The 240,080-nt window shown below is 36.4% G+C and overlaps 1 protein-coding gene across 1 annotated transcript; it reads left to right on the forward strand.

Annotated features, from left to right (window-relative positions):
- Positions 1–909: 909 nt before the first annotated feature.
- On the forward strand, positions 910–216,827 carry LOC150091659 (ras and EF-hand domain-containing protein-like). Its single transcript, XM_090369154.1, has 18 exons — positions 910–970; positions 58,329–58,743; positions 72,883–73,032; positions 76,912–77,002; positions 94,687–94,782; positions 97,932–98,134; positions 101,539–101,607; positions 109,032–109,107; positions 115,812–115,900; positions 121,201–121,322; positions 149,294–149,412; positions 158,093–158,142; positions 159,394–159,635; positions 164,570–164,651; positions 180,255–180,369; positions 199,060–199,179; positions 208,859–208,935; positions 216,737–216,827. Exons 2-18 carry the CDS (start codon positions 58,403–58,405, stop codon positions 216,825–216,827), a joined length of 2,133 nt encoding a protein of 710 aa, XP_090225280.1. The 5' UTR covers positions 910–970; positions 58,329–58,402.
- Positions 216,828–240,080: the final 23,253 nt, after the last annotated feature.

Here is a 240,080-nt window from a genome sequence, read left to right on the forward strand (position 1 = left end):
TTCACGCATGAATACTGAGAAGGTTCTGTGTTTTGATTCTGCAACTGTTCTTTTTGTTGCATGTTACATATAATCTGAAATGGCCACAAGATAAAAAGAGTCAACTTTTAGAAAAGCCACCTGGGCGTTTTGACCATACTGTCTCTAGTCACAACTAAAGATAAAGACATCACTGCGTTCACCTAGTATACTTTTGGACCGCAAGAAAATTTTACACAACATTTTTCAGGAAAAAAAAGTACATCTTATGGTCCGAAAAATTTCAAGATTCTCCAAGGATCAGGTTTGGCGGATTTGGGAGATTGTACTGTAGCATTTTGTGTGTGGAAGAGCGTTGACGTTTTATAAAATACTTTCACTACTTATGCCGTTTTGCAAACCACTAACAATATTTATGCTTTAAAGGAAGGGGGAAATGATGTGGGTATTTTCTTCAAAAACCAGACATTCAGACATCTAAAAGCTGTTTTATGTCTCATCATTAATATTGGAGTGTACCGCTATTTAGAAATGCTCTCGATCTGTTTATCCAAGGTTTTTTCCTTACGCAACCGATACGATTTTCCTACCTGTAGTTATAATTGTCGGCATGTTTCATGGGAGCATCAGCCAACAGATGTTTAGTCTGCACCTACAGAATATGACGTCATGAATCCCCAGGTGTCATCTACACACCATGAAATAGCAGGAATTACGGTCACCGAGTCTGACTTGCGGTACAGAGCTGACCTATTTGGATCTCTGTAGTTTCAGAACTGAGACAGGTGTGAAAACATTTCTTTACTAGTAGGTTATCGGTCTTATCTGCATTTCCAGGACATCGCTATCTGAGGATTATTAGTGGAGTAAGTGTCAGAACTACCGTTGTATGAATAGATAATTTTTATTACTAAATAGTTTGTTTATTTAAAGAAAGGCAACTTAAGTTATAGTGAAAAATACTTATCGAGGAATACCATCACTTATAAAGGTAAGTTGTCAACTACTTTCTTACAGACAACGTATTTTCTTGCTGTATATATTAGTACAACTAATAATATCCAAGTATTTTCATGGCTGGTTTCCTCATTTCTCTTTACAATACTGTATCGTATTTTGAAGTTTTTGAACTATAGTCACATTCTTTACACGATGTACATATGAATCAAATGATTTATTTTGTTCTTAGTAAAAATTTCGGCTTTCTAAAATTATTAGCGAATGAACTCGTCGAAATTTAAACGCATTACTTTCTATTTTAGAATCGTACCTCTCAAATTACGTTTCACAGATAAGAGAAAAATTATTTTTTAAAATGATAATAAAAATTATTTTTTTTCAATGAATACTCGAGGATATGTGAAGAATTTTGTTATTTTTTCTCCATCGCTAAAACAGAATTTAAGTTGCTTATTGTCCGCTGTTGCCAATTGCCATTAAGATTCTGATGAGATTTGTCATTCTTTTAATAAGATCGATCATATTTGGGTGGGGGGTAAGAAATTCCCACGCCATATGGCTGGAGCCTGGACAATACCACAAATAAGCGAATTATAAACAAAGATTTGAAATCCTGCTGTTCTTACTACAAAAATACGAAATAGTTTATAGGATCCAGTCACAGCCATCTCTCTCTCTCTCTCTGTCTCTCTCTCTCTCTCTCTCTCTCTCTCTCTCTCTCTCTCTCTCAGGGTAACTCGGGAATTTTTTTTGGCTGGTGCAGCATAAACCTCAGGCTTCCTTGCATCATATGGCTAATAATAATAATAAATAATGATATTCTCTGCTTTTCGTAACATTCATAAAGTACACCTTCTGCTAATTTTACACTACAGCACTGGTCACAGCTGTGTACTCCTATTTTCTCAAGGCATAACGGGAGTATTGTTTTAATTTTTTTTTTTCATTTATATTAGCTGTTTCTATAGTAACATTTGTTCCCCCCACACTAAACATTCCGAGCCCTTAAACTTATTCTGACTATCATTGGCTAACTGCCCTCTTTCTGGTCCTAGTTTCAAATCAAGAATAACAAAATTTTCGCGGAATGAAAGTTATGATTTACAGGGGGAGTGCAAACCCGCCTCGCTCGTTTCGCTCCGTCTTAGTTGTTTTACAAAAAAATGCGTTTGAATAACAAAATAAAACAAAAGCACCGTACCTACCATCTGCGTGCCAGGAATAGATACAAATCATTTCGTTCACGCTACAAGTTAAGAGATAGATGAGATCGATGGACACTGCCCATCGTGGACTGATGTTATTAGTGGAGTCCCTCAGGGTGCAGTGTTGGGTCCATTATTGTTTTCTGTATTTATAAATAATATTCATGATGGTATATCAAGCTTAATGTCGAAATTTGCAGACGATACAAAGGTTGGCATTGTTGTTAAGGACACTACTGACGCTATGCTGCTGCAACAGGATCTGGAAAGGTTGAGCAGATGGGCTGAGAGGTGGCAAATGAAGTTTAACATTGACAAATGTAAAGTACTACATATGGGAAACAGTAACCCCAGAGCAACGTATACCAGGCTAGCCGGGTGGGTAAAGTGCCTGCCTGGCAACCTAAAGGTCGCGGGTTCGAATCCCGCCTCGGGCTTGGATCAAAGTACGGCAAAAACTTTGGGAGGTGCATTATGGCTACAGAAGCCGATGCGCCAACAACTACAAAAAAAAAAAAAGAGAGCAAAGCATCAACTCTGTGGTACAGAATGAAAAGGACCTGGGGGTAATTGTGCAGGCAGATATGAAGTTCTCTGAGCAGTGCAGACGGGCTGCAAGACTAGCTCATGGTGTCTTGTCAATGATATACAGGAATTTTTCTAGCAGGAATAAGGAGGTGATTATTCCCTTGTATAAGGCAATGGTCAGGCCACACCTTGAGTACTGTATACAGGTCTGGAGGCCTCATTTCAAGAAGGATATAGAGCTGCTGGAACAAGTACAGAGAAGGGCAACAAGATTAGTGAATGGAACAAAGGGTTGCTCTTAAGAAGAAAGGCTTAAGTTTTGCAAATTATAGTGTCTAGAGACTAGGCACCGGCGAGGTAATCTGATAGAGGTGTATAAAGCCTTGAATGGTTTGAGCATGCTCAATGCTGATGGGATTCTTCCCCTTGCTCAGAATAATCACCTGAGAGGGCATAAATTCAAATTGAGGAAAGACAGATGTAGGATAGATGTGCGGAAATTTGCGTTTAGCCAGCGGGTAGTTGGTTGGTGGAACAGACTTCCATCCCTTGTTGTGAAAGTTGATAGCCGAAATAAGTTTAAGGCTCAGCTGGACAGGTATTTGGAACGAACGGAGGGATGAAATGGGAGAGTTTTTTTTTTTTTTTGGCTGATGTTGCATAAGCTTGCTTTCTTGCATCATATGCCTCTACTAATGCTAATCTGTGCCGTTCCAAATCTGAAATTTAGTAGGCACTGTCACCGTCTGGGTTTTTTTTTTTTCTCGTATTTTGTGCTTGGACCATTGGTCATCGCTCTTAGAATTGTTTCGCAATGAATATCGTGCGGTGCATCAACGTTTCTGAACAATTATTTTCTTCTTATACCATTGTCAGCAGTACTGGGAGAGCCATTTTCTGTTTAAGCATGATAGTGTATCGAGCTTAAACAGAAAATCTTGATAGTGCATCATGGCTCACATCTGTTGAGTATGGGCTTGGCACACCAAGGGTCGTGAGCTGGATATCATCATTCTTCTTTTTTTTAACCCCCCCCCCTCTCTCTCCCTCTCTCTCTCTCTCAGGGTAATTTAGATTTTTTTTTTTTTTCCGCTGGTGCAGCATAAGCCTCAAGTTTCCTTGCACCATATGCTAATAATAATAATAATAATAATGTCATACTACATAGCCTGTAAGTGGATCTGCCTAAACTCGACCTTAGCCCCGCTGAACAATACCTTTGGCATGAAATGGAACGTCAGCTTATGAACATGCCCACAGTGGGTATTAGATCTGACCGCTGTGCTGAATATTGTATCAATAAAGGATTCTTTGAAATATGTAGGTGTCCGAAAATAAAGTAATACACTACTAGGGGACTTCTCCCCCTGCTCGCTTTTCTATGTAAAATGTAGAGGTATGACAGAGTAAGTAAAATCTTTTCTACGTAAAAGACACACCTGTCGAAACGCACTGATCGATATCTGTTCAGAAAATGACATATAAGTATTTGCCTGTGCATTTGTAGTGATTGTAATTATTTACCTGCGTTTACATAGGTCACTTAGCAAAAGACCTTTTGCTTCGGGTTCCATAATGCATGAGGAATATTGTTGCATCCGAAAGAGCAGGACTAAAATATTTATAAACTATACAAATATTTACAAAATACTAAACTATTTACAATCATACCTCTACTATATCGGGACGATGGGTTCCTTCATCAGCTGACATTAATATACAAAAAACGTTACAATGGAACATCAAATGATGCCGGGCGTGGTCATGCATTAGACATTGAAGCACGTGCACGAGTTTGGTGAACGTTATGGAGCTATTGGAGTCTTACAATGCGTCCTACGTACGCGCGCTACATTATCAACAGCAAGTATCTGATTCTGCCCAGTAACCCATTTGTATGCCTTCCATTTAACGGGTTTTTTTTGTATATTAATGTCAGCTGATGAAGGGACCCATCGTCCCGATATAGTGGAGATGATTGTAAATAGTTTAGTATTTTGTAAATATATGTATAGGTTTGTTATTATTTGTATAATATAATATTATACTAATATAACACACTGTTCGAAATCTAATCAGAAAATGATCTATGTAATTATTTACCTGTGCATTTGTAGTGACATAACTGACCCGCCCTCTTCCCCCATTGGCTCGAATAAATATCACTAGGAGGAAAACTTTTTTAATGTATAGAAGGATATTACTTTTGTCAATGTACCGTATATACAAATGTTTCTCACTTCTGGAAGCCAAACCGTATAGAAGAGAGTATCAACGCATGAAATTATTTCTTTTTCAACACTCGATGCCTGCCCCAATTCCGTGTATTAAACGCGTTAGCATATATGCCTATTATCTTCTGCATGTCCGTTCGTCTGTCTGTCCACATATAATAACTAGTCTCCTAATAGATGGATTTTCATAAAATTTTAAATTTGACCCCTTTTAGAAAAACTTGTGTATATATATATATATATATATATATACACACTATCATTGAATTATATTAAATATTAACATAAATTAAATTATAATAAAGTGAATAAATAAATAATTAGGCGTTCATTAGAGGCAGTGACATGCAATTCCTCCATATGAAGCTGAAATACATCCAATATTTTAAATAAAATAAAATAAACCATAAGCCAGTAGTACGGCAAAAACGTAGAGCGAAAATTAACATAAAAATAACCCAAATAAACAAACGAACGAAAAAAAGAATAGACATAATAGTAGCCCGATAACCCTTGTATAATTTCGAGTTTTAAATCCGATTAATAAAAACTATACAAATTTTAGGATAATGCCAATTATATAATAATTTAGCGGTACTAATAATTACTGTTCTCAAATACTTCTCTTGTCATCATACAAAATACAGTGTTTCTTTCTTGAAATATGTAAACCATGTGTGTATAAAGTGTATCTACCGAACATTTTCTGCAGATAGCAGATTCTGGTGGATGGCATTATATATGCACGAAATCCAAAATCTGTACTCGTAGGTGTCGTCAGCTATATCTATGAACACAAACAAAAAATCTGAATCATAATCATATTTATTACATACTTAGGAATCAGTTTATTAATGTACAGCACTATACTGATGTGAATAGTGACATTTTTAATTGGCAAATAATACACGTTGTTTATTTCTTCATTTTCGTACAATCAAGCTCTGATGGAGACTTCTTACTGGCAGCCAGATTCGCAGGTTTTCTTTAGATGTGCAATGAGCAGATGTCTTGATATAATGTTGACTTAATGTCATGAAACAGGTGCCAAAGAATCGTTCTATCCAGCAGATATTTTATAGTGTTTAAAGCTTCAGACGGTGTCCTGTACGTGAGGAAAAAACCGGAGCAATCCCGGAGGAAAACCTCACTGCCGCAGTGCATGGCCAAATGACTAAATAAACAAAACAAAACAAAAATGAAAAAGTTATACTGTATCGGTAGGTTGTGTCCTGTGGTCGGTTTTCCTGTTTGCGGGATGAAAAACCCGAGTTACCGGGAGAAAAAACCCTGCACTTCCGTCCGAGACCGACAAACTCGGCCACCGTTTGAAAAGTCCTTTAAAAGTTTCTGCCGTCACTGACAGTAGAGAAACTAGAATTTTTCAAACGGGGGGAAAGTGGTGTAACCACTAAGCTATCACGGAGAGTGAGTCCCGATGAAATGCAATGAAAAAAATTTTTACATATAATCAGTCCGAAATGTATTTTCACATGGCATGTTAAAAACTGTTCTAAAAACTTAAGTTAACGTCACTAGGAGCAATATTTTACTTCATTAGCAAAACTTGAATGTATTCACCATTCAAGTAGTTCGTAGTTGTCTTGCGTCTATTGAACCCTGAAAAACTTAACAAATTTTGATATTAAACTTAGTTGAATAACTTAAATTTAAAAATGGCTAAACTTGATTAAAATTAAAATTTATTTAAAAATGGCTAAACTTGATTAAAATTAAAATTATTTAAAAAAGGCTAAAATGGATCACTTCGGTTAAAGATCCCATCAATATCTTAATAGGAATTTTTTAACCGAGGTGATTCTATTTATCCGTATTTCTCAGTTAATGTGCACTCTGTTCTCAAAAGTATTCGGACATCATTTGTCAAGAGAACGGGTCTGCATTCAGGAAATGAATGACATAAATTTAATGACTGCCGTAATCTAGTAAAGTAGAACTTCTAATTTCTTCCAATTTATGGAAGTAGTATGAGCATATCTCGCTTTAATTCCTTCGAAAGAGGAAGGGATGTCGTTGCCCCTTTCTTCATCTTCGGTATGCTTACTGCAGGTGAAAAACTATGTCGTATGTAAATCTCCTATATGTAATGCTCATACATCTGATTATGTAGTATTTTTCCAGAACGTTATATGGTTTTTAAATAAATAGATTAAAATAGTACGCAGCGATGGATGATGCGGCTTCCGATAAACAAACATGTTTAAAAATTCTACACAACAACTCACGTTGACTGTTACTGAAATCTGTGATGCTTCCTTGGCACTTTTACAGCTGCTTCTACTCTGTATCCGATGAGATGGACTTGCTTCAGTAGCACGAAGGACGCGTCCGAATACTTTGGAGAGTAATATACATTTAAGGTAGAATAAAACTTTCTATAACTTAAAACAATGAACTGAAAAAAAATCTTATCCTAATATACAAACCAGGTAATTTGACCTCCCCACCCGCCCCACCATGGGTAGGTATGAACACGTTAAGTGTCCAACACCTCCGTTACTAAATAAAGCAAGGACAATGGTATTTATATGCCCACAACAATATTTGAACTACAATATGACTTCCAGACTTCATTGTTATCTGGAATTTGTAATTTCAGGAAATGTAACAACCAGCCTTTGTCACTGTGTTGTTTCATTCTTGTTTTCTGAAATTGTTTTCGCGTTATTCGAAAAAAATGGGGCGTGTGCGGAGCATGCGCGGTAGATGGTTTTATGTGAAACATCCTTGGCATGGAAGGATGATTAGATAACGTTGATTCGATAGAGTAAGTAGTGGACTCACACCCGCTACTTACTCTACCGAATCAGCGTTGCAATCATATAAGTATGATTGCAACAATACAAGTTACGATAATTCGCATCTGGCGGAAGCTGTCGATGACGTCACCTCCTCGTAGCAATTTTCGTGACCGATCAGATTGATTCGGTTGAGGTGCCCCCAAGGACGTTTCATATCAAAAAAAAGTTTTGAGTTTGCGAATAGTAGTAATGGATTCATGTGATGCAAGAAAGTAAAGCAAGCGTACGAGCTTATGAAGCATCAGACAAAAAAAAAATTCACACATCCATTCCCTCTAAAGGTTTGCTAGTTCTGCCTTAATTTTTATTTAAACTATCAAGTTCCACAACAACAGATGGAAGTTTGTTCCAGCAATTAACTGGCTGGCTAAAGGCAAATTTCCACACATCTATTCTACAACTGTCTTTCCTCAATTTGAATTTATGCCCCCTCAGGTTCGTAATCTGAGCAAGAGGAAGAATCCCATCACAATTGAGCCTGCTCAACCCATTCAAGACCTTATACACCTCAATCAGATCATCTCGCAGGTGCCTAGTCTCCAACGCTGCAAATTGCAGACCTTAAGCTTTTCTTGGTAAAACAACCCTTCGATCCCCTCACCAATCTTGTTGCCCTTCTCTGTATTCGCTCAAGTAACTGCACATCCTTCCTAAAATGAGGCCTCCAGTCCTATCCTCAAGGCGTGGCCTGACATTTGCCTTATACAAAGGGATAATCACCTCCTTTTCCCTACTAGCAAAATCCCTTAACCTAACCTAATACTCGTATAAATTTATAGATTATTAAATTGCTAATTTTGTTGTAACAACTTTCTAAGTTTTTAATAGTTCAGATTTCACATGGAAATTTTCTTAAAAATGTACATTTTAAATAATATTTTTACGTTAATAAAGAAGGGGGTCTTCGGTGGTCTTTGCATAGGGGCGCAGAAATTCGATTACGCCACTGGCTCTGAGCATCTGTATAGATTGGATTGTGGGAAGAGCATGGGCTCTGAACATGAATTTATAGGCAGAAATCTGAGTTCTGAGTGTAGATGGTGCCATTGACATATGAACCAAAAGTCAGGGATTTAATTTTAACAAGTATATAGACATACTGCTAGTGATTTATTATAGAAGAGGGCGGTGTTTGTGAGTTGCCAATATCAGTATTCACTAGAGAAGAAGACGGTTTCAAGAGATGTAGCAGAGGTCTATATTTCGGCGGAATGTAGTGGTAGAGCAAACGATGGTTTGGAGGTAGGTTTATTATTTTTTCATTAGTTAAGTGAAGATGTTGTTAAACAATCCAGTGGAGTCTGTCCTCTGTGGCAGCTTCGAACCCAGACACTCGTTTGAAGTGGTTAGAAGCTCGTCGAAGACAGCAGAAATTGCTGAAGTCCACTTCAATCGAAGGTATTATTATCCAATCTAAGGCTGATTTAGTAGGGGTCCCTTGATTATTCCAGGTTTTTACGGGTAATAATCGTAGAAGCTCTTTTTATAATAACAGAGAGATATTGTGGATGGTTTAGGAATTAAATAGATATCACATGTACTGATGCAGCCAGTGGCAGAAAATAAAAGCGTACTGGATAATTATAAATTATCAAGGAACACAGAAGAATACAATAAGTTTAAATCAGTCTGCAATCAAGTCACAAAGGAGGTTAGGCAGGCTAAGACAAATTACGAAAAGCTTCTGGTAATAACTGCAAAGAAAAGTAGCAATTGTAGAAGCTAAAAATAAATAAAACACTCATGGCTTTTGGATCCTACCATCAGACTGGAGATGTGTAAATGTTTCTTCTACTCACAAAGGGAGATCAAACTGCGAATTGAGTAACTATACGCCTGCAAGGATAACTTCTGTTCGTGGACGAATGGAGTCTATAGTTAAAGTAAATGCAGGACCATTTTAACAGGAATGCAGTTGTACGGTAATCGCAACACGGATTTATTAATTGGCGATCTTGTCTAAATAAATTGCTCAGTTAAGTTGACATAATCACGAAATAACTGGATGCAGAAAATAATTTTGACATCATATACTTAGATTTCAGTAAAGCTTGACATCCCGCACATAAAAGACTGCTGTCCAAATTGGAGCAGTGTGACACTGGGGGAAAGTTACTGCTGTGGATAAAGGAATGGTTGAATGGTAGGAGGCGGATAATGGTTATTAATGGCCACTGCTCATTATGGACGGACATTATTAGTGGAGTCCCTCGGTTACTGCTAGATTCCTTACTGTTTTCAATATTTAATAACGCTACTGATGAAGGGACATCAACATGGCACTGATTTGAATAGTAGTGATCCCAGAATAGCACATCAATTGGACAGTACCACACTCATGGTAATGGAGGTAAAAAAAACCCTAGGGGTATCAAATAAAATATCCGCATGGGTAATTCCTTGGCAGGAATCAAGAAGATAATTATTCTATTATTTTAGGCAATGGTTAGACTGCATTTTTAGTGCTGCATACAAGTCTGGAAGCGTCATTTTAAGATGGATGTGGATCTACTGGAAGTTTGGAACAGGTTCAAAAATGAATAGCAACAAAATTAGTCAGGTGAATAAGCGGATACTCTTACCAAGAAAGACTTGAGTTCTGTAAACTGCAATGTCTGGAAACAATGCACTTTCGCGGAGACCTGATTAAAGTTGTTGGCGTTGTAGGACTTTCTGCGAATCTGCATCGTGTCTATAAATCTGAAATTATGTCTATAAATTGAGCGTGTTCTGTAGTCTATTTGCCTGTTTGCTGGAATAAAACCCGAGTTTCTAAGAGAAAAAAAAAACATTCCATTATCGCCTGATATTGACTAACTTAGCCACGTTGTGAAGCGACTCATAAATTCCTCTCATCATTGACGGGATTCGAACTCAGGTCTTTTCCAACCAGTGTAGGGAAGGAAGGCGATTAATCAACTGTGCTACCGCGATTGATTCTGATTGAAGTGTGCAAGGCTTTAAATGGATTGAGTAAACAAATGCTGTGACAACCGTATTCTTTCTGGGATGACACATCCGGGAGCTGAATACCCTAATATATGCAGATGACCTAAAAATACTCACGCCAATTAAGGCAAACTAAGACTCTCACCAAATCTCCGAAGAGCTAACATCCATTCTCTCAGCAATAGCTACCTACCTCAAGCAATTTGGTCTACGAATCAATCCAAAGAAATCAGAAACCATGGTTTTCTCGTTAAAACAAAACCCAACAAAAGTCTATCCAACCCTCAATGGAGCTTCTATCCCGCTTGTTCAAAGTCACACTGACCTTGGGATCAGATTCGACCGAAAGCTTCTGTTCAGCCAACATATAGACATGCTTCTTGCAAAAGCCGCTAGACTAAGATGGTTATGCACGCAGCATCTTCAACATGCGACAGACAAATCCCTCTTCGTCAGATACATTTCAACAATTGCTTATCCCCATCTTCTCTATGCAGCAGAGATCTGGCCATCTCCCTCTACCACCAAACCAGAGTTTTCCTCCGAGAATTGGCTCCTGAAATGGGCTTGCCACAAGCTCAACCTACCTCTCTAGCTCCGAACCACCACTATGGCCAACACACTTGACATCCCAAGACTCACGTGGCTAATTGATTAAAGAAGAATCGTCAAATTCATGACTGGTCCATCTCATCTTCCTCCCTCTGGGATAACTGTGCATGGAAGATCCCAGTGGTGCATCTGCGAGCAAATCCACAGCTATTCCCTCCTCAAACCCGCCTTCACCTATCGGACCTGTTCCTTTCTCAGCAAATGTTATCACGCGTCTAAGATCTAGATGTCGATTTCAACAAGTTTAGTCAGGATCAACGTTATAGAAAACGATTACTCCGTAGTGGGTGGCCAAGGCCACCAATATTATAACCTGAGTCCCGATCAATGTATTCTCTTACTTTGTATATAATTACGCTATTCGATGTACAGTATATACTTATGGTATGTATTTTGTGACTAATGTTCTGTGCACTCACTTAATCTTTAGAATACCCATCTTAATGTTTAGTATACGCATAATTGCATGAAAATTAAAGAAATGAGAGTTAAAGTAAAGAATGATATTACGCATAGGGGTTTAAGGAGAAAATTAATAAGTTACGCGATCAAAAAGCGTGAATGGTAGAGTGAAAAAGGGAGAAGCAATATTCTAATTTTTAATTTCTATTTTGCATATTCCATTACATTGGTAACAAAATTTTATTCTCATTTTCATTTATTTTTATACTCTTTACCCATTGGCTTGTGGTTTACTTCAGAAATGAAGACACGCTGTTGCTATTGTTCTTGCAATTCCGTCCGTTGGCACCTGATGAGAGGCCGATTTTGTAAGTTGTGTGCCAACGTTCTCATTCGATCAAATTTCATGCAATTGTGTGTTAGTTATCTTTACTCTCTATCTCTCTTACTTTCTCATTTTGTCACTTTCTTTAACTTTATTATTTTTCCCCTCTCCTCTTATTGTCCCTGCTCTGCTTAGGTTTAGCATTTTCTGCCTTAGATTGCACTAGACTACTTCCCCATTTTTCTACTTTCTTACTTCTACATTCACTTTCTTTTTTATTCTGTTAATATATTTTTCCTTCCCCCTCTATATTTCTTTCTTTCTTTATGCAGAATAAAGGTTTTATACCATCTCTATTGGTGGGATGTTTGTATATCCCCCCCTTCCCCACTTTTACTAGGAGTGGTCTAAAAGTTCTGAGGACGGATATAAAACACATAGTTACAAAATTCTATATATATATATTTTATTTTTTAATAATTCTTCTTGAAATTCAATACAATTATTGTATTTAATCTGCAAAGAATCTAATCCCTCAAAGAAAAATTCTGTAGGTCGGGCATCAAACCAGGCTACTACAGCTGTTTTTAGTTCATCATCTTCATCATGAGTTCTACAAAGATGAGACTTGAGGTTTTTGATCAAATAATAGTTCTTGGGGTCAGATCTGGACGTCTTGCGGAGGTTTGACTGTTTAAATCCAAATTCATGGATTTTACCTTGTGCAATTTGGATTTTGTGCATGAATGCAATGTCATGGTGGAGCAAACGATGACCCAAATTTCCTCGACTTTTTTTAAAAATATAATTGCAGATTTTAATTTTAGCATAAGACTGGCATAATATTCCCCTGTAATTGTGGTTTTAGGTGCAAGGTTAACAACAATCCATTTTGTGTCCCAGGAAATTGAGTCCAATACTTTTCCAGCTGATGGTTAAGTTCGAAACTTTTTTCGGGGTTGGAGGTCTCTTGTGCTTCCGCTACATGCTTTCTAATTGGGATTTAGGATCACAATCATGTAGCTAAGTTTTATCACCAAACGTAATAAAAATCTATCTGGATTGGCTGGAATTAATTTTAAATTATCTTCTGATCACACTACCCTCAGATGTTTGTCACGAGTGAAAAGATTTCTAAGAATCCGTCTTGTACAAACCTTGGACATTCCCAAATGCCCATGTATTATTTGTAAAATGCATCCATGCAGAATGGAATTTACATGCTTAAGTGCTTTATTTTTTAAACCAAAAGAAGGAAGACATCTTCCTTTTTTAGCCTTGATGACCGAGAAAACTTCAGACTTATAGTTGAAGTTATCAATGAGTCTGTACTTGGAAAAGTACTTAACATTTTAACTAATAATATTATCTCTGATTTATTCTCAGCCATGCTGGAAACCATTTAAAAGTTTTACTAATTCTAAACAGTTGTCAATTCAAAACGGAAGAAAATAAAGTAAGAATTCTGGCAGGTTGAAAATTCCTTACACTAAATGTGGAAGATTTCACTGAATTTCGATTTGCTTACCAAATCGGAATTCATTAATAAGGGAAAATAATTCATTGGAATTAGCTCAGCAAACTTTTCTCAGCTGATGTTAAGATTAAGAAAACGAATAGCGCAGCGATGTACTTTCAGTAAACTGCATAGGACGCAAACGAAGTTATTTTAAAGTGAAATTTCGATAATGAAATATTTTTATGATGCCATGAATGCAAAGAAGAAAAAAAATACTTCGCAGTCGGTGAATGGAACCTGTACCCAATGGGTTAAACATAGGTATACCAGCTATAGACCACAATGAATAACAAACTGTAGTTCTCATACTAGACATAATACAAATCCAACTCTAATATACGCTTGCCAATCGGTAAAAAATATATTTATAGGCATTACCGAAAAAAATTTAAGGTCAACCGAAATTTGTTACTAGCATTTTTACCTAATATTATCAAGAATGCCTCAAAAGGAAATAACTAATTAATATTCAGTGTTTTCCTTAATGCTAAGAACAAAATAACGGTTCCAATCGTTTCAAGTTCCAGAACGGTTACCAGAATGAAATTCTTTAAACCGCTGAAAATTTCTTAGTATTTTTAACATCAAAATTGACTACGTTTATGGTACGTGACCAATTTTAGCTTTTACTCTATGGACTGCCTGCAGTAATTATTCTCATAATCCAATTATTCTCTTTACATTTGCATAATACTTCAGCCAAATTTTCAAGATGACCAATGCCAAAAGGATATTTTTGGTGTTGGTCAAAAGCTTGAAGGCGTCTTCAACCCATCTAATAGCATCTTTTAGCTCTCTCTTCAGTCCTGTCCACATTTATAAATTTCCTGTTTATATTCCGGGACGACTATACGGTCAGAGGAATTTGCAAGATAGGTAGAATGCAGGACACAGCACCGTATATAGCAGCCATGGGCTTGATCCTCAGTCACTCAAACAAGTATTTATTTGAGTTTTAGGCATCGTACTAATAATTACTGTTCTCTTGTCATCATACAAAATATAGTCTTTCTTTCCTGAAATATGTAAAACGTGCATGAAATATGTGTATAAAGTGCATCTACCGAACATTTTCTGCAGATAGCAGATTCTGGTGGATGGCATTATATATGCACGAAATCCAAAATCTGTACTCGTAGGTGTCGTCAGCTATATCTATGAACACAAACAAAAAATCTGAATCATAATCATATTTATTACATACTTAGGAATCAGTTTATTAATGTACAGCACTATACTGATGTAAATAGTGACATCTTTAATTGGCAAATAATACACGTTGTTTATTTCTTCATTTTCGTACAATCAAGCTCTGATGGAGACTTCTTACTGGCAGCCAGATTCGCAGGTTTTCTTTAGATGTGCAATGAGCAGATGTCTTGATATAATGTTGACTTAATGTCATGAAACAGGTGCCAAAGAATCGTTCTATCCAGCAGATATTTTATAGTGTTTAAAGCTTCAGACGGTGTCCTGTACGTGAGGAAAAAACCGGAGCAATCCCGGAGGAAAACCTCACTGCCGCAGTGCATGGCCAAATGACTAAATAAACAAAACAAAACAAAAATGAAAAAGTTTAACTGTATCGGTAGGTTGTGTCCTGTGGTCGGTTTTCCTGTTTGCGGGATGAAAAACCCGAGTTACCGGGAGAAAAAACCCTGCACTTCCGTCCGAGACCGACAAACTCGGCCACCGTTTGAAAAGTCCTTTAAAAGTTTCTGCCGTCACTGACAGTAGAGAAACTAGAATTTTTCAAACGGGGGGAAAGTGGTGTAACCACTAAGCTATCACGGAGAGTGAGTCCCGATGAAATGCAATGAAAAAAATTTTTACATATAATCAGTCCGAAATGTATTTTCACATGGCATGTTAAAAACCGTTCTAAAAACTTAAGTTAACGTCACTAGGAGCAATATTTTAATTCATTAGCAAAACTTGAATGTATTCACCATTCAAGTAGTTCGTAATTGTCTTGCGTCTATTGAACCCTGAAAAACTTAACAAATTTTGATATTAAACTTAGTTGAATAACTTAAATTTAAAAATGGCTAAACTTGATTAAAATTAAAATTTATTTAAAAATGGCTAAACTTGATTAAAATTAAAATTTATTTAAAAAAGGCTAAAATGGATCACTTCGGTTAAAGATCCCATCAATATCTTAATAGGAATTTTTTAACCGAGGTGATTCTATTTCTCAGTTAATGTGCACTCTGTTCTCAAAAGTATTCGGACATCATTTGTCAAGAGAACGGGTCTGCATTCAGGAAATGAATGACATAAATTTAATGACTGCCGTAATCTAGTAAAGTAGAACTTCTAATTTCTTCCAATTTATGGAAGTAGTATGAGCATATATCGCTTTAATTCCTTCGAAAGAGGAAGGGGTGTTGCCCCTTTCTTCATCTAGAGTTCTATCATCCCATATATAAACTTGCGAGTTCCCAGTACAGAAAGTTTTATGTACTGGCCAGAAAAATTGCCAACATTATTCTGTTCCAAACAAAACTAAGCATCGACGCACGTTGATAAGCATCAAAGTTTTGTACTTGTTTCATTTCAGTTTTGTACTTGCTGTTATCGTACAGTTTTATGTATGAAGTAATGAATATAATTAATATTCAATTTTTTTATGGGTTAACTATCTGTCAGAATTAAAGCATACCCCCAACGGTATGCGTACTGCGGGTGGAAAACCTATGTAGTATTTTTCCAGAAAGTTGTATGGTTTTTAAATAAATAGATTAAAATAGTACGCAGCGATGGATGATGTGACTTCTGATAAACAAACATGTTTAAAAATTCTACACAACAACTCACGTTGACTGTTACTGAAATCTGTGATGCTTCCTTGGCACTTTTACAGCTGCTTCTACTCTGTATCCGATGAGATGGACTTGCTTCAGTAGCACGAAGGACGAGTCCGAATACTTTGGAGAGTAATATACATTTAAGGTAGAATAAAACTTTCTATAACTTAAAACAATGAACTGAAAAAAAAATCTTATCCTAATATACAAACCAGGTAATTTGACCTCCCCACCCGCCCCACCATGGGTAGGTATGAACACGTTAAGTGTCCAACACCTCCGTTACTAAATGAAGCAAGGACAATGGTATTTATATGCCCACAACAATATTTGAACTACAATATGACTTCCAGACTTCATTGTTATCTGGAATTTGTAATTTCAGGAAATGTAACAACCAGCCTTTGTCACTGTGTTGTTTCATTCTTGTTTTCTGAAATTGTTTTCGCGTTATTCGAAAAAAATGGGGCGTGTGCGGAGCATGCGCGGTAGATGGTTTTATGTGAAACATCCTTGGCTTGGAAGGATGATTAGATAACTTTGATTCGGTAGAGTAAGTAGTGGACTCACACCCGCTACTTACTCTACCGAATCAGCGTTGCAATCATATAAGTATGATTGCAACAATACAAGTTACGATAATTCGCATCTGGCGGAAGCTGTCGATGACGTCACCTCCTCGTAGCAATTTTCGTGTCCGATCAGATTTATTCGGTTGAGGTGCCCCCAAGGATGTTTCATATCAAAAAAAAAGTTTTCAGTTTGCGAATAGTAGTAGTAATGGATTCATGTGATGCAAGAAAGGAAAGCAAGCGTACGAGCTTATGAAGCATCAGACAAAAAAAATCTCACACATCCATTTCCTCTAAAAGTTTGCTAGTTCTGCCTTAAATTTATTTAAACTATCAAGTCCCACAACAACAGATGGAAGTTTGTTCCAGCAATTAAACTGGCTGGCTAAAGGCAAATTTCCACACATCTATTCTACAACTGTCTTTCCTCAATTTGAATTTATGGCCCCTCAGGTTCGTAATCTGAGCAAGAGGAAGAATCCCATCACAATTGAGCCTGCTCAACTCATTCAAGACCTTATACACCTCAATCAGATCACCTCGCAGGTGCCTAGTCTCCAGCTGATGCAATTTGCAGAACTTAAGTCTCTCTTGGTAAGAGAATCCCTTCATTCCCCTCACCCATCTTGTTGCCCTTCTCTGTACTCGCTCAAGTAACTGCATATCCTTCATAAAATGAGGCCTCCAGTCCTATCCTCAAGGCGTGGCCTGACATTTGCCTTTTACAAAGGGATAATCACCTCCTTTTCCCTAATAGCAAAATCCCTTAACCTAACCTAATACTCGTATAAATTTATAGATTATTAAATTGCTAATTTTGTTGTAACAACTTTCTAAGTTTTTAATAGTTCAGATTTCACATGGAAATTTTCTTAAAAATGTACATTTTAAATAATATTTTTAGGTTAATAAAGAAGGGGGGGGGGTCTTCGGTGGTCTTTGCATAGGGGCGCAGAAATTCGATTACGCCACTGGCTCTGAGCATCTGTATAGATTGGATTGTAGGAAGAGCCTGGGCTCTGAATTTGGATTTATAGGCAGAAATCTGAGTTCTGAGTGTAGATGGCGCCATTGACATATGAACCAAAAGTCAGGGATTTAATTATAACAAGTATATAGACATACTGCTAGTGATTTATTATAGAAGAGGGCGGTGTTTGTGAGTTGCCGATATCAGTATTCACTAGAGAAGACGGTTTCGTGAGATGTAGCGGAGGTCTATATTTCGGCGGAATGGAGTGGTAGAGCAAACGATGGTTTGGAGGTAGGTTTCTTTTTTTCATTAGTTAAGTGAAGATGTTGTTAAACAATCCAGTGGAGTCTGTCCTCTGTGGCAGCTTCGAACCCAGACACTCGTTTGAAGTGGTTTGAAGCTCGTCGAAGACAGCAGAAATTGTTGAAGTCCAATTCAATCGAAGGTATTATTATCCAATCTAAGGCTGATTTAGTAGGGGTCCTTTGATTATTCCAGGTTTTTACGGGTAATAATCGTAGAAGCTACTAAGCTTTTTATACTAACAGAGAGATATTGTTGAGGGTTTAGGATTAAATAGATATCACATGTACTGATGCAGCCAGTGGCAGAAAATAAAAACGTACTGAATAATTATAAATTATCAGGGAACACAGAAGAATACAATAAGTATAAATCAGTCTGCAATCAAGTCACAAAGGAGGTTAGGCAATTGTTGAAGCTAAAAATAAAACACTCATGGCTTTTGGATTCTATCTAATTATAGTATATTAAAAGGAATAGTAAACCATCGGATTGGAGATGTGTAAATGTTTCTTCTATTCACAAAGGGAGATCAAACTGCGAATTGAGTAACTATAGGCCTGCAAGGATAACTTCTGTTCGTGGAGGAACGGTGTCTGTAGTTAGAGTAAATGCAGGATCATTTTAATAGGAATGCAGTTGTACGGCAATCGCAACACGGATTTATTAATTGGCGATCTTGTCTAAATAAATTGCTTAGTTAATTTGACATAATCACGAAATAACTGGATGCAGAAAATAATTTTGACATCATATACTTAGATTTCAGTAAAGCTTGACATCCCGCACATAAAAGACTGCTGTCCAAATTGGAGCAGTGTGACACTGGGGGAAAGTTACTGCTGTGGATAAACGAATGGTTGAATGGTAGGAGGCGGATAGTGGTTATTAATGGCCACTGCTCATTATGGACGGACATTATTAGTGGAGTCCCTCGGTTAGTGCTAGATTCCTTACTGTTTTCAATATTTAGTAACGCTATTGATGAAGGGATATCAACAAGGCACTGATTTGAATAATACTGATCCCAGAATAACACATCAATTGGACAGTACCACAATCATGGTAATGGAGGTAAAAAAAAAGCCCTAGGGGTATCAAATAAAATATCCGCATGGGTGATTCCTTGGCAGGAATCAAGAAGATAATTATTTTATTATTTTAGGCAATGGTTAGACTGCATTTTTAGTGGATATGGATCTGGAAGCCTCATTTTATGATGGATGTGGATCTACTGGAAGTTTGGAACAGGTTCAAAAATGAACAGCAACAAAATTAGTCAGGTGAATAAGCGGATACTCTTACCAAGAAAGACTTGAGTTCTGTAGACTGCAATGTCTGGAAACTATGCACTTGCGCGGAGACCTGATTAAAGTTGTTGTTGGCGTTGTAGAACTTTCTGCGAATCTGCAACGTATATAATTATGTCTATAAATTGAGCGTGTTCTGTAATCTATTTGCCTGTTTGCTGGAATAAAACCCGAGTTTTTAAGAGAAAAAAAAAAACATTCCATTATCGCCTGATATTCACTAACTTAGCAACGTCGTGAAGCGGTTCATAAATTCCTCTCATCATTGACAGGATTCGAACTCAGGTCTTTTCCAACCAGTGTAGGGAAGGAAGGCGATTAATCAACTGTGCTACCGCGATTGATTCTGATTGAAGTGTGCAAGGCTTTAAATGGATTGAGTAAACAAATGCTGTGACATCCGTATTCTTTCTGGGATGACACATCCGGGAGCTGAATACCCTAATATATGCAGATGATCTAAAAATACTCACGCCAATTAAGGCAAACTAAGACCCTCACCAAATGGCGGAAGAGCTGACATCCACTCTCTCAACAATAGCTACCTACCTCAAGCAATTTGGTCTATACATCAATCCAAAGAAATCAGAAACCATGGTTTTCTCGTTAAAACAAAACCCAACAAAAATCTGTCCAACCCTCAATGGAGCTTCTATCCCGCTTGTTCAAAGTCACACTGACCTAGGGATCAGATTCGACCCAAAGCTTCTGTTCAGCCAACATATAGACATGCTTCTCGCAAAAGCCGCTAGACTAAGATGGTTATGCACCAGCATCTTCAACATGCGACAGACAAATCCCTCATCGTCATATACATTTCAACAATTGCTTATCCCCATCTTCTCTATGCAGCAGAGATCTGGCCATCTCCCTCTATCACCAAACCAGAGTTATCCTCCAAGAATTGGCTTCTGAAATGGGCTTGCCACAAGGTCAACCTACCTCTCCAGCTCCGAACCACCACTATGGCCAACACACTTGACATCGTAAGACTCACGTGGCTCATTGATTAAAGAAGAATCGTCAAATTCATGACTGGTCCATCTCATCTTCCTCCCTCTGGGATAAGTGTGCATGGAGGATCCCAGTGGTGCATCCTGAGTCCCTGATCAATGTATTCTCTTACTTTGTATATAATTACGCTATTCGATGTACAGTATATTCTTATGGTATGTATTTTGTGACTAATGTTCTGTACACTCACTTAATGTTTAGTATACTCAATTCATTTCTCTATTTTTCTAATACTTTATTTAACTTATTCATTACTATTGTACTTTTTTATCTTTTTATTTTATTCAGGCAACTTTGTCTTTACATTATATTGTTTTTTTTTTTTTTTTTTATCGTATGATGTGAGTAATACACGAAGGAACCAGTTTTTCCCTGCTTCCTTCGTGTATGGTGGCCATGAAATCCAACCGGATAGTGCGGCACCATCGTGATATCCAAGCCCGAGGTGGGATTCGAACCCGCGACCTTTGGGTTGCCAGGCAGGCACTTTATCCACCCGGCTAGCCCGGTCGGCATTATATTGTTAACTCCTGGCCACTGTGACGTGACGGGCAATTGCAACAGTACTACTATGAACATCACTATCTCTCTGTTGCAATAAAGATCTCTCTCGCTCTCTCAGCCAAAGAGTAATTGATTGTTGGAATAGATTTCTATCTGGTGTTGTGGAAGGTGATAGTTTAAATAAATTTGAAGTATTAAACAAACTATTAGAGACAGATGATATATATATATATATATATATATATTTTTTTTTTTTTTTTTTTTTTGTTGTTGCTGTATAAGCTTGTTTCACTGTATCATTTGCCACTATTAATCTCACTTTTTTCATTATATCGTTTTTTAGTTTTGGTGGAGGGAGGGCTGATTTTGGGACCATCAGAAAACTTGACAATGTTATAGTGTGTCATCATCGCAAGGTTTATCAAATGACGACTTGACATCGGAACCTGTATTTACTACAGGATAACCTTTATTTTCTAATCACGTACAATAATGGTCTCTCACATTTTGTTGTGAAAGACATCTCATACATATGTAATATGAATGATATTGTGTATGTATGGAAATAACCAATGAAAATTCTACCATGTTTCGCACCAACTCATCAACAAATGAGAGCGAATAATAATAAAATAAAAATAAAAACAAGTTTAGTAATGTACGCAGTACGAAACATTTCAGGCACATTAGATTACCAATTAATTAATTAATAATAACTAACATAAAAGTTTTTTTTTTTTTTCAATTCGCTGCACATACCTCACAACGTACTAATCACTCAACGTTTTGTAATACTTTATTTATTTCGTCTTGGTTTTTAATAAAAATTGAAATGCAATTCACCGATCCATTTTATCTGGTCTGTGATTAAATAAATATACAAAGAGCAACACATCTCTGATCGTAATGCAGTCAACAGTTTTTGAAAGACACGTATTTCACTTTTCAGCTATGATTAATATAATAAACAAACATTGTCATTCATTAATTTTAAAATAATAAAATGCTTAATTTCATACGGTAAATGGGCAACATTGTAGTTTATTGATTCATAAATGCGATAATTACTACGAAATAAGTTCCAGATAATGACCTAAATCCCACGACATTTCAGTACCTTTGTTATTCCGTTATCGTGTCAAAAATGATTAAAAAGAGAAGAAACAAAGGATGCTGTAAGTTTGAAAACCGAAATTAATATAACACCTAAATTATAGAAACTAAAATTATAAAAAAAAAAAAAAATTGGATGTTTTAAATAAAATTCAATATTTACAAAGGCGTTGTTAACATAAATAATTATTTACTATATGTTAATAAGAAGGGTAAAAAAAAGGTTGATATCCTGTTGTAGTCTCAAGCTGATAGTCATGTTACCTATCAGTATGAGATCCACAGTTTAATCTGTTTAGGACTTTGGATTGCAACCTGGGTGATGACTTCGATGTGTTAAACATGGGCATGGCTACATATAGTGTATCAATTTTTAAGAACAACTGAAACACACAAAATTTTGAACTATGTATCGATCTAATCAGAAGAGAAATATTTAAAAGCGATATTGTTCACTAGTTACAGATCATAATGGAAGGGCAGCTGAGAGATGTTCTCCACAAAAACACAGACTAATAACAAAGCCTACGGAAATCTTTGCCGGAGAGCAACCTTCGAAGTGTGTACAAATCTTTCCTGTAACCAAAGGATTTTTAGAAGCCCATATTCGATAGCTGTAAGTATTGACGTGCTCATTTACGTGAAACAGATCCTCTTCAGACCACAAAATGTTCTGCTGGCATTAAAGATCAAACTGTACATTTTTCCGCGCCGGGAGCCCCCGAGCTCTAGGACCAGCTCCATCATGAACTGCTGTTGTAGGGTTTTAGGAGCATCAGCGACTAAGGACGTATTGCTACGTATATACTGTCTGCAAATTGTGTGTGTTCTGTGGTCGATTTTCTGTTTTCCGGACAAAAAACTCGAGTTACCGGGAGAAAGGACCATGCTACCATTGCCTGAGACCGACTAACTCAATCACGTTGTGAAAAAGGGAAATTCCTCACATCATCGAAGGGACTCGAACTCAGGTCTTTTCTACTCAGTGTGCGGAAGAAGGCGATTCTGCCAACTGTGGGTTCTACCCACGAGGGTTCCCATCATGAGCAAGGCCATTTTTTCTTATAAGCACTATGCCTAGGGCTATCAAGTTTTTATAGCTCACCAAAAAATAGGAAAAACGAAAAAATATAATTAAAAAAGAATTTAATTCAAATCAATTCATCAATTTATTTCCAACAATAAAATTTTACAAACTAATTTTTAATAAGAGATTTCTGAGAACTTTTTTCTTTGGCTTTTTTTTTTTGTTGATAAGTGTTGCGGAAATAACTTCAAAACCAAATTTATAGAAACGCTTTGGAATTTCTTTTAAATATTTAATTTAACTCAGGGCAATTTTCTTTGATATCATGTAGCGAGGCCGGACATTGAAGAGTACGTAGGGTCTATGAACACCAAAAGACAGAATACATTCATTCTGAAAGGCCCACCTTTACTTCATGCAGTTAACATACAAAAAACCATTCGTATTTTGGGCACTCCAAGCGTGAATGCCAGTTCCCTTAAAATGCCAGTTCCCCAAACCTTGCGCACCCTTAAAATATTTCATAATTTTGCACCTCCCCACCTTTCAGAACAAGTGTAAATAAATAGATTTGACATAAACTTTAGCTATGAATATACGTGCTTTTATAAATTACTGGATTAGTGGAATGATTGGTCCATATTTCGTTAAAAAACTGCTTCATAAAAACAACTCCCCTCCCCCCCCAAAAAAAAACAAGAGTGTGCCCCACACTTTTGACAACCTTTGTCTCAAGGCCATCGGGACAACAACAGCCTGTCGCTGTTGTTCGACTTTTCATCAAGGCAACCTAATGCCATGAGGCAGCAGGGTATTGTATTTGTACATTGCGCCTGTTCTACGATTGCTTTGCATGTTTTCTGAATGGCAAACCGAGTTTACTGTATTACATTTGCCTGTGATTGATTGACCAAAGAATAATTCAGAAATTAATAATTTACCCCTACTACAATAGTGCTGGTAATTTCTTGAAAGAACCAGATAATTGCTTTTTTTACCCAATAACTTAATGGTTACAAACCGTAACATCAAACGCAAATGGAGGTGTTGTAATGCATTTTTAGGAAACGATTTCACGGCTCGGGTTACTTTAACGGCCAATACACAAGGATCTGGAACAGCGATACCACTGTGGTATCAATGTGGATACCACAGCAATTTTCTCTTAAAATCAGTATGTTGTGTGTGTGTGTGTATAAATGATAAAACAATTATTTTTTGAAAAGACACTAACAAATCTGAAAATTCTTCATAGATTTTTTCGAGACAATTTCGATATTTTGACTTTGAACTACGGTGTATTTATTCTTTCTAAATTAGTTTTTCATTGTCATTAAACATTTAGTTTTTCAAATCTCTGAAATTTAACGTTTAAATTTCTCCTCTCCAAATGACCGAATAATTTGCAGAAATTTAATTTCTTCTGTTAGTGGTGTTCGTTCACCTTATCGCAACTTTTGGGATATCTCAAAAAACGCACTTGCCGATCTAATGGGGATGAAAAGAATAGAAAAATGATTTCACCAATTTTTACTACAATCCCAATTCCCAAAAAAATTAAATTGAGGGCTCGCCCCGACAGGCTGTCTTACTGTCGTGTATGGTTGTAATTCAACAGCTTTTAGCGAGAGTCACAGCGCTAGCTAGTCTCACACCTTGTGGAAAGGCCCGGGTTCAAATCCTGTCATTAATGCGACAAATTTTATGGCCTTTCACAACGTGGCGGAGTTAGTCGGTCTCGGGCGAGGGCTCCTTTTTTTTCTGCTAGAAATCCAGGTTTTTGGCCCAGCAAAGGAGCAAATCTACCATAGAACACGCGTAATTTTTTCTGGCATAATATGTGGCGCAATATGGTCTAAGTCGCTGATGGGCCTAAATCCTTACGAAAACAACGATAGCGACCAGGGTGAAGGTTCAATTACGGTAGAAATTTCGTGTGAAATGGTAATTTTGCGTCCAGAGGTGGTTACCCCTTCTGACTCCCCCATTGCTACGCACCTGATATGTTTTGTGCGAGGGTTAATATAGTAAGATATGCTCCTGACACAGTTTATAAAATCATCCTGTGTTTTATATTCAAATCGATGTTAAAAATTGACGAACTTCATTTTAATATCGTTTAGTTTTGAATTCGTGAACTGATAAATGCTCCGATGATTATTTATCAGATGTAAATATTGTTAAAGCAGAAATATTTTTATACTCGTACTCCATGTTTCTTAATTTCTCTGTATTCTCATTTATTATTATTTTTTTTATTTTTAGATTTTCCAAGGGAACAAAAGCCTATTATCAGTTGAATACAGCCTACTTTTGTGTAGATGTATTCCATGTTTCTAGTCCATTTTGTTAGATCACCTGTATAAATAAATAGCCAGATCAGTTCCGGGAAACAGCAGCAAACTACAGATGACATTAATTACCCAATCTTCACGACAGAAAATTACTCAAATCCAATACAATACTGTTTGGACATTACATGAGTGATTATCTATGTACAGTACTGTACGTCATGATAAATTAGTAGCGGTGGATATCATATGAAACAACCAAAACAACTCAAAAAATGTTTTCAAGCATTTGTTGAGCTGAAAGGAAGAAGCATGAAGCTGAAGAAACTATTTTTAGAAAAAACTGCATATCTATACTGCGACTTATCGTATTACTATATAGTGTACTTACATTCAATAAATAGAAATGAATTACATGTAATAAAAAAATATCCGAGAAGGCCTTACATCAGTGTAATGCTACGTTTATGAATCGCGTCATTTAAACTCCTTAGAGTTCTCCATCACTCATCTTGTTAGTAAGCAAACACGTGAATTTTTAAGTTTCCCTGCATATTGAAACGTAAAAATAATCTGGCCTTACCAGAGAAAAATTTTGTTGAAACTTCGAAACAGTCAAATACGCTTCGGCTGCCGACATAGAAATACCGTACTTGCAAAAGTCATTACAGGACTAGTTTACGCGCCATCTACTGACAACATCATGAAAAATCAGATCAGAAAAGAAATAAGGCCTTCGAACAGGACTCAGGAAAAATGGTAGTCTTCAAAACAAATTTCCAAAATTTTTTTTTTTTTTTAAGGTCCAAAAAAAAAAATTGTTTTAATTGTTTACCGCGAAAGATATGCTAATGACTGAAACTACAAAATAATAATAATAATAATACAATACAATTTATTTTTATCAAAAGAATTTGTTTACAATAAATGAACTTGTTAATAAAAGTAAATTTCTTGACAACAAGTTGTAATTCTTCATATACAACAGTTTTTCCATACAGATTTACACAGAAATTTACACTTAAACAGAAAAGATAATGAAATCACAACACATAGTACATTCCACACTGCAAACAGAGATAGCAATTTATCTGCATTGCAGTTCTAATCTACTGTATCACTGAGTATCAAAAATTTTCTTATTAGGAATCTTAATTTGGAGATAGGATAACTTCTCCTGAGCCTGAAATCAACACTAGCCAACAAGTTGTTTATTATATTCATTGTGTGCCTATCTCCAAATATATTTAGTACTCTAGGGTGAGGCAAAACAATTGCTTTTGTGTTCCTTAAATTATGTGAGAAATTCCTTTGCAGATTCAACTCTTCAAAAATAGTGTTAAGATTTTTCAAGATTAAATTTAACTTCAGTTTTTGAACTGGATAAAGTATTTTATATTTAAACAAAAATTTCCTTCTCTTATTCAGATCATTCCAAAAGTTTATCACCATTGAAAGTCTCAAAATCCTGTTAATTTAGTTGTTTATTCCCCTTATTTCAGTTATATTTGCTCGCGCCCATACATTTATTAAGTAATTGAGTTGGGAGTCCACAGATGCATAATATAAGGTAACTTTTGTTCTAAGATTTAACTTATTCTTAATGTAGTAAAAAAAGTACACATACAATCTCATTTTTTTTGTACAAATTTGTTACACGAATTGCTGAACTTAGACTGTAGTCAATCCATAACCCAAGTTAACAATGATTTGAAACTTCTACCACAGTTTGACATTTGCAGTTCTGGAAATTCTGATCATGTAGGCATTCATATTTATGTAATTTAATAGAAGGATGATTATCCAAGATTTGATGAGGAGGTCTAATTACCAAATATTTTGTTTTTTCAAAGCTGAGTGCTAATTTATTATCATGCAACTAAGTTTGTAAATGTATTACATCCTGCTGTAAATCTTCAATAATTTTTGTTAAGTTCTTTCCGATTGTATATAGGATTATATCATCTGCATAAATTTTTATAAAGGAGTTCTTAATTACTTCGAATATGTCATTTATATAGATATTGAACATGATTGGCCCTGCATGAATGCCCTGAAGTACTCCTCTCTTTACATTATTTGATTTTTCCCTTTCTAATAATAATACCACTATTATCACTAATAATAAATAAATAAAATAAAAATAACCTATTAGAAAACCCATATCAAATGATAGAAAACATAAGAGAAAACTCATCAAGGAACTAGAAGAAATGCTGAATCAGAAAAAAAAAAAAAAAAAGAGATCCATTCTCATCTGATGCGTGCTAATTGAAATGTCTGAAATTAGTAACTGAAATGTCTGCTGAAAATCTTATTCCTTTCTTCTAATCAGCAGCTTTAGCTCAAATAAAATTTGACTAGGTGAAATCTGATTTTTGTACAATAATTTAGAGACCATTAATGTAGATGGACTTACAGATATTACTAAAAACTGAAATAATAATAATAATGTAGATATAGACTAAGGGAAAAGGGGATAGTATTAAATATGCCAGCTGCCGTTGCAGATGAACTCAACAGTTATTTTGCATCAATATTTACAAATGAAAAACCTTTTGTGGCAATGGGAAATTGTGGGAGCGAAGTTGAAAATATGTAATTAATGATATTGAAATTTCGCAAGATTATTTAATGAAAAAACTTTCGAGCCTACAGGCCAGTAAGGCTCCTGGAGTTGATGGGATATAATCTTAAGGGAAGCAGCAAGTGAGTGCATTGAACCATTGAAGCTAATTATGCGAGCATCACTAGACTCTGGGGAGATTCCCTTGGTTTGGAAAAGTGCCAATGTATCTCCAATACATAAGGGTGGCCCTAAGAGTGAAGTGGAAAATTATCGACCTGTCAGTCTGACTTCAGTGGTAGGGAAAATCATGGAGGCAATGATCAAGGGTGGAATTCAGGATCATTTGGATCGAATTGAAATTCTCAAGGATACTCAGCATGGTTTTGTAAAAGGAAAGTCATGTTTAACATGACTATTATTTATTGTTTTTGTTTATTTTTGACATCGTTTATTTAGATTTCAGCAAAGCTGAAATCTAAATAAACAATGTCAAACCCACATGAGCGGTTGCTTTATAAGCTAGAACAGGTTGGAATCACTGGGAAAATCCTTAGATGGATAGCAGGATGGCTTCAGGGCAGGAGGCAGAGGGTTGTGATAAATGGCTATTCCTCAGATTGGGTTGATGTAAAAAGTGGGGTTTCCCATGGATCAGTATTAGGACCACTGTTGTTTTTAATTTTCATAAACGACATCGATGAAGGGATAGAGGGCGTGATGTCTAAATTTGCAGATGATGTTAAAATTGGTAGAGTAGTTAATGATCACTGTCAAGCTAAACTTCTTCAGAGAGACCTAGATAGACTTCAGGAATGGTCAGAAAAATGGCAGCTGTGCTTTAATTTAACAAAGTGTAAGGTATTACACCTGGGAAACGGTAATCCCAAAATAACTTATTCACTTAGTGGAGTTCAACTAAATGCCAGTACTGGAGGAAAGGGACTTGAGTGTTACAATACGGTCAGACATGAAATTCTCTGAGCATTGTAAACAGGTTGCAAGGAAGGTCCATGGTGTCCTATCGATGATCTATCGAACTTTTGCAAGTAGAGATAGGGATGTGATAATCCCATTATATAAGGCTTTTGTTATACCACACTTGTAATACTGTGTTCAAGTATGGAGACTGCACCTAAAGAAAGACATCGAGCTTCTTGAAAGGGTGCAAAGACGGGTAACTCGCCTGGTGGGATCGGCAAAAGGGCGTCCTTATGAAGAAAGACTTTGAATATGTGGGTTGCAGAGTTTGGAAACTAGACACCTTAGAGGAGATTTGATTGAGGTGTTTAAGGCTCTGAGAGACATCAGTAAAATGAATGAGGACGAAATTTTCAAGATTATAAATGATGCTAGAACTAGGGGACAAGTTACAGGGGAAAATGTTTAGATTGGACTGCAGGAAGTTTTATTTTAGCCAGCGAGTTATTAATTACTGGAATAAGTTGCCTACATGGGTGGTAGAGGCTGACAGTTTGGGGAAATGCAAAGGCCGTCTGGATAGTACCTTCAGGTGAGGGAAACGCATAGGATGATAGGTTTAATTTCCTTTTCTTTTATTAATTATTATTATTTTTTTTATCATTGTTTTATTCGGTTTTTTTTTTTTTTTTTTTTTTTGGCTGGTGCTGCATAAGCCATAGGCATTCTTGCACCATGCGGCCATTACTAATACTAATACTCTCTGAAAAGTATCTGCACACACTTTAGTTTCACAATGATGCCATTTCCACTCACTTCAACGGTTGTTGGTTCCCCTTTGGCCGCTATGGCACATCCCAACTTCCTGGGTATGCTTTCCTCCAACAAACGGTAGACTACAGGGAGTACAGTCCTCCACCCCTTTTGCAGACAGTGATCAGTTGAAATACCGATGTAGGACGTCTTGATCTAGCTCTCACGCAAAGTTACAGTTCATGTCATAAGGTACCATAGTGTTCAAATCGACGTTGGTTATTCTTATTTTGTACATTCATGTTCATGAACCAAGCTAGTGGTGAAATGGGGAAAATATTATGGGTCTTTACCAAAGAGCCACTACATCGTAGAGAGCATGGATCGCCGTCCTCCTCCTTACACCGGATGGAAAAGACCTGAATTCGAGTTCCGTCGAAGAGAAGAGGAATTTTTATAGGTCTTTTTCACAACGTGACTGAGTTAGTCGGCTTCAGGCGAGGGTAGCATGGTTTTTTCTTCCAGAAATCGGGTTTTTCGTCTAGCAAAACAAAAAATCGACACATAACACGTAATATACAGACAATATACACGGAGCAATATGGTCTTAGTCTCTGATGTTCCTAAAACCCTACTGTGAAAACAATAAAAGAACCGATTTCTATTGCACCATGGACCAATGGGGGTGTCCGTTGCCCCTCATGCAAAGTGCAACCGTTGATTTCTGTTTATCACGTTTGGCTTACTCACTCCCATAAATTTGGTGTTTTGCAGGGATGTTTGACGTGATTGTCGTGCTACCCTTCCGAGTACCCTCTGATCAAATGGAGTGCGCTTCAGGGCATTTCTGGGCGGATACCGTCAAGCTTCCATTCTATGATAACCTCACCGACGGTCGACTGAATGGCGTTGGTTGTTAGCAATTGTGCGAATCAACATGCCAGCAATGTAGATTTCATTTCTTATACAGAGCATTACAACTGAATTTTTTATGTTGTACTTACTTCCATAAGTATTTAATTCACCATAACCCTTTAAGCCAGACGCTCACATCTGGTGAGTATGGGCTTGGCACACCCAGGGTCCTGAGCTGGATATCATCATTCTTCTCTTCCTTGGTGATTCCCTTCTCTCTCTCTCTCTCTCTGTCTCTCTCTCTCTCTCTCTCTCTCTCTCTCTCTCTCTCTCTCTCTCTCGGGGTAGTTCAGAAATTTTTTTTTGGCTGGTGCAGCATAAGCCTTGGGCTTCCTTGAACCATATAGATAATAATAATAATGTGACATCGGACAATAGCACCCCTCTCGAAATCAGTCAGCTCGGTTGTATGTGCCATGGCGATAACAACTGACTTGTGTGGCCCATACGCCTTCTTATATAAAGATCCGAGTCATATATTTTTATAGGATCGTATTTATCATCTCTGTATATCAATGATATACAGGAATTTTTCTAGCAGGGATAAGGAGGTGATTATTCCCTTGTATAAGGCAATGGTCAGGCCACACCTTGAGTACTGTATACAGGTCTGGAGGCCTCATTTCAAGGAGGATGTAGAGCTGCTGGAACGAGTACAGAGAAGGGCAACAAGATTAGTGAATGGAACAAAGGGGTGCTCTTACGAAGAAAGGCTTACGTTTTGCAAATTACAATGTCTGGAGACTAGGCACCGGCGAGGTGATCTGATAGAGGTGTATAAAGCCTTGAATGGTTTGAGCATGCTCAATGCTGATGGGATTCTTCCTCTTGCTCAGAATAATCACCTGAGAGGGCATAAATTCAAATTGAGGAAAGACAGATGTAGGATAGACGTGAGGAAATTTGCCTTTAGCCAGCGTGTAGTTGGTTGGTGGAACAGACTTCATCCCTTGTTGTGGAAGTTGATAGCCTAAATAAATTTAAGGCTCAGCTGGACAGGTATTTGGAACGAACGGAGGGATGAAATGGGAGCGTTTTTTTTTTTTTTTTTTTTTTTTTTGGCTGATGTTGCCATAAGCTTGCTTTCTTGCATCATATGCCTCTACTAATGCTAATCTGTGCCGTTCCAAATCTGAAATATAGTAGGCCCTGTCACCGCCTGGGTTTTTTTTCTCGTATTTTGGGCTTGGACTATTGGTCATCGCTCTTAGAATTGTTTCGCAATGAATATCGTGCGGTGCATCAACGTTTCTGAACAATTCTTTTCTTCTTATACCATTGGCAGCAGTACTGGGAGGGCCATTTTCTGTTTAAGCATGATAGTGTATCAAGCTTAAACAGAAAAGCTTGATAGTGCATCATGGCTCACATCTGGTGAGCTTGGCACACCAAGGGTCCTGAGCTGGATATCATCATTCTTCTTTTTCTTGGTTTTACCCCCCCCCCCTCTTTCTCTCTCCGGGTAATTTAGAATTTTTTTTTTTTTTTTTGCTGGTGCAGCATAAGCCTCAGGCTTCCTTGCACCATATGCTAATAATAATAATAATAATAATAATAATAATAATGTCATACTACATAGTCTATAAGTGGATCTGCCTAAACTCGACCTTAGCCCCGCTGAACAACACCTTTGGCATGAAATTGAACGTCAACTTATGAACATGCCCACAGTGGGTATTAGATCTGACCGCTGTGCTGAATATTGTATCAATAAATGATTCTTTGAAATATGTAGGTGTCCGAAAATAAAATAATACACTACTAGGGGACTTCTCCCCCTGCTCGCTTTTCTATGTAAAATGTAGAGGTATGACAGAGTAAGTCAAATCTTTTCTACGTGAAAGACACACCTGTCGAAACGCACTGATCGATATCTGTTCAGAAAATGACATATAAGTATTTGCCTGTGCATTTGTAGTGATTGTAATTATTTACTTGTGTTTACCTAGGTCACTTAGCAAAAGGCCTTTTGCTTCGGGTTCCATAATGCATGAGGAATATTGTTGCATCCCAAAGAGCAGGACTAAAAAATTTATAAACTATACAAATATTTACAAAATACTAAACTATTTACAATCATACCTCTACTATATCGGGACGATGGGTCCCTTCATCAGCTGACATTAATATACAAAAAACGTTACAATGGAACATCAAATGATGTCGGGCGTGGTCATATATTAGACATTGAAGCACGTACACGAGTTTGGTGAACGTTATGGAGCCATTGGAGTCTTGCAATGCGTCCCACGTACGCGCGCTACATTATCAACAGCAAGTATCTGATTCTGCACAGTAACCCATTTGTATTACTTCCATTTAACGGGTTTTTTTGTATATTAATGTCAGCTGATGAAGGGATCCATCGTCCCGATATAGAAGAGTATGATTGTAAATAGTTTAGTATTTTGTAAATATATGTATAGGTTTGTTATTATTTGTATAATAATAATATTATACTAATATAACACACTGTTCGAAATCTAATCAGAAAATGAGCTATGTAATTATTTACCTGTGCATTTGTAGTGACGTAACTGCCCCGCCTTCTTCTCCCATTGGCTCGAATAAATATCACTAGGAGGAAAACTGTTTTAATGTATAGAAGGATATTACTTTTGTCAATGTACCGTATATACAAATGTTTCTCACTTCTGGAAGCCAAACCGTATAGAAGAGAGTATCAACGCATGAAATTATTTCTTTTTCAACACTCGATGCCTGCCCCAATTCCGTGTATTAAACGCGTTAGCATATATGCCTATTGTCTTCTGCATGTCCGTTCGTCTGTCTGTCTCTCCGTCCATATATAATAACTCGTCTCCTAATAGATGGATTTTCATAAAATTTTAAATTTGACCCCTTTTAGAAAAACTTGTGTATATATATATATATATATATATATATATATATATATATATATATATACGGGTACAGGGGCAAAAAGAATAAAGTTAAAGAAAGTAAGAGAGACAGAGAGTGAAGATAACTAATAAAATATGCATAATTGCATGAAAATTGAAGAAATGAGAGTTAAAGTAAAGAATGATATTACGCATAGGGGTTTAAGGAGAAAATTAATAAGTTACGTGATCAAAAAAGCGTGAATGGTAGAGTGAAAAAGGGAGAAGCAATATTCTAATTTTTAATTTCTATTTTGCATATTCCATTACATTGGTAACTAAATTTTATTCTCATTTTCATTTATTTTTATACTCTTTACCCATTGGCTTGTGGTTTACATCAGAAATGAAGACACGCTGTTGCTATTGTTCTTGCAATTCCGTCCGTTGGCACCTGATGAGAGGCCGATTTTGTAAGTTGTGTGCCAACGTTCTCATTCGATCAAATTTCATGCAATTATGTATTTTTATTAGTTGTCTGTTAGTTATCTTTACTCTCTATCTCTCTTACTTTCTCATTTTGTCACTTTCTTTAACTTTATTATTTTTCCCCTCTCCTCTTATTGTCCCTGCTCTGCTTAGGTTTAGCATTTTCTGCCTTAGATTGCACTAGACCACTTCCCCATTTTTCTACTTTCTTACTTCTACATTCACTTTCTTTTTATTCTGTTAATATATTTTTCCTTCCCCCTCTATATTTCTTTCTTTCTTTATGCAGCATAAAGACAGTGGTACAAGGCCTAATTTTATACCATCTCTATGGCTGGGATGTTTGTATATCCTCCCCCCCCTTTCCCATTTTTACTAGGAGTGGTCAAATAGTTCTGAGAACGGATACAAAACACATAGTTACAAAATTCTATATATATATATATTTTATATTTTTCAATAATTCTTCTTGAAATTCAATACAATTATTGTATTTAATCTGCAAAGAATTTAATCCCTCAAAGAAAAATTCTGTAGGTCGGGCATCAAACCAGGCTACTACAGCTGTTTTTAGTTCATCATCTTCATCACGAGTTCTACAAAGATGAGACTTGAGGTTTTTGAACAAATAATAGTTCCTTGATGTCAGATCTGGACTACTTGGGGAGGTTTGACTGTTTAAATCCAAATTCATGGATTTTAGCCTGTGCAACTTGGATTTTGTGTATGAATGCACTGTCATGGTGGAGCAAACAATGACCCAAATTTCCTCGACTTTTTTTAAAAATATAATTGCAGATTTTAACTTTAGCATAAGACTGGCATAATATTCCCCTGTAATTGTAGTTTTAGGTGCAAGGTAAACAGTTAACAACAATCCTTTTAGTGTCCCAGAAAATTGAGTCCAATACTTCTCCAGCTGATGGTTACGTTCGAAACTTTTTTGGGGGTTGGAGATCTCTTGTGCTTCCGCTACATGCTTTCTAATTTGGATTCAGGATCACAATCATGTAGCTAAGTTTTATCACTAAACGTAATAAAAATCTATCTGGATTAGCTGGAATTAATTTAAAATATCTTTTTATCACTCCAATCTCAGATGTTTGTCAGGAGTGAAAAGATTTCTGAGAATCCATCTTGTACAAACCTTGGACATTCCCAAATGCCCATGTATTATTTTTAAAATGCATCCATGCAGAATGGAAATTACATGCTTAAGTGCTTTCTTTTTTTAAACCAAAAGAAGGAAGACATCTTCCTTTTTTAGCCTTGATGACCGAGAAAAAGGAAGACAGCGATCATTAGAAAACTTCAGACTTATAGTTGAAGTTATCAATGAGTCTGTACTTGGAAAAGTACATAACAGTTTAGCTAATAATATTATCTCTGATTTATTCTCAGCCATGCTGGAAACCATTTAAAATCTTTACTAATTCTAAACAGTTGTCAATTCAAAACGGAAGAAAATAAAGTAAGAATTCTGCCAGGTTGAAAATTCCTTACACTAAATGTGGAAGATTGCACTGAATTCCGATTTGCTTACCAAATCGGAATTCATTAATAATTCATTGGAATTAGCTCAGCAAACTTTTCTCAGCTGATGTTAAGATTAAGAAAACGAATAGCGCATCGATGTACTTTCAGTAAACTGCATAGGACGCAAACGAAGTTATTTTAAAGTGAAATTTCGATAATGAAATATTTTTACGATACCATGAATGCAAAGAAGAAAAAAAATACTTCGCAGTCGGTGAATGGAACCTGTACCCAATGGGTTAAAGATAGGTATACCAGCTATAGACCACATTGAATAACAAACTGTAATTCTCATACTAGATATAATACAAATCCAACTCTAATATACGCTTCCCAATCGGTAAAAAATATATTTATGGGCACTACAGAAAAAAATTTAAGGTCAACCAAAATTTTTTACTAGCATTTTTACCTAATATTATCAAGGATGCCTGAAAAGGAAATAACTAATTAATATTCAATGTTTTCCTTAATGCTAAGAACAAAATAACGGTTCCAATCGTTTCAAGTTCCAGAACGGTTCCCAGAATGAAATTCTTTAAACCGCTGAAAATTTCTTAGTATTTTTAACATCAAAATTGACTACGTTTATGGTACGTGACCAATTTTAGCTTTTACTCTATGGACTGCCTGCAGTAATTATTCTCATAATCCAATTATTCTCTTTACATTTGCATAATACTTCAGCCAAATTTTCACGATGACCAATGCCAAAAGGATATTTTTGGTGTTGGTCAAAAGCTTGAAGGCGTCTTCAACCCATCTAATAGCTTCTTTTAGCTCTCTCTTCAGTCCTGTCCACATTTATAAATTTCCTGTTTATACTCCGGGACGACTATACGGTCAGAAGAATTTGCAAGATAGGGAGAATGCAGGACACAGCACCGTATTTAGCAGTCACGGGTTTGATCCTCAGTCACTCAAACAAGTATAACTATGCACCTTCACGCCTGACATCTCGGCTAAGGTGGCCATCATTTTAATTTATTTGAGTTTTAGGCATCGTACTAATTACTGTTCTCAAATACTTCTCTTGTCATCATACAAAATATAGTGTTTCTTGAAATATGTAAAACATGTGCATGAAATATGTGTATAAAGTGTATCTACCGAACATTTTCTGCAGATAGCAGATTCTGGTGGATGGCATTATATATGCACGAAATCCAAAATCTGTACTCGTAGGTGTCGTCAGCTATATCTATGAACACAAACAAAAAATCTGAATCATAATCATATTTATTACATACTTAGGAATCAGTTTATTAATGTACAGCACTATATTGATGTAAATAGTGACATCTTTAATTGGCAAATAATACACGTTGTTTATTTCTTCATTTTCGTACAATCAAGCTCTGATGGAGACTTCTTACTGGCAGCCAGATTCGCAGGTTTTCTTTAGATGTGCAATGAGCAGATGTCTTGATATAATGTTGACTTAATGTCATGAAACAGGTGTCAAAGAATCGTTCTATCCAGCAGATACTTTATAGTGTTTAAAGCTTCAGATGGTGTCCTGTACGTGAGGAAAAAACCGGAGCAATCCCGGAGGAAAACCTCACTGCCGCAGTGCATGGCCAAATGACTAAATAAACAAAACAAAACAAAAATGAAAAAGTTATACTGTATCAGTAGGTTGTGTCCTGTGGTCGGTTTTCCTGTTTGCGGGATGAAAAACCCGAGTTACCGGGAGAAAAAACCCTGCGCTTCCGTCCGAGACCGACAAACTCGGCCACCGTTTGAAAAGTCCTTTAAAAGTTTCTGCCGTCACTGACAGTAGAGAAACTAGAATTTTTCAAACGGGAGGAAAGTGTTCTAACCACTAAGCTATCACGGAGAGTGAGTCCCGATGAAATGCAATGAAACAAATTTTTACATATAATCAGTCCAAAATGTATTTTCACATGGCATGTTAAAAACTGTTCTAAAAACTTAAGTTAACGTTACTAGGAGCAATATTTTACTTCATTAGCAAAATTTGAATGTATTCACCATTCAAGTAGTTCGTAATTGTCTTGCGTCTATTGAACTCTGAAAAACTTAACAAATTTTGATATTAAACTTAGTTGAATAACTTAAATTTAAAAATGGCTAAACTTGATTAAAATTAAAATTATTTAAAAATGGCTAAAATGGATCACTTCGGTTAAAGATCCCATCAATATCTTAATAGGAATTTTTTAACCGAGGTGATTCTATTTATCCGTATTTCTCAGTTAATGTGCACTCTGTTCTCAAAAGTATTCGGACATCTGTCAAGAGAATGGGTCTGCATTCAGGAAATGAATGACATAAATTTAATGACTGCCGTAATCTAGTAAAATAGAACTTCTAATTTCTTCCAATTTATGGAAGTAGTATGAGCATATATCGCTTTAATTCCTTCGAAAGAGGAAGGGATGTCGTTGCCCCTTTCTTCATCTTCGGTATGCGTACTGCAGGCGGAAAACTATGTCGTATGTAATTCTCCTATATGTAATGCTCATATATCTGATTATGTAGTATTTTTCCAGAAAGTTATTTGGTTTTTAAATAAATAGATTAAAATAGTACGCAGCGATGGATGATGTGGCTTCCGATAAACAAACATGTTTAAAATTTCTACACAACGACTCACGTTGACTGTTACTGAAATCTGTGATGCTTCCTTGGCACTTTTACAGCTGCTTCTACTCTGTATCCGATGAGATGGACTTGCTTCAGTAGCACGAAGGACGCGTCCGAATACTTTGGAGAGTAATATGCATTTAAGGTACCATAAAACTTTCTATAACCTAAAACAATGAAGTGAAAAAAAATCTTATCCTAATATACAAACCAGGTAATTTGACCTCCCCACCCGCCCCGCCATGGGTAGATATGAACACGTTAAGTGTCCAACACCTCCGTTACTAAATGAAGCAAGGACAATGGTATTTATATGCCCACAACAATATTTGAACTACAATATGACTTCCAGACTTCATTGTTATCTGGAATTTGTAATTTCAGGAAATGTAACAACCAGCCTTTGTCACTGTGTTGTTTCATTCTTGTTTTCTGAAATTGTTTTCGCGTTATTCGAAAAAAATGGGGCGTGTGCGGAGCATGCGCGGTAGATAGTTTTATGTGAAACATCCTTGGCTTGGAAGGATGATTAGATAACGTTGATTCGGTAGAGTAAGTAGTGGACTCACACCCGCTACTTACTCTACCGAATCAGCGTTGCAATCATATAAGTATGATTGCAACAATACAAGTTACGATAATTCGCATCTGGCGGAAGCTGTCGATGACGTCACCTCCTCGTAGCAATTTTCGTGACCGACCAGATTTATTCGGTTGAGGTGCCCCCAAGGATGTTTCATATAAAAAAAAAAGTTTTCAGTTTGCGAATAGTAGTAGTAATGGATCCATGTGATGCAAGAAAGGAAAGCAAGCGTACGAGCTTATGAAGCATCAGACAAAAAAAATTTCACACATCCATTCCCTCTAAAAGTTTCTAGTTCTTCCTTAAATTTATTTAAACTATCAAGTTCAACAACAACAGATGGAAGTTTGTTCCAGCAATTAACTGGCTGGCTAAAGGCAAATTTCCACACATCTACTCTACAACTGTCTTTCCTCAATTTGAATTTATGCCCCCCTCACGTTCGTAATCTGAGCAAGAGGAAGAATCCTATCACGATTGAGCCCGCTCAACCCATTCAAGACCTTATACACCTCAATCAGATCAACTCGCAGGTGCCTAGTCTCCAACGCTGCAATTTGCAGAACTTAAGTCTTTCTTAGTAAAACAACCCTTCTATCCCCCACCCATCTTGTTGCCCTTCTCTGTACTCGCTCAATTAACTGCATATCCTTCATAAAATGAGGCCTCCAGTCCTATCCTCAAGGCGTGGCCTGATATTTGCCTTTTACAAAGGGATAATCACCTCCTTTTCCATACTAGCAAAATCCCTTAACCTAACTTAATACTCGTATAAATTTATAGATTATTAAATTGCTAATTTTGTTGTAACAACTTTCTAAGTTTTTAATAGTTCAGATTTCACATGGAAATTTTCTTAAAAATGTACATTTTAAATAATATTTTATGGTTAATAAAGAGGGGTGGGGTCTTCGGTGGTCTTTGCATAGGGGCGCAGAAATTCGATTACGCCACTGGCTCTGAGTATCTGTATAGATTGGATTGTAGGAAGAGCCTGGGCTCTGAATTTGGATTTATAGGCAGAAATCTGAGTTCTGAGTGTAGATGGTGCCATTGACATATGAACCAAAAGTCAGGGATTTAATTATAACAAGTATATAGACATACTGCTAGTGATTTATTATACAAGAGGGTGGTATTTGTGAGTTGCCAATATCAGTATTCACTAGAGAAGAAGACGGTTTCAAGAGATGTAGCAGAGATCTATATTTCGGCGAAATGTAGTGGTAGAGCAAACGATGGTTTGGAGGTAGGTTGTGGTTTCTTTTTTTCATTAGTTAAGTGAAGATGTTGTTAAATAATCCAGTGGAATCTGTCCTCTGTGGCAGCTTCGAACCCAGACACTCGTTTGAAGTGGTTAGAAGCTCGTCGAAGACAGCAGAAATTGCTGAAGTCCACTTCAATCGAAGGTATTATTATCCAATATAAGGCTGATTTAGTAGGGGACCCTTGATTATTCCAGGTTTTTCCCGGTAATAATCGTAGAAGCTACTAAGCTTTTTATACTAACAGAGAGATATTGTTGAGGGTTTAGGATTAAATAGATATCACATGTACTGATGCAGCCAGTGGCAGAAAATAAAAACGTACTGGATAATTATAAATTATCAGGGAACACAGAAGAATACAATAAGTATAAATCAGTCTGCAATCAAGTCACAAAGGAGGTTAGGCAGGATAAGACAGATTACGAAAAGCTTCTGGTTATAACTGCGAAGAAAAGTAGCAATTGTTGAAACTAAAAATAAATAAAACACTCATGGCTTTTGGATCCTACCATCAGACTGGAGATGTGTAAATGTTTCTTCTATTCACAAAGGGAGATCAAACTGTGAATTAAGTAACTATAGGCCTGCAAGGATAACTTCTGTTCGTGGACAAATGGAGTCTGTACTTAGAGTAAATGCAGGACCATTTTAACAGTAATGCAGTTGTACGGCAATTGCAACACGGATTTATTAATTGGCGATCTTGTCTAAATAAATTGCTTAGTTAAGTTGACATAATCACGAAATAACTGGATGCAGAAAGTAATTTTGACATCATATACTTAGATTTCAGTAAAGCTTGACATCCCTCACATAAAAGACTGCTGACCAAATTGGAGCAGTGTGACACTGGGGGAAAGTTACTGCTGTGGATAAAGGAATGGTTGAATGGTAGGAGACGGATAATGGTTATTAATGGCCACTGCTCATTATGGACGGACATTATTAGTGGAGTCCCTCGGTTAGTGCTAGATTCCTTACTGTTTTCAATATTTAATAACGCTACTGATGAAGGGACATCAACAAGGCACTGATTTGAATAGTAGTGATCCCAGAATAGAACATCAATTGGACAGTACCACACTCATGGTAATGGAGGTAAAAAAAACCCTAGGGGTATCAAATAAAATATCCGCATGGGTAATTCCTTGGCAGGAATCAAGAAGATAATTATTCTATTATTTTAGGCAATGGTTAGACTGCATTTTTAGTGCTGCATACAAGTCTGGAAGCGTCATTTTAAGATGGATGTGGATCTACTGGAAGTTTCGAACAGGTTCAAAAATGAACAGCAACAAAATTAGTCAGGTGAATAAGCGGATACTCTTACCAAGAAAGACTTGAGTTCTGTAAACTACAATGTCTGGAAACTATGCACTTGCGCGGAGACCTGATTAAAGTTGTTGGCGTTGTAGGACTTTCTGCGAATCTGCAACGTGTCTATAAATCTGAAATTATGTCTATAAATTGAGCGTGTTCTGTAGTCTATTTGCCTGTTTGCTGGAATAAAACCCGAGTTTCTAAGAGAAAAAAAAAACATTCCATTATCGCCTGAGATTGACTAACTTAGCCACCTTGTGAAGCGGCTCATAAATTCCTCTCATCATTGACGGGATTCGAACTCGGGTCTTTTCCAACCAGTGTAGGGAAGGAAGGCGATTAATCAACTGTGCTACCGCGATTGATTCTGATTGAAGTGTGCAAGGCTTTAAATGGATTGAGTAAACAAATGCTGTGACATCCGTATTCTTTCTAGGATGACACATCCGGGAGCTGAATACCCTAATATATGCAGATGACATAAAAATATTCACGCCAATTAAGGCAAACTAAGACCCTCACCAAATCTCGGAAGAGCTAACATCCACTCTCTCAGCAATAGCTACCTACCTCAAGCAATTTGGTCTACGAATCAATCCAAAGAAATCAGAAACCATGGTTTTCTCGTTAAAACAAAACCCGACAAAAATCTATCCAACCCTCAATGGAGCTTCTATCCCGCTTGTTCTCTCTCAGCAATAGCTACCTACCTCAAGCAATTTGGTCTACGAATCAATCCAAAGAAATCAGAAACCATGGTTTTCTCGTTAAAACAAAACCCGACAAAAATCTATCCAACCTTCAATGGAGCTTCTATCCCGCTTGTTCAAAGTCACACCGACCTAGGGATCAGATTCGAACAAAAGCTTCTGTTCAGCCAACAGATAGACATGCTTCTCGCAAAAGCTGCTAGACCAAGATGGTTATACACGCAGCATCTTCAACATGCGACAGACAAATCCCTCATCGTCAGATACATTTCAACAATTGCTTATCCCCATCTTCTCTATGCAGCAGAGATCTGGCCATCTCCCTCTACCACCAAACCAGAGTTCTCCTCCGAGAATTGGCTCCTGAAATGGGCTTGCCACAAGCTCAACCAACCTCTCTAGCTCCGAACCACCACTATGGCCAACACACTTGACATCCCAAGACTCACGTGGCTAATTGATTAAAGAAGAATCGTCAAATTCATGACTGGTCCATCTCATCTTCCTCCCTCTGGGATAACTGTGCATGGAGGATCCCAGTGGTGCATCTGCGAGCAAATCCACGGCTATTCCCTCCTCAAACCCGCCTTCACCTGTCGGACCTGTTCCTTCCTCAGCAAATGTTATCACGCGTCTAAGATCTAGATGTCGATTTCAACATGTTTAGCCAGGATCAACGTTAGAAGAAAAGATTACTCCGTAGTGGGTGGCCAAGGCCACCAATATTATAACCTGAGTCTCGATCAATGTATTCTCTTACTCTGTATATAATTACGCTATTCGATGTACAGTATATCCTTATGGTATGTATTTTGTGACTAATGTTCTGTGCACTCACTTAATGTTTAGTATACTCATCTTAATGTTTAGTATATGCATAATTGCATGAAAAAAGAAATGAGAGTTAAAGTAAAGAATGATATTACGCATAGGGGTTTAAGGAGAAAATAAATAAGTTACGTGATCAAAAAGCGTGAATGGTAGAGTGAAAAAGGGAGAAGCAATATTCTAATTTTTAATTTCTATTTTGCATATTCCATTACATTGGTAACTAAATTTTCCTTTATATTGATAACAAAATTTTATTCTCATTTTCATTTATTTTTATACTCTTTACCCATTGTCTTGTGGTTTACATCAGAAATGAAGACATGTTGTTGCTATTGTTCTTGCAATTCCGTCCGTTGGCACCCGATGAGATTTTGTAAGTTGTGTGCCAACGTTCTCATTCGATCAAATTTCATGCAATTGTCTGTTAGTTATCTTTACTCTCTATCTCTCTTACTTTCTCATTTTGTCACTTTCTTTAACTTTATTATTTTTCCCCTCTCCTCTTATTGTCCCTGCTCTGCTTAGGTTTAGCATTTTCTGCCTTAGATTGCACTAGACTACTTCCCCATTTTTCTACTTTCTTACTTCTACATTCACTTTCTTTTTTATTCTGTTAATATATTTTTCCTTCCCCCTCTATATTTCTTTCTTTCTTTATGCAGAATAAAGGTTTTATACCATCTCTATTGGTGGGATGTTTGTATATCCCCCCCTTCCCCACTTTTACTAGGAGTGGTCTAAAAGTTCTGAGAACGGATATAAAACACATAGTTACAAAATTGTATATATATATTTTTTTTATTTTTCAATAATTCTTCTTGAAATTCAATACAATTATTGTATTTAATCTGCAAAGAATTTAATCCCTCAAAGAAAAATTCTGTAGGTCGGGCATCAAACCAGGCTACTACAGCTGTTTTTAGTTCATCATCTTCATCACGAGTTCTACAAAGATGAGACTTGAGGTTTTTGAACAAATAATAGTTCCTTGGGGTCAGATCTGGACTGCTTGGGGAGGTTTGACTGTTTAAATCCAAATTCATGGATTTTAGCCTGTGCAATTTGGATTTTGTGCATGAATGCACTGTCATGGTGGAGCAAACGATGACCCAAATTTCCTCGACTTTTTTTTAAACTATAATTGCAGATTTTAACTTTAGCATAAGACTAGCATAATATTCCCCTGTAATTGTGATTTTAGGTGCAAGGTTAACAACAATCCTTTAAATTGAGTCCAATACTTTTCCAGCTGATGGTTAAGTTCGAAACTTTTTTCGGGGTTGGAGGTTCTTGTGCTTCCGCTACATGCTTTCTAATTTGGATTCAGGATCACAATCATGTAGCTAAGTTTTATCACCAAACGTAATAAAAATCTATCTGGATTAGCTGGAATTAATTTTAAATTATCTTTTGATCACTACATCCTCAGATGTTTGTCAAGAGTGAAAAGATTTCTGAGAATCCATCTTGTAGAAACCTTGGACATTCCCAAATGCCCATGTATTATTTTTAAAATGCATCCATGCGGAATGGAAATTACATGCTTAAGTGCTTTCTTTTTTTAAACCAAAAGAAGGAAGACATCTTCCTTTTTTAGCCTTGATGACGAGAAAAAGGAACACAGCGATCATTAGAAAACTTCAGACTTATAGTTGAAGTTATCAATGAGTCTGCTTGGAAAAGTACTAAACATTTTAGCTAATAATATTATCTCTGATTTATTCTCAGCCATGCTGGAAACCATTTAAAATTTTTACTAATTCTAAACAGTTGTCAATTCAAAACGGAAGAAAATAAAGAATTCTGCCAGGTTGAAAATTCCTTACACTAAATGTGGAAGATTGCACTGAATTCCGATTTGCTTACCAAATCGGAATTCATTAATAATTCATTGGAATTAGCTCAGCAAACTTTTCTCAGCTGATGTTAAGATTAAGAAAACGAATAGCGCGGCGATGTATTTTCAGTAAACTGCATAGGACGCAAACGAAGTTATTTTAAAGTGAAATTTCGATAATGAAATATTTTTACGATACCATGAATGCAAAGAAGAAAAAAAATACTTCGCAGTCGGTGAATGGAACCTGTACCCAATGGGTTAAAGATAGGTATACCAGCTATAGACCACATTGAATAACAAACTGTAGTTCTCATACTAGACAATACAAATCCAACTCTAATATACGCTTGCCAATCGGTAAAAAATATATTTATAGGCATTACCGAAAAAAATTTAAGGTCAACCGAAATTTTTTACTAGCATTTTTACCTAATATTATCAGGAATGCCTCAAAAGGAAATAAATAATTAATATTCAATGTTTTCCTTAATGCTAAGAACAAAATAACGGTTCCAATCATTTCAAGTTCCAGAACGGTTCCTAGAATGAAATTCTTTAAACCGCTGAAAATTTCTTAGTATTTTTAACATCAAAATTGACTACGTTTATGGTACGTGACCAATTTTAGCTTTTACTCTATGGACAGCCTGCAGTAATTATTCTCATAATCCAATTATTCTCTTTACATTTGCATAATACTTCAGCCAAATTTTCACGATGACCAATGCCAAAAGGATATTTTTGGTGTTGGTCAAAAGCTTGAAGGCGTCTTCAACCCATCTAATAGCATCTTTTAGCTCTCTCTTCAGTCCTGTCCACATTTATAAATTTCCTGTTTATACTCCGGGACGACTATACGGTCAGAGGAATTTGCAAGATAGGGAGAATGCAGGACACAGCACCGTATTTAGCAGTCACGGGTTTGATCCTCAGTCACTCAAACAAGTATAACTATGCACCTTCACGCCTGACCTCTCGGCTAAGGTGGCAATTATTTTAATTTATTTGAGTTTTAGGCATCGTACTAATAATTACTGTTCTCAAATACTTCTCTTGTCATCATACAAAATATAGTCTTTCTTGAAATATGTAAAACTTGTGCATGAAATATGTGTATAAAGTGTATCTACCGAACATTTTCTGCAGATAGCAGATTCTGGTGGATGGCATTATATATGCACGAAATCCAAAATCTGTACTCGTAGGTGTCGTCAGCTATATCTATGAACACAAACAAAAAATCTGAATCATAATCATATTTATTACATACTTAGGAATCAGTTTATTAATGTACAGCACTATATTGATGTAAATAGTGACATCTTTAATTGGCAAATAATACACGTTGTTTATTTCTTCATTTTCGTACAATCAAGTTCTGATGGAGACTTCTTACTGGCAGCCAGATTCGCAGGTTTTCTTTAGATGTGCTATGAGCAGATGTCTTGATATAATGTTGACTTAATGTCATGAAACAGGTGCCAAAGAATAGTTCTATCCAGCAGATACTTTATAGTGTTTAAAGCTTCAGATGGTGTCCTGTACGTGAGGAAAAAACCGGAGCTATCCCGGAGGAAAACCTCACTGCCGCAGTGCATGGCCAAATGACTAAATAAACAAAACAAAACAAAAATGAAAAAGTTATACTGTATCAGTAGGTTGTGTCCTGTGGTCGGTTTTCCTGTTTGCGGGATGAAAAACCCGAGTTACCGGGAGAAAAAACCCTGCACTTCCGTCCGAGACCGACAAACTCGGCCACCGTTTGAAAAGTCCTTTAAAAGTTTCTGCCGTCACTGACAGTAGAGAAACGAGAATTTTTCAAACGGGGGGAAAGTGGTCTAACCACTAAGCTATCACGGAGAGTGAGTCCCGATGAAATGCAATGAAAAAAATTTTTACATATAATCAGTCCGAAATGTATTTTCACATGGCATGTTAAAAACCGTTCTAAAAACTTAAGTTAACGTCACTAGGAGCAATATTTTAATTCATTAGCAAAACTTGAATGTATTCACCATTCAAGTAGTTCGTAGTTGTCTTGCGTCTATTGAACTCTGAAAAACTTAACAAATTTTGATATTAAACTTAGTTGAATAATTTAAATTTAAAAATGGCTAAACTTTATTAAAATTAAAATTTATTTAAAAATGGCTAAACTTGACTAAAATTAAAATTATTTAAAAAAAGGCTAAAATGGATCACTTCGGTTAAAGATCCCATCAATATCTTAATAGGAATTTTTTAACCGAGGTGATTCTATTTATCCGTATTTCTCAGTTAATGTGCACTCTGTTCTCAAAAGTATTCGGACATCTGACAAGAGAATGGGTCTGCATTCAAGAAATGAATGACATAAATTTAATGACTGCCGTAATCTAGTAAAATAGAACTTCTAATTTCTTCCAATTTATGGAAGTAGTATGAGCATATATCGCTTTAATTCCTTCGAAAGAGGAAGGGATGTCGTTGCCCCTTTCTTCATCTTCGGTATGCGTACTGCAGGCGGAAAACTATGTCGTATGTAATTCTCCTATATGTAATGCTCATACATCTGATTATGTAGTATTTTTCCAGAAAGTTATATGGTTTTTAAATAAATAGATTAAAATAGTACGCAGCGATGGATGATGTGGCTTCCGATAAACAAACATGTTTAAAAATTCTACACAACGACTCACGTTGACTGTTACTGAAATCTGTGATGCTTCCTTGGCACTTTTACAGCTGCTTCTACTCTGTATCCGATGTGATGGACTTGCTTCAGTAGTACGAAGGACGCGTCCGAATACTTTGGAGAGTAATATGCATTTAAGGTACCATAAAACTTTCTATAACCTAAAACAATGAAGTGAAAAAAAATCTTATCCTAATATACAAACCAGGTAATTTGACCTCCCCACCCGCCCCACCATGGGTAGGTATGAACACGTTAAGTGTCCAACACCTCCGTTACTAAATGAAGCAAGGACAATGGTATTTATATGCCCACAACAATATTTGAACTACAATATGACTTCCAGACTTCATTGTTATCTGGAATTTGTAATTTCAGGAAATGTAACAACCAGCCTTTGTCACTGTGTTGTTTCATTCTTGTTTTCTGAAAATTGTTTTCGCGTTATTCGAAAAAAATGGGGCGTGTGCGGAGCATGCGCGGTAGATGGTATTATGTGAAACATCCTTGGCTTGGAAGGATGATTAGAAAACGTTGATTCGGTAGAGTAAGTATTATTATTATTATTATCTGTTTATTTCCACAAGGAAATCACCCCGGGACGGCAAAGTGCCAGGAGGGTGCCAGGAAGTAGTGGACTCACACCCGCTACTTACTCTACCGAATCAGCGTTGCAATCATATAAGTATGATTGCAACAATGCAAGTTACGATAAATCGCATCTGGCGGAAGCTGTCGATGACGTCACCTCCTCGTAGCAATTTTCGTGACCGACCAGATTTATTCGGTTGAGGTGCCCCCAAGGAAGTTTCATATCAAAAAAAAAAAGTTTTGAGTTTGCGAATAGTAGTAATGGATTCATGTGATGCAAGAAAGGAAAGCAAGCGTACGAGCTTATGAAGAATCACACAAAAAAAATTTAAACACATCCATTCCCTCTAAAAGTTTGCTAGTTCTTCCTTAAATTTATTTAAACTATCAAGTTCAACAACAACAGATGGAAGTTTGTTCCAGCAATTAACTGGCTGGCTAAAGGCAAATTTCTGCACATCTATTCTACAACTGTCTTTCCTCAATTTGAATTTATGCCCCCCTCAGGTACGTAATCTGAGCAAGAGGAAGAATCCCATCACAATTGAGCCCGCTCAACCCATTCAAGACCTTATACACCTCAATCAGATCAACTCGCAGGTGCCTAGTCTCCAACGCTGCAATGTGCAGAACTTAAGTCTTTCTTGGTAAAACAACTCTTCTATCCCCTCACCAATCTTGTTGCCCTTCTCTGTACTCGCTCAAGTAATTGCACATCCTTCCTAAAATGAGGCTTCCAGTCCTATCGTCAAGGCGTGGCCTGACATTTGCCTTATACAAAGGGATAATCACCTCCTTTTCCCTACTAGCAAAATCCCTTAACCTAACCTAATACTCGTATAAATTTATAGATTATTAAATTGCTAATTTTGTTGTAACAACTTTCTAAGTTTTTAATAGTTCTGATTTCACATGGAAATTTTCTTAAAAATGTACATTTTAAATAATATTTTTACATTAATAAAGGGGGGGGGGTCTTCTGTGGTCTTTGCATAGGGGCGCAGAAATTCGATTACGCCACTGGCTCTGAGCATCTGTATAGATTGGAATGTAGGAAGAGCCTGGGCTCTGAATTTGGATTTATAGGCAGAAATCTGAGTTCTGAGTGTAGATGGTGCCATTGACATATGAACCAAAAGTCAGGGATTTAATTATAACAAGTATATAGACATACTGCTAGTGATTTATTATAGAAGAGGGCGGTGTTTGTGAGTTGCCGATATCAGTATTCACTAGAGAAGACGGTTTCGTGAGATGTAGCGGAGGTCTATATTTCGGCGGAATGTAGTGGTAGAGCAAACGATAGTTTGGAGGTAGGTTTCTTTTTTTCATTAGTTAAGTGAAGATGTTGTTAAACAATCCAGTGGAGTCTGTCCTCTGTGGCAGCTTCGAACCCAGACACTCGTTTGAAGTGGTTTGAAGCTCATCGAAGACAGCAGAAATTGTTGAAGTCCACTTCAATCGAAGGTATTATTATCCAATATAAGGCTGATTTAGTAGGGGTCCCTTGATTATTCCAGGTTTTTCCGGGTAATAATCGTAGAAGGTACTAAGCTTTTTATACTAACAGAGAGATATTGTTGAGAGTTTAGGATTAAATAGATATCACATGTACTGATGCAGCTAGGACTTTCTGCGAATCTGCAACATATATAATTATGTCTATAAATTGAGCGTGTTCTGTAGTCTATTTGCTGGAATAAAACCCGAGTTTTTAAGAGAAAAAAAATACATTCCATTATCGCCTGAAATTGACTAACATAGCCATGTTGTGAAGCGGCTCATAAATTCCTTTCATCATTGACGGGATTCGAACTCAAGTCTTTTCCAACCAGTGTAGGAAAGGAAGGCGATTAATCAACTGTGGTACCCGCGATTGATTCTGATTGAATTATAACCGAACAAAAATCTATTCAACCGTCAATGGAGCTTCTATCTCACTTGTTCAAAGTCACACTGACCTAGGGATCAGATTCGACCCAAAGCTTCTGTTCGGCCAACATATAGACATGCTTCTCGCAAAAGCCGCTAGACTAAGATGGTTATGCACGCAGCATCTTCAACATGCGACGGACAAATCCCTCATCGTCAGATACATTTCAACAATTGCTTATCCCCATCTTCTCTATGCAGCAGAGATCTGGCCATCTCCCTCTACCACCAAACCAGAGTTCTCCTCCGAGAATTGGCTCCTGAAATGGGCTTGCCACAACCTCAACCTACCTCTCCAGCTCCGAAGCACCACTATGGCCAACACACTTGATATCCCGACTCACGTGGCTCATTGATTAAAGAAGAATCGTCAAATTCATGACTGGTCCATCTCATCTTCCTCCTTCTGGGATAACTGTGCATGGAGGATCCCAGTGGTGCATCTGCGAGCAAATCCACAGCTATTCCCTCCTCAAACCCGCCTTCACCTGTCGGACCTGTTCCTTCCACAGCAAATGTTATCACGCGTCTAAGATCTAGATGTCGATTTCAACAAGTTTAGTCAGGATCAACGTTATAGAAAAAGATTACTCCGTCGTGGGTGGCCAAGGCCACCAATATTATAACCTGAGTCTCGATCAATGTATTCTCTTACTTTGTATATAATTACGCTATTCCATGTACAGTATATTCTTATGGTATGTATTTTGTGACTAATGTTCTGTACACTCACTTAATGTTTAATATACTCAATTCATTTCTCTATTTTTCTAATACTTCATTTAACTTATTCATTACTATTGTACTTTTTTATCTTTTTGGTCTTTACATTATATTGTTTTTTTTTTTTATCGTATGATGTGAGCAATACACGAAGGAACCAGTTTTTCTCTGCTTCCTTCGTGTATGGTGGCTATGAGATCCAACCGGATAGTGCGGCACCATCGTGATATCCAAGCCCGAGGGGGGATTCGAACCCGCGACCTTTTGGTTGCCAGGCAGGCAATTTATCCACCCGGCTAGCCCGGTTGGCATTATATTGTTAACTCCTGGCCACTGTGACGTTACGGGCAATTGCAACAGTACTACTATGAACATCACTATCTCTCTGTTGCAATAAAGATCTCTCTCGCTCTCTCAGCCAAAGAGTAATTGATTGTTGGAACAGATTTCCATCTGGTGTTGTGGAAGGTGATAGTTTAAATAAATTTGAAGTATTAAACAAACTATTAGAGACAGATGATATATATATATATATATATTTATTTTTTTTTTTTTTTGCTGTTGCTGTATAAGTTTGTTTCACTGTATCATTTGCACTATTAATCTCACTTTTTTCATTGTATCGTTTTTTAGTTTTGATGGAGGGAGGGCTGATTTTGGGACCATCAGAAAACTTGACAATGTTATAGTGTGTCATCATCGCAAGGTTTATCAAATGACGACTTGACATCGGAACCTGTATTTACTACAGGATAACCTTTATTTCCTAATCACGTACATTAATGGTCTCTCACATTTTGTTGTGAAAGACATTTCATACATATGTAATATGAATGATATTGTGTATGTATGGAAATAACCAATGAAAATTCTACCATGTTTCGCACCAACTCATCAACGAATGAGAGCGAATAATAATAAAATAAAAATAAAACCAAGTTTAGTAATGTACGCAGTACGAAACATTTCAGGCACATTAGATTACCAATTAATTAATTAATAATAACTAACATAAAAGTTTTTTTTTTTTTCAATTCGCTGCACATACCTCACAACGTACTAATCACTCAACGTTTTGTAATACTTTATTTATTTCGTCCTCGTTTTTAATAAAAATTGAAATGCAATTCACCGATCCATTTTATCTGGTCTGTGATTAAATAAATATACAAAGAGCAACACATCTCTGATCGTAATGCAGTCAACAGTTTTTGAAAGACACGTATTTCACTTTTCAGCTATGATTAATATAATAAACAAACATTGTCATTCATTAATTTTAAAATAATAAAATGCTTAATTTCATACGGTAAATGGGCAACATTGTAGTTTATTGATTCATAAATGCGATAATTACTACGAAATAAGTTCCAGATAATGACCTAAATCCCACGACATTTCAGTACCTTTGGTATCCCGTTATCGTGTCAAAAATGATTAAAAAGAGAAGAAACAAAGGATGCTGTAAGTTTGAAAACCGAAATTAATATAACACCTAAATTATAGAAACTAAAATTATAAAAAAAAAAAAAATTGGATGTTTTAAATAAAATTCAATATTTACAAAGGCGTTGTTAACATAAATAATTATTTACTATATGTTAATAAGAAGGGTAAAAAAAAGGTTGATATCCTATTGTAGTCTCAAGCTGATAGTCATGTTACCTATCAGTATGAGATCCACAGTTTAATCTGTTTAGGACTTTGGATTGCAACCTGGGTGATGACTTCGATGTGTTAAACATGGGCATGGCTACATATAGTGTATCAATTTTTAAGAACAACTGAAACACACAAAATTTTGAACTATGTATCGATCTAATCAGAAGAGAAATATTTAAAAGCGATATTGTTCACTAGTTACAGATCATAATGGAAGGGCAGCTGAGAGATGTTCTCCACAAAAACACAGACTAATAACAAAGCCTACGGAAATCTTTGCCGGAGAGCAACCTTCGAAGTGTGTACAAATCTTTCCTGTAACCAAAGGATTTTTAGAAGCCCATATTCGATAGCTGTAAGTATTGACGTGCTCATTTACGTGAAACAGATCCTCTTCAGACCACAAAATGTTCTGCTGGCATTAAAGATCAAACTGTACATTTTTCCGCGCCGGGAGCCCCCGAGCTCTAGGACCAGCTCCATCATGAACTGCTGTTGTAGGGTTTTAGGAGCATCAGCGACTAAGGACGTATTGCTACGTATATACTGTCTGCAAATTGTGTGTGTTCTGTGGTCGATTTTCTGTTTTCCGGACAAAAAACTCGAGTTACCGGGAGAAAGGACCATGCTACCATTGCCTGAGACCGACTAACTCAATCACGTTGTGAAAAAGGGAAATTCCTCACATCATCGAAGGGACTCGAACTCAGGTCTTTTCTACTCAGTGTGCGGAAGAAGGCGATTCTGCCAACTGTGGGTTCTACCCACGAGGGTTCCCATCATGAGCAAGGCCATTTTTTCTTATAAGCACTATGCCTAGGGCTATCAAGTTTTTATAGCTCACCAAAAAATAGGAAAAACGAAAAAATATAATTAAAAAAGAATTTAATTCAAATCAATTCATCAATTTATTTCCAACAATAAAATTTTACAAACTAATTTTTAATAAGAGATTTCTGAGAACTTTTTTCTTTGGCTTTTTTTTTTTGTTGATAAGTGTTGCGGAAATAACTTCAAAACCAAATTTATAGAAACGCTTTGGAATTTCTTTTAAATATTTAATTTAACTCAGGGCAATTTTCTTTGATATCATGTAGCGAGGCCGGACATTGAAGAGTACGTAGGGTCTATGAACACCAAAAGACAGAATACATTCATTCTGAAAGGCCCACCTTTACTTCATGCAGTTAACATACAAAAAACCATTCGTATTTTGGGCACTCCAAGCGTGAATGCCAGTTCCCTTAAAATGCCAGTTCCCCAAACCTTGCGCACCCTTAAAATATTTCATAATTTTGCACCTCCCCACCTTTCAGAACAAGTGTAAATAAATAGATTTGACATAAACTTTAGCTATGAATATACGTGCTTTTATAAATTAATACATTTAATCTCAAAGATTGAAATAAAATACGTTTCATATCTGGATTAGTGGAATGATTGGTCCATATTTCGTTAAAAAACTGCTTCATAAAAACAACTCCCCTCCCCCCCCAAAAAAAACAAGAGTGTGCCCCACACTTTTGAGAACCTTTGTCTCAAGGCCATCTGGACAACAACAGCCTGTCGCTGTTGTTCGACTTTTCATCAAGGCAACCTAATGCCATGAGGCAGCAGGGTATTGTATTTGTAAATTGCGCCTGTTCTACGATTGCTTTGCATGTTTTCTGAATGGCAAACCGAGTTTACTGTATTACATTTGCCTGTGATTGATTGACCAAAGAATAATTCAGAAATTAATAATTTACCCCTACTACAATAGTGCTGGTAATTTCTTGAAAGAACCAGATAATTGCTTTTTTTACCCAATAACTTAATGGTTACAAACCGTAACATCAAACGCAAATGGAGGTGTTGTAATGCATTTTTAGGAAATGATTTCACGGCTCGGGTTACTTTAACGGCCAATACACAAGGATCTGGAACAGCGATACCACTGTGGTATCAATGTGGATACCACAGCAATTTTCTCTTAAAATCAGTATGTTGTGTGTGTGTGTGTATAAATGATCAAACAATTATTTTTTGAAAAGACACTAACAAATCTGAGAATTCTTCATAGATTTTTTCGAGACAATTTCGATATTTAGACTTTGAACTACGGTCTATTTATTCTTTCTAAATTAGTTTTTCATTGTCATTAAACATTTAGTTTTTCAAATCTCTGAAATTTAACGTTTAAAATTCTCCTCTCCAAAACCGAATAATTTGCAGAAATTTAATTTATTCTGCTAGTGGTGTTCGTTCACCTTATCGCAACTTCCGTAACTTTTGGGATATCTCAAAAAACGCGCTTGTCGATCTAATGGAGATGAAAAGAATAGAAAAATGATTTCACCAATATTTACTACAATCCCAATTCCCAAAAAAATTAAATTGAGGGCTCGCCCCGACAGGCTGTCTTACTGTCGTGTATGGTTGTAATTCAACAGCTTTTAGCGAGAGTCACAGCACTAGCTAGTCTCACACCTTGTGGAAAGGCCCGGGTTCAAATCCCGTCGTTAATGCGACAAATTTTATGGCCTTTCACAACGTGGCGGAGTTAGTCGGTCTCAGGCGAGGGCTCCTTTTTTTCCTGCTAGAAATCCAGGTTTTTGGACCAGCAAAGGAGCAAATCTACCATAGAACACACGTAATTTTTTCTGGCATAATATGTGGCGCAATATGGTCTAAGTCGCTTATGCGCCTAAATCCCTACGAAAACTACGATAGCGACCAGGGTGAAGGATTAATTACGGTAGAAATTTCGTGTGAAATGGTAATTTTGCGTCCAGAAGTGGTTACCCCTTTGACTCCCCCATTGCTACGCACCTGATATGTTTTGTGCGAGGGTTAATATAGTAAGATATGCTCCTGACACAGTTTATAAAATCATCCAGTGTTTTATATTCAAATCGATGTTAAAAATTGACGAACTTTATTTTAATATCGTTTGGTTTTGAATTCGTGAACTGATAAATGCTCCGATGATTATTTATCAGATGTAAATATTGTTAAAGCAGAAATATTTTTATACTCGTACTCCATGTTTCTTAATTTCTCTGTATTCTCATTTATTATTATTTTTTTTATTTTTAGATTTTCCAAGGGAACAAAAGCCTATTATCAGTTGAATACAGCCTACTTTTGTGTAGATGTATTCCATGTTTCTAGTCCATTTTGTTAGATCACCTGTAAATAGCCAGATCAGTTCCGGGAAACAGCAGCAAACTACAGATAACATTAATTACCCAATCTCCACGACAGAAAATTACTCAAATCCAATACAATACTGTTTGGACATTACAAGAGTGATTATCTATGTACAGTACTGTACGTCATGATAAATTAATAGCAGTGGATATCATATGAAACAACTCAAAAAATGTTTTCAAGCATTTGTTGAACTGAAAGGAAGAAGCATGAAGCTGAAGAAACTATTTTTCGAAAAAACTGCATATCTATACTGTGACTTACCGTATTACTATATAGTGTACTTACATTCAATAAATAGAAATGAATTACATGTAATAAAAAAATATCCGAGGCCTTACATCAGTGTAATGCTACGTTTATGAATCGCGTCATTTAACCTCCTTAGAGTTCTCTCACTTATCTTGTTAGTAAGCAAACCCGTGAATTTTTAAGTTTCCCTGCATATTGAAACGTAAAAATAATCTGGCCTTACCAGAGAAAAATTTTGTTGAAACTTCGAAACAGTCAAATACGCTTCGGCTGCCGACATAGAAATACCGTACTTGCAAAAGTCATTACAGGACTAGTTTACGCGCCATCTACTGACAACATCGAGTAATTACAGACCAGTTAGTTTAACTTCTGTTCCGGGTAAAATAATGGAGTCACTGGTTAAAGATGCATTGCAGGATCATCTAGACAAGACTGCAGCAATAATTCAAACACAGCATGGGTTTGTTAAGGGAAAGTCTTGTCTGACAAATTTGATTGGTTATTATGATGTGGTCACAAAGGAACTGGATGCGAAAAATAATTTTGATATCATATACTTGGATTTCAGGAAAGCTTTTGACACTGTTGCGCATGGAAGACTACTGTACAAATTGGAGCAGAATGGTATTAAGGGTAAGTTGCTACAATGGATAAAAGGATGGTTAAGTGGGAGAAGACAGAGGGTGGTAATCAATGGGTGCTGCTCTTCATGGACTAATGTTATTAGTGGAGTCCCACAGGGTTCGGTGTTGGGTCCACTGTTGTTTTGTGTATTTATCAATGATATTGATGAAGGAAGGTATATCAGGCTTAATGTCGAAGTTTGCAGATGACACAAAGGTTGGCAGGGTTGTTAATGACAGTAATGGCAGTGTGCTACTGCAACAGGATCTAGATAATTTGGGCAGATGGGCTAAGAAGTGGCAACTGAAGTTCAACCTTGACAAATGCAAAGTACTGCATATGGGTAGAAGTAACCCCAGAGAAACGTACCAACTGTGTGGTACTACACTTAAGGTGGTAGAAAATGAAAAAGACCTGGGAGTAATTGTGCAGTCAGATATGAAGTTTTCTGAGCAATGCAGACAGGCTGCTAGGGCAGGTCATGGGGTTTTGTCAATGATATATAGGAATTTTGCTAGCAGGGAAAAGGAGGTGATTGTCCCTCTGTATAAGGCAATGGTCAGGCCACGCCTTGAGTACTGCGTACAGGTCTGGAGGCCTCATTTTAGGAAGGATGTAGATTTGCTTGAGCGTGTACAGAGAAGAGCAACACGATTGGTGAGGGGAATGAAGGGATTCTCTTACCAAGAGAGGCTTAAGTTCTGCAAATTGCAGTGGCTGGAGACTAGGCACCTGCGCGGTGATCTGATTGAGGTCTATAAGGCCTTGAATGGGTTGAGCACGCTGAATTCTGATGGGATCCTTCCACTTGTTCAGATTACGAACTTACTGAGACATAAGTTCAAATTAAGAAAGGACAGATGTAGAATAGATGTGCGGAAATTTGCCTTTAGCCAGCGGGTGGTTAATTGCTGGAACAAACTTCCATCTGTCGTTGTGGAAGTTGATAGGTTAAATAAATTTAAGGAGGAACTGGACAGGCATTTGGAGGGAATGGCGTGATGATTTTTTTTTTTTTTTTTTTTTGGCTGATGCTGCATAAGCTCCTACACTTGCTTTCTTGCATCATGTGCCACTACTACTACTACTACTACTACTACTACTACTACTACTACTACTACTACTACTACTACTACTACTACTACTACTACTACTACTACTACTACTACTACTACTACTACATCATGAAAAATCAGATCAGAAAAGAAATAAGGTTTTCGAACAGGACTCAGGAAAAATGGTAGTCTTAAAAACAAATTTCCAAAAATTTTTTTTTTTTTTAAGTTCCAAAAAAAAAAAAAAAAAATTGTTTTAATTGTTTACCGCGAAAGATATGCTAATGACTGAAACTACAAAATAATAATAATAATAATAATACAATACAATTTATTTTTATCAAAAGAATTTGTTTACAATAAATGAACTTGTTAAGAAAAGTAAATTTCTTGACAACAAGTTGTAATTCTTCATATACAACAGTTTTTCTTTACAGATTTACACAGAAATTTACACTTAAACAGAAAAGATAATGAAATCACAACACATAGTACATTCCACACTGCAAACAGAGATAGCAATTTATCTGCATTGCAATTCTAATCTACTGTATCACTGAGTATCAAAAATTTTCTTATTAGGAATCTTAATTTGGAGATAGGATAACTTCTCCTGAGCCTGAAATCAACACTAGCCAACAAGTTGTTTATTATATTCATTGTGTGCCTATCTCCAAATATATTTAGTACTCTAGGGTGAGGCAAAACAATTGCTTTTGTGTTCCTTAAATTATGTCTTTCCTCAATTTGAATTTATGCCCTCTCATTATTAGTATTATTATGTTTAGTTATCCACCACGTTAAGAAGGTAGCTTTCGTGATGTTTTGTTTTTTGATATTTATTTGTATGAAGGGTCGCTTGGATGACAAACAAAATAATATAGAGTAAAAATTTGTTTTTTCGTTTTATATTCAAGGAAAAAAAACAACAGTAGCAACAAAAAATCACCATTTCGTTAATATATTTATCTATTTTCTTACAGACCCTTTTCTGAGACTTGTTCATAAACGTATGTCTGAGAAGTCGTTTATCTTCATTGTTATTTGTGTACCTTGAATGCAGTTCGAACTTACGATGTCCTTGGCCCATATGGAACAGCTGTTTACTTCGTGCGATACCAGAGGAACAGGCTACCTGGGACAAGAAGAGCTACGAGATCTCTGTGTTCAGCTGGGTATCAGTGCCCAAGAAGCTGATATCCTCCTTGAAAAATTAGATCACGATGGTGACGGAAAAATTGATTTCCAGGATTTCACTAAGGGCTTTTCCGACTTTTTATCCGTACCTGATGATGATATAAATAGTCCTGGCAAGTCAAATCACAGCGATGATAAAAAAGAAGAAAGTCTCGAGCTATGGGACACAACCGAAGTATACGATAGCCATGAACATTACAGGTAAATATATATAATAAAAACAAATAAAAAAACCCGACTTAAAGAACAAATTAAGTTCTTGAGGTTTTATTATTCAATAATTTTCAGGAACATAATGTCGTATTTAACTGTAGAAGTTTCACTATCCGATGTTTTTTCTATCCTGTTTCTCAGAGAAAATAATAATAATAAATAAAATAAATTAATTAAGAAAAAAAATTTTCACGGGCATCTTCATTTTGTAGCTCAGTTGATATGATCGCCCCCCTCCCTGAGTTCGAGTCACTTCGATGACTGGAGGAATTTTGATGGACCTTTTCCACAATTTGGCTGAGTTAGGCGGTCCCAGGCGCCTAACAATATACATTGGAGCAACATGGCCTTAGTCGCCGATGCTGCTAAAACCCCAATGAAGAGTATCAAGACTATCACAAACAAATGTCAGAGAGGAAACCCTCCCAAGTACGTGCAATAATGTGACATGAAACAGAACTTTGGTGTTTAGAAAAAAATTTACACGATAATGATTATTAGTATGAATGAATATTAATATTAGTTTTATGATGGCACTAAGAAATCAGAGAATTTCACTAGAACAGTGTCAGGATGAGGATCAAGAGCTCTTCAATATCAAGATAAGTTATCACTATCTCTATGGGATAGTTCCCATAGAGATAGTTATCACTATCTCAATCTGAACTATCTCCTATGGGAACAAGGCCCAATAGCTCTCGTTATGGAGATAAGATTGTAACTGGTTGATCTGTCAGGAACAGAGTAATGAATTTGAGGTGGTGGTAGTGGAAGAATTATTTGTGATTATGCTAAGCAATGTTTTTCTCGGTGAACTTCAGCAGGCTATAGATGCAGGAAATTGTTTTGTCAGTCTGATAATCTGAGCCACCATGATACTGGACACCTTAAAAGTCAATCTGTTATTTTATTTTGTTATTAATCTTTTTTTTTTTTTTTTTTTTTGTAACAGTACGATATTTTAACCTGCTGCCATAATGAAGAAAAACATAATCAAAAATTTAAATGGTACTTTATATATTTATTTTTTTCCAGGCTTAGCTCTTTTTCCTGATTCCATTATTTGGTAATTCCCACAGTTAATTCATAAGTACTAGTTCAAGGAACTGAAGAAGACATCCCAAAATGCAGTTCCATCTATTTTTCTTTGCAATCAGTTGATAATAGATTTTTTGGTTTTATTTCTTCGGCATTCATGTGATTCAGGGATAACGTTCTTGAAACTTTTGTTCTCTGCTTTCAATGGTGAGAAAATGCCAGCCTTTGCAAGAAGTTTTGTGGAAGCGGGACAGATGATTTCTTCTAAAAAATAAAAAGGAGATAATTTTTACAAAAAAAAAAAAAACTTTATAAAATAATTACTATAATTTTGAACACGGAGTTTTATAGTTGTAAGGCAAACAGTACTAACTGACTCTCTTAAAAAAGTTAATATGCGGCCATGTGATAAACTTTATAAACGTTGTGTTTAAAATTATAGTAATTATTTTATAAAGTTTTTTAAGAGTAGTATCACTGATCAATAAAATACTTCCACAGGCGCTGTTCTTCTGAACTGGCATCTTTAATCCAACCACTCTCTTCTAGGCGCCTCCTTAGGCAGGTGGGCAGGTGCAGCAGTGCATAGCACACGCTTCTTGATTAGACCGGGGTTCGAGCCCATGACTACCAAATATGGAGGATGCGGAAAGGTTAGGGAATTACCACCGCATATCCTCGGAGCAATATGGCCTTAGTTGCTAATGCTCCTAAAAACTAAATAACAAACAAACTCTCTTCTAAAAGGATGTTGATCTGCTGAGGCACATCTTCGAATATGTGCCTCAACAGGTCAACATTCATTTACTGTTCAATTCCAAACTCACAGAACTAAATTTTTCTCTTCCTTCTTCTGTTTTTTGGAACAACCTTCCTTCACATGTGTTTCCCAATAATTGCAATCTACATTTATTCAAGTACCTTCTGTCTTCTCATCTTGGAATGCAAGGATTATACTAAATGCTATACTTTTCGTTTCTAATACCTCTCAAGTTTGGGTTTTTTATAAAATAAAAAAATAATAATAATAAAAAAAAAAAGAAAAGAATATTTACTTCAGAGCTATGGTGCACTAAAAGTACTTCAAAACGGCCAATTAGATCTGAAAATTGTGTTTTGTTTGTTTGTTTTTTTTAAATAACTGCTAATGATATGAAAATTATATTTTACATTTAGAGTCGTATACACCACGTCATAAAATTTGTTCCGCCCTAGAAGAGTTCATGAAATTCCATGAAAAATTGCATGCCACTATATTTCAATGATACATACAAATGAACAGACTAAAATAAGTGATATATAGAGTTACCGGAAGTGGTCACCTGCTAACATTGGTTTTAAAGAGTGAGACTGAAAATTGGTGAGTCAGTTTGCCAGAAAGGCTTTTAAGATTCCTGTACCACACGTATACAGTGAGCCAATTAAATAAAGGGACTGCGTGCGCTTTGCTTTTAGTATTAACGTAAGAGGCCAAAATGATTAGTTCCGCTAGATGCGCTCTTTCCAACGAGGGCAAGTTGAAACTTGTCCGGTCAGTAGTTCATGATTTGTGACGGAAAGAGTAATAGTTGTTTTGAGCATGTCATCAGAAAATTTAAAATGGAGCAAAGAGCAGTTATACAATTTTATAATAAATTGGGAAAAAGTGCTACGGAAACTTTTGACGATTTAAAAAAAAGTTTATGCTGATGAATGTTTGTCTCGACCAAGAGTGTTTTAATGGTTTTCTCGTTTTCGTAAAGGACGTGAGTCGTTACAGGATGATCCACGACCTGGCCGACCGATCTCTGTTCGAAAATCGGACATTGTCACGAAGGTTAGAAAAATTGTGACTGAAGACAGATCAATTTCAACAAGGTTGCTTGCTGAGATGATCGGTAGCAATAAGGAATCTGTACGATAAATTCTAAAAGAAGATCTGGGTAAGAGAAAAATTTGTTCCCGTTTTGTACCGCAATCGTTTAGTTTCGAGCAACGAGAAAAGAAAGTCGAGTGTTGCATTGAGTTTTTTTGGGAAAAAAAAAATCGATTCCAGTCATCGAACACCCCGATATTCTTCGGATTTGGCTCCGAAGATTACTTTTTGTTCCCCAAAATGAGAACAGCCACGAAAGGAACGCGATACGGAACGATAGAGGACATCCAGGCTGCAGTGACCGACCAGCTGAAACAGGTACCAGAAGAGGAGTTCCAGAAGTGTTTTCAAAACTTGTATAAAAGATGTAAACAGTATGTATACATCGGAGGTGATTACTTCGAAAATATGTAACCTTACTTTGCCGTTAGTATTATTCTTTTGTAGTAGCGTCAGTCTCGTTATTTAATTGACACACAGTGTATGACTAGTGTATAGTCAAGTGAATGATTTAAAGGGGTCACATAGTCATCTTACATGAAGCTGGATTATATTTTAAGTGATGTTGACACTAGCAGACAGGAGATCACACCCACAGATGTAGTCCAGGTTCTGGGGCACTGATAAAAATAACGTCAAGCCATATAATTTGCTGGCACGCAGTGATTCACAGATTTGTCTCTCTACAGAGACAAATCTGCCAAACTATGAGACTGCAAATGATGTTAATTCAGATTTGAGATATCCGGTATTAAAAAATAACATTAGCAGATGACTGGCAGAGGAACAATTTCATTCACATCATGCATTGCGTCGATTTTGCCTCATCCTATTTCATTGTCCAAAGTGACGAGGAAACATGATGACTACTAAGTTCTGTTCAGGAAGCGATGGCAGAACTAGTATGCAAACACACTGCTGAAAGATGTGCATGCCTGGATTCAGAAGGCATACAAATCGAATGCCAGTAATAATATGATGTGTGATACTTTGGTTTAGTTATTTCCCACTAATGTTTGTTCAGAGTAATCTCACATGTACATGTACATGTTAATTTGAAGCCATACTTAGATGTCTCTGTTTGCCATTTCTCTAATGTCTGAATAACTCTTAATATGACAGTGGTCAGTCCCCATAGCGCTATTGTTTCAGACAGTATTAGGCTAAAAATTAACCTATCGTTGCAGTGGCTAGGCGGGATACAGACGTAGAGGCATTCAGTCAAAATCTCATGGATGGTAGTTTCGCACTGCTGCTCACTCTATCAAGCACATATACCCAGAGTCCGAACCTGAGATTCCTCTCGTACTGAGCAGAATTACCATCGCAACGACTAGTCATCAGGAGAGAACGTTTTTCTAGAATGTTGACGTGCTTGCCTGTCCTGATAAATTTCCTGATTTGTCTCCAATTGAGTTAATATGGGACAGTTACTTTGAGTTATGCCCGGATTTCAGCGGTCTGAAGAGATCACTTAATTCGGGCACGGCGTGACATTCCTCAAAAATTTATTAATCACCTTCATGAATAACATCAAGATGCATAACAGCTTGCATCTCTGTGAGAAGAAGTCATATGTTGTAGTGATCCATACTGACTTTATATATTAATAAATGTCCTTCTTTATGGTTTTTAACATTTCTTGGCTTAATCCCCAACGCTGAAACTAGTGTATAATCATAGAGTGGGGCAGTTTTTCCGACATTAATGTCTATAGACTTACAAGGTCCTCATGTACAGTATAGTATACAGGGTGTTTCAAAAATACACGGCATAACTTCAGGAATGAGTTCCTCATATGTAGATAATAAAAATATTTTATATCAACATAGTTCCGGAAATGCTTGGTTTCCGAGTTTAGCCATATATAGCCTTGACAAAATCAAGAATGTGTCTGGACGTAGACATTACATATACTTTTTTTTTTTTTAACTGACTTATCTGTATGCTATTGTAAATTCGGCGGATTACCAGATGTTTTTTTTTTTTTTTAATGAAAACCCCAAACACCAGGGGTATTAGAACATATAGTACTTAGTACCGGGCATGGGTTGCAGGCGTCTATCTGTCTGCTCCCCTGCTCTGTACTCAAGTATACATTGGGAAGTATTGGAAAATCCACATAATAGTGATCATCTCCCAATTACTTGCAAATTTCAAACTATCTCTAACTATCCGGTAATTCGTAGAAGGTGGAAATTCTCAAACGCAAACTGCATAACATTCTCCTTAAGTACCACTTTAGATAAACGCTACACTGGGGTTTAGTATATAAAATCACAAGAGATAAAACCTTCACCCCTGAAATTTTCAACACTGTACAGGCTAACTTCCAGGAAACCTCCAACTGATTTGATTCAGCCAACCTAATCCTTGACAGGTTGTTTCCTCCAGACGATGTTGCTGAGGATCTGCCAGAGCATGCAGCAATCAGAAGAGCAAATCGAAACTATGCCACAGAAACCACAATGGATCCTTTCACCCTGGAAGAACTGACTGCAGTATAACAGAAAATAAACCCCAAAAAAGGCCCTGGCCTAGACCTGATAGAGTATACCTTCATCTTTCGTCTGTTTAAACTAAGGCCGTTATACCTCCTCCTGTTATGCAATAAATGCCTCCAGGGAGGTTTCTTTCCGAAGGTCCGGAAAACTGTTCTTCTGCGCCTGATAAAGAAACCACGTAAGCCACCGTCAGATCCTTGCTCCTTCCGTCCCATTGCACTCTTGGCACATCTCGGTAAAATTCTCGAGCGTCTTATGGTCCTAAGAGTCTCGGCGCTTTTCCAGGGGAAAAATTAATCTCTCCACATCAATATGGCTTCACACCAGGATGCTCCTCTGAAGAGGCTCTTTTTGACCTGGTGTTACATATAGAAAACTCAGAGGCCAAGTTTGAATTGGCAATCTTTGTCGATTTTGCGGGAGCGTTCGACACTGTCTGATGGGAAAGCGCTTTGGAGCGCCTCCGGTCTGCCTCCTGTTCCCATGAATTATATAAACTTTTCCTTAGCTACTTCTCTGAAAGAATTGTTATCCTAAAATCCAAGTATCAACATGTCCTCAGGCCTGTCTCTCGGGGATACCCCAGGGGTCAGTTTTGGGGACCTATGGTGTGGAATATGATTCTATAGAATTGGCTCACCCGTTCCTTTGAGAACACCAAAGTCGTAACCTTTGCCGATGACCTTACGATCATTGTGTCTGGAAAATCTAGGAGTGCCATTGAACATAACGCCAATCTGGTCCTGTCTGATCTCTCCTCCTGGGCAGCATTGAACAAACTCTGCATTAACCCAAGTAAAACCAAAATGATGCTCTTTAAGCACAAGCTAGACATCAGGCGTCCACCACAGGTTAAAATCTCTGGAATCCGGTTACCCATAGTTACCGAAGCTACCATTCTCGGAGTGGTAATTGACCACAAACTGAGCTTCCTGCCACACCTCACCCATCTCAGATCAAAAGTCAAGAAGCTCTCTGGTTCCATTATTTGTACCTCCAGGAATGACTGGGGCCTTTCCAAGAGGACGCTTCGTCTCTACTATAAAGCAGTCTTCCTGCCAATCGTCACATATGCAGCCAGTGCCTGGTTTCACCGAGTTGGCTTGGTCAAGATGAGAGACAGATTGAGTTCCATCCAACGTACAATGCTACTGGCTACTCTTAGAGTTTGCAGAACAGTTTCTACAGCAGCCATCCAGGTCATAGCTGGAACTTTTCTTCTGGATTTGTATGCGTCCTTTGCTGATCTTCAATGTCTGCAATTCCTTGATATTCTTACAGAGGACTAGTATTTAGAATTAAAAACAACATCCTCACTAAGTTCCTTGACATCGAGCTTGATCTTGACACCGACCCAAAAGCTGAGAAAGCCAGATGCTATGAGTTAGTAAACATCTGGCAGACCCGCTAGGATACATCCCAGGTTGGAGTGGTTACTAGAAGATTCCTTCCTGGTGTCACTTGGAATTGGACCGAATTCTCTAATTCGGTCCAATTCTGGCTTTCCCTCACCACGGAGACTTCCTTCCTAGTTACTGGACATGGCTCTCTTAATGAAAAACTGCACCAACTAGGCCTCTGCACCACTGACCTGTGACCAGAAAATGTTCTACAGCTGAAGATGGCGCTGACAGAGGAATGGACGATGCTACAACAAGAACTTATCAACAACATTGTTCTAAGTATGGACAGGCCATGCAAAGCCTGAATCGACATTAGGGGTGGCCATATCTCCTACTGAGGACCACCTTTTCTCTTTGTCCCATCTTTGGCAGTGATGCATCTGTATCATCACGACAGCCAGTGCTATGTTGCCATTTTTGAATAAAGTCCCTCTGTACCTTTTGTTTCCTTTGTTGTGCCGGTGTTGTTTCTTTCATCATTTCTGTACCTCACCAGGTTCCTTTGGTATGTTTTTCCCATATCCAGGCCACTCCTATGAGAAGCTAAGGCGAAAACCTAATTGGTCCTTAAATTTTGTACACCAGTATAGTATTTGTAGTGGCAAATGATTCAAGAAAGTAAGCTCATAAAGCATCACCCACAAAAAAAGCAAAAACAAAAAAAAAAAATAATAATAAATAATAAAACAAACAAAAAAATAAAACTAACTTATTTACATAACTCGTGTTTGACTTTAAAAAAAAACAACAACTAAATTTCTTTCTTATGCTGTGAAAACAGTTATTACCTCTTTTATTCAGTTAGGACTGTAGAGCTCTCTCTCTTCCCCCAAATGAGACACATCTTTTGAATATTTTCTTTGGACGGCTGTTAATCTGACTGGATATCAATACTAGTTAACTGACTGATACGTCCTTTGCTGATCTTCAATGCCTGCAATTCCTTGATATTCTCTTTCCGCATTATTTCAGTGGTTTCCACAAAGCATTATAAAATACCGCCATCATTAGTGCGACCATGACATCTTCTATATTAGAATGGCTAAATAATGAATAAAGGGCAGCATTTTTGTTTTTGCATTTAGGCACTTGAAAAGGCTTGACGCACTTCTGAGGAGAAGATTGTACATCTGAAAAAAGTTCTCTCACAAGTCGGATATCTACCTATGTCTATATGTTTTTAGAGTGCTATAGGTCATTTGTAAGGTTAAATATTTCTAAATGAATGGAATGAACACCATTATATATGTTTCACAAATTTGTAGAATGTAGGTCGGTAGAAATCATTCTCACACATAGTGGCTACCTTTAAACAATACATCAAGGTTAAATGTTCAGCTCAGATTGAAAAATCATTTTAATTTTGAAGGAAGAAGTTATTTAGTGATAAAAGCCATTAATTTAGAAATCACCGTGAACATGGCAGAAAATTTTCTTGTATTTTATCTCAGAAAATGGGAGCATGGATAAAGAAAATAAGCCTAGAGGATAAAAAGAATCGTGGGCGATAATGAACAAGAAGAAAACCATGGTCCAAAGCAGTGCTTCTCAAACTTTTTTGGATCACCGCCCCCTAAAAAAAAAAAAGCCCTCGCCAGGGCCCTTTTTAGCCCACCAATATAAAGTGAAGCTAAATAACTGAAATGAATATTTGTCTGTTTGCCTCCAAAACCGTAAATTCAGCCCCACATGTATGTGTGTGAATTGTAAAGAAAACTATTTACTGCACTTTATTCCTTCTTCGTAAAAAATTACAACTATATAAATAAAGTCAGTTAGTCATTTAAATTAAGTCATAAAAATTAAAGTTAATTACATAAATAAGTCATGATATTAATGGAAATAGTTAATTATATTTTAATATTTAATGCGATGGATGAGCTTGGTGGAGATTTATTAGCTTATCAACATTATGTTTAATATCTGTAAGTATTATTATGATTATTAGCCATATGGTACAAGGAAGCCTGAGGCTTATGCTGCACCAGCCAAAAAAAAAACAAAATTCCTGGGTTACGCTGAGAGAGAGAGAGAGAGAGAGAGAGAGAGAGAGAGAGAGAGAGAGAGAGAGAGAGAGAGAGAGAGAGAGATGAATCACCAAGAAAGAGAAGAATGATGATATCCAACTCAGGACCCTGGGTGTGCCAAGCCCATACTCACCAGATGTGAGCCCCTGGGGTTATAGAAGTCGTAAATCGCCACGTTTAACAACATCCAGACAATTTCTTTGTTTTGCCAGCAATTGAGATACAGCACTGAAACCAGTTTCGACTAGATATGATGTTGGAAAGAAAATAAGTAATTTTTTTTACAATTCTCCACAATGCAGGATAATGGTCAGGGATTTTCTTTTGTAACCAAAATTCCTGATATGAATTTTGAAATTTTGGCTTCAGTTCAACTTCATTTTGTAACTTAATCAATTCTTCTTCTACAAAACGTTCACCATCGTCATTATTTAAAAAAAAGATTTATAACCAAATCTGGAATTTTCAAATTAAGGAGATCTTCGAACCTCTGTGCAATATTTCTAGATGATTACAAAAAGTTAGTAGAGTTTCATCAGCTATTTTTTCTTTTTTCTCTATTTCCAACAGATTTGGAAATTGATACAATTCACGTCGTCCTACGTTGTGCATAAAAAGCTTTAATTTTGAAATAAATGCTGAAATTTGAGTTTTCGCCTAAATAATGTTGTCCATCTTGTCCTTGTAAATGTAAGTTCATTGAGTTGAATCTAGTAAATAAATCTACAAGATAGGCAATATCAGTTTTTATTTTCTTGAGGTCATTACTAAGGTCGTTGTTCCTGTCTTCAAAAAAACTCGACAACAGTATCAAAGAGTTCATAAAATCTGTTGAGACAGTTGCCTTTTGACAACCACCGAACCTCGAAGTGAAGTAGCAATCATTCAAAATCTTCACTGTTTTGATCACAAAGCTTTCGAAATATACGATCTTTCAAAGAATGTGCATTAATTTTGTTTATAGAAGTTAATGATAGTTTGTAGAGAATTGTGCAGTTGATCATCAAGTTTTTTTGCAACTAAATGCTAATGGTGAATGACTCAATGAACAATAATGAATTTGGCACAGCATTTTTTAAATAAGCCATAAAACCCTTGTAACGACCAATCATTGATGGTGCTCCATCCGCCCCCTTTCATGCCTAACGCCCCACAGATAATTCAAACGACTCCCAGGGGCGATATCGTCCACTTTGAGAAGCACTGGCCTAAAGGAACCCACGGTAGAAAACCAGTATGACAAATTGCATATTTAGATTTGCAAAATTGAATGTTTAGATTTCCAAATCAACTACACGTTGTATCTTTCAATGACCATTGTATCGCTCCTACATTCATTATGTATATACCAAATGAAAATGATTATGATTGAAAATTTCACTAAATGATTAGCACCTATCTTGATTTTTGCAGTACATGGCCAGGAACTGGCCTTATATTATTTTTTTGTTAGGTAGCATTTAATTTGAATAGCCATGTTAAGAGGCACTGGAACACTCCAGCAATGACTGAGTACCATTGTGGAGACATCCGAATCATCCGCTAACTGTTTGGGTAAGGTTCCTTGGAGGTGCTGTCTATAATATTACAATCGTAACTAGTGTAGACACTAATTTCCTGTTTGTTGTCCAGGACGATCCCATAAAGTGAGAGGGGTTGACAGGACAGAAAAAATTACAATAATATCAATGTAGAACTGCTGGAATGAGTACAGAGAAGGGCAACGAGATTGGTGAGTGGAACAAAGGGTTGGTGTTACCAAGAAAGGCTTCAGTTCTGTAAATTGCAGTTTCTGGAGACTAGGTGCCTGCGAGATGATCTAATTGAGCTGTATAAGGCATTGAATGGATTGAGCAAGCCCAATGCTAATGGGATTCTTCCTCTTGCTCAGATTACTCCCTTGAAGGGGCATAAATTCAAATTGAGGAAAGACAATTGTAGAATAGATGTGTGGAAATTCGCCTTTAGCCAGCAGATGGTTGATAGCTGGAACAACCTTCCATCTGTTGAAGTGGAGGTCATCAACTTAAATAAGTTCAGGGCAAAGTAGACAAACATTTGGAGTGAATGGATGGATGATATGGGAAGGGTCTTTTTTTTTTTGGTGATGCTATATAAGCTTGCTTTCTTGCATCATATGCCATGCTAATGCTAATCTATCGGATTATATTAAGGGAGGCAGCAGAGGAAGTAAGCAAATCCTTAGTCATAATTATGAGAGCACCCTTGGATTTGGGCAAGGTCCATGCAGACTGGAGATGTGTGAATGTATCCACAATTCACAAAAGAGGATCAAAGGGTGACACGAGCAATTACAGACGTGTCAGTTTAACTTCTGCTCCAAGGAAAATAATGGAGTCAATGGTAAAAGAAGTAATGCAACATTATCTAGACCAGTGGTCTCCAAAGTGGGGTGCGGGAGATGATCCATGGGATGATTTGGTAAGCAGAGCGAGCGATATAATCCTTCTATTTGCATAAATGTACCTATGTGAGGTGACTTTCTCTGCAATAACTATTATTAAAACCACGTTTAGAAATAAACTTAACTTGGAACCAGATCTTTGGGTAGCTGTGTCCCAAAATATGAAACCAAGATATAATGAAAAATATTCAAGTACATTGTTCCTAGTAGAAAATGCTGTTGATTTGATTTATACCAATTTGTACTTTAATTTCAATTTCGTTTTGTATTTTTGTATCAAATCAGATTGTGATTTTATATATGTGATTCTATTTTTAATTACTTATAAATAAAACAAATAGCATTACATTATATTTACTACACTTGTTACATTAATGATTTCAAATAATTTTGTTATTGAACTTCAATTTAATTTTTTTTTTTTATTTTTTATTCGTGATCTTTTAAAATTATATATGACTTTATAAATGTGATTTTATATATAATGCCTTCCATGTAATTATATGACTTATAAATTTAAAAAAATATATTAAACATGTATTTAATTTTTTGTTCCAAGGTGCACGCTAGTCCTTTAAAGTAAAACAAGGGTGCGCCTCAAAAAAGTTTGAAGACCACTGATCTAGACATGGCTGCAATTATAATTTAGACACAGCAAGGGTTCGTTAAGGGGAAATCTTGTCTTACCAATTTGATTGGATATTATGATGTTGTCACAAAGGAACTGGATGCAAAAAATTATTTTGATATCATACATGGATTTCAGGAAAGCTTTTGATACTACTGCACATAAAAGACTGCTGTACAAATTAGAGCAGTGTGACATTTAGGGCAAGTTGTTGCTATAGTTAAAGGTATGGTTGAGTGGGAGAAGATGGAGAGTGGTAATCAGTGGACATGAACCCTGGGGAATTCCACTAATAACTAATGTTATTAGCGGAGTCCCCCATGATTTGGTGTTGGACCCACTGTTGTTTTCTATATTTATCAATGACACTGATGAAGGCATATCAGGCTTAATGTCCAAGTTTGCAGATGATACAAAGGCTGAAAGGGTTATTAATGACAGTATGCTACTGCAAGAGGATCTAGAAAAGTTAGGCGGATGGGCTCTGAGAAATGGCAACTGAAGTTTAACATTGACACATGCAAAGTACTGCATATGGGTAGCAGTAACTCCAGAGTAATGTACAAACTGTGTGGTGTAACAATCAGGGTAGTGGAAAATGAAAAAGACCTGGGGGTATTTGTGCGGTCAGATATGAAGTTCTCTGAGCAATGAAGACAGGGTAGCAGGACAGCTCATGGGGTTTTGTCAATGACATACAGAAATTTTGCTAGCAGGGATAAGGAAGTGATTATACTATTGTATAAGGCAATAGTCATGCCACATCTTGAGTACTGCATACAGGTCTGGGAGGTCTCATTTTAGGAAGGATGTAGAGCTGCTGGAATGAGTATATTCCAGCAGCTCTACATCCTTAGAGAAGGGCAAGGAGATTGGCAAAGGGAAAAATGGGGTGCTCTTACCAAGAAAGGCTTCAGTTCTGCAAATTGCAGTGTCAGGAGAGTATGCAGCTAGGAGGTGATCTGATTGAGGTGTTTAAGGCTTTGAATTGATTAAGCAAGCTCAATGCTGATGGAATTCTTCCTATTGCTCAGATTGCACGTGAGAGGGCACAAATTCAAACTGAAAAAGGACGGTTGCAGAATAGATGTGCGGGAGTGTGCCTTTAGCCAGCAGGTGGTTGATTGCTGGAACAAACTTCCATCTGATGCTGTGGAAGTTGATAGCTTAAATAAATTCAAGGAAGAACTAGACAAACTATTGGAAGGAATAAATTGGTGAAATGGGAAGTGTCATTATTATTTTTTTTTTTTTTGGCTGATGCTGTATAAGCTTGCTTTCTTGCATCATTTGCCACTACTAATGCCAAAACATATTTTCAAAAATCAGCATGAAAATATATTTTGGGACATGCTAGTTTTAAGTTTGGCTGGAGTATACTTACAGTTTCCTGCATGGCAGTAGGCCAATAATATGAAAAAAAAAAAAAAAAAAATCACCATACAATACAACAATAGTCACGAGAACTTGAACCACGGCAGTTCAAACGCACGTACGTATAAATGTATCCTTTCGGATACATTTCGGAATATGTATAAATGTATCCTTTCGGATACATTTATACGTACAGACTTATTGTTAAAATTATTATTAACCGACAAAGTGAGTGGTGCACGAAAGGCATCGCTCATGTTATTATTTTTTTAAGTTTGGCGAACTAGTCGGAGGGTTTTAAAATTGAACCTATAAGCTGTATGTTTCTGGAGTTTAATGGGGAAAAACTATGAACTTGCATGACCGCAATTCACATCCACACTAAGCAAACTCATTTAGTGTTATTTTTTGTTCAGCAGTAGTGTCATGGTTGTTATTTGTTGGGAGGTGCAAACATTTTTATCTTTTCATGGGTGCTGGAGTACATACTTGCGGCTCTGTACGATATGGTTATAATGGGAGACACTTTGGGTGGCTGAATGAATCATTGTAATGTCCACAATTTCAAAATTATAGTTTCTACAAATTGGAAAATATAATTTTGAATTAGAAATTAGACATTAGAATGCCTATTTTTTTTATCTTAGTCACGATTTAAACGTAGAGCAGGACTTCTGAAATGCACTGTATCTGCACCGCCATTTTTAAAAACATTTAATTTAAAAAATGTTCTTATTCAAAATTATATGTTATTTTAAAAATTTGTTGTTTTTGTGTATGCTAGTTTAATTTTTTTTAATGTTTCTTCAAACCAAGTTTTTCATTTTGTATTTATGAGATATTTATTTATTTATTATTATTTCTTTTATACAGTGAAGATGAATTGGCTGACTTCTTTACACAGTTGCAGAAGAGCAATAAGTTACAGGCAACTGCCTATTTCGAAAATTTTGTACAAGATTTATTAGAGAATTTGAGAAAATTAAAGGAAGAAAATAAGCAGCTAGAATCCTCATGGCTAAGGTTCTTTAATTCGAAATTCTTTAATTTCAACATAGCTAAATTTTTTTATGAGCATCAGGGTTATAATTGCATATTTCATATGGATACAATAAGAAGAAAGAAAGGAAAGAAAAAATTAATAAACTTTAGATATAGTGATGCCAATTAATGTTATTAGTAGTGCTTTTTTTATATAATAAGTTTTACATATAGAAATCGACACTTAACTATTATTATTAAAATTGAACCTATAAACTGTAAGTTTCTGGAGTTTAATGGGGAAAAACCATAAATTGGAGGCCATCATCTGATAAGGGACCAGTAAGTTCTGAAGCTGGCTGTGATAGTCTGATGGTATTATTTGTGTGTAATAAGAAACTGCTACAGGTAAAGTTTTCTCTGAAGACTATAGCATTTTGTTATATAATTTAAACTCTACAGGCCAAAAAAAACTATCAGAAGAAAAGTATTCTTGTGCTTTTATGGTATCAACTAAGCTTTAGCTATTTTATAATTTATGAGCATTATATTATTCTCTTGTTTATTTTAATTAGAATTAAAATTAATTCGTAATTCTCTGAATATAGGAATGTGTAATAGTTGTGACTAATCGGTTGCAAATAATTTGCACCCTGATATAGATGGAGGCCACAGTATTTAAATATTTACTGATTATAATGTACAGTTGTACGTTGCTTTACTGAGAGATAGGCTTCTGAAAATTTCACACTGAATAGGGTCATAGATTTATTATATCAATGCAGATAGATAGCACAAAAATTAAATTGAAATATATTAATGTAAATTTGTTGTTAAACTGAAAAACTATTAACCTTCTGTTACTCATTGGCTTCTTTTTAACCCACCCTATTTTTTATTAAAAATTAATTTAAAAAAATAAATTAAATTAAAAAAGCTAAAAATTAAAAAAATTAATTTTTAGCTAATTTTTGTTGCATTCAGTCAGTAAAAAGCTAAAAATTAGCTTTTTACTGACTGAATGCAGTAAAAGTTATTTAATAAATTTTACATTTTGAAAAAAAAAAAAAAAAAAAAAAATGGAGACTTAACTATTTTAAAAAGATGTACAGCACTTTGGTATAGGCAAAAGTGATCTGTTAATTATGTTTGGCCAGATCCAGTTAAAATTATTGAACAAAACTAAATGAGAGAAAGAAATAACAATAAAGAAAGTTTTATCGTATTTTTCAGTATTTTCAAGATCACTGATCCCTTGATTGAAACTCTGACACTCTTAGTGGCGTCTAGCAGACACAATGTCAACATCTGTATTTTTGTCAGCTGTTTGCATTTAGTTCTATGGCAGGATTAGATGTAAGATGCCTGTCACTGGTTTCTCATAGATGCCACTTGAGAATGGGAGTTGCCTAGAAGAAAGGTCGATGCGGCTAAGGTAAAGAAAGCCCACACAAGAAGCATGCAAAAGTTCGATGAAATTTACCAGTAAAAGTACTTTGCCGTAAAGGCATTTGTATTGTTGCTCGCTCGGTAAACAGATGGTGGGTGTTATCGGTCTGGAGTAGAAGTTGAATCCCACGGGAGCTTGAAACCCTCCTGAAGTGGAGGGGGTAACCTGATCTTTTTTCTTTAGAATCACTAATTGAATCACAAACAGAGTCATATTGGAAGTTCTGGTGTCATAAAAAATGTTCATAACGTAGTTTCACCGGTAAACTTTTTCAAAGTTTGCCATGCTTCTCGTGTGGGCTTCCTTTGCCTTATTTTCCTTAATAAACAATTTATTATTTTTTTAATTTAAAATCCAAATCAGAGTGTCTTATAATTGGCAAAGTAATTTATCCACTAGTCCACCAGTGATTCTAAAGAAAAAAGGTTAGGTTACCCCCTCCATTTCGGGTGGGTTTTAATCTCCCACGGGAGTCAATTTCTACTCCTGACCGATAACACCCATTGTATGTTTACTCAGCGAGCAACAATACAAATGCCATTACTGCAAAGTACTTTTACTGGTAAATTTATCAAACTTTTGCGTGCTTCTCCTGTGGGCTTTCTTTACCTTTGCCATAGATGCTTATGCTTATGCTCATCTGGTGTCTGTTAACACCAAACAAAAATTTAATGTCTCGTAATTCATAGTATATTGAAATAAAAACAGAGAGTACTGTATAATCAGTTAGAGAATATTGGCAGGGAAAGATACATGGGAAAGAAATCTATATGAACATTTCATCACTAATAACATTAGTGATGTTATTAGTGATGAAATGTTCATATAGATTTCTTTCCCATGTATCTTTCCCTGCCAATATTCTCTAACTGATTATACAGTACTCTCTGTTTTTATTTCAATATACTATGAATTTGCCTTTGGCCAGCGGGTGGTTGGTTGGTGGAACCGACTTCCATCACTTGTTGTTGAAGTTGATAGCCTAAACAAATTTAAAGCTCAACTGGACAGGTATTTCGAACGAACGGAGGGGTGAAATGGGAGTGGGTTTTTTTTTTTTTGGCTGATGCTGAATAAGCTTGCTTTCTTGCATCATATGCCTCTGCTAATGCTAACATTTCATCACTGAAAATTACATTGATGCCGCGCTTACATATGATTATATTGATTATATTTTATATAAACATATAATAAACATTGTGTGTCATAAAATATGGCAAAAACCATTAAAATGTTTTATTTTAAAGTTTTTTCCAAATTGTTGTAAGCTTTGAACATATGAACAAATGCTGCATAATACTGAATATGTAAGAAAGTACGATATTCACTTGAATTTGAAAAATTATATATATCATTAAATGAATTGAGAGGCCTCTTTTGACACTTGAAAATGAACTAAAATATTGATACACACATATTTTCTCAAAAAAGGATTTGTATGAAAAAAACAAAAATTTGTTCATTTGTTTTCTTTATTTTTCAAGTTTTATAAATAATACTAATATTTATTCGTGTGATCAAAATCAAACCTGAGTTTGATTTTGATCACATGCTGCACCATGACTGAAATCAAATACAGGTAGCATGCACAAACTTTTGTAGTTAAGAAGTTTTGGTAGTTAAATGTTAAAACATAATAGTTGTTTTGTTTTTAAAATGGAAGTTTTACTTCCATACATCACTTGTTTGTTCACTTAGCCAAAATACATTATTCATATTTATGAATTCAATGATTTCATATTTAACATATGTTTGCTAAGAGAGGGCATCTGCCAGCTAATAAGAAGCCAGTAAGCTTTGAAACAGCTGTCCTGGCAGTGTTTCTGATTTTTTAATGTACAGTGGATTCACCTATTCAGGTGAGTGATAGGAACTTAACATATTAGCATTTTAATTTGATAGCATATTAGAAACTTAAACAGAATTGTGAATAAAGTAATGTATTTGTATCTAAATTGAACATAAGCCCAAGCTTTAGTATTTAGACCTCAGTGCATGATTTTCAGTGAGAACAGAAAGCCTCTCCATGATCAGAATCAAGCTTGTGTATAATGTACGAATTTTGATTTTATATTTATTACATCATTCAAGTTTAGCATGTCATATTTTTAGTAGTTATCATAAATCAACAGATAAAAGGGCCAGAACTAGAAAGTCACCCTTGGTTCATTGATGACTGTAAATAATTGTTCATTGATTTTAACTTATTGAATGAATATTCACTAGTTACATTTGATGTAGCAAATATATAGAAAGTTCTAAGTAAAATTTTCACATTAGAAATAATTTTAACAGTTCTTATTTGTAATAAATTCTACAATTTGTATTTGGAATTTAATTTTGATTGATAAGGAAGCATATATAAAAATTTGCACCCCTTCTTATTAAGCTGTTCTATCATTGCTGTGGTTTAGGTGTCTTTGTGTGTAATTGTTTATTTATTTATTTTTTTATCCTGTTTTTTTCCCCAGAGAAAAGCAAGAGCATGAGCGTCACATTCAAACATTGGAGGAAGAACTAAATAGTCAAGTGAAAGATGTTGAGCTACAAGCTCAGAGAACAGTAAGTTTATTTTTCATATTTCTAAGTTAGTGTGTATACACATGCTGCCTGGTCAAAATATTAGAAACCTTATCCAATTTGCAGTGATAGAGGAAAAAGCAACGGTTGGAAAACGAGACTGTTATGAGATGAGTGCTGGTGCTGCCATATACTAGAAGTAAACTTAAAATAAAAGAATGATTGTTCCTCAAGTACCACAATCAAGATCAGTGGAAATTTCCACCATTTCAGAACATAGTGTGAGCTGAACTGCACATCTCTCCTGTGTCTGCATTGTGAAGGGACAATGGAACAAAGAGAAAACATCAAGTTTTGTGTTTGACTAAGCAAAAGTGCAATGGAAACATTTCAAATGATGAATCAAGTGTATGGAGAAAATTGTCTGTCTTGTGTATGTGTGTGTTCAAGTGGCATAAGCATTTCACTCATAGAAAAGAATCACTGGAAGACGACAAACAGCCAGACCCAGCAAAAAAAAAAAAAAAGGTTCAAATGCAAGAGTTGATTGAAAAGGTGCAGGAAATCATTACCAATGACCAATGTGCTGAATGATTTCAAAAGATCGATGCATTAATGAGGAAACCATTCGACAAATAATAACTCAGGATTTGAAGAAAACCAAGGACTGTGTGCAGTTTGTTCCACATTCATTAATAGACAGTCAACAACAGCGTGAGTCGAACACTGCAGAGAACTCGTCGAGGCCACTGAAGCAAACCCAACTTTCTGAATTTGATCATTACAGGTGATGAGACATGGTGTTTTCAGTATGACTCTACAATGAAGTGACAAATTGAGGAGTGGAAGTTGGAAACTTTCCAAAAGCCAAAAAAGTTTATCAAGAAAGGTAAAAAATCAAAATCATGTTCATCACTTTCTACGATAGAAAGGGAATTGTGCACAAAGAGTTCATGCCCATTGGCCAAAGTGTTACTGCTGCCTACTATCTGGATGGTTTGAAATGTTTGTTGCAGAGAATTCATCGTGTGCAGCCTTGTATGGAGAGGATGGCAGTTGGTTTCTCTTGCATGACAACACACCATGCCACAAGGTTCTCATTGTTTGGGAGTTTTTGGCTAGAAAATAAGTCTTCACACCGTTGCACCCACTGTATTCACCAGACTTAGCCCTGTGTGACTTCTTTTTGTTCCTGAAGCTCTTGGCACTACTGAAAGGCTGTTATTTTGATGACATTGACAGCATTCAAAGAGCTGTGATGAGAACAATGAACACTACACTATTCACAGCCTTTCACTAGTCATTCCAGTTGCTTCATGATCATTGAATGCCGTGTGTGGATGTGGGAGGAAGTTACTTTGAATAAATAAAGGTTAGTTAACTCGTACATGGGATCATTAATTTTTTCTAGCATCAGTTTCATTTTCCAGTTGCTGCACTGTATATATTCAAACTGTGGGGAATCACACGATATGGCCACATATCATTCTTGATTTCTTAAATACTTTTGCTCAGAAAGAAGGAGGAAGGGGGCCTGATAGACCTCATCAAGCAACAGAAAACAGCGATTGCTAACTCAGCATAATTAACAAATCAGAACTCCATGTTAAGATGGGCAAAATGCAAAATTACATCAACATCCAAATGCAGACTTTTTGTTGGTGCACAACAAGCTGGAGTTGCAGTAGAAGTATAGAAATCACAGGATTTTTCAAGGCTACAAAATCAAAAATTTATAACAAGTGATTGACAGATGGCACATCTGCTTCTGGACGAAGTTACTTCGTCCAGAAGCAGACGAGCAATTTTATTGCTCGTCTGCTGTTGTTTAATATTAATAGATACTGATCATTGGGGATCATTCTTACATTTGCCCAATATGAAGAAGATTAACCATTAATCGTTGAGCAGCACCATAACCATTGAGCAGTGCAGACATGCTGCCAGAACAGCTTATGAGGTTTTATCAATGATATACAGAAACTTTGCTAGCAGGTATAAAGAGGTTATTATCTCTTTATATAAGGCCATGGTTGGGCTGCATCTTAAGTAGTGTATACAGGTCTGGAGGCCTCACTTTAGGAAGGATGTTGATTTCCTGGAATGGGTGCAGAGAAGGGCAACCAGACTGGTGAAGGGAACAAAATGATGCTCTTACCTAGAAAGGCTTCAGTTCTGCAAATTGTAGCATCTCAAGGCTAGGCACTTGCAGGAAGATCTGATTGAGATGTTTAAAGCCTTGAATAGATTGGGTAAGCCAAATGTTAATGGCATTGCATTGTTCCACTTGCTGAGACTACACACATGGGAGACATAAATTCAAGTTGAGGAAGGATGGTTGCATGACAGATGTGTAGAAGTTTGTCTTCAGCTAGTGGGTGGTTGATTCTTGGGTGGCTGTTCCATCTGTAGTTGTGGAAGTGAATGGGTTGAATAAATTCAAGGAAGAATTTTTTTTCAGCCTGGACTGTACTTGTTAACAGGAGAGATTGCTTCTACAGGGATGGGATACACTTAAATAGAAAGGGTGCAAGAATATTTGCTGATGCCATCGAGGCAGTGCTAGGTGGGTCGGAAAACTGCTAGCTTGGGGGGAGACAAAGACTAATAGATTAACAGTAGCCACTGACTGAGGTGAAAGAGATTCTTGCACTGCTTCTATTGGAATGAGCAGAAGCCTGAAAAACAAGATGCAGGATATTTCAAAGACTGCTGGAAGTCATTGCGGTACAAGTAAACACATGGGTTGTGTTAGGGTAGCTAAGAATAGAAACAGGTGCATGTATACTTGCGTGTACACCAATGCTAGGAGTTTAGTAAATAAATTTGATGAATTTGAGGTATTGCTCAAAACATCAAAGGCAGATATAGTTGGGATATCAGAGACGTGGTGTCACACAGATATAAGGAAGGCAGAACTGGAATTTGGGGAGTACAATGTGTACAGAAAGGATAGACAGGATAGGAAGGGAGGAGGGGTTATGCTATTAGTTAAGAAACACATAAAATCCAAGGAAGTGAAGCCAGTTGACATCGATGGACAGGGCCGTGTTGAGTCAGTTTGGTGTGACATAAGCATAGGTAAATCAAAATTGAGAGTAGGAGTGTGCTATAGGCCTAATGACTCTGATGAGTATAATAAGAAACTGTACGGGGAAATAGAGTAGGCCAGTAAATCAGAGAGTCTTATAATGGGGGATTTTAATGTCCCAGATATTGACTGGAATTTGTGGGTTGGTCACTCACACACTAGCAAGGCTTTTGTGGATTTATTGGATGATTGTTTTCTACACCAGCATGTTCGGGAGGCAACTAGAGGGAGTAATACTCTTGATCTGATTATCAGTAGTGATTCTTCATGCATTAAGAATCTGCAGATAAAGGAACCACTAGGTGGCAGTGATCACAGTGTGCTCAAGTGGGATTTACTCAAGGAGGTAACTACCATCAGAGGTAAAGGGAAGGGTTTTTGCTTTCGTAAAGGCGACTATGATGGACTGAGACAGTATTTAAATTCTATACAGTGGGACCAACTGATGATGTTACCAACAGCAAATTAAAAATGGGAAGCATTCAAGGAACTAATCTTGGAAGCTACCAGGCTTTACATACCAACCAAGAAATATTGTTCAAGGTTCAGGCCTAAATGGTTGTCAGATGAACTAATGAGACATATGGCAGAGAACAAAAATGCATGCGATACATACAAATTAATGGGTGACATGGAAGCCTATGATAGATATAAGTTGGTTTGTAACCAAGTCACAAAGGAGATTACGCAGGCAAAGGCAGATTATGGGAAATCCTTGGCAAAGGATGCAAAGAAAAACAGAAAAGAGTTCTTTACCTATTTAAACTCAAGAAGGAAAGGGATGAATCAGATTGGTCCACTGGATGTTGATGGTTGAACAGTTGAGGATCCTGCTCAGGTGGCTAACAATCTAAACAAGTATTTTGCATCTACATTCACACATGAGGAGTTATTCAGGAAGGGGAATGTCGTAGGTGAAGTAAACATTGGCAGTGAACTAGATGATTTTCTAATAACTGAGAGGAAAGTGGAGGAGAAATTGTTGAGAATAAACAAAAAAAAGGCACCCAGGGTGGATGGGATCTATCCAGTTATATTAAAGGAGGCAGCAAAGGAAGTAAGCAAACCCCTAGCCATAATTATGACAGCTTCTTTGGAATCAGGGGAGGTACCCATAGACTGGAGATGTGCAAATGTAACCCCAATTCACAAAGGAGGATCAAAGGCTGACACAAGTAATTATAGACCTGTTAGTTTAACTTCGGTTCCAGGAAAATTAATGGAGGCACTGGTTAAAGAAGCACTGCGGAATCATCTAGACAAGAATTCAGTTATAGCTCAGACACAGCATGGTTTTGTTAAGGGCAGGTCTTGTCTGACCAATTTGATTGGATACTATGATGTAGTCACAAAAGAACTGGATGCAGGGAATAACTTTGATATTATATATTTGGATCTTAGAAAGGCTTTTGATACTGTTGCACATGGCAGACTGCTGCACAAATTGGAGAAGTGTGGCATTGGAGGCAAATTGCTGCTATGGATAAAGGGATAGTTGAGTGGCAGAAGACAGAGAGTGGTAATCAATGGACACTGCTCAACGTGGACTAATGTTATTAGTGGAGTTCCTCAGGGTTCAATGTTGGGTCCATTGTTGTTTTCTGTATTTATAAATGATATTGATGATGGTATATCAAGCTTAATGTCCAAGTTTGCAGACGATACAAAGGTTGGCAGGATTGTTAAGGACACTACTGATGCTATGCTGCTGCAACAGGATCTGGAAAGGTTGAGCAGATGGGCTGAGAGGTGGCAAATGAAGTTTAACATTGATAAATGTAAAGTACTACATATGGGAAACAGTAACCCCAGATCAATGTATCAACTCTGTGGTACTACGCTGACAGTGGTAGAGAATGAAAAGGACCTGGGGGTAATTGTGCAGGCAGATATGAAGTTCTCTGAGCAGTGCAGATGAGCTGCAAGAGTAGCTCATGGTGTCTTGTCAATGATATACAGGAATTTTTCTAGCAGGGATAGGGATGTGATTATTCCCTTGTATAAGGCATTGGTCAGGCCACACCTTGAGTACTGTATACAGGTCTGGAGACCTCATATCAAGAAGGATGTAGAGCTGCTGGAACGAGTACAGAGAAGGGCAACAAGATTAGTGAATGGAACAAAGGGTTGCTCTTACGAAGAAAGGCTTAAGTTTTGCAAATTACACAGTCTGGAGACTAGGCATCGGCGAGGTGATCTGATAGAGGTGTATAAGGCTTTGAATGGCTTGGGCATGCTCAATGCCGATGGGATTCTTCCTCTTGCTCAGAATAATCACCTGAGAGGGCATAAATTCAAATTGAGGAAGGACGGATGTCGGATAGATGTGCGGAAATTTGCCTTTAGCCAGCGGGCAGTTGGTTTGTGGAATAGACTTCCATCATTTGTTGTTGAAGTTGATAGCCTAAACAAATTTAAGTCTCAGCTGGACAGGTATTTCGAATGAACGGAGGGGTGAAATGGGAGTAGTGGTTGTGTTTTTTTTTTTTTTTTGGCTGATGCTGAATAAGCTTGCTTTCTTGCATCATATGCGTCTGCTAATGCTAATGCTAAAAGAACTAGACAAATGCTTGGAAGGTATGGATGGGTGAACTGTGTTTTTTTTTTTTTTTTTTGGCTGATGCTATATAAGCTTGCTTTCTTGCATTTTTCCATTACTATTAGTGTTCACAACACTCTGCTTCCTACCCTGTGATCTCTCTAAGTATTTTACCTGTGATTCAAACATGTTACATTTATAGAGTAACCTCTCAGGTAGTACTGAGTTGAATGCTTTGCTGAAATTCAAGTAAAAATGTCAAAATTATTTCCTGCATTCAGCTCATGAGTGACTCAATCAAAATAGCTTACCAGATTGGTTAATTACAATTTTACCTTCATAAAACCATGCTGTGTTTGTTTCTTTCAGAATTCCATTTTTATCCAATTGATACTGTACTGATTCCCTTATCTTCCCTACCACTGAAGTTAGACTTACTGGTTGGTAGTTATCCGCTTCATTCTTCAATCTTTGTGTTTTAACAATACATTGCCATTTCTCTTGAGTCGAATGATGCATTTATTATTATTATTATTAGCTATATGGTGCAAGGAAGCCTGAAGCTTATGCTGCACCAGCCAAAAAAAATTTCCTAGTTGCCCTGAGAGAGAGAGAGAGAGAGAGAGAGAGAGAGAGAGAGAGAGACCGAGACCATGACCATACTCACCAGATGTGATCCCTGGGATAATTAACCTTAATGGTTCAATGTGCTTTCTTTTCAAATTCCTCAAAATAACTGGATACATGACATCAATTCCAGGAGCCTTGTTTGCTTTTATGCTTGAAAGTTTTTCTAATAAATAATCTTCCAAAATTTCAGTATTACTGAGTTCATGCTTTCCATCTTCATTCACACAGTTGCTCCTTACTGTGAAGGGCCCTCTCCAGAAATATCAATGCAGATTATCTGTTCAATTCATCCATGATACCAGTTGTGTTAGTTAAGTCTTTCCCACACCCATCACATCAGGTCTTATCTGATTTGTCTTCTCTTCCCGGTATTCACTGGCGCCTCCGTAGCCAGGTGGGAAGGAGCAGCAGTGCGTAGCACACGCTTCTTGATTAGACCCGGGTTCCAGCCTGTCACCACCAAACAGAGGATGTGGAAAGGTCAGGGAATGACCACCGCATTTCCAGAGCAATATGGCCTTAGTTGCTAATGCTCCTAAAAACAAAACAACAACAACCCAGTATTCACATATGTGAAAAACTCCATGTTCTCATTCTTTGCTCTTTTAGGCAACTATTTGAGAGTACATGTGAACAGGCAAAGTATTTACGGCTCCAGCTAATAGAGAAGTTTCTTAAATTTTTGCTTTTTTATTGGCATATTAATTTATTTTCAAGAGTTGCTTTATATTCCTAGCAACAATACTTTAGCTTAATTTGAACTTAGATTGAGATTTTGTAGGTTATTGTTTAGTATCGGTAAGGGTATCTAATCCACGTGTTGGACAAGTTTTGCAGTTCCCGCGAACACTTAAGTTTTTAATTATATTTAGCCGGTTTATTGACTTAACTGTTAGATTAAATTATTTTATATAAGTAGCTTATAAACCTAGTCAAACTCCGTGGTTTATTTTGAATTTAGATAGCGCGATTTTGAAAGTAATTAATATTTCGTGTCCGTAGATTTACCATTCGTAACTTGCTGCCATTGTTATACGATACGTGTACCCCAAACTAGATAGCATAAGGTATAATGGAAAACTAAATAGCGAGTATAGTAGTATCAATTAATCAGTAAAATTTACTAATCTTATTAAATTTCATTGTCAATTAAATTGTACTTTTTTAACTAAATACATATAACGACCTAGTTTTTACAAACATAATATTATAAATTAATACATATAACTTGACAGGAGATAAGAAAGTCATATAACGTAACTCAGAGATAATATTTGATACTGAAATACACACACACACACACACACACACACACACACATATATATATATATAGTGTTATAACTGCATTGGGATATAAGTTTAGGGTTATATTTTGTATTGGAATTTTATTTGAAATTGAATGGAAATCATGACTCAGACCAGAGCAGCAAAGCAAAAGGCTGAAACTAGTGGGAGTGCTGTAGCTTGGGGGGAGAACTGAGGGGGACGATTGTCCTCTGAATCACAGCCCTTTGAAATGCATTGCTTGTTTGATGTTTGTGGAGCCATCAGGAACGGGACATGATATTACCAAGGGTGTATGAAAAATAAGGAAATCAGGTGCCAGCTCAGCGATGTTATGGGCCTATATGAGAGCTTGAAGGACAGGGTGAATGCCCTCAAAGAATTTAAATTGAGGGGCCCATCAAGCTCTCAGCTGCCCACATCAATGCTAGAGCTTGCACTTGAACATCTCACAACACAGCAGCAATCCCCAAGGCCGAATGCACTGGTCCCAAAGGAACTAGTTGTTGTCAGTGACTCTATTGTCAGGGTAACGGGGAACATATTGTTCAAAAAGGATAGGTGGAACATTACCAGAGTATGTCTGCCAGGGGCAAAGGTTGATGATGTTGTAGAGCAGATATCATCTTTTAAGGGCACAAAGAGTGATATTGTTGTACACGTTGGCACTAATGATATTAAGAGTAGGAGACGGGCAGAATTACTTCAAGTACAGATCAATGTTGAAAAAAAAAAGCCGAGTTAGGGTTGAATTTGAAAGTGTCTGCAATTCTGTCCAGATTTGTTAGGAGGGAGTATATGATGAGAGCCTTATTGATCAGTTCGGCTCTGGAGAGATTGTGCAAGGCTCAAGGGGTAGAATTTTTCTCAGCCTGGCCTGTGCTTGTTAACAGGAGAGACTGCTTCTACAGGGATGGGATACACTTAAATAGAAAGGGTGCAAGAATATCTGCTGATGCTATCGAGGCAGAATTAGGTGGGTCGGAAAACTGCTAGCTTGGGGGGGGGATACATGGACTAATAGATGTAGGCGTTGGCAGAAGTGAAAGTGATTCTTGCACTGCTTTTATTGAAATGCAGTTGAGCAGCAGCTTGGAAAGCAAGGCAATGGGGATTTTCAGGAATGCTGGGAGTCATAGTGCAACAAATAAATACATGGGCTGTGTTAGGGTAACTAAGAGTAGAAACAGGTGCATGTATATTTGTATGTACACCAATGCTAGGAGTATAGTTAACAAATTTGATGATCTTGAAGTGCTAGTCAAGACATCAAAGGCAGATATTGTTTGGAATATCACGTGGTGTCATTTGGAATATCATGTGGTATCAGATGTGGTGTCATATAGACATAAGCAGTGCAGAATTGGAATTTGGGGAGTACAATGGGTACAGAAAGGACAGGAAGGGAGGAAGGGTTATGCTGTTAGTTAAGAAACACATAAAATCTAAGGAAGTGCATCCAGTTGATGTTGGTGGACAATGCAATATTGAGTCTGTTTTGTGTGACATAAGCACTGGGAAAGGAAAAATGAGAGTAGGCATGTGTTATAGGCCTAATGAATCTGATGAGTATAATCAACAATTGTGCAGAGAAATAGAATGGGCCAGTAAATCAGAGTGTCATATAATGGGGGATTTTAATTTCCCAAAGATTGACTTGAATTTGTGGGTTGTTATTATTATTATTAGTTGCATGGTGCAAGGAAACCTGAGGCTTATGCTGCACCACACACAAACAAAATTCCGAGTTACCCTGAGAAAGAGAGAGAGAGAGAAAAGTAGAAGGGAATCACTAAGAAAGAGAAGAATGGTGATATCCAGCTCAGGACCCTGGGTGTGCCAAGCCTATACTCACTAGATGTGAGCCCCTGGGATTGGTCACTCACAGACTAGCAAGGCTTTTGGGGATTTATTGGATGATTGTTTACTACAGCAGCATGTTTGGGAGGCAACTAGAGGGAGTAATACTCTTGAACTGATTATCAGTAGTGATTCTTCGTGCATTATGAATCTGCAGATAATGGAACCACTAGGTGGCAGTGATCACAGTGTGCTCAAGTGGGATTTACTCAAAGAGGTAACCACCATCAGGGGTAAAGGGAAGGGTTTTTGCTGTTGTAAAGGGGACTACGGTGGTCTGAGACAGCATTTAAATTCTATACGGTGGGACCAACTGATGATGTTACCAACAGCAAATTTAAAATGGGAAGCATTCAAAGAAATAATCTTGGAAGCTACTAGGCTTTTCATACCAACTAAGAAATATTGTTCAAGATTTAGGCCTAAGTGGATGTCAGATGAACTAATGAGACATATGGCAGAGAAGAGAAATGTATGGGATACATATAAATTAACAGGTGACACAGAAGCCTATGATAGATATAAGCTGGTCTGTAACAAAGTCACAAAAGAGGTTAGGCAGGCAAAGGCAGATTATGAGAAATATTTGGCAAAAGATGCAAAGAAAAACAGCAAAGAGTTCTTTACTTATGTAAACTCTAGAAGGAAGGGGATGAATCATATTGGTCCACTTGATATCGATGGTTCAACTGTTGATGATCCTGCTCAGGTAGCTAACAAACTAAATGAATATTTTGCATCTACATTCACACATGAGGAGTTATTCAGGGAGGGGAATGCCAGAGATGTATTAAACTCTGGCAGTGAGCTAGATAATTTAGTAATAAATGAGAGTAAAGTGGAGGAGAAATTGTTGAAGACAAACACAAGAAATGCACCTGGGGTGGATGGAATCTATCCAGTTATATTAAAGGAGGTGGCAAAGGAAGTAAGCAAATCCTTAGCCATAATTATGAGAGCTTCCCTGGACTCAGGGGAGGTACCCATGGACTGGAGATGTGCAAATGTGACCCCAATCAACAAAGGAGGATCAAAGGGCGACACAAGTAATTACAGACCTGTTAGTTTAACTTTTGTTACAGGGAAATTAATGGAAGCACTGGTTAAAGAAGAATTATCAAGACAAGACTTCAGTTATAGCTTGGACATAGCATGGGTTTGCTAAATGGAAGTCTTGTCTGACCAATTTGATTGGATACTCTGATGTGGTCACAAAGAACTGGATGCAAACAATAATTTTGATATCAGATATTTCGATCTTAGAAAGGCTTTTGATACTGTTGCACATGGAAGACTGCTGCACAAATTGGAGCAGTGTGGCATTGGAGGCAAATTGCTGCTATGGATAAAGGGATAGTTGAGTGAGAGAAGACAGAGAGTGGTAATCAATGGACACTGCTCTTTGTGGACTAATGTTATTAGTGGAGTCCCTCAGGGTTCAGTGTTGGGTCCACTGTTGTTTTCTGCATTCATCAATAATATTGATGATGCTATATCATGCTTAATGTCTAAGTTTGCAGATGATAAGAAGGTCAGCAGGGTTGTTAATGACACTAATGACAGTATGCTGCTGCAACAGTATCTAGAAAAGTTGAGCAGATGGGCTGAGAGGTGGCAACTGAAGTTTAACATTGACAAATGTAAAGTACTGTATATGGGAAGCAGTAACCCTATAGTAACATATCAACTGTGTGGTACTACACTGACAGTAGTAGAGAGTGAAAAGGACCTGGGGGTAATTTTGCAGGCAGATATGAAGTTCTCTGAGCAGTGCAGATGAGCTGCAAGAGTAGCTCATGGTGTCTTGTCAATGATATACAAGAATATTTCTAGCAGGGATAAGGAGGTGATTATCCCCTTGTATAAGGCAATGGTCAGCCCCCACCTTGAGTACTGTATACAGGTCTGGAGGCCTCATTTTAAGAAGGATGTAGAACTACTGGAACGAGTAGAGAGAAGGGAAAAAAGATTAGTGAATGGAACAAAGGGTTGCTCTTATGAAGAAAGGCTTAAGTTTTGCAAATTACAGTGTCTGGAGACTAGGCACCTGTAAGGTGATCTGATTGAGGTGTATAATGTCTTGAATTATATCTGCAATAAGGCCTCTGAGGTTGGGATTATTCATACTACCAATTTTAAACACACACACCAACCGTTTATGACTGGTTGAATAATGAAATAAAATAAAATAAAATGATAGAAAAGACTGTAAAATAATATTTACAAAAAACTTTTAATCATTTACAAAAAACTAAACTATAACAAAAGTAAAATAAGTAAATAAGTTAAAATGCATTAAAATATAAATATAAAAGCGATAAAAAGACGATAAAAAACACTAGAGCTTTCGGAGGTGTCTTCCTCCTTCCTCAGTAATAGTGAGACTTAAATGACACATCCTTAAATACCAGGTTCACGGCACACGTGGATGACCAGGCGCATACTCAGCATTCCTTTCACTTGTGCCGGAACCGGAAGTGGACTGGACATGTGGAAAATTAAAACGTTTGTCTCTTGTCAAAACCACCGCCTCAAAAAGGGGGTGAAGCCTAACTCCCCTGTCTCTGTTTGTACTATTGTTACCAGAGGATCCAATCCACAGACTTTCCAGCCACTTGCGGTCCCAGAATCTGTGCGCCCGGTCAAGGATGACAGCGTTGTCGGGGGAGATCTGGTATTGTTTTTCCCAATAGTGCTCGGCAATGGCGGATTTATTGAGCTCTGCGGTCCGTATTGCTCGTGAATGTTCTCCCAGACGGTCCTTGAGACGCCGTCCTGTCTCCCCCACGTAACATTCCCCACAATCCGGGCATGTGATCTCATACACGACCCCACTACTAGAATCCCTAGTAATGGGGTCTTTGACCTGTGACACTACTGTGTGCAACCTCCGGCCTGGAAGCTGCACACAGCGTGTCTGAAAGCCGCGAAGCATCCTCGCAATGCGATCTGACAGGCCCGGATAGTAGGGAACATACACTGTGGTAAGCGGTACAGGCGGAACTACCCGATTGGGCTCTTCCTCTCTGTTGTATTCATCAATGACCCTCTGGGAGTAACCGCCCCTCATAAGATCCGTCGTGATTTGCCTAATTTCCTTCTCCCCCTCCTCAGGGGTACTGCAATGCGTTCTCACCCTACCCAAAAGTGCTCTGGCCACACTATTCTTATGTTGGACAGTCTGTGCCGTCCTATAATGTGTGTACTGGCCCCTACACATTGGTTTCCTATAAACCTTAGTTCTAAGTCTGGGGCCTTCCCTATATACCATTATGTCCAGAAATGGGAGGGTACCATCTATTTCTACCTCCGAGGTAAATTTTATGAAGGGGGAGAAACCATTGAGAAACGAGACCACATCTTCCTCTCTCCCCTTCCTTACAATAGTAAACGTGTCATCAACATATCGTTTCCACTTAAGCATAGGGAACTCCAATCTTGCGAAAACCCTATTCTCAAATTCCTCCATAGCCAGATTTGCAACAATGGCGCTGATTGGAGAACCCATGGCTGTACCGTGAACCTGTTTATACATCACTCCTTGGAAAACCAAGGTGGTACTAGAGAGACATAATTCAACAGCACCACATATATCTTCTATGTTTAGGTGGGATCTAGCACTTAAAGTATTATCATTTTGTAAAGCCAACCTTACACATTCTACCCCATGTGCTATGGGGATACAAGTAAATAATGATATAACATCTAATGACATCATCATCTCGTCCTCCCCTATTTCTTGACTCCTTACAAAGTTCACAAATTCCGCACTGTCTCCAATGACCAACGCGGACCGCCCCACAACTGGGGAAATCAGCTGCGCCAGATATTTAGATAAAGCATACGTAGGGCTACCAATGAAGGAAACTATGGGCCGTAATGGAACATTCTCCTTGTGTGTCTTAGGTAACCCATAAAATCCGGGCAGTCGACACCCTGTTGCATGCATGGACCAATACTTGTCCTTTGGAATCTTTTCCAAACGTGGGGGAGACAGGACGGCATCTCAAGGACCGTCTGGGAGAACATTCACGAGCGATACGGACCGCAGAGCTCAATAAATCCGCCATTGCCGAGCACTATTGGGAAAAACAATACCAGATCTCCCCCGACAACGCTGTCATCCTTGACCGGGCGCACAAATTCTGGGACCGCAAGTGGCTGGAAAGTCTGTGGATTGGATCCTCTGGTAACAATAGTACAAACAGAGACAGGGGAGTTAGGCTTCACCCCCTTTTTGAGGCGGTGGTTTTGACAAGAGACAAACGTTTTAATTTTCCACGTGTCCAGTCCACTTCCGGTTCCGGCACAAGTGAAAGGAATGCTGAGTATGCGCCTGGTCATCCACGTGTGCCGTGAACCTGGTATTTAAGGATGTGTCATTTAAGTCTCACTATTACTGAGGAAGGAGGAAGACACCTCCGAAAGCTCTAGTGTTTTTTATCGTCTTTTTATCGCTTTTATATTTATATTTTAATGCATTTTAACTTATTTACTTATTTTACTTTTGTTATAGTTTAGTTTTTTGTAAATGATTAAAAGTTTTTTGTAAATATTATTTTACAGTCTTTTCTATCATTTTATTTTATTTTATTTCATTATTCAACCAGTCATAAACGGTTGGTGTGTGTGTTTAAAATTGGTAGTATGTCTTGAATTGGTTTGAGCATGCTCAATGCTGATGGGACTCTTCCTCTTGCTCAGAATAATCACTTTAGAGGGCATAAATTCAATTTTAGGGAAATCGGTTGTAGGATAGATGTGCAGAAATTTGCCTTTAGCCAGCAGGTGGTTGATTGCAGGAACAAACTTCCATCTGTCATAGAAGTTGATAGCTTAAACAGATTCAAGGCAGAACTAGGCTAACATTTAGAGCGAGTGGATGGATGAAATGAAAAGGGGGTGTGTGTGTGTGTGTGTGTTTTTTTTTTCTGGGTAATGCTATATCAGTTTGCTTTCTTGCATAATGTGCCTTGCTAATGCTAAATGCTAATGCTAATTTCTCATAATCTGCCTTTGTCAACCTGACCCTTTCGTTTTTGCTGTTAGAGATCAACTTATAGTTGCTATAGGCTTCAATACTCTTTTTTGCTTTGTAACTGTCCTACTTCATATTTTTTTGCTCTATTCGACTGGAGAACTCATTATTCATCCATCTTAGCATTCTCTTCATGCTATATTTTTTTAACGGTATTTATACTTTCTAGGTTTCCATGACTATGGCTTTAAATGTGTACTATAATTCTAATATATTCGTACTCTGTATGCTATTTCCCCAGTTCATAGAGGCCACTCGCAACTTAAGTAACACATATGCTGTATTACATAATTCTCCTTTCCTGAAATTGAAAGAGATTCCTTTTCCTTTAATAGTTGCTGCCTTTCTCCTCATCATCTTACGTAAAACTCTGATCATTCTCTGTTAATGGTTCCTGTACTGTTGTCTGTATGATCATTAGGTCTAGAATATTCTTGCCTCTGGTACTTGACCTAATGGTCTGATATAAATAGCAGTTACCTAATTGATTTAAAAATTTTATTTCCCATAGTGAATTTCCCTCCCACTTGCTCCAATAAATTAGGAGCAAATCGAAATCATCCATAATTTGACATTCACACTTGCTTACCCATTCCATTTGCCTGTAGAGGCTGTCATCATAATCTTTATGGTCTTCTGGTCTATAGATTACTCCCACTCTTATGATGCCTTTGCTTCCAAGTAACTCACATCACTGTAGCAATTATCTAATTGATTTAAAAATTTTATTTCCCATGGTGAGTTTCCCTCCCACTTGCTCCAATAAATTAGGAGCAAATCGAAATCATCCATAATTTGACATTCACACTTGCTCACCCATTCCATTTGCCTGTAGAGGCTGTCATCATAATCTTCATGGTCTTCTGGTCTATAGATTACTCCCACTCTTATGATGCCTTTGCTTCCAAGTAACTCACATCACTATAGCTATTATCTAATTGATTTAAAAATTTTATTTCCCATAGTGAGTTTCTCTCCCACTTGCTCCAATCAATTATTGGAAAATTGAAATCATCTATAATTTGACATTCAAACTTGCCCACCCATTCCATTTTCCTGTAGAGGCTGTCATCATAATCTTCATGGCCTTCTGGTCTATAGATTACTCTCACTCTTATTATGCCTTTGCTTCCAAGTAACTCACACCACTAGTATATGTAACTTCTGAACTTGCAAAAGCATTTGTTGTGTCTAGGCTTCTTTTGATAAGAAAAGGGATGCCACCATCCCTTTTGTTTTGCCAATCCTTTCTAAATACATACCATAATGAAACTCATCTCCTGTTTCACAATATGAATTGTGAATTGCTTTATAATGTTGTATAATGGTGACTCTGTACAAATATTGATATTAAGATTAAAGTGTGCTTCCCCCCTCTTTTTTTTAGCAAATTAAGGTTTAGTATTTCAAGGATAAATCGATATGGCAAAACTGAACTTCCAAAAAGCATTTGTTGTGCTTATGCTGCTTTTGGTAAGAAGAAAGTACTTGACAAGAAATTTTAATAATCTGCACTAGAAATTCTAATTCTAGTGAAGAATTAGAATTTATAATTCTGCATTGTGTTATCTCAAAATCTAGGCACTGTCCACCAGTATGTACTGATTGAGACACTGAGAAATGCAAAATTTAATGTTTTTTTTTTTTTTTTGGTAGTTATTGGCGCATCGGCTTCTGTGGCCATAATGCACCTCCCAAGGTTTTTGCAGTACTTTGATCCAAGCCCGAGGCGGGATTCGAACCCGCGACCTTTGGGTTGCCAGGCAGGCGCTTTACCCACCCGGCTAGCCCGGTCGGCAATTTAATATGTGATATTAAATATATGTCCACTGTGATACTTTGACTGCAGCAGTCCTACATTATACACTCATCCATCAAAGCAGTAGCTAGCTCATTCATAGAAGTTGATTTAGTCTGCTATCAATTGGAATAAGACAACAGCTGGGGGAGATAGTTATACTTTCCATATAATTTCCTAATTTCATTTTGTTATTGACTGAACTATGTGACATAAGATATATTGACACTATCATAGTGATATTCTTCTCCATAGAAATTACGTGAAGTAATTTGGGCATAATTGTCAAAGATGTCAGTAGGCATCTTCTCTTATAGGTGCCTGCATAACAGTCAGTGACCTAAGGCCAAATTACATGAAACAGTCCCATACCATTGTACGTGGAGTGCGGTATCCGAAAAGCTGCTCCTTGGTCATATGCAGTACTTATGTCTGTCTGATGTGTATATTGTATAACATTGTTTATCAATCCACATTACATTTTTGCTGTTTGCTGTAAGGTGCAAAAGACGTAATATCTTTTGCACCTTAAGAGGCATTAGTCGGAGTTGAAGTAGCTAGGGCCTGTGAGCAGTAAGCTGTGGTATACACTGTGTGTTTTTGATGACAGTTGGTCTATCAGCTAAGCCTATTTTGAGCTGTTCACAAGTGTCTTTGCTGTTTTCTGTTATAATGTGTTTCAACAACCAATAGCACTTCTTGGTTGTTGAAAACTACTATTTATCCAAGCTTTGGATGTATAGTATTGTTTTCTTCGCTCTTCCATTACCACTGTATAAAAACTACATGATTTTTCTGGCAGTTGAAACAGAGTGAACCACTCACTGTGCAATCTGACAATTATCATACTTGTAGTGTTAGTATCAACCAAGTAAACAACATGGACTTCTTGAGAAGTGGTCCAGGTTGTTTCCCCCATCCTGTGCTGTTTCTTACTGCTTGTTCCTAAGTCTGTTATCATTTTACTTTTTGAAATCAGTGTTGCCATCTAGAGCCATGGGGTCTCTGGAATGGACTATTAGAATTGGGTTAATATCACAAAAGTTGTCTGCACTATGTGACCCACCTTGAAGAATATTATTTCTTAAAATATTTGCATTCTGTCATGGATACACTGTACAAAGTTAATGGTATATACAGGGAAGGTGAGGTCTTTATACTGTAGTTTTGGGTAAAGCCAGGGTGAAAATCAGATCAAAGTATACCAAGGATGAATTTAAACCATTTCTTTTTCACAGCTGGGTATTTCATTTTGCATTTTATGTATAACTTAGATATAATAATGTCTTATTCAAGGTGCACCATTGAACAAGACATGTGTATAGCTAATGCATTTGTTGCAGTTAAATTTTTTTATATTTTAGTATTATGTCCTATAAATATAGGAATTGTCCTATATTTATAGGACAATTCTCAGATAATACAATTTATTCATTAAAACATTTATTGAGAACATAATATTAGATAATTCTTATTGTTTGCAGGCACAAGAGCAGGTTGAAGCTGAGAAGGAGCTGTTAAAACAAAAAATGTCTGGTGAGATGGATAAATTACAGCGACATCTTTCTTTATTTTCAAAGGTATGTTACCTTTGGAACATTAAAAATTGAAAAAAAATTAGTGAAATATTTCAGCAAAAAAAGATAACTGAATTTTAAAAATATAAAGCTCATCTTTAAATAAACAAATATTTAAACACGCACACATAAAATCTCAGATTATACTTGCCCTTGCTGGATTTCTGAAAATTGCAAATTTTTGAAACTATGCATCTCTGTAGGTAGTGAAATGCACAGATCTTCAGTGTTACCAAGCAGTGTTATACTATTGCAATTATAGTATATCTCTCACTTTGCAAAACTTTCCCGAGTATCACATTCTAAGCTTTAAGTTTAAAAATCAAGAAAAAAATTGACGTAGTTGCAGCTGCAGGAAACTGCCATAATTTTCTAAAGTCAATTAGCCCTACTCTGGCATATGACTGGACCCGTGATAATCAGACAATGTGATGTAGGGAGCAATTGCTTCTAATTAGTATTGATAGAAACTGTTATTCAGCATGTATTTTCTCTAAACTTAGAATGTGATGGTTTGCAAAGTCTCCTGAGGTGAGCAATATGAAGATATAATGTACAAAGGGCATCATACTTATAATGAGAAATGTACTGTAATTACTACCCCTTCAATTGAAAGTCATATGCACAATGAAGTCGGTGAAGCAATTTCCAGAAACACATTATAAGTCTCAAGTTTAATAAAAAAAATTACAAGATTAAAAAAAAATTAAAAACTTTGCTTGCTATTCATCTTTGTGTGGCATATAATCTGAATAACAGTAGCTGTCCTGTGTTGGGAAATGTTCTGCTTAAAGCAGCAGTGTATTTATAAAATTTATTTATCATAAATAATTTATTTATAATATTTATTTATCGTATATAATTTACAGTAGCTGAAGGAATGGTATGTAATGAAAGCATGGGACTTGCAAGTTTTCTAGGTTATTGGGATTTTATTTTTATTTTTTTTTGCAAAATTTTCTGAAATTGATGATTTTTGAGAATAATAGATTTTCGAATGTGAGATTTATGAAGTTTTTTACTGTATTGCAGTGTATATATTGTGCAATTCTTCACATATTTATAAATTAACTAAGCTTTTACAAGGCCAATGATTAGAATTAATTTTGAGAAATGTAGTTAAATTGGCAATTTTAAGATTTTGTATATTAAATATTATTATTCCTAAACAGTCATAATTGCAAGACATGTTAGTCATTTCTCCCAGGGGGCTCACATCTGGTGAGTATGGGCTTGGCACACCCAGGGTCCTGACCTGGATATCATCATTCTTTTCTTTCTTGGTGATTCCTCTCTCTCTCTCTCTCTCTCTCTCTCTCTCTCTCTCTCTCTCTCTCTCTCTCTCTCTCTCTCTCTCTCAGGGTAACTTGGGAATTTTTTTGGCTGGTGCAGCATAAGCTTCAGGCTTCCTTGCATCATATGGCTAATATTAATAATCTCTAAGTTATTCTGTTAAAAAAAAAAAGGAAATAATGTAACTGATATAACTAAGTTACACTTACCTTTGTACAGAATTACTTGATTATTTCTAAAGCTAGTGATTTCTAATTACTTGAATGCATTAATGTGTGGAACTGTCTGTGCTAAAATTGCTCTGAACTGTATGTAAACCATGTTGCACTTAGAGAAACAAATACCTTTCTGTAATTAAAGGAAGGGCAGTTCATGTGATTTAGCAGGTTTCCCTGTATGCCATTACTGGAAGGCATTGCTTTTGAGAATCATCCAGTTAGCAGTGGGAATTTTTTTATTCAGAAAGAGATAACTAAGAATTTGAAAGTAGCTAATTAAAGAGAGAAGTATCAGAGATGCTGTTCTGTCTAAATAATTATTAATAGTCATGATAATGATCAGAAGTTTGGTTGTTAAAGCTTTGATGCTTTATACGTTTTGTAAAAAAAAAAAAAAGAAAAAAAGTAGAATTTAGTTTCCGTTTTTTGGAATGTGCCAAAGTTTGCTTTTATATTGTAAAAGGTAAAGTGCAGCCATTATCAACCCACTGCAGGATGGAAGCTTCCTCAACAATTCATGCTGAGGGAAATGGACCATAATCTGCCACGCTGGTCCAGTGCGGGTTGGCAGATTGACCGTATTCAGCAGTCAGGGGCTTGAACTCCGGTCTACTCAAAGAGCGTGTGCTACTGCACTTCCGCTCCTGACCACTTGGCTACGGAGGCCCATAGCCGAGCGGTCTAGCTGTTTTATATTGTATAATGCTGATTTTCTTTCTGATGAAGAAGAATGTCTCATCCTATCTTACAAAAACATTTCTATGTTCAGTGTAATGTACATACACAAGTTCACAAACTTCAAATATTCTTTGAATGAAGAAAAAGGTAAGCCACTTTATATGTTTATTGAGTGAAAAAGGAAGAATTCTGAAGATAAACTTCACAATTTTAATTCTGTTACTGCTTGAAAATTGTTCGTACAACATTGGAAGTACTGAACTGAAAATTGGAACATTTTATCAACTATTCATTGGCGTATGCTCTTATTAAAGGCAGAAGAAGAAATTTATCACTTGATAAGAATAGCCTGCTACATTTTTGATTAATTATTGAATTTTTCTGTGAAAGGAATACATGCTTTAATATAGCTTTTGCATGTTAAAATTGAAGAAAATAATAAACTTTGGTCTTTAATTTTTTATTCTTGCTATGTTATTATTTAGTTATTCAGTTGATGATCATAGTGTTGATTGACCACTTGAATCTGGCAGAAAATCTTGAGAAATCCCAGTTAGAAGTTTTATACTTTAATCTGGATGGCTGAATATGAAATAATGAATTTTTGAAGGATGGCAAGAGCAAGGATAATCTTTGATGGAGAAGCAGCCCACTTTAAACTTTGCACACTGCTGAAAAGTCTTTGAACAACACAGGGGATTGTCTACGAAAGTGTTTTTAACATTTTGTGGGTTTACCATAATCTGAAAAAAATTTTAATGCAATTTTCTGCTCAGTAAAATCACTCATTTTAAAACATATAAAACACCTCTTCAGTGTGCACTAATTCAGACTGCTTGAATTAGTGCATTAATGCAATTCATTACAGAATTGCAGTTTCAAGATACGAAGTCAATTCCAGACTTTTGATCTCACCTTGTAATATTTACTGGATTGTTTTTAAACTTCTCTTTTTCTTTCTAGGTAGAGTCATGGTTGAAAGTACATCACCATCATACAGAACACGACAAGCTTCATGAAGTTAGGATGAAAGTGGAGCAGGCATTTCAAGAAAATCGACAACTTCGCATGTCTCTTCTTGATACGCAAACAAATATTGCTCTCATGCATAGTGAACTGCTTCAGCTTCGAGCATTGTATGAAGGAAAATGTCAGGAATTGGATTTGTGAGTTACTCTTTACTGTATGCTGATATAAGCTGCTAAACAAATCCCATTACAGCTTTCTGTGAAGTGCTATATTAACTGTCTAGGGTTATCATTAGAATATAATGAAAAACTGCTGCTCAGTAAAAAAAGAAACACACACACTTCTGTGTACATATGTATAACAGAATCACTCCTGAGCTGGATGTAGAAAATAATTTCAACATTGTTTACTTTAGTTTCAGTAATGCATTTGACACGATCCTGCATGAGAGGCTAAGCTGGAACATTTTGGAGTCACAGGGAAAATCCTTAGATGGATTGCATATTGGCTGCAGATCAGGAAGCTATGAGTAATGGTTATTCTTCAGATTGGGCTAATTGTAAGAATTGGAGTTCCCCAAGGATCAATATCAATCACTCTTGTTTTTGAATTTCTTAAATGACATTGATGAAGGAATAGAGGGCGTGATGTCAAAATTTGCAGATGATATTAAGATTGGTAGAGAAGTTAATGGTCATTGCCAAGCACAGCTTTTTCAGGGTGACTTAGATAGAAGATACCAAAGCACTCAAACCCTGTGTTGGTATCATTATGTTTATTTCCAGATTGGAAATATGTACATAATGGAGTCAAGTGTTAGTCAAGAACCATGGATAACATTAACTGCAACAAAGGAATTCATATTGAAAACAGCCACATACACATCTTTAAGATAAGAGTCTTAACCCAAATTAAAAATAAGTTTAAACTTCCCAACTGTAACCAACCCTCCAACAAAACAACCCTTCCACCTAAGAAATAGACTATTACCTAGATCAGTCCCTACCAAGAACTCTAGAAACAGAAGATCTTAACTGGTAAAGTTTTCCAACAATATTATTTAGATTATATAATTTAGTTTATTTATTTAATTTTGTCTTATTCTATTCTGTTTTAATTTAAACAATTTTTATTTTTATTTCTATTTATTTAATTTTTATCTCATATCCTTAAGCATGTATCAACATCCTTCATTATCCGTTAAAGAGAATACCTACAATAATGATATTTTCAGGGCACAATAAACCCTGGGATTGAGACTAAAAAGATAATCCCTTAGACACTTGTCCACCAAACCACCTGGTAATGAGATTAAGTAAACCACAATATATATGTGTATGTATAAATATATAATATTTATTATATATTTTTGTTACCAAGTTTTTGTTACCAAAGTGATCTTTTGTGATGGTGATATTGGAAAGACAGCTGGTAAGTGTTTATGTATTATTGTTATTTACTATATAAAAGTAACCTTAAAGCAAAATTCTTTGAATTAGATCTAAGTTTGATTTAATAAAAGTTAATTCTACTAAAAAAAATTTAAGAATCTATATAATAATTTGCTTATATGCTTCCATGCCTCTGTCTGGAATGCTTTTTTGAACTTGAATAACTCAAACTAAACAAGCTTTTGACCTGATTCTTTTTGAAATAGGTTTTATTTAGTAATAAAATTAAAAAAAAAAAAAAAAAAATTAAAAAAATTTTCGACCAATTTTCTAATCCCAACAATTGATTTAGCTCTCAATGAAACTAAAATTACCATTTACTTGGAAGAGAAGACAATTTCTTAGCTTTTTTTTTTATCACAATCAATAAATTTCAGGATCATGCCTTCAACAAAATTGGTGTTTTTGCTTATGGACAACTTTACATAGCAGATTCCAGGTCTGGATAATTTTTGTGCAAAAATTGTAATTTTTTTTAAAGGATGATATAGTCATACATGGAAAAAAATTATCAAATTGCATTTTTATCTGTCCCAATGACACTTTTAGCTAGCAGCAAAGGGAACCAAGGGATAGATTTTTGTAATTACTTCAACATTAAATCTTCACTTCTCCTCTGAAACAGTTTTGGTGAAATATTTGCCACAAGTATATTCTAATTCCATAATAATAACCCTTAGTTACTGTCTTTACAGTCACCGAAGAAGTAGGTTTTGAGTGCTTTATTATCTTCAAACAACACAGTTTACCTATGCACCACACCACTCAAACAAAATACTTTAGACTTAGATAGACTTGAGAGATGATCAGAAAAGTGGCAGCTATCTTCTAATGTAGCAAAATGCAAGGTCTTGCACTTGGGGAAGAGTAACCCCAGAATAACTTACACATTTGGTGGAGATGAATTAAAAACAGTAGAGGAAGAAAGATATGGGAGCTGCAATGCAGTCAGACTTGGAGTGGACAGATAGTTCTCCAAGCAATGTAGACAGGTAGCAAGGAGGACTTAATATGTCTAATCAATGATTTATTAAATATTTGCTTGCAGGATAATAAGGAGGTCATAATTCCATTGGGTAAGGCAATTGTAAAGCCACACTTGGAATACTGTGTTCATTATGGAGACTGGACCTAAAAAAAGACATTGCAGTTCTTGAAAGGGTTCAAAGACAGGCAGTGCATCTGCTGAGATCGTTGAAAGGTGCCCATACGAGGAAAGACTTTGAATATGTGGGCTAGGCATCTTAGAGGAGACCTAATTGAAATATATAAGGCTATAAGTGGAGAAAGTAAAATGAACAAGGGTGAAATTTTCACTGTTATAAATGATTCTCGAACTAAATAAATAAATTTTTCCGTTTATACTCCGGGACGACCAAATGGTCAGAGGAGTTCACAAGACAGAATACAAGAAACAGCACCGTATTCAGCAGTCACGGGCTTGAACCCCGGTCACTCAAGGCACGTGTACTTATGCACCCGCGCGCCTGACCACTAGGCTACGGCGGCCTTTTTTCTAGGGGCCATAGATTCAAATTATAGAGGAAGAGGTTTAGACTGGATTTCAAGTAATTTTCTTTTAGCCAGCAAGTTGTTAATTATTGGGATAAGTTGCCTTATGGGTGGTTGAGACTGACAGCTTGGGGACATTCAAGGCTCAACTAGAAGGATACCTATATGAGGAAAGAGTCAAATAGGTGGTTTTTAATTTTTTTTTTTTTTCGGGCAGTGCAGCAAAAGCCCAGGCTTTGCACCATACATTTAATACAAATACTATATATCAAATAAGGCTTCTAAAGGTGAATGCACATATTTTCCATTGTTGTAAAATCTTTTATGTAAATAAGCTTAATACGGTGATTTTTATTTTCATCATTTTGATTTTTATGTTGATGGTATTTTCAATTTAAAAATCTATATAAAAAAAAACTAAAAATAGTTATAAAAATGAATTAGGCAGAATTTTTTAAAGTTTTTAGGAGTTTTCTTTAAATATGTTTTGCATATATAAAAGATATTTTCATTTCATTTTAGTTCAAAATGTAAAAAAAATTATAATTGCTGGTTGTTATTTTCTTTACCGACACCTTATTTTTTTATTTTGTTGGATTATTTTGTTTGGCAATAATCAGTATTGTTTTTATTTGCAGAGAACGAGACAGGGTTATGTCAGTATTAGAAGAGCAAGAATATCTTGGTCAACAACTCCATAAGCTGTAGTAAGTACAGGATAGTTCTAATTTCCAGATGAATTCAATGGTGTATTGATTATATGGAGAGCCTAGCTGTTTTTATGTAATTTTCAAAGACCTCCTTTAAATATATTGTTGTAATTTATATCCGCTATTATTTTAGCTTATTATTTCTCCATGAACAACCCAATTATTTCTGGTTGTTCAGCCTGCACAACTTGCAAATTTTCTTGTGAAGAAATAAACATGCACTTGTACAGATGTATTACACAATGGTGTAATAAGTTTAGTGGAATAAGGTTAAGTTTGATATATTCTAGTAACTTGTCTGTGTATTCAAGTTGTAATGATTGAACTCTTTTCAGAATCATTTCTGTTTAATACAGTCTTTGCTTCTCCACCTTTTCAGGACTAACCTTACTTTGCAAGTTATCTGAAATAAGATGTCACTAGATACTTTTTTCTCCTGAATATTTAGGAGAAAAATTATTTGGTTATCAGTTATAGAAATTGGTACAGTTAAAGAAAAGCAAATATTCAATCTTCTGTCAATATTCTATTTCAAACAGTGAGCTACTGTGTAATGTACTATACAAAGCCTAGATTGCACTGTTGCTTGTGATAATGTAGGTAACTTGCCATTAGCAAGCGATTTATGGTAGACAATTCGATAAGAAAAAAAGTAGGTATGGACTTTCCTTTGTATTGCTAATTTTGTGAAATATCATGCAGTACCTTTTTAGCTGATTGGTAATGCAAATTCGTTTTGTCAGCTTCCTCAATGTTAATAATTTACCTCTGCTTTTGAGTTCTTTCTCACTCGGCATAATAGTGCTGTTGGAATGCTGGTGAAGTTGGTGTTAATTCAATAATTTCATGAACTCACTTGTATGGATAGAGTTCTACTTATTTTCCATAAATCTTCATAGTTTTTTCAAATTGATTACATATCTGCTTCCCTGAATTGTTTTCTTCAGGGAAGAAGTACATAATCTGCTTTCTTGAAAAAAACACTGTTACTGAATTTTTTTTTAACTAAAAAGTAATCTTATTGATAGAAACATCGGATGTTTGGGTTAAGCATTATAATATCAAAAATATGGTAATCCTCTCAGTGGTGCTATATTTGATGTATATACTTTATTATTCACTTTCATTATCAACTTCTTCATCTTCAATCCCTTGTAACCACTGGGTTGGATAATAATTATATTTGCAAAACTGAAAAATAATTGCACACTTTGCAATTATTTACAAGAAAACACAAAGGCACAACTCAGATAATATTATTGAAATAAATCCCAGAAAGAGTAAAAAAATAAGGAAAGTTAAAAAATAACATACCATGAGAATTTGCATATGGGATAGAATTATACCAAAAAAATGGTTCTTCTTTTGGCAACTTCTTCATCTTCAATCCCTTGTAACCACTGGGTTGGATAATAATTATATTTGCAAAACTGAAAAATAATTGCACACTTTGCAATTATGAGATCCAGTCAGGCTTTTTTTTTTTTTTTTTTTTTTTCAAATTTTTGAAAATCAAAAGTTAGCAGCTATGCATGTTGTTAAGAGTAGATAACTTACACATCATGGAATAGAGGGAAAGGTAAAGATTGTTCTGGTTCCTACTGCTCTTGGAGTTGCTATGACCCTAGTTAATCTAAGAAAATCAATTTGTTTCATTCCAGTGTAAGAATAGTGTTGTTTATTATTCTGAGCCACCAAAACTTCACATAAAGTTTGGTTTAGAGGATTTACCTGGAGATTGTGAATGGGTTTCCAGTAATATTATCCATCTACCTCATATCCAGTATTCTACTGTATGTCTAGGTAAGACTACTACCCAGACATACATTGGTGCAGAAGACCATATTGCTGAGGCATATAATTGGTTGGGAATTGGTAAATGATAAAACTGGATGTTATTGTTGTTGAGTTTTAGGTGTATCAGCGACTTAGACCATATTGTGCCGTTGTATATTATATCTGTACAAACTTGTGTTTATGGACTGATTTGCATGTCGTACTAGCTGAAAAATCTGGACTAACTCATAGGAAAAATCCTCACTTTCTGCACCTAAGATTGGTTACAGCCTCAGTTGATGAGGACTTTAGATATTCCTCCAGTCATAGAAGGGAACCACACAAACATCTCTCAAAATGAGTGATAAGTGGCTAAATCACTGTACTCTCACAGAGGACAAAACTGAAACTGGACATATTTCATGTTGAGATCTTTATTACTCGGACTTACAAGTTCCTGTTGGATCATCCACATGGAAGCAAAATTTTGCAATCACAAAGAAGAAAAAAGTTTTCTTCTTTGTGATTGCAAAATGGTTTTGAAATGTGAGGCTTTTATCTGAGGTAAGCCCTGGGTCAGTATGAGATCCCCTCCCTTTTGAACCTGGTTGCCATTGACATAAGCTCATTTTATTCCTTTTGTAAATACAGCCTGTGTAGACTTGTTCTGATTGAGTTCAAGGCCTATTTGTTGAAGATATTTTTCGGAATTCAGAATGGTCATATTTAGCATTAACAGTGGAAAGTTATCAACTTCGCAACAACAGATGGAAGTTTGTTCTAGCAATCAACCACACGCTGACTAAAGGCAAATTTCTGCACATCTATTCTGCAACCATCCTTCCTCAATTTGAATTTGTGCCCCTTCAAAAAAATTTATAAATGTATTTAAGGATTGGGTGTTCACTATGTCATCCAAGTTTATGTATTAGTATTAGTATTAGTAACGGCCGTATGGTGCAAGAAAGCCTATGGCTTATGCTGCACCAGCCAAAAAAAAAAAAAAAAAAATCCGAACAAAACAATGATAAAAACAAAAATTAAATAAATAAATAATAATAATTAATAAAGAAATAAAAATAATAAAATGAAATTAAAAATTAAATAAAAAGGAAATTAATCCTATCATCCTATGCGCTTCCCTTACCCGAAAGTACTATCCAGATGACCTTTGAATTTCCCCAAACTGTCGGCCTCTACCACCCATGAAGGCAACTTATTCCAGTAATTTATAACTCGCTGGCTAAAATAAAACTTCCTGCAGTCCAATCTAAACATTTCCCCGCGTAACTTGAATTTATGTCCCCTAGTTCTAGCATCATTTATAATCTTGAAAATTTTGTCCTCATTCATTTTACTGATGCCTCTCAGAGCCTTAAACACCTCAATCAAATCTCCTCTAAGGTGTCTAGTTTCCAAACTCTGCAACCCACATATTCGAAGTCTTTCTTCATAAGGACGCCCTTTTGCCGATCTCACCAGGCGAGTTACCCTTCTTTGCACCCTTTCAAGAAGCTCGATGTCTTTCTTTAGGTGCGGTCTCCATACTTGAACACAGTATTCCAAGTGTGGTCTAACATAGGCCTTATATAATGGGATTATCACGTCCCTATCTCTACTTGCAAAAGTTCGATAGATCATCGATAGGACACCATGGGCCTTCCTTGCAACCTGTTTACAATGCTCAGAGAATTTCATGTCTGACCGTATCATAACACCCAAGTCCCTTTCCTCCAGTACTGGGTTTAGTTGAGCTCCACCAAGTGAATAAGTTATTTTGGGATTACTGTTTCCCAGGTGTAATACCTTACACTTGTTGGATTAAAGCACAGCTGCCATTTTTCTGACCATTCTTGAAGTCTATCTAGGTCTCTCTGAAGAAGCTCAGCTTGACAGTGATCATTAACTACTCTACCAATTTTAACATCATCTGCAAATTTAGACATCACGCCCTCTATCCCTTCATCAATGTCGTTTATGAAAATTAAAAACAACAGTGGTCCTAATACTGATCCTTGGGGAACCCCACTTCTTACATCAACCCAATATGAGGAATAGCCATTTATCACAACCCTCTGCCTCCTGCCCTGAAGCCATCCTTCTATCCATCTAAGGATTTTCCCAGTGATTCCAACCTGTTCCAGCTTATAAAGCAACCGCTCATGTGGGACTGAGTCAAAAGCTTTGCTGAAATCTAAATAAACAATGTCGAAATTATTCCCTAAATCCAGCTCGTGAGTGACCCTTTCGAAATAGCGAACCAGATTTGTTAAACATGATTTTCCCTTTACAAAACCATGCTGAGTATCCTTGAGAATTTCAATTCGATCCAAATGATCCTGAATTCCACCCTTGATCAATGCCTCCATGATTTTCCCTACTACTGAAGTCAGACTGACAGGTCGATAATTTCCCACTTCACTTTTAGAGCCACCCTTATGTATGGGAGATACATTTGCACTTTTCCAATCCAAGGGAATCTCCCCAGAGTCTAGTGATGCTCGCATAACCAGCCTCAGTGGTTCAATGCACTCGCTTGCCGCCTCTCTCAAGATTATAGGGTATATTCCATCAACTCCAGGAGCCTTACTAGTCTGTAGGCTTGAAAGTTTTTTCATTAAATAATCTTGCGGAATTTCAATATCATTAATTACATATTTTTTAACTTCGCTCCCACAATTTCCCATTGCCACAAAAGGCTTTTCATTTGTAAATATCGATGCAAAATAACTGTTGAGTTCATCTGCAACGGCAGCTGGTGTATTTATTACTATCCCCTTTCCCTTACGTAAAGGTCCGATCTGGTTTGTCCTGCTCTTCTTGACATTTATATATGTGAAGAATTCTTTATCCCCCCTCTTTGCTCTGTTTGCTAGTGATTTCTCATAAACTGCCTTTACCTGTCGAACCTTTTCTGTGGCTCTATTACACATCACCTTGTAGCTGTTATAGGCTTCAGTACTTTTTATTGCTTTGTAACCTTTCCATGCCACCTTTTTCTGCTCAAGTAATGTGGCAACTTCACTATTCATATCTTCACTATGTATATCTTAAAGTCATCCACATAAGATGCAAAATTATCGTATGTTGCCAGAAATGGCTCCTGGCTCCATGCAGATGCAAAATAACATGTAATTAATTGCATTTATCTGTAGACTGAGCAATGTATGTAGGGCAAAATATGTTTTTTCTGATGTAGGAACAAATCTTATGAAAACAAAAGTTTTTGCCAAATTGTTTTGATTGTTTTTTTCAAAATGTGAAATAGTAGCTATAAAAAATGAATAGAACCAGTTTGTTATTTGGATAGTCAGAGACGAATGCTTAGTAATGCAGGAAAATCTGCAAAATTTTTTCAGTGCCTTGATGCAGAATATTGTCATTTATTTTATTTTTTGCTTCACATGTAAATTTTTGATCACCATGGTTGGATTCTTTCAATTTTTTTTTTTTTTTTTTTTTTTTTTTAAATTGAAACAGTCAAGGAAAGTGGATTTTTTTCCTTCAAAAGAAAAATGACAAAATTTTGAATATATCAGTATAGTCATATAAAGAGACAGCCTTTCATCATGTCTTTAGATTGCAGTTCATTTAAAAAAATTATATTTTGCTGGGTTCTAACAACTAACTTTGTTTATTATGCTTACTGAAACTTATGGTTTGGTATTATTATATACACACAATATATATATATATATATATATATATAATTACGAATAATAAGATTAAAATTAAGTAGAGAAATTGGATTTGAATTTGAATAGCGATAATATGAATAAGCGAAAATATATAAGCGAAAATATGAATTATGGATCAGGGACACTGCAAGAGCAAAAGTACCCTACAACCATAATGTATATATAAAATTATTTTTATTGTTATTTGTAGAATGTAGTAGGTATATATCTATAATTTAACTAGTGCTAATAATGAAAAACCGTGTATCCTGGGAGCGATATATGTTGATTAAAGGGGGGGGAAGGAAAAGAAAAGTGTAACGTTATAAACAAGAAGAAACAAAGTGCGAATTTTGCAAAAAAAAAAAAATGCAAATTTTGAAAAGAACGACCAAGGTAGAAATAGCATTGCAGTATCTTTCATAATTTATGTGTCTTCTTCAGAGGTCATCCACCCAAATTATGAAAAAGAACAGCAATACTCTTACTTCTGTTTCTGACATGTTCTGTATGTCAAAAAGCACGTGTAAGCAGCCACGTGGTAAAAACTAATTTAGAATACAAATTTTGAATAAATAAATAAAATAAATTACAAGTTATGCAAAACTATTATGTGCCAATAAAGTATAACATACAGAACATGGATGACCTTACAGAAGTAAGAAGCCCGCCGAAAAAGCGAAGACAAAGGAAGGTAGTGTCCGAATGACAAGAACTTACCGCTACTGGACAGGTTGACAGAAAAAGACAGAGCCGGAGGCTAACCCTTGTATATATGTGTAGAAACGCTAGCGGCGCCTAGCGTTAGACAAATTTTGGTGTCTGTATATTATGTAATTTACGTATGCGGTGGAGCTACGCTAGGTTAAAGTTAAGTACATGATGCTCAAACACCCGGGATAGCAAAGAACATGGATGACCTTACTTCTGTAAGGTCATCCATGTTCTGTATGTTATACTTTATTGGCACATAATAGTTTTGCATAACTTGTAATTTATTTTATTTATTTATTCAAAATTTGTATTCTGAATTAGTTTTTACCACGTGGCTGCTTACACGTGCTTTTTGACATACAGAACATGTCAGAAACAGAAGTAAGAGTATTGCTGTTCCTTTTCATAATTTGGGTGGATGACCTCTGAAGAAGACACATAAATTATGAAAGATACTGCAATGCTATTTCTACCTTGGTCGTTCTTTTCAAAATTTGCATTTTTTTTTTTTTGCAAAATTCGCACTTTGTTTCTTCTTGTTTATAACGTTACACTTTTCTTTTCCTTCCCCCCCTTTAATCAACATATATCGCTCCCAGAATACACAGTATTTTCATTATTAGCACTAGTTAAATTATAGATATATACCTACTACATTCTACAAATAACAATAAAAATAATTTTATATATATATATTGTGTGTGTAATTAGAAATACTGGCTTTCACCAGTATTAAACAATAAAATTGAGAATGGATGGAAACAGAAAAGTATAGAAACTGAAGGAACAATAACTGTAATAAATTTTATAAAATATTAGAAGAGCTCAATATGGTTAAAATATCTAAAAGTAAAATAAAACTATAACATCATAGAGGAATATGGCTAAGGAGAAATGTTACATAAATCTTATAGTAAACCAGCTGAACAAGAAAGTGCAGAAAACTAAGGACACAAAAAAAATAATGCAGTAAAGTTAAAACAAGATATGTGGATTTGATTGTGATGCAGATTTCATTTGCTAAGTTTACAAAGCATTTATATGTGGTTGGCAGTGTAATGATTGTGAGATTCCATTAAAGATAATTGTTCTTTTAATTTATTGTGTTTCTGTCTTGAATCTTTAACGCCATAAACATTTGAAGCTACATTCTTATGTCATTAATTTGTTTTCCTTTTTTATTGAAGTTAATTTATAATTCCTTTTAGTAAAAAGAAATGATTTGTGCCACAGCTTTGAACAATTTATTTTCAGTGATGCAAATCAAAGGCTTCAGGATACTAATGATGCATTAAGAGTAGCTGCATATAAAAGACAAGATTTTAACAAGGTTAGATAATTTGTTTAATGCAGTTATTTTAACACATGCATGTATTATGTACAAAGCCAGTGTTAACCTGAATTTGGGTCCAGGGTGAGAAACTTCATTAAGTGGCACTAATACTTGCTGGCATTCTTGGCATGACTTCAATTGGCACCCTGGTATGTTAGTGCCTTAGATGATTGTCTGGTTAACCTCTCCTTAACACTGGCCCTAACTATGTAAATATTGAGTCATTGGCTAATTAATTTTTTTTAAAACAGAATTAAAGTAAAAATAGACTTAAACCATTACTACATATGCCTAGCTTTTAAATTACACTAGATGTTTACTATGAAGAACAGTTACTTCCTAAAGAGAGAAGTATGCCTATCCCTCAATTTACACCATACTTTATTTCCAAGTTTTTGATTTACCCTAGTCAAGAAAATGCAACCAGTTTTGTTTTACACAATAAAAAACTCTTTCCATGGTTATTACACATATTTTACAAGATTTTTAAATTTAAATATGCACGATACATGTATATTATTATGCAGTCTTGTATTTGTCTTATGTCCCATGGAGCTGAAAGTTTTTATGAAAAGAGATGAATTGTGTGGCATCCATTTAAATACTACACACACCAGTTTTCAGTTTGCAATGTGCACTGTTTTAGTCATTTCAGTTTCTTCCAAAGTCATTTTAAAGGGCCATTTTACCTTCATTGTAACATCATTTCAAAATTGTATACCTCTTTTGTAGAATCAAACTTTTCAGTGAACCGTCCAGCAGTATATATATTTTAAAAGAATGAATGTGTAAAACAGTTATTTTTATTTTATTTTTTTAAGCCATGTTCCTTACATAAATACAAATATGCATAAAACAGCTCAGCTCCCAGTGTAGGGACTTTCATGAAATTTTATATTTAGATCTTTTGGAAAGCTTTATCGAGCTATTCCAAATTTGATTAAAACCAGCAAATTAAATTAAAAAGAAAAACCAGCAAATTAAATTAAAAAGAAAAACCAGCAAATTAAATTAAAATTGAATGTGGTATTGCTTGTGAAGATATATACATATATCTACACTGCCCTACCATTAATATTCAGACACCTGAACACCTACAAATATCCTTTATTTACAGGAAAACTTAATAACATGTGCTGAAACTGTTAGCCTTTGACAGCCTTTTCCTCATAACACTCTCCACCAGTTTTTTGTAAATTTCATCCAATATTTTCTGCCATTTGACTTTCAAAGCAGCAACCAGTTCAGCTCTGTGTTTCGGGCAGTATCTCCTGACATGCACCTGATGATCTAATTCATCCCAGAAGTTCTCTAGGATTGAGGTTAGAGCTCTTGGCTGGCCAGTCCAACTTTCTGACACTCACATCCTCAAACCAATCTGTCACAAAGCAAGCAGTATGACGTGAATTGTTGTCTTGTTGAAGCAGGTATAGATCTTACTTGATGTGCTGCCACCAACATTATTGTACAGAATGTTTAGTCATGGTTTTGTCCAAAACAATTAATGGTTCTAGACTAAACCATGAAAGTCACTCCCAGACCATCATGTTGCCTCTGGGCATCTGCCACACCCAGGCACAATTGTCACTCTGTGACTGTGACTCATCACTCCAAAACACAACTTTCCATTGGTTTCCGATGCAAGAGTAGCAGACCTTATGCCAAACTACATGACCCAGTGATGTCCATGAAAATATCCCCTAAATCATGATACCATTGCATCTGGCCTGCTTTTATCCAACTGTGTAGTCTGGTTGCAGCTGTTCACCTTCTTTCCATTAAATATGCACTCTTTCATCATCATGATGGAGCTGGAACTTTAATTTATTAGATCAGGTGACTTTTCCAGTTGTCAGTGTCCGGGAATGGTGCTCCCCTGCCCATTGCAGGCCTAGGTGTCAATGATGGTCAGTCAACATGGGCAAATGAAGCTGCCATCTACTCTGTTGACAACAAGGGAGGTTAGGCAGGTGAAGGCAGATTACAAGAAATCTTTGGCAAAAGATGCTAAGAGAAACAGCAAGGATTTCTTTACTTATATAAACTCTAAAAGGAAGGGGATGAATCTGATTGGTCCACTGGATATCGAAAGTTCGGCTGTTGATGATCCTGCTCAGATAGCAAACAAACTGAATGAGTATTTTGCATCTACATTGACACATGAGGAATTATTAAGGTTTGAAAATGGCAGAAGGTTATCAAATTGTAGCAGGATACTTAATGATTTTGTAATAACTGAGAGCAAAGTGCAGGAGAAATTGTTGAAGTTAAACATAAGAAAGGCACCTGGGGTGGATGGGATCTATCCAGTTATATTAAAGGAGGTGGCAAAGGAACTAAGCAAACCCTTAGCCATAATTATGAGAGCATCCTTGGACTCAGGGGAGGTCCCCACGGACTGGAGATATGCAAATGTATCCCCAATTCACAAAGGCGGATTGAAGGGTGACACGAGTAATTACAGATCAGTTAGTTTAACTTCTGTTCCGGGTAAAATAATGGAGTCACTGGTTAAAGATGCATTGCAGGATCATCTAGACAAGACTGCAGCAATAATTCAGTCACAGCATGGGTTTGTTAAGGGAAAGTCTTGTCTGACAAATTTGATAGGGTATTATGATGTGGTGACAAAGGAAGTGGATGCAAAAAATAAAATTGATATCATATATTTGGATTTTAGGAAAGCTTTTGACACTGTTGCACATGGAAGACTATTGTACAAATTGGAGCAGAATGGTATTAAGGGTAAGTTGCTACAATGGATAAAAGGATGGTTGAGTGGGAGAAGACAGAGGGTGGTAATTAATGGTTCCTGCTCTTCGTGGACTAATGTTATTAGTGGAGTCCCACAGGATTCGGTTTTGGGTCCACTGTTGTTTTGTATATTTATCAACGATGGTGATGAAGGTATATCAGGCTTAGTGTCGAAGTTTGCAGATGATACAAAGGTTGGCAGGGTTGTTAATGACAGTAATGGCAGTGTGCTACTGCAACAGGATCTAGATAATTTGGGCAGATGGGCTAAGAAGTGGCAACTGAAGTTTAACCTTGACAAATGCAAAGTACTGCATATGGGTAAAAGTAACCCTAGAGAAAAGTACCAACTGTGTGGTACTACACTTAAGGTGGTAGAAAATGAAAAAGACCTGGGAGTAATTGTGCAGTCAGATATGAAGTTTTCTGAGCAATGCAGACAGGCTGCAACGGCAGGTCATTGGGTTTTGTCAATGATATATAGGAATTTTGCTAGCAGGGAAAAGGAGGTGATTGTCCCTCTGTATAAGGCAATGGTCAGGCCGTGCCTTGAGTACTGCATACAGGTCTGGAGGCCTCATTTTAGGAAGGACATAGATTTGCTTGAGCGTGTACAGAGAAGGGCAATAAGACTGGTGAGGGGAATGAAGGGATCCTCTTACCAAGAGAGGCTTAAGTTCTGCAAATTGCAGTGGCTGGAGACTAGGCACCTGCGCAGTGATCTGATTAAGGTGTATAAGGCCTTGAATGGGTTGAACACGCTGAATTCTGATGGGATCCTTCCACTTGTTCAGATTACGAACCTAAGGGGGCATAAATTCAAATTAAGAACAGACAGATGTAGAATAGATGTGCGGAAATTTGCCTTTAGCCAGCAGGTGGTTAATTGCTGGAACAAACTTCCATCTGTCATTGTGGAAGTTGATAGGTTAAATAAATTTAAGAAGGAACTGGACAGGCATTTGGAGGGAATGGTGTGATTTTTTTTTTTTTTTTTTTTTTTGGCTGATGCTGCATAAGCTCATACACTAGCTTTCTTGCATCACATGCCACTACTACTACTACTAACTGTCCATGTGCCCATGTTGTTTATCAGACCAGGTGACTTTTCCAGTTGCCCAGTGTCCAGGAATGGTGCTTCCCTGCTCATTGCAGGCCAAAGTGTTGATGATGGCCAGTCAACATGGGCACATGAATAGGTTGTTGTCTGCTCTGTAGGCCTATCTTCATAAGAGGATGGTGTGCTCAGAAATATTTCTCTGTGCTTTCTGGTTGTAGTCTTACCATTAATTGAATGATTGTGAGCCGTCTGTTGTTCTGAACAGCATGTGAAAAACTGCCATTCACCTTTACTGTTAGCCAGTGGTGGCTTCCCTTCCCACCACATTGGATGGTTGCACGTTTCTCTTCTGACCATTCCTGCCATACCTTCACTACAGTTGTCTTTCAACAGTTCACAATGCCTGCAGGTGCTGGCATTGTGCTGATATCCTGCCCCTGCTTTCCTAGTGCCACAAATCATTCCCCGTTCAAACTCCATCATGCCCTTCTCTTTCGACATTGTATTAGCTTTGTACTGATGAACTGAGAGGCACTATCCATGCCATCACTATATATGCTACGTCGGTCAGTGACATCACTCCTAGGTTCTGTGGGATGCATCCACTTGTGGAGATGGGTGGTCATAATGTTTTGGCTTATGAGTTTATATGCATAACCCATGCATGTTATCTAGCTTGTTCTTTTTGTGGTGAGTGCTAAAGTTGCTTCTTTATACTATATAAATCTGAGATCACACATTAAACAATGCACTTTTGCTTCTGATAACATAGTGACTTGCTATAAGCATGCAATTTGTGGTAGGACATTCATTATGAAAAAAAAATAGGCATGGACTGTTCTTTGTATTGTGATTTTGTGAGATCATAAAGTATCCTTGTTAGCCTTGTTTTGGCAGCTACCTCAGTATTATTAACAGTTTGTATTTACTCTTAAATTGTTTCCATACTCTTTGTACTGAAACTCTTGAGACACCAGTAAATCTGGTCATTAATTCAGTGGTTTCATGAACTTACTTTTCAGGATAGAATTATACTAGTATGACATGAACATTTATTACAGTTTTCTTCAGTTGATTAGGTAACTGCTTCCCTGTCATGTTTTTCTTCAGCAAGAATAGGGCATCATTACAAGGTATCCTGTTGTTACTGAAGAATAACATGCTAGTAACTTCTGATTCAAATTAAAAATAATCTTGTCAGTAATCTTGTCACATTCCCCTCAGTGATGTTACAAACAAGTTTGGCTACACACACATGCATGCACACACATAAAGTTATCTTTTTAAAACAAACACTATGAAATTTTATTTTATACAGGTATATATGAGGGAATCATTATTCTGTTTGGAGTGAGGCTGAGCCCTTTAAACCGGTCCTGCATCAAATAAGTCCTTTTACTGATAAATGTTATTGTATTAATTTGAGACAGAGCATCATGCATTTTACTTAAGTGCCCATATTCATTGGTTATCAATTCAAGTGCAACCTGAACTTAGGTTGCACTTGAGAATTCTCTAAAGAAGTCAATAAATGAGTTGAAATAGCAGTGTCATTTGTCAAATGGGAGTTACATATAGATTGGTCTCTTCTTGTGATGACATCTTATGTGTAGCAGCAGCAGGATGAGGGAGAACTAGCTTATTGCAGTGGATTATTGTCAGAAATGGGAACAAAGATTTTTTTCACTACACTTGCAGTGAACATATTAGAACTCTCAACCATTGAGAAAGGCTTATCGAATTCTAGTACCAGTTAGGCTTTGCTCACACATATTTTTTGATTTCCAGACAAATAGGTGCTTCCGTAGCCAGGTGGGAAGGAGCAGCAGTGCGTAGCACACACTTCTTGATTAGACTGGGGTTCGAGCCCGTCACCACCAAATACGGAGAATGCGGAAAGGTCAGGGAATGACCACCGCATATCCTGGAGCAATATGGCCTTAGTTGCTAATGCTCCTAAAAAAAAAAAAAAAAAAAAAAACAGACAAATATTTCTCACTTTCTCTCAGATTAACATTTATCACAATACATGTGGCACTGTAATAAATGTTAACTGTTACTAAAGCTTTTGCAATAAGCAGTAAAGGCTAAGTTCCTATTATTGTCTGTAATACAGTTACAGGTTGGTGTTGCATTGCTGCATGATGGTAGAGTGTAAGGTTACTGTCCCTGGGTGTACTTGTATGGGAACTCAGAGCCGACTGGGCTAGCCAGGTGGGTAAAGTGCCTGCCTGCCAACCCAAAGGTCGCGGTTTCGAATCCTGCCTCAGGCTTGGATCACAGTAAAATGCAAAAACTTTGGGAGGTGCATTATGGCCACAGAAGCTGATGTGTCAACAACTAACAAAAAAAAAAACAAAAAACAAATGGGAACGAAGAATTATCTTTTGATCTCAGGTTTCTGCTGCTGCTGGTAAATGAAAGTACTGCTGGGAAGAAAGTACAGAAACTGCAACTTGTTACAACTGACTTGATCATGACGACTAACTTGATCAGTTAACCTGATCAATATTTGTAAAATTCCTTAAGAAAAGCTCTGGAAGGTAAATGTTTACTGTAGACAGTGATGTGAAAAAAAAAAACCTTTTTTTTTTTTCTCTGTTCTAGTTAAACAAATTTTTGTGAGAAAGATGGATAATTATGCATTACTAATTACTGGTGTAACTTTTTTAAAATAGTAGTTTCTAGTTATTTTCTACAACTACTAGCAAGAATAGCAGTTCACCGCAAATACCCTATTTGTGGATATTGATGATAATAGATAATTTCTAGGAAATTACCCCCCCTCCAAATTCATATTTTTTACTGAGAAATAAAATGGAGTTTTAAAAATAAAATAACCTCTGGTAACCTAATTTGTTTAATAGTGCACTTTTAAAATTTTCAGATACCAGAATTTTCTTTGAAGTGTAATAAAAGAGGTTCTGTCATAGGAAACTATTTAAATTCGTCAGTATCTGACCACCAGTACACAAGGTGAGTATCCTTTGGTATGTGCTTTAATAATGGAGGACTCTAGGGAGGGGGGGGGAGTTTGATACAAATTTGTATCAAATATTTGTATGTCTGTTAGTATTAGCTTGAGTAGTAGTGGAAAATGATGCAAGAAAGCAAGCTTATAAACCATCAGACAAAAAAAAAAAAAACCCCTCCCACATCACCTGTCCATCCCTTCCAATAATTTGTCTAGTCTTTCTTTGAATTTATTCAAACTACCCACCTTCACAACAACAGATAGAAGTTCTAACCTTCAACCATGCACTAGCTCAAGGCAAACTTCCACACGTCTGTCCTGCAACAGTCCTTCCCCCCTGATGTGTGTAGTCTGAGCAAGAGGAAGAATGCAGTCAGCATTGAGTTTGCTCAATCCATTCAAAGCTTTAAGTAACTCAATCAGATCATCTTGCAGGTGCCTAGTCTCCAGATGCTGTAGCTGCAAAACTGAAGACTTTCTTGGTAATACCACCATTTCATTCCCTTCACCATTCCTGTTGCCTTACTCTGCACCCATTCCAGCAGATAAATAAATCTTTAATGCCAAGTATATACATACAAACAGCAATGTATCCCCAATTCACAAAGGGGGATCGAAGGGTGACACGAGTAATTACAGACCAGTTAGTTTAACTTCTGTTCCGGGTAAATTGACTGTACAGGGAAATAGAGTGGGCTAGTAAATCAGAGAGTCTTATAATGGAGGATTTCAATTTCCCAGATAATGACTGGAATTTGTGGGTTGTTCACTCACACACTAGCAAGGCGTTTTTGGATTTATTGGATTATTGTTTTCTATAGCAGCATGTTTGGGAGGGAACTTCATGCATTAAGAATCTGCACATAAAGGAATCACTAGGGGGCAGTGATCACAGTGTGCTAAAGGCGGATTTACTCAAAGAGGTAACTACCATCAATCAGGGGTAAAGGGAAGGGTTTTTGCTTCTGTAAAGGTGACTACAGTGGTCTGAGGCGGTATTTAAATTCTATATGGTGGGACCAACTGATGATGCTACCAACAGCAAATTCAAAATAGGAAGCATTCAAAGAATTAGTCTTGGAAGCTACTGGGCTTTTCATACCAACTAAGAAATATTGTTCAAGTTTTAGGCCTAAATGGATGTCAGATAAATTAATGAGACATGTGGCAGAGAAGACAAATGCATGGAATACATATACATTAATGGGCGACACAGAAGCCTATGATAGATATAAGCTGGTCTGTAACCAAATCACAAAGGAAGTTAGGCAGGCAAAGGCAGATTATGAGAAATCTTTGGCAAAAGGATGCAAAGAAAAACAGCAAACTGTTCTTTACTTATGTAAATTCTAGAAGGAAGGGAATGAATCAGAATGGTCCACTGGATATCGATGGTTCAACTGTTGATGATCCTGCTCAGGTAGTTAACAAACTAAATGAGTATTTTGAGGAGTTATTCAGGGAGGGGAATGCCATTGGTAAATTAATCTCTGACAGTGAGCTAGATGATATTGGAATAACTGAGTACAAAGTGGAGGAGAAATTGATGAAGATAAACATAAGAAAGGCACCTGGGGTGGATGGGTTCTATTCAGCTATATTAAAGGAGGCAGAAAGGAAGTAAGCAAACCCTTAGCCATAATTACGAGAGCTTCCTTGGGAGGTACCCATGGACTGGAGATGCAAATTTGACCCCAATTCACAAAGGAGGATCAAAGAGCAACACAAGTAATTACAGACCTGTTAGTTTAACTTCTGTTCCAAGGGAAATTAAAGGAGGCACTGGTAAAAGAAGCATTGCAGGGTCATCTAGACAAGACTTCAGTTATAGCTCGGGCACAGCATGGTTTTGTTGAGGGGAAGTCTTGACTGAATAATTTGATTGGATAGTATTTAGTATTAGTAATGGCTGCATGGTGCAAGAAGGCCTTTGGCTTATGCTGCACCAGACAAAAAAAAAACCCTGAATAAAACAATGATAAAAAAAATATATATAATAATAATAATTAATAAAAGAAAAGGAAATTACACCTATCATCCTATGCGCTTCCCTCACCCGAAGGTAGTATCCAGACGACCTTTGAATTTCCCCAAACTGTCAACCTCTACCACCCATGTAGGCAACTTATTCCAGTAATTTATAACTCGCTGGCTAAAATAAAACTTCCTGTAGTCCAATCTAAACATTTCTCCCCGTAACTTGAATTTATGTCCCCTAGTTCTAGCATCATTTATAATCTTGAAAATTTTGTCCTCATTCATTTTACTGATGCCTCTCAGAGCCTTAAACACCTCAATCAAATCTCCTCTAAGGTGTCTAGTTTCCAAACTCTGCAACCCACATATTCGAAGTCTTTCTTCATAAGGATGCCCTTTTGCCGATCTCACCAGGTGAGTTACCCGTCTTTGCACCCTTTCAAGAAGCTCGATGTCTTTCTTTAGGTGTGGTCTCTATACTTGAACACAGTATTCCAAGTGTCGTCTAACAAAAGCCTTATATAATGGGATTATCATGTACCCATCTCTACTTGCAAAAGTTCGATAGATCATCAATAGGACACCATGGGCCTTCCTTGCAACCTGTTTTACAATGCTCAGAGAATTTCATGTCTGATTGTATCGTAACACCCAAGTCCTTTCCTCCAGTACTGGGTTTAGTTGAACTCCATTAAGTGAATAAGTTATTTTGGGATTACTGTTTCCCAGGTGTAATACCTTAAACTTTGTTGGATTAAAGCATAGTTGCCATTTTTCTGACCATTCCTGAAGTCTATCTAGGTCTCCCTGAAGAAGTTCAGCTTTACAGTGATCATTAACTACTCTACTAATTTTAACATCATCTGCAAATTTAGACATCACGCCCTCTATCCCTTCATCGATGTCATTTATGAAAATTAAAAACAACAGTGGTCCTAATACTGATCCTTGGGGAACCCCACTTTTTACATCAACCCAATCTGAGGAATAGCCATATATCACAACCCTCTGCCTCCTGCCCTGAAGCCATCCTGCTATCTATGTAAGGATAGCTCACATAGTTAGCCCAGTGATTTCAACCTGTTCCAGCTTATAAAGCAACCGCTCATGTGGGACTGAGTCAAAAGCTTTGCTGAAATCTAAATAAACAATGTCGAAATTATTCCCTAAATCCAGCTCGTGAGTGACCATTTCAAAATAGTGAACCAGATTTGTTAAACATGATTTTCCCTTTACAAGACCATGCTGAGTATCCTTGAGAATTTCAATTCTATCAAAATGATCCTGAATTCCACACTTGGCTCCATGATTTTCCCTACCACTGAAGTCAGACTGTCAGGTCAATAATTTCCCACTTCACTCTTAAAGCCACCCTTATGTATGGGAGATACATTGGCACTTTTCTACTCCAAAAGAATCTCCCCAGAGTCTAGTGATGCTCGCATAATTAGCCTCAATGGTTCAATGCACTCACTTGCTGCTTCCCTTAAGATTATAGGGTATATTCCATCAACTCCAGGAGCCTTACTGGCCTGTAGGCTCGAAAGTTTTTTTCATTAAATAATCTTGCGAAATTTCAATATCATTAATTACATATTTTTCAACTTCGCTCCCACAATTTCCCATTGTCACAAAAGGCTTTTCATTTGTAAATACTGATGCAAAATAACTGCTGAGTTTATCTGCAATGGCAGCTGGTATATTTAATACTATCCCCTTTCCCTTACGTAAAAGTCCGATCTGGTTTGTCCTATTCTTCTTGGCATTTATATATGTGAAGAATTCCTTATCCCCCCTCTTTGCTCTGTTTGCTAGTGCTTTCTCAAATACTATATGATACTATGATGTAGTCACAAAGGAACTGGATGCAGGGAATAACTTTGATATCATATATTTGAATCTTAGAAAGGCTTTTGGTACTGTTGCACATGGAAGACTGCTGCACAAATTGGAGCAGTGTGTCATTTGAGGCAAATTGCTGTTATGGATAGAGGGATGGTTGAGTGGGAGAAGACAGAGTGGTTATCAGTGGACACTGCTCTTCATGGACTAATTTTATTAGTGGAGTCCCTCAGGGTTCAGTGTTGGGTCCGTTGTTGTTTTCTGTATTTATTAATGATATTGATATATCAGTTTGCAGACGATATGAATGTTGACAGGGTTGTAAATGACAGTACGCTGCTGCAACAGAATCTAGAAAAGTTGAGCAGATGGGCTGAGAGGTGGCAACTGAAGTTTAACATTGACAAATATAAAGTACTGCATATGGGAAGCAGTAACTCCAGAGTAACATATCAACTGTGTGGTACTACGCTAACAGTAGTCAAGAGTGAAAAGGACCTGGGGGTAATTGTGCAGGTAGATATGAAGTTTTTTGAGCACTGCAGATGGTCTGCAAGACGGTCATAGTGTCTTGTCAATGATATACAAGACTTTTTCTAGTAGGGATAACCCTTGTATAAGGCAATGGTCAGGCCACACCTTGAGTAATGTATACAGGTCTGGAACGAGTACAGAGAAGAGCAACAAGATTAGTGAATGGAACAAAGGGTTGCTCTTATGAAGAAAGGCTAAAGTTTTGTGAATTACAATGATTGGAGATTAGGCACCTATGAGGTGATCTGATTAAGGTGTATAAAGCCTTGAATCTTTTGAGCATGCTCAATGCTGATGGAATTCTTCTTCTTGCTTAGAATAATTGCCTGAGAGGGAATAAATTCAAATTGAGAAAAGACAGTTGTAGGATAGATGTGCGGAAGTTTTCCTTTAGCCAGTGTGTGGTTGATTGCTGGAACAAACTTCCATCTGTCGTAGAAGTTGATAGCTTAAATAGATTCAAGGCAAAACTAGACAACCATTTTGTGTGAGTGAATGGGTTCAATTAGAAGATTTTTTTTTTTTTTTGGCTGATATATAAGCTTGCTTTCTTACATCATGTGCCCTTACTAATGCTAAAATCATTTAGCTCCCTGTTAGAGTTTAGTAAACTAGATACCACTTGTGTATGAAATATATATTGTGAGTTATTATATACTGTAAAAAACTAAAATTTTTATGTTATGATTTTGACTGCACATTCTAGTGATTATTAAACTAAATATAATGTTTAAAATAAACAAAACAAAATTATATTATTTGCATTTTTCAAGTAATGCTTGTCGATATATTCTAGTAGATAAGAACCTTCCTCGGCAGTGATAATATATAAATATTATATTATGAAATATATATAGAATGAGATGTAAATTGCATAGTAAAATGAATAACTGCAAACATAAAATTGAGTGTGACTTCATATTTTTTTTTTTTTTTTTGTTTATTGTAGATCTTTTAAAGATCATATTAACAAAGGCTCAGAGATTTGGAAATCAGATGCATGGGATCATAAATCTAATCCATCTAAGTTATCATCTCTAAGAACAGAAGAAGATTTTGGGGATGATGGTGGTAGGTTGTATCTTAAATGTTGAAACATTTAGTGTTTTTCATATTTTGGTGCTGAGTTAGTCAGTCTTGTGTGAAGCAATCAGATTTTCTCCACTGGAAAGCTCAGTCTATCATCGTACAAAAGAGATAAACAAGAATGATCAAACATAACACAGACATTTAGAATTCCAGAACATTCACCAAAAATTATGAACAATAGCTGTCCACAATTCTCGTTGAATTTTTTTTTTTTTTTTTTTTTTTTTGTGGTCAGTAATTGTAATTCTCATTTCTTCAAAATTCATTTGATGATCATATTTTCATGTTTGGACATGAGCAAGGTTGCAAAGCAATTTTAAAAACTCTAGCAACCTGCTTTTTTTGTTACATGCTCATTGATCAGACTCAACCTGTAGTAGTAGTAATAGTAGTGGCATGTGATGCAAGAAAGCAAGTGTATGAGTTTATGCAACATCAGCCAGAAAAAAAAAAGAAAATCACACCATTCCCTCCAAATGCCTGTCCAGTTCCTCCTTAAATTTATTTAACCTATCAAATTCCACAACGACAGATGGAAGTTTGTTCCAGCAATTAACCACCCGCTGGCTAAAGACAAATTTCCGCACATCTATTCTACATCTGTCCTTTCTTAATTTGAATTTATGCCCCCTTAGGTTCGTAATCTGAATAAGTGGAAGGATCCCATCAGAAATCAGCGTGCTCAACCCATTCAAGGCCTTATACACCTTAATCAGATCACTGCGCAGGTGCCTAGTCTCCAGCCACTGCAATTTGCAGAACTTAAGCCTCTCTTGGTAAGAGGATCCCTTCATTCCCCTCACCAGTCTTGTTGTCCTTCTCTGTACACGCTCAAGCAAATCTACATCCTTCCTAAAATCCTTCCTCCAGACCTGTACGCAGTACTCAAGGCACAGCCTAACCATTGCCTTATACAGAGGGACAATCACCTCCTTTTCCCTGCTAGCAAAATTCCTATATATCATTGACAAAACCCCATGACCTGCTCTTGCAGCCTGTCTGCATTGCTCAGAAAACTTCATATCTGACTGCACAATTACTCCGAGGTCTTTTTCATTTTCTACCACCTTAAGTGTAGTACCACACAGTTGGTACTCTGTATCATCTGCAAACTTCAGCACTAAGCCTAATATACCTTCATCAATATCATTGATAAATATACAAAACAACAATGGACCCAACACCGAACCCTGTGGGACTCCACTAATAACATTAGTCCAGGAAGAGCAGCACCCATTGATTACCACCCTCTGTCTTCTCCCACTTAACCATCCTTTTATCCATTGTAGCAACTTACCCTTAATACCATTCTGCTCCAATTTGTCATTCAAGTGCCGTGATATGTCAACACTGGCAGAAGTGTAAGAATTTCTGACACTGCAGAGCCAAATGCATTTTATAAACTATTAATGAACAAATCGCTGCTAGTGAATATGTAAATTTTTGAAGAACACTAAATTTTATCTGCTACCATCCTAATTTCTTGTTAACCTGCAGACAGTTATACAAATCTCCTGCCAATAGAAAAATAATAACTTACAGTTAACAGATTTTTGACATTCTCCAGGGGAATGTCCCACGTACAGAATGAAAGGGTAATAGCTATTGTTCCAAAAAGAAAAGGCACATAAATTTTGACCAACTTCCTGAATGTATAACCTCCATTAAATAGATATTCTCTGTGCATAATATAATGATCGTAGGATTTTTTCAACCATTTACTTTTTTTGTATATATTTATATTTTTGTGTTATGTATTCAGTTATTGAAAATATATATTAATATTAGCATTAGCATTAGTAAAGCCATTGATGCAAGAAAGCAAACTTATGCAGTATCAAAAAATGTATACATACAGTCTTTTGTGTGGAAATTCTGTATCCATTTCTTTCTGTCCGTTTTATGACTTTGTTTATGGCTACTTGTAATTGTCGTTCTATTGTCCACATATATTGTGGACAATAGAATATGTGGAAATGATAAAGTCATCTGCATAAACAGTTGTGATAACGTTGGCTGGTATTTGTTCTATTATTGTGCTGAAGTGGACTGCAAAAAAGTGTGGCACTTAGTACGGGTTCTGGAAAGTGTATTGTTAAGTTGAAATTGGTATGTTCGATTTTTAAGAAAATTTCATATGTATACAGGTAGGTGTCCTATAAGACCAAGTTGGTGCAGTCCTCTAAGGATACCATAGCACCATGTAGTATCATATGCTTTCTAAATATCAAAATTAACTATGATTTGATGTTGTTTTCTGAAGAAAGTGTTTCTTACCTGATTTTCCAAATGTATATGTACCCCAAAAAAAAAAAAAAAAAAAAAACCCTTAAATTTATTTAGGCTATCAACTTCCACAACAAGAGATGGAAGTCTGTTCCACCAATTAACTACCTGCTGGCTAAAAACAAATTTCTGCACATGTGTTCTACATCTGTCTTTCCTCAATTTGAATCTATGCCCAGCCCACTCAGGTTCTTAATCTGAGCAAGAGAAAGAATCCCATCAGAATTGAGCATGCTCAACCCATTCAAATGGCCCTCAGTCCCCAGCAGCTTTCACTCTCCCTCTTACGGCAGCGAGAGGATCAGAGTGGAAGCAGAGGGTGCTAAGAATCTCTGGGTACGACCAGGCTGCCATGCACGGAAATTGAACTTGGCCTGTTATAACGTACGATCACTCATCGGTGAAGACAGGATATTAGAGCTGGAAAAGGAATTAGAAAATGTGAATTGGAATATCATCGGTTTGGCTGAAACAAGAAGAAGAAATGAATCACTTATAAGTTTATCAAGTGGAAATCTGCTGTACACCAATGGAAACAGTGAAAGGAGTGAAGGTGGAGTTGGCTTTCTGGTCCATAAAGATTTTAAAAACAACATTTTGGAATTCAAAAGTACATCACCAAGGGTGTCAAGACTAATACTCAAGATTTCTAAGAGGTACAAGCTAAAGATTATAATGATTTATGCACCAACATCGAGCCATGATGATGAAGAGGTTGAAGAAATGTACACTGAAATTGAGAGTCTTCTAGATGAACAGAAAACCCACTACACTATTATTATGGGGGACTTCACTGCTAAGGTTGGAAAAAGGCAAAACAGCGCAGAAAGAGGAACTATAGGAAATTTTGGAATTGGTGAAAGAAATAAAAGAGGTGAAAGACTTGTGGAATTTGCAGAATCTCAAGGAATGTCAGTAATGAACACTTTTTTCAAGAAAAGGGTGAACAGAAAGTGGACATGGAAGAGTCCAAATAGATTAACAACTAATGAAATCGACTTCATCCTCACTAACAGAAGATATATTGTGAATGATGTTACCATCCTGAATAAGGTAAATGTTGGAAGTGATCACAGAATGGTAAGATGTACACTTGATATAGATGTAGGAAAGGAAAGGAAAAAACTGACTCGAGTAAATAATACAAAGGTCTTTGAAATAACAGAGGAGGAGAAAAAGCAGTATGTACTGGAACTGAAGAACAAGTTTGAGCTTCTGCAGACTGCTCAAGACCAAGATATCGACGAGGAATATTACAACTTTCTGAAAGTGATAAAGCCCAAGAAACCTATAGGGAAACAGAAATCCAAAGAAGAAAAAATTAGTCAAGAAACACTTGTCATGATGAACCAAAGACGACAAATGAAGAGAAAGAAGAACACTGACAGGGAGAAAATTGAGTATACTGAGTTATGCAAAGCCATTAGAAAGAGACTCAGAGAGGACATAAGAAGATTTAACACAAGAAAAGTAGAACAAGCATTAAGGGAAAACAAAGGATTTAAATCAGCAGCCATGAGCAGTAATACAGAAAGACAAATGATACTGAAACTGAAGAATAGCGATGGTGTAGTTATAAACAGCAGAGAAGGCATAATTCAAATAGCAGAAGACTACTATAGAGAATTATACAAGGAGCGAGGGAATGATACCAGCAGTGGGGAAGATGGATTGCAAAGTAGCAACACATACGACATACCCGATATTCTTCCTGATGAGGTAGAACATGCATTGAAGAAAATGAAGAATCGGAAAGCTCCGGGGGAAGATGAAGTTACTGTAGAGTTGTTAAAATTGGGAGGAAGAGACATAACACAAAAACTGGCAAGGCTCTTCACAAAGTGCATTAGAAAAGGTGTGATGCCTAAGCAGTGGAATAATGCAATCATAGTTTTGCTGCATAAGAAAGGAGATAAATCAGAAATTGGAAATTATAGACCAATTAGCTTATTATCCCATATCTACAAGTTGTTCACAAGGGTCATTACTAACAGATTAGAAAGAATACTTGATGAGAATCAACCGAAAGAGCAAGCTGGCTTTAGGACAGGATTCTCAACTATGAATCACCTTCACGTAATATCACAGCTAATGGAGAAAGCAAATGAATATAAAACACCATTATGCCTGGCATTTGTGGATTATGAAAAGGCATTTGACTCCATACAGCATAAGGCAATGTTTCGGGCACTGGAAAGACAAGGCATAGATACTCCATATATTATGATTTTGAAGAAAATATATGAGAGTGCTACATCCTTTATTAGACTAGACAAAGACAGTAGCAAATTTAAAATCGAGAAAGGAGTTCGACAAGGAGACACAATATCTCCGAAGCTGTTTACTGCTGCCCTTGAGGAAGCTTTCAGAAGATTAGACTGGTCGCAGAAAGGAGTCAATGTGAACGGAGAGCACCTAAACCATTTACGATTTGCAGATGACATTGTGGTCATAAGCCACGATCTCAAAGAATTAGAGGAAAATCTTAATCAGTTATGCACAGTTAGTAAGGATTTTGGACTAAAGATGAATATGGCTAAAACAAAAGTAATGATGAACAAGTATGCCACGGAAAGGGAAATAATGATTGAAGGAGCAGTAATTGAAAAGGTGGAGTCATATACTTATCTGGGACAAGTTATTAGCTGTAATAATGATAAATGGCTGGAAGTCAAGAGAAGACAAGAGAAGCCTGAAAAACAAGATGCATGGTATTTCAGAGACTGCTGGGAGCCATTGCGGTACAAGTAAACACATGGGTTGTGTTAGGGTAGCTAAGAATAGAAACAGGTGCAGGTATACTTGCGTGTACACCAATGCTAGGAGTTTAGTAAATAAATTTGATGAATTTGAGGTATTGCTCAAAACATCGAAGGCAGATATTGTTGGGATATCAGAGACATGGTGTCACACAGATATAAGGGATGCAGAACTGCAATTTGGGGAGTACAACGTCTACAGAAAGGATAGACAGGATAGGAAGGGGGGAGGTGTTATGCTATTAGTTAAGAAACACATAAAAACCAAGGAAGTGAAGCCAGTCGACATCGCTGGACAGTGCAGTGTGGAGTCAGTTTGGTGTGACATAAACATTGGGAGATCAAAATTGAGAGTAGGAGTGTGCTATAGGCCTAATGACTCTGATGAGTATAATAAGGAACTGTACAGGGAAATAGAGTGGGCCAGTAAATCAGAGTGTCTTATAATGGCAGATTTTAATTTCCCAGATATTGACTGGAATTTGGGGGCTGGTTACTCACACACTAGCAGGGCTTTTGTGGATTTATTGGATGATTGTTTTCTACATCAGCATGTTCGGGAGGCAACTAGAGGGAGTAATACTCTTGATTTGATTATCAGCAGTGATTCTTCATGCATTAAGAATCTGCAGATAAACGAACCACTAGGTGGCAGTGATCACAGTGTGCTGAAGTGGGATTTACTCAAAGAGGTAACTACCATTAGGGGTAAAGGGAAGGGTTATTGCTTCCGTAAAGGCGACTACGATGGACTGAGACAGTATTTAAATTCTATACAGTGGGACCAACTGATGATGTTACCAACAGCAAATTCAAAATGGGAAGCATTCAAAGAACTTATCTTGGAAGCTACTAGGCTTTACATACCAACTAAGAAATATTGTTCAAGGTTTAGGCCAAAATGGATGTCGGATGAACTAATGAGGCATATGGCAGAGAAGAAAAATGCATGGGATACATACAAATTAACACATGACACAGAAGCCTATGATAGATACAAGTTGATATGCAACCAAGTTACAAAGGAGGTTAGGCAGGCGAAGGCAGATTACGAGAAATCCTTGGCAAGGGATGCAAAGAAAAACAGCAAAGAGTTCTTTACTTATGTAAACTCTAGAAGGAAGGGGGTGAATCAGATTGGTCCACTTGATATTGATGGGTCAAGTGTTGATGATCCTGCTCAGGTAGCTAACAAACTAAATGAATATTTTGCATCGACATTCACACATGAGGAGTTATTCAGCGAGGGGAATGCCAGAGGTGTATTCAACTCTAGCAGTAAGCTACAGAATCTTGAAATAACTGGGAGTAAAGTGGAGGAGAAACTGTTGAAGATAAACACAAGAAAGGCACCCGGGGTGGATGGGATCTATCCAGTTATATTAAAGGAGGCAGCAAAGGAAGTAAGCAAACCCTTAGCCATAATTATGAGAGCTTCCTTGGACTCAGGGGAGGTACCCATAGACTGGAAATGTGCAAATGTGACCCCAATTCACAAAGGAGGATCAAAGGCTGACACAAGTAATTATAGACCTGTGAGCTTAACTTCTGTTCCAGGAAAATTAATGGAGGCACTGGTTAAAGAAGCACTGCAGGATCATTTAGACAAGACTTCAGTTATAGCTCAGACACAGCATGGTTTTGTTAAGGGGAAGTCTTGCCTGACCAACTTGATTGGATACTATGATGCAGTCACAAAAGAACTGGATGCAGGGAATAACTTTGATATTATATACTTGGATCTTAGAAAGGCTTTTGATACTGTTGCACATGGAAGACTGCTACACAAATTGGAGCAGTGTGACATTGGAGGCAAATTGCTGCTATGGATAAAGGGGTGGTTGAGGGGGAGAAGGCAGAGAGTGGTAATCAATGGACACTGCTCATCGTGGACTGATGTTATTAGTGGAGTCCCTCAGGGCTCAGTGTTGGGTCCATTATTGTTTTCTGTATTTATAAATGATATTGATGATGGTATATCGGGCTTAATGTCCAAGTTTGCAGACGATACAAAGGTTGGCAGGGTTGTCAAGGACACTACTGACACTATGCTGCTGCAACAGGATCTGGAAAGGTTGAGCAGATGGGCTGAGAGGTGGCAAATGAAGTTTAACATTGATAAATGTAAAGTACTACACATGGGAAACAGCAACCCCAGAGCAACGTATCAACTCTGTGGTACTACACTGACAGTGGTAGAGAATGAAAGGGACTTGGGGGTGGTTGTGCAGGCAGATATGAAGTTCTCTGAGCAGTGCAGAAGGGCTGCAAGAGTAGCTCATGGAGTATTGTCAATGATATACAGGAATTTTTCCAGCAGGGATAAGGAGGTGATTATTCCATTGTATAAGGCGATGGTCAGGCCACACCTAGAGTACTGTATACAGGTCTGGAGGCCTCATTTCAAGAAGGATGTAGAGCTGCTGGAACGAGTACAGAGAAGGGCAACAAGATTAGTGAATGGAACAAAGGGGTGCTCTTACGAAGAAAGGTTTAAGTTTTGCAAATTACAATGTCTGGAGACTAGGCACCAGCGAGGTGATCTGATAGAGGTGTATAAAGCCTTGAATGGTTTAAGCATGCTCAATGCTGATGGGATTCTTCCTCTAGCTTGGATCTTAGAAAGGCTTTTGATACTGTTGCACATGGAAGACTGCTACACAAATTGGAGCAGTGTGACATTGGAGGCAAATTGCTGCTATGGATAAAGGGGTGGTTGAGGGGGAGAAGGCAGAGAGTGGTAATCAATGGACACTGCTCATCGTGGACTGATGTTATTAGTGGAGTCCCTCAGGGCTCAGTGTTGGGTCCATTATTGTTTTCTGTATTTATAAATGATATTGATGATGGTATATCGGGCTTAATGTCCAAGTTTGCAGACGATACAAAGGTTGGCAGGGTTGTCAAGGACACTACTGACACTATGCTGCTGCAACAGGATCTGGAAAGGTTGAGCAGATGGGCTGAGAGGTGGCAAATGAAGTTTAACATTGATAAATGTAAAGTACTACACATGGGAAACAGCAACCCCAGAGCAACGTATCAACTCTGTGGTACTACACTGACAGTGGTAGAGAATGAAAGGGACTTGGGGGTGGTTGTGCAGGCAGATATGAAGTTCTCTGAGCAGTGCAGAAGGGCTGCAAGAGTAGCTCATGGAGTATTGTCAATGATATACAGGAATTTTTCCAGCAGGGATAAGGAGGTGATTATTCCATTGTATAAGGCGATGGTCAGGCCACACCTAGAGTACTGTATACAGGTCTGGAGGCCTCATTTCAAGAAGGATGTAGAGCTGCTGGAACGAGTACAGAGAAGGGCAACAAGATTAGTGAATGGAACAAAGGGGTGCTCTTACGAAGAAAGGTTTAAGTTTTGCAAATTACAATGTCTGGAGACTAGGCACCAGCGAGGTGATCTGATAGAGGTGTATAAAGCCTTGAATGGTTTAAGCATGCTCAATGCTGATGGGATTCTTCCTCTAGCTCAGAAAAATCACCTGAGAGGGCATAAATTCAAATTGAGGAAAGACAGATGTAGGATAGACGTGCGGAAATTTGCCTTTAGCCAGCGGGTGGTTGGTTGGTGGAACAGACTTCCATCCCTTGTGGTGGAGGTTGATAGCCTAAATAAGTTTAAGGCTCAGCTGGACAGGTATTTTGAACGAACAGAGGGGTGAAGTGGAAGTGGGTTTTTTTTTTTTTTTTTTTTTTTTTTTTTGGCTGATGCTGCATAAGCTTGCTTTCTTGCATCAAATGCCTCTACTAATGCTAATGCTAATGCTAAAGAATAAATTTTGGATGGATAGCATTCAGGAAATATAGTCACATACTGAAGAGCAATATCCCAGTTTGTCTGAAACGTAAAATAATGAATCAATGTATACTCCCCACCATGACTTATGGAAGTGAAACTTGGGCACTCACCAAAAGAATGGAAGAGAAGCTGAGAACTACACAGTGAAGAATGGAATGAATTATATTGGGAATCAGACTGTTAGATAAGAAGAGAAACACATGGATTAGGCAGCAAACTCAAGTAAAGGACATTCTTATCAAAACTAAAGAACTAAAATGGTCTTGGGCAGGACACATAGCTAGAAGACATGATGACAGATGGACTAAGAAAATAACAGAATGGTACCCAAGAGGAGCTAGAAGAAAACCTGGAAGACAAAGGCGGAGATGGATAGATGAAATTCATGAGTTTTTGAGTAGTAAATGGATGGCCAGTGCTCAAAACAGAAGGAACTGGAAAGTTGCTGGAGAGGCCTTCATCCTGCAGTGGATTGAAAATGGCTGATGATGATGATGAACCCATTCAAGGCCTTATACACCTCAATCAGATCACCTCACATGTGCCTACTCTCCAGGCGTTGCAATTTGCAGAACTTAAGCCTTTCTTGGTAAGAGCACCCCTTTGTTCCCCTCACCAATCTTGTTGCCCTTCTTTGTAATTGTTTCAATTTCTACTCTACATCCTTTCTAAAATGAGACCTCCAGACCTGTACACAGTACTCAAGGTGTGGCCTTACCATTGCCTTGTACAACTGGATAATTGCCTCCCTGTCCCTGCTAGTAAAATTACTATATATCATTGACAAGACTCCATGACCTGCCCTGGCAACCTGTCTGAACTATTCAGCAAACTTCATATCTGACTACACGATTACCCCCAGATCCTTTTCATTCTCCACTACTCTGAGTGTAGTACCAACAAGTTGATACGGTACTCTGGGATTACTGCTACCCATAAAGAGTACTTTACATTTGTCAATGTTAAACTTCAGTTACCACCTCTCAGTCCATTTGCCCAACTTATCTAGATCCAGTTGGAGTAGCATACTGTCTTTATTGTTGCTAACAACCCTGCCAACCTTTGTATTATCTGCAAACTTGGACATTAAGCCTGATATACTTACATCAATATCATTGATGAATACGCAAAACAACAATGGGGTCCAGCACGTGACCCCGGGGAACTCCACTAATAACATTCGTCCACGAAGAGCAGTGTCCGTTAATTACCACTCTCTGTCATCTCCCACTCAACCATCCCTTTATCCATTGTAGCAACTTACCCTTAATGCCATACTGCTCCAATCTGTACAGCAGTCTTCCGCGTGCAACAGTATCAAAAACTATCCTGAAATCCAAATATATGATATCAAAATCATTTTTTTCATCCAGTTCCATTGCGACCACATCATAGCATCCAATCAAATTGGTCAGACAAGATCTTCCTTTAACAAATCCATGCTGTGTCTTAACTATTACTGCAGTCTTGTCTAGATGATCCTGCAATGCTTCTTTAAGCAGTGACTCCATTATTTTCCCCAGAAAACAAGTTTAACTAACAGGTCTATAGTTACTTGTGTCACCTATTTGAACCCCCTTTGTGAATTGGTGATACATTTGCACACCTTCAGTCCATGGGGACCTCTCCTGAGTCCAAGGAAGCCCTTATAATTATGGCTAAGGGTTTGCTTACTTGCTTTGATATAACTGGATAGATCCCATCTACCCCAGGTGCCTCCTTATGTTTAACTTCAACAATTTCTCTTCCACTTTGCTCTCATTTATGACAAAGTAACTTAGCTCTTTGTTAGAGTTTGATAAACTTCTGGCATTCCCCTCCTTGAATAACTCCCCATGTGTGAATGTAGATGCAAAATACTCATTCAGTTTATCAGCTACCTGAGCATAATCATCAATAGTCAACCCATCTATGTCAAGTGGTCCAATCTGATTTATCTCTTTCCTTCTAGAGTTTACATAAGTAAAGAACTCTTTGCTGCTTTGCTTTGCATCCTTTGCCAAAGATTTCTCATAATCTGCCTTCGCCTGCTTAACCTCCTTTGTAACTTGATTACAGACTATTTTATATGTGCCATAGGCTTCTGTGTCACCTAATTATTTATATGCATCCCATACATTTTCTTCTCTGCCACGAGCCACAAAGATATTTGTTGACATTAAACTTGAACTTCTTTAGACTGTAATTTTCAAGAAAGACACATGAAGGAAGGTTGTTCCAGAAAACGGGAGTTGAATGAATAAATGAGGAAAATGGAAAGTTGGTTCTGTGAGTTTGAAGTTGGACACTAAATGGCTGGTGGCAGCATGTGTTAGGACTGTTTTGAAAGAGAGAGCAGGAATTATAGAAGCCACTTCAGAAGAACAGTACCCATGGAATTATCTGTAGAAAAGGCATGCAGCAGAAACAGTATGTCTAGAGTGGAGCGAGACAGTGAGTGGAGAGATTCTGTTAGAGATGAGTCATTAATTAACCTAACTGCCCTCTTCTGAATGGAATCTAGAAGCCTGAGAGAGGTTTTGGGGGTACCGCCCCAGATGTGGGAACAATATTCCATGGTAGGGCGGATTTGCGATTTGTACAGAGTGAACAGCCTTTTGGAAGAAAAGTAATGCCGAGAGCAAAAGAGAGAAAGCCAAGTTTTAGGCCTAAACCTTGAACAGTATTTCTTAGTTGTTTTGAAAAGCCTAGTAGCCTCTAAGATTAAGTCCCTGAAAGCTCTCCATTTAGAATTCAACATTGATAACATCATCAGTTGATCCTACTTTATAGAATTTAAAACTGTCTGAGACCCCGTATGAAAGCAAAAGCCCTTCCCTTTACCCTTGGTGGTAGTTACATCTTCATGTAAATCCCACATCAGTACATTGTGTTCACTATCACCCAGTGGTTCCTTTATCTGCAAATTCTTAATGCATGAATAATCACTGCTGATTATCAGATCAAGAGTATTACTCCCTCTGTTAGCCTCTTGAACATGTTGCTGTAGAAAACAGTCATCCAATACATCCATAAAAGTCTTGCTAGTGTGCGAGTGACCAATCCACAAGTTCCACTCAATATCTTGAAAATTAAAATCCTCCATTATAAGGCATTCTGATTTACTGCACAATTGCTCATTATACTCATAAGATTCATTAGACCTATAACACACACCTACTCTCATTTTCCCTTTCCCATTTCTTATGTCACTCCAAACTGACATAGAACTGCTGTGTAAGGAGGGGATTGGTGTTTTCACCCTAGAAATAACCGAATGCAATTTCCTACAAGGAAGTGGTAAACACTTTATATGGTAGATGCGTAGAATTCTGGCAAGGCGTTCTGATATGCCTGGGTAGTACGGAATCTAGGCAGTTGAGATACTTTATTGTTAAAGGTTGGATTAGGTTGTGCAACAAGTTCACAAGCTTGCAAATCACACTTGTCTAGAATACGAGATGGATCGCTGCATCTGGAAAGGTCAGCCCTAAACTTGGAAATTTCCAACTGCCTGTCATCTATGGAGCTAGAGTGTGCCCAGGCATAAGTAAACAAGGCACATGTAGTTCTGATTAAATGACTGGGGCCATGTACAGAATTGTAGTTTATAAATTGGCCAGCACACATGGGTTTTCTATAAACTGCAGTTCTAAAATGTGAGCCCACGTGCTGGACTAAAACAGTCAGAAAGGAGAGGATGTTGTTTGATTCTAGCTCAGTGGTAATCTAGATGAAGGATGACAGGAAGTTGAGATATTACAGTAGTCGGGGTTCTGAATCCCGAGGGATAATCGTGAAAATATCATCCACATATCAACACCAGAGGGTGATGGGCAGGTTCAAGAATATACAGCTCTCTAGATCCTCCATGGCAATGTTGGCTATGATGGAACTGATGGGGGCTCCCACAGCTGTGCTGTGGACATGGCAGAACAGAGAATTGTCAAACATGATCACACTGCCTGTCAAGCATAGGTTGAGAACCACACAAATATCATATTTAGAGAGTGAGATCCTGTGGGATAAGGTGGTATCAGCATCTAGAAACTTCCTCGCACAGACAATGGCTTGTTGTACTGGAACAGAAGTGAATAGTGAGACTACATCAGAGGTCATGACCTTGTCTTCTGCAGTGGTGAGATCTTTAATAAGGTGTAGAAATTCCACACTGTTGAACACAGTATGGTTGTATTCCCCACAAGGGGTGTTAATGCTAAGGCGATGAATTTTGAGAGCTCATATGTAGGTGAGTTAGCATTAGCATTAGTAGGGCCTATGATGCAAGAAAACGAGCTTATATAGTCAGCCAAAAAAAAACAACCCTTCCCATTTCACAAATCCATTCACTCCAAATGTTTGTCTAGTTCTGCCCTGAACTTATTTAAGTTGCTGATCTCCACTACAACTGATGGAAGGTTGTTCCAACTATCAACTACCTGCTGGCTAAAGGCGAATTTCCACAGATCTGTTCTACAATTGTCTTTCCTTAATTTGAATTTATGCCCCCTCAGGTGAGTAATATGAGCAAGAGAAAGAATCTCATTTGCATTGAGCTTGCTCAATCCATTCAAAGCCTTATACACCTCAATTAGATCGCCTCATAGGTGCCTAGCCTCCAGAACTGCAATTTATAGAACTTAAGCCTTTCTTGGTAACAATAACCCTTTGTTCCACTCACCAATCTTGTTGCCCGTCTCTGTACTCGTTCTAGCAGCTCTACATTTTTCCTAAAATGAGGCCTCCAGACCCGTATACAGTGCTCAAGGCCTGACTATTGCCTTATACAAGGGGAAAATTACTCCCTTATCCCTGCTAGCAAAATTCCTATGTATTTCTGACAAGATACCATGAGCTACTATTGCATCCTTTTTGCATTGCTCAGAAAATTTCATATCTGACTGCACAATAACCTCCAGGTCCTTTTCATTCACCACTACTCTGAGTGTAGTACCACCCAGTTGATATTACTCTGCTACCCATATGCAGTACTTAACATTTGCAATGTTAAACTTCAGTTGACACCTCTCAGCCCATCTGCTCAACTTTTCCAGATCCTGTTGCAGTAGTGTACTGTCATTAATAACCCTGCCAATGTTTGTATCATCTGCAAACATAGACATTAACCCCGATATACGTTCATCAATATCATTGATAAATACCAAAAACAACAATGGGCCCAACACTGAACTCTGGGGGACTCCACTAATAACATTAGTCCACGAAGAGCAGTGTCCATTGATAACCACTCTCTGTCTTCTCCCACTCAACTGACCTTTTATCCATTGTAGCAACTTGCCCTTAATGCCATACTGCTCCAATTTGTACCGTAGTCTTCCATGTTCCAAAGTATCAGAAGCTTTCCTAAAATCCAAGTACAGGAACTCCCCGACTTACGTAATACTCGACTTATGGAAATTCAATTTTATTTAAGTTTTTAAATAAAGTTGAATTTAAGCCGGCCAGTGCAAACTTAAAAAAAATCGTGGAAACTTATTAAATGGAGGTGTCGTGAAAATATCGTAATGTGAATCCAATAACACACATATATATATATATATATATATATATATTTTGATAATTCGTTCCAAGTCCTTGAAAGTTGAAAATTTCACTATAATACTAAGCTGTTTACTTCTCTAAAACGTCATATTTATAATGGAAATTGCACTACACTTTCATCATTATCATATGTTCCCTTATAAGAATCAATTTTGTGAACGCCTTTGTGATATTTTTCTGAAGCATATTTCTGGAGGTCACGACCATAAAATAAAAACAATTTGCATGTTCCAGTTTATTGGACTTTTCTGTCAGTGCATCTAATTATAAACAGGTAGTAAACTCGATCTTATTGCATTTGCAACAATACCGATAACTGCAGTTGTGTGGGTTTTTACGCTATTATGGTGAAATGTGTTCCCCTTCATTGAAATCTTCAATCATATAAAACACAAATTTTCAGAAACTTCTCTTCGTTCCTATTTATGTATTACGATGATGAAGGGAAAGTGACCAGTGGAAAATGCAAGTGCTGGTAGTGCCAGGAAACGAAACAAAATTGATTTAGAAATGAAGATGAAAATGATTAAGTAGTACAAAGCAGGACAAATTTTGTCATCTATTGCAAGGGAATTAGGTCTTGCTGCTTCAACAGCAAATACTATTTTAAGGGACAGTGCATATATAAAAGAACATGTCAAAGGATCAGTGTACTTAAGATCAACAGTGATCCCAAAACAGTGTTCAGGTGCTATATTGAAGATGGAACAGCTGTTAATTATATGGATGGAAAATCAGATTCAGAAGCAAGTGCCCCTGTGTCTAATGACCATTCAAGAAAAAGCAACAAGTATTGATAAAAATATTAAAGATAAGTATGGTGAACCCCAACCCAAGTTCGTGGTTAGCAACGGGTGGTTTAATAGGTTCAAGCATTGCGCTGGTTTCCACAGCATTAAAGTATGCGGTGAAGTCGCAAGTGGTAATTCTGCAGCTGCAGAGAAATTTTGTGATGTGTTGGAAAAAATTATTGATGAAGGCGGCTATTCAACAGAGCAAATTTTAACATTGACGAGACTGCTCTGTATTGGATTAAAATGCCAGATCGAACATACATTGCCAAAGTGGAAAATATAATGCCAGGTTTCAAGGTGTCGAATGATTGGGCCACGCTCTTGCTTGAGGCTAATGCAGCAGGAGATTACAGATGTTTTACAGTACGATGAATGCTGGCATACGTCTTGCATTCATGCTTTACATTCCCATCACCAGATGTCTGATTCTGCCTAGTGACTCATTCATTGTTTTATTTCATATAACGTTCATCCACCTCGTGTACATGGCTTACTTTGTCCAACGCATGGTCACACCCTGTCTTATATTGTTATTCTATATATAACATATTTGTATCTTTGGCCAGCTGAAGAAGGGGCGTCTCATTCTGAAAGCTCCTGTTTTTGCTTATTGTATCCTAGTTTAATAAATCAGTTTCAGTATTTTCGGAAATATCAATTTATTCCTAATAGTTATGCAACCTGAAACCAAAGGCCTTTTCTGAGATAGAATGGTGTGTTGCTTCCAAAACCATTTAGCCCAACATAGGGTGGGTAGCATGTTCCTTCCGCACTAGGCTGGATTACTAACGTTGCATCAGTCACCATTCACCTCTGTGTCCCTTTTGGAATCTTCTCTCTCTCCTTCTCTCTGTCTGTCTCTCTCTCTCTCCCATCACTGTTGAGTTAAGTAGGACTTGGCTGACCAAAACACCTTGAACAGCTAGTTCAAGTGTAACTTCAGAAAGCATCCAATTTGTTTAGTCTTAAATGTTTTTGAAAGGTGGCAGTGAAGGGAAATCCATGGAATCTTATACATAATAATACATATTGATACATTGCAATATTGCCTTGCATGACCACCAGGTCAGGGGTTATGTACTATAGCTATCCAAGAGTGGCAGGACATTATTACAGTAGCCAAATGATCAGTACCATTTATATTCCTCTTTTATTTGCTCTTAAATCTTCAGACCTGTAATATTTTTAATGATCACATCATTCCTAACAAGAATTTGTTAAGAAGAAATACTGCATTCCTCATCCTATCTTATATTCTTTTGTTCCCTATTTAAACATTGGTTTTCAAAGAAATAAATCCCCATTCTAATTAATTGTGTACATCTCTTTCTGGCTTAAAGGTGCATCTTTAAAGGCAAAAATAAAGTAGCCAACTTTAATTCTTATATTTCTATGCTTGCCATATTCAAGAATCTCTGTACAGTAAACCCCCGCTATTAGTTGGGGGTTGCATTCCTGGAAATGCAACAAATGGCACAAATACTAAAAACGCAAATACTGAGTTATGGTGCCTATAGTAATAAAAGAGTTCCATTCCAAAGTATGAAATATATAAGAAAAACTAGTCTAAAATTTTGTCTATATATGTATTATATGTACCTACATAATATGACTATGTACATAGACAAACATAGACAGTACATAGTAAAATAAAAATATAAAGTATCGAAATGAAAATAAGAAACAATTTAATATTAAATGTAATATTTATTAGAAATTTCAAACAAATTTTTCAAAAACATATCAAGAATATGGATTGCTGGGCGAAAAACAACTCATAATCGAAGTTTGTTTCCTCGTTTTTTTTTTTTATTGAGCTCCTTTTGGATTTCCGTGTAAGGCAAGAGTAATTGTTCTAGGTCTCAGTTAAACTTCATGCTTCTTTCCAAATTAGGATCCATTTCCACTACCTTTTCTGAAAGTTGTATGGAGAGGATAAAGATTTCCTTTAATGATTTGTTATTTAATTCTGGTCTAACAATGTCGAGAGCTTCTTCCTCAGTATCATTTTGGTTCTAATTTGACCTTGTCACTAATTCATCCAACTCTTTTATTGTAAGTTCATCTGCATGAGCCTCAATAAGTTCCTGAATGTCTGTTGCATCGATGTTTTCAAAGCCCCCCCCCCCTTCTATTCCCTGTGCTATTGCTACAATATTGACAACCGGTTCATTGGCACTGGGGATTGTTTTAGCAACAACCACTTCTGGCCACAATTTTCGCCAACACGCATTAATTGTAGATGCTCTTCTCTCATCAACTGATGCCTTGATGTTGATCAGGCAATCTGCGATGTTATAATTTTTTCAACTTCGACTTACTGTTAAGTCTGACTCCCTTTCAATTTTTTCAATTAAGCCAGTAAAAGTTCTCCTAACATAGTAGGATTTAAATGCATCAATCACACCTTGGTCTAGTGGTTGTAAAGGTGATGTGGTGTTGGGTGGCATATTTTTTTATGGCGGAAAATGTTCAATGGCGCTTTAAAATTCACATATTTTAGGTTTCATTTTATATTAAATCAGTGACTGCAAAACTGCGAATATAGATACCATGAATAGCGGGGGTTTACTGTATTTCTAAAGAACAGTGGATATCCAGTTTCAGTAATATTAGCATTAGTAGAGGCATTTGATGCAAGAAAGCAAGCTTATGCAGCATCAGCCAAAAAAAAAAAAAAATAAAGTAAAATAAATAAATAAAAAATAACCACTTCCACTTCACCCTTCTGTTCGTTCAAAATACCTGTCCAGCTGAGCCTTAAACTTATTTAGGCTATCAACTTCCACGACAAGGGACGGAAGTCTGTTCCACCTACCAACCACCTGCTGGCTAAAGGCAAATTTCCGCACATCTATCCTACATCTGTCTTTCCTCAATTTGAATTTATGTCCTTCAGGTGATTATTCTGAGCAAGAGGAAGAATCCCATTAGCATTGAGCATGCTCAAACCATTCAAGGCTTTGTACACCTCTATCAGATCACCTCGCTGGTGCCTAGTCTCCAGACACTGTAATTCGCAAAACTTAAGCCTTTCTTCGTAAGAGCACCCCTTTGTTCCATTCACTAATCTTGTTGCCCTTCTCTGTACTCGTTCCAGCAGCTCTACATCCTTCTTGAAATGAGGCCTCCAGGCCTGTATACAGTACTCTAGGTGTGGCCTGACCATTGCCTTATACAAGGGAATAATCACCTCCTTATCCCTGCTAGAAAAATTCCTATATATCATTGACAATACACCACGAGCTACTCTTTCAGCCCATCTGCACTGCTCAGAGAACTTCATATCTGCCTGCACAACCACCCCCAGGTCCCTTTCATTCTCTACCACTGTCAGTGTAGTACCACAGAGTTGATACGTTGCTCTGGGGTTGCTGTTTCCCATATGTAGTACTTTACATTTGTCAATGTTAAACTTCATTTGCCACCTCTCAGCCCATCTGCTCAACCTTTCCAGATCCTGTTGCAGCAGCATAGTGTCAGTAGTGTCCTTGACAACCCTGCCAACCTTCGTATCGTCTGCAAACTTGGACATTAAGCTTGATATACCATCATCAATATCATTTATAAATACAGAAAACAATAAAGGACCCAATACTGAACCCTGAGGGACTCCACTAATAACATTAGTCCACGATGAGCAGTGTCCATTGATTACCACTCTCATATGTTGGATAATTCAGTCCTTCCCATCAAGGTAATGCCAGATCCCAGCAAAGACACTGGTTTTGAATGATATAATGGAGTGAAATTCTCTCAACACTGCAGAGACTACCATACAATTGTGAGTTTCACCAATCTGATCTGTTGGCTGAGAGCCAGGTGCAGAAAGAATGAATGTATAATCATCAAATTCCTGATGATTTTAAATAGGAATTATATACCAAGGAATAAACCAATCAGCAAAAATAATGCATTAAAAACTTCCAGAAAAAATGAGATATTATTTTCAAGGAGAAAAATATGTGCAATGCAAATGTAAAAGACAAATCTACAACAACTATCAACTGTATTTATTCAAATTTACATCTCTATATAATACCTGAGAAACAAAACCCTAAACAGAATATCAGGTCTGGCAATGGTGGCACATGTGATGGCTCTCCTGGTTAAATTGTTTACTTTTCAGGAGAAAGTGCAATTGTTGAACTGTGTGCATTCTTCTCAGAGAAAAACCTTACCACAGTACTTTAGGGGTGAACAAAATAACAGAAACACCTAATATTAAAGTAGTAGTTTTGGTAATGGCTTGTATGATGTATTTATGAACATGCTGTGATGATTTTTTTTTTTTTTTTTTTTTTTTTTTGTTTCTTGCGAGTAGTACTGTGAAGGAAATCACATGAAATAGTACTATGAAGGAAATCACCAACCTCCTAAAAGAGGTCAAATGTTGGTACACATTTAGCAGGGATATCAGTGATGAAATCTGGTGATTTGTTCAATGTATCCAGAACAACTCTATCAAAAGTGATGTCTGCATTCACCAAGTATGGAAAAACAAAATTTGATAGTATGAATTGTGGCAGAAAATCAAAGCTTACTGAAAAGGATTGTGTCCCAAAAACATAAAACTACTACCTTAAAAATAACTGCAGAACTTAATGTGCATCTCACCAATCCAGTTTCTAGCAAAACTTTAGGAAGTTCAGAAAGAACTTCATAAAGCTGAAATTTATAGTGGCTTGCTACTACCAAGCCACTTGTTACTGATGGTAATGCTAGAAAGAGGATGCGTTGGTGTAAGGAGCACAAAAACTGGACACTTGATGATTAGAGACATGTCATATTTTCAGACAAATTATCATCATTCACACTTTTTCCAACATCAGGGAGAGTTTACATTTAGCATCTTCAAAAGGAAGTGCATCATACTGACTGTCTTCTGCCAACCATCAAACATGGATGATGAATGAGTGTTGTTGTTATTTAGTAGCATTAGCAACTAAGGCCATATTGCTCCGGGGATATGAGGTGGTCATTTCTTGACCTTTCCACATCCTCCATATTTGGTGGTCACGGGCTCGAATCCCGGTCTAATCAAAAAGCGTGTGCTATGCATTGCTGCTCCTGCCCACCTGGCTACGGAGGCGCCCGTCAAACATGGAAGAGAATCAACAATGGTTTAGGCAGCAATACTTTGGTATTGTTTAGGTCCTATCATCACCCTGAACAGATGAATTACTGCCACTGATTACCTTGATGTTCTGATTGACCAGGTTCATCCCATGGTTCAAACATTGTTTCCCACAAACAATGCCATATTTCAAAATTAGAATGCTCCAATACACACAACCAGATGTGTTTAATCTTTGTTTGAGAAGATGAAACTGAGCTTAAGCATCTACCATGGCCAGCACAATCACCATATTTAAATGTTATTGAGCCAACATGGACATATTTAGAGAGGAGAGTGAGAAGTAGATTTCCTCTGCTTTCATTACTCAAGGAGCTTGAAACGTTCCTCCATGAAGAATGGTCCAATATTCTTCTTGAGACAGTTCAAGATTTATCCGAATCTATTCCACATAGAATACAAACTTTTTATAAGCAAAGGGTGGCCAACATCATATTAGCACATACTGTAACTCTTATCACAGTTGTTTCCAGTATTTTCCAGTTTTAAATACTTTCCATTGTATCTTTTTAATACTGTGATGATCTGTAATTGATGTTTATTTAGTATCTATATATAAAGAATAAAATTATTATATAAGTATATAAATATTTTCCAGTATATAATTTGTATTATGAATTGTAATTTTGTTTATAATTATATTATTATAATGACTGTCATATAACATATTTTTTTAATATTATATATATACAAATTTGTATGTATATATATATATATATATATATATATATATATATATACCTAATATTAAAAAAATATGTTATCAATTATCATTTTAAACAACATTTGGGGGGGGGGAAATAAGTAAAAATGTGCAGCACCATCAGCATTTTTTTTATCTTTTTTCTTTTTTTTATATATATATATATATATATATATATATATATATAATCAGATTTTGTATATATACTTATATAAGCATATAAGTATTTTCCAGTATATAATTTGTATTATAAATTGTAATTTTGTTTATAATTATCTTATTATAATGACTGTCATATAACATATTTTTTTAATATTAGATATATATATACTTATATAAGTATTATATAAGTATTTTCCAGTATATAATTTGTATTATGAATTGTAATTTTGTTTATAATTATATTATTATAATGATTGTCATATAACATATTTTTTTAATATTAGATATATATATATATATATATATATATATATAATATATATATGTACAGAGAGAGAGAGAGAGAGAGAGAGAGAAAATCAGAAATTGAGTAAGGGTGCCATAAAATAAAATAAATTACTTAATGATGCCCATATTAAAAAAAGTTTGAAAACCACTGGATTAATGCATACTAAAATCCAAAGACTTTTTGAAAAAAAAAAGGTTTATTTAACTACTCTATGTATACTTTAATTATTAGAATATGTAGTAAATAACTAATCCTAAAAGTATTTGGGACCTCATCTCAAATTCTTTCATGGCTCAGTGATTGAGATGCAGTGAGCTAAAGAACAGTCAACATGAACTATGTACAGTGGACCCCCACTTTACGATATTAATTCCTTCCAGAGACACCATTGTATTGTGAAAATATCATAATGTGAATCCATAACACACTGTTTTTTGGTAAATCGTTCCAAGTCCTTGGAAGTTGAAATTTTCGCTATATAACTAAGCTATTTATCTCTGTAAAAGGTGATTTTTATAACAGAAATTGTATTAGTTTTATATAGAATACTGAATACCATATTTTCCAGTGTATACCACACACCTTTTATCTAAAAATAACTCGCCCTAAAATTGTGGTGCGGCTTATACACCGGAATAAACAGTAGAGCATGATACAAGTTGAAAAAAGATAAAAAAAATGCTGATGGTGCCGCACATTTTTACTTATTTATCCCCCCCCCAAATGTTGTTTAAAATGATAATTGATAATTATAAACATTAAAAAAACAAAAATTGTAATTTTCATTTAACTTGCATTGGAAAAGCTGTGTCAATGGTGGTGTGGTGATGGAACTGGAAGAGAATCTTTTACCATCAAGATATCAAGACAACCTTCAGGATCTGATGTTCTTTCCGATCGCTGCTTCTTGCTACTTATGGTATAAAAACTGTCCAAAGTGGTTTGCTTTTGGCACTTTCCCTGAAGGTTCTTGAAATAACTTAACACCCAATCTTCAAATTTGCAGGTCATCAATTCAGTGGTTTGAATATCTGGGTCATTTCTTACTGTCCTCTTCACAATATCCCACACAGCAAATATGTCCTTAATTTCTTGAGTTGTTTCTACACAGTCATCCTCTTCATGTTCCTCACCTCCACTGTCATGCTCACCCATCTGCTCTAATTCCTGGAGCTCTTCTGTTGTCAACTCCTTTCCGTGGTCCGCAATTAACTCCTCCACATCTGCTGCATCAATCTCTAGAGCCAAGGACTCACCAAGAGTGATAATTTCCTTCTCTAGAACACGTTCAGCTTCAAATCCTTCAAAATAATGGATGACTGAAGTCCATAACTTCTTCCAGGCTGCATTGAGACACTGAGCTGAAACGTCATTCCAAGAACTGACAATCATTTTTACACAGTTTAAGATGTTAAACCTGGTCTTCCAGAATTCCTTTAAGATGATGGCTCTGTCTCCTGAAGTCTCTTCAAAGCACTTCTCAAGCATCGTCTTTGTGTACATTTTTTTAAAGTTGGCAACCACTTGCTGATCCATTGGCTGAAGCAGAGGGGTGGTATTGGGTGGGAGAAATTTGACAGTAATGAAGTTAAATTGCTCCTCCAGAGATCGGGCAAGTTGGGGTTCATGACCTGGAGCATTATCCAAAATTAACAGTGCCTTTAGAGGAAGTTTGTTTTTTTCTAAGTAACCTTTGACTGAAGGACAAAACACTTCAAATACCCATTCATTGAAGAGGTGTCTTGTCACTCAGGCCTTCCTGTTACACTGCCAAAAGATACTCACCCTGTTTTTGATGAACTTTTGCTGTTTAAACACTCTGGGAGTTTCTGAGTGATAAACCAACATTGGCTTAAGTTTAAAATAATCACAGGCATTGGACCCTAATAGCAGAGTAAGCCTATCCTTCTTAGGCTTATGGCCAGGCAACGAGGCCTCTTCTTTTGTGATATATGTTTGCCTGGGCATTCTTTTCCAAAAGAGGCCCATTTCATCTGTATTAAAGACTTGTTTAGGAAGGTAACCCTCATTCTCAACGAACTCCTGAAACTCCGCCTTAAAGTTTTCAGCTGCTTCCTGATCAGCACTGCAAACCTCTCCATGCCTTATGACACTTTTAATATCGGACCTTTTTCTAAAACGGTCGAACCAACCTTTGCTGGCTTTAAAGTCCCCATATCGCGTATCTCTAGCTGAAGGTGTTTTAGTCTTTAAGTCTTCAAAAATCTGCTTTGCACATTCACAAATGTATTGTCCAGGATATCACCCTTTATTTGTTTTTCTTTTATCCACAGCAAAAAAAGCCTGTCCATTTCTACAATCAGTTCTCTGCCCTTTTGGATTGTTTTTTTTTTTGTTTTGTTAGTTGTTGGCACATCGGCTTCTGTGGCCATAATGCACCTCCCAAAGGTTTTGCATTTTTTTTACTGTGATCCAAGCCCGAGGTGGGATTCGAACCTGTGACCTTTGGGTTGCCAGGCAGGCACTTTACCCACCTGGCTAGCCTGGTCGGCTTTTGGACTGTGTTAGATTCATCACTTACTTTAATTTTTTTAAGGTTTTCTTTTTGTTTCACTATGGTAGAAATGGTTGACTCTTAAAAACCATATTCGCATACTAATGAACTAATTTTAGCACCATCATCATCATGTTTTTTCACTATTTCTTGTTTAATTTTAATTGAAATTTTTTTCTTACTGCGCTCTTTAGAGGCCATATTATGCAATGTTGTACGTTCAAAAATTCAATACAGTAAATTTATGGAAAGTAAGCACAAAAAAATTACTTGAACTAAAGGATATGAAAACAAAACACATGCCCAACACATTTACAAATGCTGCTATTGGCTGAGACAAAGGACCACATGGTCCAGTCGGAGACAATCATAAGCCATTATAGATCAAAATAAGTAGGCACCAGTGATCACTGGTTAGTAGAATCAGCCGCTCAAATCATTAAAATTCACTACACTTTCACCGTTTATTGCCATGTTTTGTTATAAGAATGAATTTTGAATGCATTTGTGATATTTTTCTAAAGCACATTTCTGGAGGTCATGACCATAAAACAATAAAAACAATTTGCACTTTTGAGTTTATTGGGCTTTTCTGTTAGCTCAAGCTATTATGAACAGGTAGTAAACTCGATCTTATTGCATCTGCGATAATACTGATAACTGGAATTCTGGGTTTTTACCTTACTGTATTATAGTGAAATGTGTTTCCCCTTCACTGAAATCATATAAAAAACAAAAATAAAGTTTCAGAATCTTCTCTTCATTCCTATTTTTTTAAGCTCTGTTTAATAGAATTAATTAATTAAAATAGAATTAAAATTCAATTTGCAAACATGATGACAATATCCCATGCTTACTACATATCATATAGCAAAAGGTATTTTATTATAGAGAGTCCATCGTAAAGTGATTTGATCATATAGTGAACCCATCATAAAGCTGGGGTCCACTGTACTTCAGTAAGTAAAGATTGGACTTTAAATAAAAGATAGGATTACCTGGTAGTTTGGATCGTAAATGAAAAATATGAAAGTCATTAATGATAGCAAAGCTCAGAAACCCTACTAGCTGAATCAATACAATTGGAAAACCTAACTAGCTGGAGTTATGAATATTAACTTCACCAAGGAAAATGGTTTCACCCTTAGAGAAGTTAACTTGAGAAAGTAGCTTCAAGAAAAGAAAGTTAAAAAGTTCATGGTAATTGAGCAGGCAAGGGATAAAGGTAGCAAGTGAATTTCACAGAAGGGGTAGAGATTTGAGCTAATGGAGGAAATAAAAAGAACAGATTCTAGATTAGTTAATTTGGCAAAGATCACAAAGTGAATCTTCCATGGCCTCTCAGTTAAATAATTCTAATAATGAGAACAAATAAGTCTTCACAGATTTTATTTCCTCTTATTATTAGAAGAAGAATATTAAAATGTTATGCTTTGTAGGGAAATGTTATTAAATTAAATATTTTCTTTCCTTTTAGTTTTCATTTTATGAAAGTAAATTTATAAAAATTACAGTAAAATCCTGCCACAATGGTGGGTATATGAATCATTTTGTGTTAATGAAAATTTTGTTATAATGAATATCAATTATTTCAAAAGAACCATTATTTGTTTAAATGGATTTTGCTACACTTTGCTATATATAAAAGTTGCAATTTTTACTTTATTTTATATAAATATCAACTCTAAAGTTAATAAATAAATAAAATGGTGAAACACATACTACAAAAATAAAATATTTGTTTGGAGATCATCATTTTGAAAGAATATTCTCTTTATAAGAAATACAACATTCTTTTACATGCTGTATCGTATAAAATTTGAATAACTTACACTTTCAGAAACACAACACAGTAAACATAACTTATTGTAACTTTGCACATATTAATATAGTCAGTCCTCATATAGCACGATAGTTGTGTTCCTAGAAACCCTCATGCAATATAAACAACAGGCCCTATGGGGAAAAATAAGGTTTGGTGCCGACCACCCAAGATCGAACACACATTTGTAACCAAAACATTACCAAACACAATAAATTATCGTAATAAAATACTTACGTATTTTATTACCACTATTATAAAGTATTTTATTTTATTTTATTACACTTAGGTAATAAAATACATAAGTATTTTATTACCTAAGCTAGTGGAACTTGTTTTTTGTTTGATTTTCTATCCAAACAGATGACAGCCGTTCCATCTCTTCTAATTCTTAATCTAATGGATTTTAATTACACTTTGAGTTGTTCCTGCTATGAAAGTTGTTTTTATTTTCTCTGCATTCTTTGTAATTCTCGATGTTGCCTCATTTAGGCCTGTAGCACGTGCAATATCACATGGTCTTTCATTTCACTCAAAACGTTTCACACTTTCATTCTTTTCTCTATCAACAGGGGGCGGACTGGCCATAAGCCTTACTGGGGAAACCCCGGTGGGCTGGAGGCCGGTGTGATTTTGGCCGTAAACGCTAGTACGAGGCCACTACAATTTTGCCGGGTAAGAATTTTTGACTGAGTCCACCTCTGTTTATTGATATTGCTTTTCTTTTTCTCTCTGAATCTGTGGTGTCTTCACCAGGACTCTTCCTTTTCACACCTTTTAAGTATTTTACTCATTTTTATGGAATAAAGCACAATTACAAAATGAGGAGGCACGCGTGATACACATAAACAAAGCTGCAACACTGTAAAGGCAGAGACACTATGAACACCTCACTAGCTCATATTTTACTAAAGCACATTTCTGGGGGTTACTACCATAAAACAATAAAAACAATTTCCAGTTGTGTTTCTGCTAGTGGAATCTGTTATAAACTGGTAGTAAACTTGATCTAATTGCATTTGCGATAATACCGATGGCTGGAATTGTATGGGTTTTTACATTATTATGGTGAAATGTGTTTCCCCTTCACTGATATAAAAAACATAAATACATTTTCAGAATCTTCTCTTCGTTCCTATCGTGTTGCATTCATTTGGGGTGTTCCGTGTTCGACTGCCATTTCTTGTAAACACAAAGGCAAATCGTGCATAAGCGAATTCGGTTCGTGTTATATACGATATCGTTCACACCTCCGTAGCCAGGTGGGAAGGAGCAGCAGTGTGTTGCACACGCTTCTTGATTAGACCGGGGTTCGAGCCCGTCACCACCAAATACGGAAGATGCGGAAAGGTCAGGGAATGACCACCACATATCCCAGAGCAATATGGCCTTAGTTGCTAATGCTCCTAAAAACCAAATAACTAACTAACTAACTAACGATATCGTTCCCCTGTTTATAAATCGTACATGATCGAATTCGTGTAGTGTAAACATGTGTTATACGAGGACTGACTGTACATCAATTTTTGTTTTAACATTGATATTTTTTTGTGAAAATACAAAAATTCAACTCTAGTGCAATCAAAAATATGTGCTTTTCTGGGGAGGAGTGAAAGGTGCCAGTATGTCATATCAATTTGGATTTGACCATAATAATTCAAAAATGGTAATTGAAAACTTAATAGAGGGTTTTAAATGGAATTCTCTTGCTACATCTTTTAAAACTTTCATTTTTTTTCTATTCAGTCGAAACCCTCCATAATACAAGGTCTTTTCACAGTGTCATATTTTCACATGGGGATATGCAAATATCTTTTAGGCATAAATGGACTTTGAAAATAATTAATTTTTGCTGTATTTTCTGTCAGAATTATTTTGCTCATATAAGAATTACAAAACATTAATAAAGGTAGTTGGGCGAGACCTGGAAATATTTTCATTACAGTAAAATTTTTGCTAAAGCAGCATTCATTGTGAAAGGATTTTGTTGTGTGTAATTTGATATGTAAAATTTTAATTGTGTTTTGTAACACATTTGGCACGTAAAATTTTAATTGTGTGTTGAATGGTTTAAAAGCAGTTCGTCAAGAAAGATTAAGATATTTTGCATATGTTCTTTCTTTTTTTAGACAGTGGAATGTCAACTCTAAGGGATGTAACTGAGAATGATGATCTTAATGAAAATGATAATGCTCCAGCTGAAAGGCACATCAACAAAACACTATGGAAAGGTGTACCAAAATCTTCTGTATGTTATACCATAATATTATGAATTTGTTGAAACATTTATAAATGATTATTATTTTATTATTGGTAATGTAAACTATCATCTGTATGACTAGTGATGACATTACTAGTCATACAGATTTGACAAATTTAAAAAAAAAAAAGGTTGTTTTTTGTTGTTACGTAATGAATTTGGCATTTCATTATGAATTATAATATATAAACTTAGTTGTAGCATCAATGGTTTGCCCAGAAAGGAAAGAAAAGCAATTATACAAAGTACTATAATGTTTAACTTCTGTACGGAATTGAGTATTAATCTTTGTTGCAAATAAACAGCAAGCTAAAAAAAAAAATCACAATTCAAAAAAATTGAAACTGTCCATATTAATTTAAAAAAAAAAATCCCTTAAAAATGTACATTTTAATGTCTGTCTTTTATAGTCATCCCGAACCAAGAACCTGATATGGTTGCCCGTCATAGCGTCATCCCACCTTCTTTGATACCTCTTTGCCACAGACTGTATGTCCTGATGGAAACTCTTCCCATGTTCTTCACTAATATCAGCCAAAACATTATGACCACTTACTTAATAGAGTGTTAAGCAGCTTTCACTGTGATAACCGCTTGCACCTGGCATGGCATCAACTCTATGAGACGACAGAAGGTGTATTAGGTATCCTGAGACAGCAGTGGAGTTTGGCAATGGAGCAAGGCACTGGTGTGGACTGATGAATGCTGCATTTCACCGAATCCCACAAATTAGCATTAGGATTAGTTGAGGCATATGATGCAAGAAAGCAAGCTAATACAGTATCAGGCAAAAAAAAAAAAAAAAAAAAAAAAACCTTTCCCATTTCACCCAATCTGGTCACTCCAAATGTTTATCTAGTTCAGCCTTAAATTTATTTAAGCTATCAACTTCAACAACAACAGATGGAAGTCTGTTTCAGCAATTAACTATCCACAGGCTAAAGACAAACTTCTGCACATCTATTATACAACTGTCTTTCCTCAATTTGAATCTATGCCCCCTCAGGTTCTTAATCTGAGCAAGCAGAAGTATCCCATCAGCATTGAGCCTGGTCAAACCATTCAATGCCTTATACACCTCGATGAGATCATCTTGCAGGTGCCTAGTCTCCAGATGCTGCAACTTGCAGAACTTAAGCCTTTCTTCATAAGCGCACCCCTTTGTTCCTCCCACCAATCTTGTTGCCCTTCTCTGTACTCGTTCTAGCAACACTACATCCTTCCTAAGATGAGGCCTCCAGACCTGTAAACGGTACTCAAGGTGTGGCCTGACCATTGCCTTATACAAAGGGATAATCACCTCTTTGTCTCTGCTAGCAGAATTTTTTTTTTTTTTTTTTTTTAATGAAAACCCCAAACACGAAAGGTATCAAAACCTATAGTACTTAGTACCGTGCATGGGTTGAAGGAGAAGTATGGAGGGGAGGGAGGGGGGGGTGCCGGAAACTTTGCCCTAGAGACTAAACATGGGTTTCACCACTTCAAGCCTCCAATAAGCAAAGTGGTGGTATTTCATCGGTTGATGAAAGTCATCTACCACTTCCTATATATCATTGACAAAACTTCATGACCTGCTCTGACAGCCCATCTGCACTACTCAGAGAACTTCATATCTGACTGCACAATTACTCCCAGGTCTTTTTCATTTTCTACCACCTTAAGTGTAGTACTACACAGTTGGTACTTTTCTGTCAGGTTACTTCTACCCATATGCAGTACTTTGCATTTGTCAAGGTTAAACTTCAGTTGCCACTTCTTAGCCCATCTGCCCAAATTATCTAGATCCTGTTGCAGTAGCACACTGCCATTATTGTCATTAACAACCCTGCCAACCTTGCATCATCTGGAAACATGGATATTAAGCCTGATATACCTTCATCGATATCATTGATAAATACACAAAACAACAATGGACCCAGCACCAAACTCTGGGGGACTCCGCTAATAACATTAGTCCACGTAGAGCAGTGTCAATTTATTACCACTCTCTGCCATCTCCCACTCAACCATCCCTTTATCCATTGCAGTAACTTACCCTTAATGCCATTTAACTCCAGAGGTTCATATCTGGTGAGTATGGGCTTGGCACACCTAGGGTCCTGAGCTGTCTATCATCATTCTTATCTTTCTTGATGAATTCCCTCTACTTCTGACTCTTGTTCTCTCTTTCTCTCTCTCTCAGGGTAATTCAGAAATTTTTTTTGGCTGGTGCAGCATAAGCCTCAGGCTTCCTTCCACCATATGGCTAATGATAATAATAATAATACCACTCCAATTTGTACATCAGTCTTCCATGTGCAACAGTATCAAAAGCTTTCCTGAAATCCAAGTGTATGATATCAAAATTATTTTTAGCATCCAGTTCCTTTGTGACCACATTGTAGTATCAAATCAGATTGGTCAGACAAGACTTCTCCTTAACAAACCCATGCTGTGTCTGAACTATTACTACTGTCTTGTCTAGGTGACCCTGTATCACCTCTTTAACCAGTGACTCCATTATATTTCCTATACCAGAAGCTAAACTAACAGGTCTATAATTATTTGTCATCCTTTGAACCCCTTTGTGAATTGGGGAAACAATTGCACATCTCCAGTCCATGGGGACCACCCCTGAGTCCAAGGAAGGCCTCATAATTATGGCTAAGGTTTGCTTACTTCCCTTGCTGCCTCCTTCAGTGTAACTGGATAGATTCTATTTGCCCCAGGTCCTTTTTTATGTTTAACTTCAACAATTTCTCCTCTCAGTTTGCTCTCAGTTATTACAAAATCACTTATCTGCCTGTTAAGAGTTTGATAAACTTCTGGCATTACTCTTCTTGAATAACTCCTCATGTGTGAATATAGATACAGAATACTCATTCAGTTTATCAGCTACTTGAGCAGGATCATCAGTAGTTGAACCATCTATGTTAAGTGGCCCAATCTGATTCATCTCAGATCGTAATAACTGGAAGTAAAGTGGAGGAGAAATTTTTGAAGATAAACACAAGAAAGGCACCTGGGGTGGATGGGATCTATCCAGTTATATTAAAGGAGGCAGCAAAGGAAGTAAGCAAACCCTTAGCCATAATTATGAGAGCTTCCTTGGACTCAGAAAAGGTACCCAGAGACTGGAGATGTGCAAATGAGACCCCAATTCACAAAGGAGGATCAAAGGCCGACACAAGTAATTATAGACCTGTGAGTTTAACTTCTGTTCCAGGAAAATTAATGGAGGCACTGGTAAAGAAACACTGCAGGATCATCTAGACAAGACACTCAGTTATAGCTCGGACACAGCATGGTTTTGTTAAGGGGAAGTCTTGCCTGACCAATTTGATTGGATACTATGATGCAGTCACAAAAGAACTGGATGCAGGGAATAATTTTGATATTATATACTTGGATCTTAGAAAGGCTTTTGATACTGTTTCACATGGAAGACTGCTGCACAAATTGGAGCAGTGTGGCATTGGAGGCAAATTGCTGCTATGGATAAAGGGGTGGTTGAGAGGGAGAAGACAGAGAGTGGCAATCAATGGACACTGCTCATCGTGCACTAATGTTATTAGTGGAGTTCCTCAGGGTTCAGTGTTGGGTCCATTATTGTTTTCTGTATTTATAAATAATATTGATGATGGTATATCAAGCTTAATGTCCAAGTTTGCAGACGATACAAAGGTTGGCAGGGTTGTCAAGGACACTACTGACACTATGCTGCTGCCACAGGATCTGGAAAGGTTGAGCAGATGGGCTGAGAGGTGGCAAATGAAGTTTAACATTGACAAATGTAAAGTACTACATATGGGAAACAGCAACCCCAGGGCAACGTATCAACTCTGTGGTACTACACTGACAGTGGTAGAGAATGAAAAGGACCTGGGGGTAATTGTGCAGGCAGATATGAAGTTCTCTGAGCAGTGCAGACAGGCTGCAAGAGTAGCTTATGGTGTCTTGTCAATGATATACAGGAATTTTTCTAGCAGGGATAAGGAGGTGATTATTCCCTTGTATAAGGCAATGGTCAGGCCACACCTTGAGTATTGTAGGCAGATCTGGAGCCCTCATTTCAAGATGGATGTAGAGCTGCTGGAACGAGTACAGAGAAAGGCAACAAGATTAGTGAATGGAACAAAGGGGTACTCTTACGAAGAAAGGCTTAAGTTTTGCAAATTACAGTGTCTGGAGACTAGGCACCAGTGAGGTGATCTGATAGAGGTGAATAAAGCCTTAAATGGTTTGAGCATGCTCAATGCTGATGGGATTTTTCCTCTTGCTCAGAATAATCACCTGAGAAGGCATAAATTCAAATTGAGGAAAGACAGATGTAGGATAGACGTGCGGAAATTTGCCTTTAGCCAGCGGGTAGTTGGTTGGCGAAACAGTCTTCCATCCCTTGTCGTGGAAGTTGGTAGCCTAAATAAATTTAAGGCTCAGCTGGACAGGTATTTCGAATGAACGGAGGAGGGGTGAAATGGGAGTGGTTTTTTTTTTTTTTTTGGCTGATGCTGAATAAGCTTGCTTTCTTGCATCATATGCATCTACTAATGCTAATCTCTTTCCTTATAGAATTTACATAAGTAATGAACTCTTTGCGTCCTTCGCTAAAGATTTCTTGTAATCTGCCTTCGCCTGCCTAACCTCCTTTGTGACTTGATTACAAGCTTATATATTCCGTAGGCTTCTGTGTCGCCTGATAATTTATAGGCATCCCTTACATTTTTCTTTTCTGCCATGAGCCTCATTAATTCCTCCAACATTCATTTAGGGCTGAACCTTGAACAGTATTTCTTAGTTCGTATGAAAAGCCTAGTAGCCTCCAAGATTAAGTTGCTGAAGGCTTCCCATTTAGAATTTAGTGTTGGTAACTTCCTCAGTTGATCCCACTGTATAGAATTTAAAAACTGTCTGAGACCACTGTAGTCACCTCTATGAAAACTAAAACCCTTCCCTTTTCCATTGATGGTAGTTACATCTTTAAGTAAATCCCACATCAGTGCACTGTGAACACTGTCATCTAGTGCTTCCTTTATCAGCAAATTCTTAATGCATGAATAATCACTGCTACTTATCAGATCAAGGGTATTATTCCCCCAGTTGCCCCCGAATATGTTCCTGTAGAAAACAGTCCTCCAATAAATCCACAAAAGTCTTGCTAGCATGCGAGTGACCAATCCACAAGTTCCAGTCAATATCTGGAAAGTTCAATTCCTCCATTACAAGATATTCTGATTTACTGGCCCATTCTATTTCTCTGCACAACTGTTCATTGTACTCATCAGAGTCATTAGGCCTATAACATACTCCTACTCTCATTTTCCCTTTCCCAGTGTTTATGTCACACCAAACAGACTCAGCATTGCACTGTCCACCCATGTCAACTGGATGCACTTCCTTCGATTTTGTGTTTCTTAACCAACAGCATATCCCCTCCTCCCTTCGTACTCTGTCTGTCCTTTCTGTACGTATTGTACTCCCCAAATTCCAATTCTGCACTGCTTATATCTGTGTGACACCATGTCTCTGATATCCCAACAGTATCTTCATTTAATGTCTTGATCAGCACTTCAAATTCATCAAATTTATTTACTATACTTCTAGCATTAGTGTACATGCAAGTATACATGCACTTGTTCTTACTCTTTGTTACCCTAACACAGCCCATGTATTTACTTGTTCCATGATGACTCCCAGCAGCTCTTGAAGCCCCCAGAAACCTGCTCTCTAGGCTGCTGCTCATTACAATAAAAGCTGTAAAAGAACCACTTTCGCCTCTGCCTGTGGCTACTGTTAATCTTTTAGTCTGTAAATCGGTGGAATATGGTGACCAGAGGAGCACACAAAATGCTTGGACATGATCCTGAAACCATTCCTGCACAATGTCAATCTTGTGACTTAGGGTAACAGTGTGACAGTGATATCCATGAAAACATCCCCCAAACCATGATACCACTGCTACCAGCCTGTTTTCACCCAACTGTGTCTTCTGGTTGCAGCTGTTCACCTGCTTGCTGTTGTATATGTGCACCCATCTATTGGCACAGTGGCACTGGAACTTTAATTTATCAAACCAGATGAGTCTTTTCTAGTCATCTAATGTCCAGGAATGGTGCTCCTTTGCCCACTGAAGGTGGAGGCATCGATGACAGTTGGTCAACATGAGCACATGAACAAGTCACCTACACTGTAGGCCTATCGAAAAGAGCGTCTGCTGGATGGTATGCTTGTAAACATTTCTCTGTGCACCCTGGTCTGCTATTAATTGAGGGATCGTGAGCTGTCTGTTGTCTCTCAGACAGCACGTGCCAACCACTGTTCACCTCAAATGTCAGCCAGTGGTGGTCTCCCTGTACCATATTGGATGGTTGTGTGTCCCTCTTTGGATCATTCCCACCACACCTTCACTATTGTGGCCCTTGAACAATCAGTAATGCCTGCAGTTTCTGAGATGCTGGCCCCCACCTTCCTAGCACCTCAAATCATTTCCCTGTTCAAATTCCATTGCCGTCTACATAGCCAGGTGGGCAGGAGCAGCAGTGTGTAGCACATGCTTATTGATTAGACTGGGTTTCAAGCCCATGACCACCAAATACGGAGGATGCGGAAAGGTCAGGGAATGACCACCGCATGTCCCTGGAGCAATATGGCCTTAGTTGCTAATGCTCCTAAAAAACAAAAGGGGGCCACCTCCGTAGCCAAGTGGAAATGAGCAGCAGTGCATAGCACATGCTTCTTGATTAGACCGGGGTTCGAGCCTGTCACCACCAAATACGGAGGATGTGGAAAGGTCAGGGAATGACCACCACATATTCCCGGAGCAATATGGCCTTAGTTGCTAATGCTCCTAAAAACCAGATAACAAATAACAAGCTCCTAAAAACCAAATAACAACAACAACATCAAATTCCATCAATTTGTTCCCTTTCCTCAGTTCATTGGCATTGTGTGGACTAACTGGCAGGTACTACCCATGCTGTCATTATATATGCTGCACCAGTCAGTGATGTTATTCCTAGGTGCTGTGGGATGAGTGTGCTCATGTGGATGGATGGTCATAATGTTTTGGTTCTTGGGTATATAATGGTTGGTATACGGAAGTTTTACTTCCATATAACATAACAGATCTGTTATATGTTGTATAACATATACCAGAACACGTATGTATGCCAAACTGTGAATAATGTCTAAGTGAACAGACTACTATGGCTAACTCTGAATATTCTGTCTAAGTGAACATATAACAAACCAAGGTTGTTGTATGTTCACTTAGATAGAATATCCAAAGTTAGTCATAGTTGTCTGTTCACTTAGACATTATTCACAGTTTGACGTGCATGTGTGTTCTGGTAGTGAGACACACTACCAGGACACAACTGTCCTGGTAGTAGGTCTCAGATTTTTGTTTAGTGGATTCATCTGTTTAAATTACGCTGATGATGCTATACAGTTTAAAAATATATTAATAAATTAGGCAAAACTGTGGACAATGGTATTTGTCCATAGTTTTTCTTGAACATAAGCTCAAGCCATATTGGGGCCAAGTACCAAGCATTTTGGCTCCAGTCTTCAGTGAGAGCAAAATTGTTTGCACATACAAATGAGGAGGAGTTAATACCAGTAGTGTTCATCAAATTTTTACAAAGTTTACATAGAAGCAAAATTATGCACACAAAGAAATTAGAGTGTAGCTCATTACAGAATTTTGCAAAATAACAGGTTTTGGAACACCCAAACTTTATTTCTACACGCAAAGCAAGGATAGACACCCATCATTTTTTAGGAATAATATGAGCTAAAAGACTAAAATTAGCCACTTCAGCATGTGCACAGTATGATGTGTTGATTCCCCTCAAGAATTTAAAATGAGCTGAAAAGTTTTAATTGTACAGCCCATTTTAAACTTTTGAGAAGTACTCATCAAGTTTTTACTTATTTGATATAGCTAATATCTATTAGCAAAATTATGTATTTAAGTCATTTTCTATCAGCATGATTATAAAATGGCTCTAACTGTTTTTTTTTTTTTTAAATTTAAGCTAAGCTGTCCACTATTTATCTAATGTTTTCCTTTCCTTCCAAAGTTTTTGGTCTATTTTAATTTTATTGATAGCATTTTTTTAATGCAAGTTTTTAATGCTTGTATTTGTAGTATGGTTCAAATTTGGTTTTAGTTTCAGTTCTTTTCAAGTGTTGTTTTTCTTTAAAATTTCAAGTGTTTAAGCTTTTTTAAAATGTTGGAATACAGTATTTATATATATAAATGAAACTGAAAAATGAAAATGAAAAATAATATTCTTAAAAAATCCTTTTCAAAGATATGAAAGAAGGAAGGACGAGTTATTTAACTTTCCCTTTTGTTGATAAACTAATAAAAATATAACTGATAACCACCTTATTTGTGGAAAGCCATTCATTAGTTATATCTTCATGTTTGTTAGTATGTTTTCAGTGCTGTTTATAATAATAAAAATTAAAAAAAAAATTTTTTACCAAAAAACTTGCATCTATATAACTAATGAATGTGATTAATTGAGTACACAAAGTTTGTTCTTCTACTTAAGATATTCTGAATTAGATATACTTTTTACTATTTTTTAGTTTTACTAATATAAATTATTTGATTTTTTATTTATTATATACAAATTATATGATATAAGTTATTAAAAAACTTCTAAAATTTTATTAGGTATTAGATAATGCATCAAAAGTAAATGAAGAAAAGGAGAATGATACAAGGTGATTCAGTTTGTTAGTTTACTTGTTTTATTGATAACTGGTTATCTATTTTTAGCTACTTGATTCATTTCCAATTTAAAATGACTAATTTCATGAGTATAATTATAAGGAATATTAAAATATTTTGAATTAATTTCACAGTTCATATTGAACCATATTGAACATAATCATAATTTTAAAAAAAATCAATAAAAATTGCTACATTTAAAGTAAAAACCTATACAATATAACAAAAACTCAGATTCTCAAAGTTTTTTTGTTAGTCCTGCTGAGATATGATATTGAGCATTACAGATATTTCATTACTTATCAAAATGCTATGAACAAAATTATCACCTAAGTAGCAGTCAGCACATGATCAGTATGGAGGATGGTGCCCTTCCAATTGTTGGGATTATATTCCTCAACAAGGACTATGAATAAGGAATCGGCATTTTGGAAACCACTTTTAATTGTGGAATGGGGTAGGGGCAGAGGAGGTCAGTTTCCTAAACCATCCAAAGTTTACTGTGAAAGACTATTTGAAGTACAAAGTTATAAAATATCTCAGTAATGTCCCATAAGGGAAATATAATCTCTATTTAAATTATAACAACTGATCAGATCTTTAAAAGACAAACAGTAAATCAAAACCAGCATGACAAGACCTATATTTGGTTCCATTATACCTATAAAATCCAGCAACCCCAGACCAATATGTAATTACTCTCCAGGCTCAGGTTATGATATAAAAATGTAAAATAAAACAGACAATAAATATGAATAAAATAATAAAAATAAGATAAGACATAAATAAAATAAATAATAATAAACATCTCTCAATATTAAAACTTTCTTAGTTCATTAGTAACTAATGCACCAGGGCATTTTTGCAGCTGCCAAAAATGTTCAATATATCTTTATATTATATTGAATAATAGCCTGATTTGAGAGTTGACAGTGTGATGATTAAAAAAAAATTGAGGGACCTATGGTGAATAACATCACATTTCATCATCTAAATTATGAAAATTACTGATTTATGTAAGTGAACATACATATATGTTTTAAGTGAAAATAAAATTCTTAAAGGTAGTGTGTAAACTTTTTTTATGATTCCCTGCTTTAGCCTGCTTTTTCAATTAACCAGCTAACTACTGGTTCTGATCACATTGGAGAAGAGTATTCTGCTGTATATATATACTATTAATAATAATCATATTATTTTAATCTAAAAATAATTACACATATTCACTGAAATGTATTTTATAGGATCTCTGAGAGCAAACTTTCCCCCAAATCTTCTCCTAAGCCTGTTTTAAAATCATATGTAGATAAAAGCAGCCAAAAATTAGAATATGAATCCTTTAAGGGAAGGCTAAAAAGGCATTCATCAGGATCACCAGACAGGACTTACAAAGTTGTGTTTGTTGGGGATGCAGCTGTGGGAAAGTCCTCCTTCATTCTCCATTTGACAAAAGGAAAATTTGTACAGGGTCTTAATTCTACTGTTGGTAAGTTATATCATTACTTTATTAAAAAAAAAAAAAAATGACTGCTTGCTAAAAATTCTTGTATCCAAAAACTACTAGCTCTCTGTATAAATTTTACAAAAATTTCAGATGATCATTATGGAATGTTTTTCTATTGAATTTAAGTGGTAATAGATCAGAGTACAAAGTAATTGAAAAGATACTGCATCCCTTCTAGCAAAGAGACTCAACAAGTTGATTTGGCAAAAATTATAACTGAATACTTGGCCTGCAAGTATAAAGTTACTCACGCCACACATTCGAATATACAAAAACAGTAGTGTTTTTATACAGATAATTTGAAGGTCATGAGACCAAAATCCATCTGTTTCAATTCAGACAGGTGTAAAGTATCTGTCAGTCGGTTTCTTGCATATAATAAAAAGTATTGCAAAGTTTCATTTTTTGCTGCCATTACTTGTCAGGCAGCTTGATATATACAAGCTATGTTGTTTATTACATACCTGGTAGAGAGAGAGAGAGAGAGAGAGAGAGAGAGAGAGAGAGAGAGAGAGAGAGAGAGAGAGAGAATGAATGAGAATGAGAATGAGAATGAATCCATATCTTGGGATTTTTATCTGATGTTTAATGTTTGTAATCCATGAAAAAATGAGTGATATTTTTCTCTTTTAGCATTATTGCTTATTCAGTAAATTTCATAACTTGGCAAATACTTCTCTTGCCAATTACAGCTACATTAGTGGACCACAATGCTAGTTGTAACCAGTTTGACATCCTTAACAGCTGAGAGTGATAGAGAGAAAATGTCCAATGTGAGTATAGCTGAAAAAAAAGTATGTTTGATTACAGTTGTGAAAACTTTGTGTGAATTAATTTTTTTTTTTTTTTTTTGTGGCAGTAAGAAGAGATTAACCATGGAAGCTGATTGAAAGGAAGAGATTATATGAAAGTATATACCAGTGGCATATATTAGATTTTATTTTTTGGGGTGGAGGGGTCAAGGTACTAAGAGTTCCTGTGAGGATCATATGTTGGTATTTATGGTACATTTCTATACTTGTTTGAATTAAACTGTCTATAGCTTGTTTAATCTATAGACTGTTTAATTCAAACAGTCTATAGATTTAACTAGGGCCCCCTCAGTTCCCTATATATGCTTATGGTGTATACTCAATCGCTTAGCAGGATATTTGAATTGTGCAATTCGAACATGAAGGCATGTGATAAAATTTTTACATCTTTCATATTTTAATTTGGCTCAGTAAAGTAGTATTGAAAATAAAGGAAAAATTCTAAAGTAGAAGCAGCTTCTATGGATAGTCTCCTTTTTAAATAGCAACTTAATTTATGTGCATAAAAAATAAATTTAATTCAACACAACCAAGGTAAAATTTCACAATTGTAATCAAATATAAGTTTTTCCAGCTGTATTCGTACACTGCATTTTCATCTTCCTTTATTCTCACTGGGTTAGTTATCACTTTATTTACTGGATTATTAACTATTACAAGGGTATCTAGAGAATACAGTACTATGAAAGAGCTGGTTGTCTGCATATAAAGTTGTGTTTTCAGTGAAATATTATCAAAAATATTAGAACACTAAGGTAAAAAAACAACAGTTTATATATCAGATTTTAATATTGTGTAAGGCCTCGTTTGGTCTCTAATAAGCAAGCAGTCTTTGTATAAAACACTTTTCTCCAATTTGACATGTCAATGAAAATATTTCTCTATTCCTCCAGCAGAACAGCTTTTAATTGTGTAAGTCATCTCAGCAAGTGGTTAAAAGTAGCAAAAATATGTAAATATTTTGCTGTAAATATATTAATATGCATAGAGGAAAATGTAAGACAAAGCAAGAAGACAAGACACAACAAAATCAGGAATGATGTGATTAGGGAGAGAATTCAGGTTGAAAACTCCAGAATAGGATTGAAAGGTCCTGTTTGAAATGGTTTGGACATGTCAAGAGGATGAATGATAGGCGTTTGCCAAGAAGAATGTTTGATTTACAATTAAGGGACAAAAGACTAAGGGGAGAGCAAGAATGTGGTGGCAGGACATGATAAAGACCAATGTCATTAAGAGAGGAGGAAACTGGAGTGAAATCAATGACGGAGAGACGTACACAGACAGGGCATGGTGGCGAGGCTTCATATGTCGACCCGTGGAATATCAGAACAGTGACAGATGATAATGAGAGGAAAATGTAATAATCAATTTTTATTGAATTGTTTCAAAGGAAAAGAAAAAATAATAAAGAACACATTGATCAGCGCTGTGAAAATTAACCAGTATATATTACTAAAATCACTTCATCAATAGTAAAGAATGTGTACTATAATTTGAATATAAGGAATGAGAGTTAAAGTAGTATAACTGATATTCCCTCATGTGTTTACAGCTTATTCCTCAATAGTTCTGTTGTATTTCAGGCTCTGTGTCTGCCATTATCACATTATTTTTTCTGAACTAAGCTATTTTATATATATATATATATATATATATATATATATATGCCAATAAAATATATGCCAGTAGCATGGCAAACCAGTAGAGTGAATTTAATTTTTGGATTATATTTACATAGTAGTAGCATGATGATCTGCTAACGCTGCATCTGTACTGCCATCTATAGTCTAATTTGTGTCTGTATATTTTCAGTTCAACTATTGTTTTGTCAGTAGTATGGTTTAGCCATGTAGGTACTTTTTTTTTTTTTTTTTTTTTGGCAGTTGTTGGCGCATCGGCTTCTGTGGCCATAATGCACCTCCCAAGGTTTTTGCAGTACTTTTGATCCAAGCCCGAGGCGGGATTCAAACTCGCGACCTTTGGGTTGCCAGGAAGGCACTTTACCCACCTGGCTAGCCAGGTCGGCCTGCAGGTACTAGGCTTCCTGTCTTATTATTTTTTTGCTGCATAAGGACCACTGCTGTGCAAATGTATTGCATCGGCGGTTTGATTTTAGTATCATTCCATCATTGCATGGATTTGTTTAGCGTTTGAAACGCAGTGATTCCTGACTATTGTTGACCTCGTGGTCCTCCATCGAGATGGGACATAATGGTCAGTCTTTTATTTTATTAATTATTATTTTTAGTTCATTTGGTCACGTATTGTTGGTAGTCCACATTTCCACTTTAGTGAGATTTCACATAATTCGGAAATGGGTGTTCATCTGGTGGTGCCACTAAATTTCTTTTGAATTGGCTTGTATTTTCTAAATTATATTAGGAACGTTGCTTCAACAGTACCCTCCTCTTTATTTTTTTTCTCCCCATCCCTATTTTTTGTTATTTTATTTTATTGGTTAAGTTCACTTTTCACTCTACTGGTTTTCAATGCTACTGGCATATATTTTATTTAAGTTTATTATATGCAACATGTAGTGGTTTGTGCTTTTCTGCTGCCACTGATGTTAGCTTTTCTACTATTTTTTCTTATTTATTTTTTTACTTTTACTTTTTACACCTCTATTTAATTTTTGGATTATATATATTATATACACACACGAGAAGTGAACTAGAAGAAATGTAGTGATATATGATAGGATGAAGTGATAAAATACGATATGAAAAGACGACTATATAAGATAGGATAAGGTGACTAAAAAATGGTAACATAAGACCATGTTGCAGTGTTTATCACAATTTCAATGTCTTCATCAGAGGTCAGCCAACGAAACTGCCAAGGACTAGAACGGTAAGGATAATAGAAAAAAAGAAGTAATGTAGATTTGAAAAAGGCAAAAGAATGTTAATAGCCTAAAAGTTATTGATGAATTAAGAAAATTATGGACTGAATTGTAAAGCCAATTTGGAGGTGAAGGAACTGTAAAGTAGAATTATTAATACCGAATGATTAAATAAAATAAAATAAAATAAAGGTGTTAAAGCTGTCATCAGATATGGGTGGGCAAATTTAGTTATAGGTCGAATACAGGGAAGGCAAAAATGCAAAGTCATATGTCAGCAGAAGTAAAAATTGATACATGTGGTTAGGTAATTCATCAGGGGACTACACCTAACATATCAGGAACTGTGTTTCTGATATAAGGTTAGGTGTAGTCTACTGTCCATAACAGTAGAAGGAAAGTTAAATAAGGCCAAAAAGAAAAAAAATTGCACATTCTTTTACAGTATGGACAAGGTAGTCCCAATGCAGTGTCAGTAAAATTAAAATTATTATGGTAAAAATAAGGATAAGGCTAAAAAATATATAATTAAGTGTTTTCAGCAGGAAAAAGGTTTTGAAATATATGTAGATTTTTGAGTAAATTTGAAAAAATTTAGTATTAGAATATTGTGGAGATTAGAAAAATTAAAATAATTTAGTGTTGGAATTTCGTGGAGATTAGATGAATTAAACTAAATACTAACAAGTACATGGTAGAGGGAGAGGTATTAAATTGGGGATATATATATATATATATATGTATATATATAATAGTAATTATTATATTATCTTTATCATATAATTACTATTATCGTACAATAACAGTAAGGCCAAAGGATAAAAATGGTAGCAATATAGTAGGAGGATGGAAGTATAGTGACCGTGAAATATAATTAAAATTTAGAATCCAAAAGGAGGACGAAAGTGAAGATAATTTAAAATCATGAGTAATAATTTTAAAAGCTACTGAAAAAACTAGCTTAATATTACATAGTGTGGAAAATCACATTTTATTCTACTCTTTGACTTACTTTATTCATATTTTATATAAATATATACTTTTACTTTACAGTTCCTTCACCTCCAAATAACAAAATATCATATATATATATATATGATATTTTGTTATTTATAATTATATTCATATTTTATACATATATGTATATACAATATTTTGATATTTATACTTTGTTAACAATGAATAATTTCAAAATAATTTGGTAGTGTTTTGGAAAGTTTGATTTTAATTATATAGTAAAATAATGTTTTGATTCCAAGGTGTTGATTTTCAAATGACGAACCTTAAATTAGATGGACAGAATATAGCAGTCCAGTTATGGGATACAGCCGGACAGGAGAGGTAATGGTATTAAAAAAAAAATTTTAACATTAAAAAAATTATATAAAAAAAATTGCATTCATTGAAAGTACCATATGATTCATTATCTTTTCTGCCTTTAACATAAAATTATCAGATGTTTATATTTTCAATGAAGAAAAATTTGCAAGCTCAATTCAGGTGCATCTATTTTCTTAGACATGTATGAGTGTATATCATGTAACTAGTGTAGTGCACAGTAGTGGAATTAAAGTTTTTTAATTATGGTAAACAAGTAGCTCATAAGTATCTCAACTGTTTGGAATCACATAGGCTAGCATAATTAGATAATTTTATTATTTATTATGATTAACTTATAACTTTACAAACATAATGGTATAGCAAAATATATGTAACATAAACTTGATAGCAAAATATATATAACGTGAACTGAATAGTGTAATAGATATAACATAAACTTGAAGAGTAATTTTTATTGTTGCTGCATAACTGGTGAATAGAGTAGTGTTATTTATTGCATTTAAGTATATTAGTTTAGTATAGTATTCTCAATTATACTGATTTTAAAATGAAATCATGCCACCGATTAGAGCAGAAAAGCAATGGCACAAAGTAGTGGGAGTTCTCTGGGGAGAACCAAAAGGGGTGATTCTCCTACAAATCGTGGCCTAATGAAATCTGCAACTTGTGCAATGTTTGTGGATTTCTGGAACAGGACATAATAAAGCCAAGTGTGTGTGTGTGGGGGGGGGGTGTTCAGTGCAGAGAGTATGAAGAAATTAGGCACCAACTCAGTGATCTGATGGACATTTACGACAGCCCAGGGTCATCATGGAACAAGGAAGTATATAGGCTGTGTTAGGGTAACTAAGAGTAAGAACATGTGCATGTATACTTGCATGTACAGAAATTTACTCTTACAACGAATGGCTTCAGTTGTGCAAATTGCAGCATCTGGAGACCCGGCACCTGCAAGGAGATCTGATTCAGGTGTTTAAGGATTTGGATGGATTGATCAAGCTCAGTGCTGATGGGATTCTTTTTCTTGCCCACACTATACACATGAGGGGACATAAATTCAGATTGAGGAAGGTTGGTTGCAGAATAGACTTGTGGAACTTTTCCCTTCTGTTATTGTCATCTGGATTGCTGGAACGAACTCCCATCTGTTATTGTGGAAGTGGATAGCTTAGATAAATTCAAGGAAGAAGTAGACAAACTATTGGAGAGAATGGGAAGCTTTTTTTGGCTGATGCTGTATAAGCTTGCATTCTTGCATCATTTACTACTTCTAATATTAATACAATACTAGTATATTACATTATATATATGACATTAATAACCATAGCTAAATCAGAATCAATGTAGTATTCACTGATTTTTTTTTTTTTTCACTTCACCACATTCAATTTTCCATATTTTTTTTTTAGTAAACCATGAAATTTAGATAGGATTTCCAGTTGGAATTACAGAGTTTCACTTTATAATTAGAAGAATGAAAACATACTGCACTTATAATTAGAAAAATTGAAATACACTTCACTTCGTGGAAGCTGTACATCGAATTTCTCTCCTAAAATTTAATTGAAAATGAAGTATTAACAAATCTGTTTGTTAGGTACTCCTATTCTGGGACATTTTCAGCACCACATGGAATTAATTATATCTACGGTACATTTTATTACATTGGTTAAGAAATTATTTCCGGTACTCGTAGAACTTTGGAGCTACACTTCACATGGTGAAAGATGAGAAGAATTACTGTGAGACTGTTATGGAATAGCAGAAAAGTGCCTACCAAATGCAGCATCCACATGCAGAAAACAGGCAACCTCTAACATCTCGAAGGATTTAAATTGAGGAGCCCATCAGGCTTTCAGCTGCCCACATCAATGCCAGAGCTTGCACTTGAACATCACACAACACAGAGGCAACCCCCAAAGCAAAATGCACTGGTCCCACAGGAACTAGTAGTAGCATGTGATGCAAGAAAGCAAGTGTATGAGCTTATGCAGCATCAGCCAAAAAAAAAAAAAAAAAAATTACAAAACAAATCCCTCTAAATAGTCTGACTCTATTGTCAGGGAAATGGGGAATATATTGTGCAAAAAGGATAGGTGGAACAGAACCAGGGTATGTCTGCCAGGGGCAAAGGTTGATGACATTGTAGAGCATTTTTTAAGGGCACGAACGTTGATATTGTTGTGCACGTTGGCACTAATGATATTAAGAGTAGGAGACTGGTGGAATTACTTAACAAGTACAGGTCAATGTTGAAAAATAGCTGTGAGGTACGCTTGAATTTGAAAGTGTCTGCAATTCTGTGCAGACATGATAGGAGAGAGTATATGATGAGAGCCTTGTCGATCAGTTCGGCCCTGGAGAGATTGTGCAAGGCTCAAGGGGTAGAATTTTTCTCACCCTGGCCTGTGCTTATTAACAGGAGAGACTGCTTTTACAGGGATGGGATGCACTTAAATAGAAAGGGTGCAAGAATATTTGCTGATGCAATCAAAGCAGTGTTCTATGGGTTGAAAAACTGCTAGCTTAGGGGGGTACATGGAGTAATAGATTAACAGCCGCTGGCTGAGTGAAAGTGATTCTTGCACTGCTTCTATTGGAAAGAGCAGTAACCTGGAAAACAAGGTGCGGGAGATTTCAGAGACTGGTGGAAGTCATTGTGGTACAAGCAAACACATGGGTTGTGTTAGGGTAGCTAGAATAGGAACAGTTGCATGTATACTTGCGTGTACATCAATGCTAGGAGTTTGGTAAATAAATTTGATGAATTTGAGGTGTTGGTCAAAACATCAAAGGCAGATATTGTTGGGATATCAGAGATGTGGTGTCGCTCAGATGTGGGTAGTGCAGAAGTGGAATTTGGGGAGTACAATGTGTACAGAAAGGATAGGCAGGATAGGAAGGGAGGAGGGGGTGTGCTATTAGTTAAGAAACACAAAATCCAGGGAAGTACAGCCAGTCAACATGGCTGGACAGTGCAGTGTCGAGTCAGTATGGTGTGACATAAGCACTGAGAAATCAAAATTTTGAGTAGGAGTGTGTTATCGACCTAATGGCTCTGATGAGTATAATAAACAACTCTACAGGGAAATAGAGTGGGCCAGTAAATCAGAGAGTCTTATAATGGGGGATTTTAATTTCCCAGATATTCACTGGAATTTGTGGGTTGGTCACTCACACACTAGCAAGACTTTTTTGGATTTATTGAATGATTGTTTTCCATCAGCATGTTTGAGAGGCAACAATAGGGAGTAATACTCTTTATCTGATTATCAGTAGTGATTCTTCATGCATAAAGAATCTGCAGATAAAGGATGACTGCACTAGGTGGCAGTCATCACCGTGTGCTGAAGTGGGATTTACTCAAAGAGGTAACTACCAGCTGGGGGTAAAGGGAAAGATTTTTGCTTTTGTAAAGGTGACTACAGAGGTCTGAGACAGTACAGGCATACCTCGGTTAACGTTACCTCTGATAACGAAGCCTCGATATAACGAAGTCCGCAATTTCAAGCCCCATTTACATAAAAAAATATTCCATTTTTGTTTAATCACCTGAAATATAAACAAACTGAAGAAATTACGGAAACCTTTGGAGCTTCTCGTGGTTGGTTCGAGAAATTTAAAAAACGGGCCAGGATTCATAGTGTAAAATTAACAGGAGAAGCTGCAAGTGCAGATGTTGAAGCTGCAAATAAGTTTCCAGAAAAACTAAAGGAAATAATTAAACGTGAAAATTTTCCACCAAATTTGGTGTTCAATGTTGACGAAAGCGGTTTGTTCTAGAAACGGCTACCAACAAAAAGCTTCATTTCTATTGAAGAAAATCAGCTGCTTTTCTTCAGCTGAACAGTATTGTCAAAAAACAGTATTGTCAAAAAAACAACTTTGAAGAAAAAGCTCTTTTGTTGTTAGACAATGCTCCGGCACATCCTACTGATCTTAACACGTTGGACACATGCATTCCTGTCAAAGTTGTGTTTCTTCCAGCAAACGCAACTTCCCTGATTCAACCATTGGATCAGGGAGTAATAGCATCATTTAAAGCTTATTATCTGCGTCGAACTTTAAGCAATTTAACTGAACTAGAGGATAAAGAGGAAATGACAGTTAAAACGTTTTGGAAAAACTACACCATTAAAAACGCAATAGAAAGCATTGATAGTTCTTGGAAAGAAGTTACTAAGAAATGCTTAAATGGAGTTTGGCGCAAAATATGGCCAGAAGTTGTACTAGAAGAAGAAAATAACATCCAAGAAATAGAAATGAAGTTATCCAGATGGCTCAATCAAATAGGTTTCGAAAATGTCGATGAAGAGGATGTTAGAAATTTATTGAATGCAGAAGATGATGGTTTTTCAGTGGAAGATTTAGAAAGCCTTGTTAGCAACGAAGACAAAGATAATGAAGGCGAAGTTAAAGAAGTTCCTGACGAAAAAGTGTTAAGAACCAAAGATTTAAAAAGGTGCTTAAATGATCTTGAAAACGTTTTAAATTTTTTTAGTGAAAATGATCCTGACTTAGGAAGAAGTGTTATAGTTAAGCGATCAGTGTTAAATGCAATAACTCCGTATAGGCAATTGTTAAATGAAAGAGAAAAAAAGCATAAACAATCAACTTTAACCTCATATTTTAAAATGTGATTTCACTTTGTATGTAAGTTGACTGTTTATTTAATAAAACTTTTCTTTGTTCGAAAAAAAATTACATTTTCTTTACGTAGGAACGTATCCCTATTCTGGCCATAGTATTTTTACCTCTGAAAACGAAGTTTCGCTTAACGAAGTAATTTCGTGGAACGCATCCTATTCGTTAATCTAGGTATGCCTGTATTTAAATTCTATACAGTGGGACCAACTGATGTTTTTACCAACAGCAAATTCAAAATGGGAAGCATTCAAAGAATTTATCTTGGAAGCTACTAGGGTTTACATGCCAACTAAGAAATATTGTTCAATGTTTAGGCCTAAATGGATGTCAGATGAACTAATGAGACATATGGCAGAGAAGAAAAATGCATGGGATACATATAAATTAATGGGTGACATGGAAGCCTATGATAGATATAAGCTGGTCTGTAACCAAGTCACAAAGGAGGCTAGGCAGGCAAAGGCAGGCAAAGGCAGATTACGAGAAATTTTTTCAAAGGATGCAAAGAAAAACAGCAAAGAGCTCTTTACTTATGTAAACTCTAGAAGGAAGGGAATGAATCAGATTGGTCCACTTAATATCGATGGTTCAACTGTTCATGATCCTACTCAGGTACAAACTAAATGAGTATTTTGCATCTACATTCACACATGAGGAGTTATTCAGGGAGGGGAATGCCAAAGGTAAATTAAAAATCTGGCAGTGTGCTAGATGATTTTGTAATAACTGAGAGCAAAATGGAGGAGAAATTGTTGAAGATAAACATAAGACAGGCACCTGAGGTGGATGGGATCTATCCAGTAATATTAAAGGAGGCAGCAAAGGAAGTAAGCAAACCTGGGGGCTCACATCTTGTGAGTATGGGCTTGGCACACCCAGGATCCTGAGCTGGATATCATCATTCTTCTCTTTCTTGGTGATTCCCTTTTACTTTTGACTTTCTCTCTCTCTCTCTCGGGGTAACTCGGGAACTTTTTTTTTTTCTGGTGCAGCATAAGCCTCAGGCTTCCTTGCACCATATGGCTATTAATAATAATAAAAACTCTTAGCCATAATTATGAGAGCTTCCTTGGACTCAGGGGAAGTACCCATGGACCGGAGATGTGCAAATGTGACCCCAATTCACAAAGGAGGATCAAAGGATGATCCTCCTTTGTGAATTGACTAACAGGTCTGTATTTACACAAGTAATTACAGACCTGTTAGTTTAACTTCAGTTCCCTGGAAATTAATGGAGGCACTGGTTAAAGAAGCACTGCAGGATCATCTAGACAAGACTGTTCAGTTTTAGCTCGGACACAGCATGGGTTTGTTAAGGGGAAGTCTTATCTGACCAATTTGATTGGATATTATGATGTGGTGGCCACAAAGGAACTGGATGCAAAGAATAATTTTGATATCATATATTTGTCTTTTATATATTATAATATCGTATAGCCTTTGCAAATATATTTATCATATATTTGTAAAGACTTTTGATACTGTTGCACATAGAAGACTGCTGCACAAATTGGAGCAGCAGTCAAAAATATGCATTGGAGGTAAATTGCTGGTATGGATAAAGGGAGGTTTGAGTGTGAGAAGACAGAGTGGTAATCAATGGACACTACTCTTCGTGGACTAATATTATTAGTGGAGTCCCCCAGGGTTCAGTGTTGGGTCCATTGTTGTTTTCTGTATTTATTAATGATATTGATGATGGTATATCAGGCTTAATGTTTACATTTGCAGATCATACGAAGGTTGTCAGGGTTGGCAATGACGCTAATGACAATACACTACTGCAACAGGATCTAGAAAAGTTGAGCAGATGGGTTGAGAGGTGGCAACTGAAGTTTAACATTGACAAATGTAAATACTGCACATGGAAAGCAGTAACCCCAGAATAACATATCAACCGTGTGGTACCACACTGATTGTGGTAGAGAACGAAAAGGATCTGGGGGTAATTGTGCAGTCAGATATGCAGTTTTCTGAGCAGTGCAGATGGCCTGCAAGAGTTACTCATGGAGTCTTGTCAATGATGTACAGGAATATTTCTAGCAGGGATAAGGAGGTGATTATCCCCTTGTATAAGGCAGTGGTCAGGCTCCACCTTGAGTTCTGTGTACAGGTCTGGAGGCTTCATTTTAAGAATGATGTAGAGCTGCTGGTACAAGTACAGAGAAGTGCAACAAGATTAGTGAATGGAACAAAGGGGTTCTCTGATGAAGAAAGGCTTAAGTTTTGCAAATTATGGTGTCTGGAGACTAGGCACCTGTGAGGTGATCTGATTGAGGTGTATAAGGCCTTGAACGGTTTGAGCATGCTCAGTGCTGATGGGATTCTTCCTCTTGCTCAGAATAATCGCCTCAGAGGGCATAAATTCAAATTGAGGAAAGACAGTTGTAGGATAGATGTGCGGAAGTTTTCCTTTAGCCAGCGGGTGGTTGATTGCCGGAACAAACTTCCATTTGGCATTGTAGAAGTTGATAACTTAAATAGATTCAAGCAGAATTAGACAAACAATTGGAGCGAGTGAATGGGTGAAATGAGAAGTGTGGTTTTTTTTTGGTTGATGCTGTATAAGCTTGCTTTCTTGCATCATATGCCTTTACTAATGCTAATGTTAATCCCTTCAACATTAGCCTTTGGCCTCCATGTGGTCATCAAAGAATTGTTTGCTACTTTTCTTAGTCAAAAGCTCCTCATGCTTCATACTTTTATACTTAACATAAAGTAGAATTCCGTTTCTTCTGATAATATACGAAAGTGTAGCAATAAACTACTCTGACTGGTGCTGTTGCACTCGTGTTCTAAGCGTTTTAAAATAAATAGAAGTGGTATGTTATAGTTCGAACTTCCTCTAGCAGATGATGGTACAGAGATTGTCCAGTAGGCTAACAGGTTGCAAGTAATAACCAGTTTTGTTAGTGGTGTTAATATTCTGTGTCATGATTTTGCAAAGGAGCAGTGAACCAATATCAGTTTTGTTTTAAAATGGCAAAATCTGCAGCAGAAACATTAGGCCATACCAATGGTATAAGTGGTTCAAATATGGACATGAGGATGTTTGCGATGACCCAAGAAGTGGACAGCTCAGCCTTTTGAAATGGGGATGGAGTTACAAAAGTTGAGGAAATTGTGGCAAGAGATTGTCGTTTTACCCTCAGAATGATAAGTAATGAATTGGATATAAATAAGGAGATGATTTGTCAAATTCTGCATGAAGATTTATGTTAAAGGAAAGTGTGTGCAAAATTTGTGCTGCACAGCCTCGTGGATGAGCAAAATCAACAGTGTCATCATATAAAGACTTCATCCAGACTAGTCAAGACAATCTTAATTTTCCTGACTGTATTCTCACTGAAGATGTGTGTTGGGTGTTTCAGTACAAACGAGAGACAAAGCATCAGAGCATGCAGTGGACTGCATCACCAAGGCCCAAAAATTTTCATTTTCAGAAGTCCAAAATCAAGATGATGCTGATCATGTTTTTCAACAAATGGTGTGTCACAAGGAGCTTGTGCCTGAAAGCATTAGCATTAGCATTAGCATTAGTAGAGGCATATGATGCAAGAAAGCAAGCTTATTCAGCATCAGCCAAAAAAAAAAAAAAAAAACCCTCTCCCATTTCACCCCTCCGTTCGTTCGAAATACCTGTCCAGTTGAGCTTTATATTTGTTTAGGCTATCAACTTCAACAACAAGTGATGGAAGTCGGTTCCACCAACCAACCACCCGCTGGCCAAAGGCAAATTTCCGCACATCTATCCGACATCCGTCCTTCCTCAATTTGAATTTATGCCCTCTGAGGTGATTATTCTGAGAAAGATGAAGAATCCCATTGGCATTGAGCATGCTCATACACCTCTATCAGATCACCTCGCCGGTGCCTAGTCTCCAGACTCTGTAATTTGCAAAACTTAAGCCTTTCTTCATAAGAGCAACCCTTTGTTCCATTTACTAATCTTGTTGCCCTTCTCTGTACCCGTTCCAGCAGCTCTACATCCTTCTTGAAATGAGGCCTCCAGACCTGTATACAGTACTCAAGATGTGGCCTAACCATTGCCTTATACAAGGGAATAATCACCTCCTTATCCCTGCTAGAAAAATTCCTGTACATCATTGACAAGATACCATGAGCTACTCTTGCAGCTCGTCTGCACTGCTCAGAGAACTTCATATCTGCCTGCACAATTACCCCCAGGTCCTTTTCATTCTCCACCACTGTCAGTGTAGTACCGCAGAGTTGATACATTGCTCTGGGGTTACTGTTACCCATATGTAGTACTTTACATTTGTCAATGTTAAACTTCATTTGCCACCTCTCAGCCCATCTGTTCAACCTTTCCAGATCCTGTTGCAGCAGCATAGCGTCAGTAGTGTCCTTAACGACCCTGCCAACCTTTGTATCATCTGCAAACTTAGACATTAAACTTGATATCCCATCATCAATATCATTCATAAACACCGAAAACAACAATGGACCCAACACTGAACCCTGAGGAACTCCACTAATAACATTAGTCCACGTTGAGCAGTGTCCATTGATTACCACTCTCTGTCTTCTGCCACTCAACCATCCCCTTATCCATAGCAGCAATTTGCCTCCAATGCCACACTGCTCCAATTTGTGCAGCAGTCTTCCATGTGCAACAGTATCAAAAGCCTTTCTAAGATCCAAATATATAATATCAAAGTTATTCCCTGCATCCAGTTCTTTTGTGACTACATCATAGTATCCAATCAAATTGGTCAGGCAAGACCTGCCCTTAACAAAACCATGCTGCGTCTGAGCTATAACTGAATTCTTGTCTAGATGATCCTGCAGTGCTTCTTTAACCAGTGCCTCCATTAATTTACCTGGAACAGAAGTTAAACTAACAGGTCTATAATTACTTGTGTCAGCCTTTGATCCTCCTTTGTGAATTGGGGTTACATTTGCACATCTCCAGTCTATGGGTACCTCCCCTGAGTCCAAAGAAGCTGTCATAATTATGGCTAGGGGTTTGCATACTTCCTTTGCTGCCTCCTTTAATATAACTGGATAGATCCCATCCACCCCAGGTGCCTTTTTTATGTTTATCCTCAACAATTTCTCCTCCACTTTCCTCTCAGTTATTACAAAATCATCCAGCTCACTGCCAATGTTTACTTTACCTACATCATTCTCCTTCCTGAATAGCTCCTCATGCATGAATGTAGACGCAAAATACTCGTTTAGATTGTTAGCCACCTGAGCAGAATCCTCAACTGTTGAACCATCAATATCCAGTGGACCAATCTGATTCATCCCTTTCCTTCTCGAGTTCAAGTATGTAAAGAACTCCTTTCTGTTTTTCTTTGCATCCTTTGCTAAGGATTTTTCGTAGTCTGCCTTTGCCTGCCTAATCTCCTTTGTGACTTGGTTACAGACCAACTTATATCTATCATAGGCTTCCATGTCACCCATTAATTTGTATGTATCCCATGCATTTTTCTTCTCTGCCACATGTCTCATTAGTCCATCTGACAACCATTTAGGCCTAAACCTTGAACAATATTTCTTAGTTGGTATGTAAAGCCTGGTAGCCACCAAGATTAGTTCCTTGAATGCTTCCCATTTTGAGTTTGCTGTTGGTAACATCATCAGTTGGTCCCACTGTATAGAATTTAAATACTGTCTCAGACCATCATAGTCGCCTTTACGAAAACAAAAACCCTTCCCTTTACCTCTGATGGTAGTTACCTCCTTGAGTAAATCCCACTTCAACACACTGTGATCACTGCCACCTAGTGGTTCATTTATCTGCAGGTTCTTAATGCATGAAGAATCACTACTGATAATCAGATCAAGAGTATTGCTCCCTCTTGTTGCCTCACGAACATGCTGATGTAGAAAACAATCATCCAATAAATCCACAAAAGCCTTGCTAGTGTGCGAGTGACCAACCCACAAATTCCAGTCAATATCTGGGAAATTAAAATCCCCCATTATAAGACTCTCTGATTTACTGGCCCACTCTATTTCCCTGTACAATATATTATTATACTCATCAGAGTCATTAGGCCTATAGCACACTCCTACTCTCAATTTTGATTTCCCTATGCTTATGTCACACCAAACTGACTCGACACTGCCCTGTCCATCGATGTCAACTGGCTTCACTTCCTTTGACTTTATGTGTTTCTTAATTAATAGCATAACCCCTCCTCCCCTCCTGTCCTGTCTATCCTTTCTATATACATTGTATTCCCCAAATTCCAGTTCCGCATTACTTATATCTGTGTGACACCACGTCTCTGATATCCCAACAATATCTGCCTTTGATGTTTTGAGCAATACCTCAAATTCATCAAATTTATTTACCAAACTCCTAGCATTGGTGTACACGCAGGTATACATGCACCTGTTTCTATTCTTAGCTACCCTAACACAACCCATGTGTTTACTTGTAACGCAATGACTACCAGCAGTCTCTGAAATATCCTGCATCTTGTTTTTCAGACTTCTGCTCATTTGAATAGAAGCAGTGCAAGAATCACTTCCACCTCTGCCAGTGGCTACTGTTAATCTATTAGTCCTTGTATCCCCCCCAACTAGCAGTTTTCCGACCCACCTAACACTGCCTCGACAGCATCAGCAAAAATTCTTGCACCCTTTCTATTTAAGTGTATCCCATCCCTGTAGAAGCAATCTCTCCTGTTAACAAGTACAGTCCAGGAAAGGGTGAGTCAGTGCTGTATTGTATGTACAGGTGGGTCAAAGACCATTGAAGCGCATTTGAGAGAAAGGCAGCTAGTTTTTGTTGCACGACAATGCTCTTGCCCATTCTGCATTTGTGTAGACATTTCTGATGAAACATGGCATTGTACAGATCACCAATCTACCCTGCTCTCCTGATCTAGAACCACCAGACTTCTTCCTCTTTCTCGAGATGGGAACTGCCCTCAAAGGAAAGAGATTTCAGGATGTTGAGGACATAAAGAAAAACATAACCACCAAACTGAACATCTCTTGGGATGCCTTCACTGACTCTTTTCAGAAACTTTTAGAACAGAGTAATAAGTGCATTCCATCAGGTAGCGATGGGATGCACTTATTTGAATAAAAATAAAACTGTTTTTGAGCTCCATCACTTTGTGTCTTTTTTTGCTGCACTAGTCTGTAACTTTATTGACCCACCTCGTATAATCGCATGCATTTTCTCCCCTCTAACTGGCCTCATTAGTTCATCTGACATTCTTTTCTGTCTAAATTATGAACAATATATTCTAGTTGCTCTAAAAAATTTAGTAGCTTCTACCAGTACTTCCCATATGCATTTGTTAACATAATTTTGATCCCACTGAAAAAGAAATTAAAAACTTTCTAAATCCATTGTAATAATCTTTGCAGAAACAAAATCCCTTTTCTTTTCCCTTCACAGTAGTTACATCTTTTAATAAATTGCACATCAGTATATTATGGTCACTACCAATTTAAGATTTCTAACACGTGAAGGGCTGTTGCTAATAATCGGAACAAGAGTATTGCTTTCTCTTGTTGCTTCTGCTGGTACAGAAAGTAGTCATTGAGCAAATCCAGATATGTTCTGCTGCTGACTGAGTGACCAACTCACAACTTCCAGTCAATATCTAGAAAATTAAAATCCTTGATAACACATTATAATTTACCTGATCCACTATATTTGTTTGTATAGTTCAGTGGTTTTCAACCAGGGTGCTGCACCAACATTCCAGGGGTGCCTTGTAATTTGGGTTTAAGTTACTTAAACTTTTTTTTTTTTTTTAATTTATATATTTTATTTCATTATAAAAAGGTGTACGGTATCTTTTTAATTTTGTAATGATCTATAATTGATGTTTATTTAATACCTTTATATAAAGAATAAAATTATATATATAAAAAAATGGGACTACCTTATCCATACTGTATTGGAAAGTGGGAATTTAATTTTCGTTCCTTTTTGGCCTTTCACTTTTCTTCTACTACTATGGACAAGTATGCAGTTCCTGATACATGGTCAGTGTAGTCCCCTGATGAAATACCTGATCATGTATCAATATTTATTTCAGCTGACATCAGATCAAGCATTTTTGCATTACCTATATTAGACCATTTACTAAAAATGTTACCCCCCCCATATCTGATGACAACTATACCATTTTCATTTTGTTAGTATTTTGATGTACTAATTTTACTTTACAGTTCCCCCACTTTATATTGACTTGGCAATTCAGCCCATAATTTTCTTAATTCATCATAACCTCTAGGATATTAACATTCTTTCACCTTTCACAAATGTACTTTACTTCTTTTTCTACTATCCTCGCTCTTCTAGTTACTGGCACTTTGTTTAACTTTCACATCCATTTATGCATACTTAATTCAATATATTACACAACTTATATATATATACATACAGGTAACCCTCGATTTACATCGGGGTTAGGTTCCTTTGGGGGACAGGCGCAAATGGAACCCTTTATATAATGGAGTCAATTGAAAATCACAGGGTTAGGTTCCGGGCACCAAAAATTTTACCTACCACTTTGCATCGATTGTTTTATTTTATTAGCATTCTTCATAGTTGTGTAGTAATAATCGATGGAGACATATTCATAGCCTTACACACATTAGGGCGGCTTTCATCAGATTCTATCCTCTGAATATTGCACTAGGATTCAATTAACTACTTTTACCAGACATGGCGTGTCTTTATTCTATTAAATCAAAAACTTTATAACATGATTTATTAATAGGACAATTAATAAAAAAATTTAGCATAATAAATTTCCAACACTTGTAAATAGCGTAAACAACAACCAACTGAATGCTTCACCGCATTGACCTTTACTACCCGCATCCACGAGTGGTTACTTTGAGGGCGGGAATCTTTCTCGTCTCTGATACAAATGCACTAATTACTGATTGGCTCAGATTGTCCTAAATCACGTGAGAAGTGCACGATACATAGCACAGTATGATGCCGATAAATTTTGTCTGACGATTTTAAACTTTCAATTTATAAAAAAATTGCAAAAATAAATAAATAAAAATGGCATTGTGGTTAGTGATTGGTGCTATTGCAAATCGGTGCAAATCGGACCAGCGCAAAACGAGGGCTACCTGTATATATATAATTTGTATTATGAATTGTAATTTTGTTTATAGTTATATTATTGTAATAACTATCATATAACATATTTTTTTTAATATTAGATATATATATACACATACAGAGAGAGAATCAGATCTAACAGCAGAAAATTGAGTAGGAGTGCCACAAAATAAAATAAATTACTTAGGGGGGCCATTATTAAAAAAAGGTTGAAAACCACTGGTATAGTTGTATGTTATACCTTTCATAGTCATTTGGTCTCCAGCATATGCCTACCAGTGTTTTTGTTTTCCCAATGTCACAGCAGGTTGGTTTTAACATTACACAGGCAACCTGTGTCAATTGAGTGTATGGTTTTAGAATCCATCATAGAACCAAATTTTAACTAAGACCATAATTCTCCCTCTTGCTACTTTTTCCATCTATTTTTTTTTGTACATACTCACCATATTCAAATTCTGCATCCTCAATATCAGGACGACACATTTCTGATGTTACTGTAATGTCCACATTTTATCACTTAACCAGTACTTCATCTGATTTATTTATTATGTTCTGGCAATAATAAATAAATACAATGATAACCATGCCTCTTTCCTTCAGCTTGCTTTCCAGAGTACTGCATATCTGGATAGAAGCACTGGATGAATCAGTTTCACCTCTGCTTATGGCTGCCATTAAAGTAGTCTGTGTACTCTCCACTCTTCCCCCCCCCCGATAAATTAGCAATTTTCCAAAACATTTAACAGTGCCTTAAAGGCATCAGCAAATATTCATGCATATCTTCTGTGTAATCATTTTGTTTGTTTGTTTGTTTGTTTGGTCTTTAGGAGCATTAGCAACTAAGGCCATATTGCTCTGGGATATGCAGTGGTCATTCCTCGACCTTTCCGCATCCTCCGTATTTGGTGGTGACGGGCTTGAACCCCGGTCTAATTGGCGCATTATGGCCATAGACGCCCATGCGCCAAAAAAATCCACAAACAAACAAAACAAACAACCCCGGTCTAATCAAGAAGCGTGTGCTATGCACTAGCTGCTCCTTCCCACCTGGCTACGGAGGCACCTTAATCATTTTATGAGTGCATTACCAGACAGTATCTATACTACCTAGAGTGAATCTTTTTGAAAACTTTGGAAGTTTGCAAAAATTTAAAAACTATATACAGTAGTTAAATGCTTTTAAATATTAAATATTTCCTGTTTTGACTTTAGAGCTGGATTATTTTGGTCTCCAGCAAAAAAAAAAAAAAAAATTGTACGTACATAGATTTAATTTGTTGATACTGCGTTAATAGAACCTTCATATATATACATCCAAACTCCTTTGGTTCCTTTCAAGAAAAAATGCATGTATATGTTCATGCTCCCAAAAGAGTTAAATATATCTGTATATTATTCGATTTGTGCTTATGTACAAGGGACTGGGTAATGTCCTGACAATGCTTATGTCTGTATAATAATATGTTGAAGGACCTTAAACATGGTATATCTGTATTCTCTGCAATATATTTATATGGAATTTAATTTCATATTTAGTTTTAATGAGTCGCTTTCTTAACATTGTAAAGTTACATATCTGATGAGGTTATTTGTTTAATAACGGTTAAATCCATATAAATTTAATGCTAAAGGTCTTCAAGCTATAGAAATTATATAACCAACTATGATTTAAAATAAATTAAGTTTATATGCATATTATGTTATTATGAAAAGTTTCCTGTTTAATAATTGTTGTTGGGGAACCTTATTGCAAAATTTTTAATTCTAACCTGGAAGAAAACTTTTAAGTAGAAGTTGATTGATTGATAGTGAGAGAGAGAGAGAATATAAAATAAAATTTGCCATTATAGGTGAATTTCTTTTAATAGATTTCGTAGTATTACACAGTCTTACTTCAGAAAGGCTGATGGAGTTATTGTGGTATATGACTGTACCAGTGAACAGTCATTTCTTCATATCCGTCAGTGGATGGAAGCAATAACTGTAAGTGCTATCACTTTCCATTCTAAATAATTAAAGAAAATGTTGATCATTTTATATAGGGAGGACATGAAGTGTTACCTGCTAATGGTTGATATTTTAAGTTCTCACAATTTAATTTGTGTTCGTTTAGTTCTAATCAGTATAGATCTTTCTATGAACCTGTAATTAGCACAGAAATGAATTTTTAAATTGGAGGACAATACTCCTCCATGTGACTGGCATTATGAAATCAATGCAACCACTGAAGTGGTAAATGGACCTGGAAATAGGCTAGATTTCCACTACCCTGTCTGTAGCTTCTTGAGGAATTTAATTTGTAGTAACTAGAATCAATTTCATGATGAAACAGTTGACAGGTGAATTAGACGACTTTGGTGTTAGAATTCCCAGCCCATCTGTTCAGTTCATCTTTCCAGTTCCTTCTGTTTTATGCAATGGCCATCCATTTACTATCCACAAACTCATGAATTTCATCTGTCCATTTCCTTCGTTGTCTTCCAGATTTTCTCCTAGCTCCTCTTAGGTACCATTCTGTTATTTTCTTAGTCCACCTGTCATCATGCCTTCGAGCTGTGTCCTGCCCAAGACCATTTTAGTTCTTTAGCTTTGATAAAAATGCCCTTTACTTGAGTTTTCTGCCTAATCCATGCATTTCCCTTCTTATCTAACAGTCTGATTCCCAATATAATTCATTCCATTCTTCGCTGTGTAGTTCTCAGCTTCTCTTCCATTCTTTTGGTGAGTGTCCAAGTTTCACTTCCATAAGTCATGGTGGGTAATTTGTGGTAGTATACATTGGTTCATTATTTTACATTTCAGACAAATTGGGATATTGCTCCTTGGTATGTGACTATATTTCCTGAATGCTATCCATCCAAAATTTATTTTTCTCTTGACTTCCCTCCATTTAGCATTATTACAGCTAATAACAACCCCAGGGGCTCACATCTGATGAGTATGGGCTTGGCACTCCCAGGGTCCTGAGCTGGATATCATCATCATTCTTCTCTTTCTTGATGAATCCCTTCTAATTCTGACTCTTGTTCTCTCTCTCTCTCTCTCTCTCAGGGTAATTCAGAATTTTTTTTTTTTTTTTTTTGGCTGTTGCAGCATAAGCCTCAGGCTTCCTTGCACCATATGGCTAATGATGATAATAATAATAACTTGTCCCAAATAAGTATATGACTCCACCTTTTCAATTACTGCTCCTTTATTTACTTGTTCATCATTACTTTTGTTTTAGCCCTATACATCTTTAGTCCAAAATCCTTACCAACTCTGCATAACTGATTAAGATTTTCCTCTTAATTCTTTGGGATCGTGGCTTATGACTACAATGTCATCTGCAAATCGTAAATGGTTTAGGTACTCTCCATTCACATTGAATTCTTTCTGCGACCAGTCTAATCTTCTAAAAGCTTCCTCAAGGGCAGCAGTAAACAACTTCAGAGATATTGTGTCTCCTTGTCAAACTCCTTTCTCAATTTTAAATTTGCTACTGTCTTTGTCTAGTCTAATAAAGGAGGTAGCATTCTCATATGTTTTCTTCAAAATCATAATATATGGGGTATCTATGCCTTGTCTTTCCAGTGCCTGAAACATTGCCTTATCATGTATGTAGTCAAATGCCTTTTCATAATCCACAAATGCCAGGCATAATGGTGTTTTTTATTCATTTGCTTTCTCCATTAGCTGTGATATTATGTGAAGTTGATCCATAGTTGAGGATCCTGTCCTAAAGCCAGCTTGCTCTTTCAGTTGATATTCTCATCAAATATTCTTTCTAATATTAATTGGTTTATAATTTCCAATTTATCTCCTTTCTTATGCAGCAAAACTATGATTGCATTATTCCACTCCTTAGGCGTCACACCTTTTCCAGTGGTGGGATTCAGCCAGTTCGCACCGGTTCGGCAGAACCGATACCTAATTTTTTGTTGAGTTCGGCAAACCGGTTGTTAAAATGGCACTTGTGATGAGGGTTCTTTCTAAGGTGGGCGCCTGGGCAGCCACCCAATGTGGAAATCACAAAATTACATTCCTTACTCTTTTTTAACGTTCATCTACGCAATAGCATATTCCAAGTGCCGGTAGTAATATTCATTCCGTCCATAAATGAAAAAAATTAGACTGAACTATGCTTGTAGTATTTATTTATTAATTTCATAAAACTCATTATACCTTTGATGAAATACTACATTTTTATTCCCTCGCGTTTGTTACTTAAGTAAACAAACATATAACGTAAAGAGAAAAAGTGCCAAAAAACCGGGGGGGGGGGGTGACACACTGTCATTTGTTTCAGCTTTGTTTTAGGCCCTAAATTCACACGAGATATTATGAGTGCGTTGGTGTTCCCCGATCAGTAAAAACAATAGGAAGCTAGGACACAACGAACCAATAGAAATATAGATTTCAAGGGTTATCTTATCGCCCATTTCGGAAGCCGTGGAAGAATTTTCTTCCATGTTGGAATCCTTATCCCAGTGTACACGTAGTAATTAAGACGTTTTTATCACAACTTTCCCGTGACAAACAGGTTTGTCGTACACATTATTCTATCGTATTTAATCTGCATAGCCTATGCCATTTATTAATTCAGCAAGAAATTTTCGTTCAGTATCGATAAAATGAAGAAAATGTATGTTCTGACTGATGTTTATCAATGGTTAAGCACAGTGCTTTGTTTATGATATGACCACACGTGGACAGAACCTGTAAAAATATTTAAATATATAGGCACATATCCGCTCCTGCTCTATAATATATTAAAATAAAACATTTTTTAAAATTTTTTGCAGTAGCCCTTAAAAGAATGAAAAGGCAACAGAGTTTGACAGATTTTTTCAATAAGAAACCAAAATCAGAATTTGTTGTATCAGAATTGGTCTTGGATGGTACAAAACAGTCACAAGCACAACCACTCCAACTTGAAGAAAGCAGCACGTCAATTATTGAAATAAAAAACGATAACAATTCCAAAATTGAAAATAATCTTCCTGAATGCTGGACAGTGCAACAATATAACAATTTTAAAGAAAAATATGACGGACTGGTAATTTTTAACAAAAAGTTAGGTTGCGAGTATTGTGCAAAATATGACTTTATAAAAGAGAAAAGTGTTCATGTGTCAAAAGAATGGAAATGTTTTCAGATTGAGGCATCAGGGAAAAATAGAGGTACAACAAGCTTCTCTAAGGAAAAAAATGAAAGAACATTTTTCATCAAAAGCTCATAACATTTGTAAAGAGAACTTAAAACAGTGTGAGCAGGATTCAATAACAAAAGTAATAGATACGATGAATGAAAAGTATTTAAGTGCTACTTGTAGAGTATTTAATACAGTTTACAGCCTGGCAAAAAGATGTAAACCGTTTTCAGACATAGAAGATAAGATAGAAGTGCAAATTAAAAATGGATTAGATATGGGAATAGGATTACATTCTCGTAAAACTGCTGTGAAAGTAGTTGATTTCATTGCAAAGGAAATTAAAAAAGAAATATTTAATAAAATTATTGAAAATAATCTGAAAATATGTTTGATTATTGATGAAGCTTCAACGATATCCTGCAAACCAGTTATTATACTTTTCTTAAAAGTTGAGGATTCAGTTACATCACCAACAATTTTCGTTGAACTAGTTTAATTGGAAAAACAAGATGCAGAGACAATATGTTCTTCAGTTATGGAAAGTTTAAATAATGTTGGGCTTACTAAGAACTACCTAGAAAAAAAACATAATAATATGGCACTGTTTAAATCATCGCCTCCATCTTGTTTTAGATGATTCGATAAAGGAAATAAAGCAAGTAAATCATTTTAAAATATTTATTGATAAGATGTATACTATTTTTCATCAATCCAATAAGAACCAAATTGAACTTTCCAAAATATCCGAACAGCTTGGAATTGAAATTATAAAGATTGGTAGAGTTTTGGGACCAAGATGGGCTGCCTGCAGTTTAAGGTCAACCCTAGCTGTGTGGCGCGCTTATCCAGCACTACATCACTATTTTTATTCAAATAAAAAGTACTTAGGTGTGGCTGCCCGTTTTGAAAATATATATTTTATAACTGATTTGGCATTGATGATTGATATTTTAAACAAAATTTCTCTTCTTTCAAATGCACTGCAAGCAAGAAATATAGACATAATAAAGGCTGAAAAACTCGTGATAAGATCTATTAAAGCGTTTCAAATGCTTGGAAAGGAAAAGGGTCCATACGAAAAAGATGAATTAATTACTTCAGAAATATAAAATTTGTAGAAAATCATCAATTTGTCGGGCTTCCTCGGGAAAGACTTTTAGAAAACATCTTAACGAATTTGAAAAAAAAGACTAATGGATTGTGAACATTTAAAAGCAAGTTGTAGGCAATTTCAAGATAGGAATAAATTAAAATTTCTCAAATTTTTGGAGCCAGAATACTGGAATATTGAAGAAGTACTAGTTCCATGGAAAGCAGCTGAAGAACAATTGCTCGTATTTAATGAAATTTTTAATTACCAAATTGATATTAATGATTATCGAGATTTCGTGGAAAACGTTTTAAAAAATTCCCAGAATTATGCAATTCCTGAAAGTGTAGAAAAATATTGTCAGAACAATTGCTGTAAGTTCAGCAGAAGCGGAAAGGGGTTTTTCAAAGATGAACATAATATTTTCAGAGAAGAGAAGTTGCCTAACTGTTTCTAATATATCAAACACAATGACTATTAGTCTAATCGGCCTACCTCTAAAGGAATGGGATCCTACTCCTAAAGTGAAAAGATGGTTATGGATAAACCACTCAGCCAATGATGCTCGGATAAAAGCGAAGAAAATTGCAAGTGAGGACGCCAATCAAGAAGCAATATGGAAATATCTTAAATAACAGTTTTATTGTTTTTTGTCAGGTATAATTTAATATTTTAAAACTCTTTCTTATAACATAATCTAGTTTTGTGGGCCTCTTTTATTCTTATTTAAGTATTAACTGCATGAAATAATAAACTACCTTTTGTTATATAGTTTTTTTATACTTAGAACGGTCATTAGGGCAGCGAACCGGTTGTTAAATTATTTGAATCCCACCACTGACTTTTTTCTAATGCATTTTGTGAAGAGTCTTGCTTGTTTTTGTGTCATGTCTCTTCTTCCCAATTTTAACAACTGTACAGTAACTTCATCTTCCCCAGGGGCTTTCTGATTCTTCATTTTCTTCAATGTATGTTCTACCTCATCAGGAAGAATATTGGGTATGTTGTTATGTGTTACTAATTTGCGATCCTTTTTCCCCACTGCTGGTATCATTCCCTTGCTCCTTGTATAATTCTCTGTAGTAGTCTTCTGCTATTGGAATTATGCTTTCTCTGCTATTTATAAGTACACCATCGCTATTCTTCAGTTTCATTATCATTTGTTTTTCTGTATTACTGCTCATGGCTGCTGATTTAAGTCCTTTGTTTTCCCTTAATGCTTGTTCTACTTTAATTATGTTGAATCTTCTTATGTCCTCTCTGAGTTTCTTTCTAATGGCTTTGCATAACTCAGTATACTCAATTTTCTTCTTGTTAGTGTTTATCTTTCTCTTCATTTATTGTCTTCAGTTCATCAAGACAAGTGTTTCTTGACTTATTTTTTCTTCTTTGGATTTCTTTTTACATATAGGTGTCTTGGTCTTTATCACTTTCAGAAAGTTGTAATATTCCTCGTCAATATCTTGGTTCTGAGCAGTCTGCAGAAGCTCAAACTTGTTCTTAAGTTCCAGTACATACTGTTTTTTCTCCTCTTCTTTTATCTCAGACCTCCGTATTATTTACTTGAGTCAGTTTTTTTCTTTCTTTTCTTACACCTGTATCCTGTGAATTTTGCCATTCTGTGATCACTTCCAATGTTTACCTTGTTCAGGATGGTAACATCATTCATGATATATCTTCTGATAGTGAGGATGAAGTCGATTTCATTAGTTGTTAATCCATTTGGTCTCTTCCATGTCCACTTTCTGTTCAGACTTTTCTTGAAAAAAGTGTTCATTACTGACATTCCTCGAGATTTTGCAAATTCCATAAGTCTTTCACTTCGTTCATAAATTTTCTGTAGTTCCCCTTTCTCTGCTGTTTGTCTCCTTCCAACCTTAGCATTTTTAGCCGGGTGGGTAAAGTGCCTGCCTGGCAACCCAAAGGTCGCGGGTTCGATTCCCACCTCGGGCTTGGATCAAAGTACAGCAAAAACCTTGGGAGGTGCATTATGGCCACAGAAGCCTATGTGCCAACAACTACAAAAAAAAAAAAAAAAAAAACACCTTAGCATTGAAGTCCCCCATAATAATGGTGTAGTGAGTTTTCTGTTAATCTAGAAGACTTAATTTCGGTGTACATTTCTTCAACTTCTTCATCATTATAGCTTGATGTTGGGGTATAAATCATTATAACCTTTAGCTTGTACCTCCGAGAAATCCTGAGTCTTGACACCCTTGGTGATGTACTTTTGAATTCCAAAATGTTGTTTTTTATGTCTTTATGGACCAGAAAGCCAACTCCACCTTCGCTCCTTTCACTGTTTCTATTGTATACAGCAGATTTCCACTTGATAAACTTAAAAAAAAAAAAAAAAAACCTTATTTCGTCCATCCACTCGCTCCAAATATTTGTCAAGTTCTGCCTTGAATCTATTTAAGCTAACAACTTCTACAACGACAGATGGAAGTTTGTTCCAGCAATCAACCACCTGCTGGCTAAAGGCAAACTTCCGCACATCTATCCTACAACCGTCTTTCCTCAATTTGAATTTATGCCCTCTCAGGCGATTATTCTGAGCAAGAGGAAGAATCCCATTAGCATTCAGCATGGTCAAACCATTCAAGGCTTTATACACCTCAATCAGATCACCTCGCAGGTGCCTAGTATCCAGACACCATAATTTGCAAAACTTAAGCCTTTATTCGTAAGAGCAACCCTTTGTTCCATTCACTAATCTTGTTGCTCTTCTCTGTACTCATTCCAGCAGTTCTACGTCCTTCTTGAAATGAGGCCTCCAGATCTGTATACAGTACTCAAAGTGTGGCCTGACCATTGCCTTATACAAGGGAATAATCACCTCCTTATCCCTGCTAGAAAAATTCCTGTATATCATTGACAAGACACCATGAGCTACTCTTGCAGGCCGTCTGCACTGCTCAGAAAACTTCATATTTGCCTGCACAATTACCCCCAGGTCCTTTTCATTCTCTACCACTTTCATTTCATTTGCTTTTTTTTTTGTTTTTAGGAGCATTAGCAACTAAGGCCATATTGCTCTGGGAATATGCGGTGATCATTCCCTTGACCTTTCCGCATCCTCCACATTTGGTGGTGACAGGCTCGAACCCCAGTCTAATCAAGAAGTGTATGCTATGCACTACTGCTACTTCCCACCTGGCTACGGAGGTGCTGTTTCTCTACCACTGTCAGTGTGGTACCACAGGGAGCCGACCGGGCTAGCCAAGTGGGTAAAGTACCTGCCCGGCAACCCAAAGGTCGCGGGTTCGATTCCCGCCTTGGGCTTGGATCAAAGTACTGCAAAAACCTTGGGAGGTGCAATATGGCCACAGAAGCCGATGCGCCAACAACTACCAAATCCAAATCCAAATCCGTACCACAGGGTTGATATGTTACTCTGGGATTACTGCTTGCCATATGTAGTACTTTACATTTGTCAATGTTAAACTTCATTTGCCACCTCTCGGCCCATCTGCTCAACTTTTCTAGATCCTGCAGCAGTGTACTGTCATTAGTGTCACTAACAACCCTGCCAACCTTCGTATCATCTGCAAACTTGGACATTAAGCCTAATATACCATCATCAATATCATTTATAAATACAGACTTCTCCTAAATCTTCTGAAATAGAAAGATATTGGATCCATCAGTGTTTGAGACGGAGTGTCTGATAACACATGGAATGCCTGTTCCCCTCTAAGCTCCAATAGACTGCTGAAATTTGAAAGTTATTCACAAACCTCAAATGAGGCTAATCAGTAAAGTTGATTTTGATGAAATCAAAAACAAGCATCCAGTGTCAAACAATGAATAGAGACTGATTCATTTGTTGATGATCCTGCTCAGATAGCAAACAAACCGAATGAGTATTTTGCATCTACATTCACACATGAGGAGTTATTAAGGTTTGAAAATGCCACAAGGTTATCAAATTGTAACAGGGTGCTTAATGATTTTGTAATAACTGAGAACAAAGTGGAGGAGAAATTGTTGAAGTTAAACATAAGAAAGGCACCTGGGGTGGATGGGATCTATCCAGTTATATTAAAGGAGGTGGGCAAAGCAACTAAGCAAACCCTTGGCCATAATTATGAGAGCATCCTTAGACTCAGGGGAGGTCCCTACGGACTGGAGATGTGCAAACATGTCCCCAATTCACAAAGGGGGATCGAAGGGTGACACGAGTAATTACAGACCAGTTAGTTTAACTTCTGTTCTTGGTAAAATAATGGAGTCACTGTTTAAAGATGCATTGCAGGATCATCTAGACAAGACTGCAGCAATAATTCAGACACAGCATGGGTTTGTTGAGGGAAAGTCTTGTCTGACAAATTTGATTGGTTATTATGATGTGGTTACAAAAGAACTGGATGAAAAAAATAATTTTGATATCATATACTTGGATTTCAGGAAAGCTTTTGACACTGTTGTGCATGGAAGACTACTGTACAAATTGGAGCAGAATGGTATTAAGGGTAAGTTGCTACAATGAATAAAAGGATGGTTGAGTGGGAGAAGACAGAAGGTGGTGTCTTCTCCCACTCAACTTAAGGAGGTTATTAGTGGAGTCCGACTAATTGTTAGGCTTAGTATCAAAGTTTGCAGATGATACAAAGGTTGGTAGGGTTGTTAATGACAGTAATGGCAGTGTGTTACTGCAACAGGATCTAGAAAATTTGGGCAGATGGGCTGAGAAGTGGCAACTTCAGTTGCCACTTCTCAGCCCATCATCAGATGTTCATCAGATATGAAGTTTTTTGAGCAATGCAGACAGGCTGCCAGACAGGTCATGGGTTGTTGTCAATGATATACAGGAATTTTTTTAGCAGGGAAAAGGAGGTGATTGTCCCTCTGTATAAGGCAATGGTCAGGCCACGCCTTGAGTACTGCATGCAGGTCCGAAGGCCTCATTTTAGGAAGGATGTAGATTTGCTTGAGCGTGTACAGAGAAGGGCAACAAGATTGGTGAGGGGAATGAAGTTATCCTCTTACCAGGAGAGGCTTAAGGTCTGCAAATTGCAGTGGCTGGAGACTAGGCAGGCACCTGTGCGGTGATCTGATTGAGGTGTATAAGGCCTTGAATGGGTTGAGCGCACTGAATTCTGATGGGATTCTTCCACATGTTCAGATTACAAACCTAAGGGGGCATAAATTGAAATTGAGGAAGGACAGATGTAGAATAGATGTGCGGAAATTTGCCTTTAGCCAGCAGGTGGTTAATTGCTGGAACAAACTTCCATCTGTCATGGAAGTTGATAGGTTAAATTAATTTAAGGAGGAACTGGACAAATATTTAGAGGGGATTGTTTTGTAATTTTTTTTTTTTTTTTTGGCTGACGCTGCATAAGCTCATACGCTTGCTTTCTTGCATCACATGCCACTACTACTACTATTTAAGAAATGTGTTCAGTAAAACTATGGATTGTGCTTTCTGTAAAATCTGTTATTAATCAAAAAAATATTAATTTCAAGGTTTTATTTAATTTTTTTTATTATTTTAAAGTCATGTTCTGGGGTCTGACTTGGTTTATCCAATGTACTTCACTTAAGGTTTATTACTACTAATACTGTTATTATTGTTGTTATTTTATTTCTCCCTGATAGGGGTTCTACCCCTTGACTGGTACTGTACCAAATGCATAGGGTGGTTATGTCTGGTGTTACTGTTGGTTGGGGAACTCTGACTATCCTATGGGTATTCAGGAATGTAATTTTCTGGAGTTCCTTGTATGTGTCCTCTATTGCTGCTAGGCTGTTATTAAGGGTCTTTGGCACCATACCGGTGTTTGACATGAATATTGGGATGGTCATTACTTGTTACATATACTATATCTCTTCAATCTCCTATCTTAGGTCCATGTACTTTCTGATCTTTTCCTTGTGGGTTTTTTGGAGGTTGTCAGGTACTGCTATTTCAATCAGATAGGTAGGTAGCCTTTTCCTTTTTGTTGACAAGGGTTATGTCCGGTCTGTTGTGTGTGGGATTGTCTTGTCCATTATTATGGCACAGTCTCAATAAAACTTGTGGGTTGGGGTCGCTAGTATAGCCTGGGGTTTGTACTTTTAATATGGTACACTTTCTTTGATCAGCTGGTATTTCCTTGCTAGCTTGTGATGTATTATCCTGGCTATGAGTGTACTCTGTCTGGGTGATCACCTTGCATCCTGTGGTGATGTGTTGGATTGTTTTTGAGGCCAATTGGCATTGTCAACATATGTCATCTGACATTCTGGGCTCCTTTGTGATGTATTTTCCATATTTTCTGGTGTTGATTACCCAGTCTTGGATGGCAAACATAAACCCTTCAGTCCCAGGAAAGAGGTGCCTCCTTAGCCAGGTGGGCAGGAGCAGCAGTGCATAGCACACGCTTCTTGATTAGACTGGGGTTCGAGCCCGTGACCACCAAATAACCCCATGGGCCCACATCTGGTGAGTTGGGCTTGGCACACCCAGGGTTCTGCGCTGGATATCATCATTGTTCTCTTTCTTGGTGATTCCCTTCTACTCTCTCTCTCTCTCTCGGGGTAATTCAGAATTTTTTTTTTTTTGCTGGTGCAGCATAAGCTGCAGGCTTCCTTGTACCATACAGTTAATAATAATAATAAATACGGAGGATGCTGCGGAAAGGTCAGGAAATGACCACCACATATCCCCGGAGCAATATGGTCTTAGTTGCTAATGCTCCTAAAAACCAAATAACAATCCCAGGGAAGTGTCCTACATGAGAGCCATGAATTGGAAGTCATTTTGTCTATGTGGAGGTCGTGTTTACCATGGAGTATCTGCTTTGCCCATCTTTCTAGCTCCCTTTGCTCCATCTGGGCAGGAGGGGACTCCTCACTTAGGTTGAGTGGGTTGGGTATACTGCTTGTCTGTCTTCCTTATGGCCTGCTAGAGTGCTGTTGTGTTTTTCTGGAAGTAATCCTTCAGATTACCTATCACTGTCTTTTGTTGCTCAGTGAGGTCTACAGGCCCCTTCCTCCTTCTTTCCAAGCTGCCAGTCTCTCCACGGCTGACTTCAGGTGATGTTGGCAGCTCTTGGTCATCATTGTCCTTGTCTTTCTTGTGATATCCTCCAGCTTGGTATAATATCCTCTAGGTTAGTCCAATCTAATGATCCTGAAGGAGAATGTTAGCACTGGGACTGCATAGGTGTTTATGGCTTTAACTGTGTTCCCTCTGTTCAGCTTTGCTTTGAGCAGGCTTCTGAGTCTCTGATGGCAATTTTTGGTCAGGCAGGCCTTGGGTTCTAACTACTGAGCTTGCATCATCTCCTGGTATTTGTAGGTCTCTTCCCCATCATGGCTTTCATTTCTTTACCAGTCTGTAGCTGGTCATTTCAGCTGACTAATTTCCCCTGATGCAATCTGTGGGTCTTGCATTTGTCTAGACCAAATTCCATCCTGATATCATTGCTGACTTCTTCAGTGACCTGGAGTAGTTTCTGGAGTTGCTTCTCAGTCGCTGTGTAGAGCTTAATGTCATCCATGTTCATCATGGATGACATTAAGTGGGGGAGGGTATACTGGTTTTTCTTTCCTTTCTCAACAACAGCAAGTATGTCCATACTTGCTGTTGTTGAGCATGGTGAATAGCGGGATGAGTGCTAGACAGAACCACATTGGACTCTGGACATCTCTCTGAAATATTCCTCACCTGATGGGGATCTGTCTGGTTGTAATATTCTTGACATTGATGGCAGTACTGCATTATTATTATTATTTCTCCCTGATGGGAGATTTCCCACCCTGTGATGGGTACTGGTACCAAGTGCACAGGGTGGTTATTATTTATTTGTTTGTTATTTATTATTATTTAATTTGATTTTAAAAACTTTAATGCAATAAAGAGTGCTACAGTTTACGTCACACAAGGGTTTATATATTCCAACATCTTAAACCATTAAATAAATATAGAACAAGACATCATTATTACATTATTAATAACAGTTTGTCAAAGTTGTATTTTAAGATTAGGCAATCATTGACATACTCTCAGATGAAATTGTATTTATGAAGGTTTTTAATATTTAATGAGTTAGTGTAAGAATTATAATAGTTACTTGTTCTCTATCTTGGTTTGTTGGAGTTAAATTTAAAAATTCCCCCCCCCCCTTTTTTTTTTTTTTTGTAGGAAGTGGGTTTCAAAATTTTATATTTTTTATAATTTATTTATAATTTTTTATGACTTTTTGTTTCAGTAAATGTGTAACAATAACTTGCTGATAAGGATTCTGAAATCCTTAATGAGTTTTTAATGTAATTTAATTGTTAGAGACTAATAAATATTGTATTGTATTATTATTATTATTTAAAAATTTTTTTCTCCTTTATGGGATTTTTTCTGTCCCGTGACGGGCACTAGTACCAAGTGCGTGGGGTGGTTGGCTGTGTCCAATTACTATTATTATTACTGTTGGTTGAGGAACTCTCTTGCTATCCTACAGGTATCAGGATAGCTGCTTTCTGGAGTTCCATGTAAGTATTCTCTGGGAGGTCTATTGAAGACTCTTTGGTGCCATGGCAATGGTTGATACGGTGATAGGGATGGTCATTACTTGTTCCATATGTCACATTTCTTTTTCTGTCTTAGGTCTGTGTACTTCTGTGATCTCCTTGTAGGTTTTCTGGAGGTTTCTGATGTTGGGCACCACTATGTCAATCAGGTGGGTATTATTATTATTGCTCTTATATTGTTATTTCTCCCTGATTGGGGGGGGGTTCACCCCATGAAGGGCGATTGCTACCAAGTACACAGGGTGGTGGTTATGTCTGGTGTTACTGTTGGTCGAGGAACTCTCTGATTATCCTACAGGTGTCCAGGATTGCGACTTTCTGGAGCTCCTTGTAGGAGTTCTCTGGGAGATCTATCGTTGCTAGGCTGTTATGTATGGTCTTTGGCACTATACCGGTAGTTGACATGATGATCGGGATGGTTATTACCTGTTGCATATGCCACATCTCTTTGATCTCCAGTCTTAGGTTTGTGTACTTCCTGATTTTCTCCTCATGGGTTTTATTATTATTATACTTAAGGTAGATCTGGATGGCTCACTGAATTACTTTTTTTGTATTTACTTCATTTATGTATATATTAAATAAAATTGTACTTCTTGATAGTATCAGATCTAAATTATATTTAAATTATAAAGAGAAACATAACTAATCATAATTTCTGAAAATTGTCTAAAATTTATAGCATGCAAATCACCCTTGATAGTAATATCTTGCTGATTATTATATTATCTTTGTAGGCAATGAATAAAAAACCTGTGTAAAGAATTTAACTTTAACCACCCTGATGTATTTAGTTTAAAACCTTTTTTTAGCTCATTTCTTTAAGACCATCATTATGGGTAACAAGTTTGTATTGTTGAGTGTATGCCTACCCTTTTCTTGATAAGATAGTAATGCTGTTGAAACAGTTCTAGAGGATGCCAGCCTGTCATAATTTATATCTGGCAAACTACTTTTGTTAAATTAAAACTTTTCTCAACAAATCATTTAGATATAAATAATGATTCAGTAAGTTCTTTGATCTTACTGAATCATTATTTATATCTAAAAATAATTATCTTAGGCAATCTCTGTTTCCTCTCTGCACCCCTTTTAACCTTTTATAGAAGAAAAGGTATTTCCAAAATTAAGAAATTGCCTTGTTTGACCAAGTTGGATTACCCTGAAACACACACAGCTTGAGGAACTGTGATATCCTCTGAAAATACATGAGATGTTTTATGTTGAGTTTCAATAATTATTAAACAAGTCTTTTAAAAAAATAAATAGATATGTTCTTTCTACAAAATACATACTGAAAAACAGTTCAGAGTGAGGATAGCATGCTCCTTCTGGTCCACCCACCACGACCTCAATCCCAAGCGTGACTAGAAAGTAACTGACCACTCCCGACACTTTCACCACCCCCTCTGGTTAGAGTCACTCAATATATTGTGTAATTCGAGAGCCATACACCACTGCATAGGCATGAGACTACACCCCATCTTAGAGGCAACCATTTTAAGTCTAGACGAGCACTGGAGAAAAAACTATGCACATCCATGCAGCAACAATGAACACCAGTTTAATGATTGATTTGTGTCCTCGCATGCCTCAGTGCTCGCACAGCTGTGTTCATTAGAATAATTTTATCTCTAAAATTTCCATTTCTGTTGACAAAGAGGCACCTTCAGCCTCGAAAGCTACAAGTATCTATTTGTGATTAAAGATATTTTATTTTACTAGTTATACGCCTAATTATTTGTTACAGTTCAGAGTGTTACACTGCATTTCAATATAAAGTTTGCATTTAAACATTCAATTTATTCTATCTGATTAAATTTTGGTGGCCACCCGCTAAACAAATTTTTTTAGAAGAATTAAATTCAATTATTTTTTGAAAGAGAAAAGTTAGCATCAACAAATTTTGATGTTTAATTATTTTTAACGTTCTCTTGTATGGCTACTTCTTTTTCTTCTCTTTCCTAGATGCCAACTTGAGTGAAGAAAACAAACTTTCTCCTACCTTTGATTCTTTATAATCAGTATTAGTATTAGTAATGGCTGCATGGTGCAAGAAAGCCTATGGCTTATGCTGCACCAGCCAAAAAAAAAAAAAAGAAAAATCCGAACAAAACAATGATAAAAACAAAAAATTAATAAATAAATAAAATAAATAACTAAATAATAATAATTAATAAATAAAAAAAATAAAATAAAAAATAAATAAAAAGGAAATTAAACCTATCATCCTATGTGCTTCCCTTACCCGAAAGTACTATCCAAATGACCTTTGAATTTCCCCAAACTGTCGGCCTCTACCACCCATGAAGGCAACTTATTCCAGTAATGTATAACTCGCTGGCTAAAATAAAACTTCCTGCAGTCCAATCTAAACATTTCCCCCCGTAACTTGAATTTATGTCCCCGTGTTTTAGCATCATTTATAATCTTGAAAATTTTGTCCTCATTCATTTTACTGATGCCTCTCAGAGCCTTAAACACCTCAATCAAATCTCCTCTAAGGTGTCTAGTTTCCAAACTCTGCAACCCACATTAGCATTAGCATTAGTAGAGGCATTTGATGCAAGAAAGCAAGCTTATGCAGCATCAGCCAAAAAAAAAAAAAAAAAAAAAACCCATTTCCATTTCACCCCTCTGTTCGTTCAAAATACCTGTCCAGCTAAGCCTTAAACTTATTTAGGCTATCAACCTCCACCACAAGGGATGGAAGTCTGTTCCACCAACCAACCACCCGCTGGCTAAAGGCAAATTTCCGCACGTCTATCCTACATCTGTCTTTCCTCAATTTGAATTTATGCCCTCTCAGGTGATTTTTCTGAGCTAGAGGAAGAATCCCATCAGCATTGAGCATGCTTAAACCATTCAAGGCTTTATACACCTCTATCAGATCACCTCGCTGGTGCCTAGTCTCCAGACACTGTAATTTGCAAAACTTAAGCCTTTCTTCGTAAGAGCACTCCTTTGTTCCATTCACTAATCTTGTTGCCCTTCTCTGTACTCGTTCCAGCAGCTCTACACCCTTCTTGAAATGAGGCCTCCAGACCTGTATACAGTACTCAAAGTGTGGCCTGACCATTGCCTTATACAATGGAATAATCACCTCCTTATCCCTGCTGGAAAAATTCCTGTATATCATTGACAATACTCCATGAGCTACTCTTGCAGCCCGTCTGCACTGCTCAGAGAACTTCATATCTGCCTGCACAACCACCCCCAAGTCCCTTTCATTCTCTACCACTGTCAGTGTAGTACCACAGAGTTGATACGTAGCTCTGGGGTTGCTGTTTCCCATGTGTAGTACTTTACATTTGTCAATGTTGAACTTCATTTGCCACCTCTCAGCCCATCTGCTCAACCTTTCCAGATCCTGTTGCAGCAGCATAGTGTCAGTAGTGTCCTTGACAACCCTGCCAACCTTTGTATCGTCTGCAAACTTGGACATTAAGCTTGATATACCATCATCAACATCATTTATAAATACAGAAAACAATAATGGACCCAACACTGAGCCCTGAGGGACTCCACTAATAACATTAGTCCACGATGAGCAGTGTCCATTGATTACCACTCTCTGTCTTCTCCCCCTCAACCACCCCTTTATCCATAGCAGCAATTTGCCTCCAATGTCACACTGCTCCAATTTGTGTAGCAGTCTTCCATGTGCAACAGTATCAAAAGCCTTTCTAAGATCCAAGTATATAATATCAAAGTTATTCCCTGCATCCAGTTCTTTTGTGACTGCATCATAGTATCCAATCAAGTTGGTCAGGCAAGACTTCCCCTTAACAAAACCATGCTGTGTCTGAGCTATAACTGAAGTCTTGTCTAAATGATCCTGCAGTGCTTCTTTAACCAGTGCCTCCATTAATTTTCCTGGAACAGAAGTTAAGCTCACAGGTCTATAATTACTTGTGTCAGCCTTTGATCCTCCTTTGTGAATTGGGGTCACATTTGCACATTTCCAGTCTATGGGTACCTCCCCTGAGTCCAAGGAAGCTCTCATAATTATGGCTAAGGGTTTGCTTACTTCCTTTGCTGCCTCCTTTAATATAACTGGATAGATCCCATCCACCCCGGGTGCCTTTCTTGTGTTTATCTTCAACAGTTTCTCCTCCACTTTACTCCCACTTATTTCAAGATTCTGTAGATTACTGCTAGAGTTGAATACACCTCTGGCATTCCCCTTGCTGAATAACTCCTCATGTGTGAATGTCGATGCAAAATATTCATTTAGTTTGTTAGCTACCTGAGCAGGATCATCAACAGTTGACCCATCAATATCAAGTGGACCAATCTGATTCATCCCCTTCCTTCTAGAGTTTACATAAGTAAAGAACTCTTTGCTGTTTTTCTTTGCATCCCTTGCCAAGGATTTCTCGTAATATTCGAAGTCTTTCTTCATAAGGACGCCCTTTTGTCGATCTCAAGAAGCTCGATGTCTTTCTTTAGGTGCGGTCTCCATACTTGAACACAGTATTCCAAGTGTGGTCTAACATAAGCCTTATATAATGGGATTATCACGTCCTTATCTCTACTTGCAAAAGTTCGATAGATCATCGATAGGACACCATGGGCCTTCCTTGCAACCTGTTTACAATGCTCAGAGAATTTCATGTCTGACCGTATCGTAACACCCAAGTCCCTTTCCTCCAGTACTGGGTTTAGTTGAACTCCACCAAGTGAATAAGTTATTTTGGGATTACTGTTTCCCAGGTGTAATACCTTACACTTTGTTGGATTAAAGCACAGCTGCCATTTTTTTTATCATTCTTGAAGTCTATCTAGGTCTCTCTGAAGAAGCTCAGCTTGACAGTGATCATTAACTACTCTACCAATTTTAACATTATAATGACCTTGATAACATATATCTTACTTGAGAGAAGACTTTCATTAAATAAATATATTTTATTTTCATGTACTCCATCTTTTAACTGTTATCTTTAAGAATACTGAATTCACTCGAAATTTTGAAAATTTCCAAAAATGTATGAAATTTCCCTGTCTAACAGTTAATTAGTTTTCATGAGAAGGTATTGCAGTAGATCCAGAATAGCTTTTTCTTTTATATTCTTAACTGATATAGAATAATTATCATTTACAATAAACATCTTTCTTCTGTTAGAAACTTTTTCTGATACTATAATTAATAACACATCATTTAGCAGTTTCTCTTCTCTCTTTAACACTTTATTTTGTTCCTGCCTCTGGCAGTCACATGTATATCAAAGCTTGCTTTCACATGAAAGTGTATATGCAATCATTTGCAGTAACAATGATGAGAGAAAAAGTAAACTAAATGTCAAATATAAAACACATTTTTACTAAACAGCTACATTTTAGAAGCTAATAATAGCAAATTTTACAACATTTCAAAAGTTTTCATTACAACAAATATTACAGTACTTGTAACAATAAGCATAATGTCTTTTCAGTCTTTGCTAGGACTTAATTTGTAAAGAAATTTTATAACATTAACATTGTACAACCCTACAATTTTATCAATAGAATGTCCATCATGAATTAAACATCAATGATACATGTTCAAGAAGCTCTGTTCATTTAGAGTGCAATTTACAGAAAGTTGTTACAGTATATGAAAAATCCCATTAGTTGTAGTAGGAGTAGAAGAAAAAGTTTTTCATATGGTTATACTGATGACAATTTCTAACAGTTACAACACAAAATTTTAATTTCATTTTTATCTTTTCTGTTTACTTTCTACTGCTTTCAATTGTACTAACAAGTAATTTGCAAGTTTGGCTGCAATTCTTAATAAATTTAATCTGAACAGAAGCTCTCTGACTCTGTTGATTCTGACTAAGTTAAAAAAATATGTAAAAATGATGTAATATTTTATCACATTGCTGAATTTCATGAAAAAAAAAATTTTTTTTAAAAGTCATTTCTTTTCATAATGGCATTTTTTTAGAACTGTACAGCTAAAGATATACCAGTTGTAGCTGTGGCTAATAAATGTGATCTTAGACCAGCTGCACGTTCTTCAGGACAAACAGTAATTAAAACAGAAGATGGGGAAAGACTAGCTACGGTAAGGAAAGATGTGTTAAGATTTAGTTTTTACCATATGGAAGACTCAAGAAAAACACTGCAGTGCAATCTAACTATTATTTTATGTATATGTATTTTCTAATGATATTTTGTAATAATGAGGAATATCTAGCTTTTACCAAATTTGGGGTTAGATTTATTTTTAGCGCAAGTTGTGTGTCACATAATAAATATGAAGACACTTAAAAAATTTAATATGTTTTGGACAGTGTAAAAACATTGATATGAAATTTTAATAGGTTAATTAAAAATTAACTGGAAAATACATGAATATTTAACAAAATAACCATACAAAAATAAGTCTCCAAGCAATGGCTTCCACTTCTGAACTGAATAAAGACCTACTTCTTAAGCCTTGTGTGGGGGGTTGAATTGGCTGGTTGTCAGCTATTTTCTGGCTTCTGCTTAGTGCCACTAATCAGGCCAAACATCTTGGTTGTGAGTGTCCCATGTTTTTTTCCTTTACCCCAGAAGGTGAAGGAAGACTTCCTCCTCCTCTGGAAATATTTGAGCACAGAGATGGCTGATGAAGGGGGGAATGCTTACTTCTCCCTTGTTTTAGATTAAATATAAAAGATTTCCAAAATTCTCTTCTTCTTCCAGTGATATTTTAAAGTCCCATAATTGTATAATCCTAGCAGATTGAAAGAATGACATTCTTATGGAATGGTGGGTAGTATCCTTTTGTTCAATATTTCATATTTCTGTATCTCTGTCCAACGTTTGTTGCATTTACATGTGACTTTGTATATAGTATCCTTGGTTTCTAGTGGGGATGTAGAAGGGATACAATATCAAAATCTATTTCAAAGGTAAAAAAAAAAATAAAAAAAAAAAAAGTTAACAGGTATTGGGATCTGCCCCCCAATATTGTTGGAAACCAAGGATACTCTTTACAGAACCATCTTCCAATACAATAAAAAGTATATACAGAAAAATTAGATATAGAATGAAGGAGCACACCAACTTGGATTTGGATATCACTTGCCATTCCTTAGGAGCACATTATTCTTTTGATCTGTAGATCCCAAAGTTCTGGATATTAAGAACAACAGAAGAAGAGAATTTTTGGAAGCCAACACGCAATAACAGAAATAAGGGAGACCTACCAAGTGCTTCTAAGCTTATGCAATAACCTGTAGAACCATGTTTAAGCATAAGCTTAGTTCTATAGGTTATTAAACAGAATTTAATAACAATTTAATTTTACAGTTTGCAAATTACATTTTACGAATAACTGTTCCACTCGGGTTTAGGAAATAACCTTTTTTTTTTTTCAGTTCAGGAGTGACCAAGTGGAGGACCATTGCTCGTGGACTTATTTCTTTTGCTGTTTCTCATTTCATTACTATGTAACTACAGGATGATTCAAAAATCTCCATACATAGGTTGGCGCCTCCGTAGCCAGGTGGGAAGGAGCAGCAGTGCGTAGCACACGCTTCTTGGTTAGACCAGGGTTCGAGCCAGTCACCACCAAATACGGAGGATGCGGAAAGGTCAAGGGAATGACCACTGCATATTCTTGGAGCAATATGGCCTTACTTGCTAATGCTCCAAAAAAAAAAAAAAAAAAATCAAACCATACATAGGGAAAATGGTCACTTTTTTAACAAACTGTCACTTTATTCACAAAACATGGTTGCCATTCCCTTGAAAACATATACAGATGCATCTCGCCCACTCATGTTGAACTTGTGTTAACACATCTGATGTTATGTGTGTAATTGCATTTCGAATGCGTTCCTTTAGGTGATTCAAGTTTTGTATCTTTTCCTGGTACACCATTGGCTTTCAAGTTCCCCCCCACAAGTAAAAATCAATTGGGCTAAGATCTGAGGACCTTGGAGACCACTCCACAGGACCACTGCGACCAATCTAGGAACCTGGAAACTGCTGATCCAACCATCCCCACAATGCAAATATCACTTGCCATTCCATAGGAGCACATTATTCTTTTGATCTGCAGGATCCCAAATTATGTGATATGGGACACCATCCCATTATGTGATACCATAATGGATTGAAAATATGCTGGAATTTCTCTGTCGTCACTTAGCAGGGATGATATGATCTTGTCTTGCAGCATGTTTAGGTACGTTTCAGCATTCAGATTTGTGTCAAAGAAAACAGGCCTGACAATTTCATTTCCATATATCCCGAACCATACCATCAGTTTTCCCGCAACTTGCATCTTTGAGGGACTCATCCAGTGTGGGTTGGTATCTCTCAAATAACATAGGTTTTGGCATTTAACTTCTCCATTAACGTAAAAATTGGCTTTACCAGTAAACAAGATCCCAAATGAGAAGTTTGCATCACCGTCAAGTTTGTTTACTGCCCATTCGCAAAATTCCATCTGCCTATCCAGATTGTCTTCACTAAGATGCTGCAACGTTTACATTTTGTATGGATGCCATTTGTGCTTTTTCGTGATGCATACAATACATGATTGGCTGACACTACTTTCTGCAGACAACCATAGTACTTTTTGGGGACTCTTCAAACACTGCCAGCGTGACCAAGCGCTATGTCGGTTGTGCCTTCATTGATAGATGTTCGTGGACAACTACTTCTCGGTTGATCAGTAACACTTCGTCTTTCAGAACTTCTCAATAAGTTTGGCAACAGTGTAGTGTGAAATGCACTTGCCATGTCTCCTGTTACATTCCATTGCACCTTGCAACAGCTTCCTGATCCAGCATGAGAATGATTTTTGTTCGCTCTTCTTTGAACAAAGGCATTTTAGAAGGGTACCTAAAAAAGGAAAAAAAAAGAAACATTATTCCTTATGTATGGAGACTTTTGAATTACCCTGTATAATCTAAAAATTATTATTGTTCTTTTTCATTGATGAAAACCTGAAACGACAATTATAATTTTCAGTTAATCTATTAAAATTTAATTTGAATATTTTTGCAGTATCTTGTTCTTCTTATTCATTTTTACACACTTGCATATTCATGCCTTTTAAGGATCACAGAATGCCAAATGATGATCAGGATAAAAAAAAAAAAAAAGCTTATTCATTGCAAAAAGACTTACTGTAGTGCTACATTAACTGAAATAAATATTTTACAATATAAAGCATATCTTTAAGGAGCAACTTGTTAAAAAAGGAAGATTGAATCAAATTCTGTAATTTTTCTAAAATTACAATTATTTATTCTATTTTACATCAGAAATGTAAAATAGAATGTATTTTCCTTTTAACAATATGTCTTAGAATCACACTTCATTAAAAGAATATTAATAAAATGTATCAAGAAACATTTGCTATAAATTTACTGTTAACTATAAATTTACTCACAAAGTAATCTGCATAAATTTACTCACAAAGTAATCATAACTACAAGTGGAACATTCTTATCGAGGAAATTGTTATTGCTGGTGGTTTTGCAGCACATCAGAATCTTAGACCATATAGTTCCATTGTTTATATCTGTACATGTAAGTAGAAACCTTACTCCCTCTGCCAGAGATTAGCTTATCAGTCCCGATTGAAGAGCCTTTTAAGAATTTCTCTAAACAAGTGATGTGGCAAAATCATTAGCATTAGCATTAGTAGAGGCATATGATGCAAGAAAGCAAGCTTATGCAGCATCAGCCAAAAAAAAAAAAAAAAAAAAAAAAAAACCACTCCCATTTCACCCCTCCGTTCATTCGAAATACCTGTCCAGCTGAGCCTTAAATTTATTTAGGCTATCAACTTCCACAACAAGGGATGGAAGTCTGTTCCACCAACCAACTACCCGCTGGCTAAAGGCAAATTTCCACACATCTATCCTACATCTGTCTTTCCTCAATTTGAATTTATGCCCTCTCAGGTGATTATTCTGAGCAAGAGGAAGAATCCCATTAGCATTGAGCATGCTCAAACCATTCAAGGCTTTATACACCTCGATCAGATCACCTCGCCGGTGCCTAGTCTCCAGACACTGTAATTTGCAAAACTTAAGCCTTTCTTCGTAAGAGCAAATCTTTGTTCCATTCACTAATCTTGATGCCCTTCTCTGTACTCATTCCAGCAGCTCTACGTCCTTCTTGAAATGAGGCCTCCAGACCTGTATACAGTACTCAAAGTGTGGCCTGACCATTGCCTTATACAAGGGAATAATCACCTCCTTATCCCTGCTAGAAAAATTCCTGTATATCATTGACAAGACACCATGAGCTACTCTTGCAGGCCGTCTGCACTGCTCAGAAAACTTCATATCTGCCTGCACAATTACCCCCAGGTCCTTTTCATTCTCTACCACTGTCAGTGTAGTACCACCGAGTTGATACGTTACTCTGGGGTTACTATTTCCCATATGTAGTACTTTACATTTGTCAATGTTAAACTTCATTTGCCACCTCTCAGCCCATCTGATCAACCTTTCCAGATCCTGTTGCAGCAGCATACTGTCAGTAGTGTCCTCAACAACCCTGCCAACCTTTGTATCATCTGCAAACTTGGACATTAAGCTTGATATACCATCATCAATATCATTTATAAATACAGAAAAGAACAATGGACCCAACACTGAACCCTGAGGGACTCCACTAATAACATTAGTCCACAATGAGCAGTGTTCATTGATTACCACTCTCTGTCTTCTCCCCCTCAACCATCCCTTTATCCATAGCAGCAGTTTGCCTCCAATGCCACACTGCTCCAATTTGTGCAGCAGTCTTCCATGTGCAACAGTATCAAAAGCCTTTCTAAGATCCAAATATATAATATTAAAGTTATTCCCTGCATCCAGTTCTTTTGTGACTGCATCATAGTATCCAATCAAATTGGTCAGGCAAGACTTTCCCTTAACAAAACCATGCTGTGTCTGAGCTATAACTGAAGTCTTGTCTTGATGATCCTGCAGTGCTTCTTTAACCAGTGCCTCCATTAATTTTTCTGGAACAGAAGTTAAACTCACAGGTCTATAACTACTTGTGTCAGCCTTTGATCCTCCTTTGTGAATTGGGGTCACATTTGCACATCTCCAATCTATGGGTACCTCTCCTGAGTCCAAAGAAGCTCTCGTAATTATGGCTAAGGGTTTGCTTACTTCCTTTGCTGCCTCCTTTAATATAATTGGATAGATCCCATCCATCCATGTGAGCAGACGTGCTTCGTCATGGCTCCTCAGTTAAGTGGATTGGATTACTGTTGATTAGGGCTTTTAAATATTTGATTTATTTAGATATTGTTGGATTATTTTGTTATAAGTTTTCCTGTAACAGTTTGATTTTTATAATATTATAGATATAATTTTTTAAAGTTAATTTTTATTGATATTTAGCTAATTTTATAATGGTAGTTATGAGATCTGCCATAAACACGTCACAGGGTATTATGACTCACACGGAAATAGCCGATGGCGATTTATGGGCGAATCATGATTTAATTCATTGTGGAACCTGTGGAATGTTTTCCAAGGTCGACCTGGTGACTAATCATAGCTCACCTGGGGATTCTTTTCTTTGTGATCGATGTAAGGTGTGCACCGATCTTAAATTACAATTTGGTGCCCTGATGGAACAATTTGAGTCCCTGAAAAAACGGGTGCTTGCCCTCAAGAATAATGCATCTGGGAGCTCGGCAGGGACTCAAGACTCCGGCAATCTGCCAAGTGATGTACACCCGATTCGTGCCTCAAAACAGAAAAACCAAGTGCAACCTACTCTGGTTAAAAAGGACATTGTTTTATTAGGAGACTCCATTGTCAGGGAAACGGAATATTTTTTGTAATAAGGATAGGTGGAGTAGAACCAGGGTATGTCTGCAGGGATCAACTATTAATGATGTCACCAACAGATTGTCAGATTTTAAGGGGGGGTAAAGAGAATATTATTATTCATGTGGGGACTAATGACATTAAATGTACATGATCTGACGATTTGTTGGAAAAATACAGGACCATGCTGAGGAAATGCTGCGAGCTAGGCCACAATGTATGTCTATGTGTCTGCAATTCTGCCCAGACACGATAGTCTTGCTAGTGTGTGAGTGACCAACCAACAAATTCCAGTCGATATCTGGGAAATTAAAATCCTCCATTATAAGACTTTCTGATTTACTTGCCCACTTTATTTTCCTGTACAGTGTCGTATTATACTCATCAGAGTCATTAGGCCTATAGCACACTCCTACTCTCAATTTTGATTTCCCAATGCATATGTCACACCAAACTGACTTGACACTGCACTGTCCAGCGATGTCGACTGCGCTTCACTTCCTTGGATTTTATGTGTTTCTTAACTAATAGCATAACCCCTCCTCCCTTCCTATCCTGTCTATCCTTTCTGTACACATTGTACTCCCCAAATTCCAGTTCTGCCTTCCTTATATCTGTGTGACACCATGTCTCTGATATCCCAACAATATCTGCCTTTGATATTTTGAGCAATACCTCAAATTCATCAAATTTATTTACCAAACTCCTAGGCGCCTCCGTAGCCAGGTGGGAAGGAGCAGCAGTGCGTAGCACACGCTTCTTGATTAGACCGGGGTTCGAGCCCGTCACCGCCAAATACGGAGGATGCGGAAAGGTCAGGGAATGACCACCGCATATCCCGGAGCAATATGGCCTTAGTTGCTAATGCTCCTAAAAACCAAATAACAGCAACCAAACTCCTAGCATTGGTGTACACGGAAGTATACATGCACCTGTTCCTATTCTTAGCTACCCTAACACAACCCATGTGTTTACTTGTACCGCAATGACTCCCAGCAGTCTCTGAAATACCCTGCATCTTGTTTTCCAGGCTGCTGCTCATTCCAATAGAAGCAGTGCAAGAATCACTTTCACCTCTGCCAGTGGCTACTGTTAATCTATTAGTCCGTGTATTCCCCCAAGCTAGCAGTTTTCCGACCCACCTAACACTGCCTCGATAGCAGCAGCAAATATTTTTGCACCCTTTCTATTTAAGTGTATCCCATCCGTGTAGAAGCAGTCTCTCCTTTTAACAAGTACAGACCAGGCTAAAAAAAATTCTACCCCTTGAGCCTTGTGCAATCTTTCTATGGCCGAATTGATCGACAAGGCTCTCATTATGTACTCCCTCCTATCGTGTCTGGGCAGAATTGCAGACACTTTCAAATTCAACCCTAATTCATGGCTTTTTTTGATGTCACATAGTCTGTAATGTTACAGTTTGTAAAGAGTTGATTAGTGATTTGTATGTCTCTGAGCATGCTGCTGTGTGTAAGAGGAAAAAAAAAAAAAAAAAAAACACCAGCAACCATTGATAATATGAAGTTATAAGACCTGTAAACTTTAAATATACTTTATAATTATCTTTAAAATATAGTAGAACTCCATATATATTGGTAGTGTTTAAAAAACTGTTAATGTTGATGCAACACTAGTTACAGTGTGACTAGTTAATGATCATAGAGTAAGTTAATACCAGTAGAGTGTATTCATAGCATAAAGTGAAATTAAAAAGCAAACTTTATCAACCATATTGTGGACGATGCTTGCTTTTGAATTGACCCATGATTAAAAAGACAACAGTGATCTCATAACCCCACTTTTTGGAAAGCAGGCTAAGGTATTTGTTAATAAGAATGAAATACAGCAAAACAGCATAAGTTATAATGTATGAAATTGTGTTTAGCACAGAAAAACAAATGTATATCAGTTTGTTACATTTTTATAAAACATTGAACCTTATATTGACATGAAACTACATGCTATACAAAACATGTGGCAAATGTTATCATATAGTAGAAAATTGAACAGATATTTTCATTTCAGACAAGTTTATTGGAGATTATTTCAATCTTATTTCAAGATGGCAGTGAAAAATAAAATTACTCATCGGTATATCTTAAGACCTATCAGATATACTGTAAATATGAGTTCTAAATATATGGTGCTTCTTTGAGTGGCAGCAGACCTGTTTCAGGATGGTAGATTGAAATGAAAAGATCCAGTTCCAGATTAAGCACATAACTCTCAAAAATTGGTTTAAATTGGACAAAACTCAAGGGTCCTGAATGACTACTAATCCTAGAAACTATTATTTTCTATTAGACTAATCCTAGATACTGTTATTTTGATCTGCCATATTGGCAAATCAAAATAATAGTATCTAGGATTTCTCCCCCCCCCACACACACAAGCAGTGCAGCAGCACTTAAAAAACCTGGGGGAATATCATGGTACCCTATCAGTGTACCATTTGTTATGTGCGCGCACACATACACACATGCACGTGCAGTGTGGGTTAAATTGCAAATCAGTACTATATTATATCAAGTGTATCCTGTCCTAAGATTCCACTTCACTTTTCTAATTTATAGAATGTGAGAATCTTGCATGATTTTGCAAGGTTCTCGTATATCAATCAATATCAATGTATCATGTCTTGTGAAAAATTAATAATGGTAATCCTCAGAATTAATTGGCGATATTCTAATGTACACACACACATTGATTATATTGTTTTTAAATTTTTACAGATCCACAATTGCAGAAGTCAATTAATCATCCTGTTTTATAACTCATTTTTTGTTATTTATTATTTAAAGTGAAGTCTTTCTTAAAGGGATTTGGATTTTGAAACTTTTGAATATTCAGACCATTCAGACAAATATGGAAAAACAGTATATATCATAACATGAAACATGTTTTTAAAGATTACCATTTAAATTACTAAGTTTTTCATTTAATTGGTAACTCAGAATTTGTGGATCACTCAATAGAAATCTTTTTGAGAAAACTTAAAACATACATTCCCCCACTTGTTTTTCCAAGAGCATGACAATTGTTTTTTTTTTTTGAATTTCAGTTGTGTTTTTTTTGGACGATGCTGTATAAGCTTGCTTTCTTCCATCATTTATCACTACTGATGCTATTAACACTCCTTCGGTGTATTTTTTAAAGGCTTGATGGCTGGTGGAAGGGAACTCCATCACAGAGGAGTTGGGGAAATGCTCAAATGCTGCCTCCCATCAAGTTTCACATAAAATAATCAAAACTATGTTATGTAAAATATGTTTTACTATGTTTAGACAAGAGACCTGGTTTGAAAACACATACCATACACTGACTACATATCGCAATGAATCTCTACTTGGCAGTTAGAAATTCATTGCAGTCTGCAGGCATCTAACAAATTCTGTGCTTAAAAACTGTATAAGAGCATGTTAATCCCCTGGACAGTAGTGAAATCTAAGATACTATGAATGGACTTCTCATATTTTATACAATTGATCACTTGCTCTCAAACATGTCACAAGTCTAACTGATACTGCAGTCTATCCTGACAAATATGCATTATGAAATGATACAATATTCAAATTATGTATTGAATTACCTTGAAGACGAAATGCACAAGGCATAATTTCATATAGGTTTAGATAATTAACTATATAATATCGGTGTAGCTACACCATAGCTTACCCATAAATTTGAACTATGTTTGTGGTGTAATGGCACCATTTTAATTGTATCTCATATTTATTCGAAGCATTATTTATTCAAAGTAGTGCTTCAATACCTGCTATCTCATTGTGAAGGCATCCACAATATGAGATACAATTAAAACAATGCCATTACGCTACAAACATAGTTCATATTTATGGGTAAACTATGGTGTATCTACAACAGTATTATATATTATTGAATTACTATATACAGAATGAAAGTAATATTGCATATATTAATTTTCAGAATTATGGGATCAGATTTTTGGAAACTAGTGTTAAAGAAGGAGTAAATGTCATGGAGACTTTGGAGCTACTGACAAGGTTAGTTTGGATTTGACAAACTCATTCAGTGTTTTGTTCATTATTATGAGTATAATATATCCTTTCTGTGTAACTCAACCTGAAGTTTATGTTAATTTTGAGATATGTAAACAATATAGAATCAGTGAATCAACAATATTCAGTTTGTGTATGCATGGAAAAGAAACTACAGATGTCATTTATCTTACAAATACAATACACAGATACAAGTTAGGTACTAGTGAGAGAAGCTCACTAGTACCAGTGAGTTACTAATGAGAGAAGAAAGAAAATTATATTTTCACTTTGTAGACTGTATAAAGGAATGTACACTGTAAAGTAATAACATTTATAAAAGACACTTTACCATATGAAATATTTAATTAGTTTATTGGTATGAAATGATAACTTGGTACAATTTGACCAAAACAGTCGTAGTAGCTAAATAAATTTTAACTGCATTTCAGATTTCTGTATTGAAATATGCCATCAGGCCTGGATTTTGGGTTTAGAAGGTCTATTGATCAAGGAATGAACCTAACTTTACCACACTAAAGAACACTAGCTATAGAAATGAGAAGCTGCAAACCCATTGTAGACTGTCCTGCTCTTTGTCTGGTCCATGCTAGGTCCCCAGCTTCATTTTTATCTTTCTGCTAACTATACTACTTACCACATGAGTTACATAATGAACAATTTCTGTACATACTCTTATTCATTAGTGTTCCTCAGAATACAGTTAGGTTCTATATTCGCTTCTGTGACCTAGAAATCTAAATCCAATATCCAGATTTTAATATAGAAATACAAAAATAGCTAAGTTTGTTTACTTATTGGGACTGCATGAATTTAAGTGCCTGTTTATCCTTTCATTAACCAAAGCAATTAAATATTTTTTGATAAGTGCCTTTTGTTAAATATTATAACTTAATAGTTTTTCCAAGTAATGCTCTTTTAATGTTTACTATGTTACCATAAGTATTGGTATCTAATAAATAAGTTTATTTTATGCAGATTGTTGGTTATGCAAATATTGAAATATTGAAATAAATGAAGCTGCAATCTTTTGACATATACAGGATATACAACAGGATTGTGTACAGTGGATTTTGGGCTTTTCAGTATTCCGTAGATGCTATCTGAAGTATCATGTGCAAGTGGAAGACAGTTGACTGTATTTTGACAACAAGAAATCTCTGAAAAGTTAGTTGTGTGTTCCAGAAAACTGTTTCCAAGAAACAGTTGTACTGTATATTCCTGTTTCCAAGAAACAGGAATATACATGGGGAGAGTTTTCATTGCACATATTCTGTCCAGAATTTTGAATCACTAGTGAAGGAATGAAGAAATATTTCCATCAACACATAAATTTGCTGATGTATTACTTTGAGGGAGTGGGGAATGGATTATGTTGCATTAAAAGCCCAGAAGTGGTCCTCTTATTAAAATCTGACCTATTATTGCTTTACTCCTAATGGCTCAATACAGTAACTAAGTGTATGCTAGGAATAGGGTGTAGCAGGGCATATTCAACCTGTGGGTTGAATTGTAATTTTTTGAAAAAATTATTATTGGATATTTTGTTAGTGTATTTGTGAACACATAGAGAAATGCAGACATTTTCATTCTGGACTTCAGACAGAGAGGGGTATTGGACTAAGTGGAGATATCGCTACATTTGATGGAAAGTTACATTATTAAGAGAACATTTTGGTGGAAGAAATGTTGGTAGAGATTTTAAAACAAAGTGGCCATAGTCCACATTTGAAACCTGCTGATTACTGGTTGTAGAGATGACTAAAAGGCTGTGGCTACAGATGCAATCTAAAAGATGTTACAAATAAAGAAAACAATTCAAATAGACTTAATGAATGTTAATTAATTAACATTCCAAAATCAGCTTTTCTTCACTTTCATAATTTCATTACTCACAAAAGGATGACATGGTTTTTATTTACACTAATATATCAGCTATTTGCATTTATGCAGAAATTTCGGAAATAGTTCTTCAGATTTGACACATCACAATTTATATGGTTTTTGCATTTAATCAATGTATGTAAATCTTATGCAATTTAGGGAATTAGATATGACATTAATCTTTTATTAATGTTAAACTAGGGGCTTTGCTCCCTGCTCGCCCACCCCCTCACATGCTTTTCTATATAAAATGTAGAGGTATACGGAGTAAGTCAAACCTTTTCTATGTAAAAGACACACCTGTCAAAATGCACTGGTCGATATCTAATCAGGAAATGACCTATGTAATTATTTACCTGTGCATTTAACCCCGGGGGCTCACATCTGGTGAGTATGGGCTTGGCACACCCAGGGTCCTGAGCTGGATATCATCATTCTTCTCTTTCTTGGTGATTCCTTTTGACTCTCTCTCTCTCTCAGGGTAACTCGGGAATTTTTTTGGCTAGTGCAGCATAAGCTTCAGGCTTCCTTGCACCATATGGCTAACAACAATAATAATAATAATAATTTGAAGTGTGCGGCATTCTCAAGGTCGAATAAATATCATGGTAAAATCCAGAACGGTGTAGACCCTCCAACACGGCGGTAAGCAAAACAGTGGGAAAGCAGTGATTGACAAGTTGTGACTCCCATATTTCGACAAATGGCCAGGAACAAAGCAGTGATTGGCAGATGCCACTGCTTTCCCTGCCCATCCTAGGTTGATATGCCTAGGGTGTTTTTCCCCACATTTGCTGCTGTTTTTAAATTGGGAACTCATTTTCCCATTTTAAAACAGTAGGATGGAGGGATAAACACCCTACCTGAGCCCCCCTCCTTGACGACACAAAACAATCAGAAAAGGGAGGTTCCTTCACCTGTCAATTATTGCCGTCTTCCTCACTTTCATTGAAGTACCTGCTGGTGTATACTATAATGGACTTCAGCCAATATCACTATGTAATTATTTACCTGCGTTTACATAGGTCACTTAGGAAAAGACGTTTTGCTTTGGGTTCCATAATACATGAGGAATATTGCTGCATCCGAAAGAGCAAGACTAAAATATTTATAAAATACTAAACTACAGTATTTACAAATATACAATATTCATTAATATACAAAAAACATTAACAATGGAACATCAAATGTTAGACAGAGAATCATATGCAAGAGGTTGGTGAAAGTTATGGAGGCAGTTGTCAATAATTAATTGCATTTGTAGTGATGTAATTGCCTCGCCCTCTTCTCCCATTGACTCAAATAAATATCACTAGGAAGAAAACTTTTTTAATGTATAGATAGACTAATTTTTTCATTTTAATTTCATTACTTTTTTATTACCTGCAAATAATAATGTTTGCATATGCCCATAGATGGCAGTAACGTTTGAAAGGGTTAACATGTTCAACCCTGTTTGTCTGCATCCCACCTCTTTCAGTAATGGAAAGACATTTGTAGTGCATGTACATGTACAGTTTATCTGTGTATTTATTGCATATTGTGTTTTGCTTGTCATTGTATTGTTAAAATGTTTAAGCAAAAGCAAAGGAAGTGTCTGAATCACCTTGACAATTTATGCTACTTGTTGTTGTTGTTATTTTGGTTTTTAGGAGCATTAGCAGCTAAGGCCATATTGCTCCGGGAAATGCGGTGGTCGTTCCCTGACCTTTCTGCATCCTCCGTATTTGGTGGTGACGGGCTCGAACCCCAGTCTAATCAAGAAGCATGTGCTACACACTGCTGCTCCTTCCCACCTGGCTATGGAGGCACCTATGCTACTTGTGTGGACAGTTAACAACAGAAACTCAGAGTAACCAGATCTACAGTATTAGTAAACATGCATATTCCTTGTATTTTGGTTGGAAGATTGGTGATTAGGACAAAACCTGGGCTCCATATATGTGCTGTATTACTTGAACCACAAATCTAAGGATGTGGCTAATTTAAATTAAAAGCATGCTTCTTGCTGTTCCAATGGTGTGGTGAGGACTATACAACATTGGTCAGGAGCGGCAGTGCATAGCACACCCTTCTTGATTAGACCAGGGTTTGAGCCCGTGACCACCAAATCGGAGGATGCAGAAAAGTCAGGGAATGACCACCGCATATCTCCGGAGCAATATGGCCTTAGTTGCTGATGCTCCTAAAAACCAAATAACAACAACAACAACAATATTAGCAAATTTCCAAGCAGAAGGAAAAACACCTTTGAAATAAGAAAGTGAAAAAAGGCAGCAAAGAATAGGAGTAAGTTTAGGAGCACAGGTTTTGAGAACAAGTGGAGAAATACCATCGGGACCTGGAGCTTTCTTAGCATCAAGATTCGTCAAAATCCTTCTGACATCCTTTTGACGGAAGACCACAGGAGGCATTGAATGGAGCGTGTTGGGAATGGTGGGAGGTGTTTTACCAAGATCATTAATACATGAGTTGGAAGAAAAATGGGATGCTAGCAGGTCAGCTTTATCCTTGGCTGAAGTGACTAAAGAACCATCTGGTTTGGACAGAGGTGGGAGCAGAGATGGGCAAAAGTTGCGGCCAATAGCTTTGGCAAGAGACCAGAATGTTTGGCTATCATTAGGACAAGAAGCAAGTTTTCTACTCTTAACCTGTTCAAACTCTAGTTTGGACTGATTAATAACTGCTTTACAATTGTTGCGAGGTTTGCTGTAGGCAGAAAATGAAACTGAAGAATTAGAAACAAGCCAATTACGATATGCAACATTCTTCTCTTGAACAGCCTTAGCACATTTATTGGAAAACCAAGGTTTAGATAAAGGACGAGATTTTAAAGTGGAGTGCGGGATAAAGGATTCCATTCCTGCAAGAATAATTTCACTGACACGATCTGAACAAACGTTGACATCAAAAGTTTTAAAACAGTAATCCGACCAAGGAAAAGAAGAAAAGAAATCTCGCAGGTCATCCCATTTTGCATTCTTTTAATGCCAAACAACACGAGGTTGGGAATAGCCTTGAGATAAAGGCTCCATTGGAGAAGAGACAATCTCCAAGTTGTAATCTGAAATGCCTAAAGGACCTCTCACTTCGACCGTGTACTTAGAAGGGTTGTTTGTGATTAGGATCGTCCGGTATTCTTGTAGGTAAATGAACAATCTGTGCAAAGTCATTAGTAATTGCAAAAGCCTCAGTATCTCGACCAGCTGGGTCAGTGTGACTAGAAAACGGAAGCCAGCTGGAGTTGTGAACATTAAAATCACCAAGGAAAATTACCTCACTGTTAGGAAAGTTGGACTGGAGAAAGTCAAGTTGCAAAGAGAGGAAGTCAAAGAGCTGCAAGTGATTAGTGGAGTTGGGAGAACGGTAGAGACAACAGATGAATTTGACACAATGAGGTAGAGAGATTTTAAGCCAGAGAAGATCAAAGAGAGGAGATTCCAAATTACCAAGTCTCTGATAGGGAATATCAGAACGGACATATGCACAAGTACCACCTTTGAGGCGAAAGGAATCATACAGCGAATAATTTGGGCATCTGAGATGAGTAGTAGTTGAATCAACCGATAACTGAGATTCTGTCAGAAAAAGTACATGGGGTTTGGCAGACTGAAGTGGAAATGGACATCGTTGAGATTAGAATTGAGACCACGTATATTTGTGAAATGAATTAGGAAGTTAATATTATTGGTGTAAGGAAGAAAGTCTGGCAGCAGTTTGGTGTGAATGCAGCCTTCCTTATTACCAGGCATGGTCTTGCTAAAAGACTCTGTGAGTTAGGGTTGGCACAAGATCAGTATTTCTGATGTGGAGACCATGAGGAAACATTTGAACATATGTTCTATTGCAGCTGTTATGTCAATGTGAGGAGTCAATTGAAGATATTGATGGGAAGGCTTGAGCAAAGATCCTTATGGACTATGTTTGTGGAAAAATATGTTTGCTTATTTTAATGATTTTGTTTATGCTGTAATTAAATGGAGAGAGCAAATAAAAATTAGTAGAGCCCGCCTCCCAGTGGCAGGAACAGAAACCAAGTCCACTGTGATAGGCATGACTTACAATGAATGTCCAAAGTTTATCTCACTTGGCTTGGGCCAAGTGGCATAATGAGCTCTCAATCTTAGTTACTTGTGTTATTTTGAGTTGTTTAACACAACTCATAATTAATTAATTAATAATTTATTGAGTTTTATTATATTGCATGAGTTAAAAAAGTTAAGTTCTAAGCCACAAGTAAGCTTCGGCTTGGATGGTGGGATTCTTAATGGTATCTTGAATGAATGAATGTACAACATTGGTGATTGCTATTTCTGCATATAAAAAATATCAGGGTTGTCCAAAAAAAGCAAGCAAAGTGTCAAATATCTTAACATATCATCTACAATACAGCCTGTTCCCCATAAAGACCTGCTGATATCAGATCCCTTAAAAATTATGGGATAAAGGATGCAGTCATGAATAAAATGAGAATTCTTGTGTTGCAGAAATTATGGCTGTTCACTTCAGTAGATTAGGATCAACTAGAAAATTATTTGCTATACTTTTTTAAGCAAGAAGAGGTGTATGACTTAGTTTATAATTTAAACTGATCTGTAGATCAAATAGAACTGCTGCTTCTAAGTTGCACAGCAGAAAAGAGGGAGGAAATTTTATTAAGGAGAAGTAATATAAAATATGTTCTACCAGTTGAAGCAAAAAAAGTTCTTCCACCTTTGCATATAAAGCTTGAATTAATGAAGAATTTTGTTAAGACTCTGGATAAAGAAGGAAGGTGAACTCCGCTACATAAGGGAAGTGTTTCTCAACTTAACAGATACAAAACTGAAAGAGTTTTCACTGGGCTACAAATAAACTCCTCAAAGATGATGTATTTGAAACAAAGCTACAGATATTGAACTAACAGCTTGGCAATCATTTAAAGCAGCTGTGCTTTAAATTATTTCCTGAAAGGAGAGAAGATAATTATGAATCTCTGGTATCAAGTTTGCTGCAATGTTATAAAGATATGGGCTGCCAAATATCTTTGAAAATTCATTCTCATCGGTTTTTTTTCTCCTCAAAATTTGGGAGATGTGATGATCAAGGGGAACACTTTCATCATTATATCAAGTGACCTTGGTACCACTATGAAATATTCACAAAATATTGCTTATCCCTTATAGAAAAGCAGTAGTTAGGTCAGTGGAGTACTGCCACAATGGGAGATTATTTCTGGTTTCTTAAGAGAAAAAGCAAAATAGACTATGTCATAAACTCTCTAAGTGGCAACATTTCTAAGAAAATAGAATGAATGTCTCTTTAAAATAGCATGAGTATTATTGTATGATACATGTATTTGAAGTTGGTCATTCATTAACATATCTGAAATAAAATAAAAAAATAATACGTTACTAAAAAATAAGTTGGAAATAAGTGACTAAAATTTCAGTATATCTTTTAATGGGAGTGATATAACTTTGATATTTTTGAAATGAGTGGATTAATTTCCTTTAGAATCTGCATTTTGCTCCATAGGTACAAAAGAGGTGTTTTTTTTTTTTTTTGTCCAGTGTCATTGACTAATGAAGCCATGAGGGTTGTATACTGGAGTGGTATAGGATTTTTCACTTGAAATCATCCAGAAAGTTTGTGGATTCACAAAAAAACCTTCCATAGAAGGATTACTATGGAAGGTTTTTACTAACATCACTGGCACATTATGTAATTCCCATATAAAAAAATAAAAAAAAACCTAGCCAATATCACTGATGATTGAAACCCACAGCTTTTCAGTGTAGAAGTATTGTCTTTAATTGCTATGGGATAGCAGCATTATAAAGCTTTTGCATTTTTTTTAATGTATCCTTTAATTATACATTATAAATTTTTATCAGTGATAATGATCTTATTATTTAATTAGGGCAATGGCTGAAAATGAAGATCAGGAATTGAGGTCATCAGTGGTGTGTCTAAAAGCCGTCTCTAAAAAGAAAAACTCATGCTGCAAGTAAAAAAAAAAAAAAAAAAGATGAAAAAACCTTTTTTGGGGTGGTGAACCTATGGCACGCATATAAATTTTTTGGGCACACAGAAATCAGAGCTTCCCAAAAAAATTTCAAACTTTAAAACATCACTCCAGAATCCACCTTGAGTTGTGACCTGTGCAAGCTCATCTCTCTGCCAGGCATGTAGTGACCTCACACCATTCAGTAAATAGCTGTATTCATGCAGTGATTTGTTTGAAGTTGGAGTGGTGAGATGTACTAACGAAATTGTGACAAAATTGTGTGATTAACTTTAACTTGAATATCGCCTTCCAAGAGACATGCGAGGGTAGATTTTTAAAAGATTTAGTCAATTTTGGCTCGCACATTTAAAATGGTTCACCACCCCTGAACTTTGTTATTGATTGTCAATCAAGAAATGAAAATGTATAATTAAGCATTGTCATAAAAAAAAAAACTGTAGTATGGTTTTATTCTATTAACCCAGCCACATACTTAATTGAAACCAGCTGGTTTTTTTTTTTTTTTTTTTTTCAATTTTGAAATCATGCTTATAGCATTTATTCCTTGAGAGATTTTGCATGTTGTACAGAGATGACTATGCCACATAGTCGTTCATTTTAAACTGTTGCTGGCCAGAAGTTTTGATATAATTTTCTTCAATAACTGAAATAACCTTCTGATTTACTTCACTTTACCATGTTAATGTAAAAGAAAACTGCTAAAAAAATATATATATACATGCCACTAAACTTAATATAAAGATAATATTTAGTTTGTATACTCAATAAGTATATAAAAATTATGAATAACACTGAAAAACAGGCTGTAACATGAAAATATTTTGTCAGAGATCAGTTGGGGGGGGGGGGGAGAAGATTTTTAATTCTCATTCCAGCAAAGTGAATAACAAAATTATTTACTTTACTTTAATAACTGATGGAAGTTTTCATTTATGCTCCAGTTATAATTCATGTTGGTGTGGGCAAATGACATGATGAGCTTTTGCTGCATCTGTTCCCCCCTCCCCAAATCCTCATTCATAACATATCCTATCAGCTAACAATAAATAGTTATCTAAACTACTCCTTGGGCTTCCCCAGGTCCTCATCTTCAGCAACTCTGGTAGGTAATTTATTCCATTAGAGAACAGCACATCGGCTTATGGTAAACTTCCCAAGATCTAGTCTACTGGTACTACCCCTCAATTTATATTTATGCCTCTAGTTTTCCTATTTCTTACCAGCAAGAGAAGAGGGGTATACCAACCATAATTTTCAGACCATATGGTCTTTCCCTGTAGGGATATTTCTTTACCAGTGCAATCACTGTATCAAGATGTGCAATGTCATTTTTCAGATGCAGACTACAGATCTGAACCTTTATACTCTCAAACGTGGTCTAGATATCTTATAGATTATCCATTAAAAATGCACTATGTTGCATACTGTTTAGCTGGAAAATCTAAAGTAGTAGATTTTAAAATTTGCTAATATTTACTTCTTGGGATTATGGAGAGGAGAAGTATATATTATTGGTTGTGTCTTGAACCATGGAGCTCACTAGTACCAAACTCAAAACATTACTGCTATTACTTATTTTTTTTAATGAACAACAAAGGCACAAGAAACATGTGACCAAACTGCATAGTAACTCTTGTGATCCTTCCAGTGATGTTTCTAAACTAATTAAAAAGCTATTGCCACTTTCCTTTCACTGTATCTTACTGAGTAAATAAATTGCAAGCATTAAACAGTGCAACAGATTTTGCAGAGACAGTGCACAATAGTAGTTCTGTGCTATGCTTCTGTAGTGACTTGTAGAACTGTGTTCAAAGAATTCCCTTTCCTTGTTTTTTTTTTTTTTTTCCTTCAAGCATTGTTGATAAATGTTAGGCAGAGCAATGCAAGCCTAAAGACTGTGCTTATTAAAAATCCTGTATTTAGATGTTTGATCAAAGAAAGAGACAAATAATGTAGTGATCTTCATGATCAATAATGAGAGCAAGGTTATATTATTATTACCAATCACATTCTTAAACCACAGCATTACTGTTTCTTGCCCACACCAAAAGTTATTAGGGCTGTAATCAGTACCATCAAGAACACCAAAATCCTTGGTAATAATAAGTAAGGAAGAGAGGGAGGACCCCAGAAACAGTATAAATTTTTAAGTGGTTAAAAATGTTGCTGTTGGCTTTTCTTATGACCTTTTTGATCAGGGATTGAGATCAATATGGACTGGGATGGTCAGAGATACTGTTGAGCTTTCTTCTCACTACAGCTGAATTAATCAGCCACTTGGCAAAGGTTTCCAGCAGTACAAATTAGAGGAAAATAGTTCTAAAATCAGGTAGTTTCCCCTCCACTTGGATTAAAAACAAATATGAATTTTTTTTTTTTAATTTCCTGATTGAAAAAATTGCATTTTAAATTTGTTTGTGGTAAACTAAAGATTAATAAGTTTTTTGCTACTTTTGTCTTTAATCTATTGAACTCTCTCATTCCTGAACTTTAGTATTAGAAGGAAACAGCATTTCACAACCTGTGTAAACTAATGAAGGCAAATTTGTGCATATCTATGCACAAATTCACTGAACATGAATGGTGCAACCATTCATGTTCAGTTTGCTTCACAAAGAGGTTATTTGGCATAGTTTCCACACTAACCAAGACTTTCTTGGTAAGCATAGTCTTTTATGCTGTCCTACTAATCTTGTTGCTATTCTCTGGATCCTTTCCAACTATGTCTTTCCTAAAATGAGTACTAAGATAATGCAGTAATTAAGATACAGCCTAACCATTGCCTTATACAGTAGTATGATTGCTCCCCCTGCTGGCAAGATTCTTATATATCAATGGCAGAACCATATGAGTTGTCCTAGCAGCCTTCCTGCATTGCTCAAAAAACTGAACAATTACCTCTAGGTCTTTTTAATTCTCAACTACTTAGAGGTTGATGCTACCTAAATGGTGTGTTATTTTGGCATTACTACTATCCAATTGCAGCACCCTATCATTTATTAACATTAAACCTAGATTGCCATTTTTCAGTCCACCTGTCTAGGTTATCCTAGTTTATCTCAATGAAATAGCATACCCTGCTCACCTTTATATCATCAGCAAACTTAGACATTAAACTTGAAATACATCAGTAGTTAATATTAAAAATAGGTGGTTTAGAAGTTATCAATCAAAATGCTGTGGCCCTTGCCTTTTTTTTATTTTTTTTATGCCAATGCCTTGTGATTCCTAATGAATGGTTTTGGAAGAGGAAATCTTATTATTCTATTTTTATTATTTTGCATTTCAGTTCACAAATTTTTGAATATACTAGTTGTAGAGAAGACCAGATCATCTTATTAAGCTTTGATATACTGTCATTAATACTTCTGAAACTGAATTCTTTTAAATAAGTCAGGAAGCAGATATTAAACTTTATAAAGGGTATGGACTGGTGATGGTGTTATCTTGGAAATAAATTTTTCTGGACACCGAATATTTTATTAATACTTGAAAAAACAGAAAATTGCCTGATAACATGCTAATATTTTTAAATTAATCAATTGATATTTAGTAGTGAATCATATCATAGGAATAATTTTTTTTTTAATTTAATGTGTAACATAACATTTGATAACATGCCAAAAGCATGATTTAATAACAAAAATAAGATGAACTATTATAGTGACTTGTTTACAGGGAAGAACAATATTTATAACAATGAACTTTCTAGTCAAAAGATTTATGTGGGAAATGAACAGTTCCATGTATCAGTCTCTAGTCATTAGTGTCAGTGTTTTTAAATGCATTTAATTTAATTACTAAATTTTAAATTCAGTATTACTAAATACTAAATTTAATTTAATTTAGTATTTGTAAATTCATTTTTTTATTTTTTTAAAAAAAGGTTACCTGCATCTTTCTTATACAGGTAACTTTTTTTAACATACAAATGAATTGGAGAACTAGCAAATAAGCAGATGTGTGAAAGCTTATAAGCACCTCAATAATTTTTTTTTTTTTTTTTTTTTTACAAATTTTGTTACATACTATAAGCTAATTTCTCTTGAAAATTTATATATTTTTGTATATAAATGTACAATGTGTAATAAACTTTTTCTGACAGAATCTCAGTTATCAGTTGATTCAACTACTGCTCATCTCAGTTGCCCGAATTATTCGCTGTACAATTCCTTTTGCCTCAAAGGTGGTACTTGTGCATATGTCCATTCCGATATTCCCTGTCAGAGACTTGGTAATTTGGAATCTCCTCTCTTTGATCTTCTCTGGCTTAAAATCTCTCTACCTCATTTTGTCAAATTCATCTGTTGTCTCTACCATTCTCCCAACTCCACTAATCACTTGGAGCTCTTTGGCTTCCACTCATTGCAACTTGACTTTCTCCAGTCCAACTTTCCCAACAGTGAGGTAATTTTCCTTGGTGATTTTAATGTTCACAACTCCAGCTGGCTTCCGTTTTCTAGTCACACTGACCCAGCTGGTTGAGATGCTGAGGCTTTTGCAATTACGAATGACCTTGCACAGATTGTTCATTTACCTACAAGAATACTGGACAATCCTAATCATACAGCCAACATGCTTGATCTTTTTCTCACAAACAACCCTTCTAAGTACACGGTCGAAGTGAGAGGTCCTTTAGGCACCTCAGATCACAACTTGGTGATTTTCTCTTCTCCAATGGAGCCTTTAGCTCATGGCTATTCCCAACCTCGTATTGTTTGGCATTACAAGAATGCAAAATGGGATGACCTGCGAGATTTCTTTTCTTCTTTTCCCTGGTCAGATTACTGTTTCAAAATTTCTGATGTCAACATTTGCTCAGTCATGTCAGTGAAATTATTCTTGCAGGAATGGAATCCTTTATCCCACACCCCACTTTAAAATCTCTTCCTTTATCTAAACCTTGGTTTTCCAATAAATGTGCTGAGGCTGTTCAAGAGAAGAACGCTGCATATCGTAATTGGCTTGTTTCTAATTCTTCAGTTTCATTTTCTGCCTACACCAAAGCTCGCAATAATTGTAAAGCATAACTCCTTTACAATTGTTACAAGTCCAAACTAGAGTTTGAACAGTAAGAGTAGAAAACTTCTTTCTTGCCCTAATGGTAGCCGAGCATTGTGGTCTCTTGCCAAAGCTATTGGCCGCAACTTTTGCCCATCTCTGCTCCCACCTCTGTCTAAACCAGATGGTTCTGTTGTCACTTCAGCCAAGGATAGAGCTGACCTGCTAGCAGCCCATTGTTCTTCCAACTCGTGTATTAATGATCTTGGTAAAACACCTCCCACCATTCCCAACACGCTCCATTCAATGCCTCCTGTGGTCTTCCGTCAAAAGGATTTTGACAAATCTTGATGCTAAAAAAGCTCCAGGTCCTGATGGTATTTCTCCACTTGTTCTCAAAACCTGTGCTCCTGAACTTAATCCTGTTCTTTGCTGCCTTTTTTCACTTTCATATTCCAAAGGTGTTTTTCCTTCTGCTTGGAAATTTGCTCATATCCAGCAAGTTCCTAAAAAGGGTGACAAATCCCTCCCATCCAATTATCGTCCCATTGCAATTACTTCTATTCCTTCTAAAGTAATGGAGAAATCAATTAACCGCCAACTCTTAAACTACCTAGAAACCTTCCGTCTGATCAATGATCACCAGTATGGATTCCATCAGTGTCGATCCACTGGTGATATTCCGGCTTATGTTACCCATTTATGGACTAATTCAATGGAAAAGTTTGGTGAAACACAAGCGGTTGCTCTTGACATCTTTTGATTGTGTTTGGCATAAAGGTCTTCTAAACAAGCTTCTATCTTATGGTTTGCCAACTGTTTTTTGTAATTGGTCATCCAGTTTTGTCTCTGATCGCTGACTGAGGGTAATGGTAGATGGCTCTCTGTCTTCTAACTTTTCCACTAATGCTGGTGTCCCCCAAGGTTCAGTTCTTTCCCCCACTCTTTTCCTCTTGTACATTAATGACCTTCTTCCATTGACTGGAAATCATATCCATAGTTTTGCCGATGATAGCACATTGCATTCCACTTTCCATTTTGAGAAACCTTGCCCTGCTCAATCAGCTTCAACTTCTCAAAAATCTGCTACTAATTCCTTAAATGCTGATCTCCAGTGGGGCAAAGACAACTTAGTTGATGTCAATCCTTCTAAAACTCAGTCTTGTCTTATATCTCGCAAAAAAGGATTCTTCTGCTCCTATGCTTATCTTTGGTGACACTCCGATTTCTAGGCAAAATGATATATCTTTATTGGGGATTACCCTTACTTCTAATCTTTCTTGGCACAAGCACATTACAAATATTGCTTCCTCTGCATCTAAAAAACTTGGTTTTCTCTTTCGTTCTCGGCGTTACTTTTCTTCCAAACAGCTGTTCACTCTGTACAAATCGCAAATCCACCCTACCGTGGAATATTGTTCCCACATCTGGGGTGGTGCCCCCAAAACCTCTCTCAGGCTTCTTGATTCCATTCAGAAGAGGGAAGTTAGGTTAATTAATGATTCATCTCTAACAGTCTCATAGACATACTGTTTCATCTGCATGCCTCCTCTACAGATATTTCCATGGGCACTGTTCTTCTGAATTGGCTTCTATAATTTCCGCTCTTTCTTTCAAACAGTCCAAATACGTGCCGCCACCAGCCAACATCCATTTACTCTTCAACTTCAAACTCACAGAACCAACTTTTCATCTTCCTCGTTTATTCATTCAACTGCCGTTTTCTGGAACAACCTTCTTCATACGTATTTCCTGAAAATTACAGTCTACAGAAGTTCAAGTCCAATGTCAGCAAATATCTTCTTTCATCTTCTCAACCTCCAACCCAAGCATGGTAGTAAGTACTATAGATTCTAATACCTCTTGTGTTTGGGGTTTACATAAAAAAAATAATAATAATAAATAAACTAAATGCATTTATTCAGTAATATTTGTCATCCATACTAATATATCCAAAACTGTTCTACACATTTCAGCATTGCTGTTTATGTGCTTGTCCATGTTAAATTGAAAGGTTAGCAGTAACAATCATAATTCATTAAAGAAAATACTAATGCGGCTAAATTTGCTGAAAGACATGATTCAAATTATGGAAATTTATTTATAAATACATAAAACATTCAACACAACTCCATGTAAAGGAAGAATTTGTTTACCAATATCAAAATACTAGGGATATGTTTTCCTACATCAAGAATGCTTATTATACTAAAACTAGTTTTAGTGTAATGAGCACATTTTGGATGTGGAGAATAATGAGATTGTAATAAGGAGAATTAACCTAAAACATATTCCGTACAAGCACTCCCCGGCTTATGTAATACTCGACTCATGGAAACTTACATAAAAACTTTATGTAAGTTTTTGCTGACCAGTGCAAACTTAAAAAAATCATGGAAACGTATTTTGCATCCGGTAGGAATAAATGGGGATTTATCTCTGTAAAAGGTCATTTTTATAATGGAAATTGCACTACACTTTCATTGTTAACATATGTTCCATTATAAGAATCAATTTTGAACTCCTTTGTGATATTTTTCTAAAATGCATTTCTGGAGGTCACTACCATAAAACAATAAAAACAATTTGCACTTTCCGGTTTATTGGGCTTTTCTGTTAGCATAATCTATTATAAACAGATAGTGAACTCTATCTTATTGCATTTGCGATAATACTGATAAATTCTATGAGAATTTTAAAAAACATAAATAAAATTTTCAGAATCTTTTCTTCATTCCTATTTACTTATTACAATGGTGAAGGGAAAGGGACCAATAGAAAGTGCAAGAACCGGCAGTGCTAGGAAACAAAACAATATTGATTAATTAAGAAGTATGAAGGAGGACAAAATTTGTCATCTATTACATGGAATTAGGTCTTGCTGCTTCAAACAGTGAATACTATTTTAAGGGACAGTGCACGTATAAAAGAATATGTTAAAGGATCAATGCATTTAAGTTTAAGATCAACAGGGATCACTGTTGTTGTTATTTAGGAGCATTAGCAACTAAGGCCATATTGCTCCGGGAATATGCGGTGGTCATTCCTTTGACCTTTCCGCATCCTCTGTATTTAGTGGTGACGGGCTTGAACCCCAGTCTAATCAAGAAGCGTGTGCTACGCATTGCTGCTCCTTCCCACCTGGCTACGGAAGCGCCACAGTGATCACAAAACAGTATTCAGGTGCTATATCGAAGGTGGAAAAGCTATTAATAATATGGATGGAAAATCAGATTCAGAAGCGAGTGCCTGAGTCCAATGGTCGTTCAAGCAAAAGCAAGTATTTATGAAGATATTAAGGATAAGTATGGCAAATTCCAAACCAACTTTGTGGCAAGCAATAGGTGGTTTAATAGGTTCAAGCATTGCACTGGTTTCCAAAACATTAAAGTATGTGGTGAAGTCACTAGTGCCGATTCTGCAGTTGCAGAGAAATTTTGTGATGTGTTGGAAAAAACCCCTTCTAAATCTCCACATTCTTCAGCTTCCACAGCAGCATGTTTATCAGCTGGAGAGTTAATTCTGGCAACGATGCTCGAAAGGTAAAACTTTCTGACGTTATGGCCTGTCTCCTCTCCCTTTTTTGTAAACCTTTGTAATTTTTCCTGTGCATGAGATAAAAAAAAAATTGAATAAATAATTATTTATTGAAATAATTATTTGAATAAATAATTCTATTTACATGTTCATTGAACATTTTTCTGCTTCAATCAAATTCAGCGCACATAATTACGAGTGCTGCATAAGCATTTAGGGAAATTCTGACTTACTTAGCATTCCACAACCCTTATGTAAGTCAGGGAGTAGCTGTATACTAAAACTAGTTTTTTTTTTTTTTTGTATACTAAAACTAGTTTTAGTATACCGAATATGTTTTAGGTTAATTCTCCTCATTTACAAATGATACTGGAAGCTTAATCTGTTTTCTCCAAATGTACTGAGTGTCAGATACCTATTCTGTAATAAAAAAAAAAAAAAAAAACAATCCATTTCATATGTGAATCAAATGGATGATATTTCAGTCATTAATACAGAAGAATAATACAAATTACTAATAATAAGAATAATAATACAAATTATTAATAATACTTTGTATTAATGATACATTAATACAAAGGAAATGTGAAGCATGGTAGAATATCAAAAATTGTTTTTGTTTTTCAGTGTTCTTCAAAGTAATGCAGAATGTATATGTTTTCAAGTTGTTATTTGGTTTTTAGGAGCATTAGCAACTAAGGCCATATTGCCCCGGGGACATGCGGTGGTCATTCCCTAACCTTTCTGCATCCTCTGTATTTGGTGGTTACGGGCTTGAACCCCGGTCTAATCAAGAAGCGTGCACTACACACTGCTGCTCCAGCCCACCTGGCTATGGAGATGCCATGTTTTCAAGTCTTGTCAAAACAGAACAGAATGAAATGCAAATCATTTATATCAAATGAAACAGCTTAATTTTTAAAACGCAGAAAATAAGCCCCCCCTGGGTAGGGAAAGATTGATTGCTTCCTGCATTATTTTCTCCAGATGTATTGAGTGTTAGACACCTCTTTTGGAATAACCCCCCCCCCCAAATTTGTATGTGGCTCAGAAGAATGGTATATCAATGATCAATGCAGAAGAATAGTATGGATGTGGATGCAAATTGAGCTAAGTTAGGCAGTATGCATTCAGGGGGATACTATCTCAGTTGCTAAATAGAAAAAGCGAAACAAAATATTAAATATCAATATGATTAAAGAGGCCTGTGTGCTCTGGATTCATTATTCATATTGAATTACTGTGGAAACAGAGCAAAATGGAGACAGAATAAATTATGACAAGTTTAATAATAGGAAAATGTGTTTTTTCCTATTATTAAACTTGTCATAATTTATTCTAAACTAGAGAGAGACATCAATAAGAGAGAGACAGAATAAATTATGACAAGTTTAATAATAAGAAAATGTGTTTTTTCCTATTATTAAACTTGTCATAATTTATTCTGTCTCTGCAGTAATTCAATATTAATAATTAAATATCAAATTCAGCATTTCAGATGATATTTGATCTGAAATGCTGAATTCTGTCACAGTTACACTGCATTTATGGAGAAGTTGTTTTATGAAGGGTTGTTTTATTAAGTACCAGAAAACTAGAGAGAGAGAGAGACGTCAATTTTGCTAAATAACTTATATTTAATTAAAAATAAATAATTTATTTCCAAAATAACTGGTGTTATGTTGGAAATAAATTTTTCCAAGAAACTTTTCTAGACACTTAAAATTTCATTAACAGAAAAAGAAAAAAAAAAAAACAAACAAACAGAAAATTGCCTGATAACATGCTAATATTTTTAAATTAATAAAGTGATATCTAGTAGTGAATCATCTCATCCAAATAATTTTCATTCTCATATTACTTTATTAATATTATATTTATGTTATGTAATTCTTGAGCTGATCAAACATTTCTGTAATTTACTTCTCAGTAAACTGTTTACTCTTGGTAAGCTGACATATGGCCCACCCTGCTCTGAGGCATTTCACTCTGTGTCGGGTAAGATCTATGCACGTACTTAGAGAAAAGTGTTAGCAGGCTAAACAGGGGATGTCAGGATTGGGGAAGGGGGACACAAATTATAGAAAAGTCACAGGACTTTTCAAGAATATGTATTCTTTTCATGACAGTCACAAGAATATGTATTTGGCATTTGTTGATTTTTAAAAATGATATGACTAAACTAAATACTTGAAAATCTGAACTTTTATTTAAATTTTGAGAAACTATGGCATCTAAGATTATTAAAAGGTTAATAAAAATAGTAACTCTGCAGGGAGAATTGAAGGAATCTTTGAAAATTGGTTAAGTTTAAACTTGGAGTGAGACAGAGTTGCACTTTCTTGTCACTTCTTTTTATAATTTTCATGAAGTACACAAAAGAATGTAAAAATGGCAAATCATACTACAAAAGAGGAAATAAGTAATAATTCTTCAGGGTAAGATGGTCTGAATATTTCTTCAACTATTTCTAAATGAATAATTGAAGAAAAAATGCATTGTAATAGGCCTGGAAGCAGCCTAATAGAAAAACAGATCAAATAGTGTTAAGCAAATGTTAGAGCAGTGGGTGCTTGAACTATGGCTGAAGAAGTAATTTTCAAAATTACATCAAATTAGATACAAAGTAAAAATATGGAAATATAGCATCATACTTCAAATCAGTTTCAAGGGCACAAACCCCAATGTGACATGGCTGCAAGATCATTCCTAAAATTTAAATAGTAAAAGTTTATTTTATTGATAATAATTAAAAATAACTAATTAAGTTTGAATGCCGCAATTAATTTTTCTTTAGGTTATTTCATTTTACAATTCACCTTAAAATCTGTTGGATTGAAATTTATCCAGAAAAAGAAAAGCCGACTTCTTTGTGATTTCTTTTATTCCTATTTGAAAAATTCTTAATATCTGTTGCATGAAATAAAACCTGTTGTTGAACCCATTGACAGGATCCCGTTTACTCTGTTCCACCTGCATATTCATCATTTAAATCCATCCATTATTGCCAAGATACTTAGAAAGCTGGTTGCAACACCAGTCTCTCATATGAGCAATACATGTTGTATACAGGACCTTAACAACCTAAGCTTGATTCCAGTTGCCAGCTGAAGTTGGGAAATCCTTCCTATTAGGATGGAGAAATGGATCGAAAATGTCTAGTTGATTCTACTGCTAAAAAAGATTACATGTAGTGAATTGTACTAAAACTTCACTGTAGATTTTCTTTAAGCCTTTCAGGAGTGAACACCTTGATCTTTAGATTTTGTGCATGGAGTGCATATATTAATGTTTTTGGAGGTCATTTAAAATAACATATCTGTGTGAATTGCCTTGATTTTTCTAGTATGCTGTCAGTTCTTATGTGTGCTTCCAACTAATAACAAATATGATTTTAATAGATTTCAGCATGAAAATCAGTGACTGAATTTTTTTTTATTTATGCTTATACATAAAAAAAAATGCCAATGCTTCCCTTATCACCTATCCATCCCTTCTAACAGTTTGTCTAGTTCTTCCCTGACTTCATTCAAGCTTCAACCGACTTTGCTGGCTGAATGCAAATTTTCGCACATCTACCCACAACCTCTTCAGTTTGAATTTGTCCTGAGCAAGAGTAAGGATTCCATCAGCATTAAGTTTACCCAATCCATTCAAAGCCTTAAACACCCGTCATATCTCCTAGCAGGTATTAGTCTCCAGGAGTTGCAGAAAGATCAGTTGTTGTTATTTGGTTTTTAGGAGCATTAGCAACTAAGGCCATATTGCTCCGGGATATGCGGTCGTCATTCCCTAACCTTTCCGCATCCTCTGTATTTGGTGGTGATGGGCTTGAACTCCCGTCTAATCAAGAAGCGTGTGCTATGCACTGCTGCTCCTTCCCACCTGGCTATGGAGGCGCCTAAACAGATCAGTGTTCTTCCCAAAATGAGGCCTGACAATTGCCTTATACAGTGGGACTGGAAAATTTTCGAAAAGTCTTCCAGTCCCATTGTATAAAGCTTATAAGAACTTGCAACCCCAGAATATGAGGAAACCTTTGAATATATAGGCTAGAGAGCTTGGCAAGTACACGTTTAGATGAGACCTAACTGAGGTGTATAGGGCTCTGAGAGGAGTTGTATACATCTCAATTATACATAAAGTTAAAATATAAATGGTGACATTTTCAGTTTATAAAGGATTCCAGAACATTGGGGTGGGGTGTAAATTCAAAGTGCAGGGGTTTAGACTGTAATGCAGATGTATTCTTTCAGCCAGTGAGTTAATTACGGGAATAAGTTGCCTTTGGATAGTTAATGCTGACAGCTTGGGGAAATTCAAAGATCAGCTGGATTGGTATCCATGTGAGGAAGGAGTCAAATTGATAGTTTATTTTATTTGTTTGGCTGGTGCAGTATAAGCCTTGAGCTTCCTTGCACCATATGGTGCTAATACTAATTAGTTTGGAGGAACCACGATCTCTCCAAACAAGTGACAAGTGGTTTTAACTGTGTAAAATATTAAAAAAAATTCATGCTAGAGCTGCATATCTATTAAATATCAGATGTTTATTTTTATATACATGTACAATACATTACATAAATATTATAGCACATCAAATTTGTATTCACTCATGATAAAACTGATTTCTAGCTTAATCAAAGTACTGATAAATTTAGAATAATATTACTTTTAAGTAAAGTTAAGCTTAACTGAACTTAAGCTTTAACATGTGCAAAATGCTCTTTTTATTAACAATTTTTATTTTCCCTCATTCAATCTTTTTGTAGAACTAACATAAAAATATATACAAAAATGCCAACTTAGAAATATTCTGTTTCTTCTTACTGGGGCATATACAATAAATACTTATACACAATAAAAATATCCAAGCTCTCTGAACATGTAATATCTAACGAAAGAGGTATATTAATCATGAACAAAATGAATGGACATACTCCTTCATTGAAACCATGCTACAAAAGTATCATTTCATACATAAACACAAAATGGTTATATCCCAAAGTGTTCTTAGCAAATAAAATGGGTTACAGTACCACTTGTGAATTAAGCAGGAAATTAATTTTCTTCAAGCAGAATAGATACTGTAAATCCAGACATTGTTCACCTACATTAAAAGTTAAAATAAAGAAAAGTACTTAATATAGAAAAAAAATAAAATAAAAGTTTGCCTTTGAACATTTTATGCTTTCAACCTGGAAGCATTACATGGGGGGGGGTGACATAGTGCTCATCAATACAAAAACATTTCCCATGCAGAAATAGTTTCTCATGGTCAAGCTTCTGGTACCATTCAAAAAGAGCGAAAATCACTTGGCTAGTAAAATAATTCAGTTAGCACTTCTGTCAATAGAACAGCTCACTGGAATGGCAAGTAACAAAAAAAATGCCTGGCACTCCCCCATAGTGTAACTTTTTTTTTCCAAAAATTATTTTTGATGTTGTAATTTAGAGTATCAGGAAAGTACTTGTTTAGAACCATACTGCACTGTGTATGTATGTGTTTTGTGCACATAAACAACTTTCTATTAGTTCTACTGCAATTATACAGGACAACAGTTTTGGTCCCTTTAGGTTTTTCCATTTATATTATAACTAGGGCACTCAGTATTGCTACATTTATTTATTATTATTATTTTCTATTTGGTTATAATAATTTTCAAGACAGCTGATTAGTATTTATAATCAATCATTCTGTATTTAACCACAAAAGAAATAATAAAGAAAATGATTCATTCAGCTTTACGGAGATACAACTATAGAATTCATCAGTGCTTTCAAAGAAATAGGATGTGAAAAACATGATGTGCCTAACATTCAACCAGTCTACTCTGATAAACTGCTCATGAAATTTTGGTATCCTTCTATCTGAATCTGGTGATTCCTGATTGAAAAAACATTATTCTAATCTATTGAACAGCAAAATGTTAAAATACAAAATGTCAATGGGATTAGGGTAGAAAAACATTCAAATTTTGATTTTTGTTAAATTTATTAAAACCATAAACTATATATTTTAAGTAAAACATGCTTCTCTTGAATTCAGGTAGCTGTCTTACAGTTTCTTTTTCCACAAAAACTCAAACAATGTTTTAAACTGATAACAGTATGCAACTCTGCATTCTATATTCTATCTTGGGACGCTGGTTCCTCCAGCTGAAGGCTTTAAAGTGAACGCTGTTATCCACAAGTCAATCTAAATTACTAATATTGTTTTAAATTTAATAGCTTCACCAAAAGAAGTAAATTCACTATTTATTTAGAAATCAAGAAACCACTGTGAAAACTTGTTTTACGACTTACTGTCTTTCACCAGACGTCATGTGGACTCTATTAGCAACATTATGCCAAACAGCGAATAATGTATCAAGTCTAAATGACATAAAAGCAAAACTCCCAATTTAAAATGTAACTAAAATTATATACATTTAACCAATAAAACTGTGTTAGCTCTGCAGAGTAAAGTAAGCAAAGAAGCAGTTTTATATTTTCAATGCAGGCATTGAAATAACTTGATAATAGCATGTATCTCTGCTATTAGACATATGGTTGCTAAGAGGTCACCAACCACCTGATGGGATACCTGTAAATTCAGAAACAGGTTGTCACCACAGCAAATAGTGAATAGCAAATTTTCCCTTTCCTTTCACTGGACAATCCAGTGTCCCCAAAAAAGAGATGTATGCTATTATCACATTGCTTCAATGCCTGTGTTTAACCAATCTACTGGCACCCGAAAAATATATATATATAAAACAAGAATTTAAATAACTATTAGAATCACATAAATGTGAATTATAGCATTCCTCTGTTATGATATTCATTTGAGATCTACATCAAAATTAATTTTTAACTGGAAAAGTTTAGCCATAAACTCTGGTCATGAGAAATTTTTTTATTGCTGATTTCTCAGAATTCACAAATTATTCCTTTGTATGCATTTCATAATGGTATAAAAGTAACTACAGCTGAAAAGGACAACTAGCAGAGGCTTTTCAATTTTCTGAGGAATATTTGTGAGTCAGTCAGAAAATTATAATAGAATCTCCCAAAGCATCTTTTTATGAAAAACAAAATAAGACATTTTCTCTGTTATTTAAGAGTGCTGAATAATGACAAGAATTCATAACTAAAATGTAGATGTTGAAAGTATAACAGAACTTACTGAAGCAACCATTATAAAGACTTCAGCAGGACCTCACTGACTGTAGTATTACATTCCAGATGCCCACAAATGCCAAGATTGAGATTACTGTGAAGTGTACGTGCACATAGGGGGATCTGGCTTAAGATATTTTTGTGGCTATTTTAAGATAGTTCAATTATAAAGGTAATGTTGCATTTCATAATAATATCAGTTGGAGTTTTGTGAGGTCTCCAATTTAATATATTTTATATACTAAAAAAGGGTTTAGGGTGAAAATCTTCAGACTATGGGAAATTTACTAGATGAACAAGTTAGTGCAAAGCATCATCTTAGTTCATGGTAAATCACTGAAGTAGGTGAAATTGCATTGTTTTTGTTACATGTCATAATATTTGTTTGTTATTTGGTGTTTAGGAGCATTAGCAACTAAGGCCATATTACTCCGGGATATGCGGTGGTCATTCCTTGACCTTTCCGCATTTGGTGGTGACGGGCTCGAACCCCGGTCTAATCAAGAAGCATGTACTATGCACTGCTGCTGCTCCTTCCCACCTGGCTACGGAGGCGCCAGGTGGGAAGGAGCAGCAGTTTTTCAGTTGAGAGGGAAATCATCTCTTCACAGCAGCTGCTTTAACTTCTTCATCAGAGTCATAAATATTAAGCTCTGAAATCTTAAGCTTTGGGGGAGAAAAAAAAAAAAGTTACTTGGAGCCAAATCTGATCCACAGGGGATGTGGAACAATTTCATATCCCAGCAATGATTGCCAAGGTTGCATTTTTTTTTTTACGAATGTCAAAATAAATGTCTCAACATACCAGAATGAATTGAATGTGTTTAAAGATGCTTCCATTTAAAGTAGTATGACTTATAAATGAACCACCACAGAAAAATGCTACTGTTATAAGTACAAACTAGAAATTAGCTATATAGAAAACCCAGTTGGATTTGCTGTGCAACTCAGGTTTGGTTTGGTTTCTTATGGTGCAAAAACGACTGCGGTTATAATGCACCACGAACTAAGAGGTGATACTTTTCTACCTCCCCTCATTATATGGATTCATATCCATAAGATTATCACTGCTATAGTAAGCCTTCTCATTATAGATGTTTGTCCTTATGGAAATTATAAAACATAACCATACAAATATTCACAATTCAAACTATAAATATACCCTTATAGAAATTTGAGGTAAATATCAATTTTGTTAATGACAATGAAAAACAACAAATTCAGTAAAACTATTTCCCTCCCCTCCAATTATTGCAGTAAACTTCCAGTTATATCTGGACCAACAGACTTTCAGATATCCCAAAATTATCTTACCTTTAACTTCTGCATTTTATTTTAATTTTTTTATTGTTTATAAAACAAACAAGGGTAAGTAAGTTACAGAGAAGTCTATCTGCAACTTCAATAAGCATGAATAACTATTAATAATTAAATTTCCAACATATAAAATTATAAATTAATAAAATAAATTATATCGGCACTGTAATGCCTTAGTTTTTTTGACATCTGCTGTTCATTTCCTCCCAAATACTAATTTTATTATTTCTAAATCATATAGTATCATCTACACTTTTGTATATAGAATGCTTAAGATCAATTAGGGATTGTACTGATTACTGTAATGTTAACCAAAGTACAGCTTATTACATCTCCCAGCAGCTGATGGAAGAAAAGAATAGTTTTTCTCCATTACTTGGAAGAAACTACAAAACTAAAATAGTGTAAATGGGAAGAGAGATTACTACTAGTAATCTCTCTTCCCAGTAGTTTCCAAAGCCTTCAAATTTGTCAAGTAACAATAACTAAAAAAAAAAACCACCACTTATAATTTACCTTCTGTAACTTGGAAGAGCCATAACTTAAAAACAGACTTATAACATAGAAATCAGTGGTAAAATAAGATACGGACATATTTTCAAGAACACCTCTCTTTTATAACACAGCATGTTATAATATAAATAGTAAAGAATGCAGGGGGCATCCTGTATTTTATTTATGTTGTTTAATATCTTTATGCCAAGTACTGTTTTAAATTTTTAGTTATTATTCAGCATATGCATCAAATAAAGATGTGTAATTTATAAATAAGTACTAACTAGAAATTATAAGCTATACAGAAAACCTAGCCGGAATTTTCTATGCCACTTTGAGCTGAGGTTATGAACCATAACATGCTACTTTTCTGTTTTCCCCTCATTATTATAAGGATTCATAGGATGTTCACTGCTACAGTAAGCCTCCTCATCATGGATGATTTTTTTACACTACAATACATTATGTGTATTCTAATGTAAAAATAAAAGATTGCAATACACAGAAAAAAATAATTATTCATACAATAAATGACACATTGTTTCTATGGAAATTACCATGATAATTTACATGGGTATTATGATCTGTATGATGAAGCTTAAATGGTTATGGGGAATAAAGGATTGGGTGCCATGCCTGAATGGTGCCATTCACGATTTGATCAATTACAGTAAAAGTTACTGAGCCATAACAATTCCCTAGCCCATCAAAGCCATAGAGAGGTACTGATATATTATAATACTAAAACAAATCCAAATATATGGCAGTTATTTAATTTTAAAATTGCATGTATTACTGCATCCAATTTCTTTAGGCACACTTGAGTCCCTCCAGTGATAGATTTCAGCCTTCAATGTCTCTACTACTCACATTAAAGATGACAGTTATCTGTGAGTTTAACTGAATTGCTAATAGTGTTAAAAAATACAGAACCACTATTTAACCTCTAACTGAGCCTCAGATGCCCTACACAGCAAAGCAGTAAATACTGCAGAAAATTTATCTGCAGCATCAAACTCAAACAAGGGTACCATACCCACAAGAAAAATAATGAACAAATAGCAAGCAGCCAGTGCAAAATTCTGTCCTACTGAACAAAATACCAACTTAAATAACAGAACTTCTGCAAAAAGTCTATACAAAAGCTATTGCACCAAGATCCATTCTAATTCAATGTCATCAGCTGTTCAAAGACGGAAGAACCAGACAGAACATGACACTATCCCAAGGCATCCATCAATATTAATAACAGGTATGATATCCATATCTATGGTGATGAATTACAGACAACTTGCGGAAACCTCAGATATAATTATGGAAGTACACAAACATTCTGAAAGAACATTTAAGAATAATGCATTTGTTCACAGGAGGTTCTTTGGCTTCTAACTAATGAACAGATAGAACTGACACACCTGTGTTAATCTCAAAAACACCTACAAACATCAGAAAAATTATTGCAGAACAATTGCTATCCTGGAGATAAATCTACCACCTAATGATTAAATGATCCCAAATCAAAACAACCACATGTGCAATGAACACATCTCCACCTCCAAAGAAGGCACAGTCCATTAAGTCTGATCACGTTTTTAATATGAAAGGCATTATTTACATTAATACCTGGACACACATTGTCCTATGTTGAAAATATTAGTGCAGTTCTAAAGAAACCGAATCAGAAAAGATCTGATATGTCCTGATGGCTACTGCATTATGACAGTGAAAGAGAGCACAGAGCCTCAACTGTTGAGAAAAAACAAAACATGGGTTAAATATCAAAGCAGTTCCCCACCTTCAACACCTTGATTCTTGCGATTTTTTCTGTTTCTTAAGCTCAAGGATGAACCAAAAGGACATTTATATTAAACACTGAGCTAATGTACAAGGAGGTTTTAGGTACATCTGCCTTCTTTGTGAAATGGAGTGCTGCTCCTTCAGTAACAGCATCATGCATTTGTACCATTCGACATAAAGCAGACAGGTAGACCTGCTTTATATTGAATATATGCAATTCAGTGCAAGATGAAAGAGTTAAAGCGTCTTTGAACATGGTAGGGTGGTCAGCACTTGACCTGCTGGTATGAGCAGAGTGGACATAGTGTTGGGGGTCAAGCAGCACTGGTGGTTGCCCACAAGGCACCTGGAAACTGCATTTCTGGGAGAAATTTCATGCACAACCATCTCAGGTGTGTACAGATTGGTTAAATAGCCAAATAACATCCAGCCAACAGCAATCCTGTGGTAGGAAATAGTCTGTTGATGTGAAAGGTCAACAGGGCTTGTGCAGAGTAATAGGTTACAGTCAATCAAATAACAACCTAATACAACAATGGTAACCAAAGCAGCACCTCAGAATGCACAATGAGATATAGCAGCTGGAAACAAAATAACCAGGTTCCCTTCCTGCCAGAAACAGTGGACAATTGGGAACACACTGCCTAGTCTGATGAATCCAGTGCTGTTTCATACTGAAAGGAGTGCAGAAAATGGTAAAAACTGCATGAGTCAACAGATCCTGCTGGTGCAACACAGCAGTGGAGCAACATTTGGATGAGACAATATTTGGAAATTGTTACCAACTAGGCATATCTCTTTATGGCTGCAGTGTATTCATCTGTGAATGGGTTCTTCCAACAGGATAATGTGCTATGTCACAAAACCAGAACTGATTCAGGAGCATGAGAATGAATTCAACTTATTCACCACATCTCAATCCAATTAAGCAGCTGTGGGATGAGGGGGAATGAATTTTTTGGAGTAGAGATCTGTAACCATCCATTTTGCAAATGTAGGAAGCAACTGAATTAACATAGACTTGCATTCCTGTAGCAGCTCTTGACACCTTGTTTAGTCCAAGCCACATTGAATCGAGGCTGTCTGAAGTGCCACAGACAGCCCTGATTCAATATTTAGTATTACTCACTATCATCTCTCAAAGAATGACTTCTCTGTAGTATTTGGTAAAGAGAGAGAGTGAAGTATAGTTATGTCAAAAAGGAATAACCAACAAGAGCTCAATAAAACATTTTATCTTTAATTTAATTTGTCTCAATCTTTTCTTGATTACCCCTTGCATTTTAACATAAGTACTGCAAAAATCTGAAAATTGTAAGCATTTCTGCATTGTTTCTTTTTGAGATACTTTGGTTCCTCCAATGCCAGAAATGGACTTTCAGCCTTCAAAGCTTGGAAAATGGTGGATTGGCTCATTAGAGATGACATCATTATCCATGTTTTATTTCCATACACCAACTGGCTGCTCATTTAGACTCAATACATTATTAACAGCTCAGCATAAGTTTGCTAACAGAGTTCACACATCATCTGATGTGTAAGTGAGAGAGAGAGATCACTAAGTCTCAAAACAGCTGCATCTAATTCCTCGAGTTTTAAAGAATAGTGAATTCACATTCTCAGTGATAACTATTTATATTAAAACAATAATACCAATTAGATTTATTTGTGGATGATTGGTGTTTTCTCTAATGTGAGGATGAGCCCAAGGAGTGAATTCAGACTGAAAGTTGGCTTCTGTCACTTTGAAGGACCAAGGTGTTCCTAAGATAGAAACTGAACATAGAAATGTGTACAATTTTCAAATTATTTAATGCCTGTACTGAAATAAGACCCCACAAGCTTCATTACTTTGCGAGATATTCTTTACACTTTAATTTTTCCAACGATGCCTGGAAAATTCTGAGTGTAAAGTTACATTGAAATAAATAAAACTCAGTTTGCACATACTTTGATTTAAAGCATGTCTCCAACTTTTATAATGTGTTTAATACGTTTCTTCAAAATTGACTCATGCTTACAACTAAAAAATTGTATGTACTGCATTTAAATTAATATAATCTACTTTATTCAATATTAATTTAGTTGCTTCAGGTTGGTTTCAAAAAGTGCAAATCCTTTCTAATACACTTTCAGTAGTGAAGCATATGAAATATAACAAACTACTCAGCATTGATGAGCTACCCTAAATATAAATAATTATTGTAACTCCTTATAAATATTGTATATAAACCTACAAGGATAATTAGTTTTGTTTACAAGTTACAACTACTGTTTGAAATAAAATTTTGTGAAACAAATTTCATGAAAGACATGTGAAGGGATTACTCGAAGACTCTGTAGCAGATGTTTGCTATTGATTTCAAGGAAATTTTATTTGTTTATTATTTGTTTAATAAAAGCATTAATACTTGGCAGAATTAGTTCATTACTGAAAAAAAAAAAAAAAAAACTATTGAGTGATTTATTAACTGCTAAAACTATGATTATACACACTGCAATTCCAATCATATAAACTGGAACTAAAAAAAAAATCAATCCTATAACACAATACTTCCAAAATCTAGTGATTTATCAACTAATTCACATTTCACAGTGATTCACCAAATTATTTCCTCCACAAACAAAAATTAGAAGATTTTCCTCTTATAGGATGGAAGCCTAAATCTATCTCATGATTATCTCAAATTTCAGTTTAAAATAACTAAAATTGTTCTGAAGTTTTTAGCACTGTTTCTTGCCTTTTCAAATAAATGTAAGAAACCATGGTGCACAACTTCCAATTTTCCTGAGTAATACCAAATTGGTAAAGAAGCCTAATAACAGCTTAGTACCACATATAAGCAAGGAGACTAAGAGAGAAAAATGTCTGTACAATGATTTACATATCAAAGTAGTAATTTTCATTCTTACATTCTACTTGATTACTTGATACAGATATGAGATAAAGCCTATTTCCACCTAACCAGATAAGCAAACTCAATATATAATTTCAGGCTTTGGAAAACTCATATCATTGACAGTTTTTCACTATGCTTTAGTGTCATGGCTTGGTTCTATCATTTGATGGAATCTTTGGCTGACCCAAATTTCATCACAACCATACTCAACAGTAAATCATATTTGCATCTGATACATTATGTTTATTCTTTAGTTTCTGTATTCAAACTTTGATACAACACCAGACTTAATGGCTAATAGGAAACTTTAGCTATGCATTAAACTTTTTTTACACAAGAACTATAATAACAAAGTGCTCTGGTTTTCTGACATCTCGGTCTATATAACTATTTCCTTCGAGATAATTAAAATGAAGAAAAATGAAGACTGCCAGAAAATGTGGAAATATTACATTGCATGATACAGAATTATCCCATTTCCAGAATACATCACATTGAATGATGCAGAATTATCCCATTTAGCTATGGCATGATTATACAAAAAAGAATACATAAAATAAGTTTTATTAGAGACAACAAAACTCCACTGTTGAAGGAAATTTTATGCAAGATTTGTAACCTCCATGGGTATGTGAATTTATCACCCACCTGTTTCAAAATGGTGTTAAAATCTTTCTAACACTGGGAAGAACTTATCAAAGCCTTTTCAGGTTGATTAATCAACAACAAGTGGAGTTACACAGTTTTTCATCCTGAAAACAGACAAATCTGTGTTAAAGCACAATTTACAGACAAGATAGATTCTTTGTGAATATCTGAGTTTGTGCTCCCAAATGATTAATATATGTAGGAACGCAAACAATGATTGGCTTAGGGCTATCAAAAATGAATCACAGGAGTTCACACCATATATAACTAAATACAACCAGGAAGCATCTGGAAGACAATAATACTACAAAACCTGAGACAAAGAAAATTGCTACTGTCAAATGAGCAGCACTAAACTGTCCTTTGCAAAACCCAGGATA

The sequence above is a fragment of the Mastigoproctus giganteus genome, chromosome 1 (genome assembly GCF_048544385.1).
Source record: "Mastigoproctus giganteus isolate SK-2022 chromosome 1, ASM4854438v1, whole genome shotgun sequence".
Classification (NCBI taxonomy): domain Eukaryota; kingdom Metazoa; phylum Arthropoda; class Arachnida; order Uropygi; family Thelyphonidae; genus Mastigoproctus; species Mastigoproctus giganteus.

Coding starts and splice junctions, on each gene's coding strand:
- LOC150091659 (XM_090369154.1), top strand. CDS start 58,403: ATGCAGTTCGAACTTACGATGTCCTTGGCCCATATGGAACAGCTGTTT. Junction 94,783..97,931: donor ATCTTTCTTTATTTTCAAAG/GTATGTTACCTT, acceptor TTTTCTTTCTAG/GTAGAGTCATGGTTGAAAGT. Junction 180,370..199,059: donor AGTGGATGGAAGCAATAACT/GTAAGTGCTATC, acceptor GCATTTTTTTAG/AACTGTACAGCTAAAGATAT.